Genomic DNA, 288,358 nt, shown 5'->3' on the forward strand with positions numbered 1-288,358 from the left:
GCATTTACCTTCATCTCAGTGATTTCTGGGGAAGCACAGACCGGACTGAATGGAGATGACCTCAGACAAAACAACGGAGTAGTGAGAGCCTCCGGGCTGTATCATGTGTTTGCCAGCCCTTCCCATACCCGTTCCCCCTTACATATGAAATGAAAACTGAGATACATTCAAATATACCATGCACCTACCAGCTGTGTTAATGTGCCTAACTTAAAGGACTTGTTCATCTAATTTTCTGATCGGCCTGACTTAGATCCAGGATGCTTATCTATGCATAACATTTGATCAGCCTATAATTACTATTATATCTTAGATCTGGCACGCTTATCTATGCATAACATTCGATCAGCCTACAACTACTACTATATCTTTTTGCTTCAACTTTAATTCATTAATTCACCAGGCTTCCCATAAACTAACAGACACTGGTCCCAATATTTCGTCTCTAATGGATATCTAGCCATGCGCATACTAGCATATTCAGGTTCCATATTATCCATGTGTGAGATATATGTACCGTATTTATCAGCGTATAACACACACTTTTTTCCCCTTAAAATCAGGGGAAAATCATGGGTGCGTGTTATACGCCGATCCTCCGCGATTTCTGGGTGATTTTTTGGGCTCTGGGCGGCTTTCAGCCGCCTTCGGCCCTTCTCGCCGAAAACCACAGAGAAGGGCCGAGAGCGGTCGAAATCCGCCGAGTACGGCCAAAGGCGGCTGAAAGCCGCCCAGTATGGCCAAAGGCTGGCGAAAGCTGCTGAGAACTACCGGGCGCCACTGAGATGCACAGGACATCTTGGCGGCGCCATTTTTAAAAATAAAAGCTGACAACGATGCACAAGGCTGCAATGATGGACAGGCTGCATGACGGACAGGCTGCATGACAAGGCTGCAAATGACACTGACAAGGCTTCAGATGGACACTGATAAGGCTGCATTGATGGGCATTTAAATGTAAGTTTTTTTTCCTTAAATTCCCCTCCTAAAAGTTTTTTTCCTTAAAATTCCCTCCTAAACTTGGGGTGCGTGTTATACGCCGGCGCGTATACATATATATATACACATACATATATACACATATATATTATATATATATGCACGGTATCTCACAAAAGTGAGTTCACCCATCACATTTTTGTAAATATTTTATTATATCTTTTCATCTCAGTGATGTGACAATGCTGAAGAAATTACACTTTGCTACAATGTAAAGTAGTGAGTGTACAGCTTGTATAACAGTGTAAATTAGCTTTCCCCTCAGAATAACTCAACACACAGCCATTAATGTCTAAACTGCTGGCAACAAAAGTGAATACACTTCTAAGTGAAAATGTCTAAATTGGGCCCAATGTGTTAATATTTTGTGCCGCCACCATTATTTCCCAGAACGGCCCTAACCCTGTTGAGCATGGAGTTCACCAGAGCTTCACAGGTTACCACTGGAGTCCTCTTCCACTCCTTCATGACAACATCACGGAGCTGGTGGATGTTAGAGACCTTTTGCTCCTCCACCTTCCCTTTGAGGGTGCCCCACAGATGCTCAATAGTGTTTAGGTCTGGAGACATGCTCGCCCAGTCCATTACCTTTACCCTCAGCTTCTTTAGCAAGGCAGTGGTCCTCTTGGAGGTGTGTTTGGGGTCTCTATGTTTGAAAACTGAACTGCAGCCCAGTGATCATGCTCTGCTTCAGTATGTCACAGTGCATGTTGGCATTCATGGTTCCCTCAATGAACTGTAGCTCACCAGTGCAGCACATATCTCAGCACAGTGATATTTATATATTTTTTAAACATTGTTTAAAATATTTTGTTTCCTTTTTTATTATATTTTTTTACAATTGTTTTTTTGACATACTGTGACCAAAGCAATACAGTGTTACCAAAGTAACACTGTACTACTCTGAGGAGGTGATAAGGATTTTTTATTTTATTTTTTACACACTATGATTGCTTACAAAAAACATTTCAATACATTCATTCAGTGTGTACTATTGTAGTTAGCTGTGATTGGCCAAATCTAATCACAGGGTACAGATGGGCTGTGATTGACCCTGTCTGTACCATGTGATCACTGTGACCAATCACAGAGACCATTACAATAGTACACAATAAATGGCATGAATGTAAGCCATCCATTGTGTACAATTGTCATGTGATCTGCTATGATTGGTCACAGCGATCACATGGTACCGGCAGTGGCCTGGCACGCTGATCTAATATCCGCTGTTTCCCGTTACAGATCATGCTGCTGCCCATGGGGTGTGCGGGAGGTGTGATCCTGGAAGGACGTCACATGATGTCCATCCAGAATGGCAAAGCACTTACAGCACAAATCCAGGTTTTAAGCTGGATCACCCCCCTTTCCATTAAAAAAAACAAAAAAAACTTACATGACTTTTTCACAGGTATTTTCAGTCTGGTCTTTTGACATCACACATCCTGTTCATCCTCTTCTTTTTCCCCACAGGGACAAATTCTGAATGCTGTAGAGAGCAGTGCAATTTGTCCATTGCTGGATCACTAAATCCATCAATCTGCAGGAGATACCCTTCCAGATAGGGTGAGCATTGCAGCTGATACTCCTTTGTATTTTTCATTCATCCATGCTCAGCCATCCCATCCCCCCTATCCATACTCAGCCGTACCCAGCCATACTCAGCCGTACCCAGCTGGACCCAGCCATACTGAATTGTACTCAGTCAGACCCAGCCGTACTCAGCCATACCCAGCCATACTCAATCGTACTCAGCCATACCCATCCATACACAGCCATACCCAGCCATACCCTGCCTTCCTCAGCCATACCCAGCCATACTCAATCGTGCTCTGTCATACCCAGCCATACTCAGCGGTACCCAGCCATCCCATCTATACCCAGCCATACTCAGCCGTACCCATCCATACTGGCCACGCTGTGGAAAAGTCTCACACTTGTGGTATTGCCATACTTAGGAAGAGTAGGAGAATCTATTTTGGGGGTGTAATTTTTGGTATGTACATGTTATGTGTTAGAAATAGTGTGTAAATGGACAATGTTGTGTAAAAAAAAAATGTGTTTTCATTTTCTTTACACATTTTCCAAAAACTTGTAGAAAAAAACAACATGTTCAAAAGACCCGATATGCCTCATAGATTATACATTGGGTTGTTTTCTTTCCAAAATTGGGTAATTTTTGATGCGTTTCCATTGTCCTGGTTCTCCAGGGCCTTCAAAATGTAAGAGGTAGTCAAGAAATGATATGTGTAATTTGATGGCGCTTCCTGCATGTTGGGCCTCTGTATGTGACCACGCTGTGTAAAAGTCTCACATATGTGGTATCGCCATACTCAGGAGCAGTAGTAGAATGTGTTTTGGGGTGTAATTTGTGCTATGCATATGCTGTGTGTGAGAAATAACTTGCTAATATGGGAAAAAATTACAACTTCAAAAAACTCACCATGCCTCTTACTAAATACCTTGGAATGTCTACTGTCCAAAAAGGGATCATTTGGGGGGTATTTGTACTTTTCTGGCTTGTTAGGGTCCCAAGAAATTAGATAGGTTGTCCTGAGATAGGTTGTACTTCAGGTGTGATCAATTTTCAGATTTTAGCACCATAGCTTGTGGACTCTATAACTTTCACAAAGACCAAATAATATACACCGATTTGGGTTATTTTTACCAAAGATATGTAGTGGTATGAATTTTGGCCAAAATATATGATGAAAAATTACTAATTTGCAAAATTGTATAACAGAAACAAAGAAATGTTCTTTTTTTTTTTTTACAGAATGTTTCATTTTTTTTCTTTTATAGCGCAAAAAAATAAAAAACAGCAGTGATTAACCACTTGAGATCCGCGCTATAGCCAAATGACGGCTACAGCGCAGATCTCCTTTTCCGGGACTACGTCTATTAACGTAGTCCCGTGCACGAGCGGCCTGCACGCCCCCTGAGGGGCACGCGCGGCGCGCTCTGTGATCGGCGAGTCCATGAGACTCCCTGATCACCGATCCGTGCAAGGGGTTGATCCCGACCCCTTATCAAGTGATCAGCTAATGACAGCTGATCAGGTGATATAACGGAGCCGGTAATCGGGTAGTATTCCTCCTCGCGCTGACAGCGCGAGGAGAAAAATAAAAGCCGATCACCGGCGGCCGTGATCAGGACATCAGTCCCGATCACGGCCAGCAATGCAAGCGCCCACCTGCCCCCTGCCAGTGCCCACCTGCCCCCTGCAGTGCCACCCTAATAAAAAGTAAGTGCCCCCTGTCAGTGCCACCCAGCAGTGCCCATAGTGCCACCCAGCAGTGCCCACAGTGCCACCCAGCAGTGCCACCCACAGTGCCACCCAGCAGTGCCACCCACAGTGCCACCCACAGTGCCCACAATCTGCCTCAAAGGTGCTGCACCCCAGTGCCGCCCATCAGTGCCCAGCAGTGCCACCCATCAGTGCCCAGCAGTGCTGCCCATCAGTGCCCAGCAGTGCCACCTATCAGAGCCACCTATCAGTGCCACCTATCAGTGCCCATCAGTCCCATCTATCAGTGGTACCTATCAGTGCCCATCCGTGCCACCCATCCATGCCATCTTATCTGTGCCCATCTTTGCCCATCAGTGCCGCCTTATCTGTGCCCATCGGTGCCACCTTATCTGTGCCTATTAGTGCCGCCTTAACTATGCCTATCAGTGCCCACCAGTGCAGCCTATCAGTGCCCACCAATGCAGCCTATCAGTGCCCACCAATGCAGCCCATCAGTGCCCACCAATGCAGCCTATCAGTGCCGCCTAATCAGCGCACTTCAATGAAGGAGAAAAATGACCCGTTTGCAAAATTTTATAACAAACTATTAAAACATGATTTTTTTTTTTTGCATCTTTTTTTGTTTGTTTAGCAAAAAATAAAACTCTGAGCTGTAACTAAATACCACCAAAAGAAAGCTCTATTTGTGGGAAAAAAATGATAAAAATTTCATTTGGGTACAGTGTTGTCTGCCCGCGCAATTGTCATTCAAAGTGCATCAGCGCTGAAAGCTGAAAATTGGTCTGGGACTGAGGGGGGGTTTAAGTGCCCAGTAAGCAAGTGGTTAAATACCACCTGAAGAAAGCTCTATTTGTGTGAAAAAAAGGACAAAAATTTAAGATTGGTACAGTGTTGCATGACTGTCATTCAAAATGTGAGAGCACCACAAAAGCTGAAAATTGGTCTGGCTATTTAGGGGGTTTAAGTGCCCAGTGGTCAAGTGGTTAACTGAGATACAGCAGCAGCACCTTTTCAAAGTCTATAAGTGAGTCCAACAAGTTTTGCTTATTACATAGTTACATAGCTAATCTGGTTGAAAAAAGAGAAAAGTCCATCCCGTTCAACCCACAGAAAAAGAAAAATACCAAAACACACTACTGCATTACATCAACTATCCAGCAGCCTGCAAGTCCAGTTGTTTTGACATTTGAACTTAATCCCATTTAATGTACAGATTTTTTTACTCTTCCATAAGGACTATCCACTATCCATGATTTAATATGGAACTGCAGTACCTGTTTCTCTTTTATAGAACTTAGTGACACTGGCTCGTCACCTTTTTTCACTTCAGCTAAGGAATTTTAGAAGCTTTCTTGGGTCTTCCTCGTTAGGCTGAAATGATTGTAAACCCTCACCTTGCAAAGCAGCCCATTCAGTTCAAAATAGAAATGAAAGGCAAAACATTTGTGTTACAACTGATCACATTCCTCTGTTCTCAGCTGCATAAGAGCTGGGGGGAGCAGTACCACATTGATCTTCCAAATGAAAGGTTATACAGGGTGATGTGGAGATTTCCCGTTATGCTATGTGTAAACCATGTCTCCTGCGCTACTAAGCGCCCTTTCAGCCTTCTGGTATAATGCAACTCAATAAACCCTTGTCTTCCGCATTTCCCCAAGTAAACAGACATAGTCACCATCCTCATGTTCTTAGCTTCATCGCTCGACTGCCTCTCCTGAGCACAGCCAATTAGTTTTTATTCATGGACAACAAAAGGAAATGACAAACAGGAAGTCATGGCCCGACAGCCAATCGCTTCCTCCATGCAAAATGACCACACAGGAAATGACCACACAGGAAATTACACTAAAGGGGAGGGCATCCACAGGAGTGGGAGGGAGAAGTGCACATGTCTCACCCACTTGAGACGTCTACACTGCCCTCCGCCCAGCCACATCCACCATAATGGTGAGCATGGAGCCCACTCAATACTGCTGAGAGTAACCAGTATCTAGTAAGATCATTCTACTTGTTTTTACAGGCTTGAGAATATCAGCGGGACACTGCTACTGCTGTTGTCAATATTTGGTACAAGAAAACCAACAAGGCGGATATCAATGTCCTCTTATAAAAGCAGACATGTACCCAAAAGGGATAGTGTAGACACAGCAGAGATATATGTTTCTCTCATTATGCAGACATCGCTTCTCTAATGTGCATAGACATTTGAAGGCAAGAGGCCAAACGCATTGCGCTTGATACTTACAAACCAGCAAACACACACAGAGAACACATCTCCAAGACCATGAGAAAGTTTTCACACTGACGGATTTAACGCTGTTCCCGATTCAACCCAAGTGCACTCTGCTAGAGCACTCCTTGGTTAAATCAGACACAGGGAGACAGATGACAATCTATAAAACACACATAACATTTCCACAACAGGGTGGGGAGCCTAATGTCTGGTATGGATTTTGGGGGACCATACCATACCAGACTCTTAATCTGAGCATCCAGGAAAAGAGGAGGACAAACCTGCACCACTCCCGAACCATACCAGACCACATGCCCTCAATATGGGGAGGGGTCCTCATTGTTGGGGCCCCCTGGCAAAGCACCCTGTCCCCATCCTTTGTTGATGGGGAAGGCTCCTTCCCCACAACTTATGCCTGGTAGTTGTGAGAATCCATGGGTGGAGGCATTATCAGAATCTGTAAAACCTCCTTTAAGAATAAGGGGACACACATACGTGAGTATGGGGTACATAACACTCCTATTTACTTACAGAAAAAACAAGTTGTAACCTAGAAATAAAGACATCCCAATGTTTGACAAGTCTTCTATTAAAAAAATAAAAGAAATCCTTGAAAAAATCCCTCATTGTAAATCCATCATTAATTATGTTATTCAGTGATGCAAATCCACATCAATCATGATAAAAGCAGCTGACAATCCACCAAAAAAAAAAAAAAAACATTGTGGCCAAGATACACCTTGCTCATTATTTTTCCATCCCCCAAAAGGAAATGGATGACAGTTGTTATATACAAAGGGGTTGGGGTCTCCTGATGATGTCATTTACCATAAATGTACAGGACAATATATCAATGGCGCCACTGTGATCCCACCCCTTTGCTTATATGGCTGGAGATTAATAGTCATATAAGTGAATGGGGCCAGTGATGTCACTGGTTGTTAAGGACTCCCGCAGTGTGTGCCCAGTGGGCACGAGGACCGCCAGGCACCCACAATCGCTCATGACACAGTGAGAAGCTGGATCTTTGTGTGTAAACATATGGACCTAACCTGAGGATTTTTTTTTTTTAAATGCGGCACATTTATTATAGCAAAAAGTGAAAGATATTTATTTTTTTTCAAAATTGGGGCTCTTCTTTTATTTATAATGCAAAAAATAAAAACCGCAGAGGTGACCAAATACCACCAAAAGAAAGCTTTATTTAGGACATCAATTTTGTTTGGGTGCAATGTCACACGACTGTGCAATTGTCAGTTACATCGAAGCAGTGCCATATCACAAAAAAGGACAGGTCATCAAGCAACCAAATCTTCCGGGCTGAAGTGGTTACCAACCATTGACTGTGGGAAGCTGTCCTTTTTACTAGTGGTAGTATTACCATTATTATACATGAAATGCTTGGGTGCTTGTCTAAATGCCAACTTGTGTTCAGACTGAACTTTGAGTTCATTCCTAGTCTTTACAAGAATTTTGTAAAATTTTGCCTGTTGCAGTGTGTTTTTTCAGCTTAATTCAATTAGAAAAATAATTGTTGTGGAAGGGTGTGAAACCTATACTTGTTTTTATTCTAAATAATACTAATAATAGGTTTATAACTACTTGAATATAAATTGTGTTAATATACAGCACATTACTTCAAAATTGGTTAGCCATGTCTTGCATCGGGTTACAATGCTTGGTTCCTAGCACTAATTGCAAATGTATATTTCACTTTCATTCATGTTAAGCCTATTTCAAGGTTCTTGCTGTATCAACATAGTCTGACATTTAGTGAATTGATCTCAGCTGAATTATAGGTGAGAAATCAATTTTCAAGAGGAAGCCATTGAGAAAGAATTCCCATTAAATTGAGGACAATTAAAAGTCAGTGAGGTGCAAACAGAATGCATAAATATAGGTACACCAAATGTATTATTAAATGTGTAAAAATCAATTTTTATTCAGATTTATTTTTTAGAAATTCAAATTAGATTTGTCTTTTAAATGTAAGCTTGCATAACAGTTTTCAGATAATAGGCTAAATTCAGAAAGCTTTAAAGAAGAAGTCTCACCAGAAGTAAAGTAACTTGAGAATCGGTTTCATCACTGATTTACTAGTTATTATTTATTTACCAGTTATTATCACTAATATAAGTGGGAATTTTGCACTAAGTTGTCTGATGCCTCCACACAAGACCTTATATTTGATATAGAAAGTATGGTAGCAAAAATGTACCTATGTAGGATAAAAAATGATTAAAAAGTAGCATAAAGGATCAAAAAAACACTTCACTATGGCAAAATACAAAACCAGCAAAGCCAGACTAAAAACTTGCAAAGGGTTCAGGTGTACAGAAATCTAGACAGGAAAAAGCAGGTCTCTTAGGCCGCGTACACACGGGCGGACTGTCTGTCCAACTTAGTCCGCTGAAACGTGTTTCAGCGGACAATCCGCTCGTGTGTGGGCTTCAGCGGACTTTTTCAGCGGACAGTCTGGCGGACTAAGTCTTTCGGAATTTCCGTAATACAGTCCGTCCAAACTTGGTTTTAGCGGACAGTCCACTCGTGAGTAGGCAAGTTGGACGGACTAAGTATGGCGCATGCTCAGAAAGGATTTACACGGCCGAAGGTTGCATTGTAGTGTATTGGACGTCGTATTTCTAGTCCCGTCGTACGTGCTGTACACGTCATCGCGCAAGCTTTTCGTTCATCGTGTGTGGTCAAGTCCGTTCATTCAAAAGTAGGACGGACTGTCTGTCGGATTGTCTGACGAACTTAGTTGGCCAGACAATCCGCCCGTGTGTACGCGGCCTTACCCATGAAATCTGACGATCTGCAGTCAATTGCACTGAAAAAAGTTGCATCTTAATGCATATAGCATTGGGCTTTATGGTGAAATCATACAATATATGTATTCTTTCTTTCTGTAATATATAAAATGGCAAAAAAATGCAATATATCTTCTCAATTTAATGAATATGCTTTCTTAATGTTTGTGCACGGTAACTTTATTTTACTGGGCTTGGTAACAATCTTGACATTATTGGTAACGCAGCATTTCCTTATTATGTTGGACTATAAAAAAGAATTGGGTTTCTTTACATACTTCTAGAAAATTCCCTTTTAATTTTAGTTAATTAGGAACATTAATCAGTGACTTCAAAGATTATTGTATAATATGATATGCTGTTTCTTCTGTACCCATCTCAGACAGCTAAATAATGATCTTGCAGAATTGTGCAATTCCTTGAAATCTTTTACAAACGTAATATTTTTTTTTTCCTCTGTCAAGAGGATTAATTAATGAGGGCAATATAGTTTTACATTATTAACCCTGGTACCTTTTGATGTCTCAGTCAGCTTATAAAAAGTTATGGGAAGGGCAGTACATGTTTTCTACACAGTTTTTTTCAAATGAGATATAGCATTTATATACTTCTTCAAGCCTGAAAGATAAGTACAGTATACTTTTAAGGCTACCTTTTAGACATTTATTCTTGGCATACTCAATTCCTGTGCTGAGAATTCTTCAAACATTTTGTAATCATGTGAAAAACAACTGGTTGCTGGGTCCAGGACAGTTTTTGCTTTGAAGTGCTCAGCATGGGGAATATGACATGCTAAGGGTAAATATCCCCTCAGTGCTTCTATTTCCTTATTGGCTTTGATTTTGAAAAGATACTGTGATCATGTGCTAGTGATTGTTATTATTTGTTATTACTATTCACAAAATCACAAAAATGAAGAGATGACCTATTCTGGTGTTTGTTTTTTAGACAACTAGTTGCTTTTAAAACTATACACAGAATCTATCAGACTGTCATTCAACTCGTTCAATTCCCCCATCACATATCTCAATGTGGTGCCAGTACAGAACACATAACACCCCTGCAAGAAATTGGAAAAGAGTAGGGATTGAGCAAAAACAAAATACTATTATTAGCACTCCCGCCCGGCCAATTATAATTATATGGCTGGACAGGAGCATCATTATCCTGGAAAAAACATCATATGACGTCCTCCCACTTGCACGACGAAAGGCCTCACAGTGGCGTGATTTGTGTACCTGGTGGACACAGATGGTTGTACCGGCTGCCCTGGTACCATATGATCGCTGTGATAGGTCACAGTTGTACACAATGGCTTTCATTCATAGTCACTCATTGTGTACTATTGTGATCTCTGTGTTTGTTCACAGTGATCACATGGTACAGAGCCAATCACAACAAACATGTACAATGTGATAGCTGTGGCCAGTCATAGCTATCACAGTTGTACATAATGGCACATAAATGGATGTCATTCATAAAAAAATATTGTTCATTACAGTGATCATCACTCTAATAAGCAATCTTAGTGTAAAACAAATCCTGATCTGCTTCCCAGAACAGTACAGTGTCAATGTACTATGGTGTATGACAGTGTCACTGCCATTGTGGTGACACTGTACTGCTATGGTCATCGTACGTAAAAAAAGAACATACTTTCTCATACTGTCACTAGTCAGTGTCCCTGATAACCACCATGCCAGTCATATGGTGATGTTATACTGCTCTCGTGACAGTATGTACAAAAAAATAAATGGGTAAAAAACCCAATTTAATAAATTTTTCAAAAACTCCAATAAACTCACCATGCCTCTAACTAAATATCTTGGACTATCTACTTTCCAAAAGGGATTATCTAGGAAGTATTTGTACTGTTCTGGCATTTTAAAATCTCCAAAGACCCTCCCCAAAACTTTCTGTATTTTTTAATTTACGTAGCAAAAAATAAAAACCCAGTTGTGATTAAATACTACCAAAAGAAAGCTCTATTTGTCTAAATAAATGTATAAAAATTAAATTTGGGTACAATGTTGCATGGCTGAGTAATTGCCATTCAAAGTGTGACAGTGCCGTAATTTGAAAATTGGACAAGGCAGGAAGGGGATGAAAGTATTTTCGCTATTGAAGTGGTTAAACAAGCTTAAACTAAATATTTATAGTTACTGGCAAATCCACAGTACCTGGAATGGAACCCCATGTCTTGGCCTGCCTAGAGATCTAGATCCCCCAAATATTTACGGTTCTTGTATAAGTCCTTCAAAACAATGTGGATGCATAACGGTCATTATTCCATACTCTTACTCTTGGACCTTTCTGCTGCCTTTGATACAGTTGACCACCCCCTCCTCCTCAAAAACTCAATTTGCTTGGTCTCCATGGCTACACTCTCCGTTGGTTTGAATCTTACCTATCTCATCGCACCTTCAGTGTCACTTACAACTCCACTTCCTCTTCTCCAACTCCCATTTCCGTTGGCGTCCCCCCAGGTTCTGTCCTTGGACCTCTATTATTCTCGATCTACACGTCCTCCCTGGGTCACCTGATAGCCTCCCATGGCTTTCACTACCATTTATATGCTGATGACACCCAAATCTATCTCTCTGCCCTTCAGCTCACCCCATCAAATCTCCTCACGCATCACTGATCTACTAACAGATGTATCAGCCTGGATGTCAAACCACTTCCTCAAACTTAATCTAAAACCGAGCTCTTAATATTTCCTCCACCACGTGCCCCTTCGCCTGACTTCTCTGTCGAGATTAATGGCACATCTATCAGTCCGACTCTGAACTGTCCTTTCAGGCCCACATACAAGCCCTGTCCAAATCATGCCGCCTTAGCCTCCGCAGAATTTCCAGAATACGGCCCTTATTAACTAATGACACCACCAAGCTTCTAATTTACTCCCTGGTCATCTCTCGCCTCGACTACTGCAACTCCCTCCTCATTGGATTACCTTTACATAGACTATCCCCCTTCAGTCCATAATGAATGCCGCTGCCAGACTCATCCACTTTACCAGCCATTCAGTGTCCTCCACCCCTCTATGCCAATCCCTCCACTGGCTTCCACTCACCCATCAAATAAAATTCAAAGTACTAACAATAATTTACAAAGCCATCCATAACTCTGCCCCTAGTTACATCACTAACCTAGTCCCAAAATACCAACCAAGCAGCTCTCTTTGGTCATCCCAAGACCTCCTGCTCTCTAGCTCCCTTGTCACCTTCTCCCATGCTCACCTCCAGGATTTCTCCAGATCTTCTCCCATCCTTTGGAACTCCCTACCCCAATCTGTCCGACTGTCCCCTAATCTATCCATCTTTAGACGATCCTTGAAAACCCTTCTCTTCAAAGAAGCCTATCCTGCTTCTAACTAACACTGTTTTACTTCCTCCATCATCTCATCCCCCCACAGCTATTACCTTTTGTATCAATTGACCCTTCCTTTTTAGATTGTAAGCTCTAACGAGCAGGGCCCTCTGATTCCTCTTGTACCAAATTGTAATGTAATTGTAATGTCTGCCCTCATGTTGTAAAGCGCTGCGCAAACTGTTGGCACTATATAAAACCTGTATAATAATATAATAATAATAATAACAAACATAATAATACCCATGTGATTATAGCTAAAAATAAAAATGGCCAAGTATAGTAAATCCAAAAAAGCCTGCTGAATACCTAATATGTTTTGACTGTACATTGCTTCTACAATTTTTTAAACAATAATTGTATGGTAATATAGTTAAAAAGGGGAAATGACTTCACAAGAATATCATATTAGTTGTAGTAATATATTATTGAACCTATTTATAATAGGTCAAAAATAGGAATTTGTTGGGGACTTTTATTTTTTTCAGAATTAAAACATTTTTGCTGACTGCTTTGAAGTCTACTTACATGGTCTTTAATCTGTGGAATTATTGTTTGCATTTTTGTACAATTTGGGGGAAAAAAAAAAAGAAAAACACATTAATAATGTTTCAGATTGACACATCTTTCTGTATATTCATGCTCTTCCTTGTTTTGTTGTGAAAAATAAATTTCCACAATCTTTCAGTAGAAAAAAAGATGAAATGTTCCCGCTAAATAACACTGGTATTTAGTGAGCACAGACAAATATTTATGAAAATATTACAAGTAGGTGCATTCCAAAAAAAAAAAGAATGGCGATAAAATGTAATAAAATAACTCAGGTTACTAACTTACACATAGTTTAACCATTAAAATAACAAAGCCATTTTATTTTGACATGTTCAATATGATGCTTCAATAATAAGTCTCTAAGTTTCTTTACGGTATGTTATAATCAAAATGAATTCCTTATTTTTATTTTGTGCTTCAAACATGCTCTTTATTGCATATTATTTCAGAAAAGAAAAATGTTATAAAAGCAAAACAGGACCAAAAAGCTGAAGCATTTCTGTATATTCCTATGTTTACAAGTCCGTTATTATTAAACTCTAATGTTTTCTATCAGAACAGCCCTAGCTACCAATGTAATGAAACAGACCTCACAAGTTTGGTCCTTTCATGCAGAGAGGTCAGCGCTGTCCCCTGAGTTTCCTTTTACCAGAATGCCATATTCCTATTAATACAAAATAGCCATAAAGTGTGTTCATGCATTTCAAAAACTCCTAGTTATTTCCTGAAAGCTGTTATATTCTAAATCATTCTAAAGAGACAATAGCTTCTAAGTGCTTTCACAATACATCTATTTATAAACTTATCAAGAAATCAAATCAATATTATTGTATGGCTTTCACAAAACTCTTTCAAGGTTATTCTATTTTTCATGTACAACCTTGCTGCTTTGCATGCTGAAGGTGCAGTTCTTTGAAATATATACCAAAGTGTCAGTTCTTCTTAAACAGGTAAGAAACCAAAATAGAAATGTGATCAGTTACTTGATGTAATTAAAAAGACAATCTGAATATTTGAATTCACCTGAAAGCAACTCTAGGAAAACTGACATTTCCTACTGAGAATTATTCTTTGATCTTGAAATAAAATGAGCTTTTTTTTTTTATTACTTTTTTTTTCAAATGCATGAACAGGAGTATTGAAGTTGGTAAGGCCACAAGAAGACATCAGGCACATGCATTTAAAAAATGATAATAAATACAGAAAATGCACAGGGATTAATTTTTGAAGAACTGCCTAATAAAGTCAAAGGCAGCCCTGCTGTCTTACTCCAAATTCAGGTTACTTTGTTTAATTAACTACTCTGTTTCCTTTGCGTTGTTGTTTTTTGTTTAATCAATGTTTCTAACATCTTAAATCCTAAATACAAAATAATGTTTTGCGACTATTTACATAAGTAGCTAAACTACATTACTGCTAGGTGTGGTTACCTTAAAAACTGCAGTATTGGCAGTACAAGGCAAAAAATGTGATTGACAGCTTACTCTGCAGCCTATATCCCTTTACATTCCCATTCATATAAGAAAATGTACTTATTTCTTAAATTGTTCCCGGAGAAATATTTTAGTTTCTGCTAAACTTGTGCTCCCATAGTGCTTTTACTATTGGGTTATTATCTATAGACATATCCCTACCTTTATTGCTTCAAGAAAGGGGGAAAGGGAAGCTTGGAGTCAGAATTTGCTAATCTTCCCACTTTGAATTTTGGAATGTTATTTTTAGCCCCTAAAAGAGATGGGTTGATCCCTCGCAGAAAATGATGGAGAGAGAAACAACACTGCAAGACCTATTACTATAGTTTATGCAACCCTCCCAATGCTTGCTATCAGTATAAACCCACTTACAGTAGCATTTTCCTCCTTTTTATGCACAAGATAGCATCAGAACAGTAGTCGCTTGCTAGAAAGGCCATGCATGGCCTGATTAGCAGTTAAAGGCAAGGGCAGTGTAAGGACACTCAATAGATTGTAAGGGTTTATTATACCTATAAGAAAATGTTCTTTACTTGACTGATTTCAGTTTGTTTTTCAATTTATATCTTTTTATTTATTTTTCCATTTCTATACGCTACTGTTGCAATGTTGTGTCTAAAGGAAGTTAAAAATGATAGTAGTTGCAATTTAATTCAAAGAAACATCAGAATTTGCCAATCTTTCTACTTTGGATTTCCTACAAATGATTTTTTCTTCATGGAAAATCATAAGAAAACATGCTTGCTATTAAATTTTAACATGCTTAACCCTGTTCTAACCTTTACATTTAGAAAGTTGTCTAGTTGAAAAGTATGTTATATAGCATCCATAGGCAAGCTGACTACAAAGATTACATTTCGGGTCAGTGCATTGTAAAGTTGACAATAACAGCAGCTATTTTTATCATAGAAGCCTTCCTGTGTCTTTTCCCCCTTTCTTACAGGCATGTGGGTAGGGGTTTGTGATTAGCCACACCCCCCATAGTAATGGCCCTAAGGGAGCACAGGTTCACATTGTAGTACTGCATCACATCACACTCATCATTATCCTCTGTACATTACAAGGGCAACAATTTTCTAATTGGCAATGTGGCTGTCATCGGCCCTTATTACTTCACACTATAGCAGAAGATTGGTGGTTGCCCTTTTCCTACCCACCACCCTCTTAGCCCTGGAGATTCCGACGGAATGTATCCTATCGGACCGTTTTGTCGGATAATCTGAGGCGGCGTACACACGCGGGGACTGTCTGCCGAAACTAAGTTCGTCAAACAGTCCGCTCAAACTTTTGAATGAACGAACACGCCCACACACGGCACTTTTTGAGCGGACAAATACGGCAAACTTTGTTCGTCGTACTAAGTCCGCGCAACTTTTGAAATGAGCGGACTCGCCCACACACGAGGCAACAGTCCGCTCATAAGGGGGCCCCCGGATAACGGCCCCCCACCCTATGTGAATGAGTATGGGGTACAATGTACCCCTACCCATTCACCTGTAAAATAAAAGTACCCCAAAAAAAACACAACACACAAGATAAAATATTTTATTGCACAGCTCCGGCGGTCTTCCGTCTTCGGGGGTCTTGTCCCCCTCTTCGGTTCTTCTGCCGGGCCACCGCGCCTTCTTATAGCTCTTTTGCAGGCGGTGGCCCGGTCTTCTGTCGCCGCCTTCCGTTCTTCTGCCGGGCCACCGCGCCTTCTTATAGCTCTTTTAGAGGCGGTGGCCCGGTCTTCTGTCGCCGCCGCCTTCCGTTCTTGTTCTTCTTCTTGTTCTTCTTGTTCTTCTCCAGGAGATGTTGACACGTCGCTCTCTCCGGCCGGAATGCCAGAGCCGCGCTGAGCGGCCACTTATATAGTGACAATGGGGCGGTGTCACATGGTCTATGTCACATGGGTTGGTCACATGGTGACCCCGCCCCCTTACGATGTCATAGTCCCCATGTGACATCAACCCATGTGACCAACCCATGTGACATATACCATGTGACACCGCCCCATTGTCACTATATAAGTGGTCGCACAGCGCGGCTCTGGCATTCCGGCCGGAGAGAGCGACGTGTCAACATCTCTGGAGAAGAACAAGAAGAACAAGAAGAAGAACAAGAACGGAAGGCGGCGGCGACAGCGGCGACAGCGGCGACAGAAGACCGGGCCACCGCCTGCAAAAGAGCTATAAGAAGGCGCGGTGGCCCGGCAGAAGAACCGAAGAGGGGGACAAGACCCCCGAAGTCGGGAGAAGAGGCCGGCGGCGGGGAGGAAGAAAGCCGGACTCCTCCGCTAGCAAAAGAGCTACAAGAAGATAGTGGAGGAGTCCGGCGAGAAGACCCCCGAAGACGGAAGACCCCCGGAGCTGTGCAATAAAATATTTTATCTCGTGTGTTCTGTTTTTTTTTGGGTACTTTTATTTTACAGGTGAATGGGTAGGGGTACATTGTACCCCATACTCATTCACATAGGGTGGGGGGCCGGTATCCGGGGGCCCCCTTATTAAAGGGGGCTCCCGGATTCCGATAAGCCCCCCGCCCGCAGACCCCGACAACCAACGGCCAGGGTTGTCGGGAAGAGGCCCTTGTCCTCATCAACATGGGGACAAGGTGCTTTGGGGTGGGGGGGCCGCGCGGCCCCCCCTCCCCAAGGCACCCCCCATGTTGAGGGCACGCGGCCTGGTACGGCTCAGGAGGGGGGGCGCGCTCGCTCGTCCCCCTTTCCTGGCCGGCCGGGTAGCGTGCTCGGACAAGGGTCTGTTGTGGACTTTGGGGGGACCCCCACGCCGATTTTTTTCGGCGTTGGGGTTCCCCTTTAAGTCCATTCCAGGCGGCGGAGCCCGCGACGTCTCCGTCGCGGGCCCCGCCTACCTGCACACGCGCTCGAAATGAGCAGACTTCCCTCCGAGCGGGAACTTTTTGCTCATTTCGAAAGTAGCCTACACACGGGCGGACTGTTCGCTCAAACCAAGTTTCAGCGGACAGTTTTTCGGAATTTCCGAAAAACTTTGTTCGTCAAACTGTCCGCTGAAACTGTCCGCTGAAGCCCCACACACGAGCGGACTGTCCGCTGAAACACTGTTCAGCGGACAAAGTTGAGCGAACAGTCCGCCCGTGTGTACGCGGCCTGACTGTGTGTGGTATGCATCGGACTGATTCCGTCGGAATATCCGTTGGACCCAATTTTCCAACTTGCTGGAAATATTTTCCGACAAACTGGTCCGATCGGACATACTCCGATCATGTGTAGCCTACTCCGATGGACAAGGTGCCAATGCCTGCTCACATTCAAATTCCGACTCGTTCAGGTAAAACTACTGCTCGTAAGCGATATAGAACATTGGTCACGCTGCAATGTTAAAAATTCTTTCATGAAGCGCATTCTCTTGTTCTTTACAATACTGCAAGAAGGAACTTCTTTTGATGCTCATAGTCACACACACTTCTCCCGAAACGTATTTCATTACTCTTTTTTAACCATTTCAGCAATACAATTTTAGTTTGCGTCACATCTACACAATTTTATTTTTTGTTTATTCTTTTTGGGGTGTTTTTTTTTTTGGATTCCCTAAAAATCTCCTTCAAAGACAGTTTGCTCATTTCTCCTTTTTTGGTTTTTTTTTTTGTTGTGTAAACTTACCACAACAACATTATTCTATTTTTGATATTTTGTTTTTCTTTTTTAATCTACAGGAGGTTGTTTATTTTTAGTACCCCTTGTTATTCATTTCACTTATTTTTTTTTTAAATGTACCTGCCTGCTCACAAATAAACTGGCCTTTTTGAAGGAAAACACATACGCAAGTATTTCTTCAAACAAAACAAAAAAAATACCTTTATTTCGGTGTCAGTAACAGATAAAGAGGGAGGCAGCAATGTTGAAACTGGGGAGATTAGAGAAGCCTTTGGCCCCCAGGGCACACATCAACTATTTAAACGCAAAAATTGGTGGCCTGAGGAATACATGTCTGAGGGAGAGAAGTCTGGTCCTGAAGTCCATAAAACCCGGAACAGCAGCAGATGACATCTATGTTCCCAGGCTGTGGTACTACAACAGGCTGCATCTTCTGTCAGACCAGACTGAACCCAGGTCATCACACTCTGGTCTTCCTTCTACGCTTCCTTCCAGGCTGTGGCTGTGGTGCTGGAGGTGTGGCAGAAGGAGGAGGAGGAGCAGGGGCATGGGCCAAACCACACAAGTGTGTTTCTTGTGTCATTTGGCCCAACAGACCCTTGTTGAGGGTGTGGAGAATAACCTCCTCACACAAGATCTGTTGCCCCTGCTCCATTTTATCAAGCTTGCACGCAACCATGGCGGCAAAGAACTCTTGGTAGATGGGTTTTGCTTGGAGTGCCGCAGAAGCCTCACCAATCAGCCTCAGGGCCGACTCCTCAACATTCCCCCACTTTCTCGCCCTTTTGCGTGGAAGGCGGAGGGGAGGGACCTGGCATTCAGTGAGGCTCCTTTAGCTGCCCACCGCCCGGCTGCCGCTTACCCCCGCCTCCTCCTGGCGGCCACTATCCACAGCCACCTCCTGGCTGCTGCATTCCACACCCTCCTGTTCCTGGCTGAGTTCTTCCTGTGTATGAAAAAGGGACATAGTTTGAGTTTTTGGTTCATCAAACACACACAATTTTCACATCAAGACTGTTGCAAATTGTTAACCAATAGAAAAGACTATCATTCTGTGCCCAACATTTTTCTTTCTTGTCCCCAAGGTTTTGGCCACTACTGTCTATTGATATGTGAAAAACTTTCAAAACTCAGCAATTAGTGAGCAAAAATCAAGTTAACATCATTAATTTTGACTCCACAAATATGTACAACAATACTATACCTGGCTCAAGCTGGGCTCCTCCAGTTCTTCCTGAGTGGAAGGCCCAGGTTGGGCGTCGGAAGACTCATCGGGTGTGGAATGGAGCGTAGAAGGACGCGTGGAAGGAAGAGTAGAGAGGGATTCTCTGACCTCAGCCTGGTCTGCCAGAAAATGCATCCTGTCATAATACCACAGGGTGGGGACATAAACGTCATCTGCTGAAGCTCCAGATTGCATGGATTTCAGCACCTTGCTCCTCTCCCTCATATATGTACTCCTGAGGCTACCAATTTTCTTTTTTAAATAGTTGACGTCTGCCCTGGGGACCACTGGTTTCTCAAACTCAACCAGTTGCAACATTGCTGCCTGCCTCTTTTGTCTGTTACTATATAGTGGGTGTGTTGCTTGCCACAGGAAGGGCATGTCTCTGTATTTATCGATGAACAGAGGGAGGAAGCTATGGTCGTTGAACCGGTCCATAATGTCTGCAAGACACAACACAAGACAAACCCTAATGTCAGTCTAAACTCCACTAATGCAGGCCTCAATCTAGAAGCAGTGTAGCCTAGTGATGTACCAAGTTCAAAATGTTACCTTCGTTTGCACGTTCGTCGCGTCAGCTTCTTCCTCTGTTCACCGATCTTACGGACGACACACGCGTGTTGCGTTTTATATACAGTGCACATGCGTGAAACTCCGCCCGCCCCTGACATTCTTTCTAGACTATTCCCCGCCCCTTCGCTTTCGGCGCAGTGGGGAGAGCACATAGCGGAGAGAACACAGGTGCGCAATAGTTCCACTAACGAGGAGGAGGGTGAGGAAAGCCCGGAACCTGAAACGTCCCTATCCAGGAAGAGAAGATTTAAGGCCTCAAATATGTCTTTTGGAGAGATGTTGGAGATGGTGGACATATTGAACAGGACCGACTATGATGGGAAGTATGGACCTTACCCAAACTCAAATCTCAGAAAGGCCAAGATCATGAATAAAGTTGTGAAGAGTCTTCATAAGAATTTTGGGGTACGACGATCCAAGGATCAACTGAGAAAACGCTGGTCAGACCTGAAACTGAGGGAGCACGAGCAGTACATAAGGATCAAGCATGTTCTTGACAAAAGTAAGTAGTTGTCGTGTGTTCATATGCTTATTATTGCTTGCATCCTGCTCCATGTGCTTTGATTTCATGTTGTGCAGTTTAAAATGGCCACTTTCAAGTTCATGGTTTAATTCGTTCGTAGGAAACATCATTCTGCAGGTAAGTATTCTAGCTGAACACAGTGTCCCCAATAATGTTATGACCTTGAAGCTCGGCCAAAATAAACAATTGTACAACACTTCCAATCAATGTTTCATATTGTTAATTCTGCCCTCTGTGTGCTAATTCTTTCTTTTTTCCCATTCTCATAGGGGAGAGAAGACTCGGCAAGTATGAGGACAACAGGGACCACACCCCTCCCAAAGAAGGGCAACTTCCAAAAGCAGAAACAGAGGAGCAGAAGGAGGAGGAGGAAGGAGAGATCGTGGAGGTTGGGCAAATTGTCACCACAACAGGTGAGTGTCGGAGAACACAGCTTCCCGTAAGCTCATCAATGTATGTCACCATATTTTTATTACATGGTGTGTTTTTTTTTTGCTTTTTTTTGTAGGTGATGTGGAAGAAGATTCTCGTTTTACCAGTGAAAGTGCCCAGATCCTGATTGGGGAGATAATGGGGTGCAATCGGGATTTGGAAAATATACAGCAAAACATCAATGATGTTAAAAATAAAATGAAGAACATCATTGATGTTTTGGGGAGAGTGTGAAACACACCAAACTAGATAGGGTTTTATTTTTGATATTTTAAACCAAAAATTTTGTATTTCTCGAAATTACAAATTTGGAAGATGCACAGAGTGTGTAAACATGCGCTATCTCCCATCATGGGGGATCAATGTACGTGTTTTGTGTAAAGTGTCTGAGATGAAGGGGTTGCAGTCCCAAAGCATGTATATTGATCCCCCATAATGGGGGATAGCACATGTTGACACACTGTGTGGACCTTCCAAATTTGGATTTTTCAGGGGTAACACCCCATGTGATGAAGGCAATATCAGCCCAGTTTGTACATACTCATGTCTGATATTGTCTTCACTTCTCAAAGTTGAACTTTGTAAGTTCCTGTGTTCTGTATTTTACGGTTTGATACATGCCTGTTTACACAAAAACACCAAGTAAACCAAATTTTGATTAAACTCTGTTTTTGATACACACAATTTCTTGGTTTGTTGTAAAAACCTTTTTGAAACGCACATGTGAATGTGCTTGTATTAAAAAGTTTAATTATCAACAATGTGTGGCTTCCTTTTTCATTGCACCAAAAATGTATTTGTAGTAAAATTTTAGTTTGTGCTGAGAAGAAGTGTGATTTACTAAAGGAAACTCCACTTTGCACTCCAAGTGCAGTTTCAGGTGTACTTTTGCAGTGCACTTGCAGTGCATAGTGGATGTGCCTTTAGAAAAAAACACCCACAGTGAGGTGTAAATTTGGACAATCATGCCATGGTGCAGAAAATGAGCACAATTTTGGTCAGTAATGCACTACATACATTAGTTACAAAAAGAAGGTGTGTGTGTAGCAGACCCACAACATAATAAGATTATCTGAAGAAGAGACTGTCCCCTCATCTCGCTCTGAACTTGGGTTTGCACTGTTGGTGAAAAAGGCACAACTTGAAAAAACATAAATATACCTAGGAGACACCTAAAACCAAGCCAAGCAGTAAATGAAGGAGTTTCAGATAAAAATGTATTCTTAAAATGCCGCTCAGACATTGTCTGGCATATCAATGGCCCCCCTACCCACAAAGTAATCCATGTATTGTGTTCTAACCTCAAGGGCACTTTGGGGGGGGGCAAGCCAGGATGAGCATGTTCAAGGCCCGTGAGGTTATCTTCATTTTCCAGCAAGTCTGCTTCTTGTTGGCCAACTGAGACCGCATAGTTCACAGAAAAAATTTTCATAAAATTGTGCAGGACACAGCACGCCAACACTATGTGATTCAGTTTGTATTCCGCCATGTGAATAGGCATAAGAAAAAGGCGGAACCGGCTGGCCAGTATACCAAAAGTGTTCTCCACCACTCTTCGGGCTCTGGACAGGCGGAAATTAAAAATCCTCTGCTCTCGGGTGAGGGTCCTCATGGAGAAAAGCCGCATCAGATGGTTCGCCAGGGCAAACGCCTCATCCGTGACAAAGACGAACGGGAGTCCTTCCTGATTCTCCTCTGGGGATGTCAAGCCCAGACTGCCACTCTGGAGACGCCAGTAGAACTCCGTCCATGGGAAGACTCCACCATCCGACATCTGTCCATTTTGACCAACGTCCACATACAAAAAGTCATATGTCGCAGACACCACCGCCAACATCACGATACTATGAAACCCCTTATAATTATAATAGTACGACCCTGAGTTGGGTGGTGGGACGATGCGGACGTGCCTCCCATCTATTGCTCCTCCACAATTGGGAAAGTCCCAATGACTGGCAAAGTGGGAGGCCACAGTCTGCCATTCCTGTGGCGTTGAAGGACACTGTGGAGTGAAACATGAACAAAAATTTGTAATTTGACAAATCAACATTGCAAGCAGATTAGACACCAACATTTTTGGTCAAAATTAGTATAACATTTTGGGAATGGAGTATTTAAAGCCTAAAGTCTAAGGTCCCCTTATGAGAGTCATCACCCCCCCATCCCTCCCCCACCCCCCATATCCCCCATCTGATGGGCCCTTGCTAAAAAATGAAGGGGGGATGTTTAGGAAAGGTAACCCTATCCACTTGATTGAGAGCTGAATGGCTAAATAATGTGTGCTACTTTGGGAAGCCCCTCCTTAGTTACACTATTGGCAGCCCACCGGACAGGTAAGAAGTGTCATAATACCAAAAAGAAACCAAAATGGAAGCACTTTTTGACATTATGCTATTACATATCCAGATAATTAATAGGTTAAAAAAAAAAAAAAATTGCATTTGAAAGTATTGAGGCAGGCCCTTGCACTACATGCTTTGGTGAATTCGTCCATAAATGTGAGCATCAAAAAGGTAGGTAGAGTGTGTATTGGGTTTGGTAAAGTCAGCAGATAGAGGATTGCTATCAGCTGAGTTAGCAGTTGGGGGAGGGGGCTTCTTAATGAGTTTGGCACAATCCCAAAAAAAGAAAAATGTCACTCTGCATGAATTGAAGCACACACATCACATTTGTAGACATTTTAGGGGGTGTTTAGGGGAAAGCAATACTATGGAGCTGACAAAAGACATTGGTAAGTGACTAGACTATAGTTTTATGGAACAAGAAGAGCATGGTGGGGAAGTTAGTGAGGAAAATATGCCTGAGGACAAAGGGGCAGAGCATATGAATTAGAGCATATTGCAATGATGGTAATTAGGGAATGAGGAAAGAAATGCAAGACATTAGCAAGCATTAAATACATACAATGTGATGTTAAAGGATAAAACTTACCTTCATATAGTCCTTCTGCAGGACCTGAATGAAGGCAGAACAGGTCTCGGGAATAATGATCCCCAGAGCCTGGGGGGAGATGCCTGTAGAGAACTTGAGGTCCTGAAGGCTTCTCCCAGTCGCCAAGTAGCGCAACGTGGCGATGAGCCTCTGCTCCGGAGTGATGGCTTGCCGCATGCAGGTATCCTGCCTGGTGATATAAGGGATCAGCAAAGCCAGCAGACGGTGATCTGGAGATAATTCCTGAAATCATCAGGATTATTCTCCCGGATCTCACGGAGCAAAGGCATGCTCAACCAATTCTTGGTCCACAAACGCCTCCCCTCCCTATTCATGGACTGGGCCTGTGTCAAAGTAAGAACCCCAACACAAAGCCCCTGCACAGCACAAACTCTACGACGAGTACGTAGATGAAACATGGTTTGAAAACGGTTGGCTCGTCAGAACAGACACCAGAAAGCACCGATAAACAGCAAGGCCTGAAAGAACGACCTGAATAGCAGAAGCAAGCAGACAATAAAAAATGCCTTTCAAAGTGTACTATACCAAGATATAGTCCACAATGATCAACAAATACTTACTGACTGCACGCACTGATTACCAGATATGCAAAGACAAGCACAAACCGAAGAGCAGTAGCGATCTGAATCACAAATCTGAAAAGCCCGAATCGTCCCCCCCCAACTTCTACTAACACGAGATCAGCAGAAGGAGCCCAAAGGGTGCCGGACGTGGTGCTTGAACTTTTCTAGTCCCGCCGTACATGGCTTACGTCACCGCGTTCTTGGCAACCGCAAATTCCGACAACTTGGTCCGACCGTGTGTATGCAACAGTTTCGGACACAATCCGTCGGACAAAATCCGTCGGACAAAATCCAACGGATTTGGTTGGCAGAATGTCCGACTGTGTGTACAGGGGCTTACACTGCCTCAGTACTGTCAATAGACATAGCATAAATGGACATAACATAATATAAATGGAAAGCTCCAGCGATACAAATGTGACACAGCGGATTTGGTAGTTGGGTTGCAGTGAGAAAATCCACACATTTAACACACCAGGAAGCAACGCTGTATCCTGGCCTAGGCCAGCACTTTGCAGGGAGGCAGCACCACGGAAAGTGTCACCGCCAGCTTGTGCTAAACTGTTAGTGCAGCACCAGTCTTATGGTGTGGACTGGGCTGAGAGGCAAATTAGTCTAGCGCCCCATAAAGTGGCCGCACTGCTTCAGCTTCTAATTTTGACTGTCCTATCATCCTGGACCACAAACCTTCCTCACTGTGCTATATCTTTTCTGCTGCACCATTGGCATGGTTCTATTTTCTTAGTCCTGCCCATAAAATTATCAGAAATTTGTGCTTAAAGTAGAACTATAGGCAACACTTTGTTTTTCATTTTGGATAGAGTAAGGGAGGCTTATAGCCCCTGTCAGTTAATTTTTTACCATCCCTGTCCCATTGCAGATATTTCCCTTCACTTCCTGACCCATAGCCAAACAGGAAGTGAGAGGAAATCTATGAAAATGAAGGGAATCCATTGCCCCCCCCCCCCCCCCCCCCGGCCCTCAGAACTAATGTCCCCACTCAAAAATTTCAGGGCGAGTCTTAACCACTTCAGCGCTGTAAGAATTTACCCCCTTCCTGATCAGAGAGCTTTTTGCGATACAGCACTGCTTTGATTCAACTGACAATTGCACGGTCGTGCAACGTTGCACCCAAACAAAATTGATGTCCTTTTTTCCTCACAAATAGAGCTTTCTTTTGGTTATATTTGATCACCTCTGCGGTTTTTATTTTTTTCGCTATAAACAAAAAGATAGAGACAATTTTGAAAAAAAAGCAATATTTTTTACTTTTTGCTGTAATAAATATCACCCAAAAATATATAAAAAACTAATTTTTTCCTCAGTTTAGGCTGATATGTATTCTACTGCATACTTTTGGTAAAAAAATAAAAAAATCGCAATAAGTGTATATTGATTGCTTTGCGCAAAAGTTATAGTGTCTACAAAATAGGGAATAGATTTATGGCATTTTTATTATCATTTTATTTATTAGTAATGGTGGCGATCTGCAATTTTTATCATGACTGCGACGTTATGTTGGGACACTTTTGATGCTATTTTGGGACCATTGTCATTTATACAGCGATCAGTGATATAAAAATGCACTGATTCCTGTATAAATGACACTGGGAGGTGTTAAACACTAGGGGGCGATCAAGGGCTTAAGAGTGTCCTAGGGAGTTATTCTAACTGTGGGGGGGGGGTGGGCTACTTAGGACATGACAGCGATCACTGCTCCCGATGACAGGGAGCAGTAGATCTCTGTCATGTCACTAGGCAGAATGGGGAAATGCCTTGTTTACATAGGCATCTCCCCGTTCTGCCGCTCTGTGATACGATCCTGTGACACTAGCAGAAATCGAGTCCACGGGTCCTGTGGGCATGGTCAAAGAGCATGCGTTGGGCGTACATGCGCCCACAATGCCGCGTCTTAAAGGAGACATAACTATATGCCCATTTGTGCAGCTGTGCCATTGTGCCGACGTATATCGTGCACTGGTCGGCAAGTGGTTAAACAGCAAGGGACGTTACCTTGGTCAGACCTAGGGCAGCACAAAACCTAAATACACTACTGCCAGGAAGTCTTGGATTTTGAAAAATGCACCTGTAATTTAGCATAATAATGGAAAATTTATATCAAATACTTACCGTAATTTTCCTTTCCTGATGGGCTCCATGGCAGCATACGTGTGGGTTAGCCCCGCCTCCATAATTACCCAATAGGACCTCTACTCCCATAAATCTTTGCTCCAAGCTGCTATCCGTGTTCCGTAACTAGCCTACTCCAACATTTGGGCGGGAACTCCTGCTGCCATGGAGCCCATCAGGAAAGGAAAATTACGGTAAGTATTTGATATAAATTTTCCATTTTCCTGACAGGCTCCATGGCAGCATACGTGTGGGAAATAACTCGCCAAACACACCCGGGTGGGCTAAAAAATGTTGAGCAAAGAAACTAGAAATTTATTTTTCATTGTCCACTGACAATACTTGTAAACCAAAATTAACAGAAGAAAGCGCAGCTGGCTCTACACAATAATGGGAAACAAAAGTATTAATTGAAGACCAGGAAGCTGCTCTACAGATAACTTCTGGTGCGACATGTCCAACTGCTGCCCAAGAGGTCGAGATGCCCTGAGTTGAATGAGCCATCACTGCCTCAGGAGGAACCATGCCCTTAGCCTTGTATGCCCTTTGAATCGTTTGGACCACCCAAGATGAGATTGATCTTACTGATGCTAGCATCCCTTTATTTTTTGCCATGGAGAAGGACAAAAAGAAAGTCTGTTCGTCTGAACGAGACTGTAGCGTCCAAATATTGCTTCAAGGTGCGACCAACATCCAAGGGATGAATCTCTTGGTTGTCTGACATTCTAAACGTAGGTAGCACGATCTCCTGATTTTCATGAAATACTGATGTAACTTTTGGATTTGACCCAAGCATAGGGATCAGGACCACTCTGTCCGGAAAGAAGGTTAGAAATGGTTCCACAGACCCAAGATTCCTAATTTCCGACACTCTTTTGGCTGAAGTTATTGCCACCAAAAACACCGTCTTGATAGTGAGATCTCCTAAAGACAGGGGAGCGTCCGAACTTTTTCCAAGATCAGAAAGAAAATCCAGTACTAATGGAAGGTCCCATTTGGGAAACCTGGGCCTTTTTTGAGGCCTAAGCCTGATGGCTCCTTTAAAGAATTGTTGAATTAATGTATGATTCGCCCACGAAACTCCTGTAAAGGCTGAAATGGCTGAAACTTGTACTCTCAGAGAACTAACTGCCAGAGACAAGTCTAACCCTGACTGAAGGAAAGACAAGATATCTTGAACTGCCGGAGAATTATATGAATTTGACCTAGAAGACACGTGGACCATAAACCTGGCCCATATACGTTCGTATACTTTATTGGTACTCTTCCGTCTGGCACTAAGAAGGGTTGGAATCGCTTCTTCTGGGCAACCCAGAGCTTCTAGCCTTCCCCTCTCAAGAACCATGCCCTGAGGTGTAGACAGGATGGGCACGGGTGTAACAGTGTGCCCTGGGACAGTAGATCTGGCCTGAGAGGCAGGGGAACTGGATCCCGATAGCTGAGGAGCAACAGCAGAGGAAACCAAGGCCTGTTGGGCCAGAATGGTATTATCGCAATGATCTCCACCTTCTCCCCTCTGAGCCTCCAAAGAAACTGTAGGATTACAGGAACTGGAGGGAAGGCATAGGCTCTCTGGAACTTCCAACAATCCGTGAGAGCATCTGTCCCGAACGCCTGAGGATCCCTGAACCTCGAGTAGTATCTGTGCATCTTGCAATTGTACGGCGAAGCGAACAGATCGACCTCTGGAGATACTCCCAGAGTCAGAAGCCACTCGAAGACATCCCTGTGAAGGGACCACTCATTGTTGTCTATTCTGACCCGTGACAGAAAATCTGCTTGAACATTCTGGACCCCTGGGATGTATACAGCAGAAATGTTGACCAAATTCCTCTGAGCCCAGCTCATTATCGGTTCTACTTCTGGTAATAGAGACCAACTGCGAGTCCCTCCTTGTTTCTTTATATAGGCCACCGCAGTTGTGTTGTCCAATCTTAACATTACTGACGACCCTGCCACCAGATGGTGAAATGCTATGAGCGCTTGAAAGACTGCTCTCAACTCCAGGATGTTGGAGACCACACACAGCGACGGGAACGACCACCTTCCTTGAGCTACTTCCGTAAGGCAATGAGCGCCCCAACCTTTGTTGCTGGCATCTGAAGTTACTATTACCCAAGAAATGGGGACTATCGAATGATGGTTGCGTAGATTCTTCCCTTGAAGCCACCAAAGGAGAGACATCCTCATCGCTGGAGTAAGGAGTATGCGTTGTGTTGGACTGGACGAGTCCCATTGTTGCAGAAACCCTTTCTGGAAGGGACGAGTGTGCCACTGGGCCCACTTCACCATAGGGATGGTGGCTGTCATTGTGCCAATCACTTTCAAACATTGTAGAGCCGAAAGATGAGATGATTCCCAAGCCTTGTGAATCCTGTCTCGGATCACACTGATTTTCTCCTCCGGTAGGGAGATAGTGCCTTTTAATGTGTCGAACTGAGCCCCTAGAAACACGATAACTTGAGTTGGAAGCAGATGGCTCTTCTCCAGGTTCAGGAGCCAACCAAACGTCTGCAGAGTGGAGATGACTAAACTCTTGTGTTCCAGAATTTGACCTCTGTCCTGAGATAATAGGAGCAAATCGTCCAGATAATGATGGAGACAAACTCCTTTGACTCGTAAAAGAGCTACTATCGCTAGGAGTACCTTGGAGAAGACCCGAGGAGATGTTGTCAACCCGAATGGGAGACAGGTAAACTGGAGGTGTTGATCGCCAACTGCGAAATGGAGAAATTGCTGGAAATCCCTTGCTACTGGCACGTGAAAGTATGCATCTTTCAAATCGATTGAGATTGACCAATCCCCTAGCTGCACCGACTGTTGGATTGTAAGAAGAGATTCCATCTTGAACTTTTCCTTGCGAATGAAGGAATTGAGGTGGGTCAAATCTATCACCGGCCTCCATGCGCCATTTCTTTTCTGAACCATAAACAGAGGAGAATACATGCCGTCGCCACGTTCGTCTTCTGGCACGGGTACGGCTGCGCCTTGATCCAGTAAACAACTTACGTAGGTCAATAGGACCTGTTTCTTTTCCTCCGAGCTTGGAATTGTTGTGGAAACGAACCTTAACCTCGGAGTGTTGATGAAAGTCCACTTGTGACCCGAGGAAACCGTCTTGACGGTCCAATAATCTTGAATTGATGCCGCCCAAACATGTCGGTAGTGAAGAAGGCGAGCCCCCACCCGACATGTTTGAGCGGGCCCAATTTCAAAAAGATTTAGTAGAATCTTGGTTACCTGCGGAAGCCCCTTTTGAGGTTTTCTTAAGGGAGGATTGTCTGGACCTCCAAGACCTAGAGAACTCCCTGCCGGGTCTATAACTGCGCGCTTCTCTATCGCGATCCGAGGTCTACCTTCTTGGAAAAATAAGTTTTTGGTTTTGAAGACGTCTGTCTTGAGGGAGGAACCCAGACCTCCCCCCCGTGGCCCGGGATATGGCGCTATCTAATTTATTACCAAACAAGGAGGTTCCCTCAAATGGTATACGACACCATGCCTTCTTAGATGTTGGATCCGCCAACCAAGGACGGAGCCACAAAGCACGGCGTGCCGAGACTGCTGCCAACATAGCCCGAGACAGAAGGCGGGTAATGTCAATAGATGCCTCCCCCAAAAAGGCTGATGCCATTCTGATCTCCTGAATGGGAGAGTCTTTAGCCGTATTCACTGAGATATCTCTCAAGAACTCCTCAACATTGTCGGCCCATGTTTCAATAGCCTTTGAGACTGTGGCTAAAGCCAAAGTTGGTTTACAAGCCATCCCTGAAGTTAGATAAATTATTTTCAGATCTGAGTCAATTCTTCTCTCTAACGGATCTTTGAAAGATACCGTGTCTTCCAAAGGGAGAGTCACGTATTTGACTAAACGCATAAGTGCTGCGTCTACCAGAGGAGCTGATTCAAGGTGCTTCACATCATCCTCCTTAAAGGGGTACAATTTAGACACTTTTGATTGCGTAGACCTTTCCTATCAATCTTGCTCCACTCTTCAGTAATGATTTCTCCCAATTCAGATAGGAAAGGAAAATGTTGTCGTTCCTTTTTGAGTTGTTTGAAAAACTTTCTTTGTTTGGGGAGGGGGGAAGTAGTGGGTTCTTCCCATTTTAAAGCTTCTTTCACTGCCTTGACAAGAGCAGGTACTAAAGCATAATCAAATCCTACTCCTGGATCCTCTGGATCCGATTCGCTGTCAGACAAGAGCACAGAGTGGTGGCTTGGTTGAGAAGATTCCCCAGTCTCTTGTAAGAGCCCTTAACCTCCTGAAGGACATAATGGGTCTGAGGGGGATTCCATAGAGTGATGAGCTTCCCTCTGCTGCAGGGATTCCTTTACCACCCTTCTCACCATAGATTCCAAGCGTTGATCCGCACCATCTCTTTCATCTGCGACTTTAGAGAAGCAATGATCACGGAGCGATTTGTCTGATGGGATGGGCATCTTACAGCCCCAACATGAATTAACTGGTCCTCTGCTTGAGTGCGAGTGACCACTGCGTTGTTCAGATCTGGACGACCTATGGTGACCAGACTTTGATGATGATTTGCGGTGGTGCGATTTTGACGATCCACTGCGACTACGCGCACTGTAATGCGGTACGGACCTAGAAGGGCTATAAGGAAATATACAAAAGAGAGAGAGAGACACAGACCAGGCTGGTATCAAATGCTAAGGAATACTCCACATATACACAGCAATCCAGCCATACACATACCTGTTACATGCGGGCAGGTCACTAGTAGGCAGTGAGGCATCCATGACTAAGAACGCTGACTGTAACAACAATAGACCCTCATAAGCAGCCATACAAAACACAGGAGCAACAATACATCAGAGCAGATCATAACCTACCTTACACCAACCAGAGAATGGCCCCGGGAAGTCGCTGAATTTCCTGCAATCATTCCCAAATTCTGACATCTCTCACTGTGTTTTAAATATGGCGCTCATGACGTCATCAGCGGCGTCAGACGCGAGATGCCCGCGCGCATGCGTGGGAACCAAGCCTCGCTTTGGATTTGGGTCCGCGCATGCGCAGAACGCAGCGCTGGACCCGGAAAACAGGAGGAGAAAGGCTGCTGGAACGCGGAAGCGTCAGCTCCTATGCACAAGAGCCAGCTGGCATATGAAAAAGACACAGGTAGAAAAAACACATAAACACTGCTGCCATGAAAAACGGAATTTTTACAGCTCACCACTCCACCAACGATCATCTGGCTGAACAGATTCAAGCACACACCACCGATCCACCGGGCAGATAATGGCCACCTTACATAGCAGGTAATAAGCCATGCGCACTTATCTTCGGACAAACCAAGCCTTCAGCGCTACTCTGCCATACACTCCATACCCATGCTTAACAGACAGGGCCTATCGGAGGAAAATAGCTTGATAGTCGGCCGACTTGATCGTAGTGAAGATCTCTTCAGATAGGAAACACCTGTCCTATGGAGGAGGACAAAAAAGGAACACGGATAGCAGCTTGGAGCAAAGATTTATGGGAGTAGAGGTCCTATTGGGTAATTATGGAGGCGGGGCTAACCCACACGTATGCTGCCATGGAGCCTGTCAGGAAAGCAACTGTTTTATTCACCAGGGATGTGAATAGTGAGTATGATGCTTGTTTTTTCAAGGCAGTAAAACAATATTGCAGTTAGAAATAGTTCATTCTCTTTTTCGCTAGAAAAGCAGCGAGACCCGGAAGTCACTCCGGGATACATGGCAGCGGCGAACATGAAGACAGAGGACCGCTTCGGGGGCTTCGTTCTCAGGTAAGTTATTCATAATGAGCTAGTATGCTATGCATACTAGCTCATTATGCCTTTGCCTTGCAGGTTGCATTTTTTTTTAAGTGCCTTCACTTCCTCTTTAATTTGGTTGTAAAACTGGTTTTGGTACCAGAAATAGTTGTTTTCCATGGCAATTTTTAAACCTTTAATAATAAACTTGATCTGAGAACTTTTAAGATCAGATTGTTGTTCCAAGACCCGTTTCATGGCCTCTATGATTACACATCAATTGTGGCCATACTACTATTTTTTATAGATCCGCATGCCTTTGCAAACCTTTTCTAAAACAAAAAGCCAGCAATGAATGCCATTAGCCAGCAGGTTAAACTCTATTTATTTTTGCTGTAGTGCATCCCACCACAAGAATAATAACCACATTGCATTGAATCCCCCACAAAATGCATACCAGATATTCGAGCCTGGTATGGATTTCACTGAAGTATCTCTGGAGATTCTTAACCCCCCTGACGGTATTCCCGAGTCTGGCTCCGGGTGGAATTTTTATACCGAAAGCGGTAACCCCGAGCCAGACTTGGGACCGCATCGCTGGATCCAGGAGGACTATTTCTTACCTTCTCCCTCAGATCCAGCGATGCCCCCCCCCCCGCTGTACAAGCGAGCCGTGTCTTGCTCGATCTATCACGGAGCCGATCTCCGTTCCCTGCGAGCGTTGCGACGCACGGGGACGGAGATCGGCGCCAAATTCAAAAAGTGAAACACTCACTATACATACAGTATAATGTAATCTTACAGATTACATTGCTGTATGTAATCATTTCACATCTCCTTTGTCCCTAGTGTTCTGCCCAGTGTCCTGCATGCAGTTTTATATTATAAAAACTGTTCTTTATGCCTGGAAACTGGAGATTGTCCATAGCAACCAAAAGTGTCCCTTTACATCAAAAATGATTTTAGACCAGCTAGAAAACAGCGATAATAAATTGTAATCACTCGCAGAATTGAGGGATAGCGATTTGTGGGGAGATCCGTCATCAAATATTGAAAAGTAATGACAGTGACAATTCTGCAACTGAGCAAATTTCAGTGTTTTTAAATTTGATTACATTATTGAATAATTTTTATTATTGTTATATTATTATTTGGTATAATTATTTATAGTTATTTATTATATTATAATTTATGATTTCATTTTTCAAACTTTATCATACCCGGGATGTCTGCTAGACTCTGGTTTGGACAGATTTAAGTGAGTTATTCAGGACTACAATATAAAACGCCAAATTTTCATGCAAAATAATTGTACCGCTTTTAGCGCCTAAAATCCGAAATAATCATACCGCCAGGGAAGTTAATCCTAGTATACAGCTTGGTTGCTTAGGAAAGGGGAGATGAATGTGCACCCCCCTCCTGAAACATGTTCAACGTGATGGTTACTTTGTCAGGGGAGCCCATCTTTTTCCTATGTTGATGAGGACAATGGACTCTTCCTCACAACCCTGGCTGGTTGCTGTGGGAGTCTGCGAGTGGGGGCTTATCAAAATCTAGAAGCCCCCTTTAATACTAATCAGGGGCCCCAGATAATGTCTTCCTCAAAAAAAGGATTGTACTCTAGAAATTAAGACACCAAAATTTTCGACAAGCCCTTTTTTAAAACAAAAAATCCTCAAAAATATCCCTCAATGTAAATCCACTGTCAATCATGATGCCTGCTGCTTACTGACTCGCTGAAAAAAAACTCCATTCACTCAGAGCACAATACCCATTCTGCTGGTACTTACAGTTGAATGACAGCTCCCTGAGCTGATCTCAGCTATATAAGGGATGGTGATTACATGCCGGCTGATATTACTTTGTCCTAATTTCTATGCATGTGTACATGTATGTGTATATGTGTGCAGTTATGTTGGCATGTATATGTACATGTATATATGTATGGTATCTATGATTTTCAGGCTTATGATTGTATCAATCACATTTACATTTATATTATATTGTAACCCTGATGAAAGGAAGGGGGGGGGGGTTCTGACCCTTGACTTTTGTTTATAAAACAACTAACAAATTAACTTTGACTCTTTTATCCTTTGATTTGGTGCTCCTTCTATTAGTGCATGTATTATTTTTTTCTAGTGGCCATATTTAGGCAATGTTGCCACTTTGCTAATTGTCGGGAATTCCTAATGATGTTAGTGGTTTCTAGGGATGCTGTAGACCCAGGCGACTGTGGCTTACCTAAGAAACAGTGACAGCAGGTGGAGGACAGGTGTATTTGTGCTTATAATATTTATTGTATTATACACTCACCGGCCACTTTATTAGGTGCACCTGTTTAATTGCTTGGTAACATAAACTGCTAAGCAGTTAATCACATGGCAGCAACTCAATGCATTTAGGCATCTAGACAACGTGAAGATGACTTGCTGAAGTTCAAACCGAGCATCAGAATGTGGAAGAAAGGAGATTTAACGGGGCATGGTTGTTGGTGTCAGACAGTCTGGTCTGAGTATTTCAAAATATGCTGATCTACTGGGATTTTTATGCACAACCATCTTTAGGGTTTAAAGAGAATGGTCCAAAAAAAGAGTAAATATCCAGTGAGTAGCAGTTGTGTGGACAAAAATGCCTTGTTGATGTCAGAGTTCAGAGGAGAATGGGCAGACTGGTTCAAGATGATAGAAAGGCAACAGTAACTCAAATAACCACCCTTACAACCAAGGAATGCAGAATACCATTTCTAAATGAAGAAAACGTCAAACCTTGAAGCAGATGGGCTACAGAAACAGAAAACCACACCTGGGTGCCACTCTGTCAGCTAAGAACAGGAAACTGAGGCTACAATTCGCACATGCTCACTAGGGATGAGCTTCGAGTTCGAGTCGAATTCATGTTCTACTCGAACATTGCCTGTTCGCCTGTTCAGCGAACAGTGAACAATTTGGGCTGTTCGCAGCAAATTCGAAAAGCCGGAACACCCTATACAAGTCTATGGGAGAAATCTAAAGTGCTAATTTTAAAGGGTAATATGCAGGTTACTGTCCTAAAAAGTGTTTGGGGACCCGGGTCCTGCCCCAGGGGACATGGATCAATGCAAAAAAAAGTTTTAAAAACTGCCGTTTTTTCAGGAGCAGTGATTTTAATAATGATTAAAGTGAAACAATAAAAGTGTAATATTCCTTTAAATTTCGTAGCTGGGGGCTATCTATAGTATGCCTGTGAAGGGGCACATGTTTCTGGTGCTTAGAACTGTCCCTGCACAAAGTGTCATTTGTGCAGGAAAAAAAGTCTTTTAAAATCACTTGCGGCTATTGTCGGGTCCCGTAATACAGAGAACACTCGATGAGTGTTCTCTGCATTAGCCGACAATTCATTCATTCATTGATAAAAAAAAAAAAAAAAAAAGCGTGGGGGTTCCCCTAAATTCAATTACCAGGCCCTTCAGGTCTAACATGGATATTAAGGGGAACCCCGTGTCAAATTTTAAAAAAAATTGACGTGGGGGTTCCCCTAAATATCCATAACCAGACCCTTCAGGTCTGATATGGATATTAAGGGGAACCCCGCATCAAATTTAAAAAAAAATTGACGTGGGGATCCCCCTAAAAATCCATATCAGACCCTTTATCCGAGCACGCAACCTGGCAGGCCGCAGAAAAAGAGGGGGGATGAGAGAGTGCCCCCCCTCCCTCCTGAACCATACCAGGCCACATACCCTCAACATTGGGAGGATGCTTTGGGGGTCTGTGACCCCCTCAAAGCACCTTGTCCCCATGTTGATGAGGACAAGGGCCTCATCCTCACAACCCTGGCCGTTGGTTGTGAGGGTCTGCGGGCGGGGGGCTTATCAGAATCTGGAAGCCCCCTTTAACAAGGGGACCCCCAGATCCCGGCCCCCCCTGTTTGAAATTGTTAGGGGGTACAAAAGTACTCCTACCATTTCACAAAGAAAGTGTCAAAATGGTTAAATAAGACAAACACACTTTTGAAAAATTCCTTTATTAAAAATAAAAAAAATTAAAAAAAAGATTCCAACGGTGCTAATCCACTCTTGCTATCCAGCGACGGGTCTCCGGGTTCCAGCGATAGATGATCATATCCAGCGACGGGGGATCTCTCAGTCCAGCGCTGTCCATACATCCTTCTTCTGTCTCCACTCCGGAGACACTGCAGAGATCCCAGCGCTGACGTTTCTTATATTAGGAGGGCGGGGCCACCCGTCACCTGACCCCGCCCCTCTGACGCTGGAGAGGGTAGCCAGGGGTTCCCCAGTGACGTGTGGGTGACCCCGCCCCCTCTGATGTAACGGAAACCTGCGTTACATCTCTCTTCTACTATTGTCTAAGTGTTGTTCGGACAACACAGCAGCCAGAGCACCCTATTGTGGACTTCACTTTACATCCAGGAGGCTTCCTTTGTGAGAGCGCTGCAATCCCTTGTCTACATTCTTCATTTATATGTCACGGCCTACCTAAATACTGTTGCTGACCATGTACATCCCTTTACATCGACTGTGTACCCATCTTCTGATATCACAAAGCTCGAATCATCTCAAACTTGTTTCTTGAACATGGCAAATTGCTGTACTTCAATGGCCTCCACAATCACCAAATCTCAATCCAAAAGAGCACCTTTGGAATGTGGTGGAACAGGAGATGAGCATCATGGATGTGCAGCAGACAAATCTGCAGCAAATGCATGATGCTATCATGTGAATATGGACCAAAATCTCTGAGGAATGTTTCCAATACCTTTTTGGATCTATGCCACTAATGCCGCATACACACGACCAGACTTTCCGGTGAAATAGGTCTGACGGAACAATCTCGTCAGATATTCCGATCATGTGTGGGCTTCATCTGACTTTTTTTTTCAAAAAATCAGACGGACCTAGAAATAGAACTTTTTAAATCTTCCCATCGGAACTCCGCCAGACCCATACATCTCATGCTTGCTGCAATAGGAAAAATAAATTTTCTTATTGCAGCGAGCACGAGAGAGAAGCGACAATGTCCCTTAGGTCTGGTATGGATTTTAAGGGGAACCCCCATGCCGAAAAGATGGCATGGGGTCCCCCCAAAATCCATACCGGACCCTTATCCGAGTATGCAGCCTGGCTGGTCAGGAAAGGGGGTGGGGATGAGCGAGCGCCCCCCCCTCCTGAACCATACCAGGCCGTATTCCCTCAACATGGGGGTGGGTGCTTTGGGGAAGGGGGTGCCTTGCAGCCCCCCACCCCAAAGCATCTTGTCCCCATGTTGATGAGGACAAGGGCCTCTTCCCGACAACCCTGGCCATTGGTGGTTGGGGTCTGCGGGAGCAGGGGGCTTATCAAAATCCAGGAGCCCCCTTTAATATGGGGGCCCCTCACATCCCGGCCCCCCACCCTATGTGAATAAGTATGGGGTACCGACTCCTCAGCTCTCTCTGGCCTCTTCTCTCGCTCTCCGGCCTTCTCTCCCAGTCTCCGGTTCTTCTCCCTCTCTCTGGCCTCTTCTCCCGCTCTCCGATTCTTCTCCCGGGCTCCTCTGCTATCTTCTGCTCTTTTGCTAGCGGTGGCCTAGTCTTTTACGTTGTCTTCTTCCCTCTTCTCTTCTTCTGATGTTGACACAACGCTCTCTCCCACCATAATGCTGTGTGCACGGTGCGCAATGACTTATATAGGCATGGGGCGAGGTCAATGGGTGATGTCACCCGTGACCCCAACCCTTATGACGGCACAGTCCCAGCATGACTGTGCCTTCTTAAGGGGCGCGGTCTCAGGGCATGGTGGGACTGTGCCATCATAAGAGACGGGGTCCCGGGGCATGCTGGGACGGTGCCATCATAAGGGGTGGGGTTACCTGGTGACATCACCCAGTGACCACACCCATGCCTATATAAGTCACTGTGCACCATGCCCATAGCATTACAGTGGGAGAGAGCGTCATGTCAACATCAGAAGAAGAGAAATAGGAAGAAGATGATGGAAAAGACTTGGCCACCGCTAGCAAAAGAGCGGCAAAAGAGCAGAAGATATCGGAGGAGCTTGGGAGAAGAATCAGAGAGCAGGAGAAGAGGCCGGAGAGTGGGAGAAGAACCGGAGACTGGGAGAGAAGGCCGGAGAGCAGGAGATGAGGCCGGAGAGAGCAGAGGAGTCAGAAGAGACCCCCAAAGCTGCCTGATAAATTACTTTAAAAACATGTCTAGTGTATTTTTTTATTGACACTTTTTTCCCCCCACGTGAATGGGTAGGGGTACGATGTACCCCATACTTATTCACATGGGGGTGGGATCTGGGGGGCCCCCTTATTAAAGGGGGCTCCCAGATTCTGACAAGCGCCCTGCCCTTGTCCTCATCAACATGGGGACAAGGTGCTTTGGGGTGGGGGGGGCACAGGTTTCCCCCCTTCCCCAAAGCATCCACCTCCCATGTTGAGGGCATGCGGCCTGGTACGGTTCAGGAGGGGGGGAGGCGCTTGCTCGTCCCCACCCCCTTTCCTGACCGGCCAGGCTGTGTGCTTGGATAAGGGTCGGGTATGGACTTTGGGGGGACCCCCACGCCGTTTTTTTGGCATAGCGGGGTTCCCCGTTAAAATCCATACCAGGTGCCTGCTCCCGCAAAGGGGGTCACAAGATGTCAATCTCGCCGATAAAAGCGGCAAGATTGAATTCCTTTTCTAGTCCCATCGTACCTCATCACATTCAAAATTAATGGACTTTAGTCCGTGTGTGGGCAAGTCCGTTCATTCGGAAGTCCGTCATAACTCCACCGAAAGTCTGTCAGGAAGACCGTCGGACCTAGTCTGCCGGAAAGTCCGTCCGTGTGTGGGCAAGTCCGTTCATTTGGAAAGTCCGTCGGAACTCCACCGAAAGTCTGTCGGGAAGACTGTCAGACCTAGTCTGCTGGAAAGTCCAGTCGTGTGTATGCGGCAAAAGAATTAAAGCAGTTCTGAAGGCAAAAAGGATCCAACCCTGTACTAGTAAGGTAAGTATATATTATTTATTGAATTTGGATGAAATTTTTATACCTAATGCATTTTGATATTTTGAACCAATGTGGGTTTATTTGCTCTGTGTGGCAACGGTATCCATGACTCCTCTGTTTATATATACATTTTATATTGTGGGGATACCTGCCCAGACACTTTGGAATATGCACTCCACTTCTTTCCTAGTATTTTTATTTGTATATACTGTATAACCTATTGGAAGTAAGCAGACTAATGAGAATTAGTGAATAAAATTACTAGTATTTAAAACATTTAAACATTTAAAAGTGTTTCATCCTATACAAAACAAAATCATATTCAACATTAAGCAATCCATTCCGTACATTTATAAGACAGCTTTTACCCACTCTCTGAGTTTTAAGTCTTGAGAAATTGTGTTTATAGCTAACCCTAAAATGTTCTGACACTTTTTATGACATGCAAAGGTTCCCTTGTTTCTTTTTCTCTCTATGCAGCCTACATATTGTTAATCACACAGGAATTCTACAAAATTAACATTCCTATGTGAATGAAACTGGCATTTCTGTTAAAAGAGAAGGTATGGCACATTTTCTGTGAGCACAGATATGTTAATATTGCAGTGTTTAATTGTTAAGCAATTATTTTGTATGCCTTTCATATTTAAAATTCTTGCTCTTTTACATTTTTGTTATTGTATTAAAAAGATAACTAAACCCAAGAATAAAAATTTTATATATTGCAGCTTTTTTCAGGCAATAATGTTTTCAGCACGCACAGGTACCTAATGATCTTGTCAGAAATGCAATGTTTTGTCACTACCTGCAAGCTGAACAAAAAGAAAAAGAAAACATTTTTATTTCTTTAAACTACAAATCTTATCACCCCCCCCCCCCCCCCCCCATATAATAAAGATGAACAAAAGCAGATGCTAAAAGTCCAGCCTGGGTGGTAACCATGGCAATGGCAAATGTGTTCAAACAATGACAGTTGGGTTATTAGGTAACTATTTGCAAGCATTGAAGTTAGCTTATGTTTGATTTGTAGAAATAAAAAAAAAAAAATAATTCACAGGGGGGGGGGGGGGGGGGGGGTTGTTGTGTTTGTTGGGGCTTGATATTTGTCTATGATTTCCGCCCAGGTAGAGATAGAATGACCAGTGAGGAATGAATGGATGCACTGAAATTTGTGGGAAACCCACCAATGGAAGACACCAGGGGACTCCTAGCCTGTAGAAAACAATGGATTGCTTAAAAGGGGAAGGAGTGGCAGATGTGGGGAATTTAGACCACTGGAATATTTGGTGGAGCAAATGGGACATAAGGGGGCTAATAGTTACAGGTCTAGATTTTGGGGAAGCCACAGAAGTGAGTGGGGAGAGACTTGAGAACAGGAAAGCATTTCCAACGTGACCCATAGGCTTGTATTTTTTTTTTTAATATATATCCCTTTATCCCTTTGTGTAAGTACCTGAATGTCATAATATAGTATGATGTACACTTCAATTTTTTTTGTTATAAGGCTATTGTTAAATGATAGTTCATTGAATATATGCATTGGCTCTCTGTACTGAACAAACTAGGTATTAAAAATTTTAATTGGGAGTGGACCAGTACAATTTAAGATAATTATATGTTTGCTTATGTGTGTCCATATCCCGGTCTGAGCATTACTTTGTGTTAACTCCCATGCACTGCGACTCACTATGTTAACTATGTGCAAGTCGCCCACCCACGTCCTACCAGCCGATGACTTAATCGGTTGTTAAGGACATGTTGGGCAGTACTACAGGTTTCTGCTTTTCCGGCAATAGCTGTTCACATAACTAGGGAAGAGAAGGAGGGGAGAGCCATGCAGGCTGTATTCAGAGTTTTGCCCTGTACACACGGTCGGAAATTCAGACGGAAAAAGTCTAATCGGATTATATTGTCGGAAAATCCGATCGTGTGTGGGCTCTATCGGACCTTTTCCGTCGGAAATGCCACGAAAAAATTTGAGAGCAGGATGCAAAATTTTCAGATAAAAAATACTTTTTCCGATTGTATGTAGAGAATTCCAATGGACAAAGTACCACACATGCTCAGATTAAATTACGAGACCAAAGCTATTGGTTACTAGCCTCTACGTAGTCCGTTGTATGCAACGAATGTCACCTTGTTCCAAACGATTGTATTTTCCAACAACTTTGTCCGTCTGTATGCAACACCAGTTTCGGACAAAATCCCTCGGAAAAAATCAGATGGATTTTGTGGTCGGAACTTCTGACCGTGTGTACAAGGCATTACAGTGCACGTAAGTTAACACAAAGTAGCACTCTCATCCCAATGTTCAGGATTTGACTAGTGCCCCTATCTCCTCCCCAAACTGCTTCTGTACAGGAAGCAGAAATTGTGGGTGGAGGCTGAGGAAGGAGGAAGAGGAGTGAAGGGGGAAAATGAGGAGAGAGCACAGCCCACTTTGTGCTAGGAGGGGGGATTGGGGGGTTGTGTTGTGAGAGGGGGTTGGGGGAGGGGTGTTGGAGTGGGGTTTATGCTAGAAGTGGGGATTTTAGAGCAGCTGGTCTTAGCTAAGAGGGGGCACGTGGGGGGAGGGGGAGTTTGTGCTAGGAGAAGTAATTGGGGGTCCTGCTAGAAAGAGGATTTGGTGGGGGATTTGTGATAGGAGGGGGGATTTAAGGGGTTTGTGCTAGGAGAGGGGATGGGGGGGTTGGAGCGGGAGTTGTGCTAGGAGTGGGGATTTGGAAGCAGGGGCGTTTGTGCTAAGGGCAGTGATTGGGGGGTTGTGTTAGGAGAAGGAATTTTGGGGGTTGTACTAGGAGGGGGGATTTGTGCTAGAGGGGGGATTTGTTGGGTGTACTAGAAGGGGAGATTTGTGCTAGAAGCAGGAATTTGGAGTTACAATCTAAGATCACTGAACTCTGCTCCACGGAGTACATTTTAGGGCTTCTTCACACCAGGTACAGTGAGGTAACATGTGCGAAATTATAAGTTTCCCTGTACTGCACAAAAATGTGCTGCCTTTTGCAGTTGCGTGTGGGCTCCATTATTTCTTAATTATACCTTCACACATCTAGCAATTGCGCATATGTTTATGTTCATTAAAACATTTGACGTGCGTGAACACACAAAAAAGCACGTGTTTGGATACACCTTCTAGTGTAAACAAGCCCTCAGACTGGCGTGCCCTGGAACTGTGCACAGTGCTAAAGGGTGTCTTGACTGAAAAAAGGTTGAAAAACACTGATCTAATACACTAGAATTTGAAAAATAGTGTTTTTGTCCTTGTGTTTCTGCACCATTTTATTCATTGTTTTAAAATGTCATTACTCATAGAAAGTGTTGAGATTATGAAATGTGATTGACCTTGCTCCCATGGATCTGATACTCTTTAGGGTGGAATACAAAGTGATCTTTTAAGGCCTGAAGAAATATTTAAATTGAAATTCTATCGTTGGTACTGGAATATGGATATGTAACATATAAGTGTAATGCCCAGCTTACTGAGCACTCCAGATTATTAGTGCGGTACCCACCCTATGCTATTTTAAGAGATGTTTCGTTTTTTAATGTTTGCTGAAGCTGGTCAGAAAGATTTTTTATTTATTTTACTGTATTTTATGTATAATTTTTGGGATGAGTATGAAATTTGACCTTTGATAAATTTCTCACCTCAGTTAACAAAAGCTACTGTAAAGGCAATAAGAATCACAACGCTTAGTAACAGAAACTCAGTATATTTTCCTATTTTTACTGTATATAAGATGTAAAAGCTTACAACCTTGATAGTTGCAACAAAATGGTAATCTTTTATGGAATTTCCACCTGCTTCCTGAACACACTGCTAAGGAATCAATCTGCTGTTATAAATGGATACCATAAATACTCTGGGCTCTTTATAGTGAATGCAAAGACGTTCACAGTTTCTTGATGATGTTGAAAAATTGCAATAGGCAGAGGTGTAGTGTGCTCGCTTGTTTCTGCAGTGCAAAGCATATCATATATTAGATTGATTGATGAAAAGTAGTGGTTTTTGTCCTTGTGGCGCTGCACTATTTTGTTCTTCACTCTAAACTATCACATAAACCTTTTTTAGATAGCTTCAAAGATGCTTAAAAGATTGTTTCAGCAGAATAACAGCAGAGTACATACAGTGCTTTGCAGCAGAGATTTCAATTTGCACTAGAAGAGAGTATTGTGGAATCTAAAAGACAACTGCTAAGTGTTCAGTCCACATTTCTGTCATTATTTCTGTTGATGATATGGAGGAATCATGAAAAATGTTATTGGTCTAATGATGTGTACACATGATCGGACTATCCGGCGGACTTAGTCCAGTGGACAATTCGATCGTGTGTGGGCTGCGGCGGACTTTTTCTTCCCAAAAGACTTGACTCAAAAGCGTGCTAGTCCACCGGACTTTTCAAATGAACAGACTTGCTCACACACAGAGCAAAGTCTGTTCCCCCCAAAGTCCATACCAGACCCTTATCCGAGCACGCAGCCTGGCCGGTCAGGAAAGGGGGTGGGGATGAGCGAGCACCCCCCCCCCCCCCCCCCGAGCCGTACCATAAAAATTATGTTAAAACCAGATCAAGTCTCAGAACATATTAAAGAGCAGACCAGACCCAGATCAGATAATTTTTAGCACCATCATCAGCAGTATACAACATAATTATTTTCACAAGTTATCTTCAAATGAATGACAATATAATGTAAAGAAATGTAGACTGTGAACATTGCATTCTCCCCTACCTTTAATGGTCAATGTAGAAATTACCCTTACATTGGTAGTCAATGTAAAATTGCCCCTTGTATTGGTAGGTGGGAGATCAGTCAGCCACTGCATGCTGCTCAAGGATCTCCTATCAACCACAGAAAGCAATCTGTGGTTCCAAAGAACCATGGTTGAGAAAGGCTGGTCTAACATGTCTAAAAAAATGTGCACTTTGCCAGTACTCCTGTTTATTCTGTTAATGTTTTAGTGATTGCATTTTGCCTTGACAAAATCTGGGCTGCAAGGTCCTAATTCACACTTCACACTGTTTGTAGCTGCACAGCCCGGGCATTAACATTTTCCTAGCAATGCTGAAAGAGTGTCGGAAACCATGAATCAGACTGAGACAGAAGTACAGTTAAATCTCACTTGTTTAACCACTTGCTTACTAGGCACTTAAACACCCTTCCTGCCCAGACCAATTTTCAGCTTTCGGTGCTCTCACACTTTGAATGACAATTACTCAGTCATGCAACACTGTACCCAAATGAATTTTGTGTCCTTTTTTTCCCACAAATAGAGCTTTCTTTTGGTGGTATTTGATCACCTCTGGGGTTTTTATTTTTTGCGCTATAAATGAAAAAAGACCGAAAATTTTGAAAAAAAAACGCATATTTCTTTGTTTCTGTGACAGAATTATGCAAATTATTAATTTTTCTTCATACATTTTGGCCACAATTTATACTGCTACATGTCTTTGGTAAAAATAACCCAAATTAGTGGATATTATTTGGTCTTTGTGAAAGTTATAGAGTCTACAAGCTGTGGTGCGAATCGCACAAAATTGATCACATCTGATGTACTGGTGGCCTATCTCGCTTCTTGTGACCCGAACAAGTCAGGAAAGTACAAATACCCCCCAAATGAACCCTTTTTGGAAAGTAGACATTCCAAGGTATTTAGTAAGAGGCATGGTGAGCTTTTTGATGTTGTCATTTTTTTCCCACAATTCTTTGCAAAATGAAGATTTTTCATTTTTTTTATTTTTCTCCACAAAATTGTCATTGTAATAGGTTATTTCTCTCACGTGGCATGTGTATACCACAAATGACACCCCCCCAAAAATTCTGCTACTCCTCCTGAGTATTACAATACCACATGTGTGGGACTTTTTCACAGCCTGGCCACATAGAGAGGCCCAACATGCAGGGAGCGCCATCACGTGTTCTAGAAGCATAAATTACACATCTAACTTGTTGACTACTTATTACACTTTTGAAATACCAGGACAATGACACGTGACACTGATGACAGATGGCACTGATACGTGGCAATGATGACACTTATACGTGGCACTGATGACAGATGGCACTAATATGTGGCACTGATGACAGATGACACTAATATGTGGCACTGATGACACGTGGCACTAATATGTGGCACTGATGACAGATGGCACTAATACGTGGCACTGATGACAGATGGCACTATGTGGCACTAATAACACGTGGCACTGACAGATGCCACTTATACGTGGCACTGGGGACAAATGGCACTGACAACAGGTGGCACTGGGGACAGATAGCACTGCGGGCAGGTGGCACTGGGGTGGGGTGGATTGCACTGGGGCGGATGGCACTAAGGCGGATGGCACTGGGGCAGGATGGCACTGGGGGGGGCATGGCACTGGGGGGGGGGCATGGCACTGGGGGGGGGGCATGGCACTGGGGGAGGATGGCTCTGGGGGAGGATGGCTCTGGGGGAGGATGGATCTGGGGGAGGATGGCACTTTTTTTTAACTTTTTTTTACACTTTTTTTTTTTTTTTTCTTTTGTACACTAACGGCTGCTGCAGCCGTTCTTCTCTCCCCTCTCACACGCTGTCTGTGTGAGGAGGGAGAGCGGCACTGAGAGATGATCTCATATGTTTACATATGAGATCATCTCCCATTGGACACGCCGATCACGCTGTAAACGGCCGCTGTGATTGGCCGTTTACAGCGATCTGTGTTTGCCTGTCCCCGGGGGACACGGCAAACACAGAACTTCCGCGATGCGCGCCCGCGGCGGCGCGCATCGCGGAAGTAAACACCAGACCATCCAGGGACGGCCAGGCGTAGGAAGCCGCCCGCCCTAAGGCCGTCATTCGGCTATAGGGCGGGCGGGAAGCGGTTAATAATAATAAAAAAAGGTAAACAGAGTAAACATAGTCGAAACATAGCCAGAGTTCAGGAACCGCAACGGATATTCAGACCAGCCAAAACATCAGGGAGCCAGGGATGAGTGTAGTAGAACAGCAAGCAGGACCTGGAGCCCAAAGAAATGTCAGCCAAGCAAGTCTTTAACAGGAACACAGGAGAGCGTCTCTAGAGATGTGACCAAGGTTAAGGCAGAGATCATCTGGGCTGGAAGGCTTAAGTAGGCAGGACTGCCGAGCAGGATATCATCAACAGGTGAGTCACTGTGGAGAGATAGGAGCTGGAAATTAGCTGACAGCTGAGCAGCCAACTCAGAGAAGGAAGGGCTGAGCCCAGCCCTGACACAGAGTAGAAGCAGAAGAGGTGGGAGCAGGATATTGAGTGGCTGCAGCTAGGAATGTAGACCCTACATAGTGGGCCTGGGGAGAGAGGTAGCGCAGGGAAAGACAGTACAACAGGGAAAAGAAGCAGTCAACAGCCTGCAGGTGGGAGAATGCTGGGCTGTGTGAAGAGAGTCCAGGAAGAAAAGTGCCAGGCAGAGAGAACTGGTGGGAGATAAAATGTGTGTGTGTGTGTACAAAGATAGAGTGGACAGTTAACCACAAGAGAGCAGCCAGACAAAAGAGGAGAGGCCCAGGGATTTCTCTCACCTGACCATCCCCCTGAGTGAAGAGGTCACTAGGGACAGTGTGACCTACATCTCTCATATACCATCATCTAGACAGGGACATTGCAGCCCACTTCTATCCACCTGCATCAAACCCACGTGAGTGTTCATCAAGGGACAGATTGCTGACCAGAGGAAATTCTTTGGGCATCTGAGCATTAAAAGGTGTTTTTTGCCACTTCTGTGTGTATTGAACTAAACTGTACCCTCTAGTATTTTGCCACCACCAATATAGCCCTGTTAGGTGGAATTGCATTGTTCTTTCACCCTTTGGAGCTTTGGGACACCATAGGGAGTTTTCTTTTACACCGGTACCTTTGATTGGAGGATGAGCACTCCAACATAGGGTTCAATTGCCCCCCTGTCAGTAGACTTTATACTAATTACCCTACTGATCAATGGTTAGGGTATAATTGTAGATAGGCCACACTGCTAATTGCATTCCTTTATATTCTGCAATATCTCCATTCAACATACTACAGTAGTTGTTTTAATGGTATTGGACTAGTTGTTTCTTTCTCATTTCTTTCTCATTGAAATAGTACTTCTCTTACAGGGCTTATTCTTGCCTAAAGACAGCCCATTTCATCACTACTTGTGAGTCAGCGAGTCACTGGGTCCAGTTAAAGGTGGATGTAACATATGTATTCATTTGTTTCTGGATTGCCAGATTTTTATGACTGTTTGCGCACCCATCCAAGCACACAAAACTATCCACAGCAAATTTCAACATATTGTCAAGTTTTGATGAGCAAACAGCTTTTGTTGCCTTAACAGTGACTTTAGTGACTCTAATCATTGCATAATGGTAAAGCCTTCCTAAAGCATAAGGTTCTGTATTTGCATGTCTCATTCCAAGACATATCCCAAGAATAAGAGGATTATTTTTTATGTAACTATTTCTCATTACTGTGTTACGCACTGATTAGAGTGGAGGCATTTTCATTGCTTTAATTTTTTCCACCATAACCTGAATAAATATATTACATAGAAGTCGTGGTTTTCATACATTGCACTGATGATTACTAAATAGTCTGAAACAGCTGCATGTAGTTTGGAATATACTGCATAAACCACTATACACTAGTAGTTCTTTATGTGCATATTTGCCAGCGGGGTGTAATTCAGTGATTTACATGGCTCTTCCCACTGTCCTGAAATGAGAAATAATTCTCTTATTTTTGCAATATGTGACAAAATGAGACATGTGAATACCTACTGTTTTAAGAAAGCTTTACTACAGCAAGATGAAATTCTAAAGTGTTATTATATTATGAATATATTTAGAGCGGAAACCAGAGATGATAATGTTTTCTACGGTTTACTACTTTTCATTTGTATGAGGCTCATGAAAAAAAAAAAAATATTTTCACATCTGAGAGAAATCCACATATGTTCTGACAAAAACATAATAACAATAACTAGAGTGGAGAATGGCTGCAGAAAATATTTCCTATTTCTATTCCTTTCTCAGAATCTGCCAAAGGTTTGAACCCCGTTCCATAAAAAGGTGTATACTTAAAGCGGAGGTCCACCCTAAAATGGACCTCCGCTCATCGGAATCCCCCCCCCTCCGGCGCCACAATCGGCACCTTTCAGGGGGGAGGGGGGTGCAGTTACCTGGATAATCCAGGTAACTGCACCCACTTCCGGGCTAGCTCTCTGCGGAAAGGGGCGTACGTTACGCCCCTTTCCGCAAGCGCCCGCCCCCTTCAGCAAGTGCCCCGCTGCCTGCTGGGAAACACACAGCTCCCAGAGGCAGCGGGGACCGTCCGGATTGCGCCGCGCGGCTCGCGCATGCGCAGTAGGGAACCGGGAAATGAAGCCGAAAGGCTCCATTTCCTGATTCCCATACCCAAGATGGCGGCGGCACGAGCGAGCGATCGGCTTCGGGTGCCGACATCGCGGGCGCACTGGACAGGTAAGTGTCACTATTTAAAAGTCAGCAGCTGCAGTATTTGTAGCTGCTGGCTTTTAAAAAAAAAAAAAAACGCGGAGTCCCGGTGGACTCCCGCTTTAAAACAAAGCTATCTGTTTAAACATATTTGGAGGTCTGGATCTCAAAAACTCATAGTGACCTTCATGCCACTTTAGAGAATGAAATACATTTCTGTATTCTTTCACAGTTTGCAGTGAGTATATTCTGTAGACTAAAATCTGACAAAAATCTAAATCATAACTAGAATTGTGTTGAAGTAGAGCAACCTTTTGTCTGATCTTGCAAGCTTAATATTAAACATATTTACAGAGAAATTTTCTCTTAATTTGAATAATCAGTGAAATTAAGGTTGTTTTCTCCAGTGGGCAAGAAGCTAAAAAAAATAGCCATTTTTTTCCACCACTCTGTATGCTCCCCTTCAATATGGCCATAGATAGAAGTTGATCTTCTGTGTCAGTGACAGACAATAATCAACCAACCAGGCCAGGCTAGAACCTACACCAACCATGGTGTAGGTTCGAGCCTGGCTCAAAAGTATGGCCTATAATTTTCCAGGCATGCTGATGATGCTCATGTTGCTCTGCCATCAGATACTAGAATACAACCCTCCGCATTTCCTAAGGGTGACAGCTAACAGTTTTAGACAGTACAAGATCAAATGATCAAATCACTGAGCAGAGACAAGGTCAGAACAGGCTGGAGGTCAGAGCATTAAAGGAAACAAGGTAACAACTTCTGTTGAGTTCTTTTTTTAGTAAACCCATAATGCTTTGTGGACACAAACAACACCAATTTACACATTTACAACCTTACAAACCGAAAATAAATAAAAATAGTTTTAACTTAAGGCTGGAAAACTTTATTTTGATGATCTCTTTGACACTCCTGCAACTTCAATACACTATATCATTGTTCCTAACATGCCCATTGGAATATTTTAAGAGAATACTGTAGTGACAAATAAGAGAAATACTATAACGATAAATAAGAAGGGAAATGAGTAGAGATAACACTACTGGTTCTGGATCAGCTACACAATAATAATAATAATAATATGCTATTGTGGTATCTATCTATCTATCTATCTATCTATCTATCTATCTATCTATCTCTTTATTTGTTATTGCACTTAAAGTGATATTAAAGTCTTGTTTTTTTGCTTAACCACTTAACGACCGCCGCATGCCATTGTACGTCATCACAATGGCATGTACAGGCACAAGCACGTACATGTACGTGCTTGCCTTCCAGCGGGTGGGGGGTCCGATCGGACCCCCTCCCGCTGGATGCGGCGGTCCATTTCGCTTCAGGAGCGATCCGGGATGAGAAACCAACGGCCATCCCCTCTCGATCGCTCCTGGCGAATGAGAAGCTTCCTCCCACTGTGTATTGTACACACAGGCAGGGAGGAAGTGATGTCATTCTCCTCGGGGCGGTCTTTTTGACCAGACTATGAGGAGAAGACTAAAAGTAAGTGCACCAAACACTACACTGACACTAACTAACACACAGGCACACAAACCCCCCCCCGATCGCCCCCCTCCCCCACCCAGTCACAGTGTCACTGATTGCAGTGATCATTTATTTACTGATCACTGCATTCAGTGTCAGTTGTAAAAGTAAAAAGTGTCAGAGCAGTTAGTGTTAGGTCCAGGGTAGCCCCCTACCACCCCCAATAAAGATTTAACCCCCTGATTGCCCTTGGAGTTAACCCTTTCACCCCCTTTTGCCAGTGTCACTAAGCGATCATTTTTCTGATCGCTGCATTAGTGTCACTGGTGCCGCTAAGTAGCTAGTTATTTTTTTAGGTTCACCGCCAGGTTTTTATAGCGCTAGGTACCCCGATATACTATCCAATAATGGTTTTAACCCCCTGATTGCCCTAGTTAACCCTTTCACCCCCTTTTGCCAGTGTCACTAAGCAATCATTTTTCTGATCGCTGCATTAGTGTCGCTAGTGTCGCTAGGTAGCTAGTTATTTTTTTAGGTTCACCACCTGGTTTTTATAGCGCTAGGTACCCCCATATACTACCCAACAATGGTTTTAACCCCCTGATTGCCCCTAGTTAACCCTTTCACCAGCGATCACCATAGAAGTGTCACTGGTGATGCTGGTTAGCCAGTTAGTTATTTAGGTTCCCCGTCAGGTTTTTATATAACGCCAGGGACCCCCATATACTACCTAATAAAAATTTGAACCCCCTGATTGCCCCTAGTTAACCCTTTCATCAGTGATCACCGTATAAGTGTTACAGGTGACTCTGGTTAGTTAGTTTGCTTTTTATAGCATCAGGGCACCCACCATTTATTACCCAATAAAGGTTTAACCCCCTGATCACCCGGCGGGTGATATCAATTAGGTTTTAGGGTCAGGGTCTGTGTCGCCCCAGGCAGCGCTAGGTTAGTGCCAGTACCGCTAACACCCACGCGCAAAGCATACACCTCCCGTAGTGGTATAGAATCTGAACAGATCAATATCTGATCTGATCAGATCTATACTAGCGTCCCCAGCAGTTTAGGGTTCCAAAAAAATGCATTGTTAGCGGGATCAGCCCAGATACCTGCTAGCACCTGCGTTTTGCCCCCCTGCCCAGCCCACCCAAGTGCAGTATCGATCGATCGCTGTCACTTACAAAACACTAAACACATAACTGCAGCGTTCGCAGAGTCAGGCCTGATCCCTGCGATCGCTAACAGTTTTTTTTAGTAGCGTTTTATATTTAAATCTGGAAGGCAGTGCTTGGTTTTCGGGGTCCCGTACGTGGCTAGACTCCCAAAAAGTCTCACATATGTGGTATCCCCGTACTCAGTAGAAGCAGCAGAATATATTTTGGGGTGCAATTCCACATATAACTATGGCATGTGTGAGCAATATATCATTTAGTGACAACTTTTTGTAAACTTTTTTTTTTTTGTGTCATTATTCAATCACTTTATTCAGTGGGCTCAACATGCCCCTCAGCAATTTCCTTGGGGTATCTACTTTCCAAAATGGGGTTATTTGGGGGGGGGGGTTGTACTGCCCTGCCATTTTAGCACCTCAAGAAATGAGATAGGCAGTCATAAATTAAAAGCTGTGTAAATTCCAGAAAATGTACTCTAGTTTGTAGATGCTATAACTTTTTTAAAAAGTTATAAAACCAATAAATATACGCTTATTGACATTTTTTTTACTAAAGACATGTGGCTGAATAAATTTTGCCCTAAATGTATGACTAAAATTGAGTTTATTCGATTTTTCTTATAACAAAAAGTAGAAAATATATTTTTTTCTCAAAATTTTCGGTCTTTTTCCATTTATATCGCAAAAAATAAAAATTGCAGGGGCAATCAAATACCATCAAAAGAAAGCTATATTTGTGGGAAGAAAAGGATGCAAATTTTGTTTGGGTACAACATTGCATGACCTCGCAATTACCAATTAAAGCAGTGCAGTGCAAAATTGTAAAAAGACCTCTGGTCCTTAGGCTGAAAATTGGTCCGGGGCTAAAGTGGTTTTGCACAGAGCAGCCCAGATCCTCCTCTTCTCAAGTCCCTCGCTGGCACTCCTAGCCCCTCCCTCCTGCCGAGTGCCCCCATTGCAAGCAGCTAGGGGAGCACAGAGCCCATTCAAACATGGAGCCGCAGCTAGGCCCCACCCATCTCTCTCCTCATTAGCTCACTGATTTTGATTGACAGCAGCGGGAGCCACTACTGTCTCAGCCAATGAGGAGGAAGTCTCCCGGATAGCCAAGGCTCTCGTGCAACATTGCTAGATTGAGTTGGGGCTCAGGTAAGGTTTAGGGGGGCTGAATACATAAAATGTATTATGATAAAAACCTTCTGCCTTTAGAACCACTTTAAAGACTAACACATATATATCTATATATAGATATATCTATATATAGATATATCTATATATAGATATATATATAGATAGCTATATCTATCTATCTATAATATATATATATATATATATATATATATATATATATATATATATATACACATACAGTATGCAAATTCAGCTGTGCTCAAAAGTTTGCATACCCTGGCAGAAACTGACATTTTGGCATAAATGTTGAAAATGTGACTGATAATGACAATTTTGGCTTTTATTTAAGATAACACTCACATGAAGCCATTTATTATCACATTGTTTTTTGGATCCTTTTAAAATCATAATGATAACAAATCACCCAAGTGACCCTGATCAAAAGTTTGTCTGTACCAAGGCCAAACATTCCAGGGTATGCAAAGAAGGTGGCACAAACAGGTTAAAATGGCAATTAAAGTTTAATTTCCTACATTTGTGACTTTCTAAAATCACAATTAGTGTCTGTGTATAAATAGTCAATGAGTTTGTTAGCTCTCACATGTATGCACTAAGCCGGCTAGCCACTGAGCCATGAGGAGGTAAAAAGAACAGTCAAAAGACCTGAGTAACAAGGTAATTCAACTTTACAAAGATGGGAAAGCATATAAAAAGATGTGCAAAGCCTTGAATATGCCAGTCAGTACTGTTCAATCACTTAATAAGAAGTGGAAAAATGTTACGAATCTCTTGATACTAAGCCAAGGTCAGGTAGATTAAGAAAGATTTCAGCCACAACTGCCACAGGAACTGTTCGGGATACAAAGAAAAACCCATGTTTAACTTCAGGAGAAATGCAGGCTGCTCTGGAAAAAGATGGTGTGGTTGTTTATAAGGAGCCCAATACGATGATAATTGAACAAAAAAGAGCTGCATAGTCAAGTTGCCAGAAAGAAGCCTTTACTGCACAAGTTCCACAAAAAAGCCTGGTTACAATATGCCCAACAACACCTTGACATGGCTCATTGGCTTTTTGTGGAATTGGCGCAGTAAAGGCTTCCCTCTGGCAGCTCCACCATGCAGCTATTTTTTGTTCAAGTATCGTTAAATTGCACTCCTTAAAAACAACCATGCCATCTTTTTGGAGAGCAGTCTGTATTTCTCCTGAGTTTACCTGTGGGTCTTTCTTTGTATTCTGAGCAATTCTTCTGCCAGTTGTGGCTGCAATTTTTCTTGGTCTACCTGACCTTGGCTTGGTATCAAAAGAGTCCCTAATTTTCCACTTCTTAATAAGTGATTAAACAGTACTGACTGGCATATTCAAGGCTTTGTATATCTTTTTTATATCCTTTTCTATCTTTGTGAAGTTTCATTACCTTGTTACGCAGGTCTTTTGACGGTTTCTTTCTACCTCATGGCTCAGTGTCTAGCCTGCTTAGTGCATCCATGTGAGAGCTAACAAACTCATTGACTATACATAGACACTAATTGTGATTTAAAAAGCCACAAATGTAATAAATTACTCTTTAATTGCAATTTTAACCTGTGTGTGCCACCTTTTGTGTCTGTGCCAAAGCCAAACATTTCAGGTTATGTAAACTTTTGATTAGGGCCATTTGGGTGATTTCTGTCAACATTATGATTTAAAGAGGATCCACAAATGTATGTGATAATAAATGGCTTCATGTGATTGCTATCCTTAAATAAAAGAAAGTTTTTTGGCATGATCAGTCATATTTTCAATATTAATGCCAAAAATTCACGATTTCTGTCAGAGTATGCAAACTTCTGAGCACAACTGTATGTCTGTGTGTAACCATGCAACCACTCTTAGCCCTTGTACACACGGTCGGACATTCTGACAACCAAATCCGTTGGATTTTGTCCAACGGATTTTGTCTGAATCTGTTGCATACACACGGTCGGACAAAGTTGTCGGAAAATCCGATTGTACATAACGTGATGGCATTATTTCGTTACGATGGGACTACGTTCAGGCTAGTAGCCAATAGCTTTGGTCTAGGAATTTGTTCTGAGCACGCGTGACACTTTGTCCGTCGGAGTAGGCTACACATGATCGGAGTATGTCCGATCGGAGCATGTTGTCGGAAAATTTTATAGACAAGTTGGAAAACTTGGTCTGTCGGATATTCCGACGGAAACAGTCCGATGGAGACCACACACAGTCAGATTATCTGACAATACGGTCCGATCAGACACATTCTGTCAGAATCTCTGACCGTGTGTACAACGGCTTATAGGTGCAGAATGATCATATAATAGGTAAATGTACTTAATAAATTGATCAGTGAGTTTAACATTATTTTCTAGGTAGAATTCTAAATTGTTACTTAGACTTCATAATTCAAAAAAATATGTCTGCAATGCTACAGTTAATGTACAAAAGGTATTTCTAGAACAGAGATTAAAAGAAATTGTTTACATTGAAATTGCAGAATATATTTAAAGTGTAACCGTGTACATTTTTCTATCTATAAATTTACTGTAAGTTGAAAATAATGAAGCTTTGTCAAATCTATATTATTATGTCAGTCACATCATCTTTTATCCGTTCTCTGCAATTGGCAAATATGATTATTCATGTTCTGAAGGCATTAAAGTGATTTGATCATAAATCATTGCTAGTGGAAAAAGAAATCCTTGGTTGTCTGGATGCTCCTGAAGTAATAAGCTTGGAAGGAAATTTGCTAACAACCTGAGCACATTTGACCTGCATTGATTCTTCCAATAACTGAAATATTGCAGCCTTCAGATGTACTCTTGTTGGTTCTATTTTACCTGGTTAAGAGATGTGATAAATTACACACAAAGCAAGAGGAAGGCAATAAATCTCAATCACTAGAAATCCTGAAACAGGCAAGTGGTGCAATAAATGCTACAAGATACTTTTCAACAATATATTCTTGAAGGGCACAGTTTGAAATATCCCATGAAAACAGAGCAGGGATATATATATGACATATGGCTTGCTTGCTTGTTCCTTTATTAACAAGCTAAACTTCCATCCTGAATTTGGTGTCAGAAAAGAGAATGTTGTATAACTTAATACATGTTTATGCATTCATGTCTATACATATTCATTGTTTCTGGACATTGCCATTTACTTATGCCTTGGAAATGCAAGAAAGCATGAACAATCTAGAAGTTTTTAGAAGCCAAACCTGAAACATTATTTTGTATTTAATATCTTCATAGAATGTGTTATATGTACTATATAATATCAATTATTAACCTGTATTTGTTTTATATGTTTTGGGTTATTTAAAAACAAAGCATATCTTGAGTTATCCATTCATAAAAAGGATATCCAAAGGTCCTCATGAAAGGACATACAATCTTTAAAACATCTCTAGTTCTGTAATAACCGATCTCTCGGTTTTAAGCTAGCCTTAGACAGTGAATGCTGTCTGTTCCAAATATGACATTCACGAGCATGTATACAATTTAGTCATATGCAGTAGGCAGGGGAAAACTTGCTGCAGTCACCTCCAGTGTCAGATTATCAGGGCAAAGGCAATAGCATTCCAACAAGATTTTCTAGCCAGTCTAGTTAAACTCCCCACCTCTGAGGACCCTTAATCGACAGGCATTAGATTGACTAAATTGAAAAATCATCCAATGTCTCTGGGCACCTTTAGGGTTTTGATTGAAAATGTTTTAACGTTTATATGAATTCCCAACTGTTCTATGCTGAATGAAGCAGAGATAAGTAAACATGATGAATCACAGCTTCAAAAGAGCTCAGTTTAAATATATTGAATAGTGTAGGCACATGCTTTGCAAATATGGGATCTTATGAGGGTTTCATTGGCAACACCCGAAAGCGTTATATCTTTAAGAGTTAGGAGTCATCCTCCTCAGGCACCAAACACCCATCGCCACATCCATGCTACTGTAGGTACTTCTGGGTGACCCTAAGGTATCCAGAGGTGAAATTCAAAGAGGCAGAGCTAGAAGGCGTTGACATTATTCTACCGGATGAGAGTAGAGTCGGTACAGGAAAATAACAAGCAAGGATTCTGTGTGCTGTGATACAGGGTCATGTGAATGGATTGATGCTGTTTGCTAGTAATTTGTGAGTTGATGCAATTTGTTAGTCATTTTTATAAATACATACACTATGAATAAATGTATGTCTTAATACAAACAAGTGGCCCCCACCTACAACTGGTCTATTGCAGCAAGGAGTACTGGAAGGGCAATGTATGTCAAATCTATATTATTATGTCAGTCACATCATCTTAGAGGCGATTCAGTTCGCATTGTGTGCTATACAAGTATTTCATTCATTCATTCATTCAACAAATACAAAGAGATTTAAAAGCTCAAACTTACCAACCAGCCGGCAACCAACCAAATTGATTTGTCTAACAATATGCATTAAGAACAGGGGTTTAGTCTGCACACATTTGCAAATACATGCATAAGCTACAGGCCCTGCCAAATCACCCTGTTTTCTGTAGTCCCTAACTCTAAATACTGAGAGTCTTTAAAAACACATGCATTTTAATGGATAGCTGGGGGACAGGTGGGCCTGGAAGGTACCCTCCCCTACTTAAAGGTACAGGGGCACAATGAACACCCAGCACATGGCTGGAAAGATGTCAGCGTGTTTCCTAAAAAATATAATCAAAACAAGTGGCCCCCACTGGCTTATTGTAGCAAGGGGTACTGGAAGAAAAAGAGAGCTTGTAAATCTCGTTGTATTTGTTTGACATACGTCAAACACTACATTTTTCATAAATAAGAAGTGAGAACACTAGAACACTAGTATAATAGTAGATCAATAGTAGATCAATTAAGTGCTCAATAGTAGAATTGAACACTTGATTGATGATATATATTTTTGCACATATTAGATATACATTTTATTTTTTATTATTTGCCCTTTTGGTGCATGGATTGATGTGAGGTTGCTGCATAAAGGAAAATAGCGCCACAGAGTATACGTCTGTATATATATATATATATATTATTTTTCAAAATATCTGAAACTTAAAAGGAACATTTAATTAGTAATTATACTGTAGATAGCACTAATGTCTTCCTCATGCAATGTTAAGAAATATATTAAGAAGGATAGTCCCAGGCAAATCAGTAGTGGGCTGTTGCTTTCTGAAAACTAGAGCATATGTTTATAGAAAACCTCCAGATTTTTGCTGGAGGTTAGAAATTGCAAGCTAACAGCTAATTGATTGCAACAACTAAAATACTATGCATATGTGATGCTCACTGTTTTCTCTATGTGATGTTGCAATCATTTTTGCTTCTTTTAAGGAAAGACGCAAAAATTCTTCTAACTTGGGCTGGACAAAATAAATACCATGTTTAAATATATTTGAGTAAATTTGTAAATAAGCTGGTGTGAACTTTCCTTACCTAGCACATCTGACAGGTGTCACCAATGGGGTAATTTATTATAACTAAAGCAAATAATCTTTTATGGATGTATAGTCCATAACATTGTACCAATAGTACTTCTTACTTCTTAACGCATAACCGCACCCCCAGACGTGCTGATGTCAGCCTTAATGGAGAGCCAAGCCTGACCGAACTGTACTGATTGAGCTGACAGGACCTGGATGCTATACACTGCAGGGTAGCTTACGCTCCAGTTTCCAGCAACACAGCAGCAGAGTGAAGGGCACAGGACATGGAAGTTTCCACGCAGCTTGACAGCTCCTGCACCAGCCTCCCTCAGCCTGCTACCATCTCAGCGGCCCTGATACCCTCCTGTAGCCACTGTCTGCTTCATAGACACTGTCCACACCTATCCGGCCTACATCAGCCGCTCGCTTCACTGATCGCCACAGCTCAAGAGACACATATATTGTCAAAGATGTAATGCACATTTTTAATCTCCACCAAGTGAGTGCAATACTTCTTCATTATTAATGATATTATTTTAACAGTCTACATTTAGATGGAGGTGCCCTCTCGCTTTCTTTATTTATATGTGTGATATGTATTCAGGACCTGTATAAAAGGGGAGCTGCCACCATTTGTATTTACTTGTTTATTTGAAAAAAAAAAAGAAATTTTGACCCTCTCCGTCCTTCACTAGGATACCAATAGAGCCATAGTTCTATTTTATTAGATTTATCAGTTTTCTGCGGGTTTTCTTTTGAAAACGAAAGAAAAATCCAAATGTGATTGTTTGGAAAGGGCATTGAGATTGTGTTTTGTTCCAATTTTAATTATGTACCCTCAGTTATTAGTTTCCAGCCTACTCATCATTACTTCAGTTGACAGCAATGTTGCAAACAATAGAACAAGCCAGTCACGCAAGTGCCTCATTGCATGCTTAGAGATATGTTTTTTTGAGCATGCTTGTCCAGATATTTTTATATGGGGATGTCAATATGTACAGTTGAAGAAAGAAGGAGCTCTTTGAAAATACTGAAGCTCTTCCTAACAAAATAAATGCAAACGTTAATGCTCAACTACAGTTTAACAACAACAAAAAAATCCCCTACAAAAAAGTTGTATTAAAAAGGATGCTCTTGCTGTAATACTCAACCTAGGTCTGATTCTGTCCCCTATTACTACTCAATCCACTTCCTGTGGGCTTGGAGTGTAAACATTCTGTCCATGCCCTGGACTCACAAGAAAATGTTGCAGAAAGCTGTGCTTTCTCTGTGGCATTCAGGACTACTACTGGAAGAAGAAGAGGACTTGTGATGTCTAGGGAAAAAATGTTTTTAAAAGGGTACAGAAGTGCTTTAATGGGGATTCCAAACTCTGGATTCCCCCACCCACTTTTATCCACTCAATATTAAGAACCTATGGTCCTATTTTATACACCTTTTTCACTTTGCACTGTCATTTGACAATCTAGCACTGACATACAGTCATTGGAAGACTAGCTCACTATCATTTTGCTGCCCCTCATAATGTGACATTATGTTACCCCTGGAAAACTTTAGGACCTTGAAAAAACCCTTTGAGGACCTAAAATTGATGTTAACAGATTTTTGGCAGCCAATGGGAAGCCTCTCTGTCAGCAGATAGAGGGCACTGCAAAATGGAACCTTCCTTACCACAGACCTGAAGAAATAAAACTTGTCCTGTCACATGTAAATAAACAGGACTTTTTTCCAGGTGTGCTTTACCCAAAAAACCCTAAATACTTCCAACACTGGGTGGAAGCTTAGGTTACAACAGATTGGTCAGTATTGGAGTGGACTAATAATATTTTTCTTCATAAAAAATATTTGCTATATTCCACAGTGAGAAGATGTTCTGCCTTATTTGCGTGACCTTTTAGGCCTTAGGGATAATTTGGGCCTCCAATTTGCTGACTTAGAAGACCGACGTGAGAAAAAAGTGTCCTGTGTGTGACATTATATGGGAATGTTTTTCTGGACTTGATGCCCTGCACTTTCATACGTGACGTGAAATATTTTTACATTTCACAAAATGTCATTATAATAATGAAAATCATGAATTATCACCCAGCTAGAATATTATGAAACTCACATTTTAATTTTAGCTGTAGTTTTAGACATGTACAGTGTGTACTAGCAAAATGAAACCAATATTTTGACGTACCAGTATCAAGGTCTTGCATCTGTCTGACAGAAATTCTAAGCCTTGTGTACTGTGTCACAATAATATTTCAACATTATTATGTTCAGGTTCATTGCATTATCCTGTCTGCTACTGATTCTGTGAGTTCCTTTCATCACATACATTCGTGACAGCCCATCTCATATTGTTGTCATGTATTTTTACCATTACAGATGCCACACGACAGAGGCTTATGAAATGTGCATATGTTTTACAGGCTCAGAGTGAGAATAAAAATACATATTAAATAATATAAACCAGGTCCTGGCAAGGGCTTAAAATAATGTTACTGACTTTACAGTATTTGAAAATATAACAGGACAAAGAATTGACTAGCACTGCATTTGAAAAAAGGGGGCTTAATGTTCCCTTTTCAGACATTTTAGATCCAGGATCCAGGAAAGCCAGAATACGATTTGAGTAAATATTTTACAAACAGGTCATATACAGTGCCTTGCGAAAGTATTCGGCCCCCTTGAACTTTTCAACCTTTTGCCACATTTCAGGCTTCAAACTTAAAGATATAAAATTTTAATTTTTTGTGAAGAATCACCAACAAGTGGGACACAATTGTGAAGTGGAATGAAATCTATTGGATATTTTAAACTTTTTTAGCAAATAAAAAAATGAAAAGTGGTGCGTGCAAAATTATTCGGCCCCTTTACTTTCAGTGCAGCAAACTCACTCCAGAAGTTCAGCGAGGATCTCTGAATGATCCAATGTTGTCCTAAATGACTGATGGTGATAAATAGAATCCACCTGTGTGTAATCAAGTCTCTGTATAAATGCACCTGCTCTGTGATAGTCTCAGGGTTCTGTTGAAAGCGCAGAGAGCATCATGAAGACCAAGGAACACACCAGGCAGGTCCGTAATACTGTTGTGGAGAAGTTTAAAGCTGGATTTGGATACAAAAAGATTTCCCAAGCTTTAAACATCCCAAGGAGCACTGTGCAAGCGATCATTTTGAAATGGAAGGAGTATCAGACCACTGCAAATCTACCAAGACCTGGCCGTCCCTCTAAACTTTCAGCTCAAACAAGGAGAAGACTGATCAGAGATGCAGCCAAGAGGCCCATGATCACTCTGGATGAACTGCAGAGAACTACAGCTGAGGTGGGAGAGTCTGTCCATAGGACAACAATCAGTCGTACACTGCACAAATCTGGCCTTTATGGAAGAGTGGCAAGAAGAAAGCCATTTCTCAAAGATATCCATAAAAAGTCTCGTCTAAGTTTGCCACAAGCCACCTGAGAGACACACCAAACATGTGGAAGAAGGTGCTCTGGTCAGATGAAACCAAAATCAAACTTTTTGCCCACAATGCAAAACGATATGTTTGGCGTAAAAGCAACACAGCTCATCACCCTCAACACACCATCCCCACTGTCAAAACATGGTGGTGGCAGCATCATGGTTTGGGCCTGCTTTTCTTCAGCAGGGACAGGGAAGATGGTTAAAATTGAGGGGAAGATGGATGCAGCCAAATACAGGACCATTCTGGATGAAAACCTGTTGGAGTCTGCAAAAGACCTGAAACTGGGATGGAGATTTATCTTCCAACAAGACAATGATCCCAAACATACAGCAAAATCTATAAAGGAATGGTTGACAAATAAACGTATCCAGGTGTTAGAATGGCCAAGTCAAAGTCCAGGCCTGAATCCAATTGAGAATCTGTGGAAAGAGCTGAAAACTGCTGTTCACAAATGCTCTCCATCCAACCTCACTGAGCTCGAGCTGTTTTGCAAGGAAGAATGGGCAAGAATTTCAGTCTCTCGATGTGCAAAACTGATAGAGACATACCCCAAGCGACTTGCAGCTGTAATCGCAGCAAAAGGTGGCTCTACAAAGTATTAATGCAAGGGGGCCGAATAATTTTGCACGCCCCACTTTTAATTTTTTTATTAGTTAAAAAAGTTTCAAAAATCCAATAGATTTTGTTCCACTTCACAATTGTGTCCCACTTGTTGGTGATTCTTCACAAAAAATTAAAATTTTATATCTTTATGTTTGAAGCCTGAAATGTGGCAAAAGGTTGAAAAGTTCAAGGGGGCCGAATACTTTCGCAAGGCACTGTATATACAGTATTATATTTGCCCAGGCAATCATTTAAACTTCTATTATTTGGGAAAATTACACACAACTTTCCAAACTAAGGTAAATGCAAGGAGTTCCAAGAGCTAAACTCCTTTATTTATTTATTTATGGGGACATACTGCCCTCTGTCTTATGCCACGTACACACGATCGGAATTATGGTCAGAAAAAGGTCTGATGGTTTTCCCGACGGAATTCCGACGGGATTTCGCTTAAGCTGTCTAGGGAGCCACGGAATGATCCGACCCCCAAGGGGAGGGGTAATGAGGGGCGGGCATGACCTGGTGCCCAGGAGCCAACAGAAGCAAAGGAGTCTGTAATGAACTGAGAGAAGCGAGGGGGGCGGAGCCATATAAAAAGGGGGCGGAGCTTAGACGGGGCCAGTACACGTGGAGAGTTCACAGGAGGAGGCAGCTTTGTTCACTGCTCCTCCACACTCAAGATGGCGGCGATCGAGGCGGCGCTGGCGAGATTGAGGGCGCAGGCAGCGGTGAAGGGACCAGAATGGCTGACCAGGCAGGTGCAGGAGCTGCTGGGGGATAGTGCTGAGGCGAGGGGCGGCGGGGGGACTGTACAGCGGGCCCGGCGGTCTCGGCCGCCGGCGCGATTTTCGCCAGGCCCCGCCCCTCGGCCACCTCGTGACCGGCGGAGCCCAGGGAGGGACGGCTCGGTCCCCCCGGCGAAGAAGAGACAGCAGGAGTGTCGGGGCTCAGGGCGGTCGACACGCCGCCGGCCCGCCCCGGGGAGCGGGGCCACAGGCAATACCTGCGCTGGTTCCCCGTCTCGCAGCCCGGCAACCAGTCGCGTGGGGGAGCCCGGGGGGGGCCCCAGCACGAGCGGAGTTCGGGTGGAAGAGGTGCCAGGGGCGGAAGACGGCAGGAGCATAGCGAGGAAGCTGGAGACAGGGGGGAAGGGACGCAGACCGGCGGATGGACAAGCGGGGCGCCGCGGGGGACACGTGGAGGCGCAGGGCGGTACGGGGGGGCACCCCAGGTCCGGTCCTCATCGCCGGTCTGGGAGTGCGCACCCTGTGGAGACACACCTTTCCAGCCGCCGGAGCAATGCGGCCTCTGGGGGGGGATCGCCCAGGGGGCTCCCTTCGCAAGCAGAAGCGGACGTGGCGGAGCGGTCGGAGGGAGAGCTGTCCACGGAAGACGAGGTGGCAGATCCGGCAGTGGAGAGCGGCAGTGCGGCTGTGGGAGCGGTGCCTGGTCGGCCCGGTAAGTCCATGCATAATGTTTTGACTGATGCTTTGCAGGGGTTGCTGGGGGTGGTTCAAGGGGTGCCGACGGGGTCTCCGGCACCGGTGGTGCCGGTGGGGGGGGGGAGCAGCGGGGGGCGGGGCCTGGCTCGACTATGCCGGCGCCTGCACCGCAGCTGCAGGGGCTTCTGGACGGCCTGCGGGCATTGGTGGAGAGGTTTGGGGGGGCTCCGGGCACGCCTGCTCTGGCGGCACCGTGGGGGTCGGGTGCGATTTCGGGGGCAGCTGCGGCCGTGCCGGCGGCGGTGGTTGAACCCGCGGTATCCGGGGTGGAGGGGCCGGCATCGAGTGGGGGGGCCAGTGGTGACAAGGTCGCGGAGGTGGCGGCGGGTCGGTCGGACGTGGTCAGAATTGGGGATGCGGCACAGTGCGAGGTGTACGTCTGCTTCGAGGGCCCGCTTGGAGCGCACCTGAAGCCAGAGGTCCGGGAGAAGATTACAAAAGGTGAGTACGTGGAGATATTCTCGCTGCTCCCATTAGAAAAGTTCAATTTGGATCGGGTCAAGCCTAATGACACCAAGAAGGATGACGAGGAAAAGAGGCGTTACCGGTTGATACCGCGAGCGTTTGCAAATTGGTTGCAGGCATTCGCGATATTGGCGAGCGTCATTGGGGAAAAGAACCCCGAGCACTGCTCGGCGTTGTTTTGCTACATGGACGCCATCGGGGAGGCCCACAGGGTGTACGGGGGTGTTGCGTGGCTGCGGTATGATGAACAGTTCCGGCAGCGAAAGGCGGTGCATCAGGAACTGCGGTGGGATCACAAGGACATCAGCCTCTGGATGCGGCTGATGTCCTCGGCCCGGGCCCAGCCTTCGTTTTTTCAGGGGGGGGGCCGGGGGTACAACCTCCTCAGGACTGTCGGCCGGAAAGAAGTGGGGAGTTTGCTGGCAGTTCAACGAGGGTGCGTGCAAGTTCGGGGGTGCCTGCAGATTCAAGCACGAATGTTCTGGTTGCGGGGGGGCCCACGCGCTGTCTCGGTGCTTTAAGAAAGGAAAACGCGCCGGCGACGCTTCTAACAAGAGGGAGGACGCCGGTGAAGGTGGAAAGGATGCTTCCTTTCCTAAATAAGTATCCGGACGGGGAGGCGGCGCGTCTGCTGGCGGAGGGTTTCCGAGTGGGTTTCCGGATTCCTTGTGACCTGCAGGTGGTGCCGCCGTTGGCACGGAACCTCAAGTCGGCCCTACTGCATCCGTCAGTAGTGGATGACAAGTTGGGTAAGGAGGTTGCGCTGGGTCGCATGGGGGGTCCTTTTGAGGAAAAACCTTGGGGGTGTCTTGTGGTGTCTCCACTGGGGGTTGTCCTCAAGAAGGAGCCGAACAAGTTCCGGCTCATTCACCACTTGTCCTTCCCGGAGGGGGGTTCGGTCAATGACTTCATTGATCCGGAGTTCTGCACGGTGTCTTATACGTCATTTGACGCGGCAGTCCGGTGGGTGCGGAAGTACGGCCGGGGGGCGCTTATGGCGAAGGCGGACGTCGAGTCGGCGTTCCGGTTGCTTCCGGTGCACCCGGACAGTTTTCCACTGTTGGGTTGTCATTGGAGGGAGCAGTTTTACGTGGACAAGTGTTTGCCCATGGGCTGCTCCGTTTCGTGTGCGGTGTTCGAACAGTTTAGCTCGTTCTTGGAATGGGTGGTGAGGGATGTCTCTGGCCTCGAATCGATCATTCATTATTTGGACGATTTTCTCTGCATTGGCCCCCGGGCTTCGTCTGTGTGTGCGATTCTTCTTTCCACGTTGCAGCACATCGCGAGCATTTTCGGGGTGCCTTTGGCGGCTGAAAAAACGGAGGGTCCTGTGCAGGTGTTGAGCTTTTTGGGCATAGTGATCGATTCGGAGGCCATGGAATGCAGGCTGCCGTTGGACAAACTGGAGGGCCTGCAGAGGGAGATTCGGGAGGTTCAGGGTCGCCGGAAAGTGCAGTTGAAGAGCTTGCAGTCATTGCTCGGAAAACTGAATTTTGCGTGCCGGATTATCCCTATGGGGAGGGTGTTTTGCCGACGGCTGTCGGCTGCGACGGCCGGGGCAAAAGCACCGAGGCACTTCATTCGATTGACGAAGGAACACAGGGACGATTTGAGCGCGTGGCATGACTTCCTGTCCTCTTACAATGGCCGGGCAGTCTGGATGGCCGGGCCGGTGAGCAATTTCGATCTGGAGTTGGTCACCGACGCGGCCGGGTCAACGGGTTATGGTGCGTTTTTTCGGGGTGAATGGAGCGCGGCACCGTGGCCGAGCTCCTGGAAGGAGGCAGGTTTCCTGGGCAATTTGGTGCTATTGGAACTCTTCCCGATAGTGCTCGCACTGGAGCTGTGGGGGGAGAGGTGCAGGGATTTGAAATTGCGCATTAACTGTGATAACATGGGGGTGGTGCAGGTGGTGAATCGCATGTCGGCGTCTTCCCCCCCGGTTATTCGAGTTTTGCGTCATTTGGTCTTTCGGTGCCTGCGTTTAAACGTGTTCATTTATGCCGTTCACATCCCAGGGGTGGATAATTCCTTGGCTGACTCACTGTCTCGTTTCCAGTGGGACAAGTTCAGGGAACTGGCGCCTGGAGCGGTGGTGGACGGACTCCCTTGCCCAGAGTGGATGTGGGCGCTGCCCTTGGAATCGCCGCGGGATGGATACGGCGGTCTGTGAGTGGGACTACCTGGTCAGCATACGAAAGGGTATGGCGGGAATGGCAAGGGTTGGTGGAGGAGGTGTCCTCGGACGGGGATGCTGGAGACTGGCGTTTACTGGTGCTGTATTTTGTGGTCCGGAATATGGAGGGCGGGCGCTCAGCGGCCGCGATTGACAAGAAGATGTCAGGTTTGTCATTTCTTTTTAAACTGTTGGGTTCGGAGGATTGGACTAAAGACTTTTGGGTGCGACAGATGCTGCGGGGTTTCCGTAAACAGATTAAGCGGGGGGACGGACGGCGTCCGGTGACGTTCAACCTTTTGGTGGCCATATGCGCGGAATTGGGGTCGGTTTGTAAGTCTAGTTTTGAGGTGCGACTGTTTACTACGGCTTTTTCGTTAGCGTTTTACGGGGCGTTTAGGGTGGGTGAGTTGGTCAGCTCATCCAAAAAAATACCGGGAGGGCTGTTGGATCAGGACGTGCAGGTGACAAGGGATAAGGTTTGTTTGCTTATCCGACGATCGAAAACTGACCAGCGGGGTCGGGGGGTGGAGGTTTCGTTGTTTCAGTTACCTGGGTCCCCGGTTTGCCCGGTTGCTGCTGTTCAGGGGTATCGGGGGGTCAGGCCGGGCTGGGAGGGCCCGTTCCTTATGCACGAGGATGGGTCCTTCTTGTCAAGGTTCCAGTTTGTGTCGGTTTTTCGGCGGTGTTTGCAGAATCGAGGTTTAGTGGAGGCGGAGTATGCTTCACACTCCTTCCGCATCGGGGCGGCCACGGAAGCGGCCCGGTGCGGGTTGGACGAAGCATCGGTGCGCAAGATAGGTCGGTGGGAGTCGTGTAGGTTCAGGTCCTACGTTAGGCCACAGTTGGCGGTAGGGTGATAGCGGTGGGGTGGTTGGTTTGGCGTGGGGTTCCCCATACAGGAAGCGGATAACAGCTAAAAAAAAAAAAAAAAAAAAAAAGGGTAACTCGACAACTTGGTTCCAGAGGGATTGGTGTCTGGTGGGATGGCACGGTTGGGTGGTTGATGTGTTTTGCTTTGTTTTGTTTTCTCTCCGTTTCAGTGTCCGTGTGTGTGGTTTTTCGTTTCAGATGGAGGTGCACCACGCCTCGTTTGGATCGTGGGCCATTCTTATGTATGTTGGGGGGCCAGGAGAGGTGACATGAGGCCGGATGGGAGGCAGCTGGGGATTTCCAGGAGAGCAGCGGAGTTGCATTGGTTGAGAATCCCGGGCATGCAGTGGGACGGGGTGATGGGTGTGGTGGACAGGTATGTGCTTTTAGACGGGCCCCCGGATGTGTTGGTGCTCCATGCTGGGGGGAATGACCTGGGGTTGCGTAAGGTCCGGGACCTGCTCGTGGACATAAAGGCGGATTTTCTGCGGCTCCGAGAGAGGTTCCCGAACACGATTTTGCTCTGGTCCGACATTGTGGCCCGGACGAAGTGGAGATGGGCCAGATCGGTGGCCAGTATCCAGAAGACACGGATCAGGGTGAATAAGGTGGTGGGAAGGTTCGTGGTCAAGAATGGAGGGTTGGTGATTAGACACAGGGAGCTGGAGTCTAATGTGGGCTTGTATTTGAAACGGGATGGCGTACATCTCACGGATGTCGGCATCGACTTATGGTCCCTGGGTTTGCAAGGGGGCATTCAAACTGCTTTGAGGGTGTGGGGTTGCCCTCAAGGGTAAGGGGGGTCACCCTTTCAGGCTGTGGCGTTATCTTTCTGGTGGTCTTTGACGGTGGTGGTAAAATGGAGGTGATCTAAAAGGGGTGGGGGGCTCATCAGTAATAGGGGGCCCCTCCGGGGTATTCCCGAACGTTGGACGGAATACTGGGTGTTTTTCACTGCAGGAATTGGTTGTCTCCGGGCGGTCACAGCTGGAGGCCTGGTTATGTTAATGGTACCGCAGTGAGGTTGGTTTTTGGTTATAAAAGTGGGTCACCGTCAGAGATCACCAGACTGGACTTTGGTTTAAATGTTGTTTATGGTTTATATATTTATATATTTATATACATATCTTTGGAGTGAGTTAAAATTTCGGTGTGTTAATAAAAGGCTGTTGTGGCCAGTTTACTCCAAAGAAAAGGTGTGGTCTCATTATTATTATAAAAGGTTGATAAGGGGCCAGAGGTGTTATGGGGTTAACAATAGGAAAGGGGACATTGGGCTACGCAGGTCAAGGGAGCCACGGAATGATCCGACCCCCAAGGGGAGGGGTAATGAGGGGCGGGCATGACCTGGTGCCCAGGAGCCAACAGAAGCAAAGGAGTCTGTAATGAACTGAGAGAAGCGAGGGGGGGCGGAGCCATATAAAAAGGGGCGGAGCTTAGACGGGGCCAGTACACGTGGAGAGTTCACAGGAGGAGGCAGCTTTCCCACCCTCCCTCCCTAATGTGGGGTTGTTTGAGCATTCAGGTTATTGGTATCTGGCTGGTCGTTGTTTTTCTTTCTTTCTTTCAGGAACAGAGGCTTGGTCGTCACAGCAGTGAAAACGGCCCTATTGGGGGCTGCAGCGTTATCTTTCTGGTGGTCTTTGACGGTGGCGGTAAAATGGAGGTGATCTAAAAGGGGTGGGGGGCTCATCAGTAATAGGGGGCCCCTCCGGGGTATTCCCGAACGTTGGACGGAATACTGGGTGTTTTTCACTGCAGGAATTGGTTGTCTCCGGGCGGTCACAGCTGGAGGCCTGGTTATGTTAATGGTACCGCAGTGAGGTTGGTTTTTGGTTATAAAAGTGGGTCACCGTCAGAGATCACCAGACTGGACTTTGGTTTAAATGTTGTTTATGGTTTATATATATATTTATATATTTATATATTTATATACATATCTTTGGAGTGAGTTAAAATTTCGGTGTGTTAATAAAAGGCTGTTGTGGCCAGTTTACTCCAAAGAAAAGGTGTGGTCTCATTATTATTATAAAAGGTTGATAAGGGGCCAGAGGTGTTATGGGGTTAACAATAGGAAAGGGGACATTGGGCTACGCAGGTCATGCCTACACACGGTCACACCAAATTCTGACCGGCAAGAACGCGGTGACGTACAACATGTACGACGGGACTAGAAAAAGGAAGTTCAATACCCAGTACCAATAGCTTCCATCTCGTAGTTTAATCTGAGCATGCGTAATTTTTTGCGTGTCGGAATTGCATACACACGATCGGAATTTCTGAAAGTTTTTCCGTCTGGAAAATTGAGAACATGCTCTCAAATTTTTGGTGGCGGGAATTCGGCCAGCTAAATTCCGATGGAGCATACACATGGTCACATTTTCCAATGAAAAGCTCTCATCAGTCTTTTGCTGGACGAAATTCAGATCGTGTGTACGTGGCATTAGAATATCACGATAGGTGAAACAGAGTAGCACATTCAAATCCAAATCAAAAATCAGAAGAGGTGAATATATACTTTACTACTACTAGTAAATCTACCTTGTTAAAATCCAGATCTAAGCAGATATGTTGTACTAAAGTCCTGCAACTTAAGGCCCATTGTTATTGGTAGGTAGTGAAACCAGTGCAGATACATTCACATGCACATACTGCGGTTTGTGGACCTGTGCATTGTGTGACTACCACTCATGCATTAATAGGCATGCGCACATGTTGTAGCATGTGTGTGTGCGTGTGTGTATGCGTGCATAGCACTTGTGTTGGCACTGAATTGCCTATGATAAACTGTAGTACTGCAGAGAGAGAGTGCAGAGTTTGCTTCAACTAGTTCCTAATCACCTGTGACCCGACCTGCCTTCCTGTGCATAACCCATCCTACATTCTAATAAGCCTCTGGACCTTTACCCATTCATTGTGACCTCAGTCAGTGAATGAAAAAAAACCTGACAGCTCTGGAGGAGCTGCTGTACTAACCATGCAATGTTAGTACAGCGATTTCCCCTGCTGTGCTATTGCGTTCTGACAGGTGGACGGACCCCCGTCAGAACACCCTGGTCAGTGCTCTCAGCCATTGGCCGAGAGAGCTGATCAAAAGCTAATTGGCAGACCTTTTTCGGTCATGTCCCATTGACAGAACCTGGCCGAACAGTCAGCTTCTGTTGTACTGGTTGCAGTACACACTGGCCAAATGTTGGCTGGTTTCTATTGAACCAGGCGATGTCACCTGACATTTGACCCATGGGTACTAGGTTTCAGGTTGAGCACATACAGGTAATTTTTGTTACAATTACAATTGTGTTACCAAAGTCAACCACTGTTGCCCATGATTAAATGCTAATGATCACTGGTGATCAACTTTTTTGGGGGGGGCGGCAAACAAACCACCCCCCAGGTTTGCACTCAGCCCTCCATGGTACCCCCACACTAACCCCTCCATGGTCTCCCTGCACTTAGCCCCTCCGCAGCTTCCTCAGCTTCTACCGTCGGCCAACCTGATCTGCCTCCTGTCCTGATTGGCCAGGAGGAGAAGCTGCAAGACAATAACAAATATCGATTCGCTAGTGTCACAGTGCTCTAGGCCCTGAGCCCAACCTTTTTCAAGCCAATTAGAGCCTCCGGCTCTAATCATGTGGCTAAAAAAAAGGAGAAAATCTCATAGGAACCTATGGGTCCAGCGCACTGCATGCATTCCCTGCATGCAAACTAGGGGGGTGGCACCCCTTCACCTCTTATGGACTGTCCACGCCTGTTAGTAAATAAATCCTACTACATGCCATATATCTTTTGTTCTTTATACTGTTTTACATTTTATTTTTTATTTATTTGGTCACAGAACTGCTGATCTTTTGCATCCCCTCGGCCACTTCCTGTCTAAATCCACTTAGTTCAACATAGGTTGCATATCATAATTTAGAATAGACTTCCTGATGGGCGCAACAGTCTTTCCTGACAGGCTCCATGGCAGCATACGTGTGGGTTAGCCCCGCCTCCATAATTACCCAATAGGACCTCTACTCCCATAAATCTTTGCTCCAAGCTGCTATCCGTGTTCCTTTTTTGTCCTCCTCCATAGGACAGGTGTTTCCTATCTGAAGAGATCTTCACTACGATCAAGTCGGCCGACTATCAAGCTTTTGTTCCTCCGATAGGCCCTGTCTGTTAAGCATGGGTATGGAGTGTATGGCAGAGTAGCGCTGAAGGCTTGGTTTGTCCGAAGATAAGTGCGCACGGCTTATTACCTGCTATGTAAGGTGGCCATTATCTGCCCGGTGGATCGGTGGTGTGTGCTTGAACCTGTTCGGCCAGATGATCGTTGGTGGAGTGGTGAGCTGTAAAAATTCAGTTTTTCATGGCAGCAGTGTTTATGTGTTTTCTTTTTTCTACCTGTGTCTTTTTCATATGCCAGCTGGTTCTTGTGCATAGGCGCTGACGCTTCCGCGTTCCAGCAGCCTTTCTCCCCCTGTTTCCGGGTCCAGCGCTGCGTTCTGCGCATGCGCGGACCCAAATCCAAAGCGAGGCTTGGTTCCCGCGCATGCGCGCGGGCATCTCGCGTCTGACGCCGCTGATGACGTCATGGGCGCCATATTTAAAACACAGTGAGAGATGTCAGAATTTGGGAATGATTGCAGGAAATTCAGCGACTTCCCGGGGCCATTCTCTGGTTGGTGTAAGGTAGGTTATGATCTGCTCTGATGTATTGTTGCTCCTGTGTTTTGTATGGCTGCTTATGAGGGTCTATTGTTGTTACAGTCAGCGTTCTTAGTCATGGATCCCTCACTGCCTACTAGTGACCTGCCCGCTTGTAACAGGTATGTGCATGGCTGGATTGCTGTGTATATGTGGAGTATTCCTTAGCATTTGATACCAGCCTGGTCTGTATCTCTCCCTCTTTCTTGTATATTTCCTTATAGCCCTTCTAGGTCTGAACCGCATTACAGTGCGCATAGTCGCAGTGGATCGTCAAAATCGCACCACCGCAAATCATCGTCAAAGTCTGGTTACCGTAGGTCTTCCAGATCTGAACAACGCAGTGGTCACTCGCACTCAAGCAGAGGACCAGATAATTCATGTTGGGGCTGTAAGATGCCCATCCCATCAGACAAATCGCTCTGTGATCATTGCTTCTCTAAAGTCGCAGATGAAAGAGATGGTGCGGATCAACGCTTGGAATCTATGGTGAGAAGGGTGGTAAAGGAATCCCTGCAGCAGAGGGAAGCTCATCACGCTATGGAATCCCCCTCAGATCCATTATGTCCTTCAGGAGGTGAAGGGCTCTTACAAGAGACTGGGGAATCTTCTCAACCAAGCCACCACTCTGTGCTCTTGTCTGACAGCGAATCGGATCCAGAGGATCCAGGAGTAGGATTTGATTACGCTTTAGTACCTGCTCTTGTCAAGGCAGTGAAAGAAGCTTTAAAATGGGAAGAACCCACTACTTCTCCCCTCCCCAAACAAAGAAAGTTTTTCAAACAACTCAAAAGGGAACGGCAACATTTTCCTTTCCTATCTGAATTAGGAGAAATCATTACTGAAGAGTGGAGCAAGATTGATAGGAAGAGCTCCATGCAATCAAAGATGTCTAAATTGTACCCCTTTAAGGAGGATGATGTGAAGCACCTTGAATCAGCTCCTCTGGTAGACGCAGCACTTATGCGTTTAGTCAAATACGTGACTCTCCCTTTGGAAGACACAGTATCTTTCAAAGATCCGTTAGAGAGAAGAATTGACTCAGATCTGAAAATAATTTATCTAACTTCAGGGATGGCTTGTAAACCAACTTTGGCTTTAGCCGCAGTCTCAAAGGCTATTGAAACATGGGCCGACAATGTTGAAGAGTTCTTGAGAGGTATCTCAGTGAATACGGCTAAAGACTCTCCTATTCAGGAGATCAGAATGGCATCAGCCTTTTTGGGGGAGGCATCTATTGACATTACCCGCCTTCTGTCTCGGGCTATGTTGGCAGCAGTCTCGGCACGCCGTGCTTTGTGGCTCCGTCCCTGGTTGGCGGATCCAACATCTAAGCAGGCATGGTGTCGTATACCATTTGAGGGAACCTCCTTATTTGGTAATAAACTAGATAGCGCCATATCCCGGGCCACAGGTGGGAGGTCTGGGTTCCTCCCTCAAGACAGACGTCTTCAAAACCAAAAACGTATTTTTCCAAGAAGGCAGACCTCGGATCGCGCTAGAGAAGTGCGCAGTTATAGACCCGGCAGGGAGTTCTCTAGATCTTGGAGGTCCAGACAATCCTCCCTTAAGAAAACCTCAAAGGGGGCTTCCGCAGGTAATCAAGATTCTACCAAATCTTTTTGAAACTGGGCCCGCTCAAGCATGTCAGGTGGGGGCTCGCCTTCTTCACTACCGACATGTTTGGGCGGCCTCAATTCAAGATTATTGGACCGTCAAGACGGTTTCCTCGGGTCACAAGTGGACTTTCATCAACACTCCGAGATTAAGGTTCATTCCCACAACAATTCCAGGCTCAGAGGAAAAGAAACAGGTCCTATTGACCTACGTAAGTTGTTTGCTGGATCAAGGCGCAGCCGTGCCCGTGCCAGAAGACGAACGTGGCGAAGGCATGTATTCTCCTCTGTTTATGGTTCAGAAAAGAAATGGCGCATGGAGGCCGGTGATAGATTTGACCCTCCTCAATTCCTTCATTCGCAAGGAAAAGTTCAAAATGGAGTCTCTTCTTACAATCCAACAGTCGGTGCAGCTAGGGGATTGGTTAATCTCAATCGATTTGAAGGACGCATACTTTCACGTGCCAGTAGCAAGGGATTTCCAGCAATTTCTCCGTTTCGCAGTTGGCGATCAACACCTCCAGTTTACCTGTCTCCCATTCGGGTTGACAACATCTCCTCGGGTCTTCTCCAAGGTACTCCTAGCGATAGTAGCTCTTTTACGAGTCAAAGGAGTTTGTCTCCATCATTATCTGGACGATTTGCTCCTATTATCTCAGGACAGAGATCAAATTCTGGAACACAAGAGTTTAGTCATCTCCACTCTGCAGACGTTTGGTTGGCTCCTGAACCTAGAGAAGAGCCATCTGGTTCCAACTCAAGTGATCGTGTTTCTAGGGGCTCAGTTCGACACATTAAAAAGGCACTATCTCTCTGCCGGAGGAAAAAATCAGTGTGATCCGGGACAGGATTCACAAGGCTTGGGAATCATCTCATCTTTCGGCTCTACAATGCTTGAAAGTGATCGGCACAATGACGGCCACCATCCCTATGGTGAAGTGGGCCCAGTGGCACACTCGTCCCTTCCAGAAAGGGTTTCTGCAACAGTGGGACTCGTCCAATCAAACACAGCGCATACTCCTTACACCAGCGATGAGGATGTCTCTCCTCTGGTGGCTTCAAGGGAAGAATCTACGCAACCATCATTCGATAGTCCCCATTTCCTGGGTAATAGTAACCTCAGATGCCAGCAACAAAGGTTGGGGCGCTCATTGCCTTATGGAAGAAGCTCAAGGAAGGTGGTCGTTCCCGTCGCTGTGTGTGGTCTCCAACATCCTGGAGTTGAGAGCAGCCTTTCAAGCACTCATAGCATTTCACCATCTGGTGGCAGGGTCGTCAGTAATGTTAAGACTGGACAACACAACTGCGGTGGCCTATATAAAGAAACAAGGAGGGACTCGCAGTTGGTCTCTATTACGAGAAGTAGAACCGATAATGAACTGGGCTCAGAAGAATGTGGTCAACATTTCTGCTGTATACATCCCAGGGGTCCAGAATGTTCAAGCAGATTTTCTGTCAAGGGTCAAAATAGACAACAACGAGTGGTCCCTTCACAGGGATGTCTTCGAGTGGCTTCTGACTCTGGGAGTATCTCCAGAGGTCGATCTGTTCGCTTCGCCGTACAAATCGCAAGATGCACAGATACTACTCGAGGTTCAGGGATCCTCAGGCGTTCGGGATAGATGCTCTCACGGATTGTTGGAAGTTCCAGAGAGCCTACGCCTTCCCTCCAGTTCCTGTAATCCTACAGTTCCTTCGGAGGCTCAGAGGGGAGAAGGTGGAAATCATTGCGATAATACCATTCTGGCCCAACAGGCCTTGGTTTCCTCTGCTGTTGCTCCTCAGCTATCAGGACCCAGTTCCCCTGCCTCTCAGGCCAGATCTACTGTCTCAAGGCACACTGTTACACCCGTGCCCATCCTGTCTACACCTCAGGGCATGGTTCTTGAGAGGGGAAGGCTAGAAGCTCTGGGTTGCCCAGAAGAAGTGATTCCAACCCTTCTTAGTGCCAGACGGAAGAGTACCAATAAAGTGTACGAACGTATATGGGCCAGGTTTATGGGCCACATGTCTTCTAGGTCAAATTCATATAATTCTCCGGCAGTTCAAGATATCTTGTCTTTCCTTCAGTCAGGGTTAGACTTGTCTCTGGCAGTTAGTTCTCTTAGAGTACAAGTTTCAGCCATTTCAGCCTTCTTGGATTTTCGTGGGCGAATCATACCTTAATTCAATAATTCTTTAAAGGAGCCATCAGGCTTAGGCCTCAAAAGAGGCCCAGGTTTCCCAAATGGGACCTTCCGTTAGTATTGGACTTTCTTTCTGATCTTGGGAAAGGTTTGGATGCTCCCCTGTCTTTAGGAGATCTCACTATCAAGACGGTGTTTCTGGTGGCAATAACTTCAGCCAAAAGAGTGTCGGAAATTAGGAATCTTGGGTCTGTTGAACCATTTCTAACTTTCTTTCCGGACAGAGTAGTCCTGATCCCTATGCTTGGGTCAAATCCAAAGTTACATCAGTATTTCATGAAAATCAGGAGATCGTGCTACCTACGTTTAGAATGTCAGACAACCAAGAGATTCATCCCCTGGATGTTGGTCGCACCTTGAAACAATATCTGGACGCTACAGCCTCGTTCAGACGAACAGACTTTCTTTTTGTCCTTCTCCATGGCAAAAATAAAGGGATGCGAGCATCAGTAAGATCAATCTCATCTTGGGTGGTCCAAACGATTCAAAGGGCATACAAGGCAAAGGGCATGGTTCCTCCTGAGGCAGTGACGGCTCATTCAACTTGGGGCATCTCGACCTCTTGGGCAGCAGTTCGACATGTCGCACCAGAAGTTATCTGTAGAGCAGCTTCCTGGTCTTCAATTAATACTTTTGTTTCCCATTATTGTGTAGAGCCAGCTGCGCTTTCTTCTGTTAATTTTGGTTTACAAGTATTGTCAGTGGACAATGAAAAATAAAATTCTAGTTTCTTTGCTCAACATTTTTAGCCCACCCGGGTGTGTTTGGCGAGTTATTTCCCACACGTATGCTGCCATGGAGCCTGTCAGGAAAATGGAAAATTTATATCAAATACTTACCGTAATTTTCCTTTCCTGATGGGCTCCATGGCAGCAGGAGTTCCCTTCCAAATGTTGGAGTAGGCTAGTTACGGAACACGGATAGCAGCTTGGAGCAAAGATTTATGGGAGTAGAGGTCCTATTGGGTAATTATGGAGGCGGGGCTAACCCACACGTATGCTGCCATGGAGCCCATCAGGAAAGGAAAATTACGGTAAGTATTTGATATAAATTTTCCATTTTATCAGAAGTGCATCAGTGGTGGCTTAGAGGGTAGGTTATTGGTAGAAATGCACAGTGCACAAGTATGGGCTTAAATATTTTAAAGCAACTGGTTTGGGGACAACAACCTGACAGAAACTAGATGAGGAATCTAAAATGGGTATCCGGATGCAGGAGTGTTAAATTTACTGCTGGACAGTTACAAAAAAAGCAATTGGTGCCTGTAAGGCTTTTTACAATGGTCCAGAACATTTGGCACAGTCTTCTAAATTCCAGTGCCAACCATTTGTAACTTGAATAAGCTAGAAGGGCTTTAAATGGGTCCCCTTCCTTCTATTTAATGCAAACAGCTGAATACATTTCTATTTTTAATGTCACGTGTCTATATGCAATGTTGTCTAGAAAATATTTTTCCCCTCCACTTGATAAAAGTCTCCTTAGGAGAGTATACTGTATAAAATTATAGGACAATATTTATTCTTCTACATATTTTTGGTAAAAAAAAATTGCTATAGGCGTATATTGATTGGTTTGTACAAAAGTTATTGCGTCTATAAACTATGGGATTGATTTAGGGACATTTATTTGAATTTTTTTATTGTTTTTACTGGTAATGGTGGTGATCTGCTTTTTGTAGCAGAACTGTGACATTGCGGCGGACAAATCTGACACCAAATTACACTTTTTGGGGACCGGTGACATTATTACATTGATCAATGTAAAAATAACAATGGCAGAGAAGGGGTTAACATTAGGGGCAATCAAGGGGTTAAGTGCGTGTTCTAACTGTAGGGGGGTAGGCTTATTGAAACATGACAGAGATCACTTCTCCTGATCACTGGAAACAGAAGATCCCTGTCATGTTACTAGACAAAACGGGGAAATGCCTTGTTTACATAGGCAGATCCCCATTCTGCCTCTCCTCACCGCGATCGCGGGATGTCGGTGGACATTGAGTCCGCGGGCACGCACGCACGCTATCCTTCTTTTACAGACTGACGTACAGGTATGTCAGTTTGCTCAGGACAGCCATTCTACAGACGTATATTGGCATGAGCCAGACGGTAAGTGGTTAAATGAGACCCATTTCACAATCTCAGTTCTACAAACAATGTACAGACCTATTATTTCTCTATGGGAAAGAACAAATGGTTAGAAGTTTAATTTTGTAAGAAATTGTGCACTGAAGAGCTAAAAATGGTCTGCTTAATGGCAGAGTTTTGTTTATCCCATTGAGACCAATTTTAATTCTTCTTCAGCTTACTTTATATAGAGAAGTACTAGAGAGCCAAGAATGAAATACTGACTGTTGTGATGTCCCCTCCATATAGTTCTTTCCTATTTTATAGTTTCCTTATTATTATTTTTCTTTTTCCTCAAACTATGATCTTATGTTCCTCAACTATGGTCTCCAATTCCCTCTTCTCATTCCTTTTCAAACCATTGTTATATTGTTTTTTCCTCTTCCTAACACTCAATCCTCGTATATAAAAGGCTTTTAAAAACATAAGTTGTCTCATGACAAGAAACTATTAATAACATTCAGATATAAAAGAATGTTATTAAATGTCTCTATTGATAGATTTTGTGCACTAAATATTGCTGTGTGTATACAATCACATATTTACAGACTAAGCTACATAAATGATTTTTTTTTATTCACATAAACACACAGCTAAAACCAGCTGCAAAATTAAGCAAATTAAAAGATAATGCCTTTAATAACTATTTGTAAATTGTTACCTGATGATCAGAAAAAAAACAAAAAAAAACAATCAATCAATGTGTGAATTCACCAGTTTTTTTTTTTTTTTTTGCTGCTGCACAACTGAGATTGACTTATTTTTGCCAATTGTTGACCAGATGTGCAATCTTATTTTTTAGGTAGGGGAAAGTCTGACTGCAATGATATATAATGTAATTACCGAATATTAGCTGTATACTATAAAAAGGCCACTTAATGAAATTCAACAAAAATATGATTGTCCAGTTATCAAAAGTTTTATTATATTGAGGTATGAGTCTCACATTGGGTAGATTTATGTTAACTTACTCTCAAGGTGATAGGAGGTCAGAGGGACAGAAAGTGATAGGATTGTATAAATATGAATGTAGACAGATGCAGCAGGGTGTTCGATGGGATGTGGGTGCAACACTTTCTGCTGGATACTGTTTTGCTGAGTGACCCCGTGTGAACCTGCTCAATATACAGAGAACAAAGTTTAATGAACTGGGGCCCAGTGCAGCCGCCAACCACTGGAAAATGGATAAACAGAAAAATAGCTACAAAGCAGCATTCTATGGGTTAAATCAAGTTATTAAATCCAATTATTGCACTGTAGGCTGAATGAACAGAAAATGCAGAAAACAAAAACAGCTTCAAATACTGCAATGAACAATTATGTGGGTGTATAATCAAAATAATGGTGTTTAAAAGCAAACGTTACCACTAGGGACATCCAGGTGGAGAAGGGTTAATGTCATACAAAGGCTTGCTGGTCAGACATGGTAAGGGGCGCCATAAGCCATATTGAAATAGATGGAAACTGGGTGAGGAGGTTGACAGTCCACTGCCTGCAAAATCATGGTCAGACTGTACCAGTGTCCAGGAAAAATGGGATGGCGGAGTGCAGGGGAACCACAGAGGTTGTCACAGCATTCCCCTGCACCCCGTGATCCCATTCTTTCTGGACACAGATATGAGTCTGACCATGAGTGTGCAGGTAGTGGACTGCCACCTTCCTCCCCAGGTTTCCATCTATTTCAGCATGGCTTATGGTGCCCTTTACCATGTCTGACCAGCAAGCCTTTTGGATGACATTAACCCTTCTCCCCACGGATGTCACCAAAGGTACCGTTTGATTTTAAACACCATTATTTTGAGTACACACCCACATAATTGTTCATTGCAGTATTTGAAGCTTTTACAGTTTTCTGTAGTTTTTGTTCATTCAGCCTACAGTGCAATAAACTTGTTTTTTATTCAACATGTTTTTCACATGGACTTTCTGGATTTAACCCATAGAGCACTACTTTGTAGTTCTATTTATATAAATATCATATACTGAATTATAGGTAGAGTTCTTCATGAGAGGGCAGAGAGAAAAATGTATACGCGCCTGCCATTCTGGGGAGCTGGGATGTTTTATGATGAACTGGGGCTCCTTTAGTAGAAATACAGAGTTATGTTAGCACTGGTAACCCTTCATATGAACTTTTCTGTTTTGGGGGGAATTGGGGAGCCTCATCTGGGTCAAGAAAGAGTGCTGTGAGTATACAAGTATGAAGCACCCATGCTGGAAAGGACTGCACTTAGTGCAGAGCCTTCTAGGGACAGACAGGGCAGACATTGTACCTTTTAAGAGACTAAATAAGTACCCATATCGCTGTGAGTACATGGGCACTAGAAGTTAAGGAAGACATTTATTCTACTGAGATTTGCTTTAGGCAACCATGTTTAAAAATGCCTCCTTAGCACAATAAGATTGTTTGTTGACAGTTTATAATTGAAGTAAAACTGGTAAAATATGATATGAACCAAGCAAGATATGCAGTGTCTTTATTGTGCTAGGAAGAACAGCGAGTGAGACTACTAGTGGGCTCTACAAGAAAGGAGTAGGTGGCCTGTACAAGGGAAGGCAGTGATGGAGTAAAACTATTAGATCTCATTTAAGTTTAACCAGATCTATTAACCAAATGCCTGTGGCTTCAGTATCCCCCTAGCCTAGTGGAGTATTGACCCCTCATACAATGCCTGGAGCTACTGATAATAGAGAGGTCTTTGTAGTCAAGGAGTACCTTTTCTAATATATTTAATACTAATTACTATTATTTATATAGTGCTGTCAATTTTCACCGCGCCTTACATATCTACTGTAAATCATACATTCACATCACTCCCTGTCCTCAAGGAGCTTACAATCTAAGATCCCTTACTCACATTCATGCATGCACATACTATGGACAATTTAGACAGGAGACAATTAAAGTGGTTGTAAACCCTTACAAACCACTTTGACCTACAGGTAAACCTAGATTAAGGCTTACCTGTAGGTGCAAGAAATATCTCCTAAACCTACACGGTTTAGGAGATATTTACTAAAAGACAGTCACAGCTATCAGCAGCGCGCAGGTGCACTATCGCCGTTAGCAGCATGCTGCCGCTAAAGATGATATGCCGTTAGTGGCGGCTCCCGTGCACATGCGCGGGACTGACATCATTGCTGCTCCGGCGATGTGAGTGGCCGGAGCAGCGATACCCGGAAGAAGATGGATGCTCCGGACTACAGGGGACAGCGGTGTCATCGCTGGCTCCTGTGTCAGGTAAGTGACACATAATGGTCTACTATGCGATGCATAGTAGCTCATTATGCTTTAATTTTGCAGGGAGACAAAGAGGAAGTAAACCCATTTGGTTGAACTAGATGGACATGTGTCTTTTTTCAACCTTACTAACTAAGCAACTAAGGAGAGCATAACCTTAACAATTTGTCCTACATTTGACATAAGCCACACTACACAAAAGAGCACTGTAGCATTCTAATGATTGGTGAGCAGTGCAAAAGGACTGGTTTACATCATGAGGTATGACCTAGACATTTTTTTACAGTGGCGGCTGGTGCTCAAAATTTTTGGAGGGGCACAAACAAACTGAAAAATTCTGAAAAAAAACCCCCATCAATTGCAGCCTCACTGTGCCCATCAAAAGCAGCTAATATGCCATCAAACGCAGCCACTGTGCCATTAAACGTAGCCACTGTGTCCATCGAAAGAAACCACTGTGCTCATCAAATGCTGCCACTGTGACCATCAAACGCTGCCACTGTGCCCATCAAATGCTGCCACTGGGCCCCCCCACCCACCCGGCACTTACCCTGTCTCGGTGGAGCAGCAGGTGACGGCGGCAGGAGGTGTCCTCCGTGCTTCTCCATGCTCCTTCATGTTCTCTATGTCTTCTCCTGTCCTCTCCTCCCGGCCTCTCCTATGATTGGACGTGTCCAATCACAGCGCTTGTCATTTCAGCCAATCAGATGACGGGTAACAGACCAGAACAGAACAGAGGCAGTTCATTGTTAGGAAAGGGAATATTCATTTGCTTTTTTAACACACCTGGGTGAATTGCGAGTGCCAACCACACCTATTAGAGCCTATGGCTCTAATCAGGTGCTTTAAAAAAAAAACCTGCAGCTGTAATTCAGGCGCCCGGCACCTGAAAAGGGGATGGGGGGCCTGAATATGGGGTAGCAGCGGTGGCCATGGATAGATTCATGCAATGCTTGAATCTATCTATTGTTGATAGAGGGAGTGGCTGGAGAGAGGGGGCAGTGCCCGTGTGCCCTTATGGATGCACCGCCACTGCTTTTTTGGGTTATTTATCCTAATAACCCTTTCAGGTGCTTCATAAGAGGGGTGATCAGGAACCATTTAGGACTCACTCCAACTGGATGGGACCTTTGTCAACTAGCAGACTTTTGGATCCTTATATGGTCCTAAATGGGGGAAAGTTTTCAAAGAGCTGATCTACACAATGAAGTTGAAGTTGGATTTGTTTTAACATGTTCTATGCCTATTTTCAATGTTATATTGAAAAACAATTGAACAAAATGCATTATTATCTTCTAAGCAATGTGTTTAATTTATTTGGTTTTGCTTAATGTGTTAAATATATTTAATTTCCATTTCCTTTGCATTGCTTCAAGTTCACCTAATGTCCTTATTATACAGCTGGGCATTTATCCACTGGCATAAGATCACGGCCTCACAGTTCTGGCATAGAGAAGTCAATTTCAAAGCACAGGTTGAGGATGTTTTGCTTGGTTCTGTGAAATTGTTCATTACAATCTGTGCATACTGAGGCACCAGCTGGCTATTTTTTCTGCTCTTGTTAAAGCATTGCAAGACTATTTTAAAGCATTTTTCCTGGACATTGAACTTTTCTGGATGGCTCCGAGAATTTCTAAACCAGCTTATAAAGAAATGAGTATGCAGCATTTCTGGGGAAAAATAATTTAAAATCCTAGGCATGGATACAAAGCTTTGGTCTCCTTAATATCCCTACAAAGGAGAGAAATTGTAGAGCCTTTTTTCTCAGTCAAAATCCTCCCAACTCATCATCCCTAAAAATTAGGATGTTTATGAAAATGATTTAATACTAGTAATAATTAATAAATGCACAGAAAGTAGCAGTAGAATAAATATAGAACAATGCATTTTTATTACCTCCCATTTATAGCACTCTGGGGTTGATTTATTAAAGGCAAATCCACTCTGCACTACAAGAGCGCTGAAAGTGCACTTGGAAGTGCAGTTGTTAAAGATCTGAGGGGAAGATCTGAAATAAGGGGAAGCTCTGCTGATATTATCAACCAATCATGTATGAGCAAAAATGCTATTTTTTATTTTCCTTGCGACTGCACTTCCAAGTCCACTTCTATTTGCCTTTAGCAAATAAGCCCCCCCATGTGAACACCAATCCCAAAGGAAATCACTGACGTGCCATAGACTTTGACTTTTAAATGCTACAGTGTTTCATTTGACCAGATTCCATAGCCACCTTGAAATATACATACAAAGAAAGGTAATATAAAGAAAACATATTTTTACTTACTAGGCAAAATAGTTATTATACAACAGAACATTGTACAACCTATTATCTTCCTGATAATACTGGTTAAAAAAAACCCAGAGAAAGCCCCTGCATTTTAATCAATCATCATTCTGAGCTACATTGAATCCACGGGTGGCAAAAACATCTAAGAAATGTGTTGCTTATAGTGGCACCATGTAGTTTCAAGAAAAGAAAACAGCTAGAACTCCAAATATGAAGATTAGGAAATGTATGCAATGTAGAGGACATTTTGAGATCATAGGTCATTTTGGGTTGTGTGTGTGTGTATATATATATATATATATATATATATATATATATATATATATATATATATATATATATATATATACACACACACACACACACACACACATACACACACACACACACACACACACACACACACACAGTGGGGCAAACAAGTATTTAGTCAGCCACCAATTGTGCACGTTCTCCCACTTAAAAAGATGAGAGAGGCCTGTAATTGTCATAATAGGTATACCTCAACTATGAGACAAAATGTGGAAACAAATCCAGACAGACAATCACATTGTCTGATTTTCAACATAATTTATTTGCAAATTATGGTGGAAAATAAGTATTTGGCCAATATCAAAAGTTCATCAATACTTTGTTATAAATCATTTGTTGGCAATGACAGAGGTCAAATGTTTTCTGTAAGTCTTCCCAAGGTTGTCACACATTGTTGCTGGTATATTGGCCCATTCCTCTATGCAGATCTCCTCTAGAGCAGTGATGTTTTGGGGCTATTGCTGGGCAACTCTGACTTTCAACTCCCTCCAAAGGTTTTCTATGGGGTTGAGATCTGGAGACTGGCTAGGCCACTCCAGGACCTTGAAATGCTTCTTAGGAAGCCACTTCTTCCTTGCCCGGGCGGTGTGTTTGGGATCATTGTCATGCTGAAAGACTCAGCCAAGTTTCATCTTCAATGCCCTTGCTGATGGGAGGAGATCTACACTAAAAATCTCACGATACATGGCCCCATTCATTATTTCATGTACACGGATCAGTCGCCCTGTTCCCTTTGAACAGAAACAGCCCCAAAGCATGATGTTGCCACCCCCATTCTTCACAGTAGGTATGGTGTTATTTGGTTGCAACTCGGCATTCTCTCTCCTCCAAACATGACGAGTTGTGTTTCTACCAAACAGTTCTACTTTGGTTTCATTTGACCATATGATATTCTCCCAATCCTCTTCTGGATCATCCAAATGCTCTCTAGAAAACCTCAGATGGGCCCAGACATGTACTGGCTTAAGCAGGGGGACACGTCTGGCACTGCAGGATCTGCGTAGTGTGTTACTAGTGGTACCCTTTGTTATGTTGGTCCCAGCTCTTTGCAGGTCATTCACTAGGTCAACCCGTGTGGTTCCGGGATTTTTGCTCACCGTTCTTGTGATCATTTTGACCCCAAAATGATCACACAATTATTGCGTGGAGCCCCAGATCGAGGGAGATTATCAGTGGTCTTGTATGTCTTCCATTTTCTAATTATTGCTCCCACAGTTGATTTCTTCACAACAAGCTGCTTGCTTATTGCAGATTTAGTCTTCCCAGCCTGGTACAGGTCTACAATTTTGTTTCTGGTGTCCTTCGACAGCTCCTTGGTCTTCATAGTGGAGTTTGGAGTGTGACTGTTTGAGGTTGTGGACACGTGTCTTTTATACTGATAACAAGTTCAAACAGGTGCCATTAATACAGGTAATGAGTGGAGGACAGAGGAGCCTCTTAAAGAAAAAGATACAGGTCTGTGAGAGCCAGAAATCTTGCTTGTTTGTAGGTGACCAAATACTTATTTTCCACTATAATTTGCAAATAAATTATTTAAAAAAATCAGACATTGTGATTGTCTGGATTTGTTTCCACATTTTGTCTCTCATAGTTAATGTATACCTATGATTACAATCACAGGCCTCTCTCATCTTTTTAAGTGGGAGAACTTCCACAATTGGTGGCTGAATAAATACTTTTTTGCCCCACTGTGTGTGTATATATATATATATATATATATATATATATATATATATATATATATATATATATATATATATATGTGTGTGTGTGTTTTCTTCATATCCATTGTTCACTACCTTGAAAAAGGGTCCTCTATATCCCTGAAATATCAGTCTTTTTAGAACTAGAGTAAAATTCCTCATCTGAATGTTTGTAGTGCTGGCTAATTTCCCTTTTTAACTGTCCTGATTTTGAGTGTCCCAAAACCACTGCTAGTGTTCCTCTCATTCATTCAGACTGGGTAGAGAATAGTGTAGCACCCTGACTGACTGTAGGCAGGGTTGCTAAAAAAATGTGCTTGCTAGGTGGTAACTAGCCTGGCTGATTGATAGGGGATTCACAGTTTTTTACTCCTAACTCTGGATTTGATGTACTTCTCTTCTGTCACTAGGTGGCATTGTTGCCTGTGGCATTGGAATGACAGGGAGCATAGTGAATTTAGACTAGGAGTGGATAGGTTGTTTCAGCCAATTGGCAAGGTTTTTCTTCGGCCCCTTGGCCTTCTGGCAGACCCTATTTATTTGGGAGGAGTCAGGTGATCAGGGTTCTGTGCCACCTGGATGGCTGACTGGGTGGACGTATGTTACAAGGCTCCGAGTTCCTATCCCGGGAGCTCCTGGCTGCTAGGCTGTCCAAGGCCTATCCATGTTTGAAAGAAGCAGTGTGGGGTTGGAGCTTTTGGCGGAAGCAACCGCATCATTTCCAGCGTTTATGGAAAAGTAGTTTCCATGTGGGATGACCACTCTTGTTACCAGACGCAAGTGAATATCAAGGTCAGAGATAAAGGAGACACAGTCGCCATTAAGGGACAACCACTCCGGTTAACAGAGGCCAGTTATGGAAGTCTGAAGTAGTACCAAAGCAGCCTTATTCACTAGCCATGGTGAACAAGTGGGAGAGCTTCAGCAGAGTGCCAAGCCAGGGACTCATAGGGTTAGCGGGGTAATGCTTGAGGAGAATACATTGGCTTAGCTGTGGAAGAATTCAGGGGATCCAGTGTAATACTGAGATTTTGAAGTCTAGTGAGAGATCGGGAGCTCAGTGAGTGAAGATTTACAGTAGGATACTGTGAGATGTGAGAAGAGATCTATAACGGGTTACTGTGAGTTACGTGTATGGATCTCTATTGACTGTTCGAAGTTTAATTGCCATAAGAGACAGCAGTTATACCAAATACAGTTTCTGCATCCAGTTTAAAGGGCCTCTACCTGTATAGCTGTCTACCTATTTTTGTTTCGAAGACTGACAATTGCTATTGCATCTACCTACCTCTCTCTCTACCAGTTCTCTTTAAGAGAAAATGAATCTCTTTTCTTGCATTCCAAAAAGTGATGGGTACCCATAGTTTCAACTTGTATTACATCCACCATGCCTAGTATCCCATACTGTGAAGAAGGATGTCAGCTGTCCCTAACTCTGGAGGTCACCATTTGACCTCTAGGGGTCAGGGACAACACTACAACAGCATTTAAACAAAGATTTCTGATATGTCCCCTAGCTTGTCTTCATTGCTTTCTCAAGGAGAAGACAGAGGCTCCAGCTGCTGCTGTCAGGTGTGGGAAACAGAGATTGGCAGATGTGATTGATTTTTCTGACAAGGGTGGCAGGAACCTGTCAGCTGTATGTGTAGGCAGTGCTTCATTGTGCATGTACAGGAAAAAGGGCCACTGTTTGGTTTACAATAGTAATTTTAACAATGTCAGCACAATTTTTAATCGAAAATCATTTCCTGTGAATCTTGCAGGGCAATACAAATGATATTTGATGAATTATTGAATGAAGCATAAAGTGTGAAAGGCATACAAATTTAAATAGGTAGAAAATGCTTTTCTTGCTCTTAACACTTCAATAGCATCAACTTTTTTTGTTCTTTAAATCTTTGTGGATTAGGAACAAACATGCTGAAAATGCAGACCTGGATAAGTTGCCAGCTGTAAAAAGTGTATCTAATGAAATATTATAACATGAAATATTATCTAATAATAACATTTGAAAAAGACATTGAGTTCTTACTTATATGGAGTATAAAGTCTTGTCTAATGTGTAAGAGCTTATTCTGGCTAAATCATGATAAAAAAATATTTTATGATGCAGGTCAATGTTAGGGCAAAATACCTTTCCCGAAAGTATCTCTATTACTAATCTTTAGTGCATCTACCAAAGTAGCTTCAAATATTTGTTTTCTAGCCTGGCCTTTACAAATGGACATCAGAGATATAACTATTAACACAGAAAGCATGACCAATATTGTTTTAATTATACAGAGTAGTTGCCTAGAATAATGACGTGCGGCATTATAGCAGCATGTACAACATATGTATGAATGTTGCATATTCGCACACTCATGATTGAGCCGTATCCGCTTAAACCACTCTGATTTAAATATGCTCACTTTTCACAGCAGTGCAACATACTTTGTCCAGTATTACCTTACCATCCTAAAATGCGTCCTTCTTTCCCAAGTCTGTTGTTAGGTGACATATACTGCAGAAGAGCTAAAGATAACTACCAGCTGGTCTCTAAATTCTGTATAGTTTCAGACATTTCACCATCAAATGCTATATAAATAAAAATTTGGTCCAGGCTCCAACCTGTGAGTATTCACAGAATTAGTTTTGGTGGCTATAATCAGGAAAGAATTCAGCATTAGTGAAATGCCAGCCAATGATAAAACAGGAAAATAAACATTTCTTATTTCCCGTTAAAGTGGGAAATACTGCTGTCTGTGCTTATTTGAAGGAACACATTACATCTTACCGATCTATAGTCTGCTGGCACTGATAGCAGGAATGTGCCTATGCCCATTATAGCAAAGTAAGTATTTATTTTGCCTCTACATTTCAATTCAAAGTGTTCCCAAGGGGGTCACTTTTTCTGACTACTTCTGGTTCCGGCTGAGGTACATAGTAATTATTGAACAATCTACAGTAAAGCAAACCTGTGGATCAGTTCAATATAATGACATTGATTGCCTTTCCCTCTGAGTGATCCACATATTTAGCAGCAAAGTGCCAGCCCTGACATTTGGCACTATGTCATTTACAGCTATTAGTTGTTCTGCAATTTCCCTGGTGTTGGAAAAGTCTCCATAGACATCTAAGAGACCAAGAGCTATTGTGGAGAAATTAGAGATTCATGGCATATCAACTGGAAATGTATGTAGCATGTGTGCGCAGCTGGTAGGTGTACAAAAACCATCAAAAGAATTGTTCTATTTCCATAAAACAGGTATTATTAATGGAATACAACTTGAGGTTTTGTTATGAATCCCAATATATATATTTTTCAAAGTGGAACTAGACTCTGAAAATAAGAAATTGCAAGAAGGGAATTTTTTTTTATGCCAGAAAAAAAAAATTGATTCTGACACCTAAAATTCTCCTCTTTTCCCCTACAATCTTTTATGCTCTGTAGGATGTCTAGAACTGAGCTGGGTGCCAGGAGTGAGAAAACTCCCATATGCATTTGCAGAAATTATAATATTGGTGGCCTTCTAATGCTAGAAAACAAGCAATGGAGGGACTGAGTAGTGGTGAAGGAGATGACAGAAGACATAGTGGTAGCTGACAGCCTGGAAACAGACAGGGCTGGATAAGAATACTCTTGCATAGGACATATTGTGCAAAGGAGCCAACCCTCATAGCTCTGCACTAAACTGCACTAAAATCAAAAGTCCAGGCGCAGAGACAAGAAACCAAGTGAAAGACCAAAAATATTAAAAATATAGCTGTGGCGCTGCTGTCCAAAACTCATAGACAAATGAGGGCAGAACAATCAATCAAAGGGTTGAACAGCGCTGATCAGCAGACATAAAAAGAATCCACAGAAGCGAAGTAAAGACTTTTTATTGTTAAGTTGAAAAATAATAGTAATCACCAAGGCATACAGCAGTCTGTTGAAAGTCATACAGAGACTTGGATTAAAAAGCTGGCAGTACTTGGAGGCTGGAGCCGCTCAGGGAAACCCAGTGCAAAGCCACGGAACCAAGAATACAGGAGCGCCACTGGTGGGGGGCCTGTCTGAAACTGTGGGGCCAGGGGTCAATGAATGGAGAACCAATCTGCAGGCACAGGAATATTGTATAGCGACCACTCGGACTGTGTACAATGCCCGCAAATCATGTCACAGCCTGGCAGAAGTCAACCAAGGGAATCCGAAGACTATGGGCAAACCCTGTTGCTGGGGCAGATCAGGAGCTGCTGATGCCAAAGGAGCAAAAGGACCACCAGTGGCACACCTGTATTCTTAGTTCCACGGTTTTGCGCTGGGTTTCGCTGAGTCCCCGTGTCATCCATGCCGCTCCAGCCTCCAGATACTGCAACCTTTTTAATCCAAGTCTCTGTATGACCATTAAGGATGAGCCAAACACCCCCGGGTTTGGTTCGCACCAGAACTTGCGAACAGGCAAACAATTCGGACGAACACCATTAAAGTCTATCAGGCATGAACAAGAAACATCAAAAGTGCTAATTTTAAAGGCTCATATGCAAGTGTTTGTCATAAAAAGTGTTTGGGGACCTGGGTCCTGCCCCAGGGGACATGTATCAATGCAAAAAAACGTTTCAAAAATTGACGTTTTTTTTTCTGGAGCAGTGATTTTTTAATATTGCTTAAAGTAAAACAATAAAAATGAAATGTTCCTTTAAATATCGTGCCCAGGGAGGTTTCTATAAAATCCCTGTAAAGTGGTGCATTTTTCCCATGTTTAGAACAATACCACAGCAAAATGACATTTCTAAAGGAAAAGAATTTAAAAACTGACCGAGGCTGTAATGAGCTAAAACTCATTAAAAAAATGGCAGTCCATTTCCAGGCCCTTTGGGTATCCTTTATAAATCAAATATATTGTGCATTACATGATATTCAAAATTAAAAGGGTTCAAATTACAAACTACAGGCAAAATCATGACAAAAGTGGAGAAAAGGTATCTACTCAAACAAACTTACAGAGATTGCAGAATATCAGCTAGAAAGGTAAAGAAGATGCCAATGGTTGAAGGTGTTTGGAGTTGCTAGTTAGTAATTGATGACATGGGTGAGTTTGCTTTGAATATTAATAATGAATGAAATAGCGTTTTCAGTTTGCATTGTTCATATAAAGTTAAAGTGGAACTTTCCCCATTAAAACCTAATAAAAATAATGTTACTTTAGCAAGTAAAATACATTCCACATTAATAATTATGTTACCAATATTAGTGTGTGCTGTAAATTGTCTCCAGCATTGTTACTGTTTCTTCTTGCCTGAGTCTGTAAATTTGCTGTACCCCAGATCCCCTGAACAGCAGTAAAACCATCAGGAGATTGGCCTTAACCTCCCTGTCGATATGATTATTTCAGATTTTTGGTGCTGAAAGCGGTACAATTATTTTGCATGGAAATTTGGCGTTTTATATTGTAGGCCTGTAATTCTTAGGAATAACTCACTTAAATCTGTCCAAACCAGAGTCTAGTAGACATCCCCGGTATGATAAAATTTGAAAACAAAATCATAAATAAAAATATAATAAATAACTATAAAGAATTTTACCAAATAATAATATAATAATAATAAAAATTATTCAATAATGTAATCAAATCAAAAACACTGAAATTTGCTCAGTTGCAGAATTGTCACTGTCATTACTTTTCAGTATTTGATGACGGATCTCCCACAAATCACTATCGCTCAATTCTGCGAGTGATTCCAATTTATTATCGCTGTTTTCTAGCTGGTCTAAAACCACTTTTGATGTAAAGGGACAGTTTTGGTTGCTATGGACAATCTCCAGTTTCCAGGCAGAAAGAACAGTTTTTATAATATAAAACTGCATGCAGGGCACTTGGAAGACCACTAGGGACAAAGGGGATGTGAAATAATTACATACAGCAATGTAATTTGTAAGACTACATTATACTGTTTGTAATGTGTGCGTTTCACTTCTTGAACTTGGCGCCGTTCGCTGTCCCCGTGCGTCGCAATGCCCGCAGAGAACGGAGCTCGGCTCCGTGATAGATCGAGCGGAGGACGAGCTGCAGGGGGACATCGCTGGATCCAGGGGATAAGGTAAGCATATTTATCCTGGATCCTGCGATGCAATCCCAAGTCTGGCTCGGGGTTACCGCTAATGGTACTCAATTCCCCCCCCACCCCCCCGAGCCAGACTCGGGAATACTGCCAAGGTGGTTAACAAGATCTGGCACAGTGCCTAAAAATAGTTAGCAACTGAGCATGTGCTTGACTTAATTTTCTGACTAAAGTTCCACTTTATGTAACCAAAGAGTATACAGAATATGAAAATCTATTGAACAGTAATAGTAACAAAAATGTTAAACCTCTCAGGGTCCCTCTTATTGGGTTTTAATGCAGGGTGGTGGCGTACATATGACTGCAATTATAATTAATAAAACCCAGCTCCAGCCAAAATATATTTTTGTTTTTGTCTGCATCCAACCTGGAGAGATTTCCTATCACTTCCTGTCCTGAAAGGAAGTCAAGGATATTCACCCAATAAAGTACAAAGAGAGCAATATACACTTGGTATAAGCTCTAACCTCTCTATTTATATCCAAAACAAGTGTCTTTGGATTTCAAGGGACTCTTTGCACTCTGGAGGCCTGTTTGCTTCTTCAGAGACTTCTGTATAGTGACCACTGGCAGTGCTGTGTCTCACCACACCCATTGCATAGCGGATATTTTGGAACAGAAAGTGTTAATGAAATTGTTACTGCATAAATAAATTGAAATGCATAGTCTAATCTAAATATCTACTTTCATACCATGGCATCTCTTCCATTTGCATGAAATTACCACTTGATTGATGATGATAGTGATGTTATGCTGCAAGGTATCAACAATTACTATAATTTTATAAGACAAAGATAAAATAAGGCATTTGTTTTTTTATGAAAGCGGTATGTTTTATGCCCTTGTTATTCGCTCCAAGCCTAACATGAATTTTCCAAACAAACATCGGCTTTGATTCACAATAGAATGAAAATAAATAGGATTAATCAAAATGTTCCATTGCTGCTGATCTGACAGAAATGGTAAACTTGGAAAAAGTCAAAATTTACTGTCATGGTAAGCTGGTTTATATTTGTTGTCATTATTTCAAATAAACAATTTATTTTTGCTATTTTTTGTGTTGGGAATATAAAGGTTTTTTTTCCCCCCTCAACATATTTAATGCCTGCTGTATTATACACACAGAGATGATAAGAAGTGCTTACAGCATGTTAATGCCAAATATAGCCAACAAGTAAAAGGGAACTTAAAGTAGAACTCTATCCTCACCATTTTCTGTCCATTCTGATTCTGTCTCTTGTGCTTAGTGGAAAACTGTGATGACCCCAAATTTTCTCCCTCTCCCCACTGTGTGTTTTTTTTATTTATTTAAGGGCATTGCAGTGGACACACTGTCCTTTTGCAGACACCCTATCGTCCGCAAGATGCACTGACTGTCTTAGGATGCATTTACATTGATCATGGTTGAACTAAACCATGCCAGATTTTGATTGTCCCTTCTAACCACCCATCCACTGTACTGCACTGTGCTGTAAAAAAGTGTTCCCAGTGCACAATTTTATCATCCAGGCCACAGTGATCCATGCTTGTGTGCCCAGTGATCTATGGAATGGAGCGTTCTGTGCTCAGGCACAGTTTGAGCTCCCATTGAAGAACCCCATTGCAAGTGAACCATCCACAGGACCACCTCTTCCAGGTGGTACGTTTAACCAACCAGGGCACGATGTGGAGTACTTATACTACACAAACCAACACAGACCAAGGAGGTGAACAATGCCCAGGAATAGTTAAAACTGACAATGTGAGTGCACCCTAAGATAAAACTCCTGGAATTAAGGAGAGGACAATGACTTTCATGGAACCAGAATAATCTGGATGAGAAAGAGTTACAGCAGAGTCCACCTTATGTGCTTACTGAATTTTAAGACACAGGCTCTACATCCAACAGTATCCTTTAAGTTGTTGAGTTGCTCACTTTGGCATAATGACCAGATGTCTACAGTTTCAGGGGACAATCCCCATTTTTAGAGGGCTGTCTCCAAGAAAAAGTGTCCCTGATTTTGTGTTTGGATAAAATAAGTATGTTTCTCGGATTTCTTTGAGGCTTTAATGATAGTATCCCAAGCCTGAGAGGCTGCAGAGTTATCTGTCTTAGCAACATTTCTATTATTGGCCTACAGCTGGAAGAGTGTGTCTGCTCCTAATTGTGTCAGAGATTGTTGATGGTAACCCTAGACTCTTCTTCCTGTAATCTGCCACAGGGGAAGAGATACACTGATGCCTCCTGATACCACTGGCTTTACATCCAAAACCCAGCTTTCAAGACACCACGAGTGGTCAATCCCAGTAGTGAGGTTAACCCCCGTATTCTCTTCCAACACTGCTCATATCTGCACCCCCTGCCAAAGTTTTCTAACTCTGCTCACCTTTCTATGCCCTGGCCCCCTCTTACAACACTTAACCCCTCGGCATCCCTGGCCACCTTCTTGCAACACTGCTCACCTTTGCACCCTCTGGTACCCTCTTCTAACACTGCTCACCTTCGCACCCCCTACCACACTCTTCCAACACTTTTCACCCCTTCATCCATTGCCTCCCACTTCCAACACTGCTCACCTCTGCACCCCCTTAATACATTGCGTAACTCACTATCCCCTGTGACCCTCTTCCAACACTTCTCACTTCTGCACCCCCCTGCAGGTCTCCACCAACACTGATCTTCATTCTCTGCAACTCCTCTTCCAAAACTGTTTAACCTTCAAATCTCTTCCAGCACTGCTCATTCTTGCAACCTTTGCAGACTCTCCCTAATTCTCACAGCTTGCCTCAAGTGTAAGTAACTTTAGGCAGGATGCCTGATTCTGCTGGTGGAGGTACCAGTAATGTGGGCAGGTGCTGAGTCAAATGATGCAGCAATTACTGTATCTACAGCTGCCCAACACCTGTAGGTCCAGACTGGATTATTGCAGCAAGAGCAATGAAGCCCAGAAGTAATATGGCTGGTAGGGGCAGTGCAGCAGACAGTGAATTTGAACAGTAAATCTGTTCCAGTGCAAGGCCCAAACACAGCCAGTATGAGTTTGGAGAAATGCACCCGCACATATGTCAGATTGGGAGCAGCCCATGCATCGCCATTGTCTGTGTTAAGGGTCTTATACCCACACCCCCACGGATGTCAGATTGTACTTTTAGCTGCTGTGTCCCAATAGACATCGATAAGACTGCTTGCATGGGGATGCATGAAACAGCAATGCACCCCCGTGTGGGTAAACAAGGTCCTCACACAGGGTATGCATTGATACACCTTGTATGAATGAGTCTTATTAGCGCATTCAGTTACATTAGCCCTGATCACTGCCACACCAATCCCAGTGTCACCATAAATCCTTGTTCACATTGGGTGCAAGGGTGATGTTTACCTGCACAGGGATGCACAGGTATGCATCTCCATGCAGGCAGTCCAATCAATGTCTATTGGGACACAGCAGCTGCAAGGACACAGCCACTGCTCCCAATATGACATCCGTGGGTTTGTGGGTACAAGGCCCCTAAACACAGACAGTGTGACCAGCCAGTTACACTGATCCCCCCCCCCCCCCCCCTACACTAGTCATAGTGTTACCAGACCAGTGTACCCAACAGCAGCATTCCTGATTGCTCCCACACCAGTGACAATGTCACCAGAGCCAGTGCAGCCACCAACAGCATTCCTAATCACCACCACACTAGAGTCATGTTGTCTAGCGGTACCCCCGTGAGGGCTGCTAATAGACTCTGTACCCCACTGATTACCACGACTCTGCAAATCCTCCATTACCCCTGACACCCTGGGTTCAGTCATCGTACCAACTGTATTAGTAAATAGAGACTCACACAGTATTAAAAAAAACAGTTCAAGTATGTTTACTGTATTAATGAGAACACAAAATAGCCCACAAAATACACAAAATAGCCCAACTTTGTCAAATAATAAAAAAACACTCTTACACATAGATATTGTATCTATACTTATCAAAAAGGCAATAAAATGGTGCAAAGTTCCTTTAACTGTAAATGAACACAAATATTAACCCAATCACAGAACCTATGTGAACAGGTCAACAGGAGGGTAGACAACTGGCACTATATCTTCAGGGTCAGGTTTCTCACTTCTGCCTCCTCAACTCACAGGCCATTAAATCTTGCACAATATAAAGAAACAATATACAGACTATTATATTCTAATTGGCTGGCTCACTTTAGATGAAGTCCAATGCAATTAAAGCAGATAATTTGCATCGCATTAGCACCAAACGCGCACAGGACCCTTTTTTTGGTCCGCACCAGAATCGGATCCGATTTGTGTCCAAATTGACAGTTTGCACTGCTATATGCAAACCAATCTGGGGATGTCATTAACTTTGTATTGACACTCCCAGTGGTTCACATAGGGCACTGTGAACTGCCTGCGAGTTGTATGTGATGCTGGAACCCACACTGGATTTGCAGGGTTCTCGAGTCCCAGCCGTGTGAACTGAGCCTTAAGATTTGGACATGCACTACAGACACAGATTTAGCCATTGTGATATATAACATCTTTATAAAGCAAACTTTCATAAACAAACAAAAATATTGCTTTTTGACAAACAGAAAATATAAAAACCCCAGAAACTGTAAACTCTATTGGCTGTAAATCCATTGCACATATTACTTGAATATGTTACCAACATTAAATATTAAGAAAAAAAATAAAATAAGCCTTTTAGTTTCTTTTTCTTTCAGCAACTTAGTAGATGCCCCCTACTTATTCTTATGTGGTAGCGCAGTATTTATTTTGACATTACATTTTTTAATTTATTTTCGGCATATTTCGTATATTTCATATTTTAGTCATCTGAATTGTTTTCGTTTTAGTCAACTAATAGTGTTCATTTAGCTGCTGAAATTAACACTACCTGCTTGTGTGATTGGCTCACTAATTTTTCCAGAAGTCTGCACTAAGATGCAAGTCATGTTTTAGGCATCCCCTGCAATAGAAATGTTTGTTTTAGTGAGATACCCTACAGGGGTTAAATATCACTAAAGGGATACAGACATTGCAGCTTGTCTTATCAGAACGCTGACATTGCAAGTCATATAGAGTGTCGTACACCCTTTAGAATTCTGTCAGGGTGCAACACTGAAAGTGTAGGTGTTAATGTCGCGCCTACAGGTGCATAAATCTGTCTGTGTCTCTGCACTGGAGAAGGAATTTCCGCACTGGGCACTCCTTCCTCAACCACTCAACCCATCCCACTGACAGGTGCATGGCCGGGTGCACCTGGATGGGTGTAGCTTGATATGGAACTGAAAGACTAGTTCTCCATTAGGTCTACTTTACTTTTGATTGACAGTGTGTGGGAATGGGCAGATCTATATTCCATCTAGTCCAGCTAATCAAAAGTAAAAGGGACTTTTACATTTAGCTTTCAGCTAAATGAGGTCAGGAATAGACCACATTCATGACAGCTTCCCAGCACAAACACCGACCCCTCCAATAAAAGTATATATACGCATATATGCCAACTTAGAGTTTGTTATAATTGTTGCCAATTTCCTAATCATAAGTGACAGATTGCATGATTGACAGATATATTGGTAATGTTACCATCACTGGCTTAAATGTTTGTGTGAATAAGGCGCAAGGAGTTCTTAAGGGACTACCACCAGAAAAGTACCTTTTTGGTGATTTTGAATACCCCTATAGAAGTGCACAAGCTGATTATAATGTTGAGTTCCTCCCAGTGTACATTCATCCCCCGGGGGGGGGGGGGGGGGATTTTTTTGGACAACAAAAGTGAAGTAAGGCCACATTAACATCGGTGATTAGGGCTGGTACAAACTGTGGTGGCAATTTCTTCTGCGTCTCTCAGAGGATGGATGCAGCCACCAGCCCTGTACACTATAATGACAGATCACCAGTGGCTGCAGCTATTTGCCACTCCCTGCAAAGGCAGTGACTGCCTGCTGTGATATCTACTGGATGCTCACCACAGGTAATCACTGTCTGTGAATAGAGAGGTGAATAGCTGGAGCTGGCGGAGACCTGTCATTATAGTGAATGGGGCCGGCTTCCACACCTACCCTCTAAGAGCCTCAGAAGGAACTGCTGCTACAATTCTCACCAGCATTAATTTCTGATGTGAATGTAGCCTTACCCTTTAACCCCCCTAGCGGTAATCCTGAGTCTGGCTCGGGTTAGGAATTTACTGATAGGAGCGGTAACGCCGAGCCAGACTCGGGATTGCTTCGCTGAATACAGGGGAGGACACAGTGAGACTTACTTACCTTGTCCCCTGGATCCAGCGATGTCCACCGCACTGTGTGATCGAGCCGTCCTCTGCTCGATTCACAGTGCCGAATGCCGCCGAGCTCCATTCCCTGCGATGTTACGGTGCACGGGAGCCGAGAACGGCGGCAAATTCAAAAAAGTAAAAGTACAGAAAACACACACAGCACTGTAATCTTACAGATTACAGTACTGTATTACAAAATTACACACCCCCTTTGTCCCTAGTGGTCTGTGCAGTGCCCTGCATGCACTTTTATATTATAAATACAGTTTTTTTCTGCCTGGAATTTGGAGATTGTCCATATCAACCAGAAAGTGTCCCTTTTTCAGTGTTTTAGGATTTGATTACATTATTGAATATTTTTTATTATTCTTTATTATATTATACACTTTATCATACCCGGGATGTCTTCTAGACTCTGGTTTTAACATATTTAAGAGAGTTATTCCTAAGAATTACAGGACTACAATATAAAACGTCAAATTTCCATGCAAAATAATTGTACCGCTTTCAGCACCTAAATCCAGACTGAATCATACCGCCAGGGAGGTTAAAGTGTATGTAAACCCCATTCATGAAATCTGACCTAGGCACATATATCTACAGTGTTTACTTATCTCTCTCCAAAGCACTAAGTCCTGTGTTGTTCGGCTGCTTTGTTCCTCTGTTATCAGCATGATCACTTTTGGCAAGCTCTGTGAGACAGGAGATAAAAGCAGCTGGGAATTTGTGTTGTGGTGGGTTCATAGGGATAGATTAGCTGAGAGCTAGTCTATTTACAGCACAGGTCTGCATATTTCTTAATTCCTCTGTCTATGTGGAGGGGGTGGGGGGTTGTGCCTTTCCTCCAATCAGCTTTCATGCAGTGTGTGTCCAGACTCCCCTCCCACTGCTGGAAGAGGAAGAAACATTTCTAACACAATGTTCACTTTCTAAACAATGTAGAAAGCTGAAGACAGCAGATATACAAATAAAACGTATGTAGGGAGATTTGTTTCATCTCTTTGAATCATCTGAGGCTGTTCACTTCACTGGGTATATGTGAGGGTTTACATTCACTTTAAGGAAAAAAAACACACATATATATATATCCATTTAGCAGAAATCAATATTTTCATATATATTGTATTGCATACTTTCATACTTCATACTATGTAGCTTTTTATCCTTTTTTGAGATATATATATATATATATATATATATATATATATATATATATATATATATATATATATATATATATATATATATATATATATATATATCTCAAAAAAGGATAAAAAGCTACATAGTATGAAGTATGAAAGTATGCAATATATATGAAAATATTGATTTATGCTAAATGGATTCTTGCTTTGGGTACTACAAACAACAATAATGTTCTGAAAACTTGAGTAACTCCTAACAACCAATCAGTCGTTATCTTTTACAAGTTCATGGTGCATACAGTAAATGCTGATTGGTTGCTCTAGGTTACCAAATGTTGCACATAGCCCCTTAGTAAACAGTTAAGCAAACTGAGCTTACTGAAAGAACATCTCCCAAAATGTTTTATTCCATTGTGATTGCCCAGTGATTCTGAAATGGCCTCTAAGACCCTAGTAATGACAGAAGTCCCCTGTCAGCAAAGCTGTAATAAACTAGGGGTTTTACCAAGATTATGTGTTATGGAACCACTGACAATACAGGCTTAGATTAAAAGCATTAATACTCACAAAGCAGCAGTCATTTTATATAGTAGTTGAAGTAAATTAATTTCTCATTTCATTGATTGAAATAGACAGCATCACAACATGTAGTAATGCAAAAGATTTCCCAATGCCCAATGCAATTAGCAGAGACATGTGAAAGGTGTGCTGTGCTCCTTGTATTTTTCGGAGACCTGTGGAGGAAGTAACATCCTGCAAGATGTTCTACCTTGATGGAATTATGATGTTATGACAACAAGGTATCTTGTAAAATCAGTCAAAGGCTAAAAGGAATTTCTGGAGACCTATAAAATGAATTTAAACAGATTGGAAAACCAGCCCTATTCTGAGTCCTGTGCTGTCCTATTATCACTATATTAACTTAATGGAAATTGTGCTTTGCTTTAAAATAATATCAAATTCAGTGAAAGTTTGTATTGTAAAATATAAATTATTTATATTGGCAAAACATACATTTGTTCATCATTGTGCTTCTTACAAAAAAAAATAAAAAATCACACCTAGAAAAACAGTATTTGGCACGGATATTATTCCTCCTGGAACTGGGATCTACTACACAATCAAAATGAACACATCTTATGCAAAAGAAAAAAAAAAATGTATATCCACTGTCATGAAAAATATTGCATGCTAGTAACTGTATGGGGTTAAAGTGACCCAACACTTTCAAAAAGCAATATGCTGTAAAGGAATAAGCCTGTAGGCAGGGAGTAAGCCATATAGTACCCAATCTGAGAAGGATCAGACACGGGGATGATTTACTAACACTGGAAAGTGCAAAAATTGGTGAAGCTCTGCAAAGAAGCCAATCAGCGGCCAGGTTTTACTGTCAAAGCTTATTTGAACAAGCTGAAGTCAGAAGCGAATTGGCTACTATGAACAGCTGCACCAGATTTTGCACTCTCTAGTTTTAGTAAATCGACTACATAGTCTTTGATGTTGCAATTTACGTATCATGTATATTCAGTATAGGTTATCGGTAAGGAATGAAGTCAGCTTATATAGGCACTAATAATGGACAATAAAGCAGTTGGTATGAAGCACTATTGATAATTGTGCATTGTCGCTAGGCTTGGGTCTGTTTTACTGGAGGATGGCTTCTGCTAAGGGGGGTGATGGCTTGCTATATCCTGAGATGGCATTCTTTTGCTGCTAAGTGGAACTCAACTTCACTGGTCTAGATACTGAAATATTTCTGTGCACAGGCGATATGCCTAAGCTGACCCTAATCAAACAGGAACCTCTCCCTCACCTTGCTCAATGTACGCCCAAATGACATAGGTAACCTAAGTTATAAGGTCCCACAACAAAAAAGATGCCAGGAGTCACCAGAAGCTGCAGCATCCAATCACACAGCTAAAACCTCTGTGTCTGTGTCTCTAAAAACTCCACTCCAACTGTATAGTGGCACAGTTCCACCTACTGGTAGGAGAAAAACCTGCAAATGCCTACAAGCCTTATACTTGCCTCTCTGTAGTCAGCATATTGAATATTGAATATTCATAGTTACATAGTTGGTAAAGGTACTAGTCCATCTAGTTCAACCCTTTGTAGGTGTGCGTGTGTGTGTTTGTGAAAATCATTTCCCATATCCCTGTACATTGCATTTGCTAAGATGCCCATCTAGGAGTTTTTTTAAACTATTGACAGGTCCGGTTGATACCATTGATTATGGGAGGGAGTTCCACATCCTTACCACTCTACTGCCCTGTATACACGGTCTGACATTCCGACAACAAGATCCATTGGATTTTTTCCAACGGATTTTGCCCCAAACTTGTCTAGCATACACATGGGTACACAAAATTTTCGGAAAATCCGATCGTTCTGGACACGATGACGTGGAACACGTACGACGGCACTATAAACGGGCCAGTAGCCAATAGCTTTCATCTCGTAATTTATTCTGAGCATGCGTGCCACTTTGTCCATCGGAATTGTCTACACACGATCCAAATTTAAACAATCAGATTTTGTTGTTGGAAAATTTTAGATCCAGCTCTCAAACTTTGTGTGTTGGAAATTCCAATGGGAAAAGTCAGATGGAGCACACACGCCATCGGATTTTCCAACAACACAATCCGATCGCACATTTTCCATCGGAAAGTCTGAGAGTGTGTACAAGGCATAACAGTAAAGAACCCCCTATGCAGTTTGACGTTGAACATCTTCTCCTCCAGTTTTATTGAGTGGCAACGTGCCTTCTTATAGCGGAAGTAAACCCACCCATAAAACAGTTTCATTTCCGGCACGTGCCAGAAATGTAACTCTCCCATTGATTGTGCTCCCAACCAAACTGTCAAAACATCCAATGGCTGGTGTCATAACTGATCACATGTGCAGCATAATGGCAGTTGTAGATTAAACAGGGGCAAAGATTGCAGCTTCCTTGGCTGAAAACAATGGGGGGGGGGGGGGGGTTACTTACACTTTAAGCATCCTGAGACTGAATAGTTATGCTGGAATCACCATTGAGGTATTTTTATATTGCTATCATATCTCTTCTCAAGTGTCTCTTCTCCAAGAAGAATAAGTTTGATCTTTTTAGGTGTTTCTCGTAACTGAGGTCTTCCAGGCCTGAATTGGGGTCAATGGGAAGAATTGCAGCAGTCAGCAGAGGACATACCATCTGACACACCAGAAATGGTTGAATGGTTGGCTCTGAGCTCTTCAAGAGAATGAAAATTCAACACATCACCTACTAGAGAGGCAAGAGTTAAAACCTCTTCTTTTACCACATATTGCTGTTGGAAGGAGTTTCCCTGACAGAATAATTTAAACAAAAAACAGCAGCCATAGGTTTGTTTACATTTTTTATAAGTGGCCACTTCTATGTGGAAATGGTGCCACCACTTCCTCCCTCATGAAACCTCTGGGAGGCTGGGATGTCCACAAATTATTTTAGGATGAAGAGCAGTTGTAGAACTTGCATTCTAAAATCACTTCTGCAGCATCTGAAAATGAAAGCACTCTGGTCTGAGCACTGGGCCCCGTTCAAAATGCTCAAATCCTGTCTGTCGGTGGGGTCCAATTGATACGGTACCCCATATATTTTAAGATATAGAGATCTTAAAATGTCAAAGGTCCCCACACTTGGGGGAACTAGTTCTTTAAACTATCTAATTAACTGATTAACTGGAGTTTCATTTTCATTGCGTCCAAAAGACATTTCTGTCTCTTTTGGTAAAGTATGTATCCTGAATTCAAGTGACAGATAGGAATAATGAAAATGCAAAGCCAGCGTCAGGCAAAGATGGCACCAAAAACTAGAGAGTGGGCCTTGTAATATGATATCAATGGGCAATACTTGTGCTATGGAAGAAATATTGAAAAAATGCTATATTAAACATATGTGCTGGGCACCTAATCCATTCATGTCTTCAAAGGATGCAGGCAGGGAAGCATAGGTGTCAATAAAATCTTTTGACCACACGTTGAAAGTTCCATGTCAAGAGATTTCAGGAAATGGAAACTTCTGGTTGAGTGATCACTTCCAAAATGTGTTGGCCTCAAAGAACAGAACTAGATGCTATTCTAACTATGCTATGCTAACTAGAGGCATTTCTGATATATTTACATATGAAGGAGTGGGTTCCAAATATAAGTTCCCATATGTCAGACAAACTTGTATCAGTTTAAACAAGCCTTTTCAGTCGCATTTACCAAAGGTCTGACAGATCTAGTAGGGAAGGCAACTTGAAGCGTTTCATATAATTTCTGTAACTAACTTAGAACTCAAGTGTTATTTACTAACTAAAGCATACAGGAGACATGAATGGGCAACTCTTTATTATCACTTTGTTGGATTTAGATAATTATCTGCTTCCACAGGGGTTAATATGAATGCTGGTACTGTCATAGGTACTTGTCAAGACTATGACCACCCTTTCCACTCCCCTCCTCCATTCATAGAAGCTGCATTATATAGCTTTCATTAATGAAAAGTAATCTATGACCAAAAAACATTTAAACGAATGAAAGGTTCCCTTTCTCCACGTATTCAGCGCTTTTTACTCATGAAGGCTTTAGTACAGCTTTTAAGAATAGAGGAAGATGGCAAAAAGGGGACATGGGCAAAGTCAGCATTCTTGACAAGTGCCTGTGGCAAGTCCAGCACTTGTATTGACTCCCGCAGCATAGGAGTATTTAGGCTGCAGGGGTATAGGGGGCTTCAGATTTTAACTAGGTCGGCCAGCACAAGCCACACTTCAATTAAATTTATGTTCTGTCTCTTCTGCTGATTTTTTTATTTTTTTTTAATGTTACCTAAACTTAGGCATTAAATACTGTTCCTTTAGGATTCTGTTCATGTTTCAAATAATACAGGGATCAACATCAAAATATAAAGGTGAAACCCATTAAGCCAACTTTGCATTTTCATAAGAATATAAAAGATCTTGTGCTGTAAACACCCACATAACACATAACTGTCACAGAATAATTGACAATATCACGGCCAGGCACTACATTCAACAGAGATGAGAAAAACTATTCGTAAATTACACTTTCTGAAGTTCAGTGCTTTGTTCTCAGACACAATGATATTTAAATATAAAAAGGTCTTTAAAAATTTAATTTTCTTAACAGAATGCTATAAAAACAGTAGCATGTAACTAAAGGGTGTGCCCTTAACCACTTCAGCCCCAGAAGGATTTACCCCCTTCCTGAACAGAGCACTTTTTGTGACACAGTACTGCTTTGCGTTAACTGACAATTGTGCGGTCCTACAACATTGTACCCAAACAAAATTGATGTTCTTTTTTTCCCACAAACAGAGCTTTCTTTTGGTAGTATTTGATCCCCTGTGCGGTTTTTATTTGTTGCACTATAAAAAAAAAAAAGTGCGGCAATTCTGAAAGAAAAGCAATATTTTTTACTTGTTATATCCCAAAAAAATATATAAAAAAAAATATATCTTTTTTTTTCTCAGTTTAGGCCGATATGTATTCTACATATTTTTGGCAAAAAAAAAAAAAATCACAATAAGTGTATATTGATTGATTTGCACAAAAGTTTATAACATCTACAAAATGGGGGATAGATTTATAGCATTTTTATTATTAAAAAGTGGCGGCACTCTGCGATTTATATCGTGACTGCGACATTATGGCGGACACATAGGACACTTTTGACACTATTTTGGGACCATTGTCATTTATACAGCGATCAGTGCTATAAAAACTGTGCAAATGACAATGGCAGGGAAGGGGTTGAACACTAAGGGGTCATCAAGGGGTTAAGTGTGTCCTAGGGAGGTGTTCTAACTGCGGGGGGATGGGCTTCCACTGATATGACAGTGATCACTGCTCCTGATGACAAGGAGCAATAGATCCCTGTCATGTCACTAGGCAGAAGGGGAAATGGCTTGTTTACAAAGGCATCTCCCCGTTCTTCCGCTCCGTGACACGATTGCGGGCACCCGGTGCACATCGGGTCTGCGGAACCTGCAGGCACAGTCATGGAGCATGCAGCGGGCGTGTTCCCACAATACCTGGGCGTACCTGTACACCCATTTTCCCATGTGCTGACGTACATTCTTGTGTGCTGACCAGCTAGTGGTTAAACTGTGCTGTCTGACATTTAACATTCATGCATTAACCACTTTCAGACCGGACCATTTTGCTGGTAAATGACCAGAGGTCTTTTTACAATTTGGCACTGCGCTGCTTTAACTGGTAATTGCGCGGTCATGCAATGTTGTACCCAAACAAAATTTGCGTCCTTTTCTTCCCACAAATAGAGCTTTCTTTTGATGGTATTTGATTGCCTCTGCGATTTTTATTTTTTGCGATATAAACGTAAAAAGACCGAAAATTTTGAAAAAAAATGATATTTTCTAGTTTTTGTTATTAGAAAAATCCAATAAACTCAATTTTAGTCATACATTTAGGCCAAAATATATTCAGCCACATGTCTTTGGTAAAAAAAAAGTCAATAATTGTATATTTATTGGTTTGCGCAAAAGTTGTCACATCTACAAACTAAGGTACGTTTTCTGGAATTTACGCAGCTTTTAGTTTACGACTGCCTATCTCATTTCTTGAGGTGCTAAAATGGCAGGGCAGTACAAACCCCCCCCAAATGACCCCATTTTGGAAAGTAGACACCCTAAGGAAATTGATAAGTGGCATGTTGAGCCCATTGAATATTTTATTTTTTTGCCTCAAGCGATTGAATAATGACAAAAAAAAAAATTTTTTGTTTTTTTTTTACACAAAGTTGTCACTAAATGATATATTGCTCACACATGCTATGGGCATATGTGAAATGACACCCCAAAATAAATTCTGCTGCTTCTCCTGAGTACGGAGATACCACATATGTGGGACTTTTTGGGAGCCTAGCCGCGTACGGGGCCCTGAAAACCAAGAACCGCCTTCAGGCTTTCTAAGGGCGTTACAGTTTTGAAGGCCATAAAATGCCAAGATGGCAAAACCCCCCCCCCCAAATGACCCCATTTTGGAAAGTAGACACCCCTAAATTTAGGGGTACACTAGTGAGACTAGGTAATAAATGGCGGGTGCCCTGAAACTATAAAAAAATAACTAACCAACCAGCGTCACCTGTAACAGTTATATGGTGATCACTGGTGAAAGGGTTAACTAGGGGGCAATCAGGGGGCTTTATGCGGTAGTATATGGGGGTCCCTGGCGCTATAAAAAGCTGCGGCGAACCTAAATACCTACCTGCCTAACTAGCAGAGGCGGCTCTAGGATTTGTGAGGCCTTAGGCAAAACTTACACATGAGGCCCCAATCACGCCCATAATGGGATAAAAATTCAAGCAATAAAAATGGCTGCAAAAAGATGCACAGATCTAGCAAACAGTTCATCTGCACCACTTCCAGGGCACCCTCCTCACCCATCAGACATATGCAGCCATTAAAACATCTGGGGCCCACCAAGGTGGCAACCCCTCTAAGAATTTCCTGTGTCTTGGGAGAATGGGGAGGAGATGTCACTGAGCCATTCCATATCCGCAGAGGAAGTAGAGCGGGGGGATCCCAGCACAGTGCAGGGGGAGCAAGAGTAGGGAAGGGAGACAGAGAGGAGAGGAGAGAGAGGGGAGGGGAAGAGAGAGATTGTGAGAGATAGGGGGTGGGAAAGAGAGAGAGGGGGAGGGGAGCAAGACATTGTGAGTGAGAGGGGGAGAGGGGGGTGAGAGAGGGGTGGAAAGAGGAGGGGAGGGGGAGAGAGAGGGAGGAGAGAGAGAGAGGGGGAGGAGAGAAAGGGTGGGCAAAAGGGGGAGAGAGGGGGAAGAGGGAAGGTAGAGAGGGAAGGGAGGAGAGAGGGAGGGAGGGAAGGGAGGAGAGAGGGAGGGAGGGAAGGGAGGAGAGAGGGAGGGAGGGAAGGGAGGAGAGAGGGAGGGAAGAGAGGAGAGAGGGAGGAAAGGGAGGAGAGAGGGAGGAAAGGGAGGAGAGAGGGAGGAAAGGGAGGAGAGAGGGAGGAAAGGGAGGAGAGAGGGAGGAAAGGGAGGAGAGAGGGAGGAAAGGGAGGAGAGAGGGAGGAAAGGGAGGAGAGAGGGAGGAAAGGGAGGAGAGAGGGAGGGAAGGGAGGAGAGAGGGAGGGAAGGGAGGAGAGAGGGAAGGAGGGGAGGAGGAGAGAGGGAGGGAGGGAAGGGAGGAAGGAAGGGAGAAAAGGGAGGGAGGGAAGGAAAGGGGAGGGAAGGGGAGGGAAGGAAAGGGAGGGAGGGGGAGAGAGGGAGAGAGAAGGGAGGGAGGAGAGAGAGAAGGGAGGGAGGAGAGAGAGAAGGGAGGGAGGAGAGAGGGAGGAAAGGGAGGGAGGAGAGAGGGAGGAAAGGGAGGGAGGAGAGAGGGAGGAGAGAGGGAGGGAGGAGAGAGGGAGGAAAGGGAGGGAGGAGAGAGGGAGGAAAGGGAGGGAGGAGAGAGGGAGGAAAGGGAGGGAGGAGAGAGGGAGGAAAGGGAGGAGGAGAGAGGGAGGAAAGGGAGGGGGAAGAGAGGGAAGGAAGAGAGAGAGGGAAGGAGAGAGCGAGGGAAGGGGGAAGAGAGGGAGGGAAGGGAGGAGAGAGGAAGGGAGGAGAGAGGAAGGGAGGAGGAGGAAGGGAGGAAGGGAGGGGGGAGGGAGGGAAGGAAGGGAGAGAGAGAGAAGGAAGGAAGGAAGGAAGGAAGGGAAGGGAGAGAGGGACGGAAGGGAAGGGACAGAGAGAGGGACAGAGAGAGGGAAGGAAGGGAAGGGGGACAGAGAGAGGGAAGGAAGGGAGGAGAGAGGGGAAGTAAGGAAGGGAGAGAGAGGGAAGGAAGGGAGAGGAGAGAGAGGGAAGGGAGGGGAGAGAGGGAGGGAAGGAAGGGAGAGAGGGAGGGAAGGTAGATAGAGAGGGAAGCAAGGGAGAAGAGAGGGAAGGGGAGGGAGGGAGAGAGAGGAGAGAGGGAGGGAAGGAAGAGAGAGTGGGAGGGAGAGAAGGGAGGGAAGGGAAGGGGGGATAGAGGGAAGGGAGAGAGGGAGGGAAGGGAGAGAAGGAGGGGAGAGAGCGAGGGAAGGGAGAGAGGGAGGGGAGAGAGCGAGGGAGGGGAGAGAGGGAGGGAAGGGAGGGAAGGGAGAGAAGGGAGAGAAGGAAGAGAAGGGAGGGAAGGGAGAGAGAGAGAGTTGTGAGAAGGGGTAAGAGAGAGGAGTGTGGTGAGAGAGAAAGAGGGAGAGGGGGGTAAGAGAAAGAGGGGGTAAGAGAGAGAGGGGGAAGTGAGAAAGAGGGGGTGAGGGAAAGGGGGTGAGAGAGATCTAGAGATCTGTCCCTGTCTGTAGCCCCTGGGGGGGCAAAGAGCAGGGAGAAGCTGTAGAGTGCTAGGGGGTGGGGGGCAGAGAGTGCTGGGGGGTGGGGACCGGAGAGTGCTGGGGGGTGGGGGGCTGGAGGGTGCTGGGGGCCAGAGAATGCTGGGGGGCAGAGAGTGCTGGGGGCCAGAAAATGCTCGGGTGGGGGGCGGAGAGTGCTGGGGGCCAGAGAATGCTCGGGGTGGGGGGTGGAGAGTGCTGGGGGCCAGAGAGTACTGGTGGGTGGGGGGCAGAGAGTGCTGGGGGTGGGGGCAGAGAGTGCTGGGGGCCAGAGAGTGCTGGGGGGTGGGGGCCAGAGATTGCTGGGGGGTGGGGGGCGGGGAGTGCTGGGGGCCAGAGAGTACTGGGGGGTGGGGGCGGAGAGTGCTGGGGGCCAGAGAGTGCTGGGGGTGGGGGCCAGAGATTACTGGGGGTGGGGGCAGAGAGTGCTGGGGGCCAGAGAGTGCTGTGGGGTGGGGACCAGAGATTGCTGGGGGGTGGGGGGCGGGGAGTACTGGGGGGTGGGGGGGAGAGTGCTGGGGGCCAGAGAGTGCTGGGGGGTGGGGGCCGGAGAGTGCTGGGGGTGGAGGGTGGAGAGTGCTGGGGGTGGAGGGTGCTGGGGGTGGAAGGTGGAGAGTGCTGGGGGTGGAAGGTGGAGAGTGCTGGGGGTGGAAGGTGGAGAGTGCTGGGGGGTGGGGACCGGAGAGTGCTGGGGGCTGGAGGGTGCTGGGGGCCAGAGAATGCTGGGGGGCAGAGAGTGCTGGGGGCCAGAAAATGCTCGGGTGGGGGGCGGAGAGTGCTGGGGGCCAGAGAATGCTCGGGGTGGGGGGCGGAGAGTGCTGGGGGCCAGAGAATGCTCGGGGTGGGGGGCGGAGAGTGCTGGGGGCCAGAGAGTACTGGGGGTGGGGGGCAGAGAGTGCTGGGGGTGGGGGCAGAGAGTGCTGGGGGGTGGGGGCCAGAGATTGCTGGGGGGTGGGGGCCAGAGATTGCTGGGGGGTGGGGGGCGGGGAGTGCTGGGGGCCAGAGAGTACTGGGGGGTGGGGGCGGAGAGTGCTGGGGGCCAGAGAGTGCTGGGGGTGGGGGCCAGAGATTACTGGGGGTGGGGGCAGAGAGTGCTGGGGGCCAGAGAGTGCTGGGGGGTGGGGACCAGAGATTGCTGGGGGGTGGGGGGCGGGGAGAGTGCTGGGGGCCAGAGAGTGCTGGGGGGTGGGGGCTGGAGAGTGCTGGGGGTGGAGGGTGGAGAGTGCTGGGGGTGGAGGGTGAAGAGTGCTGGGGGTGGAGGGTGAAGAGTGCTGGGGGTGGAAGGTGGAGAGTGCTGGGGGTGGAAGGTGGAGAGTGCTGGGGGTGGAAGGTGGAGAGTGCTGGGGGTGGAAGGTGGAGAGTGCTGGGGGTGGAAGGTGGAGAGTGCTGGGGGCAAGAGAGAGCTAGGGGGTGTGGGGTGGAGAGTGCTGGGGGCCAGAGAGAGCCGCAGGAGGTGTAGGGTGGAGAGTGCTGGGGGCCAGATAGTGCTAAGGGTGGGGGGTGAAGAGTGCTGGGGGGGAGCTTTAGAGGGGAGGCAGAAAGAATTGGAGAGCAGGGGGTGCTGGCGAAATGGGGGTGGAGCCAGGGAGGACAAGAATGGGCTGGAGAGCAGGAGGGGAGGAGCCAGGGAGCAAAGGGAGGGGCTGAAGAGCAGGAGGCGTGGAGAAAGGGAGCACAAGAAGGGGCGGAGCCAGTGAGCACAAGGAGGGGCTGGAGAGCAGGAGGGGCGGAGCCAGGGAGCAAAGGGAGGGGCTGAAGAGCAGGATGCGTGGAGAAAGGGAGTACAAGAAGGGGCGGAGCCAGGGAGCACAAGGAGGGGCTGGAGAGCAGGAGGGGTGCAGCCAGTGAGCACACGGAGGGGCTGGAGAGCAGGAGGGGCGGGGCCAGGGAGCACACAGAGGGGCGGAGCCAGGGAGCACACAGAGGGGCGGAGCCAGGGAGCACACAGAGGGGCGGAGCCAGGGAGTACAAGGAGGGGCCGGAGAGTACGGGGGATGCAGAAAAAGTTAGATAGGAGTGGTGGAGAGACTGCACATAGATAGTGGAATTGATTTTTTCATATTCCTCCATGCAACCGCTGAATGATCACCTCTCCTCCCTGCAGACATTCAGCGGCTGTATGGAGTAATATGGAAAAATCAATTCCACTATCTATGTGCAGTCTCCCCACCGCTCCTCCTATTCAGGCACACAGGGAAGGCTGCACGGCATGGGCACTCACCTTTCCTCTGGTCGGCAGCATAAGAGTTCCTCCCTCTTCACACTCATGGTGGGACTATCCAGCTGGGTGGTTTTTCAGCAACCCCCCCCCCACTCCAGAACCAAATAGGAGGCAGGTGCGGAGGAGAGGTCTGGACCGTGAGCGGCACAAGAGAGAAGCTCAGGTGAGGGTCCCACATGGATATGCCGCCCTCATGCCGTCTGTCATCCAGCCACTGCGCCACCTAGAGGACTCTACTGTCCCGCTCCCCGCACTTGCTGCCACTGCATCACAGGCAAATTAGTCGATTGCGAGGCCCTTGAGACTGCGGGGCCTTAGGCAATCGCCTAATTTGCCTAATTAGAGAGCCGCCTCTGCTAACTAGCGTCACCTGTGACACTAATACAGCGATCAGAAAAACGATCGCTTATTAGGCTGGGTTCACACTGGAGCGATGCGGGAACGCCACGAATCCGCGGCGGGTTCCCGCATCGCATGCCTCCCGGCGGCAGTTCACACTGCCCTATGCGAACTGCTGGGAGTGTCAGTGAAATGTTAATGACACCCCCAGATCAGTTCGCATATCGCAGTGCGATCTGCAAACTCGGATCGCATGGTGTGAACACCCATGCGATCCGATTCTGCTGCGGGCCAAAAAAAGGATCCTGTGCGAATTTGCGGCGGGTGCGATGCGAATTCAGCCATACCATCTGTATGGCTGAACTCGAATCGCACAGAGATCGGATGTGATTTGCACTGCAGTGCGGTGCGAATCACATTAGTTCTCATAAACCGCTGCAATGTGAACCCAGCCTTAGTGACACTGGCGACGGGGGTGATCACGGGGTTAAACCTTTATTGGGGGGGTTAGGGGGGTACATTAGAACTAAAGGGGGCTAACCCTAACTGCCCTAACAGTTATTACAGTCACAAATGACACCAATGCAAAAAAAAAAAAAAAAAACGACATTGGTGTCACTGTGACTGGGGGGCAGGGGTAATTGGTGGGGTGATCGGGGGGGTGTGAGTGTGCCTGGCATGTTCTACTGTGTAGTGTCGTGTTGGTGCAACTCACCGATCCTCTCTCCTCGGTGTCGGAACGAAAAATACCGACACGGAGGAGAGAATACATCACTTCCTCTCCTGTGTTTACATTACAGGAGAGGAAGTGATGTCACGGAGCATTTTCATTCGTCGGGAGCGATCGCGAGGGGGTGGCCATGAATGAATGGCCGTCCCCTCGTCCGGGATCGCTCCCGAACGAATACCGACCGCCGCAGGCACCGGGCGGGGGCCCGATCGGGCCCCCGACCGGCGGGCAGGCAAGGACGTACATGTAATGAAAAAAAACAACACAAAATACTAGCGCTTTAAAAGATACTGGTGTGTCCTTTTCAGTTCAGTCTGTATTGTTCATTAAAATAGATTCAAAACAGTTTTTATAAAAGCAAGATGTTTTTAAAAAAGTTATCTGAGAAAACAGTACTTGGAATTTGCTGAAGATCCAGAAAGGTTGCTTGCTGTCCTTAGAGGATAAGGGATGTATGTGCACAATCACCTGCGGCAGCTGCTTCTTTAGAGTGAAGTCATCTCATGAATAGGATACCAATAAAGGAATATATAGAAGAGCGCCAAATCAGTAAAAAGTGCATTTATTTTATACAATTAATAAAAGTCTCACTTACATCCATAATTATTATTGTCCTCCGTTTGATAGTCAAATCACTGTTCCCTTTCGCTGGTGCTGTTACTGGATGAATCCTCCTCCACAGCGCACTAGGGGAAGCTCTGCTGTGTTCTGTGGTGCACAGAGAATCAGACTGGCTTGCGGACAGCGTGTGACATCAGCTGGGGGGGTACCCAAAAGCACAACGCGTTTCTGAGCTTGCGCAAGCCTCGTTCGGGCATGCGCGCTCCTTTCTCAAGTGCAGGTATAGACAATGCTGCAGTGGACTGCTCTTAAATAGGAGAGTGAGTAGATAATGACAGACAAGATAGCAATTAACCCTATAATTGATGCAAGCTGGTTGAGAGGGTTATACTAATGATAATACTATGGCAAGTGAGTAAAATATATGGTAACGAAGGTGAACTTGAAAAAAGTGAAAAGTTTTAGAGAAGCATTATATATATATAGGGAACAAGGAATGTATGTATAAAAGAGTTGTGGAAAATGAACAGAAATGAAAAAAAACAAAAAAAAAAAAAAACTATGAAAAAATAAATAAATAAATAAATAAAATACATTTTTGCAAAAATACTAATAAAATTAATAATGATAATAATAATAATAATAATAATAATAAAAATAACAAAAATAATAATAGTGGAAGTGAAATAAAAGTAAAAATAAAAATGAGAAGAAAGATGAAAATGAAAATGTAAATAATAATATTAATAATAGGAATAAAAATGATAATAAAAATAAAGATAAATATAAAAATAAAAAATAAACATGAAAATAACTATAAATATAAAGATGGTAATAGTAAGTTTATTTATAGGTGGTAGGTAATTTTGGATCTCAAAAGTATTGATAATAGGCCAAATTGGGGAATGCCTATAGAGACGTTGATAACAACTAAAGGCTTGAATAATGTGAGCATAGTAATCATATTGATAACAACAACAATAGTAGTAATAGCAATAATGCTACCACCATTACTCTTACTACTAATCAATCTTGACTGATTGGAGGTATTATAAATGAAGAAACAACTTCATGTTAATAGCATATGATCATGAGCCCAGTTACAGATAAGTGCGACTTAGTCGCATTTTTAAACGCATGACAATTATGTTGATGGTGGAGATACAAGATCAATATATCACAATTGTATGTGAAAACTCACGTCAAGATTGATAGAGGTGATGCGATTAAATTATGTTTAAAAGATATGTGTATAAAAAGGTATATGTATAAAGGAGGAAGGAAGGGAAATTGTTTACGAGCCTTCACAGTTAAAATATATATCCAAGTTCTGTGTGTACAGAAACGGAGAGATCAAACATAATTATATAAAAATCATATACATAAAATGGAGAAATCACATACATAAAAACAAGGTATTCCATATGCATATATATATACCAAGGAGAGGAGGGGAAGGGTATTGGCATTGGGATCGCAGTACTTCCAGGAGAGAAACGAGGAGAGAAATGAGATCACTAATATATAAGCGAGATAACAACAACAATAGTAGTAATAGTAATAATGCTACCACTACCACCACTACTACTACTAATAGATCTTGACTGGTTGGAGGTATTATAAATGAAGAATAAACTCATGATGATAACATATAATCATCAGCCCAATTACAGATAGACTGCGACTTAGTCGCATTTTTAAACGCACAACAATGATGTTAATGGTGGAGATACAAGATCAATATATGACAATTGTTTGTGAAAACTCGCGTCATAATTGATATAGGTGATGCAATTAAATTATGTTTAAAAGATATGTGTATAAAAAGGTATATTTATAAAGAAGGAGGGAAGGAAAATTGTTTACGAACCTTCACAGTTAAAATATATACCTAAGTTCTGTGTGTACAGAAACCGAGAGATCAAACATATAATAGTTATATAAAAATCATATACAAAAAAAAAAAAAAAAAAAATCGCATACATTCAAAAATATAAAAATCAAAAAATCGCATACATAAAAATAAAGTATTCCATATGCATATATACACCAAGGAAAGAAGGGGAAGGGCATTGGTATCGCAGTCCTTCCAGGAGAGAAACAAGGAGAGAAATGAGATCACTAATATATACTGTAAGCGAGAACTATTTTAGAGGATAGTATGGATCTCAATTTCCTCATTGAGGCCATTGGGAGCGAGGGTGTCCAAAGAAAAAATCCAATATGTTTCGCGCTCACATAATCTGGAGAAGCGTTCTGCTTCAGACACCCCCGCTGGTATGGACTCGATGACCCAAACTTGTAGGCCCATGGTGGATCGATCATGAAATTCTAAAAAGTGTCGGGGTACACTATGTTTGTCTGAACCCAGTTCAATCAGTCGTCTATGTTTGCCAAAACGCTGTCTAAGAGGGCAGATGGTCCGGCCTACATACAGCATTTTGCAGGGACAGGTGAGGCCGTACACTACATAGTTGCTGGAGCAGTTGTGGAACTGGGTTGCTGAGTGTATGATACCCTTATGGGTAAAGCTCTTCTGGCCATGATTGACAAAATCGCAAGTCTTGCACAGTGTTTTATTACATCTATACATGCCTACAAGTGGAATAAGGCACAAGGGACCGGGTTCTTGTTTATATTTGAGTTTGCTCGGTGCAATTTTATTTTTAAGAGTTGGTGCCCTCCTGTAGGTAACTTAGGACGTACATGTAAGCCCTTATGCCTGCCCGTGCCATTCTGTCGACGTACATCGTCGTGCGGCGGTCGGCAAGTGGTTAAAAACTGTTTGTAGCATGTCACTATAGATTTGTTAAACAGGTATTTCATCCAGTTAGGGCATGAGAAAAGAGCAATACAGTATCTCACAAAAGTGAGTACACCCCTCACATTTTTGTAAATATTTTATTATATCTTTTCATGTGAAATACTGAAGAAATTACACTTTGCTACAATATAAAGTAGTGAGTGTACAGCTTGTATAACAGTAAATTTGCTGTCCCCTCAAAATAACTCAACACACAGCCATTAATGTCTACATCACTGGCAACAAAAGTGAGTACACCCCTGCCCAATTAGCCATTTTTCCTCCCCGGTGTCAAGGGACTCATTAGTGTTACAAAGTCTCAGGTGTGAATGGGGAGCAGGTTTGTTAAATTTGATGTTATCACTCTCACTCTCTCATACTGTTCACTGAAAGTTCAATATGGCACCTCATGGCAAAGAACTCTCTGAGGATGTGAAAAAAAAAAGTTGCACTACATAAAGATGGCCTACGCTATAAGAAGATTGGCAGGACCCTGAAACTGAGCTGCAGCATAGTGGCCAAGACCATACAGTGGATTAACAGGACGAGTTACACTCAGAACAGGCCTTGCAATGTTTGACCAAAGAAGTTGAGTGCACGTGCTCAGCATCATATACCAGAGGTTGTCTTTGGGAAATAGATGTATGAGTGCTGCCGGTATTGTGCAGAGGTTGAAGTGTGGGGGTCAGCCTATCAGTGGCCAGACCAGTACGCTGCACACTGCAAAAATTGGTCTCAATGACTGTGGTCCCAGAAGGAAGCTTCTTCTAAAGATGGTGCACAAGAAAGCCTGCAAACAGTTTGCTGAAGACAAGCAGAGTAAGGACATGGATTACTGGAACCATGTCCTGTGGTCTAATGAGACCAAAATAAACGTATTTGGTTCAGATGGTGTCAAGCTTGTGTGGCGGTAACCAGGTGAATAGTACAAAGAAAGGTTTGTCTTGTCTACAATCAAGCATGGTTGTGGAGGTGTCATGGTCTGGGGCTCCATGAGAATGGAAGGTGGAGGAGGGCAAGGTCTCTAACTTCCACCTGCTCCATGATGTCATCATGGAGAGAGTGGAAGAGTACTCCTCCAGTGCCAACCTGTGAAGCTCTGGTGAACTCCATGCCCAAGAGGGTTAAGACACTGCTGGAAAATAATGGTAGTCACACAAAATATTGACACTTAGGGCCCAATTTAGACATTTTCACTTAGGGGTGTACTCACTTTTGTTGCCAGTGGTTTAGACATTAATGGTTGTGTGGTGAGGTATTTTGAGGGGGCAGCAAATTTACACTGTTTTATAAGCTGTACACTCATTACTTTACATTGTAACAAAATGTGATTTCCTCTATGTTGTCACATGAAAAGATATAATAAACTATTTACAAAAATGTGAGGGGTGTACTCAGTTTTGTGAGATACTGTAGCTTTAAAACATATTATGGAAGTCTTCAGAGCATAGATTAAATTGCATGTGCAAGATAGAGAACAAACTCTAAAGCTCCATACACACTTTTTATCTGCTGATTTTCTGCTGATTTTTGTCTTCAGATTTACCAAAACCATATAGTGCAGGGATATGTAATTAGTGGACCTCCAGCTGTTGCAGAACTACAATTCCCATGAGGCATAGCAAGTCTCTGACAGCCACAAGCATGACACCAGATGCAGAGGCATGATGGGACTTGTAGTTTTGCAACAGCTGGAGGTCCGCTAATTTCATATCCCTGATGTAGTGCAAGGGCCTGCCTGATTGCATACAAATTGAAACTCCTAAGGTTTGACCACATATTATATGGTTTTGGTAAATATGAAGGATTGGAGGTCTGGAGAAGGAGGGCAGTGGCCAAGCAGAGTGACAGCAGGGCAAAGGGAAGGTGAGTGAGCACTGCTGCAGAGGGCAGCCATAATGTGGACAGAAATTAAGACTACAGGAACACACGCTTTCTGCCCAGGACAATTTTCAGCTTTCAGCGCTGTTGCACTTTGAATAAAATTACGCGGCCATGTAACAATGTACCCAAACTAAATTTTCATGAATTTCTTCCCAGAAATAGAGATTTGTTTTGGTGGTATTTTATTACCTCTGTGGTTTTTATTTTTAGCTAAACAAACTTAAAAACCATCAACATTTTTGAAAAAAAGTTTTTCTTAGTTTCTGTCATAAAATTTTGTTTTCACTGATGGGCGTTGATGAGGCAGCACTGATGGGCACTGATAAGGAGGCACTGATATGTAGAATTGATGGGCACTGATAGGCGGCACTGATTAGCACTGATATGTGGCACTGATTGGCACTGACAGAGGGCACTGATGGACAGCACTGATGATGATGTACTGACAGGTGTTACTGCTGGGCACTGATTGGCACTGTGGTGGGCTCTGAGAGATTTTTTTGAGGGGACACTGACTGGCAGCTGTTGGGCACTGATTCGCAGGTGATGGGCACATCTAATGGGGGCTGTGCTGAAAATCAATGTGCTAATTATCAGCACAGACCCCCCTGTGACAGGGATAGGCACCGATTGGCTCTCCCTGACAGCGTGAACTGAGGAATGCATTTTACCGGCACTTCCTGGTTCACGCAATGATCAGCTGTGATTGGTTACAGCTGATCACGTGGTAAGAAGCCTCTGTCAGAGGCTCCTTACCATGAACAGAGATGCGGCGTGTCAGATTGACACTGGCATGTTAATCTGTTGGACGTCATATGATACCCAGTCAGGATAACAGAACTACTTCCCGGCTGTCAATCTGCTAAAGGCTGGGCGGGAAGTGGTTAAAGGTAATTTGCCCGATGAGCGATTGTAACACTGATGGTCACATATAGATGCACTTCTGAATAGAGTGACTGTTTACAAGTATGTAAACCCTAACAATAAACCACTATTATTTTCTCCCTTTTATTCTATTATACTATTGAAAGTGTTTTGCTATAGCTGTTCAATAAGCAAACAAGTACCTGTTGATTTTTCCAGAAATCTAGTGACCTTTTAACTTCCTGTGCACTAATCACATGAGCTTGTAACTTCCTGTGCACTAATGAGCTTGTAACTTCCTGTGACTCAATCCAGTGAGCTTGTAAATTCCCGTGCACTAATCACGTGAACTTCCTGCAGACAAATTTAGTGAGCTTGTAACTTCCTTTGCACTAATCCAGTGAGCTTTTAGCTACATGCCTCTGCTGCATTAAAATCCCAAGCAGTGCACATAGACCTCTCTTATATAGCTCTCTTATTAAACATGACAGGCACACTGGTGTTATTATTTCCAGATGGTTGACAGTTTTTACATTTTACATTTAGACTACATGAGCTAACTTGTTATAACCAGCAGAATAGGAGATGAAGCTGATGGTAATTTTACTGTGCCTGAGACATGTAACAAGGTACCTACAGTTTAACTTTTTCTGCTTCATCAATGACATGATTGTGTGAATTCCTATGTGCTAAATTTCTTTTGTTTGATCATATTATTAATAAAAATAAAAAAATCACAAGCAGTGTTATCAGGCCTGACCAGTCACATCTGAACTACAGAAGACCTTATAGCAGGTGCCACTGTGTAAATTACATAAAGTCCATACAAACACAATCATATATGTCAAACAGTCAAACAGTCCAGCACCCAGTGCTTTTATTGTAAACAAAGATCACACTTCTTGTGTGAATAATGTATCACACATATTGTGACAAGTGATTCACCAGCAGCTGAAATGGCTGCTCACCTCCAGCTGTATAATAAAATGCCTTTCAGTATCATCCGACTGATGCTGTATACTCCAGACAACCACCTCCTTGCTGCACTCCCTGGATTTAGGAACCGGCTTTTTCTCCCCGACTCTTCCTCCTCTCTCAAATTCCACCACATATTAAATGGGAGAAAAAAGTAACACCATAGTGCTCTCCATATAAAAACAAATTTATTGTCCCCCCCGAAGGTGAGCAGGAAATTCAGCTGGTGGTGGATCACTTGTCACAAGAAGTTTGATACATTATTCCAACAAGAAGTTTGATCATTTGTTTACAATAGAAGCACTGGGTGCTGGACTGTATGAGACATATGTTTATGTTTATATGGACTTTATGTAATTTACTTTTGGTAGCGTTGTGCTGCACTATATCAATCAATTATTAAATATATAGGGTGAGGTTAATACACCTGAAAGTGTCACAGCTTGCAACACAGGACATTGGTTGATTTGAATTGATTATAAATATTTATTTCATAATATTCACTTTGATATTGATAGGGTTTTGCCTTGCTGATTATATCAACATACTGAAGGTGCTACCATGTACCAGATTTTGCAGGTGACACAACTTTTATTCAAGCAGTTTATATAAGAGTAGTCAGAAACTACAACAACACAATATTCTACTTTTTCACAACAGTGCACATAGAGTGGCAAACACAATGCAGAGGAACGTTGCAAAGTTTACAGGAGGTTGCTTAAGGCATCCTTAATTTCCTGAGGTGTGACTACTTTCCAAGTGAAGGATGCTTCCTGAGGTCAATTGTTTCATGGTCTAATTTAAGATGTCAGGGCACAAGGTGTTTGGCCAGTGACTTCCCTTCTGCCACATACCCCTTCTCAACTGAATCCTGTGCTGTGCTTCCTTGCCTGGAAACATTCCCCGACTCTCATTCCTAACTTTTCTTAACAGTCAGGTTCCTGTACCTGACTGACTGCCTACACTACAGGCAAGACCCATGGATGCAGAAAGAAATACATATATATTCCATCTGTGTTTAGATGGCTGCTGAATTCTCAAGAGAATTCTGTATTCTATTAGACAGATTTTCCCAAGATGGCCCTCCAGAGTCCATATCAGAGGACACATTAGTCCTATGTCAGGCTCCACACAGTGCCAGTAGTAAAAGCAATCACATTATTACTTATGGTCCACTACCAGCTAACCAGGAGGTGACAGAGATCTGCGTTTACCACTTCACTTCCCATTCTGCTGGGTACAGCAGCAGCTGTGCCAATCACCTGCCCACAGCCATCTCTCTATATTATAGAGATAATGAGAGTAGGAAGTGTTCTGTAGTTCAGGAAACTGTCCAACCTTTTTAGTTGGAGTTTATGGGGGGTAGAACTTCAGTGAGTTTGTGTACAGTATTTCTAAACTGTTATACCATTGGTGCCATCAGAAAGAGAGATGTGTCACATTCAGGCTTTCTGTATGTGAGAAACAAAAAATCCTTGAATGTGTGTTTTGGAACACCACTCCTGCATTGCATACAGCAGTGTTTCTCAACTCCAGTCCTCAAGGTGCCCCAACAGGTCATGTTTTCAGGATTTCCCTCAGATGAAAGGCCCGTGGTAATTAAAATCACCTGTGCAAAGTAATGGAAAGCATGAAAACATGACTTGTTGGGACGCCTTGAGGACTGGAGTTGAGAAACACTGGCATACCGGTCAGCAAAATGGGTTCCCAGATCTCTAAAATTACCAGATTACAAACAAAAGTGAATAGGGAGGACTGGTACACTATAGCTACATTTTTAAAAAGCAGATACCTAGAGCATAAAGTCTGTGTTCCTTATATGTATATTAAGTGTTAAAGCAAATATCTTGATTAAAATATTTGTTAAATAAAATATATAGCAGAGAACCACCTGCAAAAGAAGATACTTTACTTATAATTGTACAATGCCCATCTCTCCAAACTTTACTCCCTTGCACATCAATGGCCACTTCATGTCCAATAAACTTCTGGGTGTATCAGAAGCCTTGTCCCCTGGTGCATGTTGTGGTTTATTTTGCCTGAACTAAGTCTCTACAGAACACTGGGGGTTATTTATTTAAAAAAAATCTGGTGCAACTCAAAAATCAATCAGCTTCCAGGTTTTATGGTCAAAGCTTAATTGAACAACCTGAAGTTAGAAGCTGATTGGCTACCATGCACAGCTGCACCAGATTCTGAGAGCACCAGTTTTAGTAAATCCCCCCCCCCCCCCCCCCCCACAGCATTAATATAGGGGTCTACATAAGGAATCAAAGCACATAGTAGGGGAAATGTGTTGGATGTGACAACTTTTCAGCTGGCTGTAGTTCTTGAACAATTTGAACACTGGAGGAACGAGCAATGGGGCAGATGGGCATAAAAACTCTTATTTTGGAGTTGGATCTTTTAAAAAAAAAAAAATAATAATCAAGCAACACAGTCTCTTTAAAGGAAACATGCTTAAAGAAGACTGTGATTATTAACCTTGTATTATAAATATACCAGTTGCTTGTCTTTCTTGTAGAATTGGTAAAATCAATAAATTTGAGAGTCAATGACTGAAACCAGCAGGCAGTTTAGTTGTTTAGACTTCATGCTGAGCTCACTTGCTGCATTCCTGTTCTGGGTAAGTGACTTAGAGAGTATTAAAACTGGAGACAGCTAAGCAGCTAGCATTTTTATAATGAGGTTAGCGATGGCAGCCCCATATTTCTCGTAGATTTATTTAATCTTCAGTTTTGTGTACCTTTCAGAAAACAACAGTGCACAGTTGTGTAAAATCTATGGACCATGAGTGCCACAGCTCTCTGGATCTTAAAGTAGAGCTAAGGCTATTCACTAAATACACAGTTAAAATACATAAATGTTTGCTGATTTACACGTCAAAGGCTTTTGTAATTTGCCAACCGCATACTACTACTATTCAGAATTGTCACTCTGCTCGCTCAGCTTTACTGCTTTCTAAGTTAGCTCCCAGCTCACTGGACTAAGGTTGTGATAATGATTTACTATCTAATGAGCAGGCTGGAGGTGGAGAAATGACACGGAAAGCTGAATTATTGAACCAGGAGGATATATTGCTTTATCAGGATCTAGGAGTATCACCTGTTTGGCTGAGCAGTGGAGAAAATAAATATAAATCACAAGACTCTGTACAGAATTACAAATGCTTTGGAAGGTAAAACGGAAAAAATATATGTATTTCAACTACACATTTAACTGTTTACCCTGAATTTTGCTTTAATGCTGCAGCTTTATATATACAAAAATCATATAAAAATTAACAATTTGTAAACATTTGCCTTACATTACTTTTATACATTCATATACTGTAGCCAACAAATGCCCCAGCACTTTACAGAACTTGTTAGCAAATTTATTTCAGATTCAGTGCCTATCCCAATAGACTTTGCAATCGAATTTCCTTATCACAGTCACTTACACAAACACAAAATAGGGCCAGTCTGAGCAGAAACCAATTAACTTGTCAGTATATATTTTGGCTTTTGGGAAATAAAAATTAGAGCTTGGATGAAGCCCTTAAAACTATACAACTTCTATGGAACTTTCATAAAATCAGTGAAACAGTTGAATATATGTATTTATCTTTGCTCTTATATATCAACTATGCCAAGACCCCCTTAAATTATTATTTAGTATTTGGAATATCCTTTGACCCAGTAGGTTTTATATACAATATGTGGATATTGGTTTGCTTTGAGTTGTTCATCTTTAGTGGTTTGCTATTTCACAGTAAATTTGTAAATGGATCTGACGTAAGCTGGCCATACATGGGTCAATTTTTTTTTTTTTCATTCAACCAATGTGTTGATTGAAAAAAACTGCCCTGTATCCTTCATCCATACATTCAATGTGGATTCAGGAATCCTTCCTGCTATGCTATTGTATTCTGGCAGCAGGTAGACTTCCCCGCTGTCAGAATACACAGATCATGGCTGCAGCCCATTGCTTGTCACACTGATTGAATGTAATATATATTGATCAATAGACAGACTTCTGTTTAACTACAGTTGGCACACATAAATTGAAATCTGCCCGCTCTCTGCTGAACTATATGCATTTCGATCCAAGTCTTTTTAGCTTTAGAGAAAAGTGCCATAGAAATGAGCACATTATTTTTAAACCCCCCTGAAGGTATTCCCGAGTCTGGCTCAGGGTGGAGATTTTGTACCAAAAGCGGTAACCCCGAGCCAGACTCGGGACCGCATCGCTGAATGCAGGAAGAGGTTTACCTTGTCCCCTGGATCCAGCGATGTCCCCCCGCTGTACGAGCGAGCCGTGCTCCGCTCGATCTATCACGGAGCCGATCTCCGTTCCCTGCGAGCGTTGCGGCGCACGGGGATGGAGAACGGCGCCAAATTCAAAAAGTGAAACACACACATTACATACAGTATAATGTAATCTTACAGATTACATTGCTGTATGTAATTATTTCCCATACCCTTTGTGCCTAGTGTTCTGCCCAGTGTCCTGCATGCAGTTTTATAATATAAAAACTGTTCTTTATGCCTGGAAACTGGAGATTGTCCATAGCAACCAAAACTGTCCCTTTACATCAAAAATGATTTTAGACCAGCTAGAAAACAGCGATAATAAATTAGAATCACTCACAGAATTGAGCGATAGCGATTTGTGGGGATATCCGTCATCAAATACTGAAAAGTAATGACAGTGACAATTCTGTAACTGAACACATTTCAGTGTTTTTGATTTGATTACATTATTGAATAATTTTTATTATTGTTATATTATTATTTGGTATAATTATTTATAGTTATTTATTATATTATAATTTATGATTTTATTTTTCAAACTTCATCATACCCGGGATGTCTACTAGACTCTTCTTTGGAGAGATTTAAGTGAGATATTCCTAAGAATTACAGGACTACAATATAAAACGCCAAATTTTCATGCAAAATAATTGTACCGCTTTCAGCACCTAAAAAAAGAAATAATCATGCCGCCAGGGAGGTTAATAGCTTTGAATGCAGTATGAATGTTAAACCCTGGTCAGGTATCTTTCTATCCTATCTGTGTTTCTCTGGAAATTTTCCTTACATTTCCTAATCCACACAACAGGAAGTGAGAGAAAATTTGTCTAAAGAGAGAAAATAACTTGTTTATCCTCTAACATTGTTCTAATACAAATGTTTTAAATTATAAATTGATCCGGGAATTAAATAAATATTATGTGTCTACTGTAATATTCAAAAAGCATAGAAATGGACATGTAGGAAATACCTAAAATGTACTCTCTAAAAATCACTTTAGGTTAATGCTTGATAGGTATGAGCTTTAAATCTAGCTCCATATTTGCTTCTTAGTACTTAAGTATGTGAAACTTTAAAAAACTGAAGTTTCAGGCAAGTACAAGACTGCAGCATAAGCAACTTTAAAACAGGTATAATTTTTCGTAATTTTCATAAGCATTCTAGCGTGAAAATACATTTCAAGAGAAAAAAACACCTATGTATTTTATTTGTTTTTAAATAGAACAGTCAAATCATTTTAACTGGTAGGTTTTAAAAAAATATAATGAATGGATGCCCCAGACAGCAGATAAACAAGAAAATAGAACCTCATGAGCAAATACCACTTGTCTGTTTACACATATTACATGAAACAATAATGAGAAATGTGTCGACGAACTAGAACATCTTGAGAAATGAGCACTCCTTAATCTGTGTTTTTCAAGGAAGCACAGTCCTTTCTTTTAAATAAAATGCAAAAAGTACAAGACTCATTATTCAAAAGTATTATCTTGGCACAGCAGGCATATAAAACAGGACATATTTACAATGGCAAAGTGTGAATGTTTAGGATCCTTATCTGTTCAAGGAAGGAAAGACATTATTTTTCTAATCATGTAGTTATGGTGTTAATGTACTATTTAGGCTGTAAGAGCAAGTCATTGGTAAATTGCTATGTTATGAGGATAATGCACTAATTAATTGATCAATTACCAATTAAACTAAAAGCAACATGTAAACTCCACCAGAGGCCAACAATGTCTTGCCTTTGCTATTCAAGAAACATAGCAACCCAGCTTCTGTGTCATAGAGAAACACAGCAAGAAGTAAGGGGAGATTCTTCAAAGTAAGGGAATATTCCCTTTTAGACAGCTTTACCCAGAACTAGTTTACTGATTGGAAGATTTTCACTCACTTCCTGTTTCACTGACAACTCAAAAAATTGTGATTTCCTATAAATTCCTGTACCAGGGACAATGGTCACCAGAGGTAATACTAAGTGTAGCACTACTCCCATAGGAGTTGCTGATGTCATGTTTCCCACTGCTGCAGAACCAGTCACACAGCATTTCTTCATACATCCAGACACAGTGATTAGACACATTGACTTGCTTTTGTTGTTTTATTAAGGGATGATAACTTGGATGGGGTAAGAAATTATGGGATGCCCAACTTGAAAATTTCCAACAATCAAAACCAGGATCAATCTCCTCCCTATTTACAGATTTCTCTTCTTGCTTCCACTTACAACAGCCCCATTACAGGCTAGGAACTTGCAGTCCCTTGGTAAATTAGCATATGCTGAGTGAATAGCATCTCACACAACCTTCTGCCTCTCCGCAGACACTGGTTCCAGTTCTACTGCTTGCAGAAACGCTAGCCTGCCTTCTCTTCCCGTTCCTCCTGACTGACACACATGGAGACTCCCCAGGGCAAAGTTGGATGGACTTGGCAACCATTACCCATATTCAGTGACTCAGGTTTATTCCTGGGCCTATAGTTTGCCTACTCTTTTTTCTGTATGATTAGTTTACTCACTGTTCACCTTTCAATTTTTTAGACATCCCTACAGCGTCTGCTCCTGATAAGTGACAGTTAGTCACGAAATGCATTGAGCTATAGATGCTACAATCATGGTTATACATCCAGTTGTTTGAGCTAACAATGCTGCTACCTTATGTTTACAGTCAGTGACTATTTTATCACTAATCTATGGGATGTCTTATACAATTGTATCTTATGCTTACGTATTTATACCGCATATTATAAATCACGCAACTCAGCTGTAGTTGACTTGCAGGTCACAATGTATCTCTGTGTCAGTGATGTACTGTATTGTATGTTGTATTTATGGAATAAAATTAATTTTGATAATCCTCAGTGCTTCCTTGCTCTCCAGCTGCATGCTTCACTCAAAGTCCTTCTCTCTTTTTTTGCTGCGCAAAACCCAGGATGGCGGTACCTCTGATTCCTACTTCAGAGGCTTCATCTAAAGTTCCAAATTCTTTTCTTTTTCATAGTTTGCCTACTCTAACTTTTAGTAGCACACACTACAGGGTGCTACATAAGCCCTGTACACACTATCAGATTGTCTGCTGAGTTTTTCCTTCAGATTTACCAAAACCATGTAGTAGAAGGGCCTGCCTGATTGCATACACATTGAAACTCCTAAGGTTTGACCTCATATTATATGGTTTTGGTAAATCTGAAGGAAAAACTCAGCAGACAATCTGATAGTGTGTACGGGGCTATAAGGATAGATCTCCCCAGAGGGCTAACAAGCAACAAAAAAAAAACAGACAGAAGTTCTAACTATTGGACGTGCTATCCAATGCAAAAAAAAATGTTGGCTTTACATACACTTTAAAGTTTAATAAAGCAATGTATCCAGATGGTGTCCCTGTCAGTGTTCTAAGAGAACTTCATGGTATAGTTGATTTACTAATAACTGATTTTTTTGTAATGTTAAAGAATACATATTTAGTTTTGAATCTGAAAAAGCACAGGCTGATATTTTTACATCTTTATATTGTTTAAATAACTTTTTTTTGGACATTCCATCGTGGAAACATCCCCTCTAGTCATATACACAGCAATAGACCTACCTCTTCAGCATTTGCTTTCTGCCTATGTCCATGTGCCCAAGAATAGCTTTGAAGCCATTTGAACCAATCTCTAAGTTCCTCATCACAACTAATATTGTATGTAACCCTTAGGCCGCGTACACACGGGCGGACTGTTCGCCCAACCTTGTTCGGCAAACAGTTTCATCAAACAGTCCGCTCAAAATTTGCATGAGCGGACTTGCCCACACACGAGCGGACTGTTTGACGAACAAGGTTGGGCAAACAGTTCGCTCAACTTTTGAAATGAACGGACTCGCCCACGTAAGGCGGAGGCAAGTCCGCCCATTTCGAGCGCGTGTACAGGTAGGCGGGGCCCGCGAAGGAGACGTCGCGGGCTCCGCCGCCTGGAATGGGCTTAAAGGGGAACCCCAACGCCGAAAAAAAATCGGCGTGGGGGTTCCCCCCAAGTCCACACCAGACCCTTGTCCGAGCACGCTACCCGGCCGGCCAGGAAAGGGGGGCGAGCGAGCGCGCCCCCCCTCCTGAGCCGTACCAGGCCGCGTGCCCTCAACATGGGGGGTGCCTTGGGGAAGGGGGGGCCGCGCGGCCCCCCCACCCCAAAGCACCTTGTCCCCATGTTGATGAGGACAAGGGCCTCTTCCCGACAACCCTGGCCGTTGGTTGTCGGGGTCTGCGGGCGGGGGGCTTATCGGAATCCGGGAGCCCCCTTTAAGAAGGGGGCCCCCGGATACCGGCCCCCCACCCTATGTGAATGAGTATGGGGTACAATGTACCCCTACCCATTCACCTGTGAAATAAAGTACAAATAAAAACACAACACAGGGGGAAAAAATATTTTATTGCACAGCCGGGGGTCTTCCGTCTTCGGGGGTCTTCTCGCCGGACTCCTCCGCTATGTGTGTGTAGCTCTTTTGCCAGCGGAGGAGTCCGGCTTTCTTCCTCCCCGCCGCCGGCCTCTTCTCCCGACTTCGGGGGTCTTGTCCCCCTCTTCGGTTCTTCTGCCGGGCCACCGCGCCTTCTTGTAGCTCTTTTACAGGCGGTGGCCCGGTCTTCTGTCGCCGTCGCCGCCTTCCGTTCGTGTTCTTCTTCTTGTTCTTCTCCAGGCGATGTTGACACGTCGCTCCCTCCGGCCGGAATGCCAGAGCCGCCCTGCGCTGTGACTTATATAGTGACAATGGGGCGGGGTCACATGGTATATGTCACATGGGTTGATGTCACATGGTGACCCCGCCCCCTTACGATGTCATAGTCCCCATGTGACATCAACCCATGTGACCAACCCATGTGACATATACCATGTGACCCCGCCCCATTGTCACTATATAAGTGACCGCACAGCGCGTCCCCGGCATTCCGGCCGGAGAGCTCGTCGAGTCAACATCTCCAGGAGAAGAACAAGAAGAACAAGAAGAAGAACACGAACGGAAGGCGGCGACGGCGACAGAAGACCGGGCCACCGCCTGTAAAAGAGCTACAAGAAGGCGCGGTGGCCCGGCAGAAGAACCGAAGGCGGCGACAGAAGAACGGAAGACGGCGACAGAAGACCGGGCCACCGGACCAGGCGCGGTGGCCCGGCAGAAGAACCGAAGAGGGGGACAAGACCCCCGAAGTCGGGAGAAGAGGCCGGCGGCGGGGAGGAAGAAAGCCGGACTCCTCCGCTGGCAAAAGAGCTACACACACATAGCGGAGGAGTCCGGCGAGAAGACCCCCGAAGACGGAAGACCCCCGGCTGTGCAATAAAATATTTTTTCCCCCTGTGTTGTGTTTTTATTTGTACTTTATTTCACAGGTGAATGGGTAGGGGTACATTGTACCCCATACTCATTCACATAGGGTGGGGGGCCGGTATCCGGGGGCCCCCTTCTTAAAGGGGGCTCCCGGATTCCGATAAGCCCCCCGCCCGCAGACCCCGACAACCAACGGCCAGGGTTGTCGGGAAGAGGCCCTTGTCCTCATCAACATGGGGACAAGGTGCTTTGGGGTGGGGGGGCCGCGCGGCCCCCCCTTCCCCAAGGCACCCCCCATGTTGAGGGCACGCGGCCTGGTACGGCTCAGGAGGGGGGGCGCGCTCGCTCGCCCCCCTTTCCTGGCCGGCCGGGTAGCGTGCTCGGACAAGGGTCTGGTGTGGACTTGGGGGGAACCCCCACGCCGATTTTTTTTCGGCGTTGGGGTTCCCCTTTAAGCCCATTCCAGGCGGCGGAGCCCGCGACGTCTCCTTCGCGGGCCCCGCCTACCTGTACACGCGCTCGAAATGGGCGGACTTTCCGAGCGGGAACAGTCCGCTCATTTCGAAAGTACAGCGGACAAGCCCACACACGGGCGGACTGTTCGCTCAAACACAGTTTCAGCGGACAGTTTTTCGGAATTTCCGAAAGACTTTGTCCGTCCAACTGTCCGCTGAAACTGTCCGCTGAAAGCCCACACACGAGCGGACTGTCCGCCCAAACACTGTTCAGCGGACAAGGTTGGGCGAACAGTCCGCCCGTGTGTACGCGGCCTTAGAAGGATACTAAAAGAGAGGCTAGGAAATACAGGCCAGAGAATTTGACATCTGTAGTAGTAAAGCTAGTAGAATCTTTCCCAAAAAGAAAAAAAGAAGAAGAATAAATTAGAAGGCCAGTATGGTGGCCTGAAATTATGGGAGGAGCCCGGAGGGGTATTTAACCAGCCCGTTCGGCTGTCTTCCTTGTCGGTTCCTGTGCGCGATATTTGCTACATCACAGATCTAGGGCCGACTATTCGAGACCATTCGTTAGAGTGAGTTCAGTGTTCGTGAGTTCCCGTGTTCATTAAAAGTCCTGTCTTCGTCTCCGTGTTACGAATCTTTTTTTGTCTTCGTGAGCGTTCGTGTATTATCCTTGTCTGAGTGTCGCAATACTCGAAACTTGCCGTTGTCGTACAACGCATCTGGTCCGGCTGTCGCAGGTAGGGCTTCGGCTCCCATTTCTCATTTCATGTTATTTTATGTCACTAAACTGTGATATGTTGAACTCACGAACCACTCACTAACATGTCACAATCGTATTTTCCGATATTGTCGCACGTATTCGTTACCACGAACATTGGTGCTCCTTAGCTTCTCAAAAGAAGTTGTTGTCACTCGTCCGTGACACCACGTTGAGCATTTCATTTCACAGACATTTCGCTATGCGGACCAATTTACTGGTCTCTACCAAACGTCCCGGATCGTTCGGATCATTTCAAAAAATTTCAAACAAATGGCTCACCATGTCCAAAGTTCTAATCAAACCGGATCATTTCAATCATTTCATAATCATTTCATGTCATTTCTGTCACGAGTTGCGTTCCGATTCGAATCTAGTCACATCTCCGATGCACCGATTCGCTCCGGTGTGCCCCAGTTTTCGGCCTCATTTCAGTACATGCTCCAGAGAGAGAATCATTTGCAGGTTCAGGCATAGTTTTCGATTCTTGTCTTTGTCATGGCATATCATTTCTGGTCACGTATTACGCCCTGTTACGAATCCAGTCGCATTCCACCGATGCACCGATTCGCCTTGGTGCGCCCAGTTGTTTGGCCTCATTTCTGTACATGCTCCAGAGACGGATTCTTTTGCCGAATCGTTGGGCCAGTCGTTGATTCTGGTCTCTGTCATGGCGTGTCACTTATTACGCTCCGATTCGAATCCTGTCGCAGTTAGAATGCACCGATTTGTTCCGGTGTGCCCAGCTGCTTGGCCTCATTTCAGTACATGCTCCAGAGACAGGGTTCATTATCAAGTCGTGGGCGCATCTACTGATCCTTGTCTTTGTCATGGGTATCATTTCGTTTCACCTATCACGCTCTGACACAAATAGTCACGCCTGTGCACTAATTCGTCTCGGCGTGCCCCAAGACAGGCCTCATTTCAGTACATGCTCCAGAGTCCGTTTCGTGCTCAGTCGCAAAATTACAGCGTGGTGATCCGGGCCTCTATCATGGCGGACTCACTCATTTCACTGTCACCTCCTGCACCTCAGTTCGAACCCAGTTGTTTTGCAATGTTCAGGTTCAAGCCGAGGGGCCTTGCTCATTTGGCCTCATTTCACTAATTGCCTCATTTCAGTACATGCTCCAGAGTCCGGCTCTTTGTCAGTTGTGTCAGCGACACGACCGAGTCGCGCCTCTGTCATGGCAGATTTCTCACTTAAAGGCAACATTTCATTTGTGTTTGTTCATCTCATTTCATTTTAATTTCATTAAAAAAAAAGAAAAAAAAGGGGGGGAGGAGATAAAAAAAAAACAACAACACATCTTGTCACCTCACCGAAGTCACTATTTTAGCCTCTTGTGTGTAATCAGGGTGGAACTCTCAGCGATTTTACTTTCGTGTTCTTAGGTCAGCCGAGTCACAGTAGGTCCACCCTGCACCTGTTTGGACAGTTCCTCTTTAGGTAAGAGAAAAAAAAAACAGGGGGAGGAGGCGCACGTAAGCAGGAGTGCCCCTCCTCTTTATTAGGTATGTATCCCATCAGAGATCACCAGCGAGTCTTGTAATTCATGTCACCCTGAATAGGTTCCGCTCAGAGGAAAATCCAACCCCGAGGACAAGTTGATCCGCCCAGGCCTGGACTACACCAGCATGTCTCTGCCCGGCAGTGAGAATCTCACAGCCCCGTTGTCCCCATCCCCAGCTTCAGAGCGTGGCAGCCTGCGGTCCCCCAAGGCATGGACCATTCCTAGGCTGACGGCGGAGTTGAGGCATAGAGGCGTTCCCTTCCCTGCGACTGCCAGGAAGGCCGAGCTCTTCAAGCTCCTCTTTCCACCTCCATCCATGGCAGGCCCCAGTGTCCAGCAGGCCTCCCTGGATTCCATCGCCTCTTCCATCATGCAACTGCATGCTCTGGTGTCTTCCTTGGCTACCTCAGTTTCTGAGGTCCAAAATAGGGTGGCTCTCCTGGAGACTCCCCTGCCCGTCTCTTCTCCTGGACTAACCACTCAGGCAGTGGCTGTTCCTCTCACAGGTACCTCAGGAGGCGGGAACGTGGTCTACCCTTCCCATCTGGTCCTGGCCAACGTCAGGAAGGACATCCTGGAGGGCAAGGACGTCAATCTCACTTCCTTGCTCATCTCCGTCCATGAGAACAAAGCGTACACATGGGGGGACGTGTCAGTGGTCCTCAAGACCAAAGACCCCAGGCTGGACAGGAAACTCTCAGTTATAGAATTCACCTTGGTCTTTGGCATGTTGAGGGACATTGTCTGCTCAGCCTCCCCCAACAGGAGGGAGAAGCTGGACCGGTACCTCCACACAGTTGTGGATCTGGGCTACAAATACGGTGGCTTTGGGTTTTACGACTACCACCACTCCTTCTCTGCCAAAACAGCTGCTAGACTCCTACAATTTCAGATGCCTACTGACTGGAGCATCATGGACACGGAGTTGTTCTGCCACCACTTTGCGGGCTTACGTTCTCCCCTTTGTGCAATTTGTCAATCAGCCACCCACACTGCCACCTGGTGCGCCAACTCATCAGCAGTTCGCCCCTCAGAGAACCCTTCAACCTCGTGTACCGCTCAGGGTCAACAGGCCCCGGCATGCCTACCTCAGGTAGACAGGTTTGGGCATCCGGTCAAAACCATAGGAGGCGCGGTGATCTGTAACAATTACAATTACGGCTCGTGCAACTTCAGCCAATGCCGGCTGCTCCATATCTGCACCATGTGCCAAAGGGCACACCCCAGGCTCATGTGCGAGGTGAAACAACAAAAAAAAGACATGACTAAGCCGGGTCGACGTCTCTTGGCTTAGCTTCTACCTGGCAGATCACCCCACTCCCATGCTGTCCGTCTACCTTGTTCAAGGCTTCACCCAAGGCTTCCATATGGGTCTCATATCTCTCCCCCATGTTACGCATGAGTGCCGGAACCTACGATCAGCGACCTTTGACGAACCAGCCATAGACCAGCTCCTGCAAGCCGAGCTAGATCGGGACTTTATGATAGGCCCTTTCACCCAGCCCCCCTTCAACACCTGGAGAGTCAGCCCTATCGGGCTTGTTAAGGGTAAATTTTCAAATAAATTGAGATTGGTGTACGATTTGTCAGCGCCTCATTCCTCTTCTATCCCCAGTCTTAATTCCCTCATCCCCTCTGAGGGGTTCTCACTCAAATATGCCTCTGTGGACATGGCTATCCAGGCCATACTCAAGACAGGCACGGGCACCTGGCTCTCTAAGGCCGATATTGCGGATGCTTTTAAGCTCCTCCCCATCCACCCATCCCTTTGGTGCTGGCACGGCATCAAGTGGAGGGACCTCTATTATTTTGCAACCAAGCTGACCTTCGGGTCTAAGAGCAGTCCCTGGCTCTTTGATACATTTGCTCAGTCACTTACGTGGGTCCTCCTACACATAGCCCGGTGTCAGGAAGTTATACACTATCTGGACGACTTCCTGTTGATCGAGCCACCCGGCTCGCCGCTAGGGGACTTGGATAGATTGAGGGTAGTTTTCGGTAATCTTAATATCCCTATTGTAGAGCATAAGGTAGATGGTCCAGCACAGTCCATCCCTTTTCTCAGGGTTAACTTGGATACCAACACCATGCAGGCCAGCCTCCCCACGGATAAACTATCTCGCATCAGGACCGTCCTGAGGGACTTCACCCGCTCCCGGTCATGCACCAAGAAACAGTTGCAATCTCTTCTCGGCAAAGTTAAACTTTGCCATGCACATCATCCCCCAGGGTCGCTCCTTCATGTCCCGCCTGCTAGTGCTACTATCCCACACGCAGGATCCGGAACAGGTCCTCGGTCTTGATGCCGCAGCTGTGGCGGATCTCTTCATGTGGGAGGAATTTCTGTCATCTTGGAATGGTGTATCCCTGTTTATTCCCTCGGTGTCTTCCCTCTCACCCCAGGTGGTGACCGACGCTGCCGCCTCCACTGGCTTCGCGGCAATTTTTGGCCACCTCTGGCTTGCAGCTCCCTGGCTTCCCCAAATTCTGGCAATACCCGGTTTCTCCGAGACATCCTCCATGTTTGAGATATACCCCATAGTAGCAGCAGCACATGTCTGGGGTCAAAGCTGGTTGGGTCAAACCGTGGTGTTCTCAACAGACAACTTGGCCAGGGCGGAGATCATCAATAGAGGCAGGTCCAGGTCTCTAGCAATAATGTCCTTCCTGCATCGGCTGGTCCAGCTCTCCTTACTACACCAATTTAATGTTTACTGCTCCTTCATCCCCGGTAGACGCAATTTTGCAACAGATGCTCTCTCTCGGTTTAATCTGGTTTCATTTTTTGAACAGGTACTAGAAGCCGAACCGATGTCAGCAGTTATCCCGGCCTGGTCTCAGCTGACCCTGGACTAGCCCCACACCTTCTAGCAGCAACAGACCTCATCAACCTTTCCCTTCTTGCGCAACACCCTCAAGGCCTACCAGGCGGCCTGGAGGGCCTTCAACGATTTTTTGGCACGCCACCATACAGAGACATCCCGTGTCAAACAATTCCTGGCCTTTATCACCTACTGCCACTCAGAACTCACCTTATCTCACAATACAATCCGGTTATATCTAGATGGTGTTCAACATTTCACATGGCTCCAAAACCCTACTGAACCCTCATTGTTCTCCTACCATGCTGTACGAGCCGTCTTGCGTGGCGTCCAGAGGCATCAGCCAGTGATCAGCACCAAACGCCTGCCTATCACAGGATACATTTTCAGGAATATGTCAGACATCCTGGCCACGTCACCTTTTGGTCTACATCCTAGTATAGTCTTACAGGCAGCCATACATCTGGCCTTCTACGGCTTCTTACGACCAGGTGAATTCACCTGTAGCAGCCCCACAGAACGCATGCTTCGCAAACACCACCTGGTCCATTGCAAAGATCATTTTACCTTACATCTGGCAGTCTCCAAAACACAACAGATTGGCTCTGGTAGGGACGTTCATTACTATAAAACCAACAATAGCTGGTGTCCAGTCTCCACTCTTACCCGCCTGTAGTCCCTTCTGGCCGATCAACCAGACGCTAGTCCACTCCTGCCGTTCCATGCCAAGCCCCTAAGTGCGGCCCGGTTCATGGAACATGTTAGAATACTGCTACGTATCCTTCACCTCAACCCGGCTCAGTACTCTGGACATTCATTCCGCATCGGGGCAGCCTCAACAGCCGCCCATCAAGGGGTCCCAGATCACGTGATCAAGAAACTGGGCAGATGGAAGTCCAACTGCTTCGCCCGCTATATTCCCAATCCACAAGTGGAGATGGCCCAGGCCTTCGTTAAGCTCACTGAGTAGCTAATTTAAGTCAATAAAGCACAATCCCTACCTGAATGTTTTTGCCTCCTTATTTTGGTATACCGTACGTTAGACCAAGGCACACTTTCAGGTCCATTTCAAGTGGTAAGTTTATGTTAACCCTGTTTTGTCATCCTTATCCATACCGGCCATAGGGCTCTGAACCATAAATTAGAAGGCCAGTGTGGTGGCCTGAAATTATGGGAGGAGCCCAGAGGGGTATTTAACCAGCCCGTTTGGCTGTCTTCCTTGTCGGTTCCTGTGCGTGATACCCACCCTCCCACCCTTTTTAGGGCATTTCTCAAGCATCACACTCCTCACGAGAGTACTCATTTCACTTAATTTCATGTTCATTTCATTTAATCCTCATTTCTTATCTAGGGTATGCCCCCTTATTTTGGTATACCGTATGTTAGACTAAGGTACACTTTCAGGTCCATTTCAAGTGGTAAGTTTATGTTAACCCTGTTTTGTACCGGCCATAGGGCTCTGAACCATAAATGTTTATTTAAAAAGTACATAACTTACTTGCCAATCTGGTTGAACCCTTTTGCCAGGTACATACGATTGGAATTTCTAACAATAAATGTTCAATGTGAGCTTGTTGTCAGAAATTCCGATGTGTAGGCTCCATCAGACATTTATTTTTTTATTTTTTTTAAAAGATAAATTTTTATTAGGTTTTCACATAGTACAAGTATCGCATGTCGTACATTTTCTTACATTTCAACTGTAAAAGTAACATACAAAATAACTTGAGGATTAGCAACTGAATGAACAGTATACATAGGGCTGTGGAGGCAACCATATGTTGACCCCTAGTGTGATCACCTCTTAAAAGTAAAGCTAGAGAACGCGCCCCAAAATTTGGCGGGGCTCTCCCCTCCACCCAGACACCCCTTACGGGATCAATTCTGTGTCCGGGAGGAGAGCAGTTCCCCAAGAAGCGGCTTGGGATCCCATTCGTTTTCGAGAACAAATTGTGTCCAAACCATAATACGGTAGTAACATTAGTACAACAACTGGACAAATTAACACACTGAAAGTGGAACAGAGATTCTCGAACGGAGTGTCTGTTAACCCAATAAATAAGAACATCAGGGTGGGTGAGGGCAATTTTCCAGTGGGAGAATGTTGGTGTGTGCAATCCATGTTGACCAGGGGCTCCAGTTTTGGATCGCCTGGTCTCTCTTGGAGTTACTGCGTGCAATTGTTAGTTCGTAAATGTGATGTAGATGTGTGGTGCTTATTACTTCCGATAAGGTCGGTGGAGTAGGGTTCTTCCACCGTCTGGTTATTCCCAGTCTAGCTGCCATCAGGACGTGTGAAATGGAGTGCCTCATCTTCGTCGGGAATCGGTCAAGGTTCAAGGAAAGCAGAGCTAGGTCAGGACGTGGAGTAGTTACAACTTGGGATATGGCAGATATTAACTTAAAAGTTGACTCCCAAAAGGGTGTCAATTTGGGGCAGCTCCAGAAGATGTGGAGCATAGCCCCTTTGTTCCCACACTGCCTCCAGCAATTCGCAGAGTGCTGATCAGAGAACTTTGACACCCTTTCTGGAGTTAAGTACCACCGTTGGATTAGTTTAATAGTCAGTTCCCACAATGTGACGCATCTAGTATTCTGGTATGTGGCCTTGATTGCTTTAGCCCATTGTTCAGGTGTGTACGTGAGGCCAAGGTCTCTTTCCCATTTGAGCATAGGAGCTGATTTATCAAGCATGTGTTTTTGTTGGAGTAGGGCATAGAAGAGAGATATGCCTTTGTGTTTGCAAGACGGGTTCGTAAGGAAAAACCATGCATGGTGGGGGATTTTACAGGACCAGTTTGGGGATGCATGGAGGTAATGTATGGTTCTAAGGTACAAGTAGAGGTCCGAGTTTGGAAGTTGGTACTCTCTTTGCAGGTCAGGGAATGATTTTAGTTGCCCCGATGTGAAGATATCTTCAACATGCGATATACCTTTGGCTCGCCAAGATGCATAAGATACCAAGTCAATTTTCTCTTGGAGAACCAGTAGCGGTGTTTTTAAAGTGGCCCTGTTAGTATATTTGTTGGTGAGGTGTAGGAATCTTTTCCAGTTCCTGAGGGTGGCTAACATCGTAGGGGGGAAATGTGGATTATTGGTGAGAGGGCAATTGGAGGAGAGCAACCATGTAGGTGATTCCCCGGGGTGAGCAATGCTTCTAACTGTCCCCAAAGAGTGTTTTGTGAGGGGGCCATCCATTCTCGCATTTGTGTCAAGAGAGAGGCCAGGTAATAGTCGTGGAAATCTATGTAACCCGCCCCCCCCCCCCCCCGCTGTGCGAAGTTTAACAAGGTGTTTGTGTGCGCTTCTGGCCTTTTTACCTTGCCATATAAAGGCTGAAAGAATAGTTTGTAGTGATCTAAGAAAGGAGTGGGGAATGGTGATCGGTAAAGTCCGGAATAGGTACAGTACTTGGGGTAGATGGAGCATTTTGAAGGCTGCAAGGCGGCCCATCCATGACAGCTCAAAGGACGCCAGTTTGCGGAGATCATTCTGTAATTGAGTGCGAAAGGGGATGAAGTTGTGGCAGAAAAGGTCTGCAGTGTTATTGGTTAATTGAACCCCTAGATAGGTAATGCTCCTATCTGCCCATGAGTATGGAAGAAGGTTTTGTAGCATGGAGCTGGTGGAGATATCAAGGCCCAGGTTCAGAATTTGTGATTTGGCTTCATTTACCTTGTAAAATGATACTCTGCTGAATTGTGCAAGGATACTTTGAGCTGCCGGGAGGGAGGTGGTGGGTTTAGAGAGCATAAGAATCACGTCGTCCGCAAATAGACTTATCTTATGGACGTTCTTACCTATGGTTATACCCTGTACTTTATCATTCATTCGGATGGATTGCGCGAGGGGTTCTATTACTAGATTGAAGATTAGGGGGGACAAGGAGCATCCCTGTCTAGTACCATTGGAGATGTCAAACGGGGATGAGAGCGTGTCCGCCGTATATACCCGGGCAGAGGGGGAGGAATATAGAGCCATGATAGCGCTGTAAATGGGACCCGTGAATTCAAATTTTCCCAGTACCGCAGACAGGTACCCCCAGTGCACTTCTGTCGAACACTTTTTCAGCGTCCAGGGACAGGAGTACAGAGGGGGCACCCGTGTGCGGCACATGGTGAATGATGTCCACCATTCGTCTGGTGGCATCCGAAGCTTGGCGGCCCTTTGTGAACCCTGATTGGTCTAAATGTACTAGGGCTCGGATAATGTCTAATAGTCTGTTGGCGATCATTTTTGCGTGGGTTTTTTGTCGACGTTGAGTAAGGAGATGGGGCGGAAGTTCTGGGGTACATTAGGCTCTTTGCCTGGCTTTGGAAGAGTTATTACAATTGCGCTAAGCATGTCTTTTGAAAATGTGGAAGATTGAGCTGCCGAATTGTAAACTTCGCATTGAACAGGTGCTAGTAGTTTATGGAATCTTTTGTAGTATTCCCCATTAAATCCATCTGGGCCAGGGGCTTTAGCATTTGGGAGTTTTTTGATCGTGAATTCTATTTCAGGGACCGTGAAGGGCTCATTAAGGCTATTTAGTTGAGTGGGGGATAGAGCGGGAAGATCTACGTGAGCAAGAAAGTCTAGTATGTCTTTTTGCGTGGGTTGTATGGTACTTTTGTCCGTTCTTAGATTATACAGGTCACTATAGTACTTGCTAAATGCATCCGCAATTTCAGTAGGTTTAAGAACTTTAGCTTTAGTGTGAGGATGATATATATATGGAATCTTGGATTTGGTCCTATGACCTTTTAGTCTCAGGGCCATAAGTTTACCCGCCTTGTTGGCCGTGGAGTAGTTTGTCGCCTTTAATTTAATGAACGACTTCTCGAAGGATTCTAATAAGAAAGACCGTAGCTCATGGCGGAGTTTAAATATCTGTGACTGGATAGCGGGGGAGGGGTTGTGTTTGTTAAGAGTTTCAGCAGCCGCTATATCGGTTGTCAGAGTGTCCAGACGTTGAGCTCTCTTTTTTTTCGCTCTGGCCCCTGCTTGTATAAGAACACCTCTAATAACTGCCTTGTGGGCGTTCCACACTACCTCCGGGTCAGACACAGATTTTGCGTTAATAGAGAAGAATTCTTCCAATTGTTGCTGGATATGTGTGGCTGTTGACGGATGGTTAAGGAGATAGCTATTTAGCCTCCATAATTTGGAGTTAGGGTGTTGCGATTTCGAATCGATAGTGACACTAATAGGAGCGTGGTCCGACCAGGTGGTAGTGTGAATCACTGAGGCTGAAATTCTGGAAAGCAAAAACTTATCAGTTAGAAATAGATCTATACGTGAGTAGGTGTTATGATGCGGTGAGAGAAACGTATAGTCACGTTCACTCGCATGACAACACCTCCATACATCAAACAAGTCATTCGATCGTAAAAACCCATCTAGTGGCGAAGCAAGTCTCTTGCAGCCTGCTGTAGAATCTAAATGGAAGTTAGGGACAAGATTAAAGTCCCCGCACCAGAGGACATGCCCCTGCTGGAGGGATTCAACCTTTTTCCAGAGGGATTTTATAAACGCCATTTGGCGATGGTTGGGGGCATAGAGGGACACCAGAGTATACAGTGTGTTGTTAATCTTGCATATCAGGATAATGTAGCGACCCTCAATGTCCGTGGTGCATTGTTGAAGTTGAAAGTCAACAGTGTCACGAATTGCAATGAGAACTCCTCTTTGTTTTTTCGTGAAGGATGATTTAAAGATATGAGGGAATAGCTTATGCTGGCATATGGGAGGAGAGTCCGTAGTGAAATGTGTTTCTTGTACACAGAGCACATCGCTCTTAAGCGACAGGGCTGTTTTCCATAGGGATGCACGTTTATCCGGGTGGTTTAACCCCTTTGCATTCAGGGAAAGGATTGTAAATGACATGTTGGTGAGTAATCGTAAGTGAAGATTAAGTTGCACTTACAGTTGGAAGATGAGTAAACCAGCGACCACTCGGTGCTGTTGTACCTTATTCGTATAGGAAGTTGCGGTGATTGAGCAGTTGCGATGTTCACGATGGGAGTAGCAGGATTCCGATGCGCGAAATTGGAAGTACGAGGAGTCACCGATCAGTCACGTTGCTTCTGGAGCTGGTGTGCCTGATAAACAAGAACACTGGTGTAAACTGGAAACAAATACACAAAAAAAAAAGGAAAAAGATAAAAATAAAGGCGAAATGTTAACAATTCAGGATGCAACTAACAGTGGCTGAATGTCAAAGCAAAACAGATCAGCTAACGCCCGCCTGAGCGGGAGCTGATTAAACTAGGGGGTAAAGTCCAGACTCAATAGAAGCAGGCCTAGAGCCGGCCCGGATTATATACAGTAGCTCACATTAAGAACGGGCAAGAGCTTTCACTTTGATTTGGTTTGAAGGCGATCCCTCTGACGACCATGGGGTGGAGAGGCCTGTTTGTTAGGGCCTGGCTGGTTATTCTGAGGAGATTCCTGGTGTATGCCCCAGGAGTTAAGCAGTTTCAGTCCTCCTTCCAGGGTAGAGATCGTGTGCGCGATGCCGTTGTATGCCACCATAATGGTAGCCGGATGGCGCCATTTGTAGACTATTTTGTGATTCGTTAGGGCTTTTGTGATTGGCTTCAGTTGTCTCCTTAATTGGAGCGTGTACTGCGATAAATCGGCGAACAACTGGATGTCTGCATAGGGTGCAAGGAGTGTGACCAGTGCCCTGGCTTTAGACAGGATCTGTTCCTTTGACTGAATCCGCTAGGTGTTTTGGCTTGGGGATCCTGTGTGTGTGGTCAATTGTCAATTCTATAGGAGATAGCTCAGGCAGCATGGCAGCAAACATGGTGCTAGCAAAATTGTGGAGATCTGCGGGGGGCACCGTTTCCGGTATTCCGCGTATTTTCCCATTATTGCGGCGAGAGCGGTCCTCGAGGTCCGCCAATTTATGTTTGATCCATTCCGTGTCCTCCTTCTGGGCCATACAGGAGTCAACTAAATCATTTACAGTCTCTGTACATTCCTCCATTTTGTCCTCCATGTACTGCACCCTGTCACCCATGTGTCTTATATCTGCTGAGAAGTTATGTATCAGTGAGGACAAGTTGGACATGAGGGATGACTGGAGGGACATTAGCATGTCCTTCATGGTTGAGTCTAGGACCGGTTGCCCCGATGTAGGAAAGGCCGCTATGGAGGATTGTAGTGAGGCTATAGCATTAGCATTGTGGAGGTCTGTACTCACAGTGGTTCCGGCCTGGTAAGCTGCATCCAGGCGCATCCGCGCTTTGGCTGGACTCTGGGAGTTCGGAGTAAGCGGAGGTGAATCTGCCCGGGGCGAGGGTGGGCATTCCCTGGCTAGGTCTCCTGGATCTCCGTCAGGAAGGTCGGTATAGGCCGTCGAATTCCGCGCTGCTGCTCCGGCGGTGCCATCTTGTCTGATCCCTCCGCGCTGGAAGGAGAGGGCTGTCAGCTTCTAGACGTTTCGTTCTTCCTTCCGTTTGCGGGACGACATGCCGGCGGGTTGTGCAGAGCTGCCGGAGGCCGGTAAGAGCGTCGATGGGTTGATTCTTGCCCGTTTAGCGGTGGATGTCCGGTCGGCTAGCGGGAGCTTCAAGCACAAGCGGCCATCCGGTTTGCGCGCAAGCCACGCCCCCGCATCAGACATTTTTTGTCAGAATGTCCGAAAAACAAAATTTGAGAGTTAGTTCTCAAATTTTCTGACAACAAAATCCATTGTCATAAATTCCAATCGTGTGTACACAATTCCGACGCACAGAATTCAATGCATGCTCGGAATCAAGCAGAAGAGCCGCACTGGCTATTGAACTTCATTTTTTTCGGCTCATCGTACGCGTTGTATGTCACTGCATTCTTGACGTTCGGCATTTCCTACAACATTTGATGCGACCGTGTGTATGCAAGACAAGTTTGAGCCAACATCTGATGGAAATAAATCCAGGATTTTGTTGTCGGAATGTCCGATCGCCTGTACGTGGCATTTGACTATGTTACAAAGGTTTCTGACTAGGGTGGATGTTGTCATAGCATATCTTGATTTCACCAAGTTGTTTGCTACAGTTCCACATAATAATCCCATAAAAAGTTGTGTGAGCTGGTTGGTTAGAGGATATGCAGTTAGTTAAGGGATTGATATGAGTGTAGTTGTTCATTCAGAATCGATACAATCCATTACAAGTGTACAACAAGATTCTGTATTTTGACCTGTTCTCTTTAATCTGCTTGTAAGTGTAGCACTGGCTGCTGACGAGCAGGCACTATTGTTTTTGTAAAGTTAAGTTGCCTGAAGCCACAGTTGGGCTTCGGGATTTTTTCTCTAACTTTCTGGTTTCAGTACCAGTCCAGCTGGGTTGCACTGGGTTCTCCTTGACCGCAGGTGTCGCTGTCACCGCTGGCAAGAGTAGAAATGCAGTCTAGCTGGATGCATTGAATGCCACTTATCTCTCAGAACCAGTCCAGTGGTAGTGTTTTCCTGCTGTGCATTCTGGGGGGTGGTATTTAAGTTACAGACGCCATGTTGGCGGGGGATTACTTTCTGTCTGTTTGGTTCTGGTGGCCCTCCTGACCCAGCCCCATGGCACTCCTGGCCTGGGGTGTGGAACTATGCATCCTGTGTCTCGGGGCTGGCTGGCTCGAGCGACGCAACTGAAGGGCTAGGCCTGAGCGAATTTCGGGGCCTACTGATCCAGGGATGGTCCGGTGCCATCTCATCAGAAAGGAGAGGACCAGCAACTGAAGAACCCCAGGGGAGGACTCTTTCAGGAGAAGACCATGCTCAAGGTTGGTTTCTCTGAAGGAGCCTGGAGGCTTAGTTGAAGGACGTGACCTGGATCAACACTCATACAGTATCGCCAGATCGGCTGAGAGAAACTGGTGCCATATGTCAGTTCTTTAAATGTATCCACATCCCTCAGTAAAGCACAAGTGTATCTAACACGTCTGTGACAGAGACTTTATCGAGCACCCCACCGGCTGCTAGGCCTAGTGAGAGAGGTCTATCCGGGGGTTGTTGAATCCAGTTGCAGAACAGTTTTATTCTCTGGATTCTCTTAATACTTCTACCTTGCAATTTAATTGCCTGAACTCACCCCGAACCCTCTACCCTCCATTAAGAGACTGTTTTTTCTGAATAAATAACCCAAAAGAGGATTCAGTGTCAGTTTTAACATTCTTTGGGCCATTTACCATGAAATCCCCAAGACGGAGAAGCAAGCAGGTGAAGTAACGGTAAGCCCAAATCAAACCAGCAGCTCCTTCGAGGGCCAGTGCTACATAAGTAATGAACTTTAACTGAAGGTTTTGTGGTTATGGAATGCCTTTTTGCTGGCACAAAAGACATATGATTGAGATTCCTGGAGGTGTTTGCAACATGTTTGTTGCAAACTTGGTTAAAGCAGTGGAGTCTGCAGTTTAACCACTTGAGATCCACGCTATAGCCAAATGACAGCTACAGCGCGGATCTCCTTTTCCGGGACTACGTCTATTGACGTCGTCCCGTGCACGAGCGGCCTGCGCGCCCCCTGAGGGGCGCGCGCGGCGCGCTCTGTGATAGGCGAGTCTACGAGACTCGCCTGATCACCGATCCGTGCAAGGGGTCGATCCCGACCCCTTATCACGTGATCAGCTGTCAGCCAATGACAGCTGATCATGTGATATAACGGAGCCAGTAATCGGCTATTATTCCTCCTCGTGCTGTCAGCGCGAGGAGAAAAAAAAAAAGCCGATCACCGGCGGCCGTGATCGGGACATCAGTCCCGATCATGGCCAGCCCTGCTAGTGCCCACCTGCCCCTTGCCAGTGCCCACCTGCCCCCTGCCAGTGCCACAATAAAAAAAAGTAAGTGCCCCCCGTCAGTGCCACCCAACAGTGCCCACAGTGCCACCCAGCAGTGCCCACAGTGCCACCCAGCAGTGCCCACAATCTGCCTCAACAAAGGTGCTGCACCCCAGTGCCACATATCCATGCCCATCAGTGTCATCTACCAGTGCCCAGCAGTGCCGCCCATCAATGCCCAGCAGTGCCACCTATCAGAGCCACCTATCAGTGCCCATCAGTCCCATCTATCAGTGGTACCTATCAGTGCCCATCCGTGCCACCCATCCGTGCCACCCATCCGTGCCACCTTATCTGTGCCCATCTTTGCCCATCAGTGCCGCCTTATCTGTGCCCATCCGTGCCACCTTATCTGTGCTTATTAGTGCCGCCTTAACTATGCCTATCAGTGCCCACCAGTGCAGCCTATCAGTGCCCACCAATGCAGCCTATCAGTGCCCACCAATGCAGCCTATCAGTGCCGCCTCATCAGCACACTTCAATGAAGGAGAAAAATGACCCGTTTGCAAAATGTTATAACAAACTATTAAACATGATTTTTTATTTTTTTTTGCATCTTTTTTTGTTTGTTTAGCAAAAAATAAAACTCCGAGCTGTAAGTAAAAACCACCAAAAGAAAGCTCTATTTGTGGGAAAAAAATGATATAAATTTCATTTGGGTACAGTGTTGTATGCCCGCGCAATTGTCATTCAAAGTGCATCAGCGCTGAAAGCTGAAAATTGGTCTGGGACTGAGGGGGGTTTAAGTGCCCAGTAAGCAAGTGGTTAATGTTTCTAAATGAAGCCACAGAGGAAAAAGATATCTTCCCACAGAGTACAATATTGGGGGTACAGTATTATATATAACTACAAAAAAAAACTGAGGGTGCTTATTAGAGATTATGTCAAATAGAGCAACTGCTATGGGAACTTAACAATTTACCCACTGGGCACTTAAGCCCCCTTCCTAACCAGACCAATTTTCAGCTGTTTTGTGTTTTGTGAAAGTTATAGAGTCTATAAGCTATGGCAATGCTATGCCAATATCTGAAAATGTATCACACCTGAAGTACTGATCTCATTTATTGAGACCCTAACAAGCCAGGAAGGTACAAATACCCCCCCCCCCCCCCCCCAATGAAAGTAGACATTCCAAGGTATTCAGTAAGAAGCATGGTGATTTTTTTGAAGTTTCATTTTAATTCAATTTTTTCCCACATTTCTTTGCGAAATAAAGATATTTTTTTCTTTTTTTTTCACAAAATTGTTATAGTAGCAGGTTATTTCTCAAACACAGCATATGTATTGCACAAATTACACCCCAAAACACATTCTACTATTCCTCCCGAGTATGGCAATACCACATGTGTGAGACTTTTACACAGTGTGGCCACATATAGAGGCTCAACATGCAGGGAGCACCATCAGGCATTCTTGGAGCATAAATTACACATATCATTTCTTGACTACCTCTTATTTTGAAGGCCCTGGAGCAAACGCCCCAAAAATGACCCCATTTTGGAAAGAAAACAAACCAATGTATAATCTATGAGGCATATTGAGTCTTTTGAACATGTAATTTTTTGTACAAGTTTCTGGAAAATGTGTAAAGAAAATGAAAACGCAATTTCTTTTGTCCATTTACACAATGTTTCTAACACATAGCATTTACATACCAAAACTTACACCCCAAAATAGATTCTCCTACTCCTCCTGAGTATGGCAATACCACATGTGTGAGACTTTTCCACAGTGTGGCCACATACAGAGGACCCTTCAGGTCTGGTATGGATTTTAAGGGGAACTCCATGCCAAATTAAAAAAAAATGGCATGGAGTTTCCCCCAGAAATCCATACCACACCCTTTATCTAAGCACGCAACCTGGCAGGCCACAGAAAAAGAGGGGGAATCAGAGAGCGCCCCCCCTCCTGAACTGTACCAGGCCACATGCCCTCAACATGGGGAGGATGCTTTGGGGGTCCAAAATATCCATACCTGAAGGGCCTGGTATGGAATTTGGGGGGACCCCCACACATTTTTTTTTAAACTTTGGTTTGGGGTTTCCCTGTGGGGGAATCCCATGCCATTTTTTTCAATGACTTTTATCTGTATTGCCGGGACCAACAATTCATTATAGCCGCAAGTACTTTTAAATAACTTTTTTTCCTTTAGAAATGTAATTTTGCTCTCAGACTGTTCTAAACATGGGAAACATGTGCCACTTTACAGGCATACTATAAACACCACCCAGGTATTAAATTTAAAGGAATATTTCACTTTTATTGTTTCACTTTAAGCATTATTAAAATCACTGCTCCCGAAAAAAACGTCCGTTTTTTTTTCATTGATACATGTCCCCTGGGGCAGGACCCAGGTTCCCAAATACTTTTTAATAACTTGCATATAAGCTTTTAAAATTAGCACTTTTGATTACTCATTCTCGTGTCCCATAGACATTAACAGTGTTTGTGTGTTCGAACAAATTTTTAGGCTGTTCGCATGTTCTGCTGCCAACCGAACTGGGGGGTGTTCGGCTCATCCCTAAGGCCGCGTACACACGGGCGGATTGTCTGTCCAACTTAGTCCGCTGAACCGTGGACAATCCGCTCGTGTGTGGGCTTCAGCGGACTTTTTCAGCGGACTGTCTGACGAACAAAGTCTTACGGAATTTCTGAAATTTTGTCCGTTCAAACTTGGTTTTGTCCGTCCAAACTTGGTTTCAGCGGACAGTCCGCTCGTGTGTAGGCAAGTTGGACGAACTAAGTATGGCGCATGCTCAGAAAGGATTTACACGGCTGAAGGTTGCATTGCAGTGTATAGGACGTCATTTTTCTAGTCCCGTCGTACGTGCTGTACACGTCATCGCGCACGCTTTCAGCGGACTGTCTGCTCATCGTGTGTGGTCAAGTCCGTTCATGCAAATTTTGAACGGACTGTCTGTCGGATTGTCTGACGAACTTAGTTGGGCAGACAATCCGCCCGTGTGTACGTGGCCTAATTGTTTTAGTCTTCTGTTAATTTAGCAGATAGTAATACAGCATTTTAAATACAGTCATAGCATGTTGTAAATATTTCCTACAACTCTGCTAAATTGAAGTTAACCGATAACAAATATTATATTGTTAAAATGAGTCTGCATTAAAACAGCGAAGGTACCTTTTCCCATAAATGACTCATCATATGTAATTTCATCTGGTTCACATGACAGTTGGGCAGAATCATAGTAGATGTGTAATTTCAGGATCCCATTGTTAGAAGACATGCCAGACAGATGGCCTGAAAATGTTCTATTACTTGGAACCCATTTTGAGGGAAGCATGACCACATTAAGTATTGGTTTCACATGTAAATTGCCAAATGACATATACCTTGTTTGGATGAATTTTCCTATATTGTTAATGCTTTTATATGCTTACCAAGTCTGTTGCAAATGCATGAAAATACAGATTAAGCATTGTATACAGTTAACAGTCAACAGAAAACATCTATTTGCATTTTAATAACTTTGTAACCATCTGGTAAATTAATCCATTAATCTTGGTTTGTTTATTAGCAAGAAGTGACATGTGGAGTTCAGTAGCATGTAAACCATTTAAGATAATGGTCTCAAGTCCTCCTTAACATCAATTTCTTCTCAAAAGAGGAGATTAAAGGGGGGACTACTTTTTTATATGGAATATTACTGTAATTTGTTCCTTGCAAAACTGAATATATTAAAATAATACTGAAGGATGTGAGCACAAATAATTTTATTTTTATAACTTGAAAACTGTAAAACAAATTTCTATGACAGCAAGCAAATATGATTGAATCAATTCATTTTAGTATATCTTATAAAACAGGGATCAAATTTGTAGCAAATTACAGACTGATTGAGTAGCTGTTATTTACTAACAGTGACTTTACATTGATAAACAGTATGTGTATCCACTAACATACTATAACTGCATATACTGTAGCTCTGAATGGCGACATTGAATGCCCACTATGAAATGCAAAATGTGGTATATGGGTGACAGTGCTTGAAAACAGGAACTCAAGATGTGTTGGTTATGTGCTTAAAGTGTATATTTTGTGGCACCCCTTCCACACCTCTGAAAATCTGGGTGTTCTGCAAATTTCAACTTCCTCCTGTAGTTAGGAGCTCAGCTTCACATTTACCAAGCCCTTCACCTCACCACTGACCCATAGAGCCACCAATCATAGGGCCAATCGGAAGAGATGGGAGGGGATGAAAATGAGCATGCCACCACGGAAGCTGGTCGACATAGAAAAAAGGATCGCTATGGCTGTAGAATTTCAGCTGAGCGTGATGAATTTATTCATGGAAAGAGAGCTTTTTGTTCTGACACAAATACAATAGTTCTATATTAGTTTGTATTTAGTTAATTAACGAGTACTTTCTATTGTAGAAGGAATCAGAATTAATTCAACTTATAGATAGCTTAAACAATAATGATTGGGGTATTCATTTTTACTTATTTATATAATAAGCAATGTCTAAAATGTTTTTTTTTTTTATTAAAGTAGTAAAGCTATATAGGAGAGATCATAGAAAGTTCATATGCAGCGCTTAAATGGATGTATAAAACCCAAAAGGACAAGTGGAAAAGAAGGAAGAAGGAGGGTCTCCTGCACCAACTTCAGCGTTTGAGCCCACTCCTGAAGATGGCCTATTGGCTGAAATGCATAAGGTGGTCTGCTGATGCCATAAACACACTACGTCTTTTTGTGATTTTTATCTGTGATTTTTATGAAAACCGCTATATTTTGAATTGGATTTTAATAAATCACTTATCCCTACATACTTCACCATGAGAGTTTTATTTTTATGGTGGTGACTCTTTGATCCATCAAGTTTTTTATGATCTGTGAAAACTCTGGAGTCCTGGAAAGGGGAGGAGGAACCCTGATATTCATCCTATGGCTGTGCTATCTGCTCTGCATTGGAGGGATACCTTGATACCTGGTCATGCAGGTGGATCGTTCTGGTGGATTACTGGAGAAGGACTGAGCTCCCAGTGGGGCCTGACTTAATCAACTTTCTGGTAAGGGCATTTCATATCAGCACGTTGGTGGGGTGTGTGGGCTCACACACTGAAGTCGCTGCAGGGGACCCTCCTTCTTCCTTCTTCTCCACTAGTCCTTTTGGGTTTTATACATCCATTTAATCACTGCATATGAACTTTCTACTATTACTCATATTGTGATCAACGTTTATAATGCCTGCTGTTTTGTGTTTTTTGTCCATCTGAGACTATTTTATTATGGTCTTAATATATAAGTTGTGAGCGTGGATATTACTATATTTTTTATATGGGAGAGACGATTGCATTTATATGAGCAATTATGTCAGGGTGCTTAAAATTTCTTATATACCCATGAGTACTGGACAGCACCTTAAAAGAGAAGTATGGGTTTTGCTTTTTTTTTCCCCCATTATATTTACTTATGCTGCATCTATCCCCCAGCGTCTCTACACTGAGAACTGAGCCACCGTACATGGCTGATGGCTTGGTTCTCACCGATCCCGCGGGAGGAGATCTGCTGACTGTCAATCAGCAGCTTTCCTGATCTGGTCCTCCAAGCTCACTGGAGCGCTGAGCTGTGGAGGGGTGGTGAGCGCTGAGGGGCTGAGACATCCATCAGTCCAGGCACCTGGCAGATCCAGACTTCCAGAGTTGGGATGATGTGGTGCCTGGGATCCTGAGCTGTCAAGGTTCCCACAAACCTCTTCACTGGTCCGTTGATTTGAAATCCCCACTGCTTTTTCTCCTTTCTGTCCAGTGCTGCAAGAATGCACCAGGCACATTCCAATTGGTTAGTGGCATCCACATGACAGTACTGACCAATTATAATCCTTCTGGTCCATACTCTGTGAAAAGAGAGAGAATAGTTGCTTTAGATGGGCACTGGGCTGGAACAAGACCAGGCTCATGTAAGTATTTAAGGTTGAGAGGAGGACAGATCCATGAGTTTTTTTTACCTGAATGCCGAGAATGCATTATTTTTCCTGTCTACAACTGAAATGTAAATAGTAGTGTTTCCCATTGTGGAATACCCTATTTCTGGCTGTGTGACAGTAAGCATAGCATAGCCACTTTGTATCTGAAGTTCTGTAATTTCCACTCCCCTTTGTAGTCCTTAACCACTTTCAGACCGGACCATTTTGCTGGTAAATGACCAGAGGTCTTTTTACACTTTGGCACTGCGCTGCTTTAACTGGTAATTGCGCGGTCATGCAATGTTGTACCCAAACAAAATTTGCGTCCTTTTCTTCCCACAAATAGAGCTTTCTTTTGATGGTATTTGATTGCCTCTGCGATTTTTATTTTTTGCGATATAAACGTAAAAAGACCGCAAATTTTGAAAAAAAATGATATTTTCTACTTTTTGTTATTAGAAAAATCCAATAAACTCAATTTTAGTCATACATTTAGGCCAAAATGTATTCAGCCACATGTCTTTGGTAAAAAAAAAGTCAATAATTGTATATTTATTGGTTTGCGCAAAAGTTGTCACATCTACAAACTAAGGTACGTTTTCTGGAATTTACGCAGCTTTTAGTTTACGACTGCCTATCTCATTTCTTGAGGTGCTAAAATGGCAGGGCAGTACAAAACCCCCCCAAATGACCCCATTTTGGAAAGTAGACCCCCTAAGGAAATTGATAAGAGGCATGTTGAGCCCATTGAATATTTTATTTTTTTGCCTCAAGCGATTGAATAATGACAAAAAAAAATTTTTTTTTTTTTTTTTACACAAAGTTGTCACTAAATGATATATTGCTCACACATGCTATGGGCGTATGTGAAATGACACCCCAAAATAAATTCTGCTGCTTCTCCTGAGTATGGGGATACCACATATGTGGGACTTTTTGGGAGCCTAGCCGCGTACGGGGCCCCGAAAACCAAGCACCGCCTTCAGGCTTTCTAAGGGCGTAAATTTTTGAGTTCACTTCTCACTACCTATTACAGTTTTGAAGGCCATAAAATGCCAAGATGGCACAAAACCCCCACAAATGACCCCATTTTAGAAAGTAGACACCCCAAGCTATTTGCTGAGAGGCATGTTGAGTTCATGGAATATTTTATATTTTGCCACAAGTTGCGGGAAAATTACAAACTTTTTTTTTTTTTTTTAACAAAGTTGTCACTAAATGATATATTGCTCATGCATGCCATGGGCATATGTGAAATGACACCCCAAAATAAATTCTGCTGCTTCTCCTGAGTACGGGGATACCACATATGTGGGACTTTTTGGGAGCCTAGCCGCGTACGGGGCCCCGAAAACCAAGCACCGCCTTCAGGCTTTCTAAGGGCGTAATTTTTTGATTTCACTCCTCACTACCTATTACAGTTTTGAAGGCCATAAAATGCCAAGATGGCACAAAACCCCCACAAATGACCCCATTTTAGAAAGTAGACACCCCAAGCTATTTGCTGAGAGGCATGTTGAGTCCATGGAATATTTTATATTTTGCCACAAGTTGCGGGAAAATTACAAACTTTTTTTTTTTTTTTTTTTTTTCACAAAGTTGTCACTAAATGATATATTGCTCACGCATGCCATGGGCATATGTGAAATGACACCCCAAAATAAATTCTGCTGCTTCTCCTGAGTATGGGGATACCACATATGTGGGACTTTTTGGGAGCCTAGCCGCGTACGGGGCCCCGAAACCCAAGCACCGCCTTCAGGCTTTCTAAGGGCGTTACAGTTTTGAAGGCCATAAAATGCCAAGATGGCACAAACCCCCCCCAAATGACCCCATTTTGGAAAGTAGACACCCCTAAATTTAGGGGTACACTAGTGAGACTAGGTAATAAATGGCGGGTGCCCTGAAACTATAAAAAAATAACTAACCAACCAGCGTCACCTGTAACAGTTATATGGTGATCACTGGTGAAAGGGTTAACTAGGGGGCAATCAGGGGGCTTTATGCGGTAGTATATGGGGGTCCCTGGCGCTATAAAAAGCTGCAGCGAACCTAAATACCTACCTGCCTAACTAGCGTCACCTGTGACACTAATACAGCGATCAGAAAAACGATCGCTTATTAGGCTGGGTTCACACTGGAGCGATGCGGGAACGCCACGAATGCGCGGCGGGTTCCCGCATCGCATGCCTCCCGGCGGCAGTTCACACTGCCCTATGCGAACTGCTGGGAGTGTCAGTGAAATGTTACTGACACCCCCAGATCAGTTCGCATATCGCAGTGCGATCTGCAAACTCGGATCGCATGGTGTGAACACCCATGCGATCCGATTCTGCTGCGGGCCAAAAAAAGGGTCCCGTGCGAATTTGCGGCGGGTGCGGCGAATGGCTGAACTCGAATCGCACAGAGATCGGATGTGATTTGCACTGCAGTGCGGTGCGAATCACATCCGTTCTCATAAACCGCTGCAATGTGAACCCAGCCTTAGTGACACTGGCGACGGGGGGTGATCACGGGGTTAAACCTTTATTGGGGGGGTTAGGGGGGTACCTTAGAACTAAAGGGGGCTAACCCTAACTGCCCTAACAGTTATTAGTCACAAATGACACCCGCCGGGTGATCAGGGGGTTAAACCTTTATTAGGTAATAAATGGCGGGTGCCCTGAAACTATAAAAAAATAACTAACCAACCAGCGTCACCTGTAACAGTTATATGGTGATCACTGGTGAAAGGGTTAACTAGGGGGCAATCAGGGGGCTTTATGCGGTAGTATATGGGGGTCCCTGGCGCTATAAAAAGCTGCGGCGAACCTAAATACCTACCTGCCTAACTAGCGTCACCTGTGACACTAATACGGCGATCAGAAAAATGATCGCTTATTAGGCTGGGTTCACACTGGAGCGATGCGGAAACGCCGCGAATCCGCGGCGGGTTCCCGCATCGCATGCCTCCCGGCGGCAGTTCACACTGCCCTATGCGAACTGCTGGGAGTGTCAGTGAAATGTTACTGACACCCCCAGATCAGTTCGCATATCGCAGTGCGATCTGCAAACTCGGATCGCATGGTGTGAACACCCATGCGATCCGATTCTGCTGCGGGCCAAAAAAAGGGTCCCGTGCGAATTTGCGGCGGGTGCGGCGGGTGTGGCGGGTGCGGCGGGTGCGGCGAATGGCTGAACTCGAATCGCACAGAGATCGGATGTGATTTGCACTGCAGTGCGGTGCAAATCACATTCGTTCTCATAAACCGCTGCAATGTGAACCCAGCCTTAGTGACACTGGCGACGGGGGGTGATCACGGGGTTAAACCTTTATTGGGGGGGTTAGGGGGGTACATTAGAACTAAAGGGGGCTAACTCTAACTGCCCTAACAGTTATTACAGTCACAAATGACACCAATGCAAAAAAAAAAAAAAAAAAAATGACATTGGTGTCACTGTGACTGGGGGGCAGGGGTAATTGGGGGGGTGATCGGGGGGTAAAGGGGGGCTGTGAGTGTGCCTGGCATGTTCTACTGTGTGTGTGAGTGTTGGTGCAACTTGCTGATCCGCTCTCCTCCGTGTCGGAACGAAAAATACCGACACGGAGGAGAGAATACATCACTTCCTCTCCTGTGTTTACATTACAGGAGAGGAAGTGATGTCACCGGGGATTTCTATTCGTCGGGAGCGATCGCGAGGGGGTGGCCATGAATGAATGGCCGTCCCCTCGTCCGGGATCGCTCCCGTACGAATACCGACCGCCGCAGGCACCGGGCGGGGGCCCGATCGGGCCCCCGACCCGCGGGAGGCAAGGGACGTACATGTATGTCCTTATGCCTGCCCGTGCCATTGTACCGACGTACATCGGCGTGCGGCGGTCGGCAACTGGTTAAAGAGGAAGTAAACCCTGATGGGTTTACTTCCTCTTTCATTCCCTGCAAAGGTAAAGCACAATGGACTACTATGCATCGCATAGTAGTCCATTATGTGTCACTTACCTGACACAGGAGCCAGCGAAGTCACCGCTGTTCCCTGTAGTCCGGCGCTTCCATCTTCTCGGTGGGTCTCGCTGCTCCGCCGCTGTCATTCGGCGAAGCCCCGATGACGTCACTCCCGCGCATGCGCACGGGAGCCACCACTCGTGGCATATCGCTGTTGACCGCGGCACGCTCAGTGCGTCTGCACGCCGCTGTCTACAGCGCATGCGCCGTAGACAGCGGTGCCTGTCTTTCGGCAAATATCTCCTAAACCATGTAGGTTTAGGAGATATTTCTTGGACCTACAGGTAAGCCTTAATCTAGGCTTACCTGTAGGTCAAAGTGTGTTGTAAGGGTTTACAACCACTTTAAGAATATAGAGATGAGGTCATCACACTTGTAAAGCTGGGCAGAATTAAATGATCAAAATTATCATACAATCCTGCCCAGTCACTCATATCTTCTAAGACCTGCCCTACCTAGCTCTGCAAGTGGGCTGTGGGTGGTTTAACAGTTTACAGTAATTGGACTATCATATACCTGGTAAAGACTGGAATGTTGTGGATGACTCTCTTGCACTTCTCGCCCAACACTCCTGAAGATGGAGACAGAGAGTGTAAGGGCAAGGATTGGCACAAGTGCCATAGTAGCTGGCCGGATAAGTCCAAAGGCAAGCCGGGTCACACGGGTAAGGTACAGCAGATTAGGTCTCAGAAACACAGAAACAAGCTGAATACCATTCAAAAATTGCTTATAGTGATAGACTAGTTTAAATAGGCCACTGGGCACTACCAATTTGCCTATATATGTACAGTGTATATATATATATATATATATATATATATATATATATATATATATATATATATATTTATATTTATATTGGTATTGGCTAATTGTGCGCGTTCACTCATGAATATTATGCACGTGATGAACTGGCACAGTATATGCAACATTAGCCCTTCGCTCATTTAAATGAGCATGTTTGCAATGTGCACGAGCATGAGCATGAGCACAAATCTTCACTAGCTTTCTGATGCTATGAATCAGGTTTACCTTACGGGACATGTAGTTTCTAGAATTACATGTGCAGAGAGTGAAACCAGTACTGGAGAGGAGCTTTGACATCACAATTAAGTATATGAGTGAAGCAAAAACCAAAAAACATAACAGTGTGGGTGTGCTGGCAGAACTGATATAGAACATACTGTATACTGTAGTGAACCTGGAGTTGTAATTTAAACTTTATAAAGGCTCCTAATTTCATACACCTTAACTACGTAAGAACCGGAAGAATTTCCCCCTTAATGACCAGGCCATTTTATGCGGTATGGCACTGCATGGCTTTAACTGACAATTTTGTGGTCGTGCCACATTGTACTCAAACAAAATTGACGTCCTTTTTTTCCCCACATCTAGAGCTTTCTTTTGGTGGTATTTGACCACTTCTGCGGTTTTTATTTTTTGCGCTATAAACAAAAAAAGAGCGACAATTTTGAAAAAAAACAAATGATATTTTATACTTTTTGCTATAATAAATATCCCAAAAAAAATGTAAAAAACTAAATTCTTCATTAGTTTAGGCCAATATATATTCTTCTACATATTTTTGGTTAAAAAAAATCTCAATAAGTGTATATTGATTGGTTTGCACAAAAGTTATAGCCACAAAATAGGGAATAGATTTATGGCATTTTTATTATTTATTTTATTTTTACTAGTAATGGCGGTGATCTGCTATTTTTAGTGGGCCTGTAACATTGCGGCGGACAGATCGGACACCTTTGACACATTTTTGGGACCACTGACATTTATACAGCAATCAGTGCTAAAAAAAGTCCTTGATTACTGTGTAAATGTCACTGATAGGGAAGGGGTTAACACTATATGGCGATCAAAGGGTTAAACGTGTTCCATCCTGTGTGTTTCTAACTGTATGGAGATAGGACTGACCAGAGGAGGAGACATATCACTGTTCCTACTTAGGAGGAACAGACAATCTGTCTCTCCTCTCCTGACAGAATGGAGATTTGTGTCTACACACGCAGATCCCTGTTCTGGCTCTCATGCCTGCAATTGCGCATGGCTAGCGGACATCGCAGCCATCAGCCACGTGCATCGGGTTCCCCACTGTGCCACGGGTGCCTGCTAGAGCTGTTTCAAGGGCCAACGTACAGCTGTGGTAATTTGCAGGAACGTGTCGACGTATAATGACTGCGGCTGATCGGCAAGTGGTTAAAAGAAAGACTACAATTGTGAGTCCATGTGGGCAAAATTTACATTGGCACCACTATCTGGAGATAGACGGACTGAATTGATGAACAGTGATCTATAATTCTGAAACAAATTGAAAGAATCAGTGTTCTATTGTATTAAAAAAAAAAAATGTGTCAGAATACTCACCCACAATGGATGAAAATATGGTGGAAAGAATAATAAAATATTTGTGACGTGCCAAAATGAAGAGTGAAACAAATTAAACTCAAAAGCAAAAAAATAAAATAAAAAGTATATATTGCTGCTTACCTAAAAGTAGGAGATGGGTTTGTTTTTTATTTTTTTCCTTTATTTTCACCTGGGGATCTGGCCAGTAGGTCCGTTATTCTTTTTCAACTTCCTTTAACAGACTAAGCTATCTAGCAAAGTCTCAGTTAGTGCAGTGCTCCCCAACCTTTTTGGCTCCAGAGACCAGTTTCTTGGCAGACAATTTTCCTAGGGACTAGGGGTGCACGGGTTGGGGGATGGGATATTCACAAAGTTTATGCTCTGCCCCCTTCACATCACAACCCCCATTTACAACACCTTTATATCAGTGTTCACAGTCCTCCTTTACATCACTGTTCCTCTTCACATAACAGCCTCCCTTTATATTACAGCGTAGTCCCCTTTTCATTCATGTAATGGGGACTGCACTGTAAAGGGGGCACTGTGATATAAAGGGGACTACACTGTAAAGAGGGCACTGTAATGTAAAGACAGGCTGTGATGTAAAGGGGCACTGTAATATAAAGGGGACTGCACTGTAAAGAGGGCACTGTAATGTAAATGCGGCTGTGATGTAAAGGGGCACTGTAATATAAAGGGGACTTCCCTTTACAGCGCAGTCCCCTTTATTTTACAGTTCCCCCTGTACATCACAGCCCCCTTTATATTTCAGTTTCCCTCCCCTCCTTTCCTCTCTAACATAAATCTCTGCCTCCCCTGCTCAGGACTCATACCTGCAGAGCAGAAGCTGCTAACAGTTTATGTGTCCTCTCCTAGCTCCTGGGCCCATGAGTCTTGCCGATGATGTCATCCTATCAGCAAGGCAGGGGGCGGAAGGAGCTCTCCCTTCCGATGTGCAGTTCTTCTCATCCCCTGCCTTGCTGATAGGATGTCATTGTTGGCTGGGCAGGTGGAGGATCTGGGAGAGGACGCACAGGCATGGCTGCATAGTAGGAGGTGAGTGCCGATGTGATAGGCCTGTGCGGACCACGGTCGCCACACATCTCCTGCTGTGCCCAGTCAGCAACAAGTACCGGTTCACGGACCCAAGAGTTAGGATTGAGACAAACCTTTTTAAAACTGACAGGGGGGCTCACAATTGTTAACATTTATTTATTTATGTAAAACCTTTATCCTAAAAGGATTCTACTGGACCTTACCCTACCCTCTCCAATGTTTTGACAATGGAACCAGTGGCTCCTTTGCAACTCCATAGAGTGGAGCCACTCACTTCCAAGACAAATGTGTGGTACTGACCACCAGGTGAAAAAAAAAAAAAAAAGGTGAATGCAGCCATCACTTTTAAGAATTGGTGGGCTGCAGTATATACAATTTTTATTTTTGCGTCTAGACTTAAAGGCTAAGGCTAAGTTATTAAGGCTGAGGCATTAAAGGCTAAGTTCACCTCTGTTAACTTTTTTTCCCCTAAATACCAGCTCCCCTATGTACCAGTTTAGCATTAATGTACTTCTTTTGCAAAAATAAAACAGCTTTCCACTTATTCTATCCACGCTTACCTCACTCTCTTCATCACTTTTTTAAAAACACTTATCCTTTAATTCTGACTTACTTCATTTGACAGACTAGAGGTCATGACGCAGTTGAGAAGTTGATCTAATTAGCGCACACCCTGCATCATCTACCCTCAGCTGGTCAACTCCTTCCTTTGTCATGATCTAAAGTCTGTCCAGGATATAAGGCAGAAGTAATGGATGTGTTTTTAAACAGCGATGAAGACAGCAAGGTAAACATGTGTAGAATAAATGGTAAGCACATTAATGCTATATTGGTACATAGGGGAGCTGAAATTTTCAGAAAAAATATGAATTTAGCCTTTAGGCTCCTTTCACACTACCACCACTTCAAAGTCACACATTTGCCGCAATATCAGGGGATGACTGTGTAAACTTGAAGTCTATGGACCTCAACTCGCATCAAAGTCGGATTAAAGTAGTGCAGGGACTACTTTGAAGTCGGTGTGACTTTAAGTTGCACATATATGAATGGTTATCATTGGAAATCATGGGGTACGACTTGTCATGCGACTTTGCATTCCCAAGTCGCAGAAAAAGGCGCACAAGTGTAAAAGGGGCCTTAAGGAGATGTTATCTGATTTTGGAGGCTTATCTGAGTCAGTTTTATATATGTGGGATCATGTTTTATATGATATTATATACTTGTTTTTTTTATATGATGTATGATATATATTATGTTTACAATATACTGTATGTGGACTCAATGTGTAAGGAATACATTGCTTGGCCTGCAAAGTGCCTCTGATGAAATCAATGAAGTGTAATGAAATGTATCAGCCTACTGGAGCCACACTATTCTGGCTTTATTTTTGCTTTGAACTCTTTGACTGTGTATCAAGCCCCTGGCCAATTTCCTGGAGGAGGTTTCCTGAGGCGAATGAGATGGAGAAAGTCCCAGGTGCATTGAAGCTGTATTTCTTTCTGTGTTGTTGTTGTGGAGCTTAGGAGTGACCAAAGAGCTACGAGGATAAAAAAACAACATGGGACGGTTACTAATGCTACTCGCATTTGCCTGGAGAACCAGCTCAGAGCTCAGAAATGAGCGTCTGATGATTCTGTTAAGTGCTAAATCTGATGGGTATATGTATTTGAAAGCACAGCTGTTGCAATCCTATTACTGTTATTTAGCAACCCATGGATGGGCTACAATTTGATGTCAATATATACAAGTGTCATGTTTTTATTTGTGAACTGGTCAAGTGAGTAACACAAGCACCCTGGATTTAAAAGTTGTATTAGGTTGGGTTTACATTGCAGTGATGCGGGAACGCCGCAAATCCGCGACGGGTTCCCGCATTGCATACCTCCCGGCGGCAGTTCACACTGCCCTATGCGAACTGCTGGGAGTGTCAGTGAAATGTTAATGACACCCCCAGATCAGTTCGCATTTCGCAGTGCGATCTGCAAAGTTGGACAGGAATTGGATCGCATGGTGTGAACACCCATGCGATCCGATTCTGCTGCGGACCAAAAAAAGGGTCCTGTGCGAGTTTGGGCCGTGTGCGATGCAAATTCAGCCATACTATCTGTATGGCTGAACTCGCATCACACAGAGATCGGATGTGATTTGCACTGCAGTGCGGTGCGAATCACATCCGTTCTCATAAACCGCTGCAGTGTGAACCCAGCCTTAAACCCAGAAGCAAACATTTATTATATTGCAGCTTACCACTTTTTAGATGTGATGGCTGCATCAGTTTCACAAATCAGCTGTGCTGCAGAAGTAGCAGTTAGAGTGTTGAGGGACATCATGTACCACTGACAGGGGTGCTTACAATGATCAGCTTTGATTTATTCATGTAAAAAGATTTATCCTATGGACAGATCATGCCGGACTTCCGGTGGAGAGGAACGTGCGAGTGAACGAGTGACTGACGCCGCTCCCCCCTCCCTCGCAAGGAAGCAATCACAGCGGGATGTCTGACCAATTTTCCTACCTTTCAGAAGGAGAAGATAGAATGGCTAATAAGCGGTAAGCCCGAGGGTACCTCTCTGCAAAGCTGGAAAGGCCTCACCTTCTTGCCGCCTCCCTCCTCTCCTCCCGCGGTTCCCTCCATCTTCCACACCCGGGGTTGCGGTGACCAGCTGCTGGGATTGACAGACCGACGGAGGACGAGCGATGCAGGGCAAGTGACAGAGAACCAGAGCAGTAAGTCGAACGGGAGGAAGCGAGGATATCGCGAGACTCTGGGACTCCCCGCATCCTGGTGCGGAGTCACGAAGGGGTGAGCAGTTTACACAGGCGTTCGTAATACCGGTGTTACTGGCAGAGACCGAGCTGGATGCTAGAGAAGATTCCGATCTGGATGAGCAAGTCAGTGAAGCCCCTGTCTGCCTGGATTGACGATACACCAAAGGACAGCCCGGAGAGCATTAGAAGAGAGGGTGAGAGAGAACTTATTTTTATTTTCTCTATGGGACTGTAACTTTGAAGTCAGACCTGATCCACTCTGAATGCATATACAGGGCAGTATAAAGATGTGTATAAAGATGCATGGACTTTAATGACATGACTTATAGGAACTGGGTGGCAGACGAATCTTGGTATATATCATTATATATGCTTATATGTTGGAACTTGTTTTCGGCTGCAGAGGTAGCCTGGCTATAAAAAGAAGCTGGTGAACAAAATAACAAAATAAAGTTGGAGAGCCCCCCCCCCTGTATACCCGGGCTTCTTAAGATCCGATAGAAGTATGGGTGTATAGTTTGGGGTAGCAGGGAGACTGAACTATAACACAAAGAGAAATAAAGAGATAATAGAGGATAAAGGAAGCGGAAGAGAGTAAGCAGCAGGGATGACAACACGCAGACGTGCAGCATTACAACCAGCGGCAGGCGGAAGTAGGAATTCGGCAAGTGTACTGCGAGCTTACCTGACGCCGCAAAAGGGAGAACGATTGGCAACCCGGAACCAAGAAGGGAGACGGGGGAGTCTGGAGATGGCAGGTGGGCACACAAAGGGGGGACGAGGAGCGTCAACACTGAACCACAATGAGCCAATGGGGTACGGCCGTGGGCTACAAATCTCAGGCAGAGAGGAGCGGAGAGTAAGTGGAAATCATCTGGAGGGAAGGCAGAGAGAAGGAACACAAACCCCAGGAGGCATGAAAGAGGATCGGAGGGATGGTGGTGGAAGGGGGGACAAAAAAAGACTTTCAATAATGGAAGGTACCCCAACAGATCAGGGTCAGGAGTCACAAAGACCTTCTGCTAAGGAAACAGCAACAGCCAGTGAAGATGAGGAAACTCAATACACAGCTGATAATGGAGGTAATATACCTGAGGAAGAGCAAGCAGAAAGAGGGGTGAAAGGCAAAGACCCCATGGGACCTCATGCCGACATATTAAAGAAAGAAACGGCAAAAAAGAGACTGGAAAACCCCACCATGATAGAGCAAAATAAAAGAGGCTCCGAGGGGGGAGAGACAGAAAGTATAAATATAGAATGGGACCTAAGGGAGCATATAAAGGCTCTACCCACAAAAGCGGATATTCAACAGCTAATAGCAACAGTAGAGAAATCATGTAAGCTAGCAGTGGAAGAACTAAGGGAGGAGGTTGTGGCAATAGGTAATAGATTGGAAGGAATTGAAAATACCCAAGAAGAAATGGCACAGGCAGTAGCAGAGAACCAAGACACTATTAAATACCACGAGGAAGTAATGAATAATTACAGAGATCAAATGGATGAATTTGAGAACAGGGATCGACGACAGAATATACGCATACGAGGACTACCAGAAAAATACCATAGTAGCGACCTGCCAACGGTAGTCCAAAAGCTATTTTGCCAAATTATGGGAACAGCTGCGCCGGAATTTATTGAAATGGATAGAGTTCATCGTGTCACCTCTTTTGGTATTCAAAATAAAGACAAGCCTAGGGACGTGATATGCAAATTGCATAAGTATACAATAAAGGAAACAATAATCAGGATTGCAAGAGACACTTCCACAATTGAATATGAAGGAGCTCATATCCTTCTGTTCCCTGATATATCTCGTCGTACATTAATGCAGCGCAGGATGGTCCGACCGCTATTGGAAGCTCTACAGGCAGCAGACATTAGGTATCGATGGGGGTACCCTTTTCGCTTAATAGCATCAAGGAATGGGAAAACAGCAGTACTCCGCACAAGAGACGATTTAAAAGAGTTCTTAGAAATACTAGAGCTCCCATTTGTAGATTTTCAGGATTGGAGAACAGCTAATGTCAAGACACTAATCCAACGACCTGAGCCATGGTCCCAAGTGGGAGGAAAAGGTTAAATGAAAGACTATAATACTCTTTAGTATAAAAGAATGAAAGTAGGGAAAAGAAGAGAGACCTAGGAAGAAATAGCAATAAGTAAAGCAAAGGGGGAGGGGGGGAAGTATGGGTCAGTGCTTAAACTTGTCACTCAACTTTACAGCTTTATTGTAATTTTTTTTTTTTTTTTTTTTTTTTGTATTTTCGTATTTTTGTATTTCTACCCCCTTTTTTTTTTTTTCTTCAATCTCCCTTTCCTTTTTGTATTTTTATCCCCCCTTTTTTTTTTCTCACTCTCCCTTTCCTTTTTGTATTTTTATCCCCCTTTTTTTTTTTTTTTTTTTTTTTTTTTTTTTTTTTTTTGTATTTTTGTATTTTTACCTTTTTTTTTTTTTTTTTTTTTTTTTTTTTTTTTTTTTTGGTTTTTCCAACTAGGCAGGTCCCGTGGAGAGGGATTGATAAACCTGCAATATGCAGGAAGGGGGGAGGGCTCGGGAGGAGCTGGGAGCAACCAAACGGGTTCACCCTACCAATAGTTGGCACATTTTACAAAGTAAAGTGTTAAGTTGTGGATGGGGTCAGAATGGAATTTTTTTTGAAGTTTTTACCACAGGTGTACATGGAGGCGGGGAACACGAGAAGCGCAGCAACAGATTAAGAATGGTACATACTTACGTAGATTAAAAGAATGGCTAAAGCTTTAAAAATAATGACTTATAATGTAAGGGGACTGTGCTCACCTCAAAAAAGGGGCCGTCTTTGGCAGGAATTAAATCATCAAGCTGTAGATATAGTATATCTACAGGAAACACACTTCACGTCAGGATCCGTACCAAGGCTACCGTTATTCCCATACAATCAGTGGTTTCATGCAGTATCGCCCATTGCGAGAGCTAGAGGAGTATCGATAGCCTTTGGAAACACGTGTCCTCTGACATCCATAGTAGTGAACACAGACCCAGAAGGGAGGTACCTTTTTATTAAAGGAACACTGCAGGGACAAGGGTACACATTCGCTTCAATATATGCCCCAAACACACACACAGTCGATTTCCTGGGAAAAACACTAAAAGCGTTAGAAAAATTTAGGGAAGGGTTTTTGATTCTTGGAGGGGATTTTAATGTTATTGTTGACACTAAACTAGATACAACCACAGGGAAAACACCACTATCATTTAGAGCACTTAAACATGTAAAAAAATTATTTCAATCCTCACACTTGGTAGATAGTTGGAGGGCATTAAACGGAGAAAAAAAAAATTACAGTTATTACTCAAAGAGCCATAACACCTACTCCAGGTTAGACTGGATTTTGGTAGATCAATATTATTTAGAACATGTAAAAGCAGTAAATATAAAGCCAATAACGATCTCGGATCATGCCCCGGTGGTGGCGGTGATCTCCCCTATACACGCGGGTCACAAGGAACGAACGTGGAGACTAAACGAGTCATTACTGGATGATAAAATAATACTAGAGGACCTCCAACATAAATTAGAAGAGTATTTTGATCTAAATACGTCAGAAGAAGTATCGGAGCAAACTGTGTGGGAAGCCCACAAAGCGGTAGTTAGAGGAGAACTAATAGCACATGGAACGCGAGTAAAAAGGGAAAAAAGAAAAGAGATAGAAGATCAGTTGGAAAGAATAAAGGAATTAGAGAATAAACATAAGAGTACTTGCGAACCAGAAGATGCCAGGCAGCTGGGAATCATGAGGGAGGAGCTCTCCAGGTGTCTGGATAGAAGGGTCAGGGATAAATATAGATTTATAACAAACAGATTTTATGAGCATGGGAATAAATGTGGCCGATTATTAGCTAGACAACTAAAAAAAAAGAGGGAATTATCCCACGTACATGAAATTAGAGTGAATAATAAACAAGTAAAAGACACAAAATTAATAGCAAAGGAATTTCAACAATTTTATAAGAAGCTATATAATATCCAACCCATGCTGGAGCAGGCGGAAGATAGGGAGAGGATAGAAGAAATGAGAGATTATATCCGTAGTTCTACAATATCAATGTTCCCCTCCAGGATAATAGAAAAATTAGAAGAACCAATAACTAAAGAGGAAATAAGAATAGCAATTGAGAACCTGCCGAGGGGGAAGAGCCCAGGACCCGATGGGTTAACTAATGCATACTATAAAAAGTTTGCCCAAATTTTAGAAATACCTTTGTGTAGATATTTCAATAATATTACTGCCTCTAACCCAATGTCCTCAGAAGCACTGCTAGCATACATAACAGTTTTACCGAAACCAGGGAAGGACCCACAGGAATGTGCCAATTACAGACCCATATCATTGCTTAATTCAGATACTAAATTAATGGCAAAAATCATAGCGACTAGAATACAAGAAGAGGTAACACAATTGGTCCATCGTGACCAAACGGGTTTCATGAAAGGCAGAGAAACCAAAGATAACACCATTCGAGCCTTACATATACTATATTGGATGCAAAATGGCCCAGATAGATTACCCAGGACAATACTATCAATGGATGCCGAAAAGGCATTTGATAGAGTGGACTGGGACTTCATGAAAGAAGTGCTGAGAGCAATAGGTATGGGAGACCGAATGATGGGATGGATAGAAGCCCTATATGCCAAACCCAGGGCAAGAGTGAAGGTAAATGGTACTCTATCAGGATGCTTCGATATACGAAATGGAACAAGACAGGGGTGCCCCCTGTCCCCAATACTATTTGCCTTGACTCTGGAACCATTTCTGTGCAGGGTGAGAGAAAATAAGAGAATAAAAGGGATAAGAATAGGATCTGAGGAGCATAAGGTATCAGCATATGCTGATGACCTACTATTCTATCTTTCAGAACCACAGGGATCAATAATGGCACTAATGGAGGAGGTCCAGAGATATGGGAAAATGTCCAATTTTAAAATAAACATGGAAAAATCTATAATATTACCCTGTCATGTACCCCCATTGATGACAATGGTAATGAAGGATAACCTTCCATTTAAATGGGAAAAAAAATCATTATATTATTTAGGAGTACATATTACGGCGGAGGCTAAATCTTTATATGAACTTAATTATGGAACTCTAATAACAGAAATAACTAAAGATCTAAATAGATGGAAGGGTTATTCACTGACATGGTTTGGAAGGATAAACACTCTGAAAATGAATATATTACCTAGAATAATATATATCTTAAATACTGTACCTATAGCAGTACCTCAGGTCTTTTTTAAGAGAATACGTAAAATGTTTATATCCTTTATATGGAACGATAAAAATCCTAGAATAGCATATGATATCCTGCGTAGAAATAAGAAGGAAGGTGGAATAGGGCTTCCAGATGTCTTTATGTATTATAAAGCAATGTCTATGGTACGAATACTAAACTGGTGCCATGACTCCTTAAATAAGGCATGGGTTTCGGTAGAAGAAAGCATGGCGGGCAGAAATCTAGCAGGGGCCCCATGGATACAGGCCACGAATAGAGCTTTAGCAAAGTGGACATCACCACTAACACGGAATACGTTAGCAGTATGGGACAGAATGAACAAAAATGGAAAATATGCCCCACGTACATCACCACTGGCCCCATTAGGGGGATATCCATGGTTTCCACCGGGGGAAGAAAAGGGAGCATTAGGTTCTTGGGGCTCAGGGGGAAATACAAGGTGCCTAAGATACGCTCCATTAGGAAGTTTACTCCCCTTAACAGAATTAATATCATCACAAGGAGAAATATATATGTCAAGATGGAGATATTACCAAATGAGAGATTTTTTTAATAAATTAGAACCCCAAGTAAGACCTCTGAGCTCCCTTACGACATATGAGAAGATGTGTATGAAAATAGAAAATCCAAATAACTTGCTATCCCAGATGTATAAATTAGTTCTTAGTGAACAAAGTAGCACAATTCCTTACTTTATAAGAGAGTGGGAGAAAGAACTAAAATGCACATTTAGACCAACACAAATAAAAAAACTTATGGAAATGACGCATGAGACATCAATAAGCGCAGCAACACAAGAAATGTCATATAAGTTTATAGCTAGATGGTACCGAACCCCAGCCAGAATAGCAGAGATATACCCAACAGCGGATGGGCATTGCTGGAGAGGATGTAAGGATAAGGGGACATACCTTCACATATGGTGGGACTGCCCAAAAATTAGGATCTTTTGGGAGGGAGTGGCTAAATGGATAGAGAGGATAACAGCAAAATCAATAGAAATGACACCCTTACAATATCTGTTTCATGGAACAGAAGGATCCATTAAATCTTATAAAAAAGGAGTCATACCACATCTGCTGAATGCAGCCAAAATACTAATACCTAGATATTGGAAGCAGAAAACATGCCCCACTCTATTGGAATGGAAGGGGGAGGTAGATAAAATAATGGAAGCTGAAAAAGGGATATATGATATAAAAGAACAACAAGAAAAATATAAAAATATATGGGCGGGCTGGAAGCATTACTCCCGAGAAATAGAGAAAGAGTAAGTTATACCAGATTAAAAAATTTGATAATCCCTCCGGAATCACCCAGAGATCCCTAATAGGGAGAGGGAGAAAGGAAGGGAAAGAGAAAAATCAAAAAGCTGCTGCGCAAGCTCGTGTCCTCCAAAGGTACATCGTAGAAAGGGTAAAGGGGAAATATGAATCCGAACCACAACTTATAAATTTTGTTGTTTGTAGTATGTTTTAAGGTATATGGGAAGTGAATAAATGATGGAAATATAATTGGAGGGGTCTGGGGGAGGGGGGTAGGAGGAGAGACAACCAGTGGGGGAGACACCAAAACAAACAACACAATTATTAGGAAACATAAAGGAAAGCTGAGGACTTTCCTAAGCACAAAACACAAACACACTAAGGGGACACAAACGGAATAAAAGCACGTAATAATGATTAAAGGAGAAAAGATTATTATTTTTTTTTAAAAGAAATTCTCCTTTTTTTTTTTTTTTTTTTTTTTAAATATATAAAAACAAGGAATCACAAGGGCACAAAAAAACACATAAAGAAGGGAAATAACACAGGGGAGAAATTTAAACCTCCCCCATTTTTTTTTTTTTTTTTCCCCTCTCCTACACACAGGTTGACTCTCCCCCAAATATCCCCACCTCTCGGGCCACCACCTAATATTGTTATAGATATGAAGTGGAAAAGTACGCATGTAAATGTGAAGACATTGGGGGATCTGTGTAAACCTCAATGCTTCAGGATTGAATGTAATTGTTTGCTGAATTTTATATAAGAAAATAATAAAGACGATTTAAAAGAAAAAAAAAAAAAAAAAGATTTATCCTAAAAAAACAAAACAAAAAAACTGTTGCTGTAATTGATTGTATACTGTAACTGCAGTGCGAGCTGGAGTTGGGCTTCAATTTGTTAGTGTATTTAAATCTGCTAGTACATCTAACACTCCCCTCCCACCAGACTGAGAATGCTGCTTTCTAAAGGTGTCCTAATACAGGAGTTGTGTTACTGGCCAGATCACCAGGTGAAAACAGAGGGGGGAAAAAGTAAAAAAAAAACAAAAAAAAAAACACAACCACATTTAAGGATTGATAAGCTGCAATATATTACATTTTGGTTTTAGGTTTAATGCCACGTTAAGGCTTCCATCGCTGTTGACCGTTTAATCACTTTAACTTACAGTAAAACCTTAGTTTGAGAGTGGTTTGCAAGACAAGCAAAAAATTGTAATAATTCTTGACTTGATATACAAGCGATGTCTTGATATACAAGTAGCGTCATGTCACAACTGAGTATAAAAAGAGAAGAGCCTCGAAGTATAGCAATATGGTTACATTTAATGAACGCACACCATTTAGCAACTCGCACAGTTGATGATTAAAACAGGCACATCTAAGCCCTTGTACACACGGTCGGAGAATCCGTCGGAATGTGTCCTATCGGACCGTGTTGTCGGATAATCCGACTGTGTGTGGTATGCATCCGACTGATTCAGTCGGAATATCCGTCGGACCCAATTTTCCAACTTGTTGGAAATATTTTCCGACAAACTGGTCTGATCATACATACTCCGATCATATGTAGAGAATTCAGATCGGACAAAGTGGCACGCATGCTCAGATCAAATTCCTACACCAAAGCTATTGGCTACTAGCCTGAACGTAGTCCCGTCGTAACGAAATAACGTCATCACGTTCTGAACGATCGGATTTTCTGACAACTTGGTCCGACCGTGTGTATGCAACAGTTTCGGACACAATCCGTCGGACAAAATCCGTCAGACAAAATCCAACGGATTTGGTTGGCAGAATGTCCGACCGTGTGTACAAGGGCTAAGTATGCAGGGATCCAGGGTAAAACTTTCCACATAAATCATCCTTCTCACCGCCATTGACATCATCCCTTCCACGCTGCACTCTACGAGCGGTTTAACCGCTCTACTGCAGGGTAGTCTTCCTGGTCACAATTGCAGGCTGACAGCTGTGAGAGCCAGCAGTGCGGAAGATGGTCTATGTGATCAGCTTTACCCTGGATGCCTGCATACTTAGATGTGCCTCTTTTAACCACTTCAATACAGGGCACTTAAACACCTTCCTGCCCAGACCAATTTTCAGCTTTCAGCTCTGTCGCACTTTGAATGACAATTGCGCGGTCATGCTACACTGTACCCAAATGAAATTTTTATCATTTTTTTCCCACAAATAGAGCTTTCTTTTGGTGGTATTTGATCACCTCTGCGGTTTTTATTTTTTGCGTTACAAATAAAAAAATACCGAAAATTTTGAAAAAAAAAGGTTTTTTTTTTGTTTCAGTTTCAAAACTTTGTAAATAAGTACGTTTTCTCCTTCACTGATGGGCACTGATGGGGCTACACTGATGGGCACTGATAAGGCGGCACTGATGGGCACCAATGTGGCACCAATGAAGTGGCACTGTTGAGGTGCATTGATGGACACTGATATGTGGCACTGATATGTGGCACTGATGGGCGACACGGACGGACACTGATAGGTGGCACAAATTGGCACTGATAGCTGCCACGGATTGGCATGGATGGGCGGCAGAGATGGGCATGGATAGACGGCACAGATGGGCATGGATAGGCGGCACAGGTGGGCACTGATAGGCGGCACAGGTGGGCACTCATAGGCGGCACAGGTGGGCACTCATAGGCGGCACATGTGGGCACTCATAGGCGGCATTGGTGTTATACTATAGTAATGGATGCCAATCAGTGCCAAACAATAATGCATGCCAATCAGTGATGCCCATTGTGGGCACTGATTGGCCTCCATTATGGGCACTGATTGGCATCCATTGTGCTGACTGGCATCCCTGGTGGTCTAGGGAGGATTACCTTTTCCCTGGTGGTCTGATGGCATCCCTGGTGGTCCAGTGTGGGCATCCTCGGGGGGCTGTGCTGATAATCGATCAGCACAGACCCCCCCTGTCAGAGGAGCTGACAGACGCGAGTGAGGGAAAGCCGATCACTGGCTCTTCCCATTTACACTGTGATCAGCCATGATTGGACGCGGCTGATCACGTGGTAAAGAGTCTCCGTCGGAGACTCTTTACCGAGATCGTAGTTGCCGGGTGTCAGACTGACACCCCGCAACAACGATCGCCGCGATGCGTGCCCCCGGGGGCGCGCAGCGGCTCATATTCCTGATCACATCATATGACGTCCGGTCAGGATTATGCAACCACTTTGCAGCCGTCAATTGCCTATAGGGCGGGCGGCAAGTGGTTAATCATCAACCATGTGAGTTGCTAAATGTTGTACCTTCATTAACCACTAACCACAAGGATCGCCTCCTGCACATATACGTCGGCAGAATGGCACGGCTGGGCACAAGCACATACCTGTACATGGCTCTTTAAGTGCCCAGCCGTGGGTTGGGAGTGCGCTTCCGGTGGTGCGCTCCTGACCCAGTCCTGAGCTCTGCGACCTTGGCCGCGGGACCAGCGGACCCAATCGCCACTGGTGTCCCTCGATCGGGTCACAGAGCTGAAGAACGAGGTGAGGTCTGTGTAAACAAACCTCTCCCTGTGCTTCCTACTGTGGCTGTCACCGATCGTCTGTTCCCTGTTATAGGTAAAGACGATCAGTGATATCACATGCCAGGCCACTCCCCCTTACAATAAAAAAAGACACATAACATCACGCATAACCCCTTCTCGCCCCCTAGTGGTTAACTCCTTCACTGCCAGTGTCATTTAAACAGGAATCAGTGCATTTAAATAGCACTGATTGCTGTATAAATGACAATGGTCCCAAAAATGTGTCAAAAATGTCCAATGTGTCCGCCATAATGTCACAGTCACAATAAAAATCGCTGACCACCGCCATTACTAGTACAAAAAAATATATTAATAAAAATGCTATAAAACGATCCCCTATTTTGTAAACGCTATAACTTTTGCGCAAACCAATTAATAATTGCGATTTTTTTTAACAGAAATATGTAGAAGAATACATATCAGCCTAAACTAAGGGAAAAAAAAAATATTTTTAAATATTTTTTGGGTATATTTATTACTGCAAAAAGTAAAAAATATTGCATTTTTTTAAAAATTGTCACTCAATTTTTGTTTATAGCGCAAAAAATAAAAACCACAGAAGTAATCAAATACCACTAAAAGAAAGCTATATTTCTGGGGAAAAAAAGGACGCCAATTTTGTTTGGGAGCCACGTTGCACGACTGCACGATTGTCAGTTCAAGCGACGCAGTGCCGAATCGCATAAAGGGGCTTGGTCCTTTGGCTACAAATTGGTCCGGGCTTAAGTGGTTAAATTTAACCATATTACTACACTTAGAGGTGCCTCTCTTCTCTTCTCCTCTCCTGCTGGTGTTTGCTTCTAATCCCCTTGAGCACCTTATTTGTCTTTAGTAAATCAGCCCTAGTGCTGGGGTTCATGGGTAACATCCTTGGCCATATTTGGTCAATAACCCAGGATCCCCAACACTGCTGTTTTTATCTCAGCAACCCTGTGTATCTGTAGTGTCATTTGGTAATGCTACCTCCTCTATATGACAGATTTCCAGTTGATGTTTGTTTACATTAGGCGAGTGAGCTGCCAAATATGGCCATTTTTATTTCACCTTTTGCTGAACTGCAGACAGACTGAGTGAGGATCGAACTCATGTTCAACCAGAACCCAAAGCTCATTTCTACTGTTTAGATGTATCAGTTCTTATTTTATAAATGAATAATGTTTTACACTTAAAATACACATTTAATATACTTCAATTGAAAAGTAACCACATTCTATGATGCAAATTTGCAATAATAAAATAATAATAAAACAAGATACAGTATCGAACACACGGTTTTTAGAAACACTACTCTGATTTACAAATGTACAAGGTCAAACTTTCTATATGAGCCTTAAGGAATCATTCAATATGCATACACACAAAATCAAGGTTTGTGGAATAAATATTTTATATTCTTTCAGTTAACTTGGCATTGTATGGATTTTTTGCATAAAATTTATGGATGCCTGAGTGAAAATGATTCCATTCTCTCTGGTTATAATTAAGACAGACTGGCTTCTTTTTTTTAAACTCTTTAGGGTATATATTTGTTTTTTTAGTGAACATGTTCTTATTTTAACTTAGGCAATTAAAACTATCTTAGGAAAATAGACTTAGGGCTCTGAAGAATGGTTCCAACATTTCACAAAAAAAACCTTAAAAAAGCAGAACAGATGAATTTAAAAATTTGGCAATTAAACTTTGAGAATGTAGAACATTCTACATTGCTGGAAGAATTTTTTACTGTATTATATGATTGAAAAAAGTTGGCTCGGCAAGTGAGTATTTTTCAATTAAAATATGCTAATTCAAATGGGATTTAATTATATGGAAAGGTCAACAATACAGCACTCAGTTAAAAACCCTGCATTAAATTAAAGACAACAAAAAAGGAGAAAATAATTTTGTGGGTTTTTTTAAATGGCCATTAAACAACACAAGTGACACAGTTTAATTTCTAATAGGGTACCATTTCCATTGCATGGAATTTACAGCTTTTTACATTTGAGCTACAATGTTTCGTTTACAGTAAATATGCAAATATAATCTTACAGAGAACACATTTATTAATTTTTAATTAAAATTACGTATTCCTGTCTTGTTAGCCTGATTCCTTAATCATCACAAAATCTGCAATAACATAAGAAATTCCTGAGTATTTGTTATAACATAAATGACATATGGTGGGGAAAAAAATAAATAAAATTTGCTGCCACAAGCAAAGTAATGCAGATAAGTAAAAATGAGGGATAAGTGGCATCTCAGAAATGTAAGATATCCTCGCAATGCATCCACAGAAAACATGAAAATTAACACAAATGTAAAGAAAGATTATTTCAACAACCAATAAAGTGGAACTTTGACCAGCTATGGACATTCAAATATTTACATAGTACTAGATATATTTTATAACAATCCTTCACTGACCTCAGTAGCTGCAAGTGCTATGGAGCAATGCATCCTTAAAGATCACAAGAGAAGCAGCAAATTATTCAATTCAGGTTTCAGGTTTATACTATATGTGCCATAGGTGTTAAAGCCATGCACTCACTGCACCGGATCGGTTGTGTGTGAATAGCAAAAGATGTCAGCAAAGGGTTGTTTTAAAGTTTATTTACTTGCTTGTTAAGGTTTCCAAATTACTAAATATCCACACCTTGGCCACAGTTCTACCTTAGGCCTCACTAATATTGCACTGTAAATGAATGCTCATCAGTTTAGTCTTTACTTCCTAACAGTGTTATCCGTGTTAGGCATAGACCTTCAATAAAATTATGAAAATAAATAAATACCAGTTAAAGCGAAACTCCAGCCAAAAAAACAAATAGGTCTTAAACAAAAGACCACCCCACCTCCCCTAATTTTCGGATATATTTTTATCTATTTGTTTTGTACCTTTTGAAATGTACAAATGTGTAATTCTGTCCTAATGCCGCCATGGTTTGTTATGTCATTTCCACATCTGGATTGCCCCCCCTCCTCCTTCCCCTCCACTGTCTTCTGGGACCTGCGTGTGTCCCAGAACACCACGGAGCCATTCAGAAAGTGCAGCATGACTCGCGCAATGCGCAGTAGGTTTTACTTAGTTGCAATGGCTGTGCCTGCACCTGGGCCAGCTTTGGGGGGCTGATATCACGGGATCCCTGGACAGGTAAGTGTCTTTATATTAAAAGTCAGCAGCTACTGTACATTATTTGTAGCTGCTGACATTTATTATTTTTTTTAAGAGGCTAGAAATCCACTTTAAGGAACATTTACTTCAGAACAATACAAAAAGAAAAAGAGCAATGATTAATGATATTAAAGAAATGATTAGGTTGCAATCTGTTATGGGCAAGCTATGAATAGATTTACCATTATGAATTGTATAAACTGAATTATATTACTGTCTAGGGTCCTCCACTTAGGAATGTTCTTTCAAAGGTTTTTGTTGGCAACAAGTACAGAGAATACAGAAGTGTCAACAGTTTAGCACCAGCGGGGAATAAAAAGCGAGAGCAGGGTGCGTTACAAGCAGAACCAAACGAAATACAATATATTTGCGTGGTGATACAGAGTGTAGATTTCTGATAGCGACCAGATAATAAGTCCCAGCGCCGCAACGGGCTTCAAAGGAAGCGCAATGCGTGGCGGGGTGGAAACTGTGGCGCATTTAATAAACAGGATACAATATGTTGCAAACTACAGAAGACATCTCAAGGGCTAAACCATGGCTGATAAAGTCATATGTTACCTCAATAGGTATCAAAGATAGCTGGAGAGTATACAAAAACAAGGAGACAGCAAAGAAAGAGGATAGGGAGACAGAGGGAACGAGAAGAACGGGAAAAGAGGTAGGGATGAAGAACTAGATGGAAGAAAAAGGGAAAGAGGGCAAGAGCGATAGAAAAGAGGGAGAGGAGGAGGGGAGGCCGGCCGACTCACACCAGTTAAACAGGGACCATGCCCCAGCGACTATACATGGGATTGTGTGTGCCTATGGATCTAGCAGGTGTCTATCGAAATTTGGTGGTAGGTAGTGGTCAACCCATGGTTGCCATATTTTAGAGTGTCGGGGGATAGTGTCTAAAACAGTTGCTTCAATTCTGCTATGAATCATAGCTTGCGTGACCCGATTCTTCACCTCGGTTATATGAAGGGCTGGGGTTTTCCAGGCTTTGGCTATCGTTTGCTTGGCTGCTGTAATAAGCTGTAGGGAGAGGCGTATCTGTGCTGTAGTGTAGAAATTCGGGTAGGAGTTTAAAAGGGCTAGGGCAGGGTCTGGGGCTATTGGTTGCCGGGTCAATGTGGATAGCATATGGAATATTGTTGCCCAGAAACATTGCACCACCGGGCAGGTCCACCAGATATGCATATGGGTACCTCTTTCACCGCAGTTGAGGAAGCAATTTGGCGAGCAGGATGGCAGGAATTTTGCGATCCTGTCTGGCACTAGGTACCATCTCATGAGTACCTTGTAGCTCGCCTCGAGGGCAACAATATTTTGTGATGAAATTTTAGTGTTGTGCCAAACACTGGACCAGTCCTCCTCGTCCATGGTTAGCGATAGGTCTCTGGTCCACTGTTGTGCATAAGTTAGAAGTGTCATGGACTGGGAGGTGAGGTGCTCATAAAGTTGGGATATGATGCAAGGGGCATGAGGGTCCGAATCACAAACCTTCTCAAATAGTGAGAGTGTGTCCGAGTTTGGGGCGGGGCCAAGGACCCCCTGCACAAAATGAGAAATTTGGAGGTAGCGAAAATATTCCTTATTAGGAAGCTTGGCTTGGGTTTGGATAGACAGGAACGTTTTGACAATGCCACCAGCCACTAGGTCACAGATGCAAGTTAAACCCGCCTGGACCCATGTCCGGAAAGAGGCGGGTTCAGCGTAAGCAGGATAAAAATGTACGTGGCCTATGAAAGAGAGGAGCGGGGAGTGCGGGGACATTAATTTAAACCGCTTACATAATTTATCCCAGAGCTTCAGAGTATGTTGGGTTAGGGGGTTAATTATGGGGCCCCACGCAGTATGGGGGAGCCATAACAGATTTGCCAAGGGCACAGGGTGTAGATCTATCGCCTCAAGGCTCACCCACAGAGGAATTTCAAATTTAGCATGGTATAGGGTCATTTGAGCCAGTTGGACTGCGTGATATTGGCAAAAATTAGGAACCCCCAGGCCCCCCCTTTTATGATGGCGAATTAACACAGATCTTGTTATCCTGGGCCTAATGGGTCCCCAGATATAGCTAAAGACCCGACTCTGGATAACACGGTGGAAGTAAGAGGGTACTGATACAGGAAGAACCCTATAAAGGTACAGAAGTTTGGGGAGTAGGGACATTTTAACAGCAGCGATACGGCCCAACCAGGAGATATGAAGGGGACGCCAGTCATGAAGTAATGAAGAGAGGTGTCTCAACATCGGGATATAGTTCATGCGAAATAGATCTACTGGGTCGCTAGTTAATTTGATGCCTAGATACGGGATGGAGGTATCAGACCATTGAAATGGGAAGTTTCCCTGGAGGAGAGCAACAGTATCCTTCGGCAGAGACACATTCAGAGCCCTTGATTTGGTCTGGTTGACTTCCAGACCGGAGACCTGAGCAAACTTGTCTAGAAGGTGAAGTAGGTTAGGAATAGTGGTGTGAGGTGAGGTGACGAATAACAAAGCGTCATCTGCAAACAAACATAATTTATGCACCGTTGACGCTATCTCCAAGCCCCGAATATCTGGGTTTGCCCGAATCAATGCTGCCAAAGGCTCAATCGCCAAGGCAAAGAGCAGCGGAGATAGGGGACAACCTTGCCGGGTCCCCCTCCGTATCGGGAAGCTCTGAGAGCTAAAGCCAGAGTATTTAACTGAAGCATGAGGGTCATTATATAGCGACGTAATCCATTGAAGGAAGTGTGGTCCAAAACCCCAGCGCTGCAGGACAAAATGTAGGTAGGGCCAGGATACAGTATCGAACGCTTTTCTTATGTCCAAGGACAAAAGATGCATGGGTATGGAGCGCGATTTCGCTAGGTGCTGTAACAGAATAACACGACGTATATTATCACTGGCCTGCCTGTGAGGGATAAATCCCACTTGGTCCTTGTGAATTAGCTTGCCAATGAGTGGATTAAGACGCAGCGCTAGAATTTTGGACAAGATTTTTATATCCACATTAAGCAGAGATATAGGGCGAAAATTAGACCACAGGGTATTGTCAGTATTAGGTTTGGTTATCATGGCTATGGTGGCTGCAAGAGTGTCTCTGCCGAAGGCCTGCCGCCACAGTAGGGCCGTTGAATGAGTTCGATAGGAGAGGGGCCAGTATATCAGAGAATTTCTTGTAGTAATTAGCGGGCAAACCGTCCGGACCCGGGCGTTTACAGGGTTTAAGGGACTTTATGGCTGTGAGTACTTCCTCAACCGTGATCAGGCTGTCCACAGATTCCCTGGCAGACTGTGGGAGTTCAGGGATGAGCAGGTCCTGAAATAAGGAGTCTGCCTGTTGGGGGGAAAACTGGGTTTTAGCTGCGTAGAGGTTGGCTAATTTCTCGTGGAATTCGGAAAGTATCTTAATGGGGTTGCTGGTGTAAGAGTTCTTAGCTAGTTTAAGTCGGATGGGTCTGCGGATCCTATCAGGCTGTCGGAGACGCAGGGCCATAAAGGTATCTGGTTTATTGGCTTTAGTGTAAATTGTGTGACTAGATCTGCGCAGGGCCTTATCTGCTGACTCGGCCAAAAGAAGGTCTAGTTCAAGTTTAGTTTTTTCAAAGATTAGTCTATGAGGTTCGGTAGGTGAATTTTGAAATTGGAGGAAGTGTAAGTGGTAGTCTGATTCAAGTTGTTGCTGTCTGAGTAGTCTATCTCTCTTGAGGTGAGTAGCAATTGATATATAGCTGCCCCGAATTACGGGTTTGTGAGCCTCCCAAAGAAGAACCGGGGAGATCTTGGGAGTGGTATTGTGTTGCAGGTATTCTGTAAGAGAAAAACGAATATCAAAACAAAAGGATTGGTTGGTGAGATGTGCCTCATTCATAGACCAGGTTCTATCTTTAGTCTGAGGAATCAACGAGGAGATGGTGGTGAGCACCGCACAATGGTCCGACCAGGGAATTGGGCAAATAATGGATTGTAGTACAATCGGGAAGGAGGCTACCGGGGTTAAAATGTGATCAATCCTTGAGAAGGATTTGTGTGGATATGAGTAGAAGGTGTAATTTCGTTTTAGAGGATTACATTCTCTCCAGGTGTCAAGGAGGGAAGCTTTCCGCAACTGTTGACAGAGTTGGGCCGAAAAGGAATGATGCTCTGGTGTGTATGGCGATTTATCTAGGTGGGGGTGTAGGGTCAGATTGGAGTCACCACACACAAAGAGTGTGCCTTTACAGTGTGTGTTAATAACCTGTAGGAGATGTGAAAAAAAAGAGTTCGGGTTGCCATTAGGTGCATAATAACAAACTAATGTGGTTTCAGTATCCTGGAGTAATCCCACTAGGATAATATAGCGCCCCTCGGGATCTTTAATTTCTAGTTTGGGGGTGAACGGTAAAGTATGGTGAAAAGCTATCAGAACCCCTCTGTGTTTTGTGGCGGCAGAGGCCGTAAAAACTTGAGGGTACCGAGAGCTAAAAAATTTCGGGGTATGGGACACAGCAAAGTGAGTTTCTTGTAAGGCTACAACGCCCGCTTTCAGGGATGCAAAGTTACGGAAGGCCTTAAGAGTATGTTCAAGGGAGCCATAAGGGCTGTGTGGGGGAGGCTTATAGTGTACAGTGGTGTGAAAAAGTGTTTGCCCCCTTCCTCATTTCCTGTTCCTTTGCATGTTTGTCACACTTAAGTGTTTGGGAACATCAAACCAATTTAAACAATAGTCAAGGACAACACAAGTAAACACAAAATGCAATTTGTAAATGAAGGTGTTTATTATTAAAGGTGAAAAAAAATCCAAACCATCATGGCCCTGTGTGAAAAAGTGATTGCCCCCTAAACCTAATAACTGGTTGGGCCACCCTTAGCAGCAACAACTGCAACCAAGCGTTTGCGATAACGTGCAATGAGGCTTTTACAGCGTCCTGGAGGAATTTTGGCCCACTCATCTTTGCAGAATTGTCCTAATTCAGTTACATTAGAGGGTGTTCGAGCATGAACGGCCTTTTTAAGGTCATACCACAAAATCTCAATAGGATTCAGGTCAGGACTTTGGCTAGGCCACTCCAAAGTCTTCATTTTGTTTTTCTTTAGCCATTCGGTGGTGGACTTGCTGGTGTGTTTAGGATCATTGTCCTGCTGCAGAACCCAAGTTCGTTTCAGCTTGAGTACACGAACAGATGGTCGGACATTCTCCTTCAGGATCTCTTGGTAGACAGCAGAATTCATAGTTCCTTTTATCACGGCAAGTCTTCCAGGTCCTGAAGCAGCAAAACAGCCCCAGACCATCACACTACCACCACCATATTTTACTGTTGGTATAATGTTCTTTTTATGAAATGCAGTGTTCCTTCTACGCCAGATAAACTTGGACACACACCTTCCAAAGAGTTCCACTTTTGTCTCATCGGTCCACAGAATGTTGTCCCAAAAGTCTTGGGGATCATCAAGATGTGTTGTGGAGAAATTGAGACGAGCTTTGATGTTCTTTTTTCTCAGCAGTGGTTTTCTCCTTGGAACTCTGCCATGCAGGCCATTTTTGCCCAGTCTTTTCCTGATGGTGGAGGCATGAACGCTGACCTTAACTGAGGCAAGTGAGGCCTGCAGTTCCTTGGACGTTGTTGTGGGGTCTTTTGTGACCTCTTGGATGAGTAGTCGCTGCGCTCTTGGGGTAATTTTGGGCGGCCGGCCACTCCTGGGAAGGTTCACCACTGTTCCATGTCTTCGCCATTTGTGGATAATGGCTCTCACTGTGGTTCGCTGGATTCCCAAAGCTTTGGAAATGGCTTTATAACCCTTTCCAGACTGATAGATCTCAATTACTTTCTTTCTCAATTGTTCCTGAATTTCTTTGGGTCTCGGCATGATGTGTAGCTTTTAAGGATCTTCTGGTGGACCTTACTGTGTCAAGCAGCTCCTATTTAAGTGATGCCTTGATTGTGAACAGGTGTGGCAATAATCAGGCCTGGGTGTGGCTATAGAAATTGAACTCAGGTGTGGACAACCACAGTTATAGTATGCTTTAACAAGGGGGCAATCACTTTTTCACACAGGGCCATGATGGTTTGGATTTTTTTTCACCTTTAATAATAAACACCTTCATTTACAAATTGCATTTTGTGTTTACTTGTGTTGTCCTTGACTATTGTTTAAATTGGTTTGATGTTCCGAAACACTTAAGTGTGACAAACATGCAAAGGAACAGGAAATGAGGAAGGGGGCAAACACTTTTTCACACCACTGTATTGGTAAGGGCGTGGGAGTCGACCGACCTAAGGTAAATGGAGAGAGTGTTACTAGGGAGAGAGAGGAGAGACAGGAAAAGAAGAAAAGGGGAAGGACTCTGCATATAGGGCGAGCCGTGAATAGGCAGAGGCACAAAGTAGCCAGGCTAAATCGCCCAACTAAACAATGCTCAGTCTCCGGGGCCAAAAAAAATTGGTCCAGAAGAAGGTGCATTGAAGAATGGGGGAGCAGTGACTGTTCCCCGCCACCAGCGGGAGAATTTTGTTATCTAGCAGTATAACATCTATGTTTGCTATAAAACATAGCGTAGGCTAAGAACAGATTGAACATAACAATTGAACCATCCAAACTGTCAACATTTTAAATGAAATAACGGCAACTATACTAAACCGGAGTCAAAGAGGATCTTTGACAGGAGGGTCAAGGGATCCAAGGGGATGGGGAGAGGGGAAGCGAGAGGAGGTGGGGAATCCAAGGGAAAGGAAGGGGAAGAATGTCAGGGGAAGGAGAGGAAGGGAGACAGGAAGAGGAAGGGGGGCAGGGAAAGGGAGGTGGGCGGGGGGGAAGAGATGCATCGGGTTGGGGTAAGGAGAAAGGGAAGGGGGAGGAGGAGATGGGGGGGTGGGGGAGGAACAAGGAGAGGGAAGGAAGTGGAAGGTGAAGGGGTATACAATGAATACAAAACCTTTAGGGAGTACCCATAAGCGGAGATATACAACAGCATAAGCACAGCAGGCACATGTACTCCATACATCTTGCAATTCAATGACAGTGGAAGCTAAAGGTGACATTATAAAAATATAAAGTGGAAGAGGAAAAAACAAAAAATAAATAAAATGAGACGGTTAAGAAATAAAAGTGAGTCTATGAGGAAAACTTAAAGGTTCCGAACCACATGAAGGATGAAAAGTGTGAGTATCAGGTAATAAGAAGCGGGACATAAGATAATGTTGAAATGTGAGGACAGGACATAGCTTAGAACTTGAGCGAGGCCATCCTTGGTGCAGGGGTGGCCAGTCACTCGACAGGATGTCGGGGGCAGGCTGAACTGGGTGATGATAGAAAGACCGTATGTAAAAAAATATAATAGAAAGGGGGGGGGGGGACCGTTCCGATGAGCCGGAGCCCGATGGTGAGCAAGGGCTCCTTAAGAGTAAAAAGAGTAGATAACGGCTGACGGACCCCAAGGTTTCGGTGGAAGGAGATCCCCGAAGTAGGGATCAGTGTCCATCTTCCTCACGGTAGTCCAAAACCTAAAGGGGGGCAAAGGTAAGTGCATGCAGTGAAGCGTGAAAAAGAGAAAACAAACCCAGATTCTTCAGCGTGGTATACGGGATTTGGGTGTAGCGGCTTTGTCAATCACGGGTCTCGATGGGGTTCCTTTGCGGATTGATGCTGGGCCCGGCAGGTTTCGTTGTGGCGTATTCAAGTAAGGGTGGGCCGCCAGGCGAGCTAGAGTGCGAGGCAAGCTGGTCTAGATCCAATGCGGCCACTTGCTTGGAGGCTGCTTTCTTGGAGTCCTTGCTGGATCTTCGCAAATTTCATTTATACTGGACCAAGGGCATACCAAGTTCTCCCTGGGCCAATGAGAATCACATGACAAATCTGGAAAACTTTGACGTAACGTTTCTCTGTCCCAGGCCAGTTGTCACCTGCTCAACCCCTTTGGGGCAACTCTGCACTCGCCCATTTTCGTACCATTCAGGATCCCCAGCTGTGGGCATGATATGGGATCAAGACTATTGGGGAGATTTTGCCCATGGGTGCATTCTTAAACTTTGCACAATTGTCTCAGAGGTTCAATCTGCATGGCTGGATGCTGTTTTGGTATTTCCAGTTGCTGTGGCCCAGTTCCCTCAGAATCCTATACTCAAAGCTGATCCTATTGAGGACCTTTTAGCTCCTGGAGACCTAGATAAACCGCTGTCTGCACGTTATAGCGCTCTTCTTTGTACTGATGTACCTATAATAGAAAATCTTTGGGAATACTGGAAGGAGGACATTCCCTCCTTAGATAAAGAGGACAGGGAGGATAGCCTAGAATGGGGTCCTAAGCTTGCACTTTCATCCCGAGATAAACTGATCCAAGTTAAGTTTCTTCATCAGATCTATTATACTCCTGTAAGGCTGCAGAGAATGTTTCCAGACTGAGATCCTACCTGTCCTCGTTGCCGACTCCAACCGGGTTCATATATACATATGTTCTGGGAATGACCTTCCATAATGACATACTGGAAGGCAGTCTTTGATGAAATTAACCTCCAGCTACAACTTGAACTAATCCCTACTCCCTCTTTGGTCTTATTGGGCATCCCCAAAGATGACCAGTGCTCTCATCACTCTAATGCCACGTACACACAACCGGACTTTTCGATGGACTAGATCTGATGGAATGAATCTGTTGGATATTACAATAGTGTATGGGCTCAACTGACTTTTTTTTCCCAAAAGTCTGACAGAGCTAGAAATAAAATTATTATTATTATTATTATTATTATTATAGTCTGGTCGTACGTCATCACTTTTGAATCTGTCGGACTTTGGTGTGCTTGTGTGTGGCCAAGTCCGTTCATTCGGAAAGTGAGTCAGAACTCCAAAAGTCAGTCGGGAAGACAGTCGGACCAAGTCCATCGAAAAGTCCGGTTGTGTGTACGCGGCATAAGCGTCTTAAAGCCGTTCAACTCTACTATGCCAAAAAAGAGATTCTACTGAAATGGTTATCCTCAATCTCCCTGAACATTGACCTGAACTCCTACTGGTGGGGGGTTGGGTCCGGATGTCGCATATACCCTATTTTATACTACCACTGCGTCCCCCTTGGAGATAAAATAATGTGCTCTCTATATTGCGATTTTGCTATACCATGTATTATCTTGTTTATCATACTAAGCTGTTTCTTTACGTTTTCTATAAAGCCCATTGTATACCACACCAAAGGATAGTTAGCTTTCTCAAAACTATAATGCCAACATGACCACTGTGTGCATCGTTCGTGGGGTTAACACATTGTAAGCTTAATCGCTTGCCAACCTCTCTATAACACATTTACCGCTGTGCAGGATCACGTGTATATATACATGATTCTGCACTTCCGGGTATTGGACACAAGTGCGATCTGCTGTGATTTTAAAGCGGGAGCTGATCATCAGGTGTATACACCACTCCTCCAGTGCCCCTGCACAATAAAATGAATGGCCATCGTTTTGAAAGCGCCCTAAAAGCAATTTGAAAGCAGTGCTAAGCTAGCGCTTTTAACCCCTTTTTAACCCCATCCTGAGGGGGTTAAAAGCTTCCCGCTAGTGGCACCAAAGCATCACTATAACAGTGGTAAAGTGCAGCACTTTACCACTAACGCCCACACCACCCAAGTGGGAAAGGGATCTAAAGCAGGAATGCCGATCCATGCCTTCCACTAGTACAAGCACTACCACCACTACACTGAATCAACAGCTAAGCACACATTTAACACGTTAATCACCCCTGATGTTAACCCCTTTCCAGCCATTAGTACAGTGACAGTGCATCTTTTTAGCACTGATCACTGTAATTATGTCACTGGTTCCCAAAATACTGTCAAAAGTGTCATTTAGGTGTCCAATGTGTCCGCTGCAATATCCCAGTCCAGCTATAAATTGCCGATCGCCGTTACTAGTAGTAAAATAAATAAATAAAAATTCCATACCTATATCCCTGCTATAACTTTTGTGTAAACCAATCAATGTACGCTTATTGGGATTTTTTTTCCAAAAATATGTAGCAGAATACATATTGACTTAAATTGATGAAGAAATTTGATTCTTCAAATTTTTTTATTGTATGTGTTTTAGAGCAGAAAGTAAGAAATATAGATTTTTGTTTTTCAAAATTGTTTTTGTTTATAGTGCACAAAATAAAAACCACAGCAGTGATCAAATACTACAAAAATAAAGCTCTATTTGTGAGAAAAAAAGGACATCAATTTTATTTTCGTATCACAAAAAATGGCCTGGTCAGGAACAGGAGGAAATCTTTCGGAGGTGAAGTGGTTAAAAGACGGCGTTTTTTTTTAACAATGTCTTTCTCTTGCTACATGTATAGATTGGTTATTGAGCAACAATTATTATTTCATAAATATATTTTACAGCTTTTATTTAATAAAGTGCTGCCTTGTTTTATGAAACTCGCTTTGGCAAATGATAAATGAATAATAAAGTCGGCAAAAATAGAATAACATCAATGAACATTTCATTCGCCATGTCAGATTAACGGAGGTGCTCAGTAATCTGCTCAGTACATTTCAGTTAATAAAATGTAAATAAAAGGTGGCTCAAGTCAACAAAACATGTTTGTTTTCTTATTGGAATTTAATTCAGACTTAGCCAAATTCTTCAAAACAATATGTACTGTGTTACCAGCACTGTTCCAGTTCATATTAGCAAATCCCAATATTACATTATTGGTTTTAGAAGAAGCCTCATAAAAATGAGTCATATATTTTATTAGGTAAAGGTTGCACTGCAGGAAAAGAGGGCAAGAGACGCTGGCATTGTTCAATTCTGTTCTTATTCAGGTAATAATATTATTGCTGTTAGCTTTTGTTTTCACTATAGAAACATAATGCAATCTCTGTTTTCCAAAATGCTATTTTTTTTTTTTACATTTGTTTACTTTCGGTACAGGCATTTGGAATGTTATGTACAGTACATTACCAGTTAGTTGACACAAAAAATGGAGTATAAATCAGATAATCTAGGAGACTTGAACATTTAAAATGTATTGAATTTTTGAAAGAATATCTAGCAGCTAATTTTTTTATGTTTTATCAAAATTAACTTCAAATATTATCATGTCAGTTGTTTTGGTTAAATATGCTTAAAAAAATAAAATCACATGGTTTTCTAACAAAGCCATGTAATAACCATATCAGAGCTCATAAATAGCTTTGTTAGGAACAAGGCTAACCCCAAAGCTAACCGTAACTCTTTATCTCTAAATTCACGTGATCACCTTGTCATTGCTGGCTTTGTTGATAAGCAGATAATTTGGCTTTGTTGATAAACCAAAAGATAGGTTTAGAGCTAGGGTTAGAGTTAGCAATGGGGTTGAGGATAGCATGAGCCCTTGTACACACGGTCGGAGATTCCGACGGAATGTGTCCTATCGGATAGTTTTGTCGGATAATCCGACTGTGTGTGGTCTCCATCGGACTGTTTCCGTCGGAGTATCCAATGGACCAAGTTTTCCAAAATTTTCCGACAAAATGCTCCGATCGGACATACTCTGATCATGTGTAGCCTACTCCGACGGCAAAGTGCCACACATGCTCAGATCAAATTCCTAGACCAAAGCTATTGGCTACTAGCCTGAACATAGTCCCGTCGTAACGAAATAACGTCATCAGGTTATGTACAATCGGATTTTCCGACGACTTTGTCCGACCGTGTGTATGCAACAGTTTCGGACAAAATCCGTCGGACATAATCCGTCAGACAAAATCCAACGGATTTGGTTGTCAGAATCTCCGACCGTGTGTACAAGGGCTTAGATTTAATACTATGGTTTTCCGCTGTTTTATCAAACATCATATTCCCAGAAATGAGGGGCTTTTTTTTGGTACAAGAGCAGGTTCAGGATTTTTGGAATAAGCATCACTAAGGATCCTTTCACATGGGCAATAAAATCAGGTCAGCCTGTCAGTTTTTTAAGTGGACCCGATCAGATGGTCCATTCTTTCCTATGGACCAACAGGTGTAAACAGACTTGTGTCCATTTCCACCCACCTACCTTCTGGTCTGATCAGGCCCACAAAAAAAAAAAATGAAGGACTGCTTCCATTTGGTTGGACTGGATTGGATGCAGTTGAGTGTATACGGACAGCAGAGTCAGTTTACTCCCGGCCACCCATAGAGCAGAGCAGGGTCTCTTTGTGTCCACTCTGCAGATACTGATCAGACACGGACCTTTCATCCACCCTGCTCTGCTCTGATCAGCAGAGGATCAGCTTACAGATGCCCTGGTGATCAGAAGAGAGGCATTCGCGTGAAAGGGCCCTTAACTGTAAACATTTGATTTCCACCCTCTTTTGTAACACCTGTATGGGTCTTCATTTTGTGATTTGTTTAAAAAAAAAACTGAATGGGTGGGGTGGTCGACCGTATGTGAACCACGATGGACACTTTTATCTGGAGCTCCGGGGATCCTGATAATAAACCTCACCTTTTCTTGTGAGTACAAGCCTGGGGCTTCCCTGTCACATCGGCAGCATGCTTTGACTGTTGTGAAGCTGCTGACCGAGGCTCCTGCTGAAAGAGCAGCCGACATCATCCCTACAACACACGTGGCTCAGCACCATCTTGCTGGGATGGCAGGGAGAGCTGCTGCATATCCTCTCCTACAGCTTGCTGGCCCTCCTGTAGTGCACTCTGATGCCAACTCAAAGCCATTCACAGAGACTTTTCCAGCCTCCCCTGTACTGTGGTCTGAAGCTGACCTGTTAAATAAGTTGAAAGCACTGCTGGCTGAAATGAGAATGGAGACTGCTGGGACATCTGCTGCAATAGTGCCACCCCCAATGGCCCAAAATGGAACAGTAGTGATCCCGGCAGACATAGAGTAAAGCAAAACCTCCTTATTAGGGCACATTGATCACCTAGCAGAGAAGTGCAATCTTATCCAGAGCGTGCTGGATAAGATCAGGGGCAGGCTGGCGTAGGTCAAAACCCACATCTCTGCCACAGAGGATCTTACTGACACTCACACCTCTACCTTGGCGGATATGCAGCGCACGATGGATGCCCTAGTAGCTAAATCGGATGATGCTGAAAATTTTCTGAGGTGCAATAATGTTAGTGCTGGGTCTTCCCAAGGGCGAGGAGGGTGATACACTGGCTGAGTTTTTTTAAAGCCCTAATGGGTCTTACTGAAGTGTCGGCAACATATGTGGTAGAGCGTGCACACCATGTACCTACTGGTCGCTACAATGCAGGTAATAGGTCCTGGTTAGGTGTCAGGTTTTACCTGCAGCAAACGGGCAAATGCGCGTGCGCACTTGCGCGACAGGCACGTGTGTGTGCACAGTGCGCGCACACGTGTGCGTTTTAGTGCTGTTTGTCGCCAGTGGCCCTGCTTAAGGAGGGCAGCTGCACTTGCTCAGTGCTGTTTGTCTGCAGCTCTGTATCTGAGTCTCCTGTTATCCGCCTGCCGATTGTATTCCCTGACCCGACTTTCGATTGACCTTGCTGACCTCTCCTGTCCTGACCCCGGCCTGCTTGACCTTGCTTTGGATTGAACTTCTGTTACCGAACCCCTGCCTGCCTGTACCTCGCTTCTGCCTGCTGAACATACCCGATTGCTTTATCTGTTGTGACCCGGTCTGCCTGATCATCCCTCTGTTATTCAAGTGTGCTGCATCTTGGTCCTGCTGCTGTTGCACCTGTGTCTGCTGACCACTGACTGCTGATCCATCATCTACCCTGAAGTTCCAGTCTCCGGAGGACCTAGCTGCTGCTTCCAGTTCAGACACTCCTACCCTGCTGCGCTCACGGGGCCACTGTCTCCATTCCAGTAGTCCCTGAACCAGAGCTGTAAGGCTGCTTTCACACTGGGGCGGTATTCAGGCGTTACAGCGCAAAAAATAGCGCCTGTGTAGCGCCTGAAAAAAACCGGCCCCTTTCACTCCAGTGTGAAAGCCGGAGGGCTTTCACACTGGAGCGATGCGCTGGCAGGACGGTGAAAAAAGTCCTGCTAGCCGCATCTTTGGAGCGGTGAAGGAGCAGTGTATTCACCGCTCCTACCCATTGAAATCAATGGGACACCGCGGCATTACCGCCGGCAAAGCGCCGCTGCAGCGGCTCTTTGCGGGCAGGTTTAACCCTTTTTCGGCCGGTAAAGCACTGCTAAAAATAGCGGCACTTTACCGCCGACGCCGCTCCCGCCCCAGTGTGAAAGCAGCCTAAGAGAGGTCTTCTTCCGTCAAGTCAGGCTCACCACCAGGTACCTAACATTAGATTTCTCAATTACTGCAATATGGACAAAGTCCTTTCTGAAGCAAGGAAACATCCTACACTGCCTTATGGTAATACGTCTGTTTTCCTGTTTCCCAACTTCTCAGTGGAGTTACAGAGGAAGAGGAAGACCTTTAACATTGTCTGTCGCTGCCTTCGGGAGAAGAACATCAAGTATAGTATGCACTATCTCACCTGCCTCTGTATTCAACACTCCGATTCAGTCCAATTCTTCTAATCTCCAGCCGAGGCGGATGCGTATATTTCTACCCTGTGGTAGGCGTACCAGCCCTCTATTTCTACTCCTGTTTTTGAATGAGGAATGCATTTGCTACTTCCTGAGTTGTGGGTTGCATACACCGATTCACCTGAGACACCTTGACTCCCAAGTTTTATTCCATACTCCTTCAAGTTGTCCTGTCTCCCTCCTCACTGGGCACTCACTGAAGTCAGTCCATGCATGGGGGGGCTTCGGGAAGGGAAAGGTCAGGGTCACAATGTCCTGGGTGTGTTACAAATTATTCCTGATTGCATTGCCGGTACCCTGTGAAGTTTCTATTCTGTTGCTGTTTTGTGAGCTGATAAGACAGTGACTAAATGTGAATCCTTCCAATACCAGAGTTCCATCGGGCATCTGTAGTAGACTGAGTCCCTAACCCCCCCCCCCCCTTTTGCTGGATACAGTTGCATCGTTTATAGAAGAAGAGGATCTTGTTGACGTGTTTTGGAACTTGAAACTGACTAGCTAGTTATGTTGGAGTAATAGCTAGTTGGTAGGGAGTTATAATAATGTTTCTGCAGTTTAGTGTTACGTGGCAACCATGTGTATCTGATTTACATTGGCGCATTTTCATGATTATATTGTATTTGGTCTTGTGGCGTAGCGTGTTGTGTGGTATGGCAGCCCCATTTACTGGCCCTCAATGGCACTGCCTGCTGGTCCAGGTTCTTTTTATTCTCCTCATTCTCCTCCTGTCGCTTTAGATTTTTTAACTCTAATCCTTGTGTCATTTCTACAATTAAGTATGGCAATCAATCTGGTTTCATGGAATGTGCAGGTGCTTAATAATAAATGTAAACCCGCCCTCAAGTTCAAGTTTTTCAACGCACACAAACCACGCATCTTGTTCCTACAGGAGGAGACCCATTTAATGGGCAATAAGATCTTGTCCCTCCATAGGGCTTGGGTCCAGCAGGCCTTTCATGCAGGCCATCCTACTCAAGAAATCAAACAATTCCCTATAAGGTGATCAGTGTCTCTATGGACTCAGAAGGCCGATATATTATCCTGTTTTTAGATGTGAATTGTGTACACCTGGCTCTCTTTATACATGATTTATATAGTGCCAACCTTTTTACGCAGCACTTTACAATGAAGAGGTGGGGCAGTACAATTACAGTACAGATCAATACAGAAGGGACAGGAGGGCCCTGCTTGTAGAGCTTACATTCTAAAGTGAGGGGGTGGTGGTACAAAAGGTAATAGATGAATAGGCAATGATTTAATGGGGGTAACTCAGGGACAATTGTTAGGTGAGTGTGGGATAGGCTTCCCTAGATAAGTGAGTTTTTAGGGATTTCCTAAAGGTGAACAGGCAGGATTTAGCCAGCAATTGGATGTGGGGGCTGAAGGAGAGGTCAGAGTCAAGAATTACACCCAGCACCCTGACATGTGTGGAGGGACCAATGGTTGTGCTGTTGATCTTAATCGTAAAGTCATGGGGGGGAGGGGGCTGGGAAGGAGGAAATATAGCAAGCTCAGTTTTATAAAGATTGAGTTTGAGAAAGTGGTGTGACATCCATACAGATATGTCATTCAATAAGTTTGCGAAACCATGGGAGGATCAACTGACCCAGGGAAGAGTTATAGAGCAAGAATAGGAGGGGCCCAAGGACAGAGCCTAGGAGTAGGAGGAGAACCAGGATAAAGCAGAATCACTGAGGCCAAGGGAGTGTAGTTTGCTGAAGAGGAGCAGGTTGTCAACTGTGTCGAAGTCAGCAGAGAGGTCTAAGAGTATGAGTATGGAGTAATGGCAATTGGTTTTAGCAGTTATTATGTCATTGGTGAATTTTAGTAGGGCAGTTTCAGTGAAATGTTGGGGATAGAAGCTGTAGGGGTTCAAGAAGGTTGTTGTCCGTGAGGTTAATTGTATGTGTATGTCCCACCTCCCTTCTCTCCTGAAATTCTGTACACTATTTAGGGGAGTCTGGTGACCCTCCAGGTCACCAGGACATACTGGGCTGAGGACTTCTATCCTAGAGCCGGCACTGGATTCCTCAAATCCTCCAATGAACTCTTCCTTGGACTTTGTGAATTGGGCCCAAACCTTTGATGTTACTGAGGTCTGGCGATTTCAACATCCCCAGGACAAAATGTACTCCCATTTCTCCTCTACCCATAGATCTGTGTCTCAGATTGATTTGGCTTTCTGCTCCAGGGCGGATTACCTGCCGGCTGGAGTTTCGGATCATGCACCGCTGGAGAGTTGATATTGGGGGTCGGAGAAATCCAAGACGCTGGTGCTTGGTCCAATATTGGGAACTAAATGAAAGTTCTAACTCCACTCCAGATGGTATAGGATGTCTTTAACTGCCTAAGGACCGCCTCCTGCACATATACGTCAGCAGAATGGCACGGCTGGGCACAAGCACGTACCGGTACATTGCTCTTTAAGTGCCTAGCCGTGGGTCGGAAGCGTGCCGCCGGCGGCGTGCTCCCGACCCGGTCCTGAGCTCCGTGACGTGGCCTCGGGACCAGTGGACCCGATCGCTGCTGGTGTCCCGTGATCGGGTCACAGAGCTGAAGAACGAGGGGAGGTCTGTGTAAACAAACCTCTCCTCGTGCTTCCTACTGAGCCTGTCACTGATCGCCTGTTCCCTGTTATAGGGAAAGACGATCAGTGACGTCAGAGACCAAGCCACGCTCCCTACAGTAAAAAAAAAAACACACACACACACACACACACTTAACCCCTCCCCGCCCCCTAGTGGTTAACTCCTTCACTGCCAGTGTCATTTACACAGGAATCAGTGCATTTAAATAGCACTGATTGCTGTATAAATGACAATGGTCCCAAAAATGTGTCAAAAATGTCCGATGTGTCTGCCATAATGTCGCAGTCACAATAAAAATTGCTGGTCTTTGCCATTACTAGTAAAAAAAATATATTAATAAAAATGCTATAAAACTATCCTCTATTTTGTAAACGCTATATCTTTTGCGCAAACCAATATAATCGTAATTGCGATATTTTTAACCAAAAATATGTAGAAGAATACGTATCGGCCTAAACTGAGGAAACATTTTTTTTTAGATATTTTGTGGGAATATTTATTATAGCAAAGAGTAAAAAATATTGCATTTTTTTCAAAATTGTCTCTCTATTTTTGTTTATAGCGCAAAAAATAAACTGCAGAGGTGATCAAATACCACCAAAAGAAAGCTCTATCTGTGGGAAAAAAATACGTCAATTTTGTTTGGGAGCCACGTCGCACAACCGCGCAATTGTCAGTTAAAGCGACGCTGTGCCGAATCGCAAAAAGGGGCCTGGTCCTTTGGCTGCAAACTGGTCCTGGGCTTAAGTAGTTAAAGTGGGTTGTAAACGCTTGTGTTTTTTCACCTTCACAAGGTGTTTAAGGAATGTTTTGGCACACAATCCTTGCCTCCCTCCTCTCAAGCGCATATAGTGCTTAAACCAAAACCTGGTAAAGACCTTACATTGTGTCCTTCCTATAGGCCCACATCCCTCCTTAATTACGACGTCAACATTTTTGCCAAGGTGTTAGCTACCAGGTTGGTTACTATCCTTCCTACTATGGTCAGTTTGGTTTATACTGAGCAAGTCAACAGACATTCATTTACACAAAGTACTGACTCTGCAATCTGGTGTGGCCACATCCTGTTGCACTGGCATTGGTGCTAACAATGGTCTAAGGCAATGGGTCTAACATGCAAGACCATGTTAGAGACTCATGCCATATCTACTACCAAAGGCTCTTGCTCATCTGGCAAAAGAACTTTATAATTTGACTGAGATGCTGCCTCTTTGACTGTAATATAGAACCATTCTAAAACTTTACAGCACACCCAGGGTATCATTGATATGCAGTTGGCCATGGTTTCTAAAATGCTCATGCACTGGGAGGCCAAAATCACAGAAGAACAAGTCCCTTTCTGCAGTTTCACTCTGATCGGAGGTATCTTCTATAGTGGAAGAGTGGTATTGGTGTGAATATTGAGATGTACTCCAAGATATGTAATCTGTTAGTTTGGCTCTAGCTGGCTTTTAATGTTCACTATCCAGTCATATCTTTTCAGGGTGGCAAGTAGAATCCCCTCTTGAACTATTGCTTAGTCTCAACTCTGGGCCAGCAACAGGCTGTGTCCAGATTGTAGTGGACCCCCTGCTCCCTGAGAGTGGCAATTAGGACCTTTGTAAAGTTTCATGGGGAGGTGGAGAATCTATAGTATTTGTGGTGGCAGAGAAGTACAACACTGGCTGTTCATTCACATTTGGCTGCCAAAATGTTTTTCCCTGGAGAGGTTGCATAAACAAATACTTCATACAAGCTTGTCTGGTAAAGGCATCCCCCTGCAGGCCCCTTTGGTCACCTTGAGCACTCAGGGGAAGAGGAATGGAAATATTTATAAGAGCTTTTGCAATATTTAGTTCTGGACCTGCGGGATATATAAAATCCATGTCATCATCCAACCTATTGTTTTAGATAGGGAAGGTAAGCCAGCAAGGCTGAAACAAACAAAATAAATCAGCTAGTGAGAATACAATTTTTGCTTTTATCTGAAACTTACCTTAAATGATAGCCCTTTTCCTAAGCATAAGAGGGTCTTGAGCTTGTGTTAAGTAATTAATCTTTAGAAATTCAAGCTGCAGCACATAACATTCCAAGAGAAAGAGAGGCAAGTATATGGGGGGGGGGGGGGGGGCCAGGTAAAAGAATAACAACAAATAACATAAGAACAGAAAAGGTGGGCATGAAATGTACCTTAGAAAGGCATGAAGCAGAATACAAAAAGGCTCCTACTTGGTAGCTCCACCAGCCCCAACAATGCATGGTCCTACCTATGGCCACTATGGAGGCACAGCACAGGATTCACTACATACTCGCAGGCTACTAGGTGCATCCCAACACTCCCCAGGAGATGACAGGAACCAAAAGACTGCCTTCTTTATACTCTTAAACAGAAAGGGAGCCCAGGACTGCCATAGAAAAGGAGTCAGAGGAGGAAAAATTGAGGAACACTGTCATGTACCTTTGTATCAGAGCCCAATAGTTGAAGCAGACCTCTCTTACAGCCCTGGCTCGAGGACCACTGGGGTTGCAACAGTGGTTACGAGAGCTCAGTGGGGTAGGAGTGCCTGTAAGATCTGTAGTAGCTGACACCGATAAGAAGGGATGATGCACCAGAAGAACTGGACTGTAGAAGCAGCTGGAGGCAGTAGCTACAGGTGCGGGTCAGCGACCCCTGGATACTGGCTGGGACAGGATCAGGAACAGTCTGGAACAGAGTGAGACAAGCCGGGTCAGAATGGGTAACAGATAGGTAATGCAGCAGGCAGAGAGTAGTCAGAGAACAGGCAGAGGTTTGGCAACAAACGATCAACAGATGCAGGTATAGCAAGGTCAAGTCAATCCACATCAGGATAGGAGAAGACAGCAGTAGTCAATTAGAGCTGGGTCAGTAATAACAAGCAGGTACAGGATCAGACTCAGGTAAAGCTGCACTAGAGCAGTTGCTCTCCTTTTAACCACTTAAGCCCCAGACCAATTTGAAGCCAAAAGGACCAGGCCCCTTTTTGCGATTCGGCACTGCGTTGCTTTTCGGCCAAAGGACCAGGCCCCTTTTTGTGATTCGTCACTGCATCACTGACAATTGCGTGGTCGTGCGACGTGGCTCTCAAACAAAATTGGCGTCCTTTTTTTCCCACAAATAGAGCTTTCTTTTGGTGGTATTTGATCACCTCTGCGGTTTTTATTTTTTGCTCTATAAACAAAAATAGAGTGACAATTTAAAAAAAAATGCTATATTTTTTACTTTTTGCTATAATAAATATCCCCAAAAAATATATAATTATTTTTTCCTCGGTTTAGGCCGCTATGTATTCTTCTACATATTTTTGGTAAAAAAAAAATCACAATTAGCGATTATTGATTGGTTTGCGCAAAAGTTATAGCGTTTACAAAATAGGAGATAGTTTTATAGCATTTTTATTAATTTTTTTTACTAGTAATGGCAGCGATCAGCGATTTTTATTGTGACTGCTACATTATGGCGGACACATCGGCCATTTTTGACACATTTTTGGGACCATTGTCATTTATACAGCAATCAGTGCTATTTAAATGCACTGATTGCTGTGTAAATGACACTCGCAGTGAAGGAGTTAACCACTAGGGGGCGGGGACGGGTTAAGTGTGACGTGTTTGTGTTTTTTACTGTTGGGGGCGTGGCTTGGCATGTGACATCACTGATCGTCTTTCCCTATTACAGGGAACAGACGATCAGTGACAGCCACACTAGGAAGCACAAGGAGAGGATTGTTTACACATACCTCTCCTCGTTCTTCAGCTCTGTGACCCGATCGTGGGACACCAGCAGCGATCGGGTCTGCGGGTCCCGCGGCCATGGTCACGGAGCTCAGGACTGGCTGGGCACTTAAAGAGCCACGTACAGGTACGTGATTGTGCCCAGCCATGCCATAATGTGCAGGAGATGGTCCTTAAGCAGTTAAAGGGGCACCAAGCCAAGTTAGCAAGCACACACGCGTGCCTGTTGCGTGTTCCTGCACATGCGTGCCTGCCACGTGCTCCCGTGCATGTACGCATGCTGCGAGTCACTGTAGGAATATGTGTGCGTATGTGTGCATGCCCGAGCATCCACCTTGTCACAGGGTATCCCTGACAAACACATCAAGGAAAGTACACTAAGGTGATGTCATCAGAGAAATGGCAGAGGAATGACAGAGAAAGGAACATTAAGCAGAAGAGTGACAGGAAGCAAGAGATTCAGTAAAGGATAACGCTAAGTTGCAAAGGATACAGCTATGTGGCCCAAATGCACCTTCAGAAACAAATGTAATGCCATTTCTGAGAACATTTCTGGTTAGCACCTTTTGATGCATTTTGCAACCCAGGGTAGAGGACTGTGTCCTGGGAGATGCTGAACCCAGGCAGACCCTGAACTATTTGGTAGGTGTTGAACATCAGTACACTGGTCTGCAGATGAAAAGTCTTGGACAAATTAGAAAATGTTGTGGGTGGGGTCACTATATTAGCCTTTTATATATATTTGCACTGGTCCTGTGGGTGGGTAAAGGGGTTTAACTCTATCATTAATGTGAAACCATGTATGCATCAGTAAAATACATTATTGATGTCTGATGTTAAAAGTATTTTTATATCCCAGGTAGATAGAAAACAAGCTATTCTGGGCTTTTTATGCTGAGATATGTCTCTGCAATAGTGAATTCCCAAAATGTTTCTATAAAGCGCCCTTCTGAATGTATTTAGAGGGGGCTGTTCATTTTTTTTCAAACATTTTCTTTATTTATTAGTTATTAATTTTGCAGTGCTTCTGCCCCTCCAAGCCCTAAGCCTCATCAAATTACTTAACTGTCAAGTGACAGATCTTGTTTTGGATTTTAAGTCAATGCCCTTACAGCCCCTTATACAGCCTCTTATACAGCCCGGACCTTGGAATCAAGTACATCATAGGGATCAGGGTTCAGTATGAAGAATAATGTAGGTATCTCCAGACATCACAGAACTGTTATTACTTTTTTGTGCAATTTTGTTTGGTCTGGTTAGGCTCACTTTAACATTGTAACTGCACTTGTTTAACAATAGTGAATACGTACATGACAACAAATAATGTACATGTAGGGGAATAATTAAATAGCAGTGAATCTGACTCTGTCCAATCATTTACTGAAAGTGAATCTAACTGGTGAATGGTTTTTAGGTAACAGTAATGGATTTACATTTCTTTCAATAAAGCAGTACATCTGACATTGACCCAACACTCACTGGGGGTGAATGTTCATGGTACACATATTAGAAATGATAGTGATTGATTTACCACCAGTGGTGTAGAGTGAAAGTCACATTCACTGTTTTTATAAATATTCTCATTAATGTTGTGTATTACTTTTTTTAGTTTGTAATTATCTACTGGAAAACTGTAGAGGACATTTTTTACCACAACTTATTTTTCTACACAGGTCCATGTGGCATCACTAGAAGCTATTTTTTATGAAGGGATGTGTGCTTTGTTCATTTCTTTTAATGTTCTTCAAGCTGGCCATGCAATGTAAACCAATGATCAAAAATGTCCAACCATATGAAAAACTGGAACACACATAATTAGCATTTTTTACATTGGCATTACTTTTGTAAGTAGTAAAACATTACAAAACATCATAAACAAAAGGTACATCTAAATGCACTATTCATTTATTTTATACCTCATTACTATGTTTCCTGCAGGTTTTTTTTTTTAGTTACTGCTCTTTTGACATTTAAACATATGTGAACATAGAACCAGGAAGGTTATTTATAGCAGCTTTCTTCGAGACTCAAGTCTTATCCAAATGTTAAAGAAGTTACATCTGCTTGTGCACAGTATTAGCTGGGGGCTAACTAAACCTAATTCCCTGAGCTTTAGGTAATTTAAGCAATAAGAATAAATACGCCACCATTTTTTCTGTGGCAACATCTTTTTAATTCTAATTCCATTTATTTCTAATTCTTCTCTAATTACATATATGTTCTAGTAGTAGAATCCCAATACTAGGGATAAATGTACCAACATTCAGACAATTAAAGCTGAATAGTGTATATATATTTTTGACTTTGCAAATAGAAATGAGGTTCTTTATCTCTCTCAACTAAAAGTGTACCTGCAAACAAAAACTATTTATAGTTTTGGATAGACTGGTGCAGGGTTAGACGCGCTATCAGTTTTTATGCTAGCCTGTGCCTCCTGGGGAGATTTACACCAAAACTGTCCCCCGAACAAGAGGTACCGTAGTTACAATTGCTGTTGCCTAAAAGAGAAAAACCTCTCAGTTTGGGAGATTTCCTCTTTATGCCTGTTGTGTTTTTGGGACAAGAAACAAAGGGACATTTCCTCAATCATGCATAGACTGCAAAACTAATAATCAGCAATGGGTCTTTAACCCATCCCTTTTATTTCCAAAATTACAAAAAAGGTTTTGGCTATACATACACTTTAAACTAAAACTTCTCTCTCTCGTCTCCTACATCTCCACATTAGACAGTGAGGCCACCCATCAAAATAACAGGCCAACAGGGAGCCATCAAATTCAGTCTTTGACAATAAGTGTAAGAGAACTGCTGTAGTGCTCCGGGCGCATTTGCGCATGCTTGTGCGCACAAGGGACTGTACTAATCAAGGGCGCGCGCTGAGGTGCACGCGCACGTTCCTAGGTGCGCATCCGCACACCCTTTGGCTTCAGATGGCCTATTTAAGGGCCACGTTGACTTGTGGCAGATGCTAACCAATCTTCAGCTGTTCCTGTACCCGTAACCTGTGACTCCTGCCTTTGCCTGATTGATACCCGTTGCCAACACCTTGTTTTTCGTTGACCTTGCTTCTGGACTCTCCCACTTCACTGATTATTGGTTCTTCATCCCGGCCTCCTATCTGACTCTGCTCCTGTCTGATGATTTGGTACCTCACTGCCTGCCTGCTTCCGAACCTGACTATCCCCGTGACTCTGCTTCCCCGTTTCCTGTTTGGCTCTGAGCTGCCTGCCGTGTTTCTGTGACTCCGCTCCTGAGACCTGCTGCAACTTCCTGCATTTCATCATCTGTCTCAAGCATCTTGGGATCCATCTGCATTCACTCGTGTTCCTCTCCCTTGGGTCCTTCTGTCTCTATCCTCAGCGGGACCCGGGTTGGAGAGACAAGAGAGACTGACCTTGTCACTTCAGACTCCGACCAGGTATGTGACAGTAGGTTCAGTCTTCAAGAATATCAAGAAGTGTGGCAGTATAGAATGTTCTTGCCTTCAGGTACTACAGAACCATTGCAGACTTCTTAAGCTACATGTAGGTTCACAACAGGCACACATTAAATTGAAAGCCACAAAGAACCTGAAATTGTCCACTCAAAATATTAACATTTTTAAGGTAGTTTTAAAAAAAATTGTTTTTGCTTGTGATGGTGTATTACAGGCCACCCACTTTACTACCATCAGAACCTTGCCATGGCTAAGCACCACTAGAGCTATTGTTATTCACAATTAAACACAGATATTTGTATAATATATATACCATATCTCTATACCATGGCAACTATATCTTTTTATGTACCTATTTGCTTATTTTCTAAAATAGTATGTAATGATGCCTCCCTTAACCCTGGACCCAACAACACACTGACACACAAGGAACAATGACAAGAGTTTTATAAGGGTTACGACAAAGCCAGCAAAAAGAAGAATGATACAAAAAACCTTTTCACTGAAGGGTTGAACTGTTCTAGAATGCCAATGCAATGAACAGCACTGCAGCACAAATAATATTTGTTTCTATAAATTTCCTGTGAGGGGACTGGTCACAACACACAAGAATAAATAAAGGGAACAACCATATCAACTTTAATGGCAGCAATAGCAGAACTAAATATCTCTACATGAATGAAGAATACTAATAGCAAGGTGGCCTATCTTACAGTGCTTAGTCCCTGACTACACCACTGACAACTGGAAAAGGGCCTTGATGTCTGCTGGTGGTCAGGCCCTTAAACTCTTTTAAAGTGCTCACTCTCAATCAGGGGAGGACTTGTAACCTGAGAGAACACTTCTAAAGTATCCGAGTAAGATCCTCCTAATGATGGCAAAATCTCAAGGCTGCCAGCAAGCAAGATCAGATACCGGTGGCCAAAAGGCCTCTTACCACACGTGATGTTTAGGTGCCCTTGGGTCTACAGCCCTTTCCGCCAAAGGCCCGTTGAGAGGTTACACTATACTTTAGAGCTCCCCTCTCAAGCTCTTACCTGTTAAAACCTCAGGCTTTGCCCTTATGGAGTTTACAGTACACGTTGACCAATCTCTCTGTACACTGTACAGTACCTCTGGGCATGGGCGTCCACAGGTAGAGGCAAGGGGGGTCAAGTGCCCCCCCTGGAATTGGCAATGTGTCTGCACACACTGGTATCCGTGAGCAGTCCTTGCAGGCACAGCGGGGAGGAGAGGGGGTGCCAAATTGTGAGCTGCACTATGCTCATAACACTCGGGAGAAGCTCTTCAGCAATTTGCCCAGCTCTCACTCTGCCCCATGCTTTGACCTCTGATACAGCCGCACACTGAACTGAGGCTGTGTTTGCCTCCTTCTCTGTAGCTGCAGCCGTACCAGACAGGATAAGAAAGATCCTCCCAGGTTTGGCTGCTGTCCAAGTCAGAGAGATCACAGTCAGAGCAGAAGTGAGGGTGGGCGGAGCAGGAAGATAAAGTTCACTCAGCAGCCACTGTCCAGCCCAACAGTCACCAGAGCTCACCCCAGGCCAGCTTAGAAGATCCTGAATCAAGCCATGGAAGCTGCCATTAGGTGAAGTGCTAAATGATATTTGTAGAAGAAGCTGGGTTAGTGTGAGCTTGTTCTGTGTCATGGTCTGTATGTAATCAGTGCTTGCAGATTACTGTTCAGTTATTATCCAGCAACTCTGATAAGACCCCAGACCAGGACAATTCTACTACATCCCAGGTTCATTACAAATCTGTAATGGACATATTTATGGCTACATGCTTTGATTGCAAAGGAGGTGAGCATCTGCAGGAATTAATTTCTGACTAAGCATGTGATCGGTTACATATTCTTTAAGGTCAGTTACATATGTCTAAAAATCTCTCACTCAGTTTTAGACCCCTTTCACACCAGGGTGTTTTGCAGGCGCTATAGCGTTAGAAATAGCGCCTGCAAAACGCCCTAAAGAAGCTGCACCATTGTCTGTAGTGTGAAAGCCCGAGGACTTTCACACTGCAGCGGTGCGCTGGCAGGACGTCAGAAAAAAGTTCTGCCAGCAGCTTCTTTGGAGCGGTGAAGGAGTGGTGTGTTTACCGCTCCTCCACAGCTGCTCTCCATTGAAATCAATGGGGCAGCGCTGTAATACTGCCGGCAAAACGCCGCTATTGCTGCGTATTGCCGGCGGTTTTAACCCTTTCGCGGCCGCTAGCGGGGGTAAAAGTGCCCCACTAGCGGCCGAAAAGCGCCGCAAATCCGGCCCATGCTATCGGCGGTGTGGGGTGAAAGGGGTCTAAATCATTTTGGGCATTCTGTATGTAGCTGTTAATATTTTACAAGAAATCTGTATTTTAGGCTAATTAAAGACCCAAAATTTAGCGCAGTTTGGCATCTTCGCTCTGGTCACCAGATAACTTGTCCCGGCACTGGCAGGGCTGCAAGGTCCGTGTCACTGGGCATAATAGGAAACAGTAGCATTTGTATGGCCACAATAGGAGTTTTAGGCCTCTTTCACCCGGCAGATCCATTCAGGTCCGCCTGTCAGTTTTTCAGGCGGACCTGAACGGATGCTCCATAGAAGTCTATGGAGCATTGAAAAAGTGGGACTGAGGAAAAACTTACTTTTCCATCAGTCTGCAGATCAGATCGGGTGACGATGGACTCTACGGTCCGTCGTCATCCGATCTCCCATAGGGGAGATCGGCGCTGTGACAGGTCCATCCCTGTGCAGTGTGCGGAGACGAACATGTCCTCTGCCTGCTCAGCGGAGATCGCTCCGGCGATCCCGCTGAGAAAGCTGATATCCATGGGGCGGATCAGCACTGATCCACCCCGTATGAAAGAGGCCATACAGTATGGACAGAATATCATCTTTATGATATTGTGCCCATATAACTGCTATTGTGCCTATATAGATGCTATTGCACCCATATAGAGGCACACCAGCATCTATATGGGCACAAAAGCAGCTATATGGGCACAACAGCCTAAAGATGCTATTGTATCCATATAGATTTTAAAATCTCCACTGGCTTAAGCCAATGCTGCACCATGCAGGTGTAGTTTTTTTGTGTGATTGATTTATTGCCTAATTGTATGTTTATTTATACCTTCACTTGCTGTGGTCGCTCGCAGCATATTTTGCATGGTTTTGCATGTGCCTCAGATCACCATGGCAAAACCAGGTACACCCTTTCCCCCAAAAAGTGCCAAATGTGGCAGTGGAATGGGGGAGGGTGCAAACAAGTGGAGCTTCTCCTTTTGGGTGGAGCTCTGCTTTAACACTGCCAAAAGCCACCAATAGGGAGAATAGATTGAAAGTAGAATTCCAGCTTGCGCTACCCTTAAAAACTGCCCCCTTACCCTTACACCTAACACCTATATGGACTAAACTATTTTCAGACTGTTCCAATCTGGTCATGTTATCTCACCTGTGTGATCCAGCAGCGTATGCAGGGGAGAGGAGGGAGCACCAATAACAACTGTGACATGGGAACCTATGGGTGACATCACCTCCTCAGGCTTTATCAGCTGTCGCCAAGCGCTTTCTCCCCTGCAGCCACTGTTGACTGACACAGGTAAGATCACACTACCAGACCTTAAAATGATGCCCCCCCACCCCCCCCCCTGAAAAATGTTCTGCAGACGCCCATGCCTCTGGGTTAAGTCCTCTGCTGCACTCACCAAAAGTCAGGCTGCACTCCTACTCTGGGATTCTCTCTCTGCTCAATGTCTCTTCACAGCATACTCTCCTCATCCAGTCCCATGTCCTGCAGCTCTGCACACAGCACTCCCCTGCATAACACAGCCTCTTCCTGGACTCTGGACAGCTCTGTCCATTTCAGTTCCCTTGTGGCTCTTCTGTCTCCAAAAACATTGACACCACTCCTTCTGGACATTTTCTCTTCCCACCTGGCACCTTCCCACTCAAATGTAAAAGCAATAATGCAACACAGGTTCAGAGTGGAAAAAAAAACAGCATAGACTGCAGAATAATGAAGGCACATGAAATCTGCACAAACAAGGACTCTTCAAAGCAATGTCTCTTTAAACAGTACAGAACACAAACTATTTGAAATTATCCTTACAAACACAAAATACTTTAATTAATTTAAAAATGCATGACACAACATCCGTATCAGCTTACTGGCACACACACAATTGTAGGCCATCTTAAATGGCATAAGCTCTCTGTGTTTAGTTTGCTTAACCGGTTCCCGACCAGCGCACGCCGATGTACGTTGGCAGAATGGCACAGGCAGGCATATTGGTGTACAGGTACGTCCAATCTTTAATGCCGCCCTGTCATCGCGAGCGTGCCTCCTGTGGCGGGCTCGCGTGCCGGTCGGGACCCCCGTGAGTCAAATACCACCAAAAGAAAGCTCTATTTGTGGGAAAAAAAGGACGTCAATTTTGTTTGGGAGCCACGTCGCATGACCGTGCAATTGTCAGTTAAAGCGACGCAGTGCTGAATCGCAAAAAGTGGTCTGGTCTTTGACAAGCAAAATGGTCTGGGGTGCCACCAAAATTCATTTAAAACTGATACAATAAATCAGAGTAAATTTTGTATAGATGACTACAAGCTACTTCCCTATACATATTAAGAACCCCCAGTAGAGCTCCTTTTGCCCTCATATAAATACAGAAATGGTTTGAGGAGGTATCTGTTGAGGCGAGTAGTACAAAAAAGAGCATGAATCTGTTATCTGCTATAAAAAAAAAAAAGAAGAAGAAAATTGCATCATCCTAGACTCTGCAGCTATCAGCACTGACAAGTTCTGTACATTCTCTGTTATGTAGCCACCATATTATTCTTTATTCCATTTCCTGTTGAAAAATACTAACATTCAGAAGCCACATTGACAGCTTTACATTGTCATCTTCCGAATCTTTACAACCAATTTAAAGTATAATAAATGTTACCTTCATAATAAATCAACCTCACCCCCCAAAAATATATGTGATGAAATAATTTCATAATTTTCACTTTTTACCTTATTTTTAAGTTATTATTTCTCTTACTGTAAGTAGGAATACTTTACTTATACTTAAAATGTAACCATTTCCAGTCGAATTCTCCTGAAATCTGCAGTCAGTATATTACTAATGTTTAATATGAGTTGTTCCAATTTTTAATATCATTTAATCAGATGCTAAATCCTTTTTCAATCCTCTGAATTCTGAGCGGGTCTACCAGATATGATATGATCAAAAGTTTTCCCTGCTTCCGTTTCTCTTGTACTCCATATAAAATTTTAAAGCCTGAACATAATTTTATCACATAACATCATGTTTTAAAGTTTTGTTCTCAAAAACCTTTTTCTAATAGAGTACTCTTTAGATTCTTTCACTTTCTGTTACTCTACATGTCACCACTAAGGAGTGCGGATACCCTATAGAAAAAAAAATATATATTTCCTCAAATCTTCAAACACCTTTATATTATAAAGGATTAGTTGTACCTTATTGTGCAATGTGATCAATAGCATTACCCAGGGCTTAGTATGAATGAATAAAATATTAATAATGCTAAATAATTTGTTAAAATGAATCAAATATATCATAGAAGGCTTTGAAGCTGCTATCTCCCAACTCATACTGGTTGTTAGTTATGGGATAAGCTAAATCCGTGGATTAGGTTAAAAGAGGAGCTATTAAAATCACAATCTAACACTTTTACCTATTAATACACAGCCCAAAACCTGACATTCTGAAAGTGATGCATCTTTGCCCACCTTATCCACTATATTGCAGCAAAATATGGAGTTCTCCTATTTCACAATGGAAGCTTGATTCATCTTTCATTGGTTCAGATCTGTTCAGGTATTTTGAGGAGGAAAAAAAAAGTGCCAATAGTCCTCCTAATTTGTATACATAAACAAAAATTACCAAACTGGAATAAAATAAATCATCCAATAAAAACGTTCTTAATTTTTCAGTAGTCCACATGTGTATGTATTCAGCATTCATAACATTCTATAATCAATCTAGTGCTAAGGAAAAAAAGGTGCAGGTAAAGTGGTGTTCCCAGATGGGATTGCTCTAAACCAGGGATATGTAATTAGTGGACCTCCAGCTGTTGCAGCACTACAAATGCCATGAGGCATAGCAAGACTCTGACAGCTCCAAGCATGACACCCAGAGGCAGAGGCATGATGGGACTTGTATTTTTGTAATAGATGGAGGTCTGCTAATTGCATATCCCGGCTCTAGACCGAGGAAGAATCCTGAGGGATCAATGGGGTGGGCAAATACATGGCAAATGAGGTTCAATGTAGAAAAATGTAAAATAATATATTTGGGTGGCAAAAATATGAATACAATCTATACACTGGGGTGTGAACCTCTGGGGGAATCTAGGATGGAAAATGACCTGGGGGTCCTAGAAGATAGGCTCAGTAATGGCATGCAGTGCCAAGCTGCTGCTAACAAAGCAAACAGAATATTGGCATGCAAACGACAATTCTCCCGCTCTACAAGACTCTGGTCCGGCCACACCTGGAGTATGCTGTCCAGTTCTGGGCACCAGTCCTCAGGAAGGATGTACTGGATATGGAGCGAGTACAAAGAAGGGCAACAAAGCTAATAAAGGGTCTGGAGGATATTAGTTATGAGGGAAGGTTGCGAGCACTGAACTTATTCTCTCTGGAGAAGAGACGCTTGAGAGGGGATATGATTTCAATATAAAAATACCATACTGGTGACCCCGCAATAGAGATAAAACGTTTTAGCAAAAGGGAATTTAACAAGAGTCATGGACACTCATTAAAATTAGAAGAAAAGAGGTTTAACCTTAAACTATGTAGAGGGTTCTTTACTGTAAGAGCAGCAAGAATGTGGAATGTGGAATGTGGAATTCCCTTCCATAAGTGGGGGTCTCAGGGGGGAGGCAGTGATAGTTTCAAGAAACTATTAGATAAGCAACTGAATGACCAAAACATACAGGGATATACAATATAATACTGACATATAATCACACACATAGGTTGGACTTGATGGACTTGTGTCTTTTTTCAACCTCACCTACTGTGTAACTATGTAACTATGAGGGTAAGGATAATAAGCCGCAGTCACCAGATCATACTGATCCCTTGTTTTACCATGTGGGTTAATGTAGCGCTCTTTGCATCCACTCCTGGTTAGGTGCTACTCTGCTCCCAAGACTGATTTCACACTCTATCATACCTGTGATATATTTAAGATGATGCTGTGAGTGGATTGGCGTGGTTGGGATACCAGTTGTGTGCATTTTAATAGACAATGTTGTCTTTTAACTCATGCAGTTGCCTATTGTAATTGTTCTCTGATCATTTTTGCATTTTGAACAAAACTTTTTTGGAGTATGGAGTATGGACCTCTTAGGGGACTTTCTCTATGTCCCTAAACTTCTTCCCCATTCTTAGTAATGTATAGGTCCTTATATTGGTCGACACTTCTGTATTAGACCTGGGCAAGCAAATTAGTGTCAGTAAGGTCCATGTCCATTTCCCCTCCCCTATTTTCCTTAATTATGTCTCTCCAAACCTTTGCTCCTAATATAAAACTCTAGAATGTTTTCAGCAAGTGGCATACATTTGGAAAAGAAGAGAGGGCTCCATATAGTGAAAGCATCATTTATTCAACAAAAAGACCCCCCCCCCCCCACCAGAACACTCTGATCAGTGCTCTCTGCCATTGGCTGAGAGCGCTGATTGGGAGTCTGTCATATGCTGATTTTTCCAGCCAAATGACTGGTTACTGTCGGACAGACCAACATTCACACAGGCAGAATGTTGGCATTCTTCTTTTAATTGGCAAATGTCTCCCGACATTTTGCCGATGTGTGCAGGGATTTATTGTTATCCTCGCGATTCTTCCTCTGTCTGAAGCAACCCCACCTAGGAACACTACTTTACCACTACATTTTCTGCTTTGACACAAAATTGATTACGGAATGTTATGAACACTGAGCACATATATATGTGGACTAATTAAGAATTTTTTATTGGATGATTTCGTTTACACCAGTTTGGTGATTTTGATTTATGTATACACATTGGTACTTAGAGTAACAGGATACTGTGCCTTGAAAAATTGTCCATACCCCATTTCCACATTTTGTCATGTTACAACAAAAAATGCAAATTTATTTTATTGGGATTTTATGTGATACACCAACACATACTGGCACATAATTGTGAATAGGATGGAATGGTTTTCACAGTATTTTACAAATATTTAAACATACTTTATATAAATAAAAAGTGTGGTGTGCATTTGTATTCAGCCCCCTTTATGCTGATACTAACTAAAATCTAGTGGAACCAATTGACTTCAGAAGTCACCTAATTAATAAATAGAGTCCACCTGTGTGTAATTGAATCTAAGTATAAATACAGCTGTTCTGTGAAGCTCTCAGAGGTTTGTTAGAGAACCTTAGTGAACAGCACCTTGAAGGCCAAGAAACACACCAGACTGGTCAGGGATAAAGTTGTGGAGAAATTTAAAGCAGGGATAGGTTATAAACAAATATTCCAAGCTTTGAACATTATTATTATTATACACTATTTATATAGCGCCAACAGTTTACACAGCGCTTTACAATGTATAGGGGGGGACAACACAATTACAGTACAATACAAAAGGTACAGGAGGGCCCTGCTCATAGAGCCTACATTCTAAAGGGAGGGGGTGGTGGTACAAAAGGTAATAGCTGCAGAGAATGATTTAATGGGGGTGGCTCAGGGACAGTTAGGTGGGTGTGGGATAGGCTTTCCTGAATAAATGAGTCTGATCGGACATACTGGGGCAGGGAGTTCCAGAGGACGGGAGAGGCTCTGGAGAAGTCTTGAAGGCGAGCATAGGAGGAGGTAACAAGGGAGCTAGAAAGCAGGAGGTCCTGGGAGGAGCGGAGGGGATGATTTGGGCAATATCTGCAGACGAGGTTGGTGATGTAGATGGGCACGATGTTGTGGATGGCTTTGTATGTTATGGTTAGCATTTAGAATTTTACACGGTTGGGTAGGGGAAGCCAGTGAAGGGATTGGCAGAGAGGGGCAGCAGTCACGGATCGATTAGTGAGGTGTATTAGTCTAGCAGCAGTATTCTTAATAGACTGAAGGAGGGGAATAGCCTGCTTAAGGGTAGGCCATTAACATCTCACGCAGCACTGTTCAATCCATCATCGGAAAATGGAAACCGTATGGCACAACTGCCAACCTACCAAGACATGGTCGTCCACCTAAACTGACAGGCATGATTAACGAGAGCATTAATCAGAGAAGCAGCCAACAAGCCCAAGTTAACTCTGGAGGAGCTGCAGAGATCTGCAGCTCTGGTGGGAGAATCTGTTCACAGGACAACTATTATGAGTGGCAAGAAGACAGCCATTCTTGAAAGAAAGCCATAAGAAGTCCCGTTTGCAGTTTGCGAGGAGCCATGTTAGGGACACAGCAAACATGTGGAAGAAGGTGTTCTGGTCAGATGAGACCAAAATTGAACAGTTTGGTCTAAAAGCAAAATCCTATGTGTGGCAGAAAACTAACACTGCACATCACCCTGAACACCCCATCCCCACCATGAGACATGCTGGTAGCAGCATCATATTGTGGGTAGCTTTTCTTCAACAAGGACAGGGAAGCTGGTCAGAGTTGATGGGAAGATGGATGGAGCCAAATACAAGGCAATCTTAGAAGAAAACCTGTTAGAGTCTGCAAAAAGCTTGAGACTGGGGCAGAGGTTTACCTTCCAGCAGTACAATGACCCTAAACATACAGCCAGAGCTATAATGGAATGGTTTAGATCAAAGCATATTCATATTTTAGAATGGCCCAGTCAAGCTTAGCCCTAAATCCAATCTGTGGCAAGACTTGAACATTTCTGTTCACAGATGCTCTCCATCCAATCAGGCTCGATTAACATCTATGCATGTTGCTTTTGAGTGTTTCTGCAGTGCTTTTTGCAGTGCAAATCGTGGCAAAATCATGGTAAAAACACGATACTTGCGTTTTGGATGCGGGTCCATTGACCTCTATTACATGCAAAACTCTGCATTTTGCATGAAAAAAAGTCCCCGGCACAAAAATGCATTGATGTGAACGTGTTCCATAGGAACCCATGTTAAAAAAAATTCCCTGCATTTCTGCAAAATGCATCAAAAAACGCATTAGTGTGAATCAAGCCTCAGACAGAGCTCGAGCTTTTTTGTAAAGAATGGTCAAAAATGTCACTCTCTAGATGTACAAAGCCGGTAGAGATATTAACAAAAAAGACTTGCAGCTGTAATTACAGCAAAAGGTGGTTCTACAAAGTAGGGGGGGGGCTGAACACAAATGCACGCCACACTTTTCACATATTTTTTGTAAAGAAATTTGAAAAACATTTATCATTTTCCTTCCACTTCACAATTGTGTGCCACTTTGTGTTTGGTCTATCACAAAAAATTGATAGTGGAAAATTTCAAGGGGTATAAATACCTTTTCAAGGCACTGTATATGATACATGGTTTGTGGGGTGATTATCACTTTTAAGCATTTACCATTGTCACTTAATAATTACTATTGTTTCCTGTAGTGACATAGCAACCAGCAAAGTGCTTTTGTTATATTTTTCCCTATGGTAACATGGTCACTTTAAGGTCAATTTGGTCAAAGCTTCTAGTTATAAGTCACATTTCAGCAGCTGCTAATCATGATGCTGAACATGTATGCAGTAGTGACAGGTAGAAACCTTACTTTTGTTTTGAATTTAAAAAAAACCTTAGAGAATAGCACCCTGGTATGATCATTATGAGAGCTGACTTTAAACCACACTATAAAGCCCTGATTCACATTGATGTAATTTGGCATGCAATAGCAGCAACCTTTTACTTATTTTGGAGATTTTGGGGGGGGTGCGATTTTAAATGATATCTGTACAGAAACCCACACAGATATCTCTGAAATCGTCCCCAAAGTCAGGAATGACATGCGGGAATGAAATCCTGCGAGTTCAGCTGAACTCTCACGATTTCCTTGCTGCAGTCAGTGTGAACCAGGGCTCAAAGGGGTTTAAATCATTTGGGACGTGGTTGTATGGCAACCGTAAGTGACGTTCATGCACCACTGGACGTGATGATCCGTGTGTTTTGAACTATTACATCGGGTGAGAAGTGACACATACCCTATATCCGCCGTGACAGGGTATATCTGGCATCTCTACCATTTTAATGAGATATTACTGTGCCTGTTTGTGAGTATATTTTCATTGGGCTGCGCTTTAATAAACGTTTTTAAGTGATTTGACGATATCATACTGTTTGGAGTATCTTTTCTCCTATATATTACCCGCTGGGGAACGTGGATTGATGGAATCTATCTGAACCCTGAGGTGGTTAACTGCTTGTTTGCCAAAACATGAGAGTGTTAGGCAATACTTTCTGGTGAGTTTACATCTAACTGGGGAGAGGAAACACGCTTGTTTACGCGGTGTGGTGTCGGATCAGAATATCAACTGTTTGCCCATAGAATTTGCTGCATCAAGTTTATTTATGGACTCTTACTTTGCACATTATCACAATTTGGTGTATAATTTTATGTGTGTTATCTTAGTGCTACTGTTTACCTCTATTCACTCATATTTAGTAATGGTATTTTTGAAAGTGGCTGCTTAAGCGTATTCAATTTTATTTATCTGTGGCTCAGTGTATAGATCCCAGTTGAAGGCACTTTATGAGATCTTGTAGTTTTAATGAATTGAATGTATGTGATTTGTGGAGAGTACTTCACGTGTTGGTTAAGTGTGGTGCTGGTAGACTGACAATCAAGCATGGGGGGGGGGGGGGTGGGTGCGTGCGACCGATTGTCTGTCCTACCGCCTCCAGAATCAGCCTCCTTTGCCGCCCAGTAAATCCTACACCAGATTAGATTATATTCTTGCTAAAAAAAAAAATTCTGCCAGAAATTCACAGTTCAAACCATTCAGAAGTTTGTAGCTGTTTCTTTAATATTATTTCCAAATCTCAACATTATAGAAACAGAAACTCAATGTGTCATTGCTTTCAGGTCCAATAATATTCTTGAGAATTGTTCAGCGTGATATCATATTTTCTAATTAGACCCCCCGTCCCTAAAAGTTGGCAATATGGGCTGCACAAAAACCCTAGAATATTGATCCAAATGGCCTCCTAACATAAGAAAAGAAATAGTAAAAACAAAGCCAAGAAATCATGACGTTTAAAAATAAAAAAACAAAATAGTAGCAGTTCACATCCTACAATACATCAATATATATTTGGGAAACATAGAAGCTGTACAATTAGATTTTATATATTAGTGACAAAGGGATGCTTTTTCACTGTTTAAAGCTGCATTGACTTGGACAGAGCATAATTTAGCGTGCAAAGATCTCTGAACAGGTGTGGGAATTATTGTCAGGTGGGTGTTTTCCTTACAAAAGGGCAATCAGTCTGTATAGCCTGTGCTCATTCACTAGGAGCGTGAAAAGTGGGGTACACACTATAAGGCTGGGTTCACACCGCTTTGGCAGCGAGAACCGGATGTGATTCGCACCGCACTGCAGTGCAAATCACATCCGATCTCTGTGCGATGCGAGTTCAGCCATACAGATAGTATGGGTGAATTCGCATCGCACCCGCCGCAAACTCGCACGGGACCCTTTTTTTGGTCCGCAGCAGAATCGGATCGCATGGGTGTTCACACCATGCGATCCGATTCCTGTCCGAGTCTGCGATATGCGAACTGATCTGGGGGTGTCATTAACATTTCACTGACACTCCCAGCAGTCCGCATAGGGCAGTGTGAACTGCCGGTGGGAGGCATGCGATGCGGGAAAACACCGCAAATTCGCGGCGTTCCCGCATCGCTTCAGTGTGAACCCAGCCTTAGGCCCAATACACACTATTAGATTTTCTTCAGATTTACCAAAACCATGTAGTGCAAGGGCCTGCCTGATTGCATACAAATTGAAACTCTTAAGGTTTGACCTCATATGGTTTTGGTAAATTTGAAAACAAAAATCTTCAGAAAATCTAATAGTTTGTATGGGGCTTAAGAAAATAGGGCAAACAATCAGAACCGATGAATGAAAATTTTTAGGAAATTTTTTGTATGACAAAAGGATTTTTGTTTGTTTATTGTTTCTGATCATGCACAGTATCTCTTTTCTGATTTTTCTTGTACAAAATTGTGTGAAAATGGTACACATTAACCACTTAAGGACCAGGCCTCTTTTTCAGATTTGGTGTTTACATGTTTAAAACAGTTTTTTTTTGCTAGAAAATTACTTAGAACCCCAAACATTTTATATTGTTTTTTTTCTAACACCCTAGAGAATAAAATGGCGGTCATTGAAATACTTTTTTTTTACACCGTATTTGCGCAGCGGTCTTACAAGCGCACTTTTTTTGGAAAAAATTCACTTTTTTCGAATAAAAAAATAAGACAACAGTAAAATTAGCCCAATTTTTTTTTATATTGTAAAAGATAATGGTACACCGAGTAAATTGATACCCAACATGTCACGCTTCAAAATTGCGCCCGCTCGTGGAATGGCGTCAAACTTTTAGCCTCAAAAATCTCCATAAGCGACATTTAAAAAATTCTACAGGTTGCATTTTTTGCGTTACAGAGGAGGTCTAGGGCTAGAATTATTGCTCTCGCTCTACCGATCGCGGCGATACCTCACATGTGTGGTTTGACCACCGTTTTCATATGCGGGCGCTACTCTCGTATGCGCTCGCTTCTGTGCGCAAGCTCGTCGTGACGGGGTGTTTTTAAAAAAAAAATAGTTTTTTTTCTTATTTATTTTAATTGATTTTATTTATTTTTACACTGTTTAAAAAAAAAAAAAAAAAATGGATCACTTTTATTCCTATTACAAGGAATGTAAACATCCCTTGTAATAGAAAAAAGCATGACAGGTCCTCTTAAATATGAGATCCGGGGGATCAAAAAGTCCTCACATCTCATATTTGGCCTAAAATAAAAAAAAAAAAAAAAAAAAAAAAAAAAAAATCTAACATTTAAAAAAAATATACCTTTAAGAGGTATGGGCGGAAGTGACGTTTTGACGTCGCTTCCGCCCTCCTATGGTATAGAGACGAGTGGAGGCCATCTTAGCCTCACTTGTCTCTATGGCCAGCAGATGAAAGGACCTGATCGCCTCCACCGCTACCGACGGCTCCGGTAAGCGGCGGAAGGTGCGGGAGGGGGGGTGGCACCTCTCCCGCCGCCGATAGCGGTGATCTCGCGGCGAATCCGCTGCAGAGACCACCGTTATCGTACAGCCGACCGCCACCTGAAGAGATGGATATCTCGGTTGTGGCAGCAGCTGCTGCTGTTACCGAGATATCCCTCTTCAAAAATAGGACGTACATCGTCGTGCGGCGGTCGGCAAGTGGTTAAATGAAAATAATTCATTCTGTTCCCATGCAAGAAGAATTTAGCAGTTTGTCCCTTTGGAAACTTCAAATTTCACACTGAGGCAGTATTCAGGCATTTTAGCGCTAGAAATAACGCTGGAAAACTGCCTCCCATGCCACCTGAATGTAAAAGTCCATGTGCTTTCACACTGGGGCAGTGTACTTGCGGGAAGTTAGAAAAAGTCCTGCAAGCAGCATCTTTGGGGCAGTTTGGGAGCGCGCTCCAAAAACATTCCTGACCATTGCAATGAATGGGTACTGCCGCAATACGGGCATTTTTAACCCCTTCTTTGGCCACTAGCGAGGCTTAAAAGCTCCCCTGTTAGCGGGCGAAAATCGCCGCTAATGCGCATCTGAAAGGAGCAGTGCTTTAGCGCTAATGCATCCCCAGAGTGAAAGGGGTCTTAGGGACAAAGAAGTCCAAATAGCAGGAAAGCTGATTTATTGCAGTCTGTGATGAGACAAACTGTGAGTCTGAGCAGATCAAAGTAGCCGGTGGTCTATCAGAAAGCCGCTATCCATCAGAAAGTGCAACTGAAGTGACATTCTGTCAAAGCCATCTTGGTACACCCACATTAAGCCTACAGTCTGAAGTTGCAAAGCAGACATCTTTTTACACCCACCAAGTCTTGCATTTCACACTTTTTTTTAACAGTAAGCTGAGCTTATATAGTGAAATACAGGATTTTGAAATCCGTCAAGCTGTTTTTATGTTGAATCTTAAAAGCAGTGGGGCTCTCTCAGATTAGCAGGCTTGCCGATGCTTTTAAAATTCAACATCAAAACAGCGTCACAGATTTCAAAATACTGTATTTGACTCTATAAGCTCAGTTTACTTGTAAAAATGTGTGAAATTCACTCCGGTGGGTGTAAAAAGATGTCCGCTTGCCGCCTTCTGACTGTAGGCTTAGTACAGGAGTGTGTGGGTGTACCAAGATGGCCACGACAGAACGCCACTTGCGATGCATTTTCTGATGGGTAGCGGCTTTCTGACAGGACACCGGCAAGCTGTTTTTTCTTGTGAATCCTGTGTGATGGAACTTTTTTTTTTTTATAAAAAAGTGGGTGGAAATACCCTTAGCCCTTGTGCACATGGTCGGAGATTCCAACGGAATGTGTCCGATCGGACCGTTTTGTCAGATATTCCGACTGTGTGTGGTCTGCATCGGACTGTTTCCGTCAGAGTATCCGACGGACCAACTTTTCCAACTTGCCGGTAAAATTTTCAGACAAAATGCTCCAATTGGACATACTCCGATCATGTGTAGAGAATTCCAATCGGACAAAGTGCCATGCATGCTCAGATCAAATTCCTACACCAAAGCTATTGGCTACTAGCTTGAACGTAGTGCCATCGTAACAAAATAACGTAATCACGTCGGATTTTCCGACAACTTTGTCTCGCCGCGTGTATGCAACAGTTTCGGACAAAACCAGTCAGACAAAATCCGACGGATTTGGTTGTCAGAATCTCCGACCGTGTGTACAAGGGCTTAGGGCCAGTTTACACCACATGCAGTCCAGTGCCTTTTTTTCTGCATCAAAAAAGCATGGAAAGTAGGTCATATGGTTTTCAATGGCATAGTTCACACCAGTGCTTGCAGTTCCAGTGTGTACCAGTTCAAGAAAAAAACGTAGAATGCATCACAAAAGCCCTGGATGCACATATCCTTATTTAAGGTTAAGAAAAAAGAGGGGAGAAACACACTGGAATGCATCAAAAACGTGCATGCACAAAAGCATCTGGACTGTGTTTCTATGGTATGAACTGGCCCTTAGACTGAAAATTGACAAGTTGACTGAGTTCCTTATGTTAAGTACTCACAATTGGTGCTCAGGTGTGGGCAATCAGATTGGAGTCTGCAGATCCCTGCTAAAGTTCTTGTATGATGAACTTTTGGTTCTATGATAAAACAAGCCACTGAATATCAGAGCACACACATTGTGTGAGATAAGTGATTTATATCCGCAACAGTTAACAAGAGAGCAGCTCTTAAAGAGATACTGTAGTGCACCCGTTTGCTGGAACCCTAAAGCCTCATACACATGATCGGATTGTTGGCCAACAAAACGGCAAACTTTTGTCCAAAGGGCGTTGGCCCAAACTTGTCTTGCATACGCATGGCACACAATTGTTGGCCAACAATCATGAACGTAGAGACGTACTACGTGGTTTTTCAGCTCTTTAGTGCCACACTTTGGGCTCCTTCTGCTAATTTCATGTTAGTAGAAGTTTGGTGAGTGTCGATTCACACTTTTCATTTTGTGCTTTCCAGTTTGTTTCTGAACGGCTGTTCGTCAACCAGACATGTTGCGGAATAAAGGGAGATAACGTGTTATTATTCGCTTTGTTTTTGCTTTGACATTATTTTTTTTGGTTGAATAATGATTTGATATGGTATATTTTCGGATGCATAGAATGCACTTTTTGGTTAAGTTCTATTGGCAGATATAGCATGTCTAATAGTATTTGTTTTCTTTTTTTAATGCACAATAAAAAAAATTGCGGAGAATAATACTTGGCTATGTGTTTTACTTCAAATGACAGTTTGGGAGTAGGCAGTTACATTTAAAAAAAAATTATATATATATATAATTATTCTTGATAACACTAGAAAAAAAAGCCGTTGAAAACTTGTTTGCAATAACTCCATCAGTATCACCAGCAAACAGCTTCATTATTATCCCATTAAAGAAGAAGAGAATGTGCGCTGCATTTCAGAATTTCATAATTTGCCACGTCACGAATGTTAATTCTCCATTACAAACGCTAGTTTACAAGACCGACTGCTTCTGGCTCATCCTTGCTTACGAGCATGCATGTTTGTACTTTTGTCCGACGGACTTGTGTACACACGCTTGGAAAATCCTACAGCAGACATTTGCCTGTGGAAAATTTTAAAACCTGCTATCCAACATTTGTCCACGGAAAATCCGACAACAATTGTCCAATGGAGCGTACAAACAGTTGGATTTTCCACCAACAGCTTGTAATCGAACATTTCCCATCAGAAAATCGGATCGTGTGTATGAGGTTTAATAGTTGCTGTTGTTGGATTTTGAATGTAGTGTGCCTGCAATATCAGTCACCTGAAAAAGAAGGACATTGCTAAAAGAGTGAGAGCACTCTGTGATTGGAGGGGATTTCATCACCTGGGTAAGCTCCACATGATCCCCAACACAATCCATTAGCTTGAGAATCTGCTATTTAGAGCCGGTTCACACAGGGGCGACACGACTTCCAGGATGACTTTGTGAGGCAACTTGGAGACGACTTGAACACGACTTAGACACGACCTAGGGCGACTTACAACACGACTTTAAATCACCCCAGGCCAGGCGACTTTTGCCGTGGCCAATCAGAGAATGAGCTCTGAAGGGGGAACTCCACACCAAATTTATGAAAAAAAATTGGCGTGGGTTCCCCCTCCGAGAGCATACCAGGCCCTTAGGTCTGGTATGGATTCTAAGGGGAACCCCTACGGCGGGGGGCCTCCCCCAGATCCATACCAGACCCTTATCCGAGCACGCTACCCGACCGGCCAGGAAAGGGGGTGGGGACGAGCGAGCGCCCCCCCCTCCTGAGCTGAACCGCGTGCCCTCAACATGGGGGTGCCTTGGGGAAGGGGGGCCGCGCGGCCCCCCCACCCCAAAGCACCTTGTCCCCATGTTGATGAGGACAAGGGCCTCTTCCCGACAACCCTGCCCGTTGGTTGTCGGGGTCTGCGGGCGGGGGGCTTATCAGAATTTAAAAAGGGGGCCCCGGATACCGGCCCCCCACCCTACGTGAATGTGTATGGGGTACAATGTACCCCTACCCATTCACCTGTGAAAAAAATGTTAAAAAAAACACAACACAGGGTTAAAATAGTTTATTGCACAGCTCCGGGGGTCTTCCGTCTTCGGGGGTCTTCTCGCCGGACTCCTCCGCTATCTTCTGCTAGCTCTTTTACTAGCGGAGGAGCCCGGCTTTCTTCTTCATTGCCGCCCTCTTCTTCCGACTTTGGGGGTCTTGTCCCCCTCTTCGGTTCTTTTTGCCGGGCCACCGCTTCTTCTTCCAGCTCTTTTACTAGCGGTGGCCCAGTCTTCTGCCGCCGCCGCCTTCCGTTCTTCCTCTTCTGGAGATGTCGACTCGATGCTCTCTCCGGCCGTAATGCCAGGGACGTGGTGCGCGGCGACTTATATAGGGACAAGGGGCGGGGTCACCGGTTGATGTCACATGGTGACCCTGCCCCCTTACGATGTCACAGTCCCAGCATCCTCCGGGGGGACAAGACCCCCGAAGTCAGAAGAAGAGGGCGGCGACGAAGAAGAAAGCCGAGCTCCTCCGCTAGTAAAAGAGCTAGCAGAAGATAGCGGAGGAGTCCGGCGAGAAGACCCCCGAAGACAGAAGACCCCCGGAGCTGTACAATAAACTATTTTAACCCTGTGTTGTGTCAGGTGAATGGGTAGGGGTACATTTTACCCCATACTCATTCACATAGGGTGGGGGGCCGGTATCCGGGGTCCCCTTATTAAAGGGGGCTCCCAAATTCCGATAAGCCCCCCGCCCGCAGACCCCGACAACGCACGGCCAGGGTTGTCGGGAAATGGCCCTTGTCCTCATCAACATGGGGACAAGGTGCTTTGGGGTGGGGGGGGCGTGCGGCTCCCCCTTCCCCAAGGCACCCCCCATGTTGAAGGCACGCGGCCTGGTACGGCTCAGGAGGGGGGGGCGCTCTCTCGTCCCCACCCCCTTTCCTGGCTGGTTGGGTAGCGTGCTCGGATAAGGGTCTGGTATGGATCTGGGGGGACCCCACGCCGTTTTTCGGCATAGGGGTTCCCCTTAGAATACATACCAGACCTAAGGGCCTGGTATGCTCTCGGAGGGGGAACCCACGCCAATTTTTTTTCATAAATTTGGCGTGGAGTTCCCTCTTGAGAGCTGATAATTCTGTCAGAGTCGCCTCCGTATAGACGGAGATCCGACTTGGAGGCGACCTCCATTGAAATCAATGGGTACCAGTCGCCTACAAGTCAGATTGAAGTAGTACAGGAACCTTTTCTGAAGTCGGAGCGACTTCAGTAGCATGCATTAAGACGGCTCTCATTCACTTACATTGATTTTTAAATGTTGTCCGACCTGAGGTGACCAGGGGTGACCTGAAGTCGGATCTGAGTCGCCCCTGTGTAAACCGGCTCTTACTGATGTAAACCTCACTTGGCAGTGGTAACCCCAGCTAAAGAGATTGTAAAGTCAGCTCTTAGTACAGTGAAAGAGGCAATGATTGCCATAAAGCAGGAGGTGAGCGCTGTTGCCAGTAGCAACACTGATTAAATTATATCAGTTGACTTTTTACAAAAAGATATTGCTTTCTGACAATGATAAAGAGTCTACCTTTGAGAGTATTGATTTGCCGGAAGCATGATCCAAACAATGCTGGTTTGAATTATTACAATCCCATTTAATAGTAAAACTTTTAGGATGTCTACTGGGAGGTAGGCAGGGACAATTATGACAAGCTTAAGGGTCAGTTCACACCACATGCAGTCCAGTGTGGTTTTTTTTCTGCATAAAAATGCAAGGACAGTAGATAATATGGCTTTCAATGGCATAGTTCACACCAATGATGCAATCCAGTTCCAGAGAAATAAAAGTAGAGCATGCTGCATTTTTCCTGCACTGGAACTATAAAACACATCTAAAATGCATCGGAACAGATGTCCTTATTTAAAAAATAGAGGGGGAAAAAAATGCACTGAACTGCATCGGAAATACATTCAAAATGCACTGGAACGAATCGAAAATGCATCAAAAACACACATGCAGCAAAGCATCTGGAGCACATCTAGACTATGTTTTGAACTGGCCCTAAGAGCAAAATATAGATAATAGAGCACTGTGAGGCAGAGCTACAGTAAAGGGGATTCTGGGATTTGTGAGCCCCTTAACTACCTCAGCCCTGGAAGGATTTACCCCCTTAATGACCAGGCCATTTTTGCGGTGCGGCACTGCGTTAATTTAACTGACAATTGTGCGGTCATGCAATGCTGTAACCAAACAAAGTAGGTGTCCTTTTTTTTCCCACAAATAAAGTGGTATTTTTCCCACAATAAAGTGGTATTTGATCACCTTTGTGATTTTTATTTTTTGCACAAAAAAAAGAACAATTTTGAAAAAACACAATATTTTTTTACTTTCTGGTATAAAACATATCCAATAAAAAATATGTAAAAAAATCGAATTTCTTCATCAATTTAGGCCAATTTGTATTTGGCTACATAGTTTTGATTAATAATAAAAAAAAAAACAAAAAAAAAAAACAATTAGAGTATATTTATTGCAGATGCAATAACTTTTGAGCAAACCAAACTTTGGGATAGATTTAGGGACTTTTTTTTTTTTTTTTTTTACTAGTAATGGCAGCAAACAGTAATTTTTAGTGAGACTGCGACATTACAGCAGGCAAATTGGATACCAAATAACACTTTTTGGGGTCCAGTCCTAAAAAAAATACACTGATTACTGTATAAATGACACTGGCAGGGGAGGGGTTAACATCAGGGGCAATCAAAGGGCTAAATGTGTTCCTGGGAGTGGTTTCCAACTGTGTGGGGGATTCTGACACTACATAAAGAGAGAGATTGGTGTTCCTGTATAGTAGTAACCACAGATCTCTCTCTCCCTGTTTGACAGAACGGCATTGTTCAGAATGATCGCGGGTGGCCGATGGCCATCCGACCCGCTGATTGGCTCCCACTGTGTTCAATCAAAGCGGGAGCCAGTCGGCGGCACGCAACCCAGACCAGGGAGCGTGGACAACGTATAGGACTAGTTAAGCTGGATACACACTATACAATTTTCTTACATTTCTTTCTTTTAAATTTACCAAAACTATATAATATGAGGTCAGCCCTAAAAACTTTCAATTTTTATGCAATCAAGCAGACCTTTGCACTACAACAGCAACAACAATAGTTGTATAGTGTGTATCAAGTTTTAGAATGGATTCATTGAAATGTTTGAAACAGCTGAGCATTTTCCCTTCTTAGTAAAGCAATGAACACATATGAATCAGATTCCCAATTACAACAGCTCGCACCTCTTTCTGGCAAAATTAATAAAATTGAGCTGAACAAATTTAAAACTTTTGAGGTAGAAAAAAAAAATCCCAGTGTGAAATTTGTAAGTACTGTATGTTTGTTCCAGACATTCAAATTGGGATTGCCACCTCATCCCTTTAAAACTGGACACATACTAATTACACAGGTTCGTTGGTTGATTAAGGTGGTAATTAAACTCACTTGGTGCCTTATCTGCGTTAAATTAGCCTCAGAACCTGTGTAATCAATATTTGTTAAGGTTTAAAGGGATGAGGTGGCAGAGATCTAGAAATACTTGCAAGCTAATGTCATAAGAATCGCCCAAAAGATATCAGCCCTCATAAATGCCTTGATTGTAATATGACTGGTGTTATCCAAATTAAAATAGTCAGACATCACTCTTGGAAATGTTCCTATAAGAAATCTTTAAAGTCAGTCCTTTAGGAATGTATGCTAGTGTGGTGCCAGGCAAGCCTAGAATGTACCTCTGGTTATATACTTAGATGTTCCATTTTAAATGTTGTTTGGGTAGCTATGCAAGCAGAGGTATTTGCAAACACAAAAGGAATGGGAGAAATAATCCTGGTGAGAAGATTTACAGGTCCTGTAGTGGCTGGGTGATCTAACTTTTATTAGGAAGGGACTATGGCAAGGAAGAAGAGTACCCAGGATGGCAGTAGATTGCAGCAATGTCTTAACAAAACATGCCAAGGTGGATGCATTGAGCTTAAAGTGATTGAAAACCCTTACATATAGCCAGTGAAGTGACTAGCCTCAGGTGATATACAGATATGGAACAAATCCTCATATAGAAGTTGTGCCTGATTATCTGCAGCCATCTGTCCTGTAGAACTGTTCAAAGTCTGGAATGTATACAGAATCTCTCAGCTCACACTGCAGATCTCAGTAAGGGCATCTGTAATTCCTGATTGGAGTAAAGGGATGCACCTCGCTTGACACTGTACATGGAAAACATGGCAGAACTGTGACTATCATTCACAGGCAGTATGCTTTTTATCACTTGGTGTTGGGGAAGTCACACAGATAACAGAGGAAAGAGGCAGCATTAGGAAATCACAGTCTCTGAACAGGTGTTGGACTTATTGGCAGGTAGTTGTTTTCCCCACAAATGCATAGCTCCCAACTGTCCCTGATTTGGAGCAATGTCCCTCTGTCCCTCCTTCCACTTAATTTGTCCCTCATTTTGGTCTGATCTATATAGTTGTATATAAAATGCATGTGTTTACCTTTCAAAAAGTGTTTCCCAGTGCTAAATATTTCATTTAATTTCTAAATGTCTGCATTTGAAAATTTTAAAAGCCAATGTAAAGGAATAGTAGTGGTATAAAAAAGTTTTTGGGGATTTAATTAACCTTTTTCTTGGTTAATTCTCCTTTAAAGGGTGTGGCAGGGGGCGTATCTGATGCCTACATATATTTGTTATCAGGTGTCCCTCATTCCCATCTCAAAATGTTGGGAGGTATGCAAATGGTCAATAAGTATATCCAGCCAGTACTTTTCCCTCCCTAGGAGAGTCATGCTACAGAATGCAGCAGTGTGTGTATAGACACACTAGCAGGGTGTGTCTGCATTCTGGCCTGCCTGGCCATAAAGACAGGCAACATGACCAGCTTGTGTGGAAGCCGACTGAGTAGTCAAATAGACAGAAGGCTAAGATATAGCAGTCTGTGTGGAACCAGACAGTGGGTCTGAGCAGACCAAATTAGTATGGGGGCTGTTCTTTACTGTGTATCATGTGTGATGCTGAACTCCTGCTCAGAAAATCTGATTTAAAACGAACTTTCTTTTGAGTAAAAGCATGCATAAAGAACACACGCTAAGATAATACAGCTATGAATCTGTATACAAGTGCATAGACTGTGTTATGCGCATATTTTCAGACACCACAATCTTCCTGACAGGTGCTATGAGCACACACATATCTTTGGGCATGGCCATGAACACAATGACAAAACATTCCTCTTCTTGCACCTTCCAGGCACAGGGCAGCCAGTGCCCACTTGCTCCTACTCTTATGCTAATCATGCCATAGCAGTAAGAAGTTGGTGGAATTATTTGATCATAAGATCAGTGACATGCTGCAGGAGGATGGTCATGCACCATCATTCTTCCTTTCAGATATTGAAGATGAATAAGATAGCGCCATGATCATAGAGGGGGGGGGGGGCATAAAGTGGGGAGCAACAAGAGACAGTGATGTTCCAGCAGTTAGATCTTAGTGGACTCCAACAGTGAGGAAGGGATGGATGGAAGACTGTCCATGGATACCACCAAGTGGAGAGGAGAAAAGTTCTGAGTGATGGGCAGAACAGCAGTGAGGGAGGATTGTGTCAATCTTAATTGAGTAGCAATCTTAATTGATCTGGCAGCACTGCACCCACATGTACAGGCCACTGTTATACCCAGTTCACAGAACAATTTGCTGTGGGCCTTTTTTAACCCACAGTATCTGCTACTGACTGCACCATTGTGGCCTGCAGCCACTCCCCAGCGTAGTAAACCCCCACAATTAAATTTACTGTCAGGACGCCTATAATTTACTGACCGTACCAATTTTTTTTACTGTCAAAAAATGTGAAATTTACTGACATAACCAAAGTCTGTAATGGACATTTACAGACATTATTTAAATCGCCCAAAAGTTACAAACTTTGTAAATTTATGGACGGTTGGCAACCCTGCCACTCCTTGTAACAGCTGTGATGAAGGTATCAGTCATTTTGATACCACATGCATGAGGAAATGCATGACTATGCACCACAGAGCTTCAGGGGAAGCAGAATCCTAAACAAGTTGGTAGTAAAAGGCTGGCAGTTCTCCTTGTGCCTAAATTTCAGAATCCCCATGGCAGTTTCCTGCTACATCTGTGGAAATATTTTTGGCCTCTATTGACACTAAAAGGAAGTTTAAGAAGGGGTTCCAGATGCTTATAATATGCCACATCAAGTGGGTTAGAGAAACATGGAGCCACTGGGTGAAGGGTCAAACAAAGGCTTGAACCTCCTGTAAAATTCTTTCTCAAGGCCTGCATCTCTTCTGCAGCTGCTGAACCAGGAGAAAACATTTCTAAATGACCCCATGCCCAGCATCTTTGGCAAAACTGTTGGCTTTGTAGCTACTCATATTCCAGTCTGTGGAAGTAGCCCTTCACCGTTTGCATGTTTAGGGCCTGTGCTACACCACAGTGACATATACCCAGCTGCTATTATTTTGCCAAGAAGGTCATCCCTGCCCTTAACCAGCATGTGGAACATACAACGTCTGTGTCACAGGACTACGTGGTCAGTAGCAGGGTACACATCATCATGGATACAGAAAGCATGGGCAGGGGGTGCCACATGTCATTCACAGCACACTGGGTCAATTGGGTCCAAAAATTGTAGACCTGTAAATGTATAACTAAACACATTTGCAGTCAGAGTCCAGATACTGAAGGAAACATATTACCCCAACTCTGTCGACCTGACGTTTGCCATGGTTACGTGTATGAGTATGCTTAAAAGAGGGCATACCCTGAATATGAAAATATATGAAGTATCAGGGGTACATGTGGGAGGGAACCCAGAAACGCTAGCCAACAAGTGCAGGTAGAAGGAGGGGGGATTATAAGCCCCAGACTCCTCCTACAAATACAGACTAGCCAATGTCCAGCCTTCTAACTTGTAGTCAGAGTCCGGATACTGGAAGAAATGCGTTACCCCAACTATGGTGACCTGAGGTGTGCCATGCTCGCGTGTAATATATGCTTAAAAAAGGGCAAAATGACGTGAACTAGGTACAGTAATGTGAAGTTTCATGAAAAACATAACAAACAACTAGTCCAGCAAAGTTGCAAAAGCTTGTTTAACTTTCACATGAGGATCAGGAATATAATGATCATGATCATATTCATGATAATGATCCATAGTTTGGAAAGTCATTTGTTTATTGAATCTTTTAACACACACAATGACAATATCTCTTCTCCTCTGCTGAAATACAACACAACACCCTTCTCCCTCAGTTCTCAAGAATGCACAAAATGAATCAGCGGATTGGACTGTAAGATGTACTTTGAGTTGACCTTTTGTTTCATTAGATCTTTAATGAATTACCAAATCATGTATAATTAATTCATTATATCTGCTATAATTTCTTTCGTATTTGTTAAAATTCGTTATTTTTTATTCAGACATTCTAATGCATCCGAATGTCCGAAGAAGCAAAATAAGGCCGAATTTCGATTTGTTATTAAAACGAATTGCACAAGCCCACCAGCGACTGCTCTTGGAGCCAAATGCCAATAAAGTGGCAAAATAATACTGCTCACACCATTTGGACCCATGCTATTGCCAGAGAGAAGGTTTGATGGGGAGGAGTTTGAAGGCATCCGAAATATCCGCTTTGTATAATCATGTGCCCCTATCAGACTGTAAAATATGCTGAATGGCCAAGTCTACTGACGAATATTGCAGCGAAAATTCCTTTGATGAAATGAAAGAATTTAGACTTGGTAGGTGTGATGAATGAGGAGCAGACAAGTCATAGATTAACCAATATTTATTGGAAAATTTACCTTTTACCACACCGATGGGGCTAACCCTCCACATACTGAATCATGAAGAAAAAAATGGCACTATGACAAAACCCTTGGCTAACTCGATCTGTAATAATTCATCAATTAACCAGGTGTTGCTGGCAGCAGATAGCAAATGATCACACTCAAAAGATCCCAAAGGTAAAATGATGAGGTCCGTATGAAAACCATCAGAAAAACCTTCCACAAGAAAATGCCCAATGCCGCGTACACACGATCAAACAATCCGGTGGAAAAGTCCGGCAAACTCAAGTCCGCCAAACAATCCCCCCGTGTGTAGCCTCCGGCATACTTTTTTGACCCGAAAGTACGGCACACCAATCTTCCTGCCGGACTCGCATTTCGGCGGACAATCCGGCCGTGTGTATGCCAGTCCGCCGTACTTTTGAAATGAGCGGACTTTTCCCGCCCGGAGAAAAGTCCACTCATTTCGAGCGGGTCTCCAGGTAGGCGGGGCCCGCGAAGGAGACGTCGCTGGCCCCGCCGCCTGGTATGGACTTAAAGGGGAACCCCAACGCCGAAAAAAATCGGTGTGGGGGTCCCCCCCAAGTCCACAACAGACCCTTGTCCGAGTACGCTACCCGGCCGGCCAGGAAATGGGGGGGGCGAGCGAGCGCCCCCCCTCCTGAGCCGTACCAGGCCGCGTGCCCTCAACATGGGGGGTGCCTTGGGGACCCCAAAGCACCTTGTCCCCATGTTGATGAGGACAAGGGCCTCTTCCCGACAACCCTGGCCGTTGGTTGTCGGGTCTGCGGGCGGGGGGCTTATCGGAATCCGGGAATCGGAATAAGGGGGCCCCCGGATACCGGCCCCCCACCCTATGTGAATGAGTATGGGGTACAATGTACCCCTACCCATTCACCTGTAAAATAAAAGTACAAAAAAAACACAACACAGGAGATAAAATACTTTATTGCACAGCTCTGGGGGTCTTCCGTCTTTGGGGGTCTTCTCGCCGGACTCCTCCGCTATCTTCTTGTAGCTCTTTTGCTAGCGGAGGAGTCCGGCTTTCTTCCTCGCCGCCGGCCTCTTCTTCCGACTTCGGGGGTCTTGTCCCCCTCTTCGGCTCTTCTGCCGGGCCACCGCGCCTTCTTATAGCTCTTTTACAGGGGGTGGCCCGGTCTTCTGTCGCCGCCGCCTTCCGTTCTTCTTCTCCAGGAGATGTTGACTCGACGATCTCTCCGGCCGCAATGCCAGGGACGCGCTGCGCTGCCACTTATATAGGGACAAGGGGCGGTGTCACATGGCTTTATGTCACATGGGGACTGTGACATAAGGGGGCGGGGTCACCATGTGACACCAACCCATGTGACATAAAGCCATGTGACACCGCCTGTAAAAGAGCTATAAGAAGGCGCGGTGGCCCGGCAGAAGAACCGAAGAGGGGGACAAGACCCCTGAAGTCGGAAGAAGAGGCCGGCGGCAAGGAAGAAAGCCAGACTCCTCCGCTAGCAAAAGAGCTACAAGAAGATAGCGGAGGAGTCCGGCGAGAAGACCCCCGAAGACGGAAGACCCCCGGAGCTGTGCAATAAAGTATTTTATTTCGTGTGTTGTGTTTTTTTTGTACTTTTATTTTACAGGTGAATGGGTAGGGGTACATTGTACCCCATACTCATTCACATAGGGTGGGGGGGGCCGGTATCTGGGGGCCCCCTTATTAAAGGGGGCTCCCGGATTCCGATAAGCCCTCCGCCCGCAGACCCCGACAACCAACGGCCAGGGTTGTCGGGAAGAGGCCCTTGTCCTCCATCAACATGGGGACAAGGTGCTTTGGGGTGGGGGGGCCGCGCGGCCCCCCCTTCCCCAAGGCACCCCTCCATGTTGAGGGCACGTGTCCTGGTACGGCTCAGGAGGGGGGGAGCTCGCTCGCCCCCCCTTTCCTGGCCGGCCGGGTAGCGTGCTCGGACAAGGGTCTGTTGTGGACTTGGGGGGGAACCCCCACGCCGATTTTTTTTTTTTTGGCGTTGGGGTTCCCCTTTAAGTCCATACCAGGCGGTGGGGCCAGCGATGTCTCCTTCGTGGGCCCCGCCTACCTGGAGACCCGCTCGAAATGAGCAGACTTTTCTCCGGGCGGGAAAAGTCAGCTCATTTCAAAACTACGGCGGACTGGGATACACACACGGCCGGATTGTCCGCCGAAATGCGAGTCGATTCCCGGATTCCGATAAGCCCCTCGCCCGCAGACCCCGACAACCAACGGCCAGGGTTGTCGGGAAGAGGCCCTTGTCCTCATCAACATGGGGACAAGGTGCTTTGGGGTGGGGGGGGTCGCGCGGCCCCCCCTTCCCCAAGGCACCCCCCATGTTGAGGGCACGCGGCCACGTACGGTTAAGGAGGGGGGGGGGGCTCGCTCGTCCCCCCCCTTTCCTGGCCGGCCGGGTAGCGTGCTCAGACACGGGTCTGATGTGGACCTGGGGGGACCCCATGCCGATTTTTTTCCTTTAAGTCCATACCAGGTGGCGGGGCCTGCGACGTCTCCTTAGCGGCCCCCGCCTACCTGGAGACACTTTCGAAATGAGCGGACTTTCCTCCGCGTGTGTGGGTGAGTCCGTTCATTTCAAAAGTAGGGTGGATAGTACGGCGGACTTAGTACGCTGTATGAGTCCGCTGAAAAAGTGCCGTGTGTGGGCAAGTAGCTCGTTCTGAAAGTCCGACGGACAGTCTGGCGGGAAGTCCGCCAGACTAAGTCCGTCAGATAGTCCGCTACGTGTGTACGCGGCATTAATAAGACAGGTGGACTTGGGGTGCTCTCTGAAACAGTTGGCACAAATTTGGAGGAGTCTGCATTGATTGTAGTTGCAGACCATGTAGTTGAAATTATTACACAACTGAGCCTTGCCTAGATAGTTTATGGGTCAGCCTAGTTTATTAACCTAACCCAAAGGCCCTGTGGAGGAACCACTGGATCCCTCCCTGGTGGACCCGATAGGTATGGGATTGTCCAGGTTAGGACACCAATTGGAGGTGTGAGCAGATGACTGACAATTACCACAAGTTGCAGAGTTCTGACTGGCAAAATGCCTACAGAATAACTCAGTGTCAACATTGCTCCAACATGTGACTAACTGGAACTGCGTCCGAGTAGCAGCGACCTTTACCGAAAAAGACCGGTTATAATCATAAAATGTGGAACCACATTACATACCAAAGGAGAGAATGAATTTGGCTATGCCCAGTTTGTGATTAAGCCTTGGGTCCCTTGTTTTGAGGACCACCGAGACTTCCCCACAAGCATAAGCTTTGTTTTCGACAATGACCTGCTATGCTATGAGCAGAGATGCCAGGTTAATGTCCTTCCCTTCCAAAATAGATTTTTTTCAGATTAGCAGGGATGAAGTGTGCAGGAGATACAGATGGTAGTACTGATACTGATGGTAGAGGGTAGTACTGATACTGATGGTAGAAACTTTAAAAACTTGTTTCCAAGGGTTAGGCAGCGCCATCTTAAGTATTGTTTTCTGAGTCCACAGTGGAGTGTATTTCCGTCCTTACATTGAGCACTTCCTGTACTGTTAACCAAGCCTCCTTCTCAATCCAATGTTTCTATGGCAACCCTGCTTCCCTGTTCATGACTGACTTGTTTTATTTCATAGTATTTACTTGTGCCGATGTCTAATGTTTCCCTTTGTCAATCTTATCAGATTCAGCTGATAAGACTGCAGTAATGGTCAGGTTTACATTGTATGTCATGTCACATGGTGTGTAGGAGGAAGCTCTGAATGAGTCTGAAGTCTCCTGGGAGTTCAGTGTTGTGCCGTAGGATGTCCTGATAACAGATAGATAAGACATAGAGAGTGTACCATAAATCAGGGGAGATCTGGGCATGCTCAGTGACTTCATTCTAAAGAACAAAAAGGATTACAACAATACTAAGTAAGTAAGGAGAATTCTACAAGCAGTGTTCATTAGGGTTTTGTATGCTGATTTACATGGGACAAAGTATGCACTGAAATTATGGGGAAGCATAAGCAAAAAATGACACTGATATGGAAGCGATAACCTGAAGCATGCATGATGGCCTGGTAGAACCAGACTACTTGTGCCCCACCTGCCTGCCATGAAACACAGTACGGATAACGTGATTGTGGCTGCCCAGTGAGGGGCTGAAGTGTGGCCACCAAACTGTGAATGAGAAGACATGGCAGTATGCCTGAGAACGCCAGTGTAGTTCCTATGACAATGACCCCAGGTGCTAGAGTGGCTGACCGCTACCCGGACTCCCACCAAGGGCTGGCATGGAACACCATGTGTGTTGGTTACTTGGTAAACCCCCAAAACTGTGGTGCAGCAGACCCTAACAGCCATTAGTAAGGTGTTACCTGCAACACCAGACCTGGTACCCTAAAGGTCTGGCATCAGCTTGCCTACCACCTAGCCCCACACTTACCTTGACCAGAACACTGTACCTGTGAGGAAAAGCCGTCAGACACAAACAAGTATCAGAGAGAGAGAGAGGAGTGTCCCCTCTGCCTGCCGATACCCGGAAATTATGTCACTGATAGGAAGCCTGTATAATCCGAACAGACAACAATGAATCCCTATGCTCACAAACGCTGCCTGCCCACCTGAGAGCTACATCATACAAACAAGACCAATGCTGGATGGAGGGCAGAGCATCCGCATTGCCTACCCAAAATACTGCACTGAACTGCCCGGGAAACCATAAATGATGTGTTTTTTGGGAGCCATGAGACGCCCTGAGATCTGGGCTGGGTGAACCAGGTTGTGTGAACCCTATCACCCGTATGCATGAACCATAATGCAATGTGCATGTGCTGTGAGTGACAGCCAAGATGAGGGGCTATAGCCACCGGTTGTGGAACTACAGGACTCAGCAGGACTGACCTGAGTGATGCCAGTGAGGCTTTCTTTTCGGGATATTGTCTTATAAAATTATTAATTATTTACAATTTTATGCATTCCCTAGCCGCTTCCAGACTGCCGCATGTCGATGATATGTCCTAACTTTGAAGAGTAATATCGTTGTTATAACCCAGGTATCCTCTTCCTCAGCCGGCGGTCCGGTTTCTGGTAACAGTGGTCCCTGTGGCATATTCGCTGTGTGATCACTTTTATTGGCAGCGAGAGGGCCACCTCCCGCCACGCTCTAGTGCCCTCCACTGATTACCGGAGCTGTCGGCAGTGGCGGAGGTGATCAGATGCTGTCCCTTGTATGACATGAAGACAAGTGAGGGGAAGATGGCTTCCACCCATCTCCATATCATTGCAGGGCAGAAGCAATGTCAAAATGTCACTTCCGCCCTTAGCTCTTAACTACTTCCCGTCCGGCCTATAGGAGAATGCTGGGTAGTGGTTCAGTTATCCTGACTGGGTGTCTTGTGACATCCAGCAGAATAACAGCTGCCAAGCGCCCATGGGGGCATGCATCGTGGCAATCGGTGGTGTGGTGTGTCAATCTGACACATTGCTACACCAATCTCAGTAAAGAGCCTCTGACAGAGGCTCTTTACCATGTGATCCGCCGTGTCCAATCATGGATGATCATGATGTAAACAAGAAGAACTGTTTATTGGCTTAGGGGAGACAGTAGGGGAGAGCCGATCAGCGGCTCTTCTGATGGGGGGGTCTGCGCTGATTGTTTATCAGTGCAGCCCCCCCACAGATGCGCACACTGGACCACCAGGGACACCACCAGATGGATGACCAGGGATGCCACCCTAGACCGCCAAGGATGCCCGTAAGTGCCCAAATAATGTCAATCAGTGCCCACACATCTTGCCAATCAGTGACAGTGCTGAGAGCTAAAAATTGGCTTGGGCAGGAAGGGACAAAAATGCCTGGTATTGAAGTGGTTAAAGGGCCATTTTTTATTTTTTTATTGCATTTTACTGTAAATATGAGATCTGAGGTCTTTTTGATCTCATATTTAAGATGTCCTGTCATTCTATTTTTCTATTACAAGGGATGTTTACATTCCTTGAAATAGGAATAAAAGTGACACCATTTTTATTTTTATTTTTTTGAAAGAACAGTGTAAAAATAAAAGGTAAAACAAATAAGAAAAAAATATATAAAATTGTAAATGCGTCCCACGCAGAAGTGAACGCATTATTGAGTAGCACCCGCATATAAAAACGGTGATCAAACCACGCATGTGAGGAATTTTCCTGATCAGTAGAGTGAGAGCAATAATTCTAGGTCTAGATCTCCACCCCTTTTAAATATAAAAACAATCAATGAAAAAAAAAATGATTGAAGGGAAAAGAGGAAGAAGGTGTTAATTAAGGCCAATTATGGTAAATCAAGGATCACCAAGGCGTTAAAAAGACACCATTTTATTTTAAAAAGAAATCATTTTTTTATATTTCTTGTCAGGTTGATTTAACCCTTTGACAATGTCCCTTTGGACGAAATGCATCGGAGCTGGATACTTGGCACTGACATCTCGCTGCTGTGTGATTCCAGGTCACCAGCAGCTGCATATGGGAGTTTTTGTACTTTTTTTTATTTTGTTTTTATGTGGCTTGTATCTTTAAATGAAACATACTACACTATGAGAGATCTCTGGTATCTGAATAGTGTTGATAAAAATGTCAAACATGCTTTTTTCTCCCTATACTTCTTTCACATTTGCAATGCAGAACTTGTTTGTTCAAAGTTTCCCAGGTTGCCTCAGGTCTTTCATAATCCTAATTTTCTCCAGTCCAAATTGGCCATAGTACATATGTATATGAGATAAGGCCTGTAAGCTACTTGAGGGCAGGTACTCTTGTGACTGAAATATTATGTAAATCCCTTGTAACAATCTGGGGTGATTATTTAAAGGTAATGAAAAAGTTCAAACAGTAATCTTCCTATAAACTATAGCCACCTGGCTTACTCACCGTTCGATTCGTGCTGTTCGGTCGCAGGCCACATCTGCTTGCTACAGATGTGCCACCTGCAGCCTTAGACTCCGAGACCTCCTGTCTCTTTATCCTGGAGCCGTCTGCTACTCGGACCCCCCCAACCTCCCAGGCCAGACTTCCTGTCTGTAGGGTGATGCTGTCTCCAAGTCTGGGCACTGACCTCTATCCCTTGAATGATTATGAAGCCAACACACAGGTGGACAATTAGCAAGCCTACCAAAATCAGGCATACACTGCTCATATGCACCTGTGACATGGGGTCGCATCTCCACACCCTTTAAAACTGATGCTATATCAAAATTTCTAAAGAATATAGACCAGGGGTCTCAAACTGGTGGCCCTCCAGCTGTTGCCAAACTACAGGTCCCATCATGCCTCTGCCTGTGGGAGTCATGCTTGTAATGGTCAGCCTTGTAATACCTCATGGGATTTGAGTTTTGCAACAGCTGGAGGGCCGCAAGTTTGAGACCCCTGTCTTGGTTTCAAATAGGAGTTCTGTTTTTATATTTCAGGATGTCAATAAAAAATGGGCTCAGTAAATTTTCCATGTGAGGGGTTGGTAAAAAGGAAGAGTTTGTGGGACTTTAAATGAGGGAATGCCATGTTAGGAGAAAATAACAGCATACAAATGAAATTACAATACATGATTTATTACATCCTAGAATACATATCAGATATTTTTTGCTGCTCATAGCATGCAATACAGATAAAACAATAGACATGGCAAATATACATGGTAAAATAAATCAATTGAAAAACATATGTAATGGAACCAAGTAACTGTCGGCATCTAGTGGCAGTCCACGAATTTCCTGGCATTACACCCATTCATCAGGAGTCTTATGAAGTATGTACTGAGAAGGAAATGAACAGGGGTTAATGATAATGCCCTTAGAATAAGGGAGGGCTGAGGGATTATATCCCAACAAGGTGGAGATAAATTGGGATACTTGCTACACAACCTCAAGGCCAGATCCGGTAACTGCCAAGGAAGACGGGGGTAAGAGGCATGATGTCTCCCCCGTTGAGACGGGGGAATCATCTGTAATGGAAATGTGTAAGTTCTGTATATAATTGTATTCTATTTTATATGTATTACACACTGCCCTCACTGTGCACACGCCACTAATAATATTTTCAGTACATGTTTGCATTCTTTCGAGTCCTGACTAGAATTAGCCTGCCTATGTAACACCCTTGTTACCATAAACGTACAATTGTAATAATAATGTGATACCTACATAATCATGTGTATAAAAACCTTCAATTGCATCATAATAAAGCAGAACAGTTATTTGGAAATATGCTTTTGTGTCTGTTCCCTACTGCAGTAGTTATTATTAATTTGGAACCACTAATCAATATGAGAATAGGAGTTGCCTATGTATAAAATGTCCAGCACAAGTGGCGAGCCAGCCAGGAGGGGTTTTGCAGGTGACCCTGAGTATCCGAAATGAGGAACTTGAGACAATTTGGGAATTTCTGATAATCAGCCGGCTGAGGTAAGACTTTTGCTTACATTTGAGTTATCAGACTTCCTTGATCGGTAAGGCATTTTCGGGACAAAGGGTACCTATTTTACTCCTCTTAAACTGTATTGATTGGTGGTTATAGATTATGCTGTCACTGTCTACTGTCCATCGGAGTGTTATAGATAAGAAAGGGAAGATTAATGCTGTTCACAGGTATATGTAGTACATCTGCTAGATAAAAGTTTAGAGGCAAGAGGGTATAGGCACAAGTAAAGAAGACTGGCCAGTCATTATAAGCATTAAATTAAGTAAGGGAATAAAGGGTAAGAGACCCTCAAAAATTCCCAGCACAAGAGGAGCGCTATATATGATCCGAAGGTGCGGTTCCGCCTATACTGAGCCCCTAGATTAATGGTTAAAGTGGACAGGGATCCACAATGGGTAACTGGGTTGCCACCAAAGTCCACAGGGACTAAGAATCATGCAGAGTAAACAGCTAGAGAAACAGCTATGTGAGCAGGATGGATCAAGGGTGACAATTAACATGAGACAGAAAGGGAAATTTTGATGTTAAGTTGTGGGATGAATTTGGGGTCAGGCACTACAACTAGTAAAGTCATAACAGAGAAATGAGAGTTAAAACAGAATACTATAACAATATATATGTTGTCAGAGAGAGAAGATGGGATGAGCACTATGGCTGCCCGTTTGAGCATAGAAGGGACAGAATGTAAAGTATGGTAATACAATAAATGGGATGCAAAGGATATCAGAACAAAATAAAGAAAGCAGAAGTTAAGCAGGTAAATAAAAATAGTTAAAAGAAAGTGAGAGAATGATATGCATGTGTTGTGTACAAATGGGAAAAATGTAAGCAAATTTAGAGAGATATTCGTGCATGTGTGTGTGTGAATGCTGGAACCTTTATGTCTATCTCTTGTGTGTGTCATGTATGCAGATGTGACCCCCTCCTTTGTGCTCTCCTGAAAGAATGTGGCTGGGATGAGAGGTCAGTGATAAGTTGGAAGGACACCATGGCAATTTTCAGTTTTTTTTAGACAAAACATTTATAACAAAATGTGCCGGGTTAATTAATCTAATCTAATGATAAACAATATGATCACAATTATTTTTTAATCTGTTTCCAAACATTGTAAAATGAAGGTTACATTTATTACACAAATTGAATATCCTTTGATAGTGGAAACAGTGCATTTAAAAAAAGGGAAATTAAGTAAAAGTAAAATATCCTAATTTAAGGAAATATATCTTTGGATATACATTAGAATTAGGGTATGATATTTAAATTATTTGATCATTTGAGTATTAATTTCTAATATGAGTTTAACAAGTTTATTAATAATAAAGATATATTGAAACTGGTTTAGACAACCTTTGGTTAGAAATTAAATCCTGGTTAATGGGGAAGTTTGGAATAAAATGGGATTAGTTTAGATTAAGATAACAGTTTTGTAATTTTACATTTATACAATAAGCCCTTATTGAGAGAAAAAAAAGATTAAGACGAGGTTGTTAATTGGAATATAATATTTAACAAAGCCAAGGTGGATGGATACATAATACGTTTTTCTACAAAAATTAAATCTTAAGGTCTGATAATAACGTGATGTGCGATCCTTTTTTTTTCTTGTTTTATATGTGGCTGAGAGATTTCTGGTCCATCATACAGATTGTTGGTCCTTTTGTTTTTATTTATTTTTATTTTTGAAATCCAAAGCAGAATGTGTGGATTTTGAAATGATGTGCCCCTTTTCCTTATAAATGCAATGGTATAAACAGAGGAATACAGGGTATTCAGGGTATTGTTATCATTTATTATGTTATGACATTAGGAAAATAATGTCAAATGGAAACTAAAGATTTGTGTTTCTAGCTAAAACTAACAACAGAGCAAGCAATGAGAATTTAAATATTACCAGGAAAAAAGTTGTCTTTTTGTAACATGAAACTGGAGTTTTTACACAAAGAGCATGATAGAAAACAAGCCATGTAATATATTTATGCAAGCTGGACCCAGTAATTAAGGGTTCACCCCAATATATCAGAGCTGTAGATTTATGCAAAGGTGCTATTAGATAAAGTTACAGACATTATTTTGGTCAAATATTTAATTTTTAATGGTTCCACATTCTGCGTAGCAAATATACAGCTAACTAAATGTATGTCTAATGAAAGGTTAAAAATATGAACTTGTTTTGTTTGTTTATTTACAAATATAACAATGAAAAATGTGTACATTTGAATCCAGCCACCTTATTGCCTCTATTGGAGGAGGCCGGAGACAAAGAAAAAACACATATGTTAAATTAATGACGTAGGAATCAGCTGCTGTGAGCCCAGTGCAGGACACACTCCCTGAGGACCCAGATATTAAATTTTTTGTTGTTGCGGGTTTTATACTGAGTATGCAGTTTATCTCCCAGAAGGATACTCTGTATTTTTCGAGTCTTTGGATCCTTTTTCCCCCAGCTCCAGAAGCAGAGAGTTTTAGCAAAGCCTGTGAGCTATAAAAAGAGTGTATATATAATTTTATAGTTGAGATATAGAGAGCTTTTGGTTCCATTTGAAGGGCCAGAAGTTTGTTTTAACTTTGGCAGGTAAACCGATCAAGCATGTTAAGTTAATTTGCTTGACTGTTTTCAGCCTTCCAGGTTCTTGTTGAGGTAGCCATACTAACTTTAAAGCTCACACATGGAAGCAGACCAGGTGACTAAGGATGCTGCATTACAGCCCCCGACACTTGCTGGGTCTGTGCAACTCACAGATTCCACCCTAATTCTGGCCCAATATAGCTGGGATTAATAATTCAACTTTAAGGACCCCAGAAAGAGAAGAACAAGTGGTTCACAGGGGGAAACTTTTTATGAAACAAGACTTTGGAAAAGGTGATCATTTATGTCTGCCAGACACTCTTTTCCCTCCAGCTTGACACATGGACTGTGCCATCAGCCACAAGCCGTTATGGCTGCCTTAGTAAATGAGCGTGGAATAGAGCCAGGGTTCTCCACAGTTGTTTTTTTTTATAACATACCACTTCTTATTTTACCTGTTACCAAACGTGTTACCAAAAGCTGAAAATCCCTTCCAGAGATTACAAAAAAATATATATCCAGATGCCCAAGTCAGGATCTTACGAGTATGCATTTTTCTGTATGGAAATGTTTTCTGGATGCTACTGCAAAGGCTACAATAAAAAGTGTTATCAGAAGTAGTTTGTAAGTACAGAGTGCAGAATCTACAGAGAGTGACAGAAGAAATAATTTTTATAGGAGAGTCCTTACTAGAAGTTTTGAGGTTTTATTTTTACACTCCCTACTGTCTACAATGTAGAGTAAGAAACTAGAAAACTTTTGCCTGAATGTTTTCTTATATTTTATCAAGCCTCTAAGGGGATGTTGGACTCTCTCCCTATGGGATTTTGTTTGGGAGTTTGTTACTTGCTTATATTTTGTCTCAGCAGCTGAAGTCCTGCATTCGGATCTCACAGAGAATGTTGCTGATCTTTTAAAGTTTTTGACAAACTCATCTATGTCTTTTCTCCCCAATTCCAGATCCTAACATTTTGGAAGGATCTAAAACTAAAGCCAGGTGACTTATGGATTGTTAAGAGACATTTTATATATAAGAAAATGTTTGGAAACTCAATACAGCATCTATTTCATGTACAAGTTGTGCAGAACTTGAAGGACAAGTCACCTGGATCCACACCATACACTACGAAATGACTAAATTAAAGAAATCTCTGTATTTAATTTGTTTCCCTCTTGCGATCACAGTCTAGGGTACTTTTTGATTCAATTACTTTAATTGTAAGGGATATATATACATATATAATGTGATTTGAAAATCTGGCTATTGAATAGTTTAGCCATGTTGAAGTCATATTTATCTTTTGTATGTCTTTCATTTTATGTAGAATTGTCTGTGTTTACATTTGCTGATAAGTCAGCATGCCAACAATTAAGCTAGAAGGCCATTCTGGACACAGGAGTGTACAGCCAGTAATCTGTGAATATGTCTTATCATTCATTTGTTTTTCACAATGAAAGGTCAATTTGTAATGAAAAAAGCTGCTCAGCTATTTTCTCCACAAAGGAGTTTTTGTGGAGGTCCCAGGTTAAAGGTGATAGAAGGTATGGTTAGTGATCAAGAAATTGATCAAAAGAGAGGAGACTGTAAAGGAAATTTGTAAGTTCTGTATATAATTGTATTCTATTTTATATGTATCGCACACTTCCCTCACTGTGCACGCTCCACTAATAATGTTTTCAGTACATGTTGGCATTCTTTTGCGTTCTGATTCGAATTAGCCTGCCTATGTAATGCTCCTTGTTACCATAAACGTACAATTGTAATATTAATGTGATAACTATGTAATCATGTGTATAAAAACCTTCAATTGCGTCATAATAAAGCAGAACAGTTATTTGGAAAGATGCTGAGCGTATCTTTTGTGTCTGTTCCCTACTGCAGTAGTTATTATTAATTTGGAACCACTAATCAATATGAGGATAGGAGTTGCCTATCTATAAAATGTCCAGCTCACCTCCAAGGACAGAGAACAGTGCCTGAAGGCCAACACAGTGGTCACAGCAATAGACTATGTGTACATAGAATGTGTATAGTGTTCCTAGAAAAAAATGTGTCAAAAAGGGATTTATTAAGTGTGTAAGCCCTTGTACACACGGTCGGACATTCCAACAGAAAATGTCCGATCGGACTGTGTTGTCGGATAATACGACTGTGTGTGGGCTCCATCGGACTGTTTCCGTCGGAATGTCCGACCGACAAAGTTTTAGAGCTGGGCTATAAAATTTTCCGACAACATGATCTGATCGGACTTTGTCCAATCGGAATTCTCTACAAACAATCTGACAAAGTGCCACGCATGCTCAGATCAAATTCCAAGATCAAAACTATTGGCTACTAGCCTGAACGTAGTCCCGTCGCAACTAAATTACGTCATCACGTTATGAATTCCAACAACTTTGTCTGACCGTGTGTATGCAACAGCAGTTTCGGACAAAATCCGACGGATTTTGTTGTCAGAATGTCTGACCGTGTGTATAAGGGCTAAGGGTGTAAAGGTAATGTGGCAAAAATGGCTATGTGTTCCCTCAAAGGAACTACAAGAGGGGGTGTAAGTGAAATAAAATGAAAAAAACAAACAAAAAACAACAACACAAACAAAAAAATACCAAAAGAGGATGGCTGATCTCCCAGCGAGGAGGATAACCTGTGTGTGGGATCAGTGTGTGCTTCCCTGTGATTGAATAAAGCAAATGAACTGCCAGCTGCTCCAAGGCCACTATATACTCAAGTTCCCAGGAAGGGGTCCCATCAACGTCATGTCTCATTGGCCAATCCTCACAAGAGAGGTATGGAGGGGATTCTTAGCTGCATGTAGAGGAACCATCAGCAGTGGGTCTCTACCCATCCCTCATTAAGTCCCGCAAACGCTTCCTTTTTACTTTTACTTTTCTTTTTTCTGTGTTGCTGTTGGAGAACTCCCTCACTTCTTCTCTAAACAAATAATTTTTGAAGAAAAATAATTTATGGCAAATCTCTCTAAGGAAGGCTCAGATAGTTGTAGAAGCCTGACAGGAGTTCTAACCTTTCCACTTCATACCCAAAACTACAAAAAAATGTTTTTTTCTTTTAGCATAAATATTACAATTTTCAATCAGTAAAAAATTAGCAATGCTTATCAGGAATCAATTGTGTTCTTTCCCTTGAGCCCAATAACAAGCAAAATCCACTGGAAGATGACCCACATGTGCTGTGTCCTCCATGCCAAGGGCTTACCTGCCTTTTACATTTAGTGTAATGATCTAATTATTTCGTATGAATGACTCTTCAAATGCTTTACAGTGAACTTCTTTATTCTTTTTTTGTACATTGTAGTATGACTTAATTGATAAATAAATATCTTTTTACATCGGAACTGTTTTACGTTTCCCTAACTTGCCATAAAATACTAAACTCAGTGTTAACTGAGAGCAGTAAATATATATTCTGTTTATCTGGCTATCACCCACTGTTTATAGTCTTTTAATATTATCTATGACAATAGCTAAAAATGTGAATACTAAAACTCTAACAACTTGGTTTCTCCGCTATGTTGTAATTTAAAACAATAAATTTAAAGCTCTTCTTTGCAGTCTATACCAAGAAGGAATCAGTGAAATGTCAAAACGTATTATCTGTAGTGATATTATCTTGTTATAGTCCTGTGAACCATCCTGAACAAATAACTTAAAACGCATAAAAACATAGGGTGCCATTAAAATGTGGTTGGAGCATCAGCATTCATGAAGATGAAAAACTTGGGAAGGGAGTGTTGATGTGATTCCAGCATGACAGCTCTTTTTTCTTTTTCTATTCTTTACTAATGCTAAGCTGCCTGAATGACAGACATATTTTCAGAGGTAAAAAAAAAATAAAAGATCAAATACATTTAAATAAAAGATATCTGGAATGTCAGTAAAGCAATTTGCAGACTTCTAAAAAATGTTTAAATTATATCCTAAGTTCCCAGAGTTTTGGTGAATGTAAGGTCAAATTAATTGTTTCATTCAAATGGAGTATGAAGCCCACAAATTAATTTCATAGTAACTACAAAAGATTAAAATCAAAATCCACTTTCTTTCTTATTAACTGTGTCTAGAAAACATTTTTTTTAAAATAGTAATGTAGCGCATTAGTGACAAGTAAAAGAAAAATAGGATTTTTGTACTCACCGTAAAATTATTTTCTCTGAAGTTCACTGACGACGCAGCACCCACCCCTCCTATTTTATGCTGTACTGCTTGTTGACATACTGAGCTGCAGGAAGCAGGCTGAGGGGTTATAGCCAGAGGCACTGCCCCCTGGGCGGAGCTATACAGTGTTGCTGTTTTTACATATGTAGCACTGACCCCCGAAGGAGCGGCAGTTTTTTTCTGGGATTACCTCCTCCAGCTCGTAACTCATTGTTCTTGTCTAGGGGTTCACAAGGTTGATGGCCCAGTAAATGCAGAGACTACATTTGAATTCCTTTTTAGGGTTTTTATTTGCATAAAACAGTTGAACAAAACTCAGTCTCTCAAATAGGAATAGAGGGTATACGGATGAAGTATAGCTCAGGTACTTTGGAACTGCTGACCTTAATAAAAGTCTCTCTTTACATAATTCAGGGAATAGCCACTCTGAACTGTATTCTTTAACTGTTGGATAAATCCTTGTTTGTGGATACTAGCAGCCAACAAGTAATTTTAGCTTAGCAAAGTCTCTGCCGCAGACTTGGTTGTAAATCTTTAGATGCTCACAGTAACTTAGTTGCAAACAGAATGATAGAGGTAGGAATTTACTGTACCAGAATCTTGCAACTGGTCTGGAGATACCGTAAGAAATGTGGATTCAACTAGTGTCCATAACAGCTCAGCTTCCAGGCTCTTACCGAGCAGCCAGCCTTGTGCATGGCCCTCTTACTGAAGAGTCCTCCCCTGGTTGCATGTAGAGTTGCTGGGCCTCTCCAAACAGGAGACGGCACCGGAAACACCTTAGAATCCTCCTTCCAGTTACTGTGCCTCGGACTAGCCAGTTCTGAGGGTCGGAAATGGATGGATCCGCACCCCAGGCCATGAGGGCCTCTGGGAGCTGGTCAGGAGGACCAGGACCATGGAGTCAGCAACAACTTCTGGACCGGAACCCAGAACCACGCAACTTCAGTCCAACCAGACTGCGTTCTAATGCCTCTCACAGGTGCAAACCCCACCTATGACCAGGCAGAACATTAGTACAGCCCAGCCAAACTGATGCCAAAACACAATTTTACACAATTAACCCCAAGACTCAACTACAGTCTTGGGAGAAAACTAAATTTACAGACTTAGCGCATACTCATCAGGAGTACCGGCGCTACACATGTGTTACATGTTCTGCCTACATTCATACCATGGCTGCAATTTGAGAGGACCTCAGTGGCGCCATATTATCTCCCAGGTCTTCTTTGCTTAGGCTCAATATCCCCAAAAGATATCACTCCATTAAATGGCGTTGTGTGCTTCAGGCATATATGCTCTTTTTTAACTGTGGTGGTGAAATCCCCTCCGACAATGCTGGAGTCACGGCTTTATGTATCGTGGGACCAAACGCTGTTGCTGTCAAGATAAATAAATCCGCTCTGCAACTGAATGGCGTACCTGCTAAGCAAATGATGTTTAACAATAAAACAAAGTAACATTACAGTATAACAGTAAGTCATACCATACCTGCAAAGCAAATACATAAAAAACAAAGTAAAAAAATAACAAATTTTTAAACGCAATCTGTGCCTAAAATATATATATGCCGAAGCATGGGGGCATCTGCCTCAAAAGGTAGGAGCAAATCGCTCCTCCACCCCTGCTGCCCCCATGCTTCGGCATATATGCTCTTTTATTTAACTGTGGTGGTGAAATCACCTCCCACAGTGCTGGAGTCATAGCTTTATGTATCGTGGGAGCAAATGCTGTTGCTGTCAAGATAAATAAATCCGCTCTGCAGCTGAATGGCGTACCTGAAAACAAAAAAATGGTTAACAATAAAACACAGTAAACAGTAAAGTATAAAAAAATTACATACCAGAAAAGCAAAAATGATAAAACATAATAATAAAACACTGCAGAATAGAATACAGTAAAAAAAGAGCAGAACAATAGAGAGAGATAGAGAGAACAATAAAACAACAACTATTTTAGTTTTTTTTATTTTATATTTTTCTTTGCATTTTTTTTTTTACTCTTTTTTTTTTTTTTACACTTTTTTTGTAACTGTAACTGTTACCGGTTTCAGGTTTGGGTCTCTCGCATCTTGGGAGACCCTGTGAAAGTATACCTAGTCTGTGCAGTGCTGTACCCTTTGCTAATACTCAACTAGTGTATGGTAGCGTTCAAAACACCACCATCACCAATGCAAAGATCAGGATTGTTAGGACAGCGTCAAAATTCGCATGGCGCTCACGGCCCACAATGCACTGCGATGATGCAGTGCATTGCTGGCTCATGATTGGCCAAGCATGCACTGTGACCCCGCATGCTTGGCCAATCGCAGCGCCAGCAGCGAGGAGAGCCATGATTGGCCACAGGCAGGATGCCACTTCAACTGCTGCCTTTTCAGTTGGTAGACTCGGCCCCCTTCCGTGAGTTTGTACAATGTGCGGTTCCTCAGTGGCAGGTCCCCAAACTTTTTCTCACGGAAGGCGATTTCGCCTCTCTACCGGCATGTGGAAGGCAATGTCCTTGCCTCGCTGGACAGGGCGGTCAGCGGTAAGGTGCATATTACCGCTGACTCATGGTCCAGCAGGCATGGACAGGGACGTTACCTGTCTTTCACGGCCCATTGGGTCACTCTTCTGGCTGCTGGGAAGGATGCAGGACAAGGTGCAGTAGTGTTGGAGGTTGTTCCGCCACCACGCCTCCAAAATGCTACTATTGGTTGTGACACACCTCTCTCCTCCACCCCCTCCTCTTCTTCTTCCTCCATGGCCTCTTCCAGTGCTCTGTCCTCAGAACCAGCGGTGCTTCGTAGGCGTTCCAGGGGCTAAGCAAGTACGCAGGCAAAACGATGCCATGCCGTGCTTGCGCTGGTTTGTTTGGGGGACAGGAGCCACACTGGGGTGGATGTTTTGTCAGCTCTGCAGGGGCAGGCCGAGAGGTGGTTGACGCCACGCCAGCTTAAGCCAGGAATGGTGGTTTGCGACAATGGCAGCAACCTCCTCTCCGCCCTCCGACAGGGACAACTGACCCATGTGCCCTGTGTAGCTCACGTCCTTAACCTGGTGGTGCAGCGGTTCTTGGGCAGGTACCCCGGCTTACAGGATGTCCTGAAGCAGGCCAGGAAAGTCTGTGTGCATTTCCGCTGATCATTTAATGCCTGTGCTCAGCTGGCTGAGCTCCAAAAGGAGTTGAACCTGCCCAAGAACCGCCTTATATGTGACATGCCCACCAGATGGAACTCAACATTGGCCATGCTGCAGCGGCTGCACACACAGCAGAGGGCCATCAATGAGTACCTGTGCGACTACGGCACCAGGACAGGGTCAGGGGAGCTCGGTTTTTTCTCACCACGCCAGTGGGGCATGATCAGGGATGCATGCACTGTCCTGTCACCGTTTTGAGGAGGCCACAAGGATGGTGAGCAGTGACAGTGCATGCATCAGTGACACTGTACCTCTTGTCCACATCTTGGAGCATACGCTGCGTGGAATAATGGACAGGGCACTTGAGCCAGAACAGAGGCAGGAAGAGGAGGACTTCCTTGCCTCTCAAGGCCCCCTTTATCCAGACAGTGTTCCTGCTGTGCCACCCATCACACAGGAAGAGGATGAGGAGGAGGAAGAGGAGGAGGAGGATGATTGTGTCAGCATGGAGGTGGAGGCTGGCACTCAGCATCAGCAGCAGCAGTCTTGTAGGGATGATTTACAGTCCCAAGAAACACGTGGACTTGTACGTGGCTGGGAGGAGGTAGCTGTGGATCATGTTGCCCTTAGTGACCCAGAGAACTCCGGACCGAATGCCTCAGCTAACCTACGCTGCATGGCCTCCCTGATCCTGCAAAGCCTGCGGAAGGATCCTCGTATTCTTCGGATCAAGGAGAGGGACCATTACTGGCTTGCCACTCTCCTTGATCCACGGTACAAGGGTAAGGTTGCCGACCTTATCTTGCCATCGCAGAGGGAGCAGAGGATGAGACATCTCCGGGAGGCCTTGCAGAAAAGTCTGTGCAACGCGTTCCCAGAGACTGGGAGGTTACAAACTCCTGGTCCTGGACAACGTGTTGCTGAGGCATCGGTCAGAAGGAGCGGTGGAGAAGGTGGCCGTCTGACTGATGCTTTCAGACAATTTTTTAGTCCGCAGCCCCAAGGTATGATCGGTTCCAGCACCCATCGCCAGCGTCTGATTTACATGGTGCAGGAATACCTAGGGGCAAGGTCAGACTTGGACACCTTTCCCACCGAAAATCCTCTGGCTTACTGGGTCATGAGGATGGATCTGTCACGATCGTTCTGGCGTTCCGGTCGCACACGGGAGACTTACCCGCAGAAGCCTGTCGTTGAGAACCCGTCGTTCCCCTTTGACGCGCGCTAAAGCGAACGGACGCTCTCGCGTCGGCATGAACGAGCGCACGCGTGCACGTGGGGTCACGAACGGGTGCACGGCCACTCATGCGACCGGTTTGGCACCCTAAAGGCTTCTTAAGGTCCTTGCTCCGTTCCCTTCTTGCTGTCCAGTCTACAGCGTGTTCGGAGATCCTGCTATTCAGTTCCTGTACCTGTTACCTTGGTTCCTGTTACCCGGCTAGTTCTTGACCTTGATCCGTTGCTGCCTGCCTACGACTTCTTGCTTGTCTGACCACGTCTCTGCCTCATCCTCTTGTACTGCGTTGACCGTTTCCTGCTGACCCGGCCTACACCCGACTCCGCTGTTCCTGCCTACCCGTTTGGATTTCCTGTGACTGCTGTCTTCGCTGACGATCGTCTGCCTGCCAGTCTACCCACTTGTGCCTGCCTACACCAGCCGATTACCATCAGCCCTACCTACTCGCTGTCGGTGTTCTGCTGCTTATCCGGACCTGCCTCTATCTGCCAGGCACTTGTGCCCTCTGAACTTTTGAATTCCTGTTACCACCTCCAGGGGTTCATTAGCCAGGGGATACGAGGGGCCGCTCCCTGCATTCCGGGCTCGTCTACTAGGTACGTGACAGGATCACTGGCCAGAGCTTGCACAGTATGCAATTGAGCTACTGGCCTGTCCTGCATCCAGCGTTCTTTCGGAACGTACCTTCAGTGCTGCTGGTGGCTTTGTTACCGATCACAGGGTGCGCCTGTCCACCGAATCAGTTGATCGACTGACCTTCATCAAGATGAATCAGTCTTGGATCACCCACAGCAACCAAGCACCTGAAGCTGATGTAACAGAATAATTTTTTTCAAATACCACATCCCTTCAAGACTGCCTATGCTGATGCTGAGTGACTGTCCTGTTATGTTGATTGTCTATCCTCTTCCTCCTCCGCTGATATGTTGGAAAAACATTTCTGGTTCTGGTTGATGCCATCAGCCCAATTTTTTTGCCCCTGTTTAACAGGGGCGTTTTAATTACAATTGTTGATGCAATGCTTTGCAGCAGGGCTAATTCCTGCAATAAAACTAGAGTATATGGCAGAGGTTGCAGTGTGGTGGCACCAGCACCAGTGCCTAAGGCCCAATTTTTCTGCCCCTGTTTAACAGGGGCGTTTAAGTACAATTTTTGATGCAATGCTTTGCAGCAGGGCTAATTCCTGCAATAAAACTTGAGTATATGGCAGAGGTTGCAGTGTGGTGGCACCAGCACCAGTGCCTAAGGCCCAATTTTTCTGCCCCTGTTTAACAGGGACATGTAATTACAATTCTTGATATAATATTTCACAGGAGGGCCCCTTCCTGTGCCCACCCAGAGTAACGGTGAGGACTTATAGTGTTGTGGCACCAGCACCACAACCACCAAAGGTCAATTTTTCTACCACTGTTCAACAATGGCATGTAATTACAATTCTTGATATAATCGTTCACAGCAGGGCGCTCCAGCGCCCACCAAGAGTCACTTTGAGGGCTTACAATGTTGTGGCAAAACCAACACCTTGGTCCGCCATTTCTGCAGAGCATATAGGGCAGGCCCCTACTTTCAAACATCCAATTTACAAACATCTCCTACTTGCAAACGGAAGGAGACAACAGCAAGTGAGATGAAAAAAGAGGGACGACAAAACTAATTATACAGGGGTGATAACCCTTCCCTATGTTTTCCAAAAAGCTTAAAAATAGTTTTTTTGACTGGAGCTACACTTTAAAAATGTACCAGTTGAAAATTACAAACAGATTCAACTTAACACAACAAACCTACACAGTCCCTGTCTTGTTTGCACCGCCTGTATACTGCTGTTCTGAGTATATAGGGCCTGGGGGCCACACGCATTTCCTTTTTTTAATATGGGTACAGGGTTCCCCTTAATATGCGTACAAGACCCAAATAGGCTGGTAATGGGCAGGGAGGGCTACCCATGCCATTTTTCTCAATGATTTTCAACCATATTGCAGGAACCAGATATAACATTAAAACCGCAAGCAGCTTTAAATGGTGTTATTTCCGTTAAATGTCATTTTGTGCAGGGACTGTTCTAAACACGGGAAACACGTGGCACTTCACAGGCATACTACAGACACCCCCCAGGCACCATATTTACAGGAATATTTCACTTTTTTTTTTCACTTTAATCGTCATTAAAATCAGTGCTCCCGCCAAAACGGCCATTTTTAAAAACATTTTAGGCATTGACCCATGTCCCCTGGGGCAGGAGCCAGGTCCCCAAACCCTTTTTAGGACAGTATCTTACATATTAGCCGTTAAAATTAGCACTTTTAATTTCGAACGTTCGAGTCCCATAGACTTCAATGGGGTTCTAACGTTCGTAACGAACGTGGGGTCCGTTCGAAAGTTCTGGTACCAACCGAACCGGGGGGTGTTCGGCTCATCCCTACTCCCGAGTCAGAGGTTTACGAGAGGCCGCTCCCTGCATTCCGGGCTCTGCCTTAAGGTACGTGACAGTATCGGGCAGCCATATCTGAGCCCACGCAGGGAGCTTCCACTATGGAGGACTTATGCCGTCATCTTGCTGGACTCACCCAGGCCGTTAAGTCCCTGCAAGAGGGTTACTCCCGATTGGAAGAGCGTGTCCAGGTCTTATCTACCACGGGCCCTACCGTGCCGGGAACTTCTTCTGCACCATCAGTGGTTATGATGCCCCCAGAGCCTAAGGTCCCAACTCCAGAAAGGTTCTCGGGAAATCGCAGCAAGTATAGGGCTTTCCGCAACGCCTGTGAACTTTTTTTTGCACTACAACCCAGAACTTTTTCCCTTGAATCCACTAAGGTGGGTTTTGTCATCTCCAAAAAGCAAAAAGACGCATGCCTTAACAGCCTGAGTACCTTCTTCCAAGCAATGGGTCTGCTCTATGAGGATCCACAACAAGCGGCTACTGCAGAAGCAGCATTATATTCACTCCAGCAGGGCCGTAGAGCGGCAGAGGACTATGCGTCCGAATTCCGGCGCTGGAGTTCCGATACTAACTGGAACGATGCCGCTCTACGCTATCAGTTTCACATGGGACTCTCTGAACCATTAAAGGATGAGCTGGCCCGGGTCGGTATTCCAGCAACGCTTGAAGACCTTATCAACCTGTCCATCCAGATTGACAGACGCCTGAGAGAACGGAGAGCAGAACATACGGCCGGTCCTTCTCGACCAGTCTGGATGTTACCCCGTGTACCCAACCCTCCTGCACATTCCGCGGCTGACGCTCCTGAGCCCATGCAACTGGGCTTACTCCGACCTTCCCTCACCACCGAAGAATGACAACGCCGGCAGGTCAACAACCTGTGTCTATATTGTGGGGAGTCCGGACACTATGTGAGGGCTTGTCCCGCCAAACTCTGTAAGCACTCTTCTTTGTCTACTACTGTCTTACCTGCTGTGCTTAGTAATGTCTCTCACCTGGCTATTCCCGTTTCTCTTCAGCTTCCAGGAGGGAATACTCAAGTCACCGTGATAATTGACTCAGGAGCGTGCAGTGGGTTCATGGACTTGTCTTTTGCCCATAAATTCCAAGTCCCCCTACGGCCCAGGGCGAAGGGATTGTCAGTACACCTTGCCGACGGATCGGCTATCAAATCGAGGCCTGTGACACAAGAGACGGTTCCTTTGACTGCCACTATCTCTGTTAACCATCAGGAACTACTCTGCCTGGACATTATCGAGTCTCCCCTTTTCCCCATTATACTGGGCATGCCCTGGCTCAGGGCACACAACCCGCAAATTGACTGGTCTACCGGAAGCATTAGCTTTCCTTCTCCCTATTGTCGTCAGCACTGCCTGCAAGAAGCAATTAATGTCTTGCCCCACTTAATGTGCCTGGAGATCGATGTTGAAACTCGCCAGTATGTTCCGGAGGCTTACCACAGTTTCTTGGACATGTTCAGCAAAAAGGGGGTGGAAATGCTTCCTCCCCATAGACCCTATGACTGTCCGATTGAGCTCCTCCCCGGAGCCGAAATCCCTTTAGGGAGAATTTTCCCCTTAACGGAAGTGGAACTAGAGACTCTCAGGACTTACATTGATGACAATCTGAGAAAAGGGTTTATACGCTCCTTCTACCTCCCCAGCAGGAGCAGGGATCTTTTTTGTAGAGAAGGAGGACCATTCCCTGCGCCCTTGTGTAGACTATCGGGACTTAAATAAAGTTACAGTCAAGAACCGGTACCCATTGCCTTTGGTACCCGAATTATTTCAGAGACTCGGAACAGCCGTTATTTTCACTGAGCTGGATCTTCGCGGAGCCTATAATTTGGTCCGTATCCGAAGCGGGGATGAATGGAAGACTGCCTTCCGCACCCTCTTCGGACACTTCGAGTATCTTGTAATGCCCTTTGGGCTATGCAACGCTCCTGCGACCTTCCAGCATTTTGTGAATGATCTTTTCAGAGACTATCTTGACCTGTTTATCATGGTGTATTTGGATGACATCTTGATCTTTTCCCCCTCTCTGCCTATTCACAGGGAACACGTCAGAAAGGTTCTAACTCGGCTTCGTCAACACGGCCTGTACGCGAAACCTGAGAAGTGCGAGTTTGAATGTCGCAGCATCCAGTTTCTGGGGCTGATTATCTCGGTAGATGGAATCAAGGTGGACCCACAGAAGGTTTCCGCCATCCTGGACTGGCCAGCTCCTACAGATAAGAGGAATCCGTTTTGTGGGGTTTGCGAATTTCTATTGCAAATTTATCAAGGGCTTCTCTAATATCATCGCCCCGATCACAAGATTGACCAGACAGGGTATCAAGTTCCAGTGGACCCCGGAAGCTCAGGCTGCTTTCACCTCTCTTAAAAAAACAATTTGTGTCAGCCTCTGTCCTGAAGCATCCTGATCCTGCGCTTCCCTATATCCCAGAGGTTGACGCATCCGAGATTGCAGTGGGAGCAGTACTCTCCCAGAGACAAGGCCCCAAGTCCCTATTGCATCCGGAGGCTTTCTTCTCGCGCAAATTGTCCAAGCGGAGAAGAACTATGACGTCGGGGACAGGGAGCTACTCGCCATCAAAGCCACACTTGAAGAAGGGCGCTACCTCCTGGAGGGAGCGGCTCATCCCATTCTGGTATACACTGACCACAAGAACTTAGAGTACTTGAAGGCTGCTAGGAGGCTGAAGCCGCGTCAGGCCAGATGGGCACTCTTTTTTACGAGATTTTCATTTCACATTACCTATAGGCCCGAGTCAAAAAACACCAAACTCGACGCGCTGTCTCGGATGTTCAGTGAACCTGAAGCTTCGCAAACACCAGATACCATCCTTGCACCCGGAAACTTCCTTATGCTCCAGGGAGACCTATTGTCCCAACTCAAGCAGGCCTCATCGTCGGCTCCTCATCCATCAAACACCATCTTACATCGATGACTTATTGTGGCATGAAAATAGGATCTACGTACCTCAGCAACTACGGGTTGCCGTCCTTAAATCCTGCCACGACCACGAACTGGCCGGCCATTTTGGGGTACACAAGACTGCCGAACACCTTCAACGCACCTTCTGGTGGCCCCAGCTGCTAAGAGATTGCAAGCTTTATGTTGAGTCATGCATCACCTGTACCCAGAACAAGGGTAGCAAGACCAAGGCCTGGTGAACCCGCTCTCTATTCCGGAAAGGCCATGGAAAATGATTTACATGGACTTTATTGTTGAATTACCACCGTCAGAAGACTACACCACTATCTTCGTGGGGGTTGACAGATTCTCCAAGATGGCTCATTTCCTGCCCATGAAGGGTACACCCTCTGCCCCTGAGACCACAAGGATCTTCATTAAGGAAATAGTAAGACTCCACGGTATACCTGCAAACATTCTTTCCGATCGAGGGGTGCAATTTACGTCTAGATTTTGGAGAGCTTTGTGTGAGTCCCTGAAGATTGACCTCTCGTTCTCCTCTGCCTACCATCCCCAGACCAATGGCCAGGCCGAACAAGCAAACCAGACCCTCGAGCAATATTTGCGGTGCTATTCTTCCTTCTCTCAAGACGATTGGGTATCCCTTTTGTCCCTTGCCGAGTTCGCCTACAACAACTCCATCCATTCTGCAACAAATCAGTCTCCCTTTTTTGCGAATTATGGCTTTCACCCTCTGTTCCTGTCAAACAACATTCCAGAATGCACAGTTCCGGCGGCCCAGGAAACCTTGAACTTTTTCTGCACAAATAATAAGCTGCTTCAAGAGACAATGGCAAGGACCCAAGAACGCAACAAGGCGGCATTTGACAAGAAGAGGAGAGGGGAGCTTGATTTGAAACCTGGGGATCTAGTCTGGCTGTCTACCCTGAATTTGAAATTGGCATGCCCATCCAGGAAACTGGGCCCAAAGTTTGTGGATCCCTTCCCAGTAACTAGGAAAATTAATAACGTGGCCTATGAACTGAAACTATCGGAATCTTTTCGTATCCACCCAGTGTTCCATGTGGCCCTCCTATAACCCTCAATCCAGGATCCCTTCACCAATCGGAACGTCGGTCCCCCTGAACATGTGCTTATTAACGGTGAGGAAGAATTATTTGAGGTTGAAGCGATTTTAGATTGCAGAAGGAGACGCAACCAAGTCCAGTATTTGGTGAAGTGGAAGGGGTATGGGCCAGAAGAGAACTCCTGGGAATCAGAGACTAATATCCACGCCAAGAGACTGATTCTGGCCTTCAAGAGATCTCACCCGGGTAAGATGACCCAGTTGGGCATCCGGAGGCTGCCCATTGGAGGGGGGCAATGTCAGGAAAACCCTTCCCAGACATCCGAGTGGTGTAAGACGCAGAAGATCACCTGTGCGCAAGAAGAGCGTTATTGCGGTCGGTGGTGTGCGCGCGGCCGTTTTGACGCAATTGGCGCCAATAGCGCTATTTAAAGGGGATCTTTGCCTTGCTGTCTTGCTGCCCGATCAACAGCGTTCCTGTGTGCTCTGCTACCCTGCATTTGAACTCACCTGATCCGTATTGAACCCGGCCTGTTTCTGACTTCTCTGCTTGCTGCCTGCCCCCGACTTTTGGCTTTCTACCTGACTACTCTTCTGGATTTCGTTTTGGCACCTGATCTGCTCGCCTGTGCTTGACCCGGACTGTTGAACTACTCTGCTACCCGCCAGTCTCCTGTTTACTGTTGCTGGACTACAGAACACCTCCCGGTTCTCCACCGTACCCGGATGTTGCCTTCCGCTGTGTTCTGTTGCCTCTTACCTCCTTCTGCTGGACTACAGGACTCCTCCCGCTGTCCACTGTATCCTGCTGTCACCTGCATTCTGCTGCTGGACTACAGGACTCCTCCCGCTGTCCGCTGTATCCTGCTGTCACCTGCACTCCGCTGCTGGACTACAGGACACCTCCCATTACCAACAGTCTCCTGCCTTCTACACCGGCCATCCAGTCAGTGCTCCTTTGTGCTCCCGAGCCCCTGTCATCTCTATCAGGGCCTCCCGAGTCAGAGGTTTACGAGAGGGCGCTCCCTGCATTCCGGGCTCTGCCTTAAGGTACGTGACACCTACTCATAGAGGCAGAGAACAAGTGTATATGGTAAATTGGGTCAGTGGACCAATATGACCGCAACTCACTCTTTTTAGTTATGCCCATGTTGAGGGAAAGGCCCAGACATTCGGAAACCATAATTGATTTCCAATCTCTGGCAAGGGAGGACTGGGGGATAGTGGCAATGTGTTGAGCAGCGTACAAATCGCTTTGGTCCACAATAAATCCAAAGAGATCTTCGGTGAAAAACAGCGAATAAAAATCAAGTGACATAAAATCAACTGTTTCCACCTGAATGCCGGGTTGGCCAGTGAATGGGAGAAGTACGGGTGCTGCCAACCTATCACATCTGAGAAGAGAGTCCGGCATGGACCAGTTTATCCAACCAAAAACGGACTCGGCACATCAGGTGACAAACAAAACCTCAAGGGACCATTGAGAAACTAACACGGACATACCGCAAACGCGCGCACTCCATCCGATAATGAGATGTGGAGCGCAACCGGACCACATTGGCAGCTCAATTCCACACGCGCTCCACCCATCAATATGGCGTGGAACGCAAACGTAAAAGAGCGGAAGTGACAACACTTCCAGAAGGAAGCATGGTACATAAACAATAGTTCTAAAACTGATGTCACTTCCGGTGTGGGACAGCAAAGTCTGAACACTGGAAGAGACAAGGGCAGACAAACCTAACATAACATGACGTCACATGCGACACAAGACAGTGAAGTCCAAGCAACGGAAGTGACATGTGTGAGCGGGGATATCACACGGCAAACCCTCCACCACACAAACTACAAAAACAAAAATAAATAAATGTCTGGAAATCCAGTGCCCCCCACAATAAGAGGGAAAGGTCCCAACTCTCAACAGGTCTAAAAAGACCACAATGGCAGGCAATATATGAGAGGCAGTATCTTCAAACTTACTTGATGTTTTTTCTCCTCAGGAGGCAAATGAAAAGGCTCCATGAGGAGAGATTACATCACTTCCACTGCTTCTGTTTACATTACAGAAGCAGGGAAAGTTTCTCATTGCCCGGGAGCGATCACGAGGGGGTGGCCATGAATCAGTGTCCTCCCCCTCAACACGGATCGCAACCGGAATGATGCTGACCACCTCGGGCACCGGGGCATACGGCACACACTGCATCAAATTAGTCTGTATGGCTGTTGTCCCAGAAGGAAGCTTTTTCTAGAGATGATGCACGAAGCCCGCAAACAGTTTGCTGAAGACAAGCAGACTAAGGACATGGATTACTGAAACCATGTCCTGTGGTCTGATTAGACCAAGATACATGTATTTGGTTCAGATGGTGCCAAGTGTGTGTGGTGGCAACCAGGTGAGGAGTACAAAGTCAAGTGTGTCTTGCCTATAGTCAAGCATGGTGGTGGGAGTGTCATGGTCTGGCACTGCAAGAGTGCTGCTGGCACTGTGGAGTGACAGTTCATTGAGGGAATCATGAATACCAACATGAACTGTGACATACTGAAGCAAAGCATGATCCCCTCCCTTCAGAGACTGGCCGCAGGGCAGCATTCCAACATAACCCCAAATACACCTCCAAGATGACCACTGCCTCACTAAAGAAGCTGAGGGTAAAGGTGATGGACTGGTCAAACATGTCTCCAGACCTAAACCCTATTGAGCATCTGTGGGGCATCCGCAAATGGAAGGTGGAGGAGCTCAAGGCCTCTAACATCTACCAGCTCCATGATGTCCTCATTGAGGAGTGGAAGAAGACTTTAGAGGCAACCTTTGAAGCTCTGGTGAACTCCATGCCTAAGAGGTTTAAGACAGTGCTGGAAACGAATGGTGGCCACACAAAATATCGACAATTTGGACATTTTCACTTAAGGGGGTACTCGCTTTTGTTGCCAGAGGTTTAGACAATAATGGCTGTGTGTTGAGTTATTTTGATGGGACAGCAAAATGACACTGTTATACAAGCTGTACACTCACTACTTTACATTGTAGCAAAGTGTCATTTCTTCAGTGTTGTCACATGAAAAGATAATTTAGATAATTTTAAAATAAAATATTTACAAAAATGTGGGGGGTGTACTCACTTTTGTGAGATACTGTGTGTGTGTGTGTGTGTGTGTGTGTGTGTGTGTGTGTGTGTGTGTGTGTGTGTATATATATATATATATATAAAATATACATAAAGGTTTGATTGGAGGTTAGTATATATGAAGATTGTAGCAAAGGTCGAGCTGTTATCCATAGCTAGATATGAAACTTGTTTTATTGCTGTAAAGCTCAACAGTATATTTCATCTGGTTTTCATAAAACTGCATATAACTGTGCACTCTACATTTCACAAACTTAGATGAAGTCTGTTGGTAGCCTACCCCACACTATTGTTTTGTCCTTGATTCCCTACTTTACAAACATAATGCAGAGAAAACAAAAAGGACATTAATACTCAGCTAGAAGATGTGAGATGATATTACAACAGCATCCAGCTGCAAGGCCCAGGTAGTGAGTAGGGATGAGCTTCGTGTTCGAGACGAACATACGTTCGACTCGAACATCGGCTATTCACCCGTTCGGCGAATACCGAATGTTATGGGCCGTTCGCGCCAAATTCGTGTGGCGCTCACGGCCCACAATGCACTGCGCCATCACAGTGCAGTGCTGGCTCATGATTGGCCAAGCATGCACTGTGACCCCGCATGCTTGGCCAATCACAGCGTCGGCAGTGAGGAGAGCCATGATTAGCTACAGGCAGGATGCCTGTGGCCAATCATAGCTCAGGCTGTGTAGTACACGCCCCACACTATATAAGGCCGCCAACGCGGCGGCCTTGTGTAGTGTGTTGGCGTCTGTAGGAGTTAGTGGGTGTTCTGTGTACCTTCAACATAATATACACCGTTCGTTATCGGCCGATTTTGCGTTCTTGCTCTTCTGTAGTGGGTGTTGTCTGTGTGCCCGCAGTATACACCGTTATATACATCTATATAGCTAGCTATATTGCTCTTTTTTAATTGTGCGTGCTGTCTGCGTGCCCTGACCGTAGTATACACCGTTATATCCACCTATATAGCTAGCTTTCTTGCTCTTTTTTAATAGAGCTTGCAGTCAGTTGTAGGAGATTGTGCGTGCTGTCTGCGTGCCCTGACCGCAGTATACACCGTTATATCCCCCTATATAGCTAGCTATCTTGCTCTTTTTTAATAGAGCTTGCAGTCAGTTGTAGGAGATTGTGCATGTTGTCTGTGTGCCCTGACCGCAGTATACACCGTTATATCCACCTATATAGCTCTTCTCTAATTGAGCCATCTGCAGGAGTTAGTGGGTGTTGTGTGCCTCCAGCACAATATACACTACCCAATTGCTGGCCTATCTCCCTTCAGGTCATTACCATGTCTGGAAGGCCAACAAGGAGAGGCAGACAGGCGCGAGCCGATAAAAGAGGGCAAGCAGGCTCTGTGTCTAGAGACAACAGTGCTGGTCGTGGACGTGGTGCATCGTCATTATCAGCACGTGGCCATGGGGCACGCTTGTCCTTCTTTTCGGTAGCTGGACGTGTTGAGCCGCAACATGCCAAAGACTTGGTAGAGTGGATGACCAAGCCCTCTTCATCCTCCTCATCCTCTCTCACCCAGGCTCAGGGTACTAGCAAAGCAGCTGCCAACGCATCGTCTTCCCTCCCCTCAATGTCATCATCAGTGACTCCTTTCCTAGACCCACCAAGTGGTCCTCAGGAGTCTCCTGAACTCTTTGAGCACAGTGTGTGGTACATGCTCCAGGAGGATGCCCGGTGTTTTGTAGGCTCTGATGATGATACTCAGCTAGAGGAAGGCAGTAGCGTGAGCGCAGAGAGAGGGGATGCTCAAGAAGGACAGCAATCTGGCAGTCATGTTCCAGAAGCTTCCACAAGCTTCAGCATACTGCCAGGTTTGTTTCAGCAATGAAGAGGGAGGGGATGATGAGGGCACTGACTCCACGTGGGTGCCTGGTAGGAGAGAGGAGGAGGAGGAGGAGGCACATGTCCAACGAGGCAGGATGCCCTCCGGGGGCCAGCTTAGGGGCAGCATACCGACTGAATCACACCACAGAGCTCCGCCTGTGCAGGGCGCTGCCTCTGCGCATTATTCTAAAAGTTCTTTGGTGTGGGCCTTTTTTGAGACGAGTGCATCAGATCGCACCGCTGCTATTTGTAACATATGTCTCAAGCGTATCTCACGTGGCCAAAACATCAGCCGCTTGGGCACCACATGCTTGACCAGACATATGTTGACCTGCCATGCAGCTCGTTGGCAAGCGTACCTCAAAGACCCACACCAAAGAACAAAGCAGACCTCTCCTTGCTCCTCATCAGCTGGGATCTCCAACCCCACTAGACCTTCAGTCCTCTCTGAAACCTGCTCTGAGAGGAATGAAGGTGTAGAATTAGGTGTGTCACAGCCAAGTGCTTCCGGGCACTCTGCTAGCAGTACACCCACGTCCGATTTATAGCAGGCAAATGTCCCTGCCCCAGCTGCTGGACTGTCAAAAGAAGTTCACTCCCAGCCATCCACATGCCCAGTGGTTGAATGCTAGCTTGGCTAAATTGCTAGCACTTCAACTGCTGCCTTTTCAGTTGGTAGACTCGGCCCCCTTCCGTGAGTTTGTACAATGTGCGGTTCCTCAGTGGCAGGTCCCCAAACGCCACTTTTTCTCACAGAAGGCGATTCCGGCTCTCTACCGGCATGTGAAAGGCAATGTCCTTGCATTGCTGGACAGGGCGGTTAGCGGTAAGGTGCATATTACCGCTGACTCATGGTCCGGCAGGCATGGACAGGGATGTTACCTGTCTTTCACGGCCCATTGGGTCACTCTTCTGGCTGCTGGGAAGGATGCAGGACAAGGTGCAGTAGTGTTGGAGGTTGTTCCGCCACCACGCCTCCAAAATGCTACTATTGGTTGTGACACACCTCTGTCCTCCACCCCCTCCTCTTCATCTTCCTCCATGGCCTCTTCCAGTGCTCTGTCCTCAGAACCAGCGGTGCTCCGTAGGCGTTCCAGGGGCTACACAAGTACACAGGCAAAATGATGCCATGCCGTGCTTGCGCTGGTTTGTTTGGGGGACAGGAGCCACACTGGGGCAGATATTTTGTCAGCTCTGCAGGGGCAGGCCGAGAGGTGGTTGACGCCATGCCAGCTTAAGCCAGGAATGGTGGTTTGCGACAATGGCACCAACCTACTCTCCACCCTCCGACAGGGACAACTGACCCATGTGCCCTGTGTGGCTCACGTCCTTAACCTGGTGGTGCAGCGGTTCTTGGGCAGGTACCCGGGCATACAGGATGTCCTGAAGCAGGCCAGGAAAGTCTGTGTGCATTTCCGCCGATCATTTAATGCCTGTGCTTGGCTGGCTGAGCTCCAAAAGGAGTTGAACCTGCCCAAGAACCGCCTTATATGTGACATGCCCACCAGGTGGAACTCAACATTGGCCATGCTGCAGCGGCTGCACACGCAGCAGAGGGCCATCAATGAGTACCTGTGCGACTACGGCACCAGGACAGGGTCAGGGGAGCTTGTTTTTTTCTCCCCACATGATCAGGGATGCATGCACTGTCCTGTCCTGTCCTGTCCTGTGAGGAGGCCACAAGGATGGTGAGCAGTGACAGTGCATGCATCAGTGACACTGTATCTCTTGTCCACCTCTTGGAGCATACGCTGCGTGGAATAATGGACAGGGCACTTGAGGCAGAACAGAGCCAGGAAGAGGAGGACTTCCTTGCCTCTCAAGGCCCCCTTTATCCAGACAGTGTTCCTGCTGTGCCACCCATCACACAGGAAGAGGAGGAGGATGATTGTGTCAGCATGGAGGTGAAGGCTGGCACTCAGCAGCAGCAGTCTTATAGGGATGATTTACAGTCCCAAGAAACCCGTGGACTTGTATGTGGCTGGCAGGAGGTAGCTGCAGATCATGTTGTCCTTAGTGACCCAGAGGACTCCAGACCGAATGCCTCAGCTAACCTACACTGCATGGCCTCCCTGATCCTGCAAAGCCTGCGGAAGGATCCTTGTATTCTTCGGATCAAGGAGAGGGACCATTACTGGCTGGCCACTCTCCTTGATCGACGGTACAAGGGTAAGGTTGCCGACCTTATCTTGCCGTCGCAGAGGGAGCAGAGGATGAGGCATCTCCGGGAGGCCTTGCAGAAAGGTTTGTGCAACGCGTTCCCAGAGACTGGGAGGTTACAAACTCCTGGTCCTGGACAACGTGTTGCTGAGGCATCGGTCAGAAGGAGCGGTGGAGAAGGTGGCCGTCTGACCGATGCGTTCAGACAATTTTTTTAGTCCGCAGCCCCAAGGTATGATTGGTTCCAGCAACCATCGCCAGCGTCTGATTTACATGGTGCAGGAATACCTAGGGGCAAGGTCAGACTTGGACACCTTTCCCACCGAAAATCCTCTGGCTTACTGGGTCTTGAGGATGGATCACTGGCCAGAGCTTGCACAGTATGCAATTGAGCTACTGGCCTGTCCTGCATCCAGCGTTCTTTCGGAACACACCTTCAGTGCTGCTGGTGGCTTTGTAACTGATCACAGGGTGCGCCTGTCCACCGAATCAGTTGATCGACTGACCTTCATCAAGATGAATCAGTCTTGGATCTCCCACAGCTACCAAGCACCTGAAGCTGATGTAACCGAATAATTTTTTTTGAAATATCACATCCCTTCAAGACTGCCTATGCAGATGCTGAGTGACTGTCCTGTTATGTTGATTGTCTATCCTCTTCCTCCTCCGCTGATATGTTGGAAGAACATTTTTGGTTCTGGGTGATGCCATCAGCCCAATTTTTCTGCCCCTGTTTAACAGGGGCGTTTAATTACAATTTTTGATGCAATGCTTTGCAGCAGGGCTCATTCCTGCACCACAACTAGAGTATATGGGAGAGGTTGCAGTGTTGTGGCACCAGCACCAGTGCCAGCAGCCCAATTTTCAGCCCCTGTTTAACAAGGGCGTTTAATTACAATTTTTGATGCAATACTTTGCAGCAGGGCTCATTCCTGCACCACAACTAGAGTATATGGGAAAGGTTGCAGTGTCATGGCACCAGTGCCAGCAGCCCAATTTTTCAGCCCCTGTTTAACAGGGGCATGTAATTACAATTCTTGATATAATATTTCACAGGAGGGCCCATTCCTGTGCCCACCCATAGTAACTGTGAGGACTTATAGTGTTGTGACACCAGCACCACAACCACCAAAGGTAAATTTTTCTACCACTGTTCAACAATGGCATGTAATTACAAGTCTTGATATAATTGTTCACAGCAGGGCACTCCAGCGCCCACCAAGAGTCACTTTGAGGGCTTACAATGTTGTGGCAACACCAACACCTTGTTCCGCCATTTCTGCAGAACATATAGGGCAGACCCCTACTTTCAAACATCCAACTTACAAACGTCTCCTACTTGCAAACGGAAGGAGACAACAGGAAGTGAGATGAAAAAAGACGGACAGCAAAACAAATTATACAGGGGTGATAACCCTTACCTATGTTTTCCAAAAAGCTTAAAAATTGATTTTTTGACTGGAGCTACACTTTAAAAATGTACCAGTTCAAAATTACAAACAGATTCTACACAGTCCCTGTCTTGTTTGCACCGCCTGTATACTGCTGTTCTGAGTATATAGGGCCTGGGGGCCACACGTATTTCCTTTTTTTAATATGGGTACGAGGTTCCCCTTAATATCCATACAAGACCCAAAGGGGCTGGTAATGGGCAGGGGGGGGGGGGGGGGGCTACCCATGCCATTTTTCTCAATGATTTTCATCCATATTGCCGGAACCAAATATTACATTAAAAACGAAAGCAGTTTAAAATGACTTTTTTTCCGTTAAATGTCATTTTGTGCAGGGACTGTTCTAAACACGGGAACCACGTGTCACTTAACAGGCATACTATAGACACCCCCCAGGCACGACATTTAAATGAATATTTCACTTTTTTTTCACTTTAATCGTCATTAAAATCAGTGCTCCCACCAAAACGGACATTTTTAAAAACATTTTAGGCATTGACCCATCTCCCCTGGGGCAGGAGCCAGGTCCCCAAACCCTTTTTAGGACAGTATCTTGCATATTAGCCATAAAAATTAGCACTTTTTATTTCGAACGTTCGAGTCCCATAGACTTCAATGGGGTTCTAATTTTCGTACGAATTTTCGGCCCGTTCGAAAGTTCAGGTGTGAACCGAACCGGGGGGTGTTCGGCTCATCCATAAAAATGGGGGATTTTACATGAAGATATTTTTGGAAGTGGTGCACACATTGACTAATTAGAAAAATTGTCCATAGTGAAACTAGTAAAAGTGTCTCACAGCTGGTCTGGCAGAAGAATGTTAAGTGATCAGTATTTAGTGACAGCTTCTTGGGACTATGGCAGGACATGGTCTACATATATGCAACAAAAGGACTAAGGTTTAATGAAGACTAATATTTGGGCAAGATATTAGTCCCTGCCTTGTCCCTAATGTGTCCAGTGCATGCAACACATATTGGCCCCACGTTAGGCTACTGTGCAATCACTGCACACATTAGGGATTGAATAGGGAAAGCATTCCTCAGCAAAACACTGTCTTTTGAGTCACTTGTGGCTGGAGCTCAAATGAGATCCAGAGGAAATCCTCAGAAGAAGAAAGGTGCAGTGCCTACAATTTGCTAATAAATAATGCCCAGAATAATACATGCCCCTGACCCCCACGTCTTCACACTAGTGTCAGTGGATGCAGGGTCCAGGCCTTCCCTTACCTGTTCCCACAAATGATTCAAAATAATGAAAGGTATATGTAAAACCTAATAAAATTAGAAAATAATATGCAATCTAAAGGTCTGAGGTATGAGGGTTTTAGCACTTCTGACAAATTTTAGGTACAGATTGTTTGCGTCCAGGTTTGTAGGCTCTGGCCACCTACATCCTTGACACTGCTAAGCATTCAATGTATATGTGTCCATAGCATAAATTGTCATAGTGTAGAAGCTTGATGAAGGAGATTCAACCTGTGGTCTTGTAAACAGGTCCACTGCATTCAGAAAACACTCCTTTTTAGGATGTAAGAAAAGCAAAAAAAAGTCTCAAGTGGATTCAAACAGAGACACATAGAAACACTTATTTGGAAGGAAGTTATGGAGGTTGACTCAAAAGCTACAGGGCCGAGACTGCCTAATGCCCTGTACACACGACCGGTTTTCCTGTCGGAATAAACTCTGAAGCTTTTTCCGATGGAATTCAGCTCAAGCTGCTTTGCATACACACGGTCACACCAAATTCCGATGGTGACGTACAACACATATGATGGTACTATAAAAAGGAAGCTCAATAGCCACTCCGCCACCCTTTGGGCGCCTTCTGCTAATCTTTATCTTGTGTTAGTAGAAGTTTGGTGAGAGACGATTCGTGCTTTTCAGACTCTTCAGACTTTTCAGACAGAATTTTTCAATAATCCAAAAAAAAGGAGATCTTGATGAAATAAAAAAAAAAAGATGACTATAAAAAAATATATAATTCTAAACATTATTATGGAGATCTGGCTTTAAAAAGATAAAAGATTATTCATGTGATCACGATAAATAATAAAGAAATACGTTTGTGAGAACTCTGTGTAAATATCAGCAGCAAAACAACTTCATTATTCCAGCATTATAAAGCACAAAAGAATGCACTGCATTAAAAGATCACAGAATTTGCAGCGTGAGGAATGTGCTATCTCCATTACAAATGCTAGTTTTACCAGACCGAACGCTTCCGTCTCATACTTGCTTCAGAGCATGCGTCAGTTTTGGTAAGTCAGAATAGCATACAGAGAAAATAAAAAAAGAAAGAGAGGCGCCTCTGGGTGTAGACTATATAACACTTTCTTTAATGTAATTTAAAGCTGAAATTCTACTTTAAGGGGAAATAAAGCTTTGAGGTACTGTACAGCTGAAATAAATAAATACAGCTTCCAAGAGATTTCACATACAGAAAAAAATTAAAACATAAATGGCAATAGATTGATAACTGTCATTAAGTAAATTTAGAGCTGTTTCAAAATTCGGGTAAGGGCCTGTAACTTTTATGAATACAGGCTTTCGGATAATGGTAAAAGGGTGTGGAGGAAGGCTTCTGACTAGTATGATTTTGAAGGGCTCTTGCCAAGAATGCTAACTCTAGAGTCATTTGAAGTAGTCATGATGGCAAGTGACAGGTAAGGGCAATCTCCCATAATGAGTTGGCACAAATACTAAAACATGATCACTATTTTTTCTCCTGTACTCTGTAAACCTAAATGAAATTAGAACACTTTTCCTGTATGGCTTGTGTCTTAAAGTTTAACCCAAGCAGATATAACAGACACAAATAAATGCATCTGTGTGATGAAAAAAATGCACCATTTGCATGTATTTTTAAATGCAATCCATTCAATACTTTAATTTAAGAAAACCACATAGAAGGAAATGATATGGTGTTAAAGTATGCATAAATTATAATAAAAATACAAACAATTCTTCCTAAATAAAATGATCATATATCACACAAACATGCAAAGTATGAATATGTAGTCCATATATATAGTACAGTATATCAAAATGTAAGAAATCTTCATCCGCTGCCAAACAAGTGCTGACCTATAGAAATAGCATAGTCATGAAGGTTTGTCCAAATGCGCAACTATACTATTGATACAGTTGTGGAAAATCATATATTTCTCTTCTTAGAAACAAACATCTAATGCATAAACACAAAAGAATGAGAAAACGGCTTGCAATCATGTATTAAAACAATGAAAACTCACAGTTCCATACTTCAAAATAGCACTCCTGTGTTGCTCAGTTACTCATTCACTTACCATGTCTATGTGGGGGGCAACTGCACTTGGCTTCCTCTAGGCCCAAAATAGTACTTCATGGCAACCAATATCTTCAAGGCCCCACCTCCACAGATGGGAATCTGCTTGTAGCACTCCAGGTTCATAGGCCCTAGGGCCTAAGATAAAACAGGGGCCACAATTTAATTCTCACGTGACAAAAGCCCAGGAGGGAAGATTATCTGCCAACAAGTGTCTTCGATATTTAACATCTCTCCCAGCATGTACCATGACTGTTGATCCTTCAGGTATGTAACATCTTTAACACAAATTGATATCTCTGGCATACCTTCAGGGCCGTCTTTAATATTAATTGGACCCTGGGCAAAACATTTCTTAGGGCCCCCCTCCCCCCATGCAATTTCGCTCTCCACCTTCTCTAAGACATACAATAAATAGCAGCTAGACTTAAAATCAGTTTACTGTATCAGATCAGGCAGCGATTGCGATTGGTTGCCAGAGGTTACAGCATATCATTACTGCTTACTAACTGGTTGCTAGTGGTTACAGTGCTCCTTAAGGCTCACTGATTAGTTGCTAGAGGTTACAGCACATTTCTGCTTGTTGATTGGTTGCTAGAGATTTCTGTACAGTAATACTGCTCACTGGTTACTATAGGTTACAGCAGATCTTCTCCTCACTGCAGGGGGGCATGATATACCTATGAATGCTGCCTTTATTTACATATCAATAGAGTTGGCCTCAGCTATTTACATATGCATGTGACTGCTATTTACATATGAATGCCAGTATTTACATGTAAACACAGGTCTGCAGGGGAGTCATCTGTATACAACAATAGGGCAGAGCTGGGCAGCATTAGTAGCAGCACAGGACTAAAACTTCAAGGGACACGGGAATGTAAACTGGGATAGTTGGCAAGTAGGAGGCAGCTGCTTTGGGCCCCACAACAATGACAGGGCCCAGGGCAGCTGCCCCTTTTGCCCTGCTTTAAAGTCGTCCCTGCATACCTTGCTGCAGAATACTCACACAGCAAGTGAATAAGGTAATGCACTCCATGCTTAGATAACTGACACACAGCTACATTGACATCACAAAAACAATAAAGAGAGTTTGGAGAAATACTACATCCCTACACTTAAGAAGTGTTTACTGGTGGTATCTCACTATTGCAAGTCTTTTTCTAGTCCTTTTGGATGTATGCATTGAATGCTTGTTACTGAAGAGTAGGGATGGCCGAACGGTTCGCCCGGCGGTCGTTTCGCTGCCAATTTTCCGCTGTTCGCGGTCCGCCCGATCGGCGGACTATTGCCGCCGTTCGCCCGGCGGACTTTCGTGTTTACTGTGTAAAAGAACTTTGACCTATGATGACACATCCATCATGGGGTACAGGACAGCCAATTGAGACATTACAGCACATGGACACTTGGACATTCCCACTAACTTATAAATAGACCCGATCCGGCGGCCATTTTACATTCTTTCGTATGTCACTATAGGGAGAGGTTGCTGTGTGGAGCAGGGAGAGACTGCAGTGACCCAAATCGCTAGCTATTAGGTCCACAAAAGTTCTTTTCAGGACTAGTATGGTATAGGTGTTAGGTGTAGTTCAGGATATAGGTTTGAGGCATTGATGTGCTAGTGATTGTTGCAGCAGCCTGTCTTTTTTCAGTGTAGAGAGAGGGACAGGACGCTGTGTGCAGCAGGGACAGTCAGTTTAATCAGACTGGTATGGTAAAGTAGTACAGGATATAGTTTTGAGTGCTATTCAAGTTATTGTTCCAGCAGCCTGTGTTTTGTCAGTTTAAATAGGGACAGGCAGGAAGCTGTGTGTGGCAGGGAGGGACAGTCAGTTTAATCAGTAGCTGTTACTATTAGGTCCACAAAGGTTCTTTTCAGGACTGGTATGGTAATAGGCTTGTACACATATAATATTCTTTCTTCCAAATATAGAAAGAATATTATACTTGACTGCTGCCCTTCTGCTGCAGTAGTCCTTTATGAGTATAGGGACTGAGGTACAGTCTGCTAATAATTCACAACCTACTAGTTCCACAAAGGTCCTTATAAGGACTGGTAAGGTCTAGGGTACTACAGTACATAGGGTTGAGTGAGGTACAGTCTGCTATTCCTTAAGGACTGGTATAGGTCCACAATATATAGGGTTGAGGTGCACTACTGCTGCCTGCTGCCCTATACTGCAGCAGTCCTTTATCAGTATAGGGACTGATGTACAGTCTGCTAATCATTCACATCCTACTAGTTCCACAAAGGTCCTTATAAGGACTGGTAAGGTATAGGGTACTACAGTACATAGGGTTGAGTGAGGTACAGTCTGCTATTCCTTAAGGACTGGTATAGGTCCACAATATATAGGGTTGAGGTGCACTACTGCTGACTGCTGCCCTATACTGCAGCAGTCCTTTATCAGTATAGGGACTGAGAGTTTTGTCACAGGGTCATTTAAAAAAATGACAGGCAGAGGAAGAGGCAGGCCCTTCCGCAGGGGTGGTAGGGGCAGGGCAGGAGCAACAGGCTTGAGCCAAAGTGGGAAGTTGCAGAAGGTGCGTTCAATTACTTTAAAGGACGCACCAGACTTGGTTGAGTGGCTCACTCAGCCTTACTCTTCTGCACCCTCCTCATCCTCTCGATCTGCACCCTCTTCTTCACTCTCTGCTATGTGCACCCCCAAAGACACTACCACCAACAACACCACCACCACCACCACCACATACCTTCTGCTTGAGTCACAGGAATTATTTTCCGATCCATATCAAGACATTTCTGATGCGCAGCCACTCTTGGCATTGGATCAGGAAGAGGAGGTAGCAACAACCGCCAATCGGCAGTTTGATGACAGTACCCAGATCAGCCCAAGGAGGAGGTTGGTCCCCGCTGTTGCTGCCTACTCTGAGATCTCTAATTATAGCGGTGGGGAAGGTGACGTCGATGACGACGTGTCTAGTGATGTCACGTGGGTGCCCACAAGAGAGGAATAGGAGGGGAGTTCAGAGGGAGATATGGACCAGCAGATAGGGAGGAGAAGCAGGAATAACTTACATTGCACAGGAGGGACAAAGCAGACTGCTAATGTATCAGGAGTGAGGCATCGACCATGTACAGTCACATCTGGCGCTCTCAGGACACCGGCACATGGCTCCGCAGTGTGGGCTTTTTTTTTAACGTGTCCGCTGCTGACAATAGTTTTGCCATCTGCAATCTTTGCAGTCAACGCATTAGTCGCGGTAAGCCCAACACTCACCTAGGGACGACCGCCTTAAGAAGGCACATGAGCAGCCATCACCGAGCCCAGTGGGAGCAACGGAACACACAAAGCCACATTCCAGGCTCTCACCGTCCAGCCTCGTCTTCTACTTCTCCTTCTCCTCTCTCCTCACAATTGTCCTCCACTCCACCTTCCATCACGCCAAGCTCACGTTTTTCTGCAAAAAGGCAGGCTTCCATGGGCCTAATGTTCGAGCATAAAAAAATGATGACGCCGGATAACCCTCTTGCCCAACGGTTGATGGCTGGCTTGTCAGAACTGATAGCCCGCCAACTACTGCCATATAAACTGGTGGACTCGGAGGCCTTTTGCAAATTTGTGGCCATTGGAACACCACAGTGGAAGGTCCCAGGAAGGAAGTATTTCTCACAGAAGGGCATCCCAGAGCTATATGGCCATGTTCAGCGGCAAGTGAATGTATCTCTGGCACACAGTGTCAGTGCCAAGATACATCTGACCACAAACACATGGTCTAGCAAACACAGGCAGGGAAGGTATATCACTTTTACTGCCCACTGGGTGAACCTTCTGACGGCCGCCAAGCATGTAACCCATGGCACCCATGTAGATTTGGTTTTACCGCCACGGATTGCATGCAGGCCTGGCTCTTCTTCTCCTCCTCCTCCTACTCCATCCTCCTCCCTCTCCTCCTCAGCTGACTCCTCCTTTTCTGCTGCTAGCGTCTCTTCCGCTGCGCCGCCCAAGCTCCCCAGAACCTATGCGACATGCCAGGTGAGACGTTGCCATGCCGTGCTGCGTCTGTTGTGCCTGGAAGCCAAGAGCCACACTGGCCCGGCACTCCTTTCAGCTTTGCGTTCACAGGCAGAACAGTGGCTAACACTGGCTAACACTGCTCAATTTGACAGTTGGTAAAGTGGTGTGTGCCAATCTGTTTAGCGTATTGAAACAGGGCAAAATGACGCACGTGCCATGCATGACACACGTCTTAAACTTGGTCGTGCAGCGATTCGTTGTCAAATATCCTGGGGTCCAGGACATCTTGTGGAAGGCAAGGAAAATCTCGGCCCATTTCAGAAGATCTTACACGGCCATGGCTCGCCTTGCTGACATTCAGTGGTGACACAATCTGCCGGTCAGACGTCTTATTTGCGATTGCCCGACGCGATGGAACTCAACCTTCTATATGCTTGATAGGCTGCTCCAGCAGAAACGTGCAGTTAACGTCTGCCTGTATGAACTCTGCGGCAGAACAGGTTCTGGGGAGCTGGGTTTTTTTCACTGCGCCAGTGGCTGCTCATGCGCGACGCATGCAGACTTCTGCGGACATTTGAGGAGATTACCAAACTGGTCAGTCGCAGCCATGGCGCCATCAGTGACATGGTACCTTATGCCTTCTTTATGGAGCGTGCATTGCGTCGTGACATTGATCAAGCTGTGGAGGAGCAGGAGCGGGAAGATGAGAAAGTCGCAATGCTGGATGAATTCCCAGGGGGGCTACTCTATCTAACAACAGTCTGAAGAAGAGTTAGAGGAGGATGGTGCCGGGGCGGATGAGGAGGAGCAAGAAGAGCATGCTTTAAACCTTTCTGGGATCCCTGTTGTTGTGCGTGGATGGGGAGAGGAGAATGAAGAGGACGACATTATCCTGGATGATGAGCAGGAGCCAGGCCACCACACCGCTTCCAGTTTAGTGCAAATGGGGGCCTTCATGCTCCAGTGTTTTAATAGGGACCCCCGTATAAAAAGCATAAGGGTCAAGGACTAGTACTGGGTGGCAACGTACTTAGACCCCCGGTACAAACACAAAATGGCGGAAATCTTACCGCCGTCACAGAGGGCTGTCAGAATGGAGCACTTCCAGGCCTTGCTTCGAGAAATGCTGCATTCTGCTTTTGCGTGCGCTGGCAGAGGAGCAATTCCCACTCCCAGAGAAGGAGTTGCGGGTACCAATCCAACAGCGCCTGCAAGAAGAGGCCGGTTTGAAGATGTGTTGGTGACTTCGGATATGAGGTCATTCTTTTAGCCGACCCATTGACAGGTGTCATCCGGATCCAGCATCAGGGAACGCCTAGACCGTCAGGTGTCCGACTACATCGGGTTAACGCCCAATGTGGACGCTCTGAGGAGTGATGAACCCCTGGACTACTGGGTGGGCAGGCTTAACCTCTGGCCAGAGCTTGCCCAATCTGCAATCAAACTGTTGGCTTGCCCCTCGTCCAGTATCCTGTCCGAAAGGACGTTCAGCGCAGCAGGGGGGATCGTGACCGATAAGCGTACTCGTCTAGCTCACGACAGTGTTAACTACCTCACATTTCTAAAAATGAATGAGGCGTGGATCTCGGAGGAATTCAACACATGTGACCAGTAGACCATGTATATGTCTATAAATGATTTTTTTAATCGAGCACACAGACCATCTTTCTTCATTTGGCTCACTTCCTTGTCCAAAAAAAGCACACCGTACTATATGCCCGTACCCTCCTGTTTGAAGAGGTTGAGCGGTGTCATATTTCTACTGGGGCTGCTTATTATGAGGGGCTCCCACCATCCCTGTGCTGTGCTGACTTCCTCCTGGGGCTGCTTATTATGAGGGGCTCCCACCATCCCTGTGCTGTGCTCATTATGAGGGGCTCCCACCATCCCTGTGCTGTGATGACTTCCTCCTGGGGCTGCTTATTATGAATGGCTCCCACCATCCCTGTGCTATGCTGACATCCTTCTGGGGCTGCTTATTATGAGGGGCTCCCGCCATCCCTGTGCTGTGCTGACTTCCTCCTGGGGCTGTACCTCTGGTACCGCAGGTGTCAGTGCTGTATATCACGGTGCTGGTGTCATTGCTGTACTCTCTATCACGGTGCTGGTGTCAGATCACTCTATCATGCTGCAGGTGTCATTGCTGTATGTAACGCTGCTGATGTCAGTGCTGTATATCACGGTGCTGGTGTCAGTGCTGTATATCACGGTGCTGGTGTCAGTGCTGTATATCACGGTGCTGGTGTCAGTGCTGTATATCACGGTGCTGGTGTCAGTGCTGTATATCACGGTGCTGGCGTCAGTGTTCTCTATCACGGTGCTGGTGTCAGTGCTCTCTATCACGGTGCTGGTGTCAGTGCTGTATATCACGGTGCTGGTGTCATTGCTGTATGTCACGCTGCTGATGTCAGTGCTCTCTATCACAGTGCTGGTGTCAGATCACTCTATCACGGTGCAGGTGTCATTGCTGTATGTCACGCTGCTGATGTCAGTGCTTTATGTCACGCTGCTGATGTCATTGCTGTATGTCACGCTGCTGATGTCAGTGCTCTCTATCACAGTGCAGGTATCATTGCTGTATGTCACGCTGCTGGTGATCATCTCCTGCACTCTCTTCTTTGCCTACCCTGACCTTCCCTCTCCTCCATTGCCTTCATGCGCTCCACAGTCCTGAATTGTCACAATTTCACATAAAAAAAGAATGCTTGTAGTTGTCGATCCCAGATTCACCTCATACATGTGTTATGTCATTGGCCATGTGGTGGGACTATGTTTGCACAGCTAGTAATTATTTTGTGGCTGCAAATTTGACCTGTAGGTTTGCAAAGTTCGCCTCCCATTGAAGTCAATGGGGCCCGCCGCGAACGTTACGGTTCGCGAACTATCGGCCGTGTTCGCGGTCCGCGTTCGTGAAACATCCCATCGGAAGTTTGTCCATCACTACTGAAGAGCAAGATGTATGATTAGCTGTGTTAATGGTGAGGTTGCACATTTTGGATCTTTATTTGGTAAACCTTGTGTGCATTTTGACCATACTAATTCTAGTGATTGAAAAGGTAGTTGTGTTTTAACAGGTGATGACAGTGGATGGCATGTTTTTGTAATTTCACACTTTACATGTTTGTGCGATATATGTTTGTTACCATTTTTAATAATAATGCACACTCTAACACCTTGTTGCTGCCTTATATGTTGTTTTCCTATATAATGTATCCTTAACAGCTGCATTTGACTTATATTTATATTGTAACAAATGCAGTAACAGACCACTGCGCTTTCCACAAACGTGTGACAGATGACTGGTCGACCCCACACTGTGCTGTCACTGATATGCAACAATGTCACTCTCAACAATGCAACAAGGTCACTGGGTTTTGTTAACTAAGCAATGAACCCTTTAAACTCTAAACTGCACCAGATAGCTTTTGGGCCTATCAACCCTTCACAACAACAGCAATGAAAAATATGATTTTTGGACTAAATGTCTATAACACATCCTGCCCCCACAGACAGGCATATTCAGAAGTTTACACTACAGTAGCGTTCTTCAAGAGACAGGGATTCTTTGAATTTGTGTTAGCACATTAGAGACAGTTTTAATGCTTTTCAAAATATGGTTTAATAATCAAAAGGTCAAATGGTGCAACAAAAAAATATGTACAAAAAAGATATAAAAAAAGAGACAAAACAACAGCAAGACTGAAGTGTAAAATAAATAAAAGTACTTGCAGGTCCTGGTTTGCAGAATCCATTGAATAAGCAAGTTAGTACATTGGCTCTCTCAAGTCCTCTTAGGTGTTCCTTGGTTTTATGGTAAATGAGAACCATGCACTGCAAGGACAGCCTCTTTTTCTTGTCGGTAAGGGGAGTGTCGACAGAAATTACTTTACAAATCATCCGGTTCAAGGTGTGTTTGCTTGGATGTCAATAGGTTTACAGTCAGGTACCAGATACAGTTTTCCAAAGGTTTCCTTTGAATATCTACATGTTACAGTCTGATAATATGTATATTTTAGTCGAGCATTGAATTAGCCTTGAAATGGATATAAATATGACCGGTTTTGAATGTCTACTCTAGCAGGGTTAATGTGTCTTGTTGGCTTGCTATATTGTCCAATATAGGGGTTTTTGGACTTAAAATGTTACTTATTAACTGATGGAGGTAAATATCTCCTTATTCTGGTTGCATTGTCATTATTTCAGACTTTCTGAAATATACTGGGAATATGAAGTGGAAGAGACATGGGGGAGATCTATAGATATCAGTTTGTTTCCATACTGCTCATGCTTGCGAATTTGATGGTCTTATTAGGATTTCTAGTCTGAAGTGTGGATTCGGCTGATAGGTGTGAGAGGATCTGAATCTGTCTCCATCAAGGATCTGATAAGAAGGTTCTGACATTGGCTAACAGTTTGTGCATTGTATAAACTGAATGAGAGGGGAAGAAAAAGAGGACCACTACTATTCAACTTTTGTTACAAACTATCATAGCTGAATTCTGAATTTCAAACAACATGGCATCCTTGTCCTTTCGCACAGCTTTGTGAGGGGCCCAGTATGCAATACCATTACAGACACCAAATATTTTGGAGTTTTATAATACTTTAATTGGCACAGGCTCTTGCCATCCCTGTACAGCAGAGCTTAGAGTGAGTGAAGGAGAAGTGGCTGCTCCTTTTTACTTTCTATTTACATGCCACTGGTGAGGAGAAGACAGATACGTTAAAATGAAACTGCATCAGAGAAGAATCATGTCTCATCTACTGGCATGACTGTGCTGTGTGCAGGGCCGGTGCTACCACTAGGAAAACTAGGCAGCCACCTAGGGCGCCCTGCTGCCTAGGCTGCTCAGCCACTGGTGTTCCTACTTTCTTCTCTCTGCAGCAAGCAACTAAGTCTCAGTATCGGCAGGCAGCCACCGCTGCACCTTTGACCTATGTGCGGACAGAGCGGCGGCTGCCTGCCGATGCTGAGACTTAGTTGCTTGCTGCAGAGAGAAGAAAGTAGGAACACCAGTGGCTGGGCAGCCTAGGTGGCTGCCTAGTTTTCCTAGTGGTAGCACCGGCCCTGCACACAGCACAGTATCTGTGTCCCGAATACTGAATGAATGGAAGCAAGTAAACATTCCTTGTTGAGCACCGGTAAGGCTGCATTGATGGGCGCTGGTGAGGCTGCATTTTATGGGTGCTGGTGAGGCTGCATTTGATGGGGGTTGGTGAGGCTGCATATGATGGGTGCTGGTGGGCTGCATTTGATGGGCACTTCACTAAAAAGTTAGGGTTTACATGGGTAGGGGAAAAGGGGAGGAGCCAGGGGGCGGCAAAATGAGGTTTCGCCTAGGTTGTCAAAAATCCTTGCACCAGCCCTGCAAATAGACTTGGGCAGGATCAGAATACAAGTATTCTTAGCAGATAAAACCCTATCTCTTAAATTGGAGCACAACTTTAAATTTAACGGTGAAAAATGTCCAAAAGAACCTACCTACATTTTCTACTGTTCTCAGTGTAATGAATAAGCTGATAAAGGTAGCATTTAATTGAAGATATTCAATTGGTCAGATAGGTTGCATGGCACATTATACACACAAATTAAAGGTACATACCTAATATCTTCAAGAAGTTAAATTTGCTTGATTAAAAATGCATGTTTTTAAATTTACAAATATGACCAGGAACCCATTAACCAGTGTGATTAAACATTTAATAAAACAATATTAGTTGCAATACCTTATCTTTCACTTGTATAGTTAATTAATAAGTATCTAGGATAACTTTGAAAGTATTATCTGTTTTAAACATGATAAAGTAATTATAATGAAAGTGAAGATCTTAAATTGTGTTTTTGAAGTAATGCCGTTCCTCTTTCAACTTGTAATTTAATGCTGAACTCCAGGCAGAAGTAAAAGGTACAAATTAATCCACTTCTGTGTTCATTAATATACCATTAAATGTATTTTTTTTTAATGCAAACATGTAAGTACCTTAATTTGACTTGGCATTAGCCTCTTGAAGTCTTCTGCATGGTCTGTAAAGCAGAGCTCATAAAGGGAGAGGGAGAAGCAAAACAAGGAGCTAATCAGGTGTGCAGCAATGCAAGCAGCATGCTAATAGGAGAGGAGCGACAGGGGGATAAGCTAATCAGTATTCTCCTTCTTCTTTCTTATAGAAGACCTATACGTGAAAGTAAAACTACCACAGCAAAAGATCCTCTCCCCAGCAGGAAAGAGTTGTGTGGTGTGGCAGAACAATGATTGCATGGAAGTAATTTCCTAAAACCCAACTATACTTTTAACTTCCCTGGAGGCATGATTATGTTAGATTTTTGATGCTCAAAGCGATTGAGTGTTTTGCATAGAAATTTTGTGTTTTTATATTGTAGGCCTGTAATTCTTAGGAATAACTCACTTAAATCTGTCCAAACAAGAGTCTAGTAGACATCCCAGATAAAGTTTGAAACACGAAATCATAAATTATAATATAATAAATAACTATAAATAATAATATAATAATAATAAAATGTATTCAATAATGTAATCAAATTAAAAACACTGAAATTTGCTCAGTTGCAGAATTGTCGCTGTCATTACTTACAGTGTCTGATGACAAATTGAATCACTACTGCTAAATTCTGCAAGTGATTCTAATTTACTATCGCTATTTTCTAGCTGGTCTAAAACCACTTTTGACCTAAAAGGGACACTGTTTGGTTGTCATGGACATTCTCATGTTTCCAGGCAGAAAGAACAGTATATATAATATAAAAGTGCATGCAGAGCACTGGAAAAAGCATTAGGGATAAAAGGGAGGTGAAATGATTTGATACAGTAATGTAATCTGTAAGTTTACAGTGTACTATATGTGTTCTGCGTTTTTCACTTTTTGAAATTCCCACTGGCTCTGTCCCTGTGCGTCGTGATGCTCGCAGGGAACAGAGCCCTGAACACAGAGCATCGGCCAAAAGAAAACAGCCCGCAGGCTCAGCGGGGAGACATCACAGGATCTTGGGGACAAGTTAAGTAACTTTTCCTGGATCCTGCAATGTGGCTCGGGGTTACCACTTTTAGTACTGAAAAGTAATCCCAAGCCACACTTGGGAATACCACTAGGAAGGTTAACAAAAATTAAACGGTACTAAAAATAGTAACTTTCAAAATTGGACTTTTTGTTTCACTTGATAATCATGTCCTGTGGCACTAGCAGTGGGAAGAAGAGAGCACTGCTGCTCTGTGTGTGGAATCAGTAGTCTTTATGCAATGGTCTGAAATGCTTGAAGTGTGTTGGACCACTGTAGTGAGAATACTGCTCAAGCATTGAGTTCAATGGGGGTTATTTACTAAAGGCAAATCCACTTTACACTACAAGTGCAAATTGCACTTGAAATTGCACTTGGAAGTGCAGTCGCTGTAGATCCGAGGGAGACATGCAAGTAAAATAAAAAACAGCATTTTAGCTTGCACATGATTGGATGATAAAATAAGCAGATCTTCCCCTCATTTCAGATCTACCCCTTAGGCCGCGTACACACGGGCGGACTGTTCGCCCAACCTTGTTCGGCAAACAGTTTCATCAAACAGTCCGCTCAAAATTTGCATGAGCGGACTTGCCCACACACGAGCGGACTGTTTGACGAACAAGGTTGGGCAAACAGTTCGCTCAACTTTTGAAATGAACGGACTCGCCCACGTAAGGCGGAGGCAAATCCGCCCATTTCGAGCGCGTGTACAGGTAGGCGGGGCCCGCGAAGGAGACGTCGCGGGCTCCGCCGCCTGGAATGGGCTTAAAGGGGAACCCCAACGCCGAAAAAAATCGGCGTGGGGGTTCCCCCCAAGTCCACACCAGACCCTTGTCCGAGCACGCTACCCGGCCGGCCAGGAAAGGGGGGCGAGCGAGCGCGCCCCCCCTCCTGAGCCGTACCAGGCCGCGTGCCCTCAACATGGGGGGGTGCCTTGGGGAAGGGGGGGCCGCGCGGCCCCCCCACCCCAAAGCACCTTGTCCCCATGTTGATGAGGACAAGGGCCTCTTCCCGACAACCCTGGCCGTTGGTTGTCGGGGTCTGCGGGCGGGGGGCTTATCGGAATCCGGGAGCCCCCTTTAAGAAGGGGGCCCCCGGATACCGGCCCCCCACCCTATGTGAATGAGTATGGGGTACAATGTACCCCTACCCATTCACCTGTGAACTAAAGTACAATAAAAAACACAACACAGAGAAAAAATATTTTATTGCACAGCTCCGGGGGTCTTCTCGCCGGACTCCTCCGCTATGTGTGTGTAGCTCTTTTGCTAGCGGAGGAGTCCGGCTTTCTTCCTCCCCGCCGCCGGCCTCTTCTCCCGACTTCGGGGGTCTTGTCCCCCTCTTCGGTTCTTCTGCCGGGCCACCGCGCCTGGTCCGGTGGCCCGGTCTTCTGTCGCCGTCTTCCGTTCTTCTGTCGCCGCCTTCGGTTCTTCTGCCGGGCCACCGCGCCTTCTTGTAGCTCTTTTACAGGCGGTGGCCCGGTCTTCTGTCGCCGCCGCCGCCTTCCGTTCTTGTTCTTCTTCTTGTTCTTCTTCTTCTCCTGGAGATGTTGACTCGACGAGCTCTCCGGCCGGAATGCCAGGGACACGCTCCGCTGCCACTTATATAGTGACAATGGGGCGGTGTCACATGGTATATGTCACATGGGTTGGTCACATGGGTTGATGTCACATGGGGACTATGACATCGTAAGGGGGCGGGGTCACCATGTGACCAACCCATGTGACATATACCATGTGACACCGCCCCATTGTCACTATATAAGTGACCGCACAGCGCGGCTCTGGCATTCCGGCCGGAGAGCTCGTCGAGTCAACATCTCCAGGAGAAGAAGAAGAACAAGAAGAAGAACAAGAACGGAAGGCGGCGGCGGCGACAGAAGACCGGGCCACCGCCTGTAAAAGAGCTACAAGAAGGCGCGGTGGCCCGGCAGAAGAACCGAAGGCGGCGACAGAAGAACGGAAGACGGCGACAGAAGACCGGGCCACCGGACCAGGCGCGGTGGCCCGGCAGAAGAACCGAAGAGGGGGACAAGACCCCCGAAGTCGGGAGAAGAGGCCGGCGGCGGGGAGGAAGAAAGCCGGACTCCTCCGCTAGCAAAAGAGCTACACACACATAGCGGAGGAGTCCGGCGAGAAGACCCCCGGAGCTGTGCAATAAAATATTTTTTCTCTGTGTTGTGTTTTTTATTGTACTTTAGTTCACAGGTGAATGGGTAGGGGTACATTGTACCCCATACTCATTCACATAGGGTGGGGGGCCGGTATCCGGGGGCCCCCTTCTTAAAGGGGGCTCCCGGATTCCGATAAGCCCCCCGCCCGCAGACCCCGACAACCAACGGCCAGGGTTGTCGGGAAGAGGCCCTTGTCCTCATCAACATGGGGACAAGGTGCTTTGGGGTGGGGGGGCCGCGCGGCCCCCCCTTCCCCAAGGCACCCCCCCATGTTGAGGGCACGCGGCCTGGTACGGCTCAGGAGGGGGGGCGCGCTCGCTCGCCCCCCTTTCCTGGCCGGCCGGGTAGCGTGCTCGGACAAGGGTCTGGTGTGGACTTGGGGGGAACCCCCACGCCGATTTTTTTCGGCGTTGGGGTTCCCCTTTAAGCCCATTCCAGGCGGCGGAGCCCGCGACGTCTCCTTCGCGGGCCCCGCCTACCTGTACACGCGCTCGAAATGGGCGGACTTTCCGAGCGGGAACAGTCCGCTCATTTCGAAAGTACAGCGGACAAGCCCACACACGGGCGGACTGTTCGCTCAAACACAGTTTCAGCGGACAGTTTTTCGGAATTTCCGAAAGACTTTGTCCGTCCAACTGTCCGCTGAAACTGTCCGCTGAAAGCCCACACACGAGCGGACTGTCCGCCCAAACACTGTTCAGCGGACAAGGTTGGGCGAACAGTCCGCCCGTGTGTACGCGGCCTAAGATTTACAGCGACTGCACTTCCAAGTGCATTTTCAGTGCAATTTTAAGTGCAATTTGCATTTGTAGTGCAAAGTGGATTTGCCTTTTGTAAATAACCCCCGATGTTCCCCTCTGTTCATCCTTCTGCCTGTGCCTTTTTCTTGTCATTTGACATGATTATCAAGCCAAACAAAAAACTATGACATTGCAAGTTTGAGTTTTTTTTTTTTAAGGTACCATTGTGCTTTGAATGCTCTCCATTCTAGATTTTACAGCTTGCCTTATTTTTAATATATTTTAGGTTTGATAAGGTGTTTGAAGAAAATGTAGGTTTGTTGATGTCTCAAACCTTTATGTATTATTAATAATATAATACTATGGAATAATAATATAATGACACTAGACACTAGGGAAAGGCACAATTTTGGTTATATTCTTTTTTAGTCATATGTAAAAGACTAAAAATGCACAACTTCATATTATGAACCATTAACTTACAAATTATAATATGTACATAAATCTTATGCAAATGTTATACTAAACTATTTTAACCTTGGTAAAACTGAGTCATTCATTTCCATATTACAGAAATGAGATACTCTAGAAATGACTCTAATGTCCTCTATGAGAAATGTAGTCTTGTCCGTGATTCAGATCACCCAAATGTGTTCATTTATATCTTCATTAAAGTAATAATAATAATGCAACTTTAGTCTGCAAAGCCTATACTTATTCTCCAAGAACTCTCCATAGTACTCCATAAAAAACTCTCTACAGGGAATGTATATATATAAGTATATGTGTGTGAATGTGTATAATATATATATATATATATATATATATATATATATATATATATATATATATATATACACACACAGTATCTCACAAAAGTAAGTACACCACTCACATTTTTGTAAATATTTTATTATATCTATTCATGTGACAAGACTGAGGAAATGACACTTAGCTACAATGTAAAGTAGTGAGTGTACATCTTGTATTACAGTGTAAATTTGCCACCCCTTTATATAACTCAACACACATCCATCAATGTCTAAACTGCTGGCAACAAAAGTGAGTACACCCCTAAGTGAAAATGTCCAAATTGGGCCCAAAGTGTCAATATTTTGAGTGGCCACCATTATTTTCCAGCACTGCATTAACCCTCTTGGACATGGAGTTCACCAGAGCTTCACAGGTTGCCACTGGAGTCCACTTCCACTCCTACATGATGACATTGAATTGGTGAATGTTAGAGACCTTGGAGATATTTTTATATTTTTGTTGCTATTTGGACCACGCAAAAAGATTTTCGTTTCCCATTCTTGTTGTGCAATTGCTCCCTTTGGTAAGATAAGTAAGTGGCACTGCTATGATAGCAAAGTTAGGTGGTATCCTACAAGCCCTAGAATGACTCTAGTTTTAATTCCTTCTCTCTTGCCCATTAGAGGCTTCATCACCCCCATGTTGTGGCCCAAATATAGGGCTTCTTCTAGGACTACCACATATTTTTTTTATTGGTTTGCTGTTAAACAAGCCTTACAAATGAAATCTAAAACTTTCTGGGCCTTCTGTAGGTGGGAATCCTATTCAAGCTTAAAAAATTCAATATCTTCATCTTTGTGGGACTTAAGAATGCAGCCTATCATTCTTTGGAATGAATCTGGGGCCCCATGTGAGCCAAAAGAGAGGATCACGTACTGGTACAGCCCATCTGGTATAGCAAACATTGTCTTTTCCTTTGTTACTTATTATTAGGGTTGAGCGGATACCTGGATGTTCGGATTCGCTGGGTTCGGCCAAACTTCGCAAAAAAGTTTGCGTTTGGGACCCAAACTTAACCCCGAACCTCATTGAAGTCAATGGGGACCCGAACTTTTGAGGACTAAAATGGCTCTAAAAAAGTAATGGGAAGGGCTAGAGGGCTGCAAGTGGCAGAAAAGAGCATGACAAGTGCTCTGCAAACAAATGTGGATAAAAAATTATATTCTGGAGGCCCCCTTCTCAGAAGAAGAGGTACAGGAAGTCATTAATAACCTCAAATCAGGTTCTGCTCTAGGCCCCGATGGTGTCCCTAACCCCTATTACAAGACATTTACCACCACCCTGACTCGACATTTGACACAATATTTTAACGCAAAGACACAGGGAACCCCACTTGATCCTCACCTAAACACAGCCTACATTGCAGTAATAAAAACCCGGATAAAAACACAGAAGAAGTCAGTAATTATAGACCCATCTCCCTCATCAATAGCGACTTAAAAATCCTAACCAAATTCCTTGCAAATCATCTAGCTTTCTTCATTAACCAATATGTTCATAAGGATCAAGTGGGGTTCATCCCAGGCAGACAGGGCCTTGATCAGATCAGAAGAGCCATAGACATAGGGGTTCATTTACTAAAACTGTAAAGTGCCAAATCAAGCTAATTTCTGCATAGAAACCAATGAGCTTCTAACCTCAGCTTGATCAATTAAGCTTTGGTAATAAAACCTGGAAGCTCATTGGTTTCTATGCAGTAGTCAGCCCGATTTTGCACTTTACAGCTTTAGTAAATAAACCCCATAGTCTCCATCCTCCAGACAAACTGGCCAGGAGGTCCAAAACAATCAGGCATGCTTTTATTACTGAACCTTAAAAAAGCCTTAGATTCGGTGTCATGGTTATGCAGTGATCTTCCTGTGTTTGCTTACCTCCCCTCATGTGTTCAGACTAAGAGGCCAGCCACTTCCACATGGTGGTTTTTATAACCTCTCCTCTAAGCATGGCTCCATCCCAGGCCCTATCAGGGAAACCTATATTAACCTGTGCACTGCAAGCCATCGGTGCTGATCAACCATTGTGTATTCATTGTGTGTTTGGCTTCCTGGTTCCTGCTTGCCGTGTGCTCTATGTTTGACTTTGTTACCGACCTTGGCGTGTTCTCTACAATTCCTGTCTGCTTGTGAACTTGACCTTTTGCATGTCCCTGGCCATCCCTGTCTGCCCGTGACCCTGAACCTTTGGCGTGTACTCTGTTGTTCCTGTCTGCTAGTTGCCCTGACCTCTACCGTATCCCCTTACTATCCTTGTTGTTCCAGCCTGCTGCTTCCTTCGCCTGTAGTCTACTGTGAGCGTGATCTGTGAGACCCTAGGGGCCGCGACCTGGAGCCAGACTGCAGCGAAGTCCATCCTCACCACTGGAGGCTCTGGCGAACACCCGCTGGCTTAGACTCCGCGCCCTGGGGAATCTATGCTCCAGCTTCCATTGGGATCTGTGTTAGTGATTCTGTAGACCTGTGTCCTGAATCTCCCTGGGTACAATCCGCAGCAGTCAGTCCTAAGGTCCACTACCTAGCGGTGCACTTCTCTCTCCTACGGAGTGCATCTGTCACCTTGTCTCAGGTGACCTGACATTCGGTCTCCTGGCCATACATCTTTACAATCCTTGAATGTTGGGGCTTTGGCGACAAGTTTATGGGCCTGATCCGAGCTCTTTTTTCAAGTCCTAAAGCCTATATTAAGCTTCAAGGCCACTATTCCATACAAATACATATAGCCAAAGGCACCAGACAAAGCTGTCCTTTATCTCCGCTAATCTTTGCAATAGCAATTGAGACACTCGCCATCTCCATTCGCCGGGACCCCAACATACAAGGCGTTAAATGTGGCTCTCAGGTTCACAAATGTGGCCTGTTTGCAGACGACAAACACTGATGCCTAATCACGGATTCCTGTCTTAGGGAAAAAGACACATGGTAATTTCCGTCCCTCTCCTTACATTCACTCCTAGGGGTCGGTGGTTAAGTTCCTCCTCTCGGGCACAGCTAGCTCCCATTGGGGGTGTCCAGGGAGGAGATACACCTCCGACCATTAACAGGAATACCAACCCTTCACTCTAACACTACCACGTCTGTCTAAAATGATTTTACATTTTATATCTCTGACATGTTACACTAGATTCATCTTGTTGCGCTGCCTGTAACCTTTCTATGTTTTGACTGAATCGATATTCTGAATTTCACTTTCAAATGTATTATTCTTGTTGTGATACAAAATAAAATACTTTGAAATTAAAAAAATAAAAAATAATAATCTTGACCTAGGAGGACGAGGTACATATGGAGTAGGAGGTTGAGATGGTGGTGTAGGTGGAAGCAGTGGTGGAGGAGGACGAGGTAGCCAGCACTGTTTTTTGTTTTTAATTTGATTTTATTTTAAATTAGGGTACACCCTAAAAGAGTGAGAAAGATCAAAAATACAACAATGGATGTTTAAGGCCGGTATACATGTCTATTCTGCACAAGGTACGGACAAGTCCTGTGGGATACATGCCTGGTTCATTTTAATGAATGTGAGCTTGTCCACATTGGCTCTTGACAGACGGCTGCGCTTGTCTGTGATAAAGCCCCCTGCCATGCTAAATACATGTTCAGATAATACACTGGCTGCAGGGCAGGCCAGCACCTTCAGGGCGTAAAGGGCAAGCTCAGGCCATGTGCCCAATTTGGAGACCCAGAAGTTGAAGGGGGCAGACCTGTCATTCAGTATGTGTAGGCGTGTACACACATACTGCTCCACCATGTTGGTGAAATGCTGCCTCCTGCTAACACGTTCCATATAAGCTGGTGGTGCTGGTTCTTGTGGCGTGCTGACAAAGCTTTTCCACATCTTGGCCATGCTAACCCTGCCTTCTGAGGTGCTGGTGGTGCCCCGGCTGCGTTGGTGACCTCTTCCTCCTCCTCTGTCTTGTGCTTCCACTGTGCCACTGCTGTCAGGTGGGAATGCCAACAGCAGCGTGTCTACCAGCGTGCGCTTGTCCTTGTAACGGGGGCCCAGCAGCGTGGCCACCCAGTAATCAGTACCAGTTAGAATGTGGGCAAGGTATATCGTCTGTTTCCTCTGTATCCCCCCAGCCACGCACCAGTGATGGCCATGAGCTGGTCTGAGTGCCACCCTGCTGTGAACATGGTTCCTCCTGCTCAATCTCCTCCTCCTCATCCTCCACCTCATCATCCTCCAGAACTGTGACCTTGCTGGACAACTGTGTACCTGCCATTTGTTGGTGCAGGAACCCACCCTCAGAGTTATGTGAATGACTGCCCTGAAAGCCTTTGAAATTATCCCTCTTCCTCCTCCTCCTCCTGTGCCACATCCTCTTCCATCATCGCCCAAAGCATTTTTTCAAGGAGGCATAGAACTGGGATAGTAAAGCTGAGAACAGCGTTATTGGCACTGGCCATGTTGGTGGAGTACTCAAAACAGCGCAACAAGGCACACAGGTCTTGCATGGAGGCCCAGTTATTGGTGGTGAAGTGGTGCTGTTCTGCAGAGCAACTCACGCGTGAGTGCTGCAGCTGAAACTCCACTATCACCTGCTGCTACTTGCACAGCTCGAACGAAGTTATGCTGACAGGCGAGCAGCAGCAGGGTGTCAAGAAAGGTTCCCTCCGCTGGTAATATCGATCATTTGGCGTGCAGTACTGAGATCCACCAGCAGGTGTCTCCTGGCAGTTTGGAGCTGTCAGAAGAGCTTTTCGCTGCTGGAATTATGTTGTCTTTGGGCTGCAGTACTGGTGTCCACCAGCGGAGGGATCCTGGCAGTGTGGAGCAGGTATTACCTTCTGCAATCAGGCGTCACATGACTGATAGCAGCCATTGTATAAATACCCAGCAAGTGCACACACACCTTGCTCTGGTATTGTCCTTGTGCCCTGACCTGCAGCCTGTTTATCTGTTACCTGATCCTGAACTTTGCATCCTGCCTCCTGCCTCCTGAACCTGTTGTACCTGATCCTATCTATTCCTGCATAGGGATGAGCTTCGAGTTCGAGTCGAACTCATGTTCGACTCGGACATTGCCTGTTCGCCTGTTCAGCGAACAGTGAACAATTTGGGCTGTTCGCAGCAAATTCGAAAAGCCGGAACACCCTATACAAGTCTATGGGAGAAATCTAAAGTGCTCATTTTAAAGGGTAATATGCAAGTTACTGTCCTAAAAAGTGTTTGGGGACCTGGGTCCCGCCCCAGGGGACATGGATCAATGCAAAAAAAGTTGTAAAAACTGCCGTTTTTTCAGGAGTAGTGATTTTAATAATGATTAAAGTGAAACAATAAAAGTGTAATATTCCTTTAAATTTCGTAGCTTGGGGGTATCCATAGTATGCCTGTGAAGGGACGCATGTTTCTGGTGCTTAGAACTGTCCCTGCACAAAGTGTCATTTGTGCAGGAAAAAAAGTCTTTTAAAATCACTTGCGGCTAAATTGTCGGCTCCACGTAATACAGAGAACACTCAATGAGTGTTCTCTGTATTAGCCGACAATTCATTCATTCATTGATAAAAAAAAAAAGCGTGGGGGTTCCCCTAAATTCAATTACCAGGCCCTTCAGGTCTGACATGGATATTAAGGGGAACCCCGTGTCAAATTAAAAAAAAAATTGACGTGGGGGTCCCCCTAAAAATCCATACCAGACCCTTTATCCGAGCACGCAACCTGGCAGGCCGCAGGAAAAGAGGGGGGGATGTGAGAGCACCCCCCCCTCCCTCCTGAACCGTACCAGGCCACATACCCTCAACATTGGGAGGATGCTTTGGGGGTCTGTGACCCCTCAAAGCACCTTGTCCCCATGTTGATGAGGACAAGGGCCTCATCCTCACAACCCTGGCCGGTGGTTGTGAGGGTCTGCGGGCGGGGGGCTTATCAGAATCTGGAAGCCCCCTTTAACAAGGGGACCCCCAGATCCCGGCCTTCCCCCTGTTTGAAATGGTAAGGGGGTACAAAAGTACCCCTACCATTTCACAAAGAAAGTGTAAAAATGGTTAAATAAGACAAACACACTTTTGAAAAATTCCTTTATTAAAAATAAAAAATAAAAAAAAGATTCCAGCGGTGCTAATCCACTCTTGCTATCCAGCGACGAATCTCTGGGGTCCAGCGATGGATGATCATATCCAGCGACGGGGGATCTCTCAGTCCAGCGCTGTCCATACATCCGTCTTCTGTCTCCACTCCGGAGACACTGCGGAGATCCCAGCGCTGACGTTTCTTATATTAGGAGGGCGGGGCCACCCGTCACCTGACCCCGCCCCCTCTGACGCTGGTGAAGGGAGCCAGGGGTTCCCCAGTGACGTATGGGTGACCCCGCCCCCTCTGATGTAACGGAAACCTGCGTTACATCAGAGGGGGAAGGGTCACTCACACGTCACTGGGGAACCCCTGGCTCCCTTCACCAGCGTCAGAGGCCCTTGTCCTCATCAACATGGGGACAAGGTGCTTTGAGGGGTCACAGACCCCCAAAGCATCCTCCCAATGTTGAGGGTATGTGGCCTGGTACAGTTCAGGAGGGAGGGGGGGCCGCTCTCTTGCCCCCCCTCTTTCCCCCCCCCTCTTTTCCTGCGGCCTGCCAGGTTGCATGCTCGGATAAAGGGTCTGGTATGGATTTTTAGGGGGACCCCCACGTCAATTTTTTTTAAAAATTTGACACGGGGTTCCCCTTAATATCCATGTCAGACCTGAAGGGCCTGGTAATTGAATATAGGGGAACCCCCACGCTTTTTTTTTTTATCAATGAATGAATGAATTGTCGGCTAATACAGAGAAAACTCATTGAGTGTTCTCTGTATTACGGGGAGCCGACAATTTAGCCGCAAGTGATTTTAAAAGACTTTTTTTCCTGCACAAATGACACTTTGTGCAGGGACAGTTCTAAGCCCCAGAAACATGCGCCCCTTCACAGGCATACTATAGATACCCCCCAGCTACGAAATTTAAAGGAATATTACACTTTTATTGTTTCACTTTAATCATTATTAAAATCACTACTCCTGAAAAAACGGCCATTTTTAAAACTTTTTTTTGCATTGATCCATGTCCCCTGGGGCAGGACCCAGGTCCCCAAACACTTTTTAGGACAGTAACTTGCATATTACCCTTTAAAATGAGCACTTTAGATTGTGAACGTTAGAGTCTTATAGACTTTAATAGGGTTCTAAAGTTCACACGAAGTTTAGGTCTGTTCGCAGGTTCCAGTGCGAACCGAACAGGGGGGTGTTCGGCTCATCCCTATTCCTGCATCCCTGGAACCTTATCCTGCAATCTGATCCCTTTCTCCTTGTCCCCCCCATCTGCTGACCTCCTGTTTATGACCCTGGCCTGGCTTGACTACGTTTCTGGTACTCCCTTTTGCTACATATGCTGGTTTGTTTGTTTATCATCACTGTTTGGTTTGTTCACTCAGTTTGTATTGGTGGCGTGTTCACATTTATACGCATTTACTTTAACCACTTGACCACTGGGCACTTAAACACCCTTAATAACCAGACCAATTTTCAGCTTTCGGTGCTCTCACATTTTGAATGACAATTACTCAGTCATGCAACACTGGACCTATATGAAATTTTTGTCCTTTTTTTCACACAAATGGAGCTTTCTTTTGGTGGTATTTAATCACCGCTGGGTTTTTATTTTTTGTGCTATAAAAGAAAAAATACAGAAAATTCTGTAAAAAAATGAATTTTTCTTCATTTCTGTTATAAAATTTAGCAGATTATAATTTTGGCCAAAATTTATACCACTACATATCTTTGGTAAAATAAGTACAAATTGGTGGATATTATTTGGTCTTTGTGAAAGTTATAGAGTCCACAAGCTGTGGTGCCAATATCTGAAAATTGATCACACCTGAAGTACTGACGGCCTATTTCAATTCTTGAGACCCTAACATGCCAGAAAAGTACAAATACCCCCCAAATGACCCCTTTTTGGAAAGAAGACATTCCAAGGTATTTAGTAAGAGGCATGATGAGTTTTTTGAAGTTGTCATTTTTCCCACAATTCTTTGCAAAATCAAGATTTTTTTTACTTTTTTTTTTTTTTCACACAATTGTCATATTATCAGTTTATTTCTCACACAGCATATGCATACCACAAATTACACCCCAAAACACATTCTGCTATTACTCCCGAGTACGGCAATACCACATGTGTGAGACTTTTACACAGTGCGGCCACATACAGAGGCCCAACATGCAGGGAGCTCCATCAGGCGTTCTGGAGCACCCAGGACAATTCTGACATTTCTCTCCTACATGTAAAAATCATCATTTATTTGCTAGAAAATTACATCGAATCCCAAAACATTATATATGTTTTTTTAGCAAACACCCTGGAGAATACAATGGTGGTCGTTGCAACTTTTTATCTCGCACGGTATTTGCGCAGCAATTTTTCGAATGCTTTTTTTTGGAAAAAAAACTGTTTTGTGCTTAAAAAAAAAAAAACACAGTAAAGTTAGCCCAATTTTTGCATAATGTGAAAGATGAAGTTACACCGAGTAAATTGATACCTAACATGTCACTCTTCAAAATTGCACAGGCTCGTGGAATGGCGCCAAACGTCGCTACTTAAAAATCCCCCATAGGCGACGATATTTTTTTTTTTTTACTGGTTATATGTTTTGAGTTACAGAGGAGGTCTAGGGCTAGAATTATTGCTCTCGCTCTAACGTTTGCAGCGATACCTCATATGTGTGGTTTGAACACCGTTTTCATATGTGGGCGGGACTTACGTATGTGTTCGCTTCTGCATGCGAGCACATGGGGACAGGGGCGCTTTAAAAAAAAAATTAAAAATTTTATTGTTCATTTTACTTTATTTATTTTAGTTTGACATTTTTTTCCCCAAAAATAAATTTTTTGATCGCTTTTATTCCTATTACAAGGAATGTAAACATCCCTTGTAATAGGAATATGGCATGACAGGTCCTCTTTACAGTGAGATATGGGGTCAATAAGACCCCGCATCTCACCTCTAAGCTGGGAAGCCTGAAAAAAAATAAAAAGATTCTGGATTTGATAGTATTGGCGAGTCGGTAGAAGCACCGGAGGGCGGTGGGAGGGGGGGGGGGTGTCTATGGCTGGGTATTGCAGGGTATCACCGACTATGGCTGGGTATGGCTGGGTATATCGGAGTATGGCTGGGTATCTCAGAGTATGGCGTTGCAGAGCATTGCAGGATATTGGAGGGTGTTGCAGAGCATTGCAGAGTGTTGCACGGTATTGGCGGGTGTTGCAGAGCATTGCAGAGTGTTGCAGAGCATTGCAGAGTGTTGCAGGGTATTGGCGGGTGTTGCAGAGCGTTGCAGGGTATTGCAGAGTGTTGCAGGGTATTGCAGTGTAATGCAGAGTATTGCAGAGTATTGCAGGGTATTGCAGGGTATTGCAGGGTATTGCAGGGTAATGCAGGGTATTGCAGAGTAATGGCAGGGTATTGCAGTGTAATGCAGAGTATTGCAGTGTAATGCAGAGTAGTGCAGTGTAATGCAGAGTAGTGCAGTGTAATGCAGAGTAGTGCAGTGTAATGCAGAGTATTGCAGGGTATTGCAGAGTAATGCAGGGTATTGCAGGGTATTGCAGAGTAATGGCAGGGTATTGCAGAGTATTTGCAGGGAATTGAGGGGTTAATTTTCGGTGAGCAGCGATGTGGGCACTGCAGATGCAGCCCACATCGCTGCTGACACCGATCTCTTCCCCCTCCGCTGTTCCGATCGGTACAGAGAGGGGGAGGGAGGAACCGGCGTCATAACATGACGCCGGTTTGTTTACAAGTGATCACTCCGTCATTTGACGGAGCGATCACGTGGTAAACGGCCGCGACGAGCGGCCGTTTACCGTGATCCGTGATGCGCCAGGTCCTGTGGACCCGGCGGTCACGGATGCTCTCGAGTGCGCGCCCCAGGGGGCGCGCGAGAGCGGAATTCTGGGAGGACGTCATATGACGGCCTCCCAGAGTTAAGAAACCGCCCTGAAGCCGTCATTCGGCTATAGGGCGGTTATTAAGTGGTTAATAAACTTACCTTCACCTGTTTATGTCTGGTTCGCTCTGTCGCAAGTCACACAGTTCTGGTCACATCTAGTCTATGACAGAATACCAGGGCCATCCCTGACCAGAAGTGGCTGCAGAGGGGAACCATTTTGCTTCAGTTTTGTTGCAAACATGAATGCTGATGAGGTTATTTATTTTATTTTTCTCTGCTGGCATCCGAAAATAGTGATTATTGCCACCAGGCTTTGAAAGGATGGTCTAGTGACCAGTTGTTTGCAGCTATCCATTTGGCTCACTCCCTGGTTGATCAGGGTTATATATTGTTTGGGGAGGTGCAGCCTTTGATCAAGATCTGTACTGAGCTGGCCCTGCCTTGTATCCTAGATGGCCATAATGATTTCACTCCTCCTTTTAATATGAATCAGGTTGTATCCTTATTGAAGATGATCCTGCTGATTTTTGTGAACACTACTCAGGTGATTGCTGAGTGCATTGTGTCTGCTCAGTATTTTGTTAGCCAGGGAGACTTAAAACTACAGTTTATACAACCTATACTTTGCACCATGTCAGACCATGCTGAATCAGCCTCAGCCAAACAAACCATCTCTGCCATCAGACATTAGCCTACCCAAATGTATGTTTCCCCCATCAGCCATGTCAACCTCAGTTGCAGCCCAGTACACGCTGCTCCCAACCAAATACTCATATCCAGTCTCTGCTCCCTGTACTTATCCTGCATTCCACCCACCTGCCTCTTCTCCGCTGCCTACAAATCCACAAGATCTCCCCCCAGCTAGCTACCTCTTCTCTGCCATATCCCAATCCTCCTTTTCAGTTTTATGCACCCCTTACCTACAGTCCTGCAGTCACCTACAGAGCTTCAGTGGCTAAGCCAAAGAAAAAAACGAAAGTTTTTCCCAACCAAAACGATCCTACCATTAACCCAACCTGCCTCCACACCCTCCAATCTGTCTCAGCTTGAAGTTCCGGTGCCAGAGTTCCATCCGGGAGTGCCAGAGTTCCATCCCGGAGTGCCAGCGTTCCAGCCCGGAGAGCCAGAGCCAGTGTCCCAGGCCGGAGAGCCAGAGCCAGCGTTCCAGCCCGGAGAGCCAGCATTCCAGCCCGGATAGCCAGCATTCCAGCCCAAAGAATCAGAGCCAGTTTCCTGGTCTGAAGGTGCGTTGCCCATTTCCAGACCTGAAGTGCCTGCTTCCCAACCTGATGTGTCTGTACCTGCTGCCCAGCTTGAAGTGTCCGTGCCTGCTGCCCAGCTTGATGTGCCTGCTTCCCAACCTAAAGTGCCCGCTGCCAGCTTGAAGTGCCTGTGCCTGCTGCCCAGCTTGAAGTGCCTGCTTCCCAACCTGATTTGCCTGTGCCCACTGCCCAGCTTGATGTGCCTGCTGCCCAGCTTGAAGTGCCTGCTTCCCAACCTGATGTGCCCGCTGCCCAGCTTGATGTGCCCGTGCCTGCTGCCCTGCTTGATGTGCCTGCTGCCCAGCTTGAAATGCCCGTGCCTGCTGCCCAGCTTGAAGTGCCCATGCCTGCTGCCAAGCTTGAAGTGCCTGCTTCCCAACCTGATGTGCCCGTGCCTGCTGCCTAGTTTGATGTGCCTTCTGCTTGGCTTGATGTGCCTGCTGCCCAGCTTAATGTGCCCGTGCCTGCTGCCCAGCTTGATGTGCCTGCTTCCGAGTTTGATGTGCCCGTGCCTGCTGCCCAGCTTGATTTGCCTGCTGCTCCGCTTGATGTGCTGGCTGCCCAGCTTGATGTGCCCATGCTGGCTGCCCAGCTTAATGTGCCCGTGCCTGCTGCCCAGTTTGATGTGCCCGTGCCTGCTGCCCAGCTTGATTTGCCTGCTGCTCCGCTTGATGTCCCGGCTGCCCCGCTTGATGTGCCCATGCTGGCTGCCCAGCTTAATGTACCTGTTGCCCAGTTCGATGTGCCTGCTACTCAGCTTGAGGTTCCTGTGCCTGCTATCCAGCTTGACGTACTTATTGCCCAACCTGATGTAACTTTGCTCATGGCCCAGCTTGACGCAATGGACTTTCCCCATCAACCGCTAGTTGGAGCGTCTGGAGGTCGCTCCTCCGAGGGGGGGTACTGTCAGCAAAGGTTTCCTCCGCTGGTAATATTGATCATTTGGCACGCAGTACTGAGATCCACCAGCAGGTGTCTCCTGGCAGTTTGGAGCTGTCAGAAGAGCTTTTCCCTGCTGGAATTATGTCATCTTTGGGGCGCAGTACTTGCGTCCACCAGCGCTGGGATCCTGGGCAGTGTGGAGCAGGTATTACCTTCTGCAATCAGGCGTCACATGACTGATAGCAGCCATTGTATAAATAAAATAAATACAATATACAATACAATATCAATACAATCAGGCGTCACATGACTGATAGCAGCCATTGTATAAGTGCGCGCACACACCTTGCCCTGGTATTTTCCTTGTGCCCTGACCTGCAGCCTGTTTATCTGTTACCTTATCCTGAACTTTGCATCCTGCATCCTGCCTCCTGCCTCCTGCCTCCTGAACCTGTTGTACCTGACCCTATCTATTCCTGCATCCCTGGAACCTTATCCTGCAACCTGATCCCTTTCTCCTTGTCCCCCATCTGCTGACCTCCTGTTTATGACCCTGGCCTGGCTTGACTACGATTCTGGTACTCCCTTTTGCTACGCATGCTGGTTTGTTTGTTTATCATCACTGCTTGGTTGTTTGGTTTGTTCACTCAGTTTGTATTGGTAGTGTGTTCACATTTATATGCATTTACTTTAATAAACTT

This window comes from Lithobates pipiens, unplaced genomic scaffold (genome assembly GCF_037356315.1).
Source record: "Lithobates pipiens isolate NorthernLeopardFrog02 unplaced genomic scaffold, aLitPip1_a1.2 Scaffold_19, whole genome shotgun sequence".
Lineage (NCBI taxonomy): Eukaryota > Metazoa > Chordata > Amphibia > Anura > Ranidae > Lithobates > Lithobates pipiens.